The sequence below is a fragment of the Typopeltis vanoorti genome, chromosome 4 (assembly GCF_054136105.1).
Source record: "Typopeltis vanoorti isolate ZY-2024b chromosome 4, IOZ_Tvanoo_1.0, whole genome shotgun sequence".
Classification (NCBI taxonomy): Eukaryota; Metazoa; Arthropoda; class Arachnida; order Uropygi; family Thelyphonidae; genus Typopeltis; species Typopeltis vanoorti.
In genome coordinates, this window is record NC_143552.1 from 80,234,440 (window position 1) to 80,522,797 (window position 288,358).

General features: G+C 36.0%; 2 protein-coding genes across 2 annotated transcripts; both read right to left on the reverse strand.

Annotated features, from left to right (window-relative positions):
• Positions 1 to 27,009: 27,009 nt before the first annotated feature.
• LOC150107442 (zinc finger C2HC domain-containing protein 1A-like) lies at positions 27,010 to 164,475 on the reverse strand. Its single transcript, XM_090392098.1, has 11 exons — positions 164,345 to 164,475; positions 153,676 to 153,771; positions 133,959 to 134,050; positions 107,427 to 107,549; positions 97,946 to 98,066; positions 67,649 to 67,791; positions 67,408 to 67,418; positions 64,266 to 64,361; positions 61,420 to 61,578; positions 44,231 to 44,290; positions 27,010 to 27,512 (listed from the first exon to the last, which is right to left on the reverse strand). Exons 2-11 carry the CDS (start codon positions 153,686 to 153,688, stop codon positions 27,251 to 27,253), a joined length of 1,080 nt encoding a protein of 359 aa, XP_090248224.1. The 5' UTR covers positions 153,689 to 153,771; positions 164,345 to 164,475; the 3' UTR covers positions 27,010 to 27,250.
• A 19,338-nt stretch (positions 164,476 to 183,813) lies between these two features.
• On the reverse strand, positions 183,814 to 264,917 carry LOC150107443 (uncharacterized). The gene is made up of 4 exons (XM_090392099.1): positions 264,774 to 264,917; positions 189,974 to 190,321; positions 187,104 to 187,841; positions 183,814 to 184,376 (listed from the first exon to the last, which is right to left on the reverse strand). Exons 1-4 carry the CDS (start codon positions 264,915 to 264,917, stop codon positions 183,987 to 183,989), a joined length of 1,620 nt encoding a protein of 539 aa, XP_090248225.1. The 3' UTR covers positions 183,814 to 183,986.
• Between the last annotated feature and the right edge of the window lie 23,441 nt (positions 264,918 to 288,358).

Here is a 288,358-nt window from a genome sequence, read left to right on the forward strand (position 1 = left end):
GCAGTATTATTTGTCAAGATGAACTAGGTTTTTAACTCCGCAACTCAAACAAACATACTGCGAATTTCGTTGTATATCATAATGACACTAAACAGAATTATGCAAAGGAAATGACTCTAGATCGTCGCCATAGCCTCGAAAAAATCAAATCTAAAAAAGCATATAAATTTTACTATGGGCAATTTATTTGTATAAAATGTTTTAAATATTTCGTTTGTTCTCTCTGCATTTTCATTTCTCTTGTGTGTTATGCTCAGTAGCCTGCCACTACCAATGCACTTGGCACCTGTGAAACCTAATTACCTATCCTAGCTGCATGATGTGTTATAATAATAATAAGAACTGTTAACTTCTGTGGCTAGATGGATCTCAATCCCATGGATTATAATCCCTTCATCGCTAGGAAGTTGATTTAAATTATTAAGAGATTATTGAGCACCTGGCTCGCCCAATTTAGGGCTGTGTGGGAGCGCATGTACCGATGAGCAGAGCCGCTTTCGGGCGCTTGTGCTTCCACTTGTTGTTTTCATCGTAGTTAGATGACTCTCTAATGAGTTGGTTTGGGTGAATTGCTGCTTTGGTGAAAAATGCAGTTGCAATGTAACGGAGATACGTCGGAACATCCGGAATGTCAGCATCTCGGTGGAGGAGAGCATTCCTGACAAACCAAGGAGCATCAAATATCATACGAAGGCACTTGTTTTGGATGACCTGCAGCTTCTTGATGTTGCTGGGGGCAGTGTGTCCCCAAGCCGGCGATCCGTATATGAAAGTGGGTCTGATGATTGTTTTATAGATCTTAAGTTTGTTGTTAATATTCATTTTGCTTCTTCGGTTGATGAGGGAGTAGAGTTGGCTGATTGCTGTGTTGGCTTTATTACAAGCATAAGTAATGTGAGGGTTGAAGCTGAGTCGGTTATCCAGTTGTATGCCTAGATACTTGGTTTTGGTGTTCCATGGGATTTCTGTGTTAAAAAGTTTGATTACTGCGTGGTGTGTTGCTTTTCGTCTTGTGAAGAGGATAGCAGTGCTTTTTCACTGCATTGACTTCTACTCTCCATTTCCTGAACCAGTCTTCCAGGCTAGTTGCTGCGTTTTGTAGACGCTGAATGGCTAAGTGTGGTCTGAGAGATCTGCTCAGAATCGCCATATCGTCCGCATAGCTAGAAATGGTGGTTGATGCTGCATTTGGGATATCTGCGACGAAGATGTTAAATAGTAGTGGCGAAAGTAGTGATCCTTGGGGGACGCCCGCGGTGATTCTTCTCGGTGAGGATCTGAGTCCGCGCAGCTTCACCTGGAATTTCCGGTCTTTTAGGAAGGAGTCTATGAGTTTGGTAAGATAGAGAGGTATGTTAGCTGTAAGTAGTTTATATACAAGGCCTTTGTGCCACACTTTATCAAAGGCTTTTTCACCGTCGAGAAAGATAGCTCCTGTGTGTTGTTCCCAGTTGAAACCAGTTGTAATCAATTCTGTCAACCTGTGGACCTGTTGGGTAGTGTTATGGTCAGCACGAAAGCCAAATTGTTCACCCGGAATCAGGTTGTTTTTGTCCACTTCAGCTTGCAGTCGGTTTAGAATGACTTTTTCCGCTATTTTTCCCAGGCATGATAAAAGGCTGATTGGTCTGTAGTTTTGCGGGAATTGTGGCACCTTACCTGGTTTGTGGATGAGAATAATGTCTGCGTGTTTCCATCGAGTGGGAAAGTAACTAAAACGGAGTATTGCATTAATAATGGCAACGAGGTGCATAATTGCCTTATGCGGGAGTGCCTTGATGGTTTTGTTTGTAATTTCGTCTGGTCCTGGGGCTTTTTTGTTGTTGATTTTTCTTATTATGGAGTAGACTTCTCTAGGCGAAGTATTGCAGAAATTTTCACGGCTACAGGGCTGGCGTAGTGCGTTTCGGACATGTCTGTGTATTCTTTCTATGAAAAGTAAGTCTGCATGTCCATAATTTGGGCTACACTGAAGTTGTAGGGCGTCTGCAAAGGCTTCAGATTTTTCATCGTCTCTATAAACAATACCTCTTTCTCCGTGAATGGGCTGTATGGCAGAGCGGTTCGTTCGGAGAGCCTTAATTATCTTCCATATGGAGTTGTCTTCCGCTTCAAGGGAACACAGTTTTCTTTCCCACTCTTGGTTTCTGTAATCTTTCAATGCGTAGCGAATTAAATTCGTCGCTCTATTTAGCTCCTGGCGATCTTGAGGAGAGAGAGTGTGGTGTGATAGCGGCGCCTGATCTTATTTTTATTGCGGATTAAAGTGCGGATGTCTTCCGGAAGTAGGTTTTCTTGGACTGGGATGTGGGCAGAGGAGGCTGCAGATAAGCCAACGTATTTTACTTTCAAGGTACTGGACCGCTGCATCAATTTTTTCTCGCGACGAGATAGTTGGTACTGAGCATATTAGGGTGCTGAGAGTAGTATTAAATTTTTTGAAGTTAGTACGCGTCTGGCTGGGAATGAGTTCTGGATCCCCTCCCAGGCTTAAAAGTACTGGGTTGTGGTCAGAACTGAGGTCATTAACGACTTGTAGTTGAAAGTGATATGATGTGTTCTTGGAGATGGCAATGTCAAGCATATCTGGTCTGCCTCGCGGCCCGTAGTGCGTTGGTTCAGCTGGGCCTGTGATAACGATGTTCCTTAGTGAGGCGAAGTTGTGTAGAACGCGTCCGTTGCTGTTGAAGCCTTTGCTATTCAATAGTGGATGTTTAGAGTTAAGATCACCTGCCACAATTGTTGCTTCAGTTGTATCGAGAAGCTGAGAAAGATCAGAGGATAATAGTGTTGCCAGGGGGGGTTATAGACTGAGAATATTTGAGACTGCCTGCATTATTGGTGTGGAGTTCGACACCAGTATTTTCCAGATTTATTGTGTTGATCTTCTTGATTTCATTACGTCGGATGTTCCTCTTGACGTAAATGGCAGTACCGCCACCTCTGGCATTAGATCTGTCGTTTCTGAGCAATGAGTAATATCTGAGTTTAGGGTTATCACAGGGTCGGAGGTGAGTCTCATTTATCAGGAGTATATCAATTTTGTAGCGATCTGCAAATTCTCATAGCTCCAGGAGTTTATTATTGAGACCGTTGGCATTCCAAAATGCGATCTGTAAAGAGTTCGTTGTGCTGGCCGGATTATCCATTATCCATTAATCATTGTGAAAATGACTTGGGTGTTCCTCAGGAATTTGTTGGTGTCAGCCTGGGAGGGGTTTGTTTTGCTGAATGCCAGTAACATCTCTCCCAGAGTAGCGGCAGGCGTTGTGGTGGAGTTTTGGCTGCTCGATCCCGGCATGTTGTGTGAAGAGACCGCGGAGGCATATGATTTGTTGGGTGTTACTGTCCGCGCTATGACTTCCGGAGCAGGTTGTGTGCCACGCTTCTGAGTGGGCGAGGCTGTTGCCTCTCTCGTCTTCGACAGGTTAGATGGACAGAAAGAACAGCCCTTATAGTTCCGGTATGGAGGGAGGTCACTACCCAGACCGGTTTCAGCCTCAAAAAAGGCTGAAACCGGTCTGGGTAGTGATCTCCCTTCATAATGTAATAACAGCATACATTTCCTAGGAAATGTGTTTTCACATTATGGAAAATACCTAAGAATAGCGATCTGAACTTTCCCCACCTTTGCAACGAGTTGTCCGCTATTGTACTACGTACTAGGGTCACTTGCATTAGCTCACGCTAGTGAATCGCCGATACTTTATAGTTTACTATATTTCGGCATGAAACTCTCTGATTCCAATCTTTGAGTTTCTTATTCGGTTTTTTTAAAACAATGCGGATTTTATATCCCCTTATTTTTAAAATATTGTTTATATCGCCGAAATGAAGGTTATTAGCTCTTTATACTTAAGTAACTTAATGGTTGCACCTCTTTGGAAACTCGTATAGCAGAGTATATAAGTTCTTTTCGCTATACACTTTGGTATTATGGTCTAGCTACTCACTGATGAAGCCTCAAAAAAGGCTGAAACCGGTCTGGGTAGTGACCTCCCTCTATAATGTAATAACAGCATACATTTCCTAGGAAATGTGTTTTTACATTATGGAAAATACCTAAGAATAGCGATCTGAACTTTCCCCACCTTTGCAACGAGTTGTCCGATATTGTACTACGTACTAGCTCACGCTAGTGAATCGCCGATACTTTATAGTTTACTATTTACTATATTTACTATATTACGGCATGAAACTCTGATTCCAATCTTTGAGTTTCTTATTCGGTTTTAAAACAATGTGGATTTTATATCCCCTTAATTTAAAATATTGTTTATATCGCCGAAATGAAGCTTATTAGCTCTTTATTTATACTTAAGTATCTACATTTTTTCCTTAAAGAGAGAGAGAGAGAAACATCATTCAATATCCGCCAGACAAGCAATTTGACTACCACGAAATGTTTCCGAAGCGATCTGCTAATAGAAGTTTGTCATTGTATAAGATTATGGCGAGCTCTTCTCATAATTCAAACAATCTGACAAGAACTCTGCCACGCGACCATCTAATTTCAGTATGTACCAGCAAAGTATCTTGGCTTCCCATATCTTCACATATAATATTGAATAATCTTGTTTATAATAGTCGCGTTTCACAAAGTTAATAATTTTCACTGCTTCATCTAAAATACATTTTAAAGATGAAGGAATATTTCGAGCAACCAGGGCAATGTCTAGTGAGGAACACAGTACCTACTCGTACACGTTTTTACATTTTTAATTCGTATTACTGCCTCGTTCACAGGTACTATCACTGACATCGCACCAACGCTACATAAATTGACACATTTCTCTTGCTGTATTGGTTTGCAAATTCTCACAGAGTAACATGTCTTCTTCAACAGAATTATTGTAGTAATAACGAACGAAAACTAATAAAATTGATGGGTTTGCAACATCTGTTGTCTCATCTAATGGTAAAGAGTACTCATCACATGACTGAAGTCTTAAAATAAGTTCCTGCTCAATATCCTCAGCCATATCATGAATTCTGCGAGAAACTGTATTATTTGAGAAAGAAATTTTATCAATTTGTTAACAAGATTTCTCATCGAACATCTTTGATGCATGGTTTTATGAGAGTTTGAGAAACTGCATGTACTTCACCTACAAGAGCGTTATATGTAAGGGTAACTTTGTAGGAAGCCATTGTTGCCCTTTCGTTATCCGACATGAAATGTTTTAAGAGACTGAAGTTTTCTTTCTAAAAATTTGACATCTTCATTTTTATATTCTGTATGATTTGTTTCAAAATGTCTGCGCAATTTAGTTGGTGCTAATTAGCTATTTGATAAGATTTTATTGTACGTTATACATTCTACATCAGTGCCTCGGGATTTCCTGTAGTCGTGAAGCCGAGTAATAAATAACTCGTCGTATTTACGTTTTTTATGGCTTAGCGATGTTTTAGTATTGACAAACAACACTTCCTTTCTCTTCATCTGCTACACAAGTAATGCTTAAATTATCAGTATCTGCTTTACCAGTCTCCTTGCCACTAGAAACATGTAAACTGCTTGCTACACTCAACTGACGATCTATGATATTTTAATTGGGAGTATAACACAATCGTAATATTATAAATTTATACGATGCCCACTTTATTTTTATATAAAAAGTATAAGGCATCACCAGTCTATGACTGATACGCCTGCTTGTACCCTGCTCCCCACCTCACTATAGATGATGACAAGCAAGTTATTGTACCTCTGTACCGAGCCTTGATAAGACCTCATCTCGACTACTGTGCCCAGATTTGGTCACCTCGGTTCCTTCTCGATGGGGAGGAGGTGGAGAGGATCCAGAGGCAAGTGACTAAGATGATAACAGGTCTATGGAATGAACCATATGAGAACAGGTTGAAGATTTGTGGGTTGCAGAAACTAGTTGATAGGCGGAGGAGGGGAGATATGATTGAGACATTCAAATTGCTAAAGGGATTCTATAGGAATTCAGAGGATATTTTTGAGATCAGGACTGGTGGTGGGAGAACTAGGGGACACCTATGGAAGCTGGGCAAGAGTGTGGTTAGCAGGGGTGTTAGAGCTGGGTTCTTTACTTTTAGAGTGGTAAATGAGTGGAATAAGCTGCCAGAGTCTGTTGTGGGTGCTATGACAGTGAACGAGTTCAAGACAAGGTATGATAGATACTGTGATAATGTAATCGCATAGTTGTGGACATGATGTTTAAGGCCTCCCTCGATGAGTCTAAGGACTCCTGGAGTTGCCCTAAATAATAATAATAATAATGATTTCATCAAGGGATATGACTCAACTAGTGGCAGGAGAATCAGATGCAAGTATTCGATTCATTGATCCACCACTTGACTCAACCGATTTTATTGAAATTTTTGAAACTTTATTTTAAATAAATTTTTCATACATATTTTGAACTATTATAATTAGAGCTCAAAAACTAATTTTATTGCACAAGCTCAAATTTTATCGGTGGAACCCTAGGGTTCTGTAGAATGCAAGGTGGGAACCGCTGGTATAGAGGAATGTGGTTCCTGCGAAGACATTGTGCAAAGAACAGGAAAGTGATTGCTTCCATATATACCAGTATATGTTCTCTTCAATGTTCCACGTGAGCAACAGAAGAATGGAAAGGGAGCAGATTGTACGATCAATTGCAGAATATTAGCAGGTAGGTATATGGAAGAAAGTATCGAGTCTATTATTCAAATGGAAGAGGTCATTATTGTCATTCAAGAAAAGGTTGAATCATTCAATGATTCAACCTCGTCTATTTGTGTTGGGTTGGCACTACACAGAGTATTGTGACCATTAAAGTCACCCATAAGAAGTATTGGTTCAGGCAGCTAGCAAGATAAGGTTATCAAGATAGCTTTAACTGAGCAATAAATAATTGAACATGCTGTAATAAGAAATCCCACTGATAGGTGAATCGCTACTGCTTCCAGAGTAGTATTAAGTTAGACATGATGGGAAGAAGTATGACTGCCCACTAAGACAGCTATTCCTCCACAAGCAGGACCACCTCCAGTTCCAATCTTGTGTACAACAGTGAAATTTCTGAGAGCAGGGTCCTCATTGGGTTTTAAGTATGTTTCCTGTAGAGAGAAAAACAGAAAGGTTTATGTTTCTGCAACAAAATCTTTTTACATCATCAATATTCTGGCAAAGCCCGCGAGTTCCATGGTAAAATTTTTTCTATTGTTTGGGCTTTATAGACTTGTCAGGTTTTTGGGAGGTTGAGGGCTTACCTTTGTCAGGTTTATTTATATATATATAAATTGTTTTGAGGAAGTATGGACGACCAGTATCCATCTCTTCCTCTGGTAAAATATTCAATACATCTGACGTGGTGGGGTCAGTTGGCAACAGTACAGAAACGAGGGTATGAAGTGCTTGTGGCAAGTGTCTAACTTGCGCCCCCCCCCAACCCAAAAATGACAAAAATTTTAGAAAATTTAAATGTAACCAGTTAAATTTTACTAAATGCAATATGTTAAATACTTACTATTAACTCCATCAAAATGAGTTGCAGAATTTGTGTGTCTAAAGCACCGTATTTCAATAGTCAAAATTTAAAAATACAATATAAAATAGCAGACTTTTATATCTATTTATTTTTTTCGTTTTGTGCCCATGACAGATGCCTCTTTCGCCATGCCCTCGTTACGGCACTGGTTGGCAAGTTTAATTTACTTTCTGTGGATACTGAAGTATCCAATTTTTCTGTGGAGGATATCTTTGCCATAATGTTTTTGATAAATGGAGTTGTCTCTGGAGAAAGACTCTGAATATAAAGTTTGGGTATGGTGGAAGAGAAGTTTGACTTTTTTTCTTAATTGCTACCTTCTTAGCATACGAGGATCTCACAGCAGGTGTGGTGGTGGCTTTTTTTTTTTTTTTTTGCATTCTGTTCTGTTTAAATTTCTTCTATTTCGTTTTCATCTTTCCACTTCTGACATGCACAAAAGTTGGATGATCTTCCTGACAGTTGACACATTTAGCTTCTTTTTTAGAGCAAGATTAAATTTAATACCATATTTCTGGTATTTAAATTTAAAGCATCTTAGTGGATTATGGATGTATGCTCTAACAGCACAGTTCAGATACTCTGTTATTTTTGCCTAAGCCTCCAATATCTTTTACAGATATTGGAGGCATATCAAAAGTTAGGATGATGTTCCTTGTTGAAACCAAGTGATCATCCCTACATCTCAGGATGCACCTCAAACCTCACTCCTTGATCTTTGCATTGAACATCAAGGAGTGCCCATCCTGATATCACCCCTCTACAAGAATTGAGTGTTTTATGAGGTGTTATGGATTGGTATTCCACCCAATGATGTTGCTCCCCATAGTTTTTCTGAATGTTGCTGACACAATGTTTCCACAAGGATATCACAGAATGTAATTTCTTAACAGGGCTAGTCCTGCCAGTTATTCTAAACCCTTTAGAATAAAGAAGGATGATATTTTCCCTATTGGCTTCTCACCTGTTGCATGGATGATCAAAAACACTGGTACATTTATGCTAGTGTCATATATCTGTTTCTTACTTTTGTTACCAAATGCTGTATCTATGGTATCAGTAGTTGGTTGGGACTTTGTTAGTGTTCCTAAAATGTTTGAGGAGGAAGAATTCATGGAACCACACACGGATGCCCACTGATTGGCAAGTAATGACTGCATTTGGGAGTGGAACACCAGGGCTTTCCCAGATGCTACAACAGCAAGTCTTGGTTCCCAACCCCATTGAAATAAACTCTAAATGGGAAATGAGAACTTGCAAAATGAATGCATCTTTTACAATGGATGTGTTAGATAATGTCTTGCATTCGAGGCATATGAGTACTGAGATTGATAGTCACAATATCTATGAGAATACCATGATAGAGAATTCTATTACATATTAAAAGCTTAGCCTACAAACCTCAAAGTGATATTTGTAATGATTTTAGTCCTTTTTAAAAACTGACAAATATTTAAACTTACTAGCAACACAAATGTCGTACTAACTTGACTGTCTCCACAATGTGGATTCAGATTCCATTATGGTGATGGATATCTCTTATCTTTGGTTTCCATTGCGAGACCTTCGTCATGCTTATCAGAAGCCTGAAAGTGACTTGAAAATAGTTCGATGTCTAGTCTCTAGAGCAAACTTTCCAGATTATCCAACCTTAAGTCTACCCATGATACTCATGTACTATAGATTTGCAACATTTTTTTGGATAAGATTTACATGAAAGAAAAAATAATATATGTTATGTTTGTGTTACAACTATACCAACTTATAAACAAATGAAATGATTTGAAAAGTTCAAAAAAAAATTATACAGAAGTTTTTTTTTTTTTTTAAAAATCTTTTTATTTTCATTTAACAGTTTGTTTCAAAATTTGTTCATAGATCAAGTGTATATATATTATATCATATATATTAAAAAAAAAAACTATCACAGCATCACTACCCACAGTCTGCAACAGGGGAGTATTATATGTCATCCCTACAAATTTAAAAAAGTTCGATTCTTTTTAACATCTTAATGAAATGGAACTTATTTAACAAAATACATTTAATGATACACTACTCAAAGCAATTAGGATATACTGCAAGGATTATACTGAAGGCTCCATTTGAACTAAAAACTTGAATAAGCAATTTACTGCCTTTCTGTATTTGCTTAGAAATATATAATAAATGATAAATAGTGCACTATTACAAGACAGAGAAAATGATTAAATTCACTCTCCAACTAAACCTCTTTAGAATAACAGGCACTGTGCAAAGTTGGTTGTTTGGTAGCTTGAAAAACAGCAGATGTGGAAGAAAGGACTGATGTTCATTTCTTTGCTTGCAGATCAAAATGGTGCTTGTGACAATTTTTTTTTAATAGAATCAGCTTTGCTACATGTACATTTTTGCACAATGGCATACACGTTGCTGTTCTTTGTCAATATAAGGGAAACAGGGCCAAACATCTTGAACTGGATGAGAGAACAACTGTTTTCTTCCAGTAAAATGTAATATCCAGTCTGACTCACTACTAAATCTGTTATCCTAACTTTACAACTGATAATACTAGTGAGTTAGTTCAAAATGTAAAAGAAAATTATTGGTGGTTATAGAACTGCTGTCATTAAAGATGGATGTTTTAAAGCATGGCAGCATAAAGAATAAAAATACAGAAGCCAATATTTATTTGATGGTCTCATGTTCATTGTTAAAGGATTTGTCTTGATGTATGACACTGATAGGCTTCATAGGGCATAACTAATAAACAAGATATACTAAGAGGGGGGTGAAGATATATACAGGGTGTTCGGGATAAATTTGACATATTTATAATTAATTATATTTTTCCGTAAGTTACATGTATTAACACACACTTCTCTTCATTTAAAAGTTTGGACCCTTCTTCATTCATATACAAGATGTCAGAAAGGATGGATAGCTGGAACCCACCTGAATCATGGAAGAGAATAACTTGTATCATGATGATTCGTGCCCGCCATCAAAATAAGGATATTACGACTGCTGCCCAATGCTCCCTGAATACAGTAAAAACAATCAGGCATGAACTAGAGACTTGCAATGGTGACTACGAGGATGTAGCAAGAAGAAAGATCCCTAGCAGACGATCTGATTGCGTTCGTACAGCAGAATTCCTCGCAAATCTGCAGGAACAGGTGTTGAAGAACCCTGGCATTGGAATTCGGGCTTTGTTCGTGGAGTTGCTAACTGTAGTCAAGCCCTGGATAACAAGGGTAGCCAATGGTAGGCCGTATGTATGGCAGCAGGATTCGGCCCCTTGCCACACCTCTGGGAAAAGTCAAAAATGGTTGTCTGAAAATTTCTACGACTTCACCAGTCCAAATGTTTGGCCTCCAAACTCCCCAGACCTTAACCCCATGGATTATTTTGTATGGGGCGCAGTTGAAAAAGACACCAATCGCACTTCCAGTAATACAAAAGCCCAGTTAATGGATAAAATTAAAACAGTTTTTGCGGCCCTTCCCAGGGAGACTGTAGCATCAGCTTGTTCGAGGTTCCGAAGCAGAATTGAAGCTGTGATCGATGCTAATGGTGGTTATTTTGAGTAAATCTTGTTGATAGTATTGTAATTAACTCTGCCTGTAATGTTTTTTTGTCAATTCATTAAATTTAATAGATACAAAGAAGATTTTCTTTTTCCTTACGAAACTGTCAAATTTATCCCGAACACCCTGTATATATATATATAGAGCAGATGTGAAAAAATAAAATGCAGCTTATAATTACTCTACTAAGTAGTATAAGATGTGGGTATTAAGATATTTTAAGAATCAAACCTATAGTTTCTCAATGTACTATAGATGGAAGAGGTGCTTAGATGCATATGATATGCCATACTAGCAAATTTCATATTTCAATGTAAGAAGTGATTTATTTAATATCCTCCCTACCCCAACACAATAGTATTTGTCAATAATAGGTAATACTAGAAACTGTTTTCTGATATCAACTGTATTTTTCAGTAACTCTCAAAGTGTTATAGCCACGATAAGTATTATGCATGTAGTGACATGAGTAGCATTGCTATATCCAAGTGTGTGAAGGAAGCACCTAATTGGTGGGCTGAAGACTGCATTGTGTTAAATGAAATAGTTTCAGCCTTGGTTTCTGGGTCCTGTCAAGCCTTGCTATATCATCACACATGTATATTAAAAATAATATTCAAGTTTCATAAAACGTTATATATCTTCTAATTGCTTTGAGCAGTAAAGCAGATAAAAAATAATTCTTGATTTCTCCAGAATATTAAAAACATTGCATAAAACAGCAAAAGAGGGGGGGGGGAATCAACAAATTTAAATCTCATAGTTTTATCTTATTCTTCAAGTCTCTGAAGTGAAAACAAAAACATTTGATGCATTAATAATGAACAAATCCACTCAAAACAGAAATGGATTAATCTATTCAAATTTAAGACAATAAACAAAATCAGCTAATTACAATTAAGGTCAGAAAGAATATACATTTTAATCCAGTTAAATAGTTTACAAATATGAAAATTCTAAATAATTGCATAGTTTATTTTTTACTAATTCCATTTTATATATACAGATGGATTATACAGAACTTTTTTTAAAAAATAAATATTATAATGGATAACTTCAGGTAAATTATCTCTAGTAGTTAAGTTTTAACTACTAGAAATAATGCTTTGTGATTAACATTTAAATAGCAAATTTGTACATTTCAACATTCTTAAAATTAACATAAGAAAACATATTTAAATATTATTAAATTGTCACATATAAAGAATATAAGAGAGGAAGGAAAGAATCTTGTGTGTTCAGTGATTGATTAGTTAGAATTACAGCTGAAAGCAACCAAGTCTATGAGACCAGTATATAACTGTGTTTGTGTATATGCATGAATACTCTCTTGCTTGTTTGTGGTATGAAAAACCTGGGAAAGAAAAACCCCTGATATTTCCATAATGTAGCCAGAGATGCTATAAGTCATTTGGTATTGAAAATGCCCTTTGTGTTGGAAAGGCCGGGGTTTGAATCCTCTATAGGATACGAAGAACCTTTGCTTCTTTTTCATCTTAAGTTAGCCAGTTTCATACAGAGGAAGAGAACTACCTTCAGGATGGCTGGGTTTTTTACCCCACAAAACAGTCAGAAGAACACACATTATACACTGGCCACATAGCCTTATGCCAGTGAGGAAATTTCACTGGCTACCAATAAAGGTGGCTAGCGGCATTCCCAAATCATAATTAAGATGGGGTTAGGCCTTACTTATAGGAATTCTTTCTTTTAATGTTGCATAGTGATCAGAATTCATTAAGGTAAAATTATCAAGATTACTACTACAACTGCATTAAGAGTACTAACTTTAATTTCCCTATGTTCCAACCTTCATATTAAAGTCATCATCTGAAGGTTATATATATACATACAGAGAAACAAGTCATATCACAAACAGTATGCCCAAGTATCATTAATTTGATCAACCATTACCCTAGTAATCTAGCCTTTGATGAAAAAACATTACAAGGATTGTACATCCTTCCACCTACACATGTGTATATATATATATAGGTGGAACAGGATGTATAATCCTTGCAGCTTTTATATATATATATATATATATATATGGCAAGTTACAGGCACACTGAATCTAGTACACTCCAGGGTGGGGGGGAGGGGTATCGTTAGAGGAGTTGAATAAGTTCTTTAATTTTGTAGAGAGGCATAGCGGAAGTTCAAAGCATTAAGGTTGTTATAGTATTCTGTTTATTTGAGTAACGTGCTCTAGATTCCTCTACTTTAAAACCCGAAGTCTGGCTGAAATAAATTAATATTTTCATTATTTGGCCACATGGCTGCCAAACTTTAAACATCTTCCTCAGCTACCCAAATAAACAATGTATACAATTCACCACTGAAACTGAACACACCTCCATTTCTGGATACATTATACATCTTCACTCACCAGACAATATATTGACAGACTTCTACTGCCAACCAACAAAAAACAGATGTCATTAATATGCTCAAAAAGCAATATAAATGTCAAAGAACAAGCTAAGTGTGAATTACAAATTATTAGGAATGCTGTTATAAACAATAGTCATGGCAAAAAATACTATCAATATAACTCTTCGTAAGACTGCACCTTAAAAATAAAAATGTCAGATTAAAGCAAAATCTTAGCTATTTCATTCATCAAAGAATATCAGCAAAAAAAATACAGGAAACACAAATACAACCTTAATGCAAGCTTTGAACTCCTACAAAATTAAAGAACTTATTTGACTTCTCGAAGGATCCCTATTCTTCCTAGGCTTATTCTGGAGTGCCCCTATAACTTGCCATATATATATATAGGTGAAACAGACACACAATCTGCATCCAGAAAAAGAAGCATGAACAACATATCAGATTTAATAATTATGGAAAGTCTGGCCTTTCTGATCATGCCTTGAATTCTCTCCACCGCAGGAAAGCACCTATTCCTTACAATCATACCAAAAACCTGGTATGAGTTTAAATTTAAAGAAGCCTGTGAAATTCTAATTAACCATCCTAATGAAGGCCTAAAATCTTGAGAATATGGATGACATGCATTTGATCTACATAGCTTTTGTTCAAACAGGTCATAAAGATCTTAATTAGGGCTGTAAGTCTCCAGTAATCCCTTATTCTTTAAAATTTGGTGTGTGGGGGGGGAGGAGGACTACAATAAGCCATTGCAGAATATGCTAGTTTTTTCATTAAAGGATGATATAACTGAATTTGATTTCTAGTAGTTAAAAAAATGACTGCCAGATGTTACTTTGCCATGCTGTTTAAAGCGTCTAATGTAATTCTGTATGCACATGTATGTTTCTGTATGTGTGTATATACTCCAAACGATGGACTCAGTAAAGTTGAAATGTTAGCATATTAAAGTTTTTAATCCTAATTGGTGAAATCCATAATTTCACCATAATGAATAATAATATAGGATTTCAAATATATCTGCATATAGATATAAGCATATATTTATCTTTATAGGGCAATGAAAGTTTTCTTTTTTCTTTAATACATATAACCTTTTTAAACATACATAGAGCTCTTCATTTTATTTTTCATTTTTGTTTTGTTTAGAGATGCACCCAATTTTGATAATTATGCTAACAAAATTCATTCTAACACACACAAACAAAACCAATGAAAAGTAGCTGAACACGACTACTTAAAAATATAGAAATTATCTAAAAGGAAAAAATTAGTAAAAAAAAAAACTTAAGAGAGACTAATAAAATGTTTTAGCCATTCAGACAGGATTTTTCTCCATTTTTCTTTTTTTTCTTATATGAAAAAATGGATTTTTATCATTAAAAATACTTGTACTCGCAATTTTCACTCATATGCTTTTATAAAAATTTGAATTAGGAACATTCATTTCCATGTTTTTTGTAACAATAGTGTATAAAGTTCTATCCAACTCACATTTCAATGATTAATTGCTTAAATCAAATATTCTGTATCAATATCTGTGCATTTCTTAGAGTAATGTCTCAGTGTGCAGTGGAATGGTTTTCCTTGCTATAATTAATACGTTCTCATCAAATACAGCAACATTATGCTTATACATTTCTAATTGTGATGCTAGTGCAGACTGGCATGGTAGATGATAACAATGAAAATGAAGTTGAAAGGATTACTGATTTCTAGAAATGCACCAATACTCAAGTATTTTCTTGAATTACATCTTTTCTTTATTTTTAAACACATGTTAAAATGTACGAAATAAAATATGACATTTTTTTTTCACGGTAGAAAATAAGCACTTATATTTCTTTCAGCGATTACCTGTAAATATTTACTAAACAGACACACAAGTTAAATCGAGAAAAGGAAATTATATAAAAGATTAAAACAGTACTCTGCATTACTATTATATACATGTACATCAAAATCTTCTTTCAAAATATAATTGTGTATATACAATAAAATGAACATACACTACTATACAGAGTTCTTATATACAAACATCTCCATGATGATTTCAGTGCTTACATTTTGTGAGCCAACAATGTTAATATATATATATATATATACACACAATAGTAATAATAAAAACTATATATATATTACGATGGAGATCAGCAGTATAACTTAGTGCAAGCACAAGAAAGAATGTTCACATAGTTTCATCTCTCCTCCCAAGGAAAAGAGAGAGAGAGAGAGATAAGGCAAATCATGAGACATAAATTCAGAAAGAAAGAAAAAAATAGAAGGGAAATGACTTATTTAAAAAAAGTTTGCTTCTGAGTTAAAATTTTTGAGTTACAGTATATGTTATATTGAAAATGAGATACAACAATAAATATTTTTGAAAGGAAAGTTCTAAGATCTATACATCAGTAAACAATTCATAAACATTTATGCATAGGCAGCATTACAAATCCATACATGAGGTTATGTTCATAGATATCAAATATCTGGCCTTGGTGAAACAGTCTCAGAAGCCGCTGTTACCAAAAAATCCCAAATCAAATTATTAGCATCATTATATTACAAACTGAGTATAAGGATGTTCCTGTACATACAATTATAATAATACGTACACAAATATATATATATATAATATGTAGCAATATATACCAAGTATGACAAGGCAGAAAACTATTCTACTCATAAAATAAGCTTTACTATTATTATTATTATTATTTAGGCCTCCAAGAAGTCAAAAGACTCATCGTGGGAGGTCTCTCCTAGGAAACACAAAGTCCATAATATCACTCCTTAAACTCATTGACCATTCTTGCTCTCACCACTCTATCAGGCGATGCTCAAATAGTCTGTTTTGCAATAGATGTTATATTGCATAAGCTATAATTTTTAATTAAATACAAAGATAAAAGTTCTTTTATTAGGCTCAATGACTACCTCTATATACCATATTTAAAAACCAATAAAGCATGATCTAATGAAGACTAATTTAAAATTTAGTTTAATCCTTTATCCAAGTGTAAGCAAACCAAGTTTGCGCCTGAAAATATCTTCAGGACTGAGGTAAGGTGGTACATCCCTTGGCAACTCGCAGCAAAGGTGGACCAAGCTCTCATCACTCCTTGTCTCAGTATCTCCCATAATGCAAAGCACATCTCCTTGCAGACATGTATACTGTTATGCATTAAGGGAAGGGCAATAACCTAGATCGGTTTCGACCTTTATTGAGGTCTCGTCAGTGGGAGGCAGACCCAGAGTGGTGATGTTAAATTGTGAATGAAACTATGTTGTGTAATTTATTTTTTTTCATTCACATTTAACATTGCTTATTATATATTAATCATAATTTGTATAAAGATTATTTATTGTTCCTTAATTAAGAATTACTATTTAAGTATTTATTCTAAACTTAACCTACTATTAATTCATTAAATAATAATATGTGTAGAAATTTATGATAACTAAAATATATATGTAAAGTAACGAAAAGTGTTATTATAAATAATTGTATACGTAATGAAAGAGCTGATTAAGTAGCTCAAATATTCTGTTTATTCTTATTTGTAAAAATTTAACGTTATGTAATCACTTATGTAGTAGTAGAGCATTATATTACATTAGCGAAATGTTTGCGTTCATGCGTTGTCATGGAGACGCATGAAATAAACAAGCACGAGTCGAAGAGTGCGTGACCTTGGAACCAGAAAGGAGAAAGGGAGGCAATAAGAATTTTATAGAAAGAAAAGGAAAGAGTTTTGCAGAGCCAGCGCTATTTGTCGTGACGTTCTATTTTCATGTTATGTTCTAAATCCGCCATCTTGGTTTAAGTCACTCTTATCAATATAAGAACTAATTGCAAATTGATCACCGATCCAAAAGTAGAGAAATTTATAATTATACTGCGCCACCCTATTTTTAGATTAGTCTATATAAAATAGTAGGATCAATTCTTAATTAAGTTAGCAGTCTCCTCATTTATTTAGGCCGAATTATTTACTATTCCACTTGGGGTTCCTGCAAGATTCGAATATTTATGAACGGTGCAATAAAAAGGAATTCAGGCAAACACAATACTTAGATTAACAAAATAAAACATTTAATATATGATATATATCAAATACATGAATTCTACTTTTAAATGAAACAATACAAATAACTTAATACATCTTGCTAAGTTACTCGTTCCAATTCAATGTTCTAAACTTTAACATACAATTCACTGCTTCAAAATTATAAATTTTCTTAATTCAAGTTAATAAAACAAAACTTCTCATTTGATCAGTCTGCACACATATATCAGTTGTACTTAATGTTTAAATTCACAGCAGGCACTAATCAAGGTAGACATTATTCCAAGCAATCTTATTTCGGACCTTGAACTTCGAAGATACGCTATAGTTAATGTTAGAATAAACAAACATGTATGACTACTCTTACCAGATACAATCTTCAATACATCAATTTATTGCGAGCACACTTATGAATTAACTTATTTGAGCTAGCGGAACACATTAAATAAAATTCTCCAACGCTTTAACTGAACTACTGTTAATCGCACTTCACTACTCTAAAAAACACAGCAATAAGGTACTGATATCCTTCCTTGTTTACTTTCCTGCAACTAGTTAAATTCATTATAATTCTTCTCAGGGCAACATAGAATCCTAAATTAACTGGAACTAATCAGAATTTCCCATTGAATGTCCAGTTCTTTATTTATCCGATTACGACATCAATTTTCCTCTATAACAACAGATGATTTCACTTGCAGCTGAGTATAAGATTCACTATGTTTCTTGCTTACTTCTAAACACTATGCTCTTGAATTTCTGCCCTAAAGAATTTACAATTTTCTTTCACTTCCTTGCTTATATCCTACTTTCCTTCAGGCTCTGCAAAACTCTTACTTATCTCTCATTAAAATTCCTATTCTCTCCTTTTTCCTTTCTGGTTCCAAGGTCACGCACTCTTCGACTCGTGCTTGTTTATTTCATGCATCTCCATGACAACGCATGAACGCAAACATTTCGCTAATGTAATATAATGCTCTACTACTACATAAGTGATTACATAACGTTAAATTTTTACAAATAAGAATAAACAGAATATTTGAGCTACTTAATCAGCTCTTTCATTACGTATACAATTATTTATAATAACACTTTTCGTTACTTTACATATATATTTTAGTTATCATAAATTTCTACACATATTATTTAATGAATTAATAGTAGGTTAAGTTTAGAATAAATACTTAAATAGTAATTCTTAATTAAGGAACAATAAATAATCTTTATACAAATTATGATTAATATATAATAAGCAATGTTAAATGTGAATGAAAAAAAATAAATTACACAACATAGTTTCATTCACAATTTAACAGTGATACTGAGGCAGAAGCAATTGAGAGGTCATATTTACCTCTACGAGCTGTCAACCAGTGTACCACCTCATTATTAAATTACTCTGGATTTAGAGAAAGATGTTGGAAGTTTATTTTGCACTTGGTTAGACTATAATTCTCTAAATCCAGAGTAATCTAATAATAAAGTGGTACACTGGTTGGCAGCTAATATAGGTAAATATGACCTCTCAATTGCTTCTGCCTGAGTATCACCGACTCTGGGTCTACCTCCCACTGACGAGACCTCAATAAAGGTTGAAACTGGTCTGGGTAGTGACCCTTCCCTTAATGCATAGTCTACATGTCTACAAGGAGATCTGCTTTGCATTATGGGGGATACTGAGACAAGGAATGATGAGAGCTTGGTCCACCTTTGCTGCAAGTTGCCAAGGGACGTACCACCTTACCTCAGTCCTGAAGATATTTTCAGGTGCAAACTTGGTTTGCTTACACTTGGATAAAGGATTAAACTAAATTTATTATAGTCTAACCAAGTGCAAAATAAACTTCCAACATCTTTCTCTAAATCCAGAGTAATTTAATAATAAGGTGGTACACTGGGTGGCAGCTCGTATGAGAGCTTGGTCCACCTTTGCTGCAAGTTGCCAAGGGACGTACCACCTTACCTCAGTCCTGAAGATATTTTCAGGTGCAAACTTGGTTTGCTTACATTTGGATAAAGGATTAAACTAAATTTATTATAGTCTAACCAAGTGCAAAATAAACTTCCAACATCTTTCTCTAAATCCAGAGTAATTTAATAATAAGGTGGTACACTGGGTGGCAGCTCGTATAGGTAAATATGACATCTCAATTGCTTCTGCCTGAGTATCACCGCTCTGGGTCTGCTTCCCAGTGACGAGACCTCAATAAAGGTCGAAACTGGTCTGGGTAGTGGCCCTTCCCTTGATGCATAGCAGTATATATGTCTGCAAGGAGATGTGCTTTGCATTATGGGAGATACTGAGACAAGGAGTGATGAGAGCTTGGTACACCTTTGTTGTGAATTGCACCACCTTACCTCAGTCCTGAAGATATTTTTAGGTGTAAACTTGGTTTGCTTACACTTGGATAAAGGATTAAACTAAATTTATTATAGTCTAACCAAGTGCAAAATAAACTTCCAACATCTTTCTCTAAATCCAGAGTAATTTAATAATAAGGTGGTACACCGGTTGGCTCGTATAGGTAAATATGACCTCTCAATTACTTCTGCCTGAGTATCGCCCACTCTGGGTCTGCCTCCCACTGACGAGACCTCAATAAAGGTTGAAACCGGTCTGAGTAGTGGCTCTTCCCTTAACGCACAAATTAAAAATCAGAAAGCGGTCGTTTTTCCACCAATTTTTTTATTCTTTATTTTCTTTATACACAAAAGAACATTAACAAATCTTGGAAAAAAACACAAACAATGTCTCTTTTTGCAAAAAAAAGGTTAACTAAACTGCATCTACTTCTCTAAACCTTAACTCGGGCAACAAAAAATCTTGAAAATAATAATGTTTTAGTCAAAATTTAGCACTGTGTGGTAAATTCTAAAACACTGGATGACACAAAGAGGAACGTCACAGTCAGTACACATATATCTTGTTTCTTTGCGAACCCTTTTGTGTTCATTCCTTTTTCTTGAGCAGAGGAAACACTGCCGAGTTGGATTTTCTTTCTTTTCTGTTGGTGGTATGAAAGATGGAAAATGTCGTGCAGATAATCTCAGTGGTGTTGGGATATTTGATGGATGTCCACTTCGTGAAATGCTTGTAGTTTTATACTTTTCAATGGAGAGTTCGATTACTTTGAGGCAAAAATCAAGTGAATCCATCTTACCACTAGAATTTTGGTAAATCACGAAAGCGTTCCACAGTGCCAGGTCTAAGAGATGAAAGAAAATCTTTTTATAATACTTCTTGCCTCTCTTTCTGGGTACAACATATGAAGACAGGTGTTGATGAACGTGATCAACACCACCCATGGTATGGTTGTAATCCAACACAAGTTGCGTTTTTTTTATTCTTCCTTTGCGCGTCTCTATATCTACCATTGATGTAGTGTGAATGGTAGAGATAAGGGAGATATCTTTCTTGTCCTTCCATTTCATTACACACACTTTCCCTCTCTGAAAACTAATTACTTCTCCAGTTTTCAATTTTTTATTCTTCAATTCGCTGGTACTTCTTGTTGTGATACGCATAATGTTCTATATACATCAGTCTTATTTATTATCAATAGATCTGCTAATCCAAGTGAATTATAGAAATTGTCCATAGTCAAATAATAATCTTTATTCAATAAAGGTTTCATCAAAGTCATCACTACTTGCAAAGACATTGGAAGATTGCTAAAATCTCTGTCCAGAATGGTATGCTTGCCAGTATAGATTATAAAATTATAGACATATCCACTTTGTGATTCACATAATAAGTATGTTTTTATGCTGAATCTGGCCCTTTTGAGAAGAACGTATCTGTATTGCACCCATCCCAGATGACCTTTATAAAGCAATAAAGTTTCGTCAATAGTCACCAATTTCTCTGGTGTAATCAAATTGCCAAATTTTCTATTCAAATCTTCATAAATTGGCCAGATTTTGTTGAGATTTGGGCGAGGGTGATTTTCTGGATCAAATTCATTATTCTTTGAAAAATGTAGAAATTGTTTTATGGCCTCGAAGCGTTTCCCGCTCATACAATCCAGAAAAAATGGTATATATAATAATGGATTTTTTTATTACAACAGCCAAAAATACTCTGATTTCATTTGGATTTGTGTCATACCAAGAAGTCTTTTCTTTACCAAGGATACGACTCCTCGCATATCTATTTGTATCATCCACAACACGTTGAATCAATTGATCATCAAAAAAAAGCTTGAAGAAATTTAGGCAGTTATAATCGCCAACATCAATATTTTTTATACCGGGAGCTTCTATGTAAGCGAATGGTGGAGGTGGATGAGCATCTTGTTGCATTGGATACCATTGTCGGGCTAAAGCAAGAGTTTCATCATCAATACTTTCATCCTCTGAAATAGCATCAACTTCTGAATCACTGCCACTGTGTTCTAAAGTTTCATCTTCTGAACTAAATAACCAGTCTGGATCATTATCCATGATAGGGTAATAAATATATAATGTAAAAATAAATAAAAAACAAATGTTATAAAATATAAACGGCCTCGATGTAAACGGCACCCTAGTGAACAAATGTGCAATTGCAAAACAAAGAATTCACATTCACAGGTGATGATGCAGCAGGCAATAGTGGACAAAAAATGTGCAAACGCAAATGAAATAGCTGATACATGCCATTGGCAACTTTTCTCGGCTGAAAGGAAATAGGCACAAAATTGTCTAGCGTGTATATTCGGTTGTATTTATATGTGAAACCAAAATTCACAGTCACACGTATTAACTCAGTGCGCAGAAAAAATTCAGTTTCTTGTACCAGAGTTAAGTTGGTTGAGTAAGGGGTTAATGCATAGCAGTATACATGCCTGCAAGGAGATGTGCTTTGCATTATTTGGAGATACTGAGACAAGGAGTGATGAGAGCTTGGTCCACCTTCGCTGCGAGTGGATGTACCACCTTACCTCAGTCCTGAAGATATTTTCAGGTTCAAACTTGGTTTTCTTACACTTGGATAAAGGATTAAACTAAATTTATTATAGTCTAACCAAGTGTAAAATAAACTTCCAATAACTTAAAATAAATTTAGTGTTATGCTTGCTGTAAGTTTATGTGACATTAAGCTTTGGCCTAATGTTACATAACTGGGTATGTGGGATAAAGCTTGATAAGTTTTTTTTTTTTTTTGCACCTTTCCAATAATTAACAATCTTCATAAGTTTTCATAGGTTTCAGTGTTACTGAAAATTTGCTGATGTGTTATCAACTCAATAGCCTGAGTTGACACCACACTGAGTATCAAGCATACTCACACAGAGTAGGAGCATACTCGCACAGAATATGAGAACATATTCTATCAATACTTGTCTCATAAATAAAAGGAAGGTGTAAATGTATTGGTCAGTTACCAGAATGAATAAAAATAAAATATTTTTATTCATTCCAGAATAAATTATTTTATTCATTCCTATGCTAAAATAATTAGCACAGGAAAAAAAAAAATGTGTAAATCTTTGTTGGATGCTTTTTTTTTGTGTCTGTTTTATAAATGTTAATGCAAAAAAATTCACTTAATTCTTAATCAATAAAAATCTTATGTAAATACAGTGAAAGGAGGAATGTGATATCTGCATGTGTTAGTGTTTTTCAACCTCCTCTACAGAGTAGAGGTTGAAAAACAAGCCCCTCTCTCTCTCTCTCTCTCTGATAAACATAAAAGTATCATCTTTAAAACATGTCTTCTACCTAAATAATTTTATTTGAATTTTAAAACAGAAATTAAAAAAAAAAAAAAGATGAAAACCAAATACAAACAAAGGTTAAATTTATTTAACATCATCTTCATTTTTTCCTCCCTCCAAACAAATTATTTCTCTCTTCTCTGGGATTCAGATGCACTATCAATTGGGGATTTGTCCCATTGGCTGAGAACAATTAATATAGGAAAAAGGATAGTGTAAAAATAAAGAGAAAACTGTATGCCCTCCACTCATTCTGAAGAAATGTTCAAAGGTCTTTGAGAAGTTGATTAATGCAGGAATTCAGGAGTATATACTGACATAAAACTTTATGGAAAAAAAAACATTGCTTTGTTAAAATACTTGAAGAACTTATTTTAGGGTGCAAGTGCCACTCTACATATATTATGATATTACTAGATGTCACTGAAGCATTTCACAAAATACTGCAGAGTGCCATTGCATAAACTGGAGTGGATAGATAAAAATAATGGTTGACTAACAGATTTAGTTTCTTTGAATACCTAACAAAATAGAAGTGGTCAATATTATTTTAATAATGAGCTTCCATGGGCTCAGTACAAAATCGCTCATCACTATCATTCTGCTTTTACTTAATTTGTATGTTACCAATATTAGGAATGGTATGAAAGAGGAGAAGAGATATCCATTTGTTTTTGCTGATTATATAAATAGAGGATGACTACTAATTCAGCAACTGTCGGGAGGGAGATTTGGCATTTTGCAATGAAAATACTGTCTTAATCTGTGTATTATATTGGTGGGAGAAAGTGATGAATCACTACAGAAATTGATGAAAGAGAATCTGGGATCAATGCTAAATGAAGTTCAGGAATCATAGTGAAAAAGTCATAAGGCTAATAATACACTGATTACTGTGATGAGAAAAGATACTGATGGGTAAAAATAAGCTCCACTGTTCTCCCCATCACCATGAAATCCAAGGGTGATGGAGAGAACAGTGATAACAACAAGTAGAACAAATAACAATGCTAATATCAAGACTATGAGAACAGATTGAAGGAAAAAAGCAGACTACAGAGCAGATAAATAAGGATATGATGAAAACATATGAAGGATGAAAAGAAAGTGACTTTTTTAAATGAACAAACAAACTCAAGTAGTGGTGGAAACTAAACTGTATTAATTCATTAAATTTTCTCACACTTCAGTGTGAAATTCTCCAGTTCAGAATTTACATAAGTACCTGTCTACAGCATGTGATGTGTACAATATTATAACTTCATATAAGAAACAACAGAACCTCCACAGAGTAGTTAGCAGCAAATAGATTTTGGGTGGTTGGGTTCAAAAACTATCTTAGATTTAAGACATTTATAAGAGCTTTCAACAGAAGATAAATTAAACGAGTTCGCAGGGAAGGTGAATTAGCCAAGGCTGTATGATGATGATAACATACAACAGATGAGGCAAAACTGGATTATCTTCTCATCAAAACAGACAAACTGGCTAGAGAACACACGAGCTGACAAACATAAAAGGGCCATAGACATAGCATTATCAAAAGCCACACTTAGCTGTAACCGGACACTGAGCCTAATACATAAAGGAAGATGAAATGGCATAGGGCCAACCTGTAACAACCATAAACACACATCTATGCATACTAACGCAAGATTTATATATATAAGGAAAAAATCCACACTATATATCTTCAAAATTAACTGTATTTCAAACAAACACACAAAATAGTATATAAAACTATTTGATTAGAGAGTAGTGGAATCCACTCTAAATTATAAGGTATTCAAATTATCTGATAGCAATGAAACAGAACAAAGCACGCACACAAACTTGTTTAATATAAACAAAATTTTCAACCATGTTTCACAGTTATTTTCAATGCAAATGTTACAACCAAAATAAGATAATGAATAATCATCTTATTTTCATAGGGTCTCTATCCTACGAATATATCAGACTATCAGAAAAACTGTCCAAACCAAACTGCTCAAAACCAATCTGATTCATTATTCCATTCAGAAGTGCATAAGTTTTCATATTGTGAATTTTCATATTATGGTCAGATGAGGTTAGCAAATTCATATCAATTGCTTTAGTATCCCATAATGCAAAGCACATCCTTTAGGGTATGTATAATGCTATGTATTATGGAAAAATCCACTACACAGACCGGTTTCACTTGTATTGAGGTCTTGTCAGTGGGAGCCAGAAGGAACTTCTTCTTCTGAAGGCCTCTTCCAGTTCTTTCCACCTTTCTCTGTTCTTGGCAAATTTTCCCCAACAAAATTTGACAATTCATCACTCCACCTTCTTTTAGGACAGCCTCGGCCCTGTTTCCCTTCTTTTGGAATCCAGTTCATTAGTATGGTGGTCCATCGCTCATCTTCTCTTCTGGATAGATGTCCGGCCTATTTCTATTTTAGTCGTTTGTGTTGAAGAATGATGTTAGTGATGTGAGTCTGGCTTCTTATTCAAGTGCTTTTGCTTTTTATCTTTTAATGTGATGCCTAGCATCAACCTCTCCATTTTTCTTCGAGTTATTGTTAATTTATTTGCCAGTGCTTTTGTTAGTGACCAAGTTTCACAACCATATGAGATGACTGGAAGTATACACTGGTTAAATGTCTTCCTTTTTAAACAGAGTGGGACATCATTGTTTTGAAAAATGCTTTTCAATTTTCTGAATGCACTCCAGGCAAGTTGAACTCTCCTATTTATTTCCTTTTGGAGACAACAGTTTAGATCAATGAGATGACCTAAGTATGTATATGAAGAGACTCTTTCCAAGAAATTGTTTTCTATTATTTTGTTTTTTGGTGTTACAAAATGATTAAACATGATTTTAGTTTTTTCTCTGTATATCTTTAGACCAACTTTTCTCCTTTCATGATATAGGTCTTCTGGAGGATACCAAGATTGAATTAATAAGGAGTCATATTTCCCATATACATGTAATAAAAAGGTGAAAACTTTCTACAACTCCAAGTGTTTGCTAAGCTCACTTAGACATCTATTTACAGAAATCCACCTTCTGGCTACTGATAAAATAAGAAAGTTGATGGTAAAAACCAAATATACAGGTTAAGCAAAAAGAAAATGGTATACAGAATCAGGAAACTGTACTCTTGAAGAAAACATTCTAGCACTGGACTTTTTAATTCTCTTCCATTATATGAGATAATCAGTTTTCCCCAAATAGCAATAAATAGTGTCTCCTTACACAGATAAAAAGTAGACTGATTGTTACAAGCATAACATAAATAACTAAAATGATCATTTTAAAATATTATCACAATATAAAAGAAATACATAATGTAAAGACAAGAATAAAAAAAACGATTCTTTTAAAATATTATTACATATATAAGAAATACATAATGTAAAAACAAGAACATTTTATAAAAAATGTTTCACACAGTGTAAAATCCACCTGCACCCCCCACACACAAAGTAGGAGGGAGGGAGGGAGGGAGAGAGAGGGAGAGAGAGAGAGATAACAATAACAGGAAATCAATTCTACATTTTACTTTTCTTTTTGTAAAATTAGAGTGTTATTTTTAGATAATAAATTCAAAAATAACCTCAGATTTTTCCCCCTAGCACCCTGCGATTGAGACACACACACATGTATATATATATATATATATATCAGCACATATAGAGTATGAGATAATAATTTTAATGCACCTTATCTTAAATTTTTAGTTGACTTTTCATTGTAGCTGTTAGGTGCCACTTTCATTGATGCTCAGCAGTATTCTATAATATATTTGAGTTTCATTCTTCTTGACATTGGCAACAAAATAATAACCATTGATCCAAATTTTAATAAAAATTTAAATTGTATGGTACACAAATCATGGATGCAAAAAAAATTTTATGGCAATTTCTGAATTCAGTATTAAAAATACATTTAGTACATTTTGTTAAGAAGCATTGATTTTTTAGTAATGTAACTGAACACATTTCAAATACATCCATATTATTTTCATTGATATGTACTATTTTTATCCACTCTGACTAGTTGTACTAAGTCCAAATGCTTTTCTTTTAGCTCCACAGTTACAACAATACCTGGCAGAGGCAACTGGAAATTTGCTGTTACACTGATGACAGAAACGAGCCATTTTGCCATTCTCTTGATTTAGCTGAGGTAAGGATCCACTGCTGCCACTAGAACTAAGGGAAGAATTAAGATCACCATTCCAACAATGACGACTAGTGAAAGATGGAGCTTCACTGCTGGAGACTTCAGGCAGACCACTATAGCTAAAAATAATTAAATCTTTTAAGAGGATAAATCAGACACATACAAGTATTTTAAGGTCATGTTTTTGTTTTGTTTTTTTAATTCAGTTTAGTAATGCACAAAACAAACTTACTTCTTAAAAATTGAGCTTAAGGTTGGATAAATTTAAATAACCAATAAACAGCACTTTATTTTATGTTATTCAACTTTGTTACTATTCTGTTATTCTACCAGAATTATTACCAGTATTATTTTCACTGATCCAAAATGCCATGTAAATATTATTATTATTACACCTTCCATGGAGTTGACAGACTCATCATGGAAGGTTCATTCAACTGACAACATATTTATCATATAGAATCTTAAAGTCCTTAACACTCCTTACATTAACAACACATTCTGGTAATGCATTCCATTCACTAACAATTTTCCATGTAAAAAATCTACTCCTCGCACTCTTCTTCACCACACTTTTACTTAACTTCCAGAAATGACATATGGTTCTTCACCTCTCACCTTCTACTCTTTTTATAATCCCCTCTGGATTAATCTGATAAAATTCTCTCACTAATTTAAACATCTCTATCCTATCACCTCTCTTCCTCCTATCCACCAAACTCTGCAATCCACATCTCTTCAACCTTTCTCCATAGCCAGCATTCCAAGATTCAGTGCCCAACCACTTAATATCACGACCATTCAGATATATGCACCCACTGCAGAGAGTGCAGATGAAAACATTGAGAGATTTTACAGGGATCTACAACTGGAATATCAGAACATATTGGAAACTAAGCCTAAGACCCCAAGTGAAAAACAAAATATAAATACAAGAGCAGAATGACTGACTACAGTGCTAAAAAAGCAGTAGAGGAAGTAATTCCTGAAAGAGAAAAGATCAACAAGAAATGGATAACTCAGGAAACCCTAAAATTGGTACAAGAGAAAAGTTTAGAACTGAAACTTAAAAGAGATAATTCAGAGACAGCAGATGAGTTATACCATCAAAAATACAATGAAGTACAGAAAGCAGCAAGATCTGATAAAGCCAAGTGGTTGGAAGACCAGTGCAGAGACATTGAACAGTACTATGGAGAACACAAAACTAGAGAGATCTACAAACTTATAAGAAATGTCAATAGGAAGTGGCAAACAAGATCAGTAGCAGTCAAAGATGAAAATTGTAAAGCATTGATGGACAAGACAGAAATCATACACAGATGGACAAGATATTGCAGTGAACTACATAAAAATCATCTAAATGATATTGCAACAGAAGTAATCAAAGAACTAAAAGCAATCTCTCCACCAGCAGAGATCTTTGAAAATGACATCTTGGGAGATGAGGTGAATAAGCCTATAAAACATCTCAAGAACAAAAAGTCCTGGAAATGACAACATAATAGGCGAGATGATAAAATATGGGGGAGAATCAGTTGTAAAAGAAATACAGCTATGTAATGAAATATAGAGATCAGGGTATGCCCCCCGAAGAGTGGAAAAAATCGGTCTTGGTTGTTCTTCATAAGAAAGGCAGTGCTTTAGAATGCACCAATTACAGAACTATTGCATTAATGAGTCATCTTGGCAAAATGCTGATGAAAATACTAACAGAATGCCTGAAGGGTCATATGAAGGCACATCTTCCTGATGAGCAAGCCGGATTTCGACAAGATCGAAGTACAGTGCAACAAATACTCACACTAAGACTAATAACAGAGAAAGCTCGAAGAAAGGACAAAAAGTTATACTGCTGTTTCGTGACTTCCAAAAAGCATTTGATAATATTGACCAAAATATAACATGGGCTGTCTTGGAATCCTATGGTGTGGACAATAAATTGATCCACCTGCTGAAAGATATAAACAGCCAAGCACAAGCAAAAATCAGAATAGCAGGTGAGACTGGAGACTGGTTTTCCACTAGTCAAGGCACAAGACAAGGGGACCCAATATCACCAATCATCTTCATCACACATCTGGGAAGAACACTAGATAAGATTAAAGAAGAAGGCGGAGGCATTTCAATAAATGGCATGAGAATAAACTACTCTGCTTTGCAGATGACATCATCCTGATTGAAGAAGATGCAGCAAGGCTGGAACAGACATTGCAAACACTATACACAGAAGGAAAAAGATATGGACTAAACGTCAACTTTGAAAAAACTAAAACAATGATATTCGGACAACAGGAGTTACTGAACAGAGTTACGATAGACAGATTTCAACTGGAAAATGTGGAACACTTCACATATCTTGGATGCCACATGATGCATGACTTGGACCCCAAAAAAGAGATAAAAATTAGAATAGCCAGAGCAACAACTATTTTAAAAGCCATGGACAAAATATGGAAGAGCCGAGCTATAAAGATGCAAACTAAACTGCATATTGTAGGTTTGCATATTGCATATTGCATATGAAATATTGCATATTGCATATTGAACATGCTGCTGAATATCTTCAGCAGCATGTTCTATGGATGTGAGGCTTGGGTACTCCTGAGAGAATCTGAAAGGAGGATATTGGCATTTGAGAGAAAGTGCTATAGAAAGATCTTGAGAATAAGCTAGATACAGAAAGTGAACAATGAGGAAATCTACAGACGAATACAACCAAGAGAAAATCTGATCCAGAAAATAATCAAAAGGAAACTACATCTATTTGGCCATATATGTAGAATGAATGATGAGAGAAAATTAAAAACATTGCTGTTTGGAATGATTGAAGGAAAGAACAAAAGAGGAAGACTAAACAGACAATGGGATGATGACATCGTCAAATGGTGCGGAAACTCTATACACAAACTGAGTCATCTTGAACAAAATAGAATGCAATGGAAGAATCATATCAAGATGGCATCAGACACCTACAGGCACTGGACCCATGGTTGTTGATGATAACTGATGAAAGTGCTTGTTCAACAATTCCACTTTATCCTTTGCAGCTGTTAGTCTGCTGCCATAACTATCCACCAATGTTAGTCTGCCATAATTCTTCCCCTTGCTTGCCATGTAGCGGAAAAATTCCCTTGAGTTAACCTTGGCCTGACTAGCTAATCTCCTCTCATACTGCACCTTTTCTTTCTTTACCATGCTCATCACCTTCCTAGCCTGCACCTTATACTCTTCATGGATCTGATCACCACCAACTGTCTTGTACCTCTTCCATAACATTTTCTTTTCCAGCACAACTTGCTTGATTGCACTGTTCATCCATTTCACTCCCACTCGATTTACTCGTTTAACCCTTGGTATGCAGTCATACATTGACTTTGAGATATCAGATACTGCCTTATGAGTTTCCATGCATTTTCAACATCTTTTCCGCTCAGCTCATCTACCTAAAGAATTGATACTAACTGACTACAGAGCTTCCTATAATCACCTGCTTTATACTTCCACATGTATCCATTTTTGGCAGTGACCTTTTCTTGTTTCATCCCTTCTCAAACAAGTACCTCATGATCACTCTCACCAACTGGCAGCAGTGTCAACACCTCATTAACAACTACTTCTTGTGAAGTTATCACCAAATCCAAAACATTAAAGCCTCTAGTTGCTTCAATCATGTGTTGCTTAACTTATCTCTCAGAAATTCCACAAACTTGCTCTCCTTGTTCCCATACACTATCTCCTCCTTCCAGTCTATATTCCTGTAATAAAGTCTCATCAGGATCACCTTCTTTTTTACATACCCAACTAATTTGACTAAACATTTCACAATCAGCATTCTCTGCATTCCCTGGCCTATAACAACATCTTATCAGATATACTAACCTGTTTATTTCAACTTCGCACCACACAGATTCAAAATCTGTGCATGCACCATCAACTTCCACACTTTACAGACACAATTCCTCTGCAATCATTAACAGCACTCCCCCCCCCCTCCTCTTTTCACATCTTTAGCCTTCCAGAAAATTATATATCCTTCTACTTCTATTCCCGATATCACATCCTCCTTAGACAATCAAGTTTCACTTATTCCAATTACTTTTGGGCATACCGTCTCAATCAATGCCAGAAACTCAGCTCTCTTGTTTTGAATACTTCTTACATTTGCATATATAAACATAAGAATCGCTATATATTTGAGGCCATCCTACCAGCACCAACATTCTCTATTCTAGCTGCAATACTACAGCTCTCTTAGGGTGACCACTCCAGTTTCCCTGATCCTGACTGTGATTTCCATTCTTACCTGTCTCCTCACCTTTATGCATTCCATCACCTTGTGCTGCTGCAACTACATCTTCAACCTCATATCCATCGTCCTCCTGCTGTACAATCTGTTGATTTGTGCTATCCTGTTTCACAGGTAGACTCTGATCATTTGCTACATTAACTTCTCGACTCTGTGCCTTCTCAGAAAACAATGGCCTTTCTAAATACACCAAACCTATTCAAATGTAATCCATCAGTATTATACCATTTGAATTTCCCTCAAATTCACTCCATAGATTTACAAATTGAATCCCTTTTGCCTCACACAACTCAGCCATCTTACTATTCATTATCTCTGCTCTCCTTCTCAATTCACTGTTATCATATCTGGGCAACACATCTATGACTTTCCCCAACAACATTATTCTTCTTTCCCTGCTGCAACAACATTATTCTTCTTTCCCTGCTGCAACAACTTCCTCAAGTTTCTATCAACATTCTTCTTCTCCCCAACTAAGTCATTTCTACCCACGATTGCCACTAATTTTGATGACTGGTATTTCCTTTTCTGCAATGCATCAGTTATTTGCTTTATTGTTTCACCAGGAAAGAATATTTTGTGCACTTTATAATTAATCACACCTCTAATGATCGAGTCCCCATACTCTGATATATGACTATCCTTTGATTCTTTTTTTATAACATTAACTTCCTCCTTCTCATCAGCCAATTTCTCCTTTAGCTGTTTAATATCCTCTTCTAGATGTTTCATTTCGCTTTTCATTTTCATTAACTCCTGCCGAAGCTCTTCTACTATGGTCCCGATGTTTGCTCCCATTTCTAATCGCTCTAATCTATCCAGGCACTTTTCACATATGTTAACACTTTCCTTTTTCTCATTTATCCAAATAGTCCACAGATCTTTCACATTTTTCGGTGCATACATATAGCAGTTTTCGCAACACATCCACTGCGAAAAATCCAAGACAAAGTCAGACTTTCGTACAGAAGCCTTCCATGCTGCTGATGTATTTCTTTATGGACACCATTTTTAGAAGCTGAAGTAGTGTAACAAACAAGTAGCAAACACAATATAAATAACGAAAAAATTTCAACACCACCACCACTGAAGGACACTTGTATCCAAACTGAAAGGAATGCAGCACAATTAGCAACGAAAAACAAAACCACACTATACACTAATTAATCATGTCTAATTCTCAGACATGATTTATGCAGCTGTTATTTTTTGACCTATATCAAAACAGAGTGAGCATTTACTTATGCACACACTTATTTTACTATCCTGCATTAAATCAAAACATCACATAATATTACTATAGTGAATATGTGTTCTTACATATATATAAGTCCCTACATATCAGTATCTCAAGCTTATTGGAGACAAAATGAATGAATCATCTGAAAATCCTGAATTAAGAACTTCGTAGCAAAACTATTTCAGAACTGTTAACCCCCCCCCCCCATCAAGCAGGAAATGAGATCAGATACCATGTAACTCCCCGTATGAATCTCCAATACCATATTCTTCTCTCATTGCTACACAATTATTCTTACATAATAGAAACAAAACCTATATAAATACATGAATATGAGTTAACAAGGCTACTTCTGTGAAGTAACAATTACTAAGAGTAACTTGTTCTAATGTGGCTTATTGGCATCAAAATTTCCTTGAAGCTTTTTAAGGTCATGTTTTTTTATAAATTCAGTTTCTTTCTGTGCCTTAGAGCTTCTGCTTGCCATTAGCTCAATTAAACATGATCAATTTATAGAACTGACCAGATCCAAGTACAAACATATACAATTTCAAATAATTAACAAGAAATTTTCTAATTCTCATAACAGTGAGAGCTATATTTTCAGAGTAAATGTACAAAAAAGACAACCAACAATGTGATAAGAACAATGAAGCAAGGTGCTAACATTATTACATTATGTACTGGAGGATATGTATACAGAGAAGGTCCAGCATTTAATTATTTATAGTTAACAGCTTTTCAAGAGATTAAATAATTCAATCTCATTACATTCCTCAAGGGATGTGAAGAATCCCATGACAGTTCACTTTTAACTGCATCAATCAACCCAGATCTTGGTCCACCTCTGGGTCTTTTCCCTACTATTCAGGCATCAAATATCAGTTTTGTTAACCTTTTCTCTTCTGCTCTGTTTGAGTAATCATACTAGCCGAGATCAGCTCTGTTCGCACATTCTTAAATGCTAACCATGTTAAGTTTGTTCTTAATATCTTCATTCTTCTTACAACTCTACCAACAATGCCATCTCCCTGATTTTCTCAGAATTCTCATGTGTTCTGTAGTCAGGTAAAACTGACTTACTTCTTATTCCATATAAATTTATTCAATCAAGTCTCCCTACCATACCAACATCGCTTATTCTACTGTCTATTTCCATATTTAATTCCATAAAGAACGTACTTTGTTTTCTCCATTCCTATCTAATTTCAGTCTTTTTTATTGCCGATTTGTTACAGCAGTTATTTGATTTAGTTAAAGAATTCTGCAGAACCATACTGGATTTATTTAGGAGTATAACATCTAAATAAAGTAGAGGGCCAAACTAAATAGCCTCCATTTTGACATCAGGTTTAATATTTACCTCATGTGATTTTCTTCATAATGTGCTTCATATTATTATTGGTATCTTACTGGTATCATATACTAGTCCTCCAATGCTTCAAAGACTCATAACTGGAGTTAAACATTGTTAACACAAAGCCTATCAAACCATTTTAAACCCATTCAATGTATCTGCATTCACCACAATGTCAGGTAATGCATTCAACTCACCAACCATTCTCCATGTGGAGAGTGGTTGCTAAGTGGAATGCTCCTTATGCCTCTGTTCACACCCTCCTTATACAGCTTCCAGGAATGTCCCTCCCGCCTTGGTCTATCCTCTTCTCCTATTCTATGGAAAATTTCCAGGGCATCTAGATGAATGAGAGTGGAGATATTGTGTACCCTTGTTCTTAAACCTGATTTTACATCAAAACCTCTTGACCTTGTCATATGCCTTTTCCGGGACTAGAAAACTTAAATACAGATCAAATAAATAACTTAGGTTAAACTCTAAGATTACACTAATCAAAACATCTCATACAACTATTTTAACAGATGATTTAAGTAGGCTGCAGAGGTTCTACAATAATTAACCTAAATAGGAATGATGGCATGCATAATGTGCATTTAGTCAATATTATGGATTGCAAGATCCATGACAATAGTCACCAATACTTTGATCCCTCCATTATTACTAATATGTGATATATTGATATCTCCTCAGAGTCAAGGAGTTCGTCCAGGGAGAATCCTTTGCAGATTATACAATGCCTAAATACTTACCAAACCTCTTCTTCAAACAATTCACTGAAGATGCATTCACAATGCTCACTGTTAAGTTATGTTATTTCATTCACTCACTCACTCATCATACACAAATGAGAAGAACACGGACCTCATATGCTTCGTGACCTCATCTTACTCACATTTCAGGGATGATACCAATTTCTCTCCCATCCCCTTACCCCAGCTGCCATGAGCTGCAAAATCTCTCTTGTATCTATGCTATAAGATCTCCATTACCAACTTGTATGTTTTTATCTATCACTTTTTCTCTACCTACTTCTCAACTTTTCATATTACATTTTTAATATGAAAACTTCCACAGGACAGATATCTTTAGTTGCTTTTGGATCGTTTTGATTTTTCCATGGAACCCATGCGACAACAATGTGCTATACAATTTTACATGAAATGAATTTAATAATTAATTACACTTCATCATCATCATCATCATCAATTTCTTGCCATGTACCCTCAAGGGGTGAACAGGATATGATAGTACTACATGAAAAATTTACATCATTACTAACTTCCTATCTACAATTTTCTTCCAAATCAGTCTGTTACTTGTCAAGACTCCAACATTATCACATCTTATATTTCTATCGTCTAAGACACTTTGTACCATATCAATCCACCTATATCTTGGTCTTCCTCTAAGTCATTTTCCTGCCAACCTGGCAGAGAACACTTGTTTTGCTAATCTTTCCTCGCCCATTCTGTTTAAGTGACCATACCACCTGAGATTAGCTCTGCTGATGCATTCCTGGATGCTGACAGTGTCAAGTTCTTTCCTAATATCCTCGTTTTTAATATGATATTGCCATTGATGCCATCTGTTCATGCCTATAATCTTTCTCAGGACTCTCATATCTGCAGTCTCTAGTCTTTGGTCAAGTGTTTTACTTCTGAGCCAGCTCTCAGATCCATAAGTTAAAACTGGTTTGAACACTGTCTTGTACTAGACCCTAAATAGTCTAGCTACTCACTGAAGAGACTTCAAAAACGGTTGAAACCGGTCTGGGTAGTGACCCCACCCATAATGCATTGCAGTATACATCTTCTAGTGAGATGTGCTTTGCATTATGGGAAAATACTAAGAATACTGATCAGAGCTTTACCCACCTTTACAATGAGTTGCCCTGATGTTGTACTATCTTTGGACTTGAACTTTGTTTCAGGCACAAACCTAATTGTTTGCATACTTGGGATTAGGAGTTAAAATAACCAAGTTTATAAAATTACTTGGTTATCCTAATATACAATATCTCCAAGTTAAAAAATTTATTATATATATATATATATATATATATACATATATTTATTTGTATGCAGATTGACTCGGTTTATGAACATGTTCAATAATTTTAATGACTTAAACCCCGAGATAATTAAGAATAAAAGTTTAATACGGACACAACTAGTTTCGTTGGTAAGCCAACTTTGTCAGGTGTCAAAGTACAAAGATATATACAAAAAAGACTGATAGAAACATTACACACCAACAACAACAGAGCCATCAAAAAAAAAACTACAGTTAAGTTCAAATTGGGGTCTGCACTTCAGTTCTAGCTACATTTATACGTGCGTGTCAGCAGAGCTATGTGAATCAGGCAAATTGTAGCTAAGGTCGTTATTCATGTGGGTAGAATCAAGGGTGATTTCTTTGACTCCAGGATTCAAATTCATCATAACATTTGTGAATATTGGAAGTTTGATTCCTTACCAAAAGTTGCCTCCTTAATTCCAACCCAAGAGGCAAACCTACTACAGATGGAAGCTATTTTCACAATAAATAATGCAAAACCACCTTCTGACAACATTTCTCCTAGTAAAAGAGTGGCCATTAAAAAACTGAGAAAGAACAAAGACATTATCATCCTACCAGCTGACAAAGGAAATGCCACAGTCATTCTAAATAAAATAGACTACTGCAACAAAATTCTTGAATTATTAGAGGCAGATACTTATTCTGAACTTGAATATGAACTTATTCTGAACCCCCACAAGAGAGTTATATAATAGGAACAACAATCTTCTAAAATTCAACGTCGGAATTACCAAGGAATATCCGCCTTTCGCTCAGATCCGTTCATTATCTTATCCCATGGTTGTATGGCCTTCCTAAGATTCACAAAATAAATACTCCCTTAAGACCCATAGTTGAAGGCATCGACTCGCCCACATACAACTTATCTAAATATCTCGCCTCTTCCTTAAAAAAACATCTCACAGGTAAATTCTCTTCTTACATCAAGAATTCAGCTGACTTTGTTTCCAAGATCAAAAACCTAAAACTGAACAAATCAGACATGATGGTAAGCTTCAATGTAGTTTCGCTTTTCACCAATGCACCAACTCAGGATGTTCTCACTCTTCTCAAGAACAAATTATCAAAGCTCTTTGCTTTACTTACCCATTGTGTCAACTCAGGCTACTTCAGATTCGAAAACAAGATCCACAAACAAAAACTGGTCTAGCCATGAAGAAAAAGCAATTTGTTTTGGCCACACTGAAACCTTAAATCTGGCTCCATTATATTGATGATGTTTTTCTTATATGAGAACATGGCCAGACAACCTCAAAGTTTTCTTAGATAATCTAAATAACTTTCATCACAACATCAAATTCACCTCTGAGCTAGAAGTTAACAATTGTCTTTCTTTTTTAGACATAAAGCTAACTAGGAGTACTGATAATATTAAAATTTCAATCTTCAGGAAACCAACACATACAGATAGATATCTTCACGCATCCTCTCACCACTTCTCTCCACAGAAATATGGCATTATATCTACTCTTGCACATCGGGCCAGATCCTTATTATCAGACGAAGAAGAGTTTCAAAATGAACTTAATTTCCTTAAAAAGATCTTTGTCAATAATGGTTTTTCATGTCAAAAAAGTATTGAGAAACTTCTTTTTCACCGTCGTCAACAAACTAATGAAGATTATACTACCCCCAGAGCTTACATCTCCTTGGCTTACATTAGTTCCCTCTCCCCCAAACTGGCTATTTTTAAAAAAGTTCGACATCAAAACGTGTGATCTGCTGCTTACATAAACTTCGATCTATCCTTAGTCAGCCAAAAGAAAAACATCACCATCTTCAGTTCCCAGGCGTATACAGAATTATTTGTAATTGTGGTAAACCTTACTACAGACAAACTGAAAAATCAATCTTTCTCCATCTTGAAGATCACAAAAGAGACATCTCTTATAATAGAATCCGAGCCAGTGCCCTCGCCAGCCATGTCTTGTTCTCTGTAAACTCTGATGAAGGCTGCCAATGCCAAATAGACTGGAATCAAACTTCTAATATTCACAAATGTTACAATAAATTTGAAAGACTTATCCTGGAGTCAAAAGAAATCACCCCTGATTCTACCCCACATGAATAACAACCTTAGCTACAATTTTCCAGATTCACATAGCTTTGCTGTTCAGTGCTGGCGTTCTCACGAGATCACACGCACGCGTATAAATGTAGCTAAAACTGAAGTGCAGACTCCAATTTGAACTCAACTATAGTTTTTTTGATGGCTCTGTTGTTGTTAGTGTGTAATGTTTCTGTCGGTCTTTTTTGTATATATCTTTGTACTTTGACACCTGACCAAATAAGCCAACATTTAATACAGACAAAACTATGTCCGTATTAAACTTTTATTCTTAATTATCTCGGAGTTTAAGTCATTAAAATTATTTTAATGACTTAAAAAAGTTATCCTAATATACATATATATATATACATGTATGGGGTGCTTAAGGGTCAAAGCTGTATAATTGAGAGGAGACCTCCACATAGCCTTTAAAGGAATGCGGAGAACCGACCAGGGCTTCTGACCTAATGTCCAATCCTCACATTCTCATGGTGCACCCTGTTGGGTATCTACTTTGATACTGAATGAACGAGGATGGGCTGGCAATTTGGGATGTAGCCGATCAAATTGTATTCTTATTGGTTAAACCAAAATAAAAAATTATGGTACAACATGACAAAATTTCATGCCGGCTCGGGCGTCGCCCGGTTAAACAAGGCCCCCGTTGTTTTCGCCAGGGAACCAGGGCGAACAGCGAAAAGTCAGCTACTGGAACAAATCTGAAAACAAATCCCAACTCAACATCACCAGAGTTAAAGATCGGTACTATCAACGTAAGAAGCCTGAATGGCAAAGAAATGGAGCTAGCTGAGGAATTAGATAAGTACCAGATCGACATAATAGGGGTGACTGAAACAAAAAAGACCAAAACTGGTGAGATCTTTCTGAGCAATAAATACAAAATGTTATATTCAGGCAATGACAATCAAGGAAAAGAAGGAGTAGCCATAGTATTCAACACAAACTATGAGGCTAATCTTCTTGAATGGCAGTCAGTCTCAAGTAGAGTAATGTGGGCAAATATGAGAATGGGGCACTGGACAATGAGACTTATTTGTGCCTATGGCCCCACAGAAGGTTCTACTAAGGTAGAAGTGGAGGAATTTTTTGATGCTTTAGAAAAAGCAACTGACACAATGAAAAAGGAAAAGTTGGTCCTTGTTGGGGATCTAAATAGCAGAGTAGGAAATGATTGTGAGACATACAAAAATATTTTGGGAAAATTTGGAGAAAAGAGCAAAGCTAATAATAATGGCAAATATCTGTTGGATTTCTGCTCAGGATATGGACTGGTTATTACTAACACCATGTTCCAACATAAAAATGTGCACAAATTCACATGGAGAGAAGAGGCAAGGAATAAGAAAAGTCTCATTGACTATGTTATTGTTGATAGTGATGTTTTCTCCCTGGTGCAGGACACCAGAGTGTACAGAGGATTTGAAATTGGAAGTTATCACTATTTAGTCTTGAGCAGGATAAAACTGACTTTCATATTGAAAAGAATAACATGTAAGAAAGTTTTAAAGCGAATAAAAGTTGAGCAGCTCTCAGATATGAAATGCAGACTAAAATACACAAACATAAGCAAAGAAAAATGAAAGAGTTTGAGAACAGGAACCAAACCTTGGAGATTCAAGCAATGAAGAAAACATTGATTGATTCAGCCAGAGAGGCATGTGGTGAGGTTGTGTGCAAGGATAGAAAAATCAGAACTCCCTGGTGGACACAGGAAGTTAAAGAGGCAGTGAAGGAAAAGAAGAAAGCATATCAAAAGTTCCTGGCAAATAAGTCAGCTTTTACTCTTACAGAATACAGAGACAAATGTAAGAAAGCTAAACAGTGTGTAAAACTAGCTAAACAAAAGTCATGGGAGGACTTAGGCAAGAATATAGAAAATAAATATCAAGAAGGTGGCAAAATATTCTGGTTGTTGAAGCTTAGGAATGGAGGAAAGAGTGCTGTAAAAGGAATTAGAGATGATAAAGGTGACATGAAAACAGGAGAAAAAGATATCCTTGAAGTATGGAGTAATTACTTTGAAAAACTGCTAAATGAAACAAGCAGTGATGACAGCACAGTGGTTAAAAACACTGACCAGACATGCAGTCAGGAATACATATCCATACTCGAAGTAGAAAAAGCCATCAAAGGCTTGAAATGTGGAAAGGCAGCAGTAGATGATATTCAGTAGACGGTATAAAAGTCTTACAGTGGCTGCACTGCATAGTTCAGAAAGCCTGGACAGAGGGACGAATTCCCGATGATTGGAGTAGAGCTCTCATAGTACCCATATATAAAAAGGGAAATAAAACTGAATGTGAGCATTACAGAGGTATTTCCCTACTGAGTGTTCCTGGCAAGATCTATGCAAGTATACTTGAGAAACGGCTGAGAAGAATTGTGGAAGAAAAGCTTGGTGAAGAACAAGCTGGATTCAGGCCAAATAGAGGCTGTCAGGATCAGATCTTCACTTTACGACAAATAGTCGAGAAAGCATGGGAATATAACAAAGATCTGTATTTAAGTTTTGTCGATTTTCAAAAGGCATATGACAAGGTGCCAAGAGAGAAGCTATTCAATACGCTGCAGTTATATGGTGTCGATGAGGCATTATATCAAGCAATACTTAGTCTTTATTTGAGTTGTAAGTCAGCAGTTAGAATTGAAGGAAGTACAGGAAGATGGTTTAATGTTAAATCTGGTGTGAGACAAGGATGTACATTATCCCCTCTATTATTCATTATCTATATGGATCACATTATGAAGGAAAGTGGTATTAAACCTGATATCAAAATTGGAGATGTTAATGTCAGCTCTCTGCTTTATGCAGATGATGTTATACTTCTAAATAAATCCGCTACAAGTCTGCAAGATTCTCTGACTAAATTGAATAGCTGTTGTAATAGGTATGGTATGAAGGTCAGCAATAAAAAGACAAAGACAATGAAAATAGGCAGAATCATTGAAAATGTCAACTGTATTGTGAATGGAGAACCTGTGGAATAAGTAAAACATTTCACCTACTTAGGCACGATTTTTAGTGAGGATGGTAAATTAAATATGGAAATAGACAACAGAATCAATAAAGCTGGTATAGTAGGAAGTCAATTGAATAAATTCATATGGAATAAGAGAGAAATTAGTCGGAACACTAAATTAGCTGTATACAAGACCAAGACAGTGTTCAAACCAGTTTTAACTTATGGATCTGAGAGCTGGGTCAGAAGTAAAACACTTGACCAAAGACTAGAGACTGCAGATATGAGAGTCCTGAGAAAGATTAGAGGCACGAACAGATGGCTTCAATGGCAATATCATATTAAAAATGAGGATATTAGGAAAGAACTTGACATTGTCAGCATCCAGGAATGCGTTAGCAGAGCTAATCTCAGGTGGTATGGTCACTTAAATAGAATGGGAGAGGAAAGATTAGCAAAACAAGTGTTCTCTGCCAGGTTGGCAGGAAAATGACTTAGAGGAAGACCAAGATATAGGTGGATTGATACGGTACAAAGTGCCTTAGACGATAGAAATATAAGATCTGATAATGTTGGAGTCTTGACAAGTAACAGACTGATTTGGAGGAAAATTGTAGATAGGAAGTTAGTAATGATGTAATTTTTTCATGTAGTACTTTCATATCCTGTACACCCCTTGAGGGTACATGGCAGGAATTTGATGATGATGATGATATATATGTATATGAAAATGAATTTTTAACTTGGGGATATTGTATATATGCTCCTCAGTGAGTAGCTAGACCCTAGAGAGACCTCAAAAAAGGTTGAAACCGGTCTGGGTAGTGACTTCACCCATAATGTATTGCAGTATACATCTTTTAGTGAGATGTGCTTTACATTATGGGAAATACTAAGAATAGTGATCAGAGCTTTATCCACCTTTACAATGAGTTGCCCTGGTATACCATCTTTAGACTTGAACTACATTTCAGGCGCAAACTTAAATGTTTGCTTACTTGGGATTAGGAGTAAAAATAACCAAGCTTATAAAATTACTTGATTATCCTAATATATCCTAATATATATATATATATATATATATCTTAATATATATATATATATATAAAACCATAGGGAAGTACTACACCTGAGAAATACAGAAAGCAGGGACCACAGTCATGTTGTCTGGTAGAGTAACTATTTTATACACAAAGGATGAACTCAAGCATTGTCGTGAGAAGTCAACTCCACTACACCACTTCTTAGAACATTTTTCTAACAGAAATCTTATGTGGAAGTGTTAATCCACAGTTTAGCTCTCTTGTCAAATTATCTGAAGCACAGTGTCATAAATATTGAAAATTTTCTGAAAAATTAGGATACTTCTCTTTTAGCATGGTAATGCTATGCTCGTCCACTATGAAGTTACTGCTTTAGGACTACATTTTATTGCCTTAACAAACTTAGAAAGAAAGAAATGTAGATAATTTTAGAAAGCCCTAACCTCCTAACCCTATTTATCTTATGGTCATTGATTGTTATTAGATGAAGGATGAATTTAACAAAGAAATACATTGTATATTCAGAGTTTTATTTAAATTGCTTTGGCATTCTTCCAAAGACATTCTCATTTTATCAAGCAACTTATGGATAGTGAGACACTGACCACCATGACTCAGTTGCCTGATTTCCAAACATACAAACAGTGCATAAAAATGTAATCATCTCTACTGAAGAGAACTGCAGTTTTTATGAAGTCTTCTTTATAAGAATTCCATTTTTATAACATATCTGAATGAGATTAATTAAATGATTGATTTTATTTTTATTTATTTTTATCAAGTCTGAAGCAGATTCTGATGACAAGGTTTTATTTAAAGTCAGTCATTTTCTGTCATACAAAATTCACAAGCTTGGTTCTATAAGCTACTAATAATATGGCACACTTTGAGTGCCATTAGTATTGACAACTCAAGTAGTTCTACAATATCATTTAGCATAGATTAAATGCTACCATTTAGTAACCAGTTTGTTTCATTGGCCAGTCAAAAAAAGTCGAAGTTTATTGAAGTATAGATGAAATGATACTTCATCTATACTTTAATTAACAATGTGGAATGTGGAGGACTGTACAATGATAATCATGAGGATCGGTTGAGGGAATGTGGACTGAAGAGTTTGGTGGATAGAAGAAGGAGAGGTGATATGATTGAGACTTTTAAACTGTTGAGTAGTGGTTACAGGGTTGACACTGGGAAGTTCTTTTGTTTGGTTGAACAGCAGGAAGGAGTGATGACAAGAGGCCATCCCTGAAAGTTAAGAAAGGAAACTGTGAGCAAGAGGGTGAAGAGTGGTTTCTTTGCACGGAGGGTGGTTGAACCATGGAATGCATTGCCTGATGGAGTGGTGAGAGCGAGAACGGTCAATGAGTTCAAGGAGTGGTATGATAGACTTTGTGTTTCTTAGGAAGGACCTCCCACGATGAGTCTTTTGACTGCATGGAGGCCTGAATAATAATAATAATAATAATAATAATAATACTGAAAACCAGTATTTACTTGAAGTTAAAGCATATAATCCAATAATGCCTTTTGTAATTGTCAGTAGTTTTTTTCCTAAATAATACTTGAAAACAGTCCTATAATAATGGAATTAAAAATTTTAATGACCCCATTCCTTCAAAGACTATTCAATGTGGTTATTTGCATGCATGATACCATATTTTTAAAATTTATTTTCTTCTTTTTAAAAGAAATAAAGAGAGAGAGGGGGGGGAGCTTGAAAGTGAAAATTAGTAATAAATACCTATTATAAGAAAAATTCTTAACACTCTTACCTGCTATTAAGATCGCCCCAGCTTTTAGTAGACCTCATCGAACCACCCAAACTTGTAGTTCTATAAAAAATAAAATCTGTCAGTATTAAACAAAAATTCTAAACATTTTTATGCATTAGCAATGTAATATCTAATATCAATATTTGAGCACAATTTATAATAACAAATGTTCATTTTCCAAGCAAAAATGTATGCAAATCCAGCATCAAATTCCTGTCATGTATCCTCAAGGGGACGTACAGGATATGATAGTACTACATGAAAAACTTACATCACTGCTAACTTCCTATCTATAATTTTCCTCCAAATCAATCTGTTACCTGTCAAGACTCCAACATTATCATATCTTAAATTTTAAGATCTGATAATGCTGGATCAGATCTTAAAATTCTAAGGCACTTTTTACTGTATTATCAATCCACCTATATCTTGGTCTTCCTCTGGGTCTTTTTCAACCTGGCAGAGAACACTTGTTTTGCTAATCTTTCCTCTCCCATTCTGTTTAATGACCATACCACCTGAGATCAGCTCTGCTAACACATTCCTGGATGCTAACAATGTCAAGTTCTTTCCTAACATCCTCACTTTTAATATGATATCGCAAACGATGCCACCTGTTCATGTCCTTAATCTTTCTCAGGACTCTCATATCTGCGGTCTCCAGTCTAGTCAAGTGTTTTATTTCTAACCCAGCTCTCAGATCCATAAAATAAAATTGACTTGAACACTGTTATATACAGCTAATTTAGTGTTTTCACTAATTTCTCTCTTATTCCATAAACTGAATGAATTTATATTCCATATAAATTCATTCAGTTTACTTCCTACCATACTAGCTTTGTTGATTCTGTTGTCTATTTCCATATTTAATTTGCCATCTAAAAATCATGCCTAAGTAGCTGAAATGTTTTTACTTGTTCTATAGGTTCTCCATTCACAATGCAGTTGATATTTTCAATGTTTCTGCCTATTTTCATTGTCTTTGTCTTGTTGTTGCTGACCTTCATACCATATCTATTACAACAGTTATTCAATTTAGTCAGGGAATCTTGCAGACTTGTACTGGATTTATTTAGAAGTATAACATCATCTGTATAAAATAAAGAGTTGAGATTAACATTTCTAATTTTGATATCAGGTTTAATAGCACTTTCCTTAATAATGTGGTCTATATAGATAACAGAAGGGATTATCATACATCCTTTCTGACACCAGATTTAACATTAAACTATCTTCCTGTACTTCCTTCAATTCTAACTGCTGACTTACAACTCAAATAAAGACTATGTATTGCTTGATATAATACTCCATTGAGATCATACAACTATAGCATTTTGAATAGCTTTTCTCTTGGCACCTTGTCATATGCATTTTCTAGATCGACAAAACTTAAATACAGAATCTTTGTTATATTCCCATGATTTCTCAACTATTTGTCATAAAGTGAATATCTTTACGACAGCCTCTATTTGGCTCAAATCCAGCCTGTTCTTCACCAAGCTTCCCTTCTACAATCCTTCTCAACTGTTTCTCAAGTATACTTGAATAAATCTTATCAGGAACACTCAGTAGGGAAATACCTCTGTAATTCTCGCATTCAGTTTTATTTCCCTTTTGGTATATGGGTACTATGGGAACTCTAATCATTTGAAATTTGTTCTTCTGAACTATTCAGTGCAGCCACTGTAAGACTTTTATACCTCCATACTTGAGCATTGCGGATCAAATATCATCTACTCCAGCTGCTTTTCCACATTTCAGGTTTTTGATGTCTTTTTCTACTTCAAGTATGGATATGTGTTCCTGATTGCATATCTGTTGAATGTTTTTTACCACTGTGCTGTTATCAATGCTTGTTTCATTTAGCAATTTTTCAAAGTAATATCATACATCAAGGATATCTTTTTCTCCAGTTTTTATGTCACCTTTATTATCTTTAATTCCTTTTACAGCACTCTTTCCTCCATTTCTGAGCTTTTTCAACAATCTCCAGAATATCTTGCCACCTTCTTGATATTTATTTTCTATGTTCTTACCAAAGTCTTCTGATGACTTTTATTTAGCTAGTTTTACAGAGTTTAACTTTCTTACATTTGTATGATGGCATGCAAATCCAAACTTTTAAAATACTGCATATTTAATAATAATCACATAACTAATAACTATGCAGTATGCAATTATTATTATTATTAAATGAAATATGAAATCACATACTTAATGAAGTTTACTCATAATATTATTGCTCTTACAGATCATCAGTTGTCACTATATGTACCTGCCTCCCTTAAATTCACTCGACATCAATATATTACTATCATCATCTGGCAATACATTAATTGCATACATTGATCATGCAAAAATCTACTTTTTGTACTTAAATAGTATTTTAATGACTATTTCCTTGAATCAAATAAAATAGCATGATAGTCTCAAAAGTACATTTCGAGATTAGATGATTCTAGCCTTTTTACATAAAATAGTTATTTTATTCTTGCTATTCCATTTTTTTATTTTCAAAAAATTCTTAAGATTTATATATCTTAGCACGCCTTGACAATTCCCCAAGGATGGCACTTCTCCCATTCATACTACCTATGAAGAATTACTACTCCCAGATGTTCAAGAGGTGTATCTGATCTTGAAGAGAATGCATAAAAGTAACTAGTCAAATGAAAGTTTTGAAAATGGTTTGGAGATCATATTTGCAAACAACTTTGGTTATTATTTTTTATGTACCCTTAACATATGGAGTGGGAATGCTGTAATCCTGGGTGTGTGTGTGGGGGGGGGGGATGCATGTAATATTTTACCTATTTTATATGGTCTGTAGCCATTGGCTAAAGAGGTATTGTGAAGTTCCCTAATGGCTCATTATCCTTCTCTATTTACAGAAAACTCGCTCATTACTGGCAGGTATTTACATAAACAGTCACACTACCACCACCCTTCCCAAACAGTATGGCATCCTCTTGTGGAAAGGCTTAGACGTTGGTTATGCATTTTTAACTAAGTAATTTAAGGAAATTACAACGTTACTAGTTTATACATTAAAATAAATTTTAATATATTTCAATATTTCGGCAACGTCATGTTGCCATTTTCAAGAAACTTAAGAACAAGACACGTGCACACAGGCACAACAAACAGTAAATGAGGAAGAAGCAGGAAGCTATTATATCTCCTAAAGTCCTGATGGTGCCCCCAAGCGGGCAATGTTGGTATTCTTGGACGATTGGGATGAAGGTCTTCTGATGTAGGTTTCCCAAATTTGAGGCAGTCTCATGCAGCCAAATTTGTTGAGGTTCGGATTGTTTCTTAGGGCTGAAGCTGATTCCATGAAAAGCCTTTCATACTTGTATTTACAATGGTGTACTATCGTGGCTTTCTTTCACCGTATTCTACGGCAGGTATCCAGCGCATGGTCAGCAAGACCAAAGTTGCTATACTGGTGAAACCAGATGTAGTCCTTGTGTTCTCAAATTCTGATATTGGCTGTCCTGCCTGTTTGGCCAAAGTAGGACAGCTTACAGCTGCAAGGGACCTGGTATACACCAGGTAGGTCTAGGAGTGGGGGAGGTTGGTCTTTAGTAGAGCAGATAAGGGATGCCAATTATTTTTTATATGGTCTGTAGCAAGAAGTTAAGTCATGTTTTTTTAGGATTTTTGTCATTTTTTCCGAGGTGCCTCGGATATCGGGTATGGTGATGGATTTAGAGTAATCCTTGTGAGGGGGGGAGGGAGGGGGGGAGTTGTGGTTTACTGGTTTCAATATTTTTTGGATTTTTTTGGGGAGGTAGCCATTGGCTGAGAAAGTGTTGAGAATGTGGTTTAGTTCTGTGGTTAGGGCATTGTCATTTGAACAGATAAGTTTAGAATTGTTGTGTAGTGTCTTAATGACTCCATATTGTTGTGAGGAAGGGTGGTGGGATTGTTAGTGAATGTATCTGCCTGTATGAGTGGGTTTTCTATAGACTGAGAAAACCAAGGTTCCATCAGGCTGGCAGGTGACTAGTGTGTCTAAGAAAAGAAGGCAGTTGTTTTTTTTTTTCTTCCAGGGTGAATTTGATTCTGGGGTGTTGGTTGTTTATATGTGTTAGGAAGGAGAGGAGTGCATCGGAGCCATGTGGCCAAATAGCAAACACATCATCAACATAGCAAAGCCAAATGGTTGGTCTCTGTGGGGCAGAGTTTAAGGCTTTCTCTTCAAAAGTCTCTATATAAAAGTTGGCCAAGGGTGGGGAGAGTGGAGAACCCATGGCTGTGCCCTCTATTTGTTTGTAGAATTTTCCTTGCCAAACAAAATAGCCTGAGTTCACTGTGAACTGAAAAAGGGCTGTGATATCGGGAGGAAATTTAGCTTGGATTAGCTCTAAGGATTTTTTGAGTGAGACATTTGTGAATAAGGAGGAGACATCAAAAGTGACCATTATATCAGTGTGTTTGAGTGTAAGGTTTTCTATGCTGGCTTTGAAGTGGGCTGAGTTTTTTGTGTGAAGGTGTGTTGCCAGGATAGTGTGAGAGAGCTTTGGCCAAATGTTTAGCTAGTTTGTATATGTGGGGGAATCAATGCCATCCACTATGGGACGTAATGGCATATATTCCTTATGTATTTTTGGGAGTCCATAAATACGGGGGGGGGGGGGGGGGTATGAAGTTAAATGGTTTTAATTTGTTACTGATTTCCACAGGCCAAGAAGTGACCTTCTTAAGGAGCCTGTGGAGTTTTCTAATTTGTGAGTTGGCGGGATTGTACTTGATAGGGAGGTAAGTAGCCTGCGTGCATGTGTCTTGTACTTAAGTTTCTTGAAAATGGCAACATGACGTTGCCAAAATATTAAAGTATATTAAAATTTATTTCAATGTATAAACTAGTGACGTTGTAATTTCCTTAAATTACTTAGTTAAAATTGCATAACCAACGTCTAAGCCTTTCCATGAGAATTACGATAATCCACAGAGATGATATCGCATATAAAGCACGCCATTACAGTAAAATGAAATTAAAGCTATCAAGACAACTGAATTGTCTCGCATTCCTAAAACGCTGCCGGGATAACCAGGTAATTCCTAACTGTGTGAAATTCAAGCACCGTTTCTCTTCGCAAAAGGCACTTCATATTTATAACTGTGCCAGCCAAGCCTTATTCAGAGAACAAATTGCTGCGACTCGCCGTTTCCTGAGTGAAGCTAACTCAGCTATACAGGCACTCGAAGATGACCTTTCAAGCACCTTAAGCCACAAAATTTGGTCTATTTTATATGACATCTCGTGCAGTGCAGCAGAGAAAGAATTTAAAAAAGTACGATATCGACACATCAAAAAATTTAAAAATTTAAGAAACAACTCGATTTCGAAACCACAACTTCCTACTGAAACGGTAGTCAACCTTTCGTCAATTAACGTAAATCCTGAACCACTCGACGCCCTCGCACGTGGCCACAACTTCGCCATTGCGCCCATAAGAATACCTGCAGAAGATATTATGATAAGAATTGAACGCAGGATACGACACCTTCCAAACCACGTCGCCAATGATATTAGACTGGATGTAGCTTGTGTTCCGACCAAAGCTAAACCACAAAAAGCCAACATGCCCAGTAAGGAAATTAAATCTCTACTGGAATTAAAAAAAAAACAAGAAAATAATAATCACCAAAGCTGATAAAGGGAACGCCACAGTATAGCTTAACCAAAAAGATTACACAGGTAAGCTGAAAGCTTTATTGTTAGATCGGGCTACTTACCTCCCTATCGAGTACAATCCCACCAACTCACAAATTAGAAAACTCCACAGGCTCCTTAAGAAGGTCACTTCTTGGCCTGTGGAAATCAGTAACAAATTAAAACCATTTAACTTCATACCCCCCCCCCCCCGTATTTATGGACTCCCAAAAATACATAAGGAATATATGCCATTACGTCCCATAGTGGATGGCATTGATTCCCCCATATACAAACTAGCTAAACATTTGGCCAAAGCTCTCTCACACTATACTGGCAACACACCTTCACACATAAAAAACTCAGCCCACTTCAAAGCCAGCATAGAAAACCTTTCACTCAAACACACTGACATAATGGTCGGTTTTAATGTCTCCTCCTTATTCACAAATGTCCCACTCAAAGAATCCTTAGAGCTAATCCAAGCTAAATTTCCTCCCGATATCACAGCCCTTTTTCAGTTCACAATGAACTCAGGCTATTTTGTTTGGCAAGGAAAATTCTACAAACAAATAGAGGGCACAGCCATGGGTTCTCCACTCTCCCCACCCTTGGCCAACTTTTATATGGAGACTTTTGAAGAGAAAGTCTTAAACTCTGCCCCACAAAAACCAACCATTTGGCTTCGCTATGTTGATGATGTGTTTGCTATTTGGCCACATGGTTCCGATGCACTCCTCTCCTTCCTAACACATATAAACAACTAACACCCCCAGAATCAAATTCACCCCCTGGAAGAAGAAAAAAACAACTGCCTTCCTTTCTTAGACACACTAGTCCAGCCTGATGAAACCTTGGTTTTCTCAGTCTATAGAAAACCCCTCCCACAGGGAGATACATTTACCAACAATCCCACCACCCCTCCTCGCAACAATATGGAGTCGTTAAGACCCTACACAACAAGGCTAAACTTATCTGTTCAAATGACAATGCCCTAACCACAGAACTAAACCACATTCTCAACACTTTCTCAGCCAATGGCTACCTCCCCCCCAAAAATCCAAAAAATATTGAAACCAGTAAACCACAACCCCCCCTCCCTCCCCCTCACAACAAGGATTACTCTAAATCCATCACCATACCCGATATCCGAGGCACCTTGGAAAAAATGACAAAAATCCTAAAAAAACATGACTTAACTTCTTGCTACAGACCATATAAAAAATTGGCATCCCTTATCTGCTCTACTAAAGACCAACCTCTGCTCCCTAGACCTACCTGGTGTATACCAGGTCCCTTGCAACTGTAAGCTGTCCTACTTTGGCCAAACAGGAAGGACAGCTAATATCAGAATTTCAGAACACAAGGACTACATCCGGTTTCACCAGTACAGCCACTCTGGTCTTGCTGACCATGCACTGGATACCTGCCGTAGAATACGGTGGAAGAAAACCACGATAGTACACCGTAGTAAATACAAGTATGAAAGGCTTTTCACGGAATCAGCTTCAGCCCTAAGAAACAATCTGAGCCTCAACAAATTTGGCTGCATGAGACTGCCTCAAATTTGGGAAACCTACATCAGAAGACCTTCATCCCAATCGTCCAAGAATACCAACATTGCCCGCTTGGGGGCACCATCAGGACTTTAGGAGATATAATAGCTTCCTGCTTCTTCCTCATTTACTGTTTGTTGTGCCTGCATGCACGTGTCTTGTTCTTAAGTTTCTTGAAAATGGCAACATGACGTTGCCGAAATATTGAAATATATTAAAATTTATTTTAATGTATAAACTAGTAACGTTGTAATTTCCTTAAATTACTTAGTTAAAAATGCATAACCAACGTCTAAGCCTTTCCACAAGAGGATGCCATACTGTTTGGGAAGGGTGGTGGTAGTGTGACTGTTTATGTAAATACCTGCCAGTATGAGCGAGTTTTCTGTAAATAGAGAAGGATAATGAGCCATTAGGGAACTTCACAATACCTCTTTAGCCAATGGCTACAGACCATATAAAATAGGTAAAATATTACATGCATCCCCCCCACACACACACCCAGGATTACAGCATTCCCACTCCATATGTTAAGGGTACATAAAAAATAATAACCAAAGTTGTTTGCAAATATGACCTTCATACCATTTTCAAACCTTTTATTCAACTAGCTATTTTTATACATTATCCTCAAGATCAATTACATCTCTTGAACATCCAGGAGTGTATAAAGATCATTTATATGGCAAGTTGGGATTGGCAGACCATGCTCTGGATAGGCCTTCAAATAGGATCAGATGGAGAAAAATATATTTATTACATAGAAGTTGTTACAGGTCTGAGGGGCTCTTTTCTTAGAATCAGCATCTGCTATGAAGAACTCTCCCAACCTCAACAAGCATGGTTGCATTAATTTAGCAAAGATCTGGGAGAGTATCATTTTAAGACCTAATAGTCGAACTTCTCTAAATTAATTTTGCAGCTATCTGACCCATAGAGGGCACTACTTAAGGACATTAGGTGTCAGTAATAAAATCCTTCTAGTAATAAAACGTACTTTTATGCCACCGTTTAATTTCCTTTATTTCTTATGTTTCTCTATTTGCAAGTATCAGGAATAAAGGAAATTAACTTGTGGCATAAAAGTAGGTTTTATTACTAGAAGGATGGGTAAGGTCAAGGTTTAGAAGAGCAGAAGGAGAGTGTGTGTGTTCCAAATACCCTGGATATTAATAAGGCAGCAGGACTGAATGGGCATTGCCACAGGTTTTAAGAGAAGTGTTAAGGAACTAATGAAATTCTAACTATGGAAAAGATGCCCAAGCTGTCGGAGGAGAATAAGATAGTGCCATAAGGGTAGTGGCAGAAGAATGGAGGTGAAAAAACTATAAACCCGTTTGTATTTCTTCTGTAGTTGTTAAGATTTTGGAGAAATTAGTGAGGGATTGCATACAAAATTGGAAAGTGAGGGTAATGTTGCGTAAGTCAGCATAGATTTGTTAAAGGGGTGTTCCTGTCTCATTCTGATGGCCTTTTATATAATAAAGTAACAAGAGCAGTTGATGAGGGAAAGGCATATGCTGCTTTTTTTTTTTTTGTTTGTTAAATTTTGCAATAGCGCTTGATAGTGTGCCATATGAAGATAAGCTAACATTTAAGTTGCAGCACGTGGGTTTAGATATCAGGTTAGTGAAGTGGATTGGAGATTTAATCTGACAGATAACAGAATTGAGTGTGCTGTATCAAGGAAGAAGGATACAAGTGGGATTCAACAAGGCTCAGTACTGGGACCTCTACTGTAACTTTTATTACACCTTCATTGCCACATAACACTTTCATTGGGCAACGGGGGGATATTCAGTTATTTACAGATGATGTGAAGCTGGGAAGAGTTATTAGTGATAATGCTGATATTGTGTCCCTCCCTTCAGGAGAATATGAATAGGTTAGACAGATGGACAACTGCATTGGTTGTTGGTGGAAGTATGCTAGAGGAGGAGTCTTGGATGGTCAATAGAAATTTAACATTTAGAGGCACATTGTGAAGGTTATCCAGAGGACTGCTACAATGCTGAGGAGGATATTAAACAGCAAAGATAAAAGAATGATTCCATTGTATAAGGCCCTGAGTACACATTTGAATTATTGTCCTGATCAACTCACTGGGATTTGCAAAGGTTAAATTAACCTTGGAGAAGGTACAAAGGCTGATAATAAAAACGATATCAGGACTGTACAATGTTAGTTATGGGAACAGACTGAGGGCAAGCAAACTAGAGAATTTGGTGGATAAAAGACAAAGAGGTGATATGAGTAAGATATTTAAACTGTCCAGAAGTAGTTACAGGGATTGATAGTGGGGAAATCTTTTGTGTGGTAGAATACAGAGAAGGGATAAAAACAGGGGGGGGGGCATCCCAGGGAGTTGCAAATGGAAGGAGTGAGTAAGAGGGTGAGAAATAGCTTTTTTTTTGCTGTGAGAGTGCAGATAATGAAGAAGTTTAAGAAATGGTATGATACATTTTGGATTGTCTAAGATATGAATCTCCCATGATGAGCATTGTGATTTCCTGGAGGTCCTGAATACAATATAATGTCAATCCCACCTACAAAAGGTTATAAACCTATCATATATTTTGTATTGAAAGTTACAGGTTAGAAAATCTTGGAATGTTGCTTGCTAATAACTTTTTAAGCCATTTCAGGTTTCCAATAAATGGAATGGTACTTCATGCTGGGCAATAAAAATCATCTGTTAGCTAAAAACTTCACAACCATTTATGCCATAATTTGATTTGAACTAGCAGATGGTGGTTGGGGGCAAGCAACACTGGCCACTTGGCCAATCATGCTTGCAAATCACACAGATTCTTTAAACTTAAAATAAGCCTAACTTCAGAATAAGATAATATAATAATTAACCTTGAAGAGGGTACAGAGGCTGATAACAAAAATGATATCATGACTGTACAATGTTAGTTATGGGAACAGACTGAGGGCAAGCAAACTGCAGAATTTGATGAATAAAAGACAAAGAGGTAATATGAGTAATTACATTACATATTACTGAGTTACTCAAAAAGTTTTTAACACAGTTTTATGTTGTGTCTGGTACATGCACATATTCTAGGTAACTGCAGGAGTCTTGGATGGTCGATGAAAGAACCCCACAAAGGAAAATGATAACACTACAGAAAAGATACAATGTATAATATGGTTTACTGAAGCCAAACTTTCAAATGTAATGTTCAAGCACAACAAAATTTCAGAGTAAATAATCAAAAATATCATTTAGCATCAATTATACATGGATAGCACAAGAAGACAAAGTGTAAGAACACTTTGTCTTCGTTCCACAATCTTTGACCCAGATTCTGGCTGCATTTTGGATCAAAGATTGTGGAATGAATCCAATAGTCCTTTTTACATTGCCCTCAGAAATCCATGCACGCACACAAGTGTGGTTCAGAAAGTGCAAATATCACAATTAACAGTGCACAAGATGATATATATAATCCTAATCCCTTTGGCAAGTAGTTTTATGACACCCAACTTCGTATATTTTAATTATGATCTGATAGTTTATAATATATCATTTCAAGAGATAGTGTTGCATGCTGTAGCATAGATTACTTATCCGACTCCTTTTAGACATGCAAATGTCCACTTACACATGAGACACATAAATGTTTGGCACTCATTGTAGTAAAAGTGTTATAGCATACAAAGCACAAGAATATGCAAGTATAAACTCAGATTGTCAAGACTTCATGAATCTTCTGAAATTCCTCAAATGATGCAGGGAGTCAGACATTATATTCACATGTCAAATTGAACCTCAACTGTGTCTCCAGAAGCACCACACATTTACGAGACACTAACATTATTCTACTAGTCATGCATGGTATACTCATCTCTTGCAGTGCTGGCCAACACTTAACATTACATGATTAGCTTCCTAACATACTGAACATGAAATTTTTAGATAATTTTCTTGGATGTCTTCAATACAGTTTAGAAGAGAAAGTGAAAACTGCTGGTGCAACAGGTCATAATCAATCTCTTGGTCATAACAGCTCGAGAAATAAGCTATCACAACGCAGCTATGGCCATGAGCAGCTTCAGAAGGAATACTGCGATCACAGTTATGGCAATGTTCACATTTGTGGATATCTGTAGCCTTCCTTCCCATGCTGCCAATAACATCCAACTGGATGCAGCCAATATTCTAAAACATGCTTGGTCCCCTCCAAAAAAATATAAAAGCTACATTAAAACAGAAATGTCAATGTCACCAAAACAGATAAGGGTAAGGTCGATATCATCCTCAAGTGTTGAGTGTGTGAAAAATGTTGATCCTCCTCAGAGACTAATCCAACTACCAAAAAAACACTTCTAGATAATGTTACATCTTGGTCACTTGAAAATGCGCACAAACTTAAGCCACAGTTCCTTTCCTGGATATATGGAATGCCAAAAATACAAGAAAAAAATACCTCACTGCTGACAGTACTGATTCCCTAAAATATAAATTATTGAAATATGGCTAGGCTATTTTTAATTCATTGTAGGAAAAAAGGAACCAATAACTATATTTTCTTTATTGACACTAACTATACAGGGTGTTCGGGATAAATTTGACAGTTTCGTAAGGAAAAAGAAAATCTTCTTTGTATCTATTAAATTTAATGAATTGACAAAAAAACATTACAGGCAGAGTTAATTACAATACTATCAACAAGATTTACTCAAAATAACCACCATTAGCATCGATCACAGCTTCAATTCTGCTTCGGAACCTCGAACAAGCTGATGCTACAGTCTCCCTGGGAAGGGCCACAAAAACTGTTTTAATTTTATCCATTAACTGGGCTTTTGTATTACTGGAAGTGCGATTGGTGTCTTTTTCAACTGCGCCCCATACAAAATAATCCATGGGGTTAAGGTCTGGGGAGTTTGGAGGCCAAACATTTGGACTGGTGAAGTCGTAGAAATTTTCAGACAACCATTTTTGACTTTTCCCAGAGGTGTGGCAAGGGGCCGAATCCTGCTGCCATACATACGGCCTACCATTGGCTACCCTTGTTATCCAGGGCTTGACTACAGTTAGCAACTCCACGAACAAAGCCCGAATTCCAATGCCAGGGTTCTTCAACACCTGTTCCTGCAGATTTGCGAGGAATTCTGCTGTACGAACGCAATCAGATCGTCTGCTAGGGATCTTTCTTCTTGCTACATCCTCGTAGTCACCATTGCAAGTCTCTAGTTCATGCCTGATTGTTTTTACTGTATTCAGGGAGCATTGGGCAGCAGTCGTAATATCCTTATTTTGATGGCGGGCACGAATCATCATGATACAAGTTATTCTCTTCCATGATTCAGGTGGGTTCCAGCTATCCATCCTTTCTGACATCTTGTATATGAATGAAGAAGGGTCCAAACTTTTAAATGAAGAGAAGTGTGTGTTAATACATGTAACTTACGGAAAAATATAATTAATTATAAATATGTCAAATTTATCCCGAACACCCTGTATGTTTACTTAATGGCTCTTTATTCCTTGGGAAGTGGAAATCTACCCATACAAATATGTGTGAGTAAGTTTCCACCATCTTTCACACTACTAACACTTGCCTACAGAATATGGATTGTTCAAGCATTAGAAAATAGAGTACAGACAATCATTTGTTCAGGCAACACTGCTCTCACCAATGAAATCAACCCACATGGTTTTCTCCTGATACATACCCATACACACAAAAGTTTCTACACTTAATTTTTTTTTTTTTTTGGAATCTTAGGGAAAAATAACAAATATCGTCAATATATGTAAGCCAAACTTTGGTTTTTTTTTTTTTTTAAGAGCAGTGGAATTTACAACACATACTGCTCAAAACTATCCATATATAATTGACCACCATTAATGCTGACACTGTTCTTCTCTCTGCCCCACTGTCAACTTTTATATGGATACTTTTTGGATGGATTATCTGTTACTCTAAATCTGCTACTCTCAAATCTGAAGTCAGGAATGGATATGTTGATGTATTCATTATTCTGCACCATGGCTGCCCAAATCCTGAGCACACTGCACAAATGCATGCAATTTATCATTAAATTTAAAACCAGAATGTACTCCCATTTCTTAAAATACTTTCACATGTCTTCCCTCTGAGCGTCTGTCTTCATTCCCCTGTGTGTGATAAAGGGACCTCCCAGATGAGTCTTTGACTCCACAGATCTTTACCACTCACCACAAGAACTAGGTGTTATTAACACTTAAAAAAAGGCAATAATAGTTTTCTCTGATGAGCAAACATACTCTAAAAAAATGAAATTAATGTTGAGGCCATGTTATTATTATTACCCCATGACCTCATGGAGTCAAAGACTCATCTGGGAGGTCCCTTTATCACACACACACACCTCATCATATCGTGCCTTAAACATACTCAAACTCCTTGCAGACACCACACTCAGGCAAGACATTCCAATCATTCACAACTCTGCACAAAAAAAACCTGCCTCTCACTCCCCTACTCACACCCTCTTTATACAGTTTCCAGGGATGACCTCTGGTTCTCCCCTGATCTCCCACTATTCTCTGTAGAACTTCTCTACCATTGATCTTATAACAACCCCTTACCAACTTGTAGGTCTCTATCATATCTCCCCTCTTCCTCCTCTCCACCAGACTGCAAATTACATCTTCTCAATCTGTCCTCATACTCAACATTCCGGAGGTCAGAAACTACCTTAGTCAGTTGCCTTTGGACCCTTTCTAACATCTCTTCATCCTTCTGAAAACCCGGTGACCAAATCTGGGCACAATAGTCCATGTGTGGCCTAATCAAAGCCTTATACAATGAAACAAGAATCTCCCTGCTTCTACATGTCAGTGTCCTCCGCATCATTCCCAGAAGCCCAGAAGTCTTCACAATTTTAACAATGTGTCCCCTAAATTTTAGATCCTTATCCACTATCACCCCCAGATCTCTTATTTCCTCTACCTCCAACAATATATTCTCACCAAGCATAAATTCTGCATCCCATCTTTTTCTTTCCAAATTTTAAAACCTTACATTTTGCAACATTGAACTCACATCTCCATTTCTGTGCCCAATCACTCAATTTATTCAAAGTCTTCTTGCAAGCCACAACATCTTCACTACTCTTTATGGTTCGTCCCAACTTTGCATCATTTGCAAACAACTGAATATCTCCATCCAAATCTTCACCTATATCATTAATATACAAGTTAAACAGTAATGGCCCTAAAACAGATCCCTGAGGCACTCCACTAGTGACTTTCCTTTTCTTGGATATCGCACCCCCATACACAACTTGTTGATACCTATCAGATAACCAGTGTCCAATCCAATGCACTAATCTAATATCCAACCCCATCTGCTCTAGTTTAACTGTCAACTTATCATGAGATACTCTATCAAAAGCCTTCGCGAAATCCAAGTATATTACTGTGTATCCTTCTCCTCTGTCCAAGGAAGCAGTCACTTTATTGTAATAAGTAAGTAGATTACTAAAACATGACCTCCCTTTAGCAAATCCATGCTGTCCAAAGATAATACCACTGTTGTCAACCCAACTCTGGATCCTAGTTCTCAAGCTTCTCCAACAACTTAACCACAACACCTGACACACAGATAGGCCTATAGTTTGATGCTTGAGTTCGATCACCTCCTCTATGAAGTGGAACAATCTTGCCCTCCTTCCACTCCTTAGGAACTTGACGAAGTGCAAGACTCGTATTAAAAAATTCTCATTCATCCTTCTTTGTTTCCGTACTTTCGGTCCAACATACGTCCAACTTTCATTCTCATTCATCTTTCTTTGTTTCCGTACTTTCAGTCCAACTTTCTCCATCATTCATTCTTTTTTCGCTATCATTCATTCTTTCGATTTTTTTCACTTTTGATTTCTGCGTCACGCCATTTCTAGTTTCATTCATTCTCTCAATTTCGTTTCCTTCTGCCACTCTCGCCTCACTTTCGTCCCTTTTAACATCCGTTACGGTTTTCAAATCGCTCTTTTTTTTTTTTTACTGATTTTTTAACATTTTTTCACCTCTCTTTCTCACCATCCTTCTCTTTCAAACGTAAACTCATGTTCCCCGTGACATTCTCTTCACTAACACTTTCTGTCATCAATTTCATATTTGCATTCATCAGTTCCTCGTTCAGGTCACACTTCGCACACACCCTTCTTCCATCTGCGCTAAACATCCACAAATCATTTATGTAATCGAAAGAATACATATAACAGATCTCACACTTAACAAAACGACTGAAATCTAAATTAAAATCATGGAATGACAATGCCGCCGCCATTTTTTTTTTTTTTTCCCTGCAGGTTACTAGGTCTAATAATAATGATTTCATAATTAAGTTTTGGCAAGAAAAATCCCCCACACTAATAATACCGGTAGCGCACAACGTTTACAGCCGCTCTTACTCAAACAATTACGCATATATACTTAATTATTCCTAGAATAACTTATCTCAATCAGGAGCTCTTCTTAGACACGTCCACAGTGCTTGGCTCACTAGTGCCACCCCCATGGCAAGGAGACTTGTCCCTCTCTGTATGGGTATCACATTCAAGAGTTTCTTTTCTGAGAGCATGTATGTCCCTTCTCTATCATCTATTACCAACTCCAAATAAACACAAACAAATCTTCCTCAAGCAAGTAAAACAAGTCAAAATTTCTACAAAAAAAAAATTTACACATTAATGCCTACTAATGTATTGTTTCGAAGAAACTCGTCAAATAAAAAAATTAAGCAGCATTTATTATTAAAGGAGGGTAGTGCATAATTAGCACTGTCTACTTAGATGACATTCATGCCAATTTGGTGACAATATATTTGAATTAATTCATTAATCAACATATACTTAATTTCAAAATTACTCATACAATAGTAATGCAATGGCAAATGAATATTATTAGGAAAGAATAACTGGTTTAACCACCAAAAAAGCCATATGGATGAAATATATCAAATAATTTATGCTTCATATCCACCCACATTATTCAATAGTATCTAAATGTTATTTCAATAGGCACTTTGCTTCTATGTATTTACATCTATTACCAACAGCACCATGAAAACATGTCAAGGATGGTGTGGTGGCTAATATTTTTATTAAATAATTAATCTAAATATTAATTTGCTCTTTGATGAATGGATATTTTACCTAGAGTAGTAGTAGTAATCAGAATGAGAATGACACCCTAAAATCGAGTCTCCTAGTCAAGCTCAGAAAGTTGGACCATGCAGACTAACAATGTCTAACAACTGAGATTTCCTATGTCATGATTGATATACACTCTCCAAGGGACTTAGTTGCACTATTTAAAATTTTTTTCAGAGCTTACTTTGTGCAAAAGAAATTCTTAAATTTTAGCAACTTGGGAATGAAAGCAGTGATTCTATGACAAACAAGAAATTTAGTTTCTTATATGAAATTAAATTAATTCTGCATTACTTCAATCTTGGTATCTCTTCTGGGTATGATTCCCACTGATGAGACCTCAATAAAGATTGAAACTGATCTGGGTAGTAGCCTTTCCCATAATGCTTAGCATTATACACACCCTGAAAGATGTGTGTTTTGCATTATGGGATACTAAGACAATTAATGCGAAGTCATTAGCCTCTGTATACAAGCAGCCTAGTAGTGAAGATACTTCACATGCAATCTTTGTTTGCTTACACATGGATAAAGGATTAAGCAAAAATATAATTTTTTAGCACCTTAAATTTATAACCAATTGAAAAAACTTCCAACCATTTGTTTCTTATAATAGAGCAGTGGAATATTCACTTTCCACTATTATACCACTCAAGCAAGTTTGATGTTCTTTCTTCTTACATGCACATAACAATGTTACAAGAGAATCCCATACAATAAAATACAATACAATATTTTTCTAGATGGTGGAGAGAGCAAGTAAACAAACTGAACGAATAAATAAATCTATCCATAAAATAATTAGCATTTATCTATACCTATTTAAATCCAAGTTACCACTAGATTCTAAATCTATAGGCACACGACGTCCACCAGTCCTTACACCAGGAACTGTTCTTGGGGATTTATCAGGAGTTGGAGCACGCAGAATTTCCTTAAGTTGTTCCATACTATAACTTTCATCCAAATCCAATCCCCTTCAAAAAGAGATAAGATAATAATAGCATTTACAATCTAAACAAAATTTTTGCCATAACTCTTATTCTAACAAATACAGGAAATCCCAATATATCTATAGTATTAAGTATCATCATAACCTTTAACTATCCATAAAAGTGTTAATAGAAAGTTTTCTTTTTAATCTTCTAATCCATAAATATGACCTAAGTATTAAGTAAGTTTTAAAATGTTAAAATTTGTTGAAGAATTTAAACAAAAATTCTAACTTTTAAGATGACTACTGTGGTTATGATAAAATTCTTGAGATTGCTAGTATATGGATCATATAACTAATTCTGAGACAAGCAACTATACTTTTTTGCACTCTTCTTCACGAGTTTGTTAAAATATAAGTTAAATGACAAGAGACGCATACCATATACAAGAAAACTAATGGAATCGACAGCTAAAAATGGTTTAACAATGGACACTTTAGGACATATGTACTTAAAAGATAAATGCCAATCCATGCCCACTGGTCAACCATTTTCAACTGTCGATTCAATTACAGTTAGCTTGTACACTATATATATCCCTTCCTCCCTCTCATCACCTAATTCTATTTTTACAAATTCTCCTGAAGAAATGTACAAAAAAAAGGTGCATAAAACTAATTGAAAATTGAAGACATAATAGTTTTTTGTGTCAGAATTAGTCATGAATTAATCTAAAAAAAAAATAAAAATTTGGTTGCTTGCAGTTGTGCTATAAAGTTAGAACTAACCAGACATATCATAAAACTCCACTGTACAACTGCAAAACAGTGATAACAGTAGGAGATGCTGGATGACTTAAATGTTGCTTCTCGGGTTTTAGCAGAAGTAGTGCATCAGAAATGGGTGAATGCTGACTTGTAGATATGAGTAGAATGTTAAAGGGTAAAGAGAATGTGAAAGAAGTGTCTATGGATTTTACCTTGGATAAGGTGCCAGAGAGAGATGCTGAGAAAGGAAATGGCAGGCATGGAGAATGAGCTGAGGAGGATGAATGAAGAAAAGACCAGAGGTTAGTTACTGCAAAAAGAATAAGTAGGATGTGAAAGAGCAAGGAAAAGAAGAAGGCAAAGGAATGAAAGAAACAGGGAAAGAGAAAAAGTGATAAAAGTTGGAGTGTGGGAGAAAGGGAGTAGAGGAGAGGAAGGAAAGAGGAGGGGGGGAGGAGAGAAAGTAGATGCAGAAAGGGTAAGGGATGCCAGTGAAAGAAAAATTAATGAAGATGTAAGGAGTGTGATGTATGGAGATTTGATGATTTGGGGCATGCAGAGTTAAGGAGAAGAGCAGTGTTAATGGATGAGATGACAGAAAGAATGTGTAGGAAGAGAGATCTGGAATACATGGATGCTTGGAGTATATTTATGATAGAAGAGGAGCTATACACAAGAGATGGATTACATTTAAACACCGAAGGATACAGTCATTTGGAGAGACCATTATTTGTTGGCCAAGTAAATGTGTTTAGGGCACGAAAACTAGATTTGCATGGGTGGAAGGTAGCAGGGATGGGGGATAATGGCTTAAAAAATAAGCAGGTATTTACTATATTGCAGAGCCAATATAGCAAATACCTGCATATCACTTCTGGAAATTCTATTCAGAATGGAAATGATATATAGTTTTGAGAGTATATGGTATGAGGCAGAAGTGGAAAGGAAAATATATTTGGTGGGATGGATGCTGCTATAGCCTAGGAAATAGTGATAAGCAGAAAATGTTTAGGCAAATTAATTTGACAAGTGCAAAGTGAATGATATCATTATGGGAGAATTCAACTATAGCAATATAAACTGGGCACAGGAAGCAGCATAAAAGTATAAGGGAGCTGAATTTTTGGACTCCTTAAGAGACAACTGTCTAAGTTGTCTCTCAAGTCCAAAAATTGCCCTAAGGCAGCATATCGTGAGGGAACACAAGGATCAAGTGTTTTGGACGAGGCCACATCATCAGAGGATCTGGTCTTGTTTCCAGTTGGTAAGAGTGATCAAGTAGTCCTGACAAAGGATGAATATGCATGCAAGAAGAAGAAATTTATGTGGAATTAGAATGCAGACGACTATAACAGGCTTAGAAACCAGCTTTTTTTTGCATTATAGGAGATACTGAGATAGGAGTGTTGGTAGCTTGCTCCACCTTTGCAAGGAGTGCCCTGGTGTTGTACCACCTTACCCCAGTCCTGAAGATACTTTCAGGTGCAAACTTTGTTTGCTCACACTTGGATAAAGGATTAAACAAAATTTATTATACTCTAACCAAGTGAAAAATAAACTTTCAACATTTTTCATCATCAAGGAAATCTTGTAGAAAGAATCAAATGACACTTGAAGACCAACTGATATAAATCTCAAAATGTTAAACTGAACAGGAGTACAGTGTGCAGACATTTTTGTGCCGCAAGAGGTCTTCGGGTGTACAGCGAAATTTATGAAAACAAATTAATTGAAAGAAATAATGTCGTAATTTGTGCATTTATTTCAGATTGCAACATTTCAGCATTAGCAGAATATGGACAAAGACAATAAATGCATTCATTAAAAGAAGTACCATTTAAGAAGCCTAAACTGCAAAACCAAAAAAATTATTCTGCTACTATAGTTTCTAATATAAACACCTCCCCCCCCCCCCCCCCCACTTCCCACAGAATTCAAAATATAATAGTGAAAGTATATTACCTTTTATTATAGTGTGATGGAAATCTTTCCTTAAATTTGATAGCATGCTGAGGAACACCATATATCTGTTCTTCACATGTTTCATTATTCTTCAAACTATTAATATCAGTAAAAGAGAACACTGTTTTACACCTTCACCTGATAAAAGTTTCATTCAATATGAAATAAATACACATTAGTTAATAACTGAAAAAAAGTATCTAAATTCAATTAAACTGGGTATACTATGCACAAGCTAACTGAAAACTATATACAGTTAATTCTCATTATGACAAACACAGAAATAATACACTGCTTGGAAAGAAGTCAAAGGACACCCAAATGGGCAAGGTGCATTTTGTCATATAACAAGTCACATGTTTGTAGTCAGTATAAATTGGAGGAATATGATGCTTCCAAATCAGTGCAACTGAATCCGGGTGAAATGGCTGTGAGAAGGGAACAGACAGAGTTTGAAAGAGGCATTGTGATAGAATGTCACATTGCAGGCCTATCTGTTCAGCAAATTGGGCCATCCTACATCAGTAATACCCACCACACTCACCAAACATGACTGTAGAGTGTAAAATATGTAAAAAAACCAGCATTTTGGAGGGATGTTCGCCCCACCCTGGAACTCCATATGTTGAATGCAGAGTTCCGGGCTTCAAATGGAACACAAATCTGCACAAAAACATTCAGAACTGAGGCTCACAACATGGGTTTCCATAGCAGAACCGCAATAGGCAAGCCACACATTACCCGAAAGAGAGTCATCTTCAGTGATGCAAAGAGCATGTACAGTGGGACGTGGAAGCTTGAAAAGTTGCATTATGGAGTGATGAGTCATGCTCCACCTTCTATCAAGCAGATAGACAGGTGTGGGTCTGGAGGAAGCCTGGTGAATGTCTTTTACCAGAGTGTGTAACCCTGACTATAAAATTTGGAGGCGGCGGTGTGATGGTAAGGTCCTGTTTTTCTAGTTTTGCCTTGGACCTCTGTAGTGATATAAACACTGAACTCTGAGAAGTATCTGAACATTCTGGACTACTTTTTGACATTTCTGCAGAACTAATCATTGTCTCATTCAGCAAGACAATACACCATGTCATAAGGCTGCAGCTGTAACTGCATGGTTTGTGGACATGAACATCACCACACTTGACTGGCTTCCACAGAATCCTGATCTCAGCCCTATGAGCATCTGTGGGATGAACTGGATTAAGTGGGATCAAGGGAAGTCTGCCCCACAGCAGTCAAGGACCTTATTACATGCCTATAAGAAAAATGGTAATAACAAAATTCCCATCGATCGCTATCGTATGCTTGTGGAAAGTATGTCCTGTAGGATTGCTGCAGTCATCATCACAGCAAAAGGAGGTCCCTCACCATATCAAGGCAGGCACCATGGCTGTTTGTTCCTCACACTATGTTGTCTGTTGACTTCTTTCCAAGCAATGCAATTCATTATAGTGAATTTCTTTCAATGCAGCATTGTACCTCTTAGGGATTGGTTGGTGCTTTTCAACAGTTTGCCATAAGAGTGAATTTCATTACACTGTTTACTGCCTTATATTGTTTCCACTTTCATGAAATTAATGTAATGTAATAATCCTTTTATTTTTAACTCCTGATGATTTGAATTATAAGTGACATGTTTATTTCTTATATCTGTAGATGCATATCTGGCAAAAATGCACATTCACTGACTGTTGATTCACAACACCTACATTATTTACTACAAGCTAAAATGTTGTAGTAAATGCAATGTTGGATCTCCAGGGCAGAGCTCTAGCTTCTTTTCTCACCCCTCCCCCACATTATTCTTATGTCCAGTAAATGAAGTCTTTTTTAAAGTATGCCAAAATTTTCATTCAAGTGATAAAGTGATTTTGTAGGCTAGATGATACAGAACATCCCCCACCCCCCCCCCCCCCCACCCCCCCCCCCCCCCACCCCCCCCCCCCCCCACCCCCCCCCCCCCCCACCCCCCCCCCCCCCCACCCCCCCCCCCCCCCACCCCCCCCCCCCCCCACCCCCCCCCCCCCCCACCCCCCCCCCCCCCCACCCCCCCCCCCCCCCACCCCCCCCCCCCCCCACCCCCCCCCCCCCCCACCCCCCCCCCCCCCCACCCCCCCCCCCCCCCACCCCCCCCCCCCCCCACCCCCCCCCCCCCCCACCCCCCCCCCCCCCCACCCCCCCCCCCCCCCACCCCCCCCCCCCCCCACCCCCCCCCCCCCCCACCCCCCCCCCCCCCCACCCCCCCCCCCCCCCACCCCCCCCCCCCCCCACCCCCCCCCCCCCCCACCCCCCCCCCCCCCCACCCCCCCCCCCCCCCACCCCCCCCCCCCCCCACCCCCCCCCCCCCCCACCCCCCCCCCCCCCCACCCCCCCCCCCCCCCACCCCCCCCCCCCCAATGCTATAGAATAGCCGTAACGAGATTAACGGCGGAGGAAGGTAATTGCATGATAAAAGGTAGAATGCCGACGAAGTTTTGATCCATGAAAAAAGCTAGGGAGTGTTGAATATTTCATCCACACCGGCCGGTAGGGAGGTTAATGAGACAACATCTAAAATGCATATTTGCAGTGCTGCTTACAAATAAATGAATAGCGACAAACTTGGGTTCTGAGTCATGGCAAAGTGACTTTTGAATAGCCTAGAGTAGATTTAATTTTTTAATGTATTTAATCCAGAGTACACTGAAAGAAATATTTTTGTAATGTGCTCTGAAACTGATTCTTATAAAATATATTAATACAAAATACAAAATAAAAATTTAACAAATACAAAATAAAAATAAAAAACATTAAAATAAAATACAAAATACAATTAGTTCATCTTCATTTTGCATGAGTAAAAACTCTTTCTGGAAGTTTGTTGTTTTGAATTAATGGCTGAAGCAGCTCAGGTTATCAGGCCAGTGTCTGTTAATTGCATGTGTTCTTATGATCTTATTGCCTGTTTGGCAGAATGAAAAAAAAAAAAAAAAAAAAAAAAAAAAAAAAAAAAAAAAAACAGAGTTTCTGTGAGGAAAAACCATGCCACTTTTATATGAACTGGCATCTTCAACCAAAAGGCTCTTATAAAGATTCTTCGTGTCCTAGACAGGATTCGAGCCCAGGGTTTCCCAGCCAAAGGACATCATCAATACCAACTGACCAATGGAGACTCTGTTTATGGGAGGAAAAAATCTGTATAAGATGAATTAGTTCATCTTCAATTAAAAGAGCTCTATACAGTTCCCACAGCCTAGACAAAATTTGAAATCAGGTTTTTTCCAATCAAAGAAACATTTTCCTTTAAATGCATTATAGAAGCTAAAAATTATGGATAAAACTGTGAATCCCATTATAGAATTAGTTAGAATGTTTGCCAATTCACAACCTAATAATAAACAAACCTTTGTTCTAGCTTTTAATGACTCTTGACCACTCTCATTTGATATTTTGGATCCTTTTGCTTTCTGCTTTTGGCACCAAGGGATGTGGCGTTCTGCTGCACCTTGATTAAAGTTACGACCACATGATGGACATTCAACATAACCTAATGAAATAAAAAAGATGTCAATTAAAATCATGTTACATTCGTTTTCTTTTTTTATACTAATAAGGAAGTAATATAATTGCTGATAACCATAAGAAAGTGTGTTTTACAACAGCATTCTTATATAGTAAGATGTGGCTTATGTTATTATAGACAAATTGGTCAATCTGCACAAATTCATTTGGAAGAACATCAAGAATACATTTCTCTTAACAAACCAATCAGATCTGGTTTAGCAAACCACGTTTATCTACAAAACATAGAATTCAGTGGAACAAAACCAAAGTGTTACACAAAAGTTACTTTCTTTTAGAAAGATTCTACAAAGAAAGCTGTGAAGTACACATTCACAATCCAAATCTGAACAAAAATGATTACTTAAAACTTTCCCAATTTTGGGAAGTTATATTAACCAGTACTCACCATTCATGTGTTCCACAATTGTAATTAAATTTGTTTATAATTTGAAAATAATTAACTAAATCAATTTATTGTAATTTATTTTGAATATCTATTCATGCAGATAGAGCTATTCTCCTGCTACCGATATTGCACATATCACATGCTTTAAATTAAATTTTTCTTCTTTGAGTTTTCTTATAACTATATTGACAATGGCTATGAAACTTAGCCAAAAATGTTACAATAAAAACATTATTATTATTATTCAGGCCTCCATAGAGTCAAAAGATGCATTGTGGGAGGTCCTTTCTAGGAAACACAAAGTCTATCAAGACTCATCATGGGAGGTCCCTCCTAGGAAACACAAAGTCTATCATACCACTCCTTAAACTCATTGACCATTCTCTCTCTCACCACTCTATCAGGCAATGCATTCCATGGTTCAACCACCCTCCATGCAAAGAAACCACTCCTCACCCTCTTGCTCACAGTTTCCTTTTGTAACTTCATGGGATGGCACCTTGTCATCGCTTCTTCCCGCTGTTCAACCAAGCGAAACAACTCCCCAGTGTCAACCATGTAGCCACCTCTCAACAGATTAAAAATCTCAATTATATCACCTCTCCTTCTATCCATCAAACTCTGCAGTCTACATTCCCTCAGCTGATCCTCATAACATTGTACAGTATTGAAACTATCTTTGCTATCTGCCTTTGTACCCTTTCCACAGTTAATTTATCCCCTTCAAATCCTGGGGACCAAATCTAAGAACAATAATCTAAGTGTGGTCTGATCAGGCTCATATACAATGGAATGATAACTCTTTTATCTCTGCAGGTCAGCGTCCTACTCATTAAATGCAGCAATCCTCTGTGTTACCTTCGCCACCTTTGCAGTATGTCCCCTGAATTTCAGGTTTCTATCAATCATCAACACCAGATCTCTCGTCTCCACCCTACTTCCTCCAGTATATCTCCTCCAATAGTATGCAGCATCCCCATCGATGTGTCCCAAACCTCAAGACCTTACATTTTGCTGCAAACCGACACCCCCAATCATTTGCCCATATGTCTAGCTTATTCAAATCCTCTTGCAGGACTACAACATCTGCACTATTACTAATAACCCTTCCCAGCTTCGCATCATCTGCAAACAACTGAATATTCCCCTGCCATCCACTGACAATGTCATTGATATAAAGGTTAAACAATATAGGTCCCAGTACTGAGCCCTGTGGGACCCCACTTGTAACCCTCTGCCTCCTTGAAACTTCCCCACCATACACAACTCTCTGATACCTATCAGACAGACAATCCTGAATCCAGTTGACAAACCTGACATCCAAACCCATGTGCTGCAACTTAAATATCAGCTTATCACGTGACACCCTGTCAAATGCCTTTACTAAATCCAAGAAAATGGCAGTATATGCCTTTCCCTCATCTACTGCTCTTGTAACTTTATTATAAAAGGCTAGCATATTACTAAAACAAGAGCGCCCCTTAACAAATCCATGTTGACTCTCAGAGATAATAATACCCTCATCTACCCAATGCTGTATATGGTCTCTCACTAATTTCTCCAAGATCTTAACTACTGATGACACACAAACTGGCCTATAATTAGACACTTCCAGTCTGCTACCTCCCTTATGCAATGGCACTATCTTACATTCCTTCCATTCCCACAGCTTTACTGACATCCACAGTACTCAGTATTTGGAACACACTCTCCTCCTGCACCTCTAAACCTCGAACCTGCCCTATCCCTCTAGTATTAAAATTGACTCCTCCAGGATGAAATACTCAAATAAAGTGTTCATTGAACAATTCCACTATGCCATCTGGATCAGTCACTCTATTCCCATTTTTATCCCACAATGTCATTCTTCCACAATCATTTCTCCTTAGGAAAAATTCCTTAGGAGTTTCTTTGGATCATAGGGCTAATAATCTCTTCTTCTCATATTCCAGTTTTGTCTTCATAACCATAGTAGTCACTCTCTTGGCCTGTGTCTTATATTCTTCATGCATCTCCTCTTCACCTGTCTCCTTATATCTCTTCCATTCAACAAATATTCCTTCACAATTTCTGAAGCACTAATGATATCCTGGCCTTCCATTTCCTCCCTCCATGAAACTTCCCTAAGTTGATATCTAAGCCTATTATAATCATCTGCCTTATAATTTCACATACGTTCCCATCTCTTTGATACTTCTGCATGTCTATTCATCTTCAAAGTCAAAACCACATGGTCCCTCTCTCCAATTGATGGGAGAGATGTCATCTCAGTTATTATCAACTCTTCTGATTCTAGGACCAAATCCAAAACTTTGAACCTCTTGTTCTCTATTACATGTTGCCTAAGACATTTGTCCCTCAAGAATTCTAGAAATTACATTCCCTTATTGCTACATGAATCTTCCTCTCCCCAATTTATACTGCTGTAGTTAAAATCTCCTATAACAATCATTCTTCTTGCACTTGACAAACTCAACTGTCTAAACATCTCCTGGTCCCCACCGTTTGTGCTCCTTGGTTTGTAGCAACACCCGACTAAATATCCTGTCCTGCCCACCTCTATCTCACACCATATGCTTTCAAAATCATTATTGTCACTGCCTTCCAAAGTCTCCACTCTTAGAGGACATAAGTCATCACTTATCATAAGCAGTACTCTACCACCACCATTCCACGCTTTCCCTTCCTATCCTGCCGAAAAATTCTGTACCCTGCTACTTCTATTCCTGTTATAATTTCCTCTTCTGTCAACCATGTCTCAGTGATCCCAATAATTTTTGGCCAGGTGGTGCTACCAGCACCACCAATTCCTCTTCTTTCTTCCAGATACTCCTGGCATTAGTGTAAAGCATAAAAATGCCACTGTTTCTATACTCAACATTATCTCCTCTAGACTCCACTCGGCTTAGCATTACCTGATGTTGTTCCCCTTCTCCCAAGTACCCATCCCCACAAGAGGCCACCCCCTGCTACCATCCACCCTGGGCATTCTACTTTCCCTGCATTGACACACTGACTCGTTCAGAACAGCAATCTCTCTAGATGCCTAAGTCCTTCCTCATTCAAATGCAAGCAGTCTCTCGCATACAATTCCTTTCTGTCCTCAAACACCCTCCAAGCATCCATATATTCCAATCCTCTCTTCTGACACATTCTAGCTATTATGTTATTCAATATTACTACTATTCTGCTCAGCTCTTCACTATCATACCTAGGCAACACGCATACTATCTTTCCTCTCTGTGTCTTCTTTCGTACAACCTCAAGCAAGAATCTCATATCTCTCGCTGCCCAATTTACATTACCTCTCAAGTTATTTGTTCCTACCATCACAATCATCTCACCCCCCCCCGCTTAATTGCCACCACACTTTCTATCGTTCCTCCAGACAAACACTCCTCACGCATCCTATCTTGCACACCATGGATCATTGAGTCTCCATACATTACACCTCTTACCACCCTGTTCCTCGACTGCTCACATGCATCCCTCACTCTCTCTCCTCTAACACTTTCTCTCTGTGTTCCCCTACTTACCTGCCTGACATCCCTCTATCCCTGGCTCCAGTGCTCCCTTGCATTCTTCTCATTCCATCTCTCCTACTGTTTCCATTCTCTCCTCTTCTATCATTCCCATAACTCTCTCTCATTCCTCTCTTCCACTGTTTTCCTATTTTCTCCTCTTCTGTCATTCCTATTTCCCTCTCTTTCACTTATCCTATTCTCTCTTTTTCTATCATTCCCATATCTCTCTCTTATTCCCTCTCTTCCACTTATCCTATTCTCTCCTCTTCTATCATTCCCACATCTCTCTCTCATTCATTCTCTCCTCTTCTATCATTCCCATAACTCTCTCTCTCTCTCTCTCTCTCTCTCTCTCACTCCTACTCTGATTCGCCTTTCATTCGTCTCTTCTATTTGCCTAATCTCATCTTTCACACTTCTCATCTCATTCCCTAAACATTTCACCTGCTCTTTCAGCTCAATCTATCTCACACTCTCTGCAAATCAGCCACTCTTATTTGCCATTCATCCTCCCAATTGAGACCATCTCCGAAAACTTCACAATCTTTCAACCTTTCTATATTCCACTTTCTCATTATTTTATTCATATTGCCGGAATGGCTGGCTGAGTGGTTAGCGTATCTGCTCTTCAGTCAAAAGGCTGAGGGCTCGAATCTCGCCGTGGGCATGAATGTTTGTGATTGTCTGTGGAAAAACTAGTGGTGGTGGTCGGCGGTAGATGGCATTGGTGTAGTTGTAGTTGGTGGATTGAGTGGTGGAGAGAGCTGTAGAGCAGGTGCCCTCCCTCGATGAGTCTATGGACTCCTGAAGGTGTCAAATAATAATAATATTTCTCTCGCTATTCTCGCCCTCTGTCATACCACTCATCTCTCTATGTGGAGATTCTCCAGCTTCTGACTCAACGAGGTCAATTACATCTCTAACTCACCAAGTTCCTCCCATTGCCTGCATTTTGTGCATATATATATTTCCCCTTTTCTCACCTGCCACATACACAACTGCCGGAACACACACATTCCACAAGTCCTGCATGCTACAAAATCCTGTATTATATCACACAAAATGGAGTCCTTAAATGGGGGAGGACTTGGTGATACGCCATTTGTAATTTTAACTGCTGCTGCCATTATTTAAAATAGTGTCGAGGAACTATTACAACTAAACACTAAATAAGTATAAGGGAGTATAACTATATAAGTAAAAGTACAAACAAAACATTTAAGTATACTAAATATAAATAAAATAAAACTAAATCATGAAAACTTATGTTATTTTCGTCTTCTCTTCCATGGTCACGCGTCCGATTCTGACCCCCGTCCTTCTCGGTAACCAAAATACACAATATAGCCACAACAACTAACTCCAAAAACAACCACTGAAGGACACTCGTATTCCAGAAAAACAATGTAGCACAAATCTTGACAAAAGTCAGACTATTCACAGATCAAAAAGCACTTTTTTCAGCACAGCTCAAATTCTCTGCCACGTTCTACGGCGACTCTAGCCCTCTCCTGTGATTAAACGTGTTTCTGGTAGTAATATTTTATAATGCATTCTGTATATTATTATTTCATTTGAGTGGGGGGATTCAACCAGTTTTAAATCTAGGGTTAGTTTAAATGAAAATAACTGTAATGTAGCACATACATTTGACCAAATGAACATCAGGCTTAGCAGCCACTCCTTTACATATTTATACATATATTGTAATTTGTTCAAACTGATATTTCAATTGCTTTCTCGTAGATAAGCTTACACGTTGGATACATAACTGTTAATTTTAAGGAAAGAACAACGTATATTATTATATTAACTAAATAACTTTAATTAATACTTCAAATATTTCGGTAATGTTACATTACCATCTTCAGGGAACATAAAAATTAATGAAATGTGTATGCAGGCACTAACACTGAGCAAAAATGGCTGAAGAAAACAACTGAAGTCAGTCCTAGAGTCCTAAAGGATGCCACCTAGTCGGCCAAATTGGGTATTAATCTTGGCTGTTTGGGCTGATGTTCTAGGAATGCAAACCTCCCATATTTGAGGTAGTCTCATGCATCCAAATTTATTGAGGTTTGGGGAGTTTTTAAGACTGAGACTGATTCTAAGAATAATCTCTCATATTTAAACTTGCTGTGGTGTAGTAAGGAAGCTTTCTTCCACCGTATTTTATGGCAGGTGTCCAAGGCATGGTCAGCAAGTCCTGAGTGGCTATAACGGTGGAAACGGATATAATTCTTATGTTCAGATATCCTGATATTAGCAGTCCTGCCTGTTTGGCCATAGTAAGACAGTTTACAACTACAAGGGACCTGGTAAACTCCAGGTAGGTCTAGAGGAAGTGACTGGTCCTTGGGACAGTGGATAAGAGATGCCAATTTTTGATATGGTTTGTAACAAGTTGTCAAGTCATATTTTTTAAGATTTTTGTTAACTTTTCAGAAGTACCATGAATATAAGGAATAATGACAGATTTAGAGTAGTCCTTGTTGTGGGGGTAACGGGGGTAACTGGTTTTAATATGTTTTGGATTTTATGGGGGTTGTATCCATTGGCTACAAAGGTGTTAAGAATATGAATAAGTTCAGTAGTAAGGGCATTGTTATCTAAACTGATTAATTTTGCCCTGTTATATAGGGTTTTTATAATCCCATATTGTTGGGGGGGGGGGCGAATGCTGGTGAATGTATCTACCTGTATGTGTAGGTTTCTGTAAACTGAGAAAGCCAGGGATCCATTAGGCTGGAGTGTAATCAGAATATCTAGGAAAGGGAGATCGTTATTGTTTTCTTTTTCTAAGGTAAACTGAATCCTGGGGTGTTGATTGTTTAGGTGTGAAAGGCAGCTTTCGAGTGCGTCTAGGCCATGCGGCCAATTAGCGAACACATAGCATAGCCAAACAATAGGTTTGGGCCGAGTTTAAGGCTTTTTCTTCGAAGGTCTCCATAAAGAAGTTGGCCAGAGGTGGGGAGAGTGGCGAACCCATGGCAGCCCCTTCTATTTGTTTGTAGAATTTTCCTTGCCAAACAAAATAGCCTGAGATATCAAGAGGAAATTTGCCTTGGATGAGGCCCAAAGTATCTTTGAGTGGAACATTGATGAATAAGGAGGAGACATCAAAACTGACCATTATGCCAGTGTGTTGGAGTGATGGGAGAGGTGGTTTAAAGTCAGACTTAAATCAAATAAATAAATATTTTTTTTTAATTATCCAAACAAAACAAATTAAAACAAATTAAATAAGTAAAAATTATTGAAATAAAATGGATATTAAAAAAAAAAACCAAAAATAGAGGCAGAATGTTCATTCCATAAACATTCTGCTACTATAAATTATTGTAGCAGCAGAATGACGAGTAATAAAAGAGAGGTGAAGTGAACAATATGGGTTTCTTGCTTCTGCCTTCCCTTGCTGTTTTGTCAGATTTGAAGTAAACATGTGTTATCCACATTTCAACCAATTGCTTGTTGTTTATTGATTTTTATTATTGAAGGATTTCCTCCTTTAACCTAGGCTCAGTATATCTTCAGAAGTGCTAAGTGATACTTGGACAAAGTGTGTCATGAGTTAATGCAATATTTATATATTTTTCGAAAACTTTTTTAATAATGGAAGTGGCTTAGAACTAGGACTTTAAAAAAGAAAAGCAAATGAAACAGGTGGTGATGCTAACCCTAATTGTGATACACTGCTGTAACGGCAAGTAAATCTGATACTATTAAAGTAGAACAAACAAGCAGTTCAAAGAAACAATACAGTAGGAAATATAACAGTTCATATTTGGAATTTGGGTTTACTTGGTGTGGAGATGAAAGTGAACAGAAACCTCAATGTGTTTTGTGTTATGAAGGGTTGTCGAATGAGTGCACGAAACCTGCGACACTCCAATGACATTTAGAAACTAAATATTGTGATGTGAAAAATAAGCCAATTTGAATTTTTTCAGCGATGATTAAGGACATTAAATCATCGGAAAGATATAGTTTTGGCCATGGGGTCAATTAATAGCAAGGCACTGGAAGCATCCTATCTCTTAAGTTTGCACATAGCGAAAACAGGGAAATCTCATTTTATCGGGGGAAAATTTACTATTTCTAGCTATAAAAGATGTGGTAAAAACTATGTTTGGCAAAAAGTTACTAAAAGATGTTGATTTGATTCCTCTTTTAAATGACACTGTCGGCCACAGAATTAATGATATGGCAGGTGTTTGTAAAATCTCAGTTAATCGAAGAGTTAAGAAGAGCCTTTATTATGCATTACAAATAGATGATGTTACAAATGATTTGCACGATAACATGCACATCATTCTGTTCATCACGATATTCTGTTTTGTAGAACTTTGTCATTCCGAACAACTGGAGAAGAAATATTTCACATTCTCAATAATTACATAATACACAAAGGGATCCAGTGGGAAAAATGTATGAGCTGCTGGGATGGAGCTCGCATCCTTACAGGCAGGCACAGTGGGGGTTGTTTCTAATCAAGGATGTAGATCTGGACATGAATTGGGTACATTGTTTCATACATAGGGAAGCGTTAGCCTCCAAAGGAATGCCACCAGAATTTAAAACTGCGCTATACAATGTAAAGCTAGTTAATTTTGTTAAGGCTTGACTGTTAAATAACAGTTTATTTTCAGTACACTGCGATGAAACGGGCAGTGAATGTATACAAGTTTTGCTTCATTCTGAAATTTGCTGGCTTTTCAGGGGCCAAGTACTAACAAGGTTATTTCAATTAAGGCCCGAAGTTTTATTTTTTGTAAATGAACGTAATTCTGATTTTGCATCACTCCTTGTTGACTAAGCATGGTTATCAACAGTATCCTATCTTTCAGACATTTTTTTTAAAATTAAATGAACTAAATCTCTCCCTTCAGGGAAATTCTTCAACTGTTCTTGATGTCTACGACAAAATAAAGGCATTCGAGAAAAAACTGGTGTTATGGATTAATTATCTAAAAGACAGACAATTTGCACCTTTTCCAAAATTGAATCCTTTTTAGTGGGAAATTATATTTTTGTCGATTCTGAGTTTCTTGGAAGGGTTTGTGACCACCTCAAAACTCAGAAACAGAATTTTCAAACATATTTTCCAAATAACTTTCATAAGAAATTTTTGTGGGTTTGCGATCCATTTTAGGCTTACAGTCACGAGAACAGCCTTTCATTATGGAAAAAAGAACAGTAAATCGAGCTTTCAAGTGACAGTGGGCTTAAAATGCAATTCCATGATCTTGGTTTGTCTCGGTTCTGGATCTCGCCTTCAGTGATAAGTGAATTTCCCGAATTATCTGAAGAAGCACTGAAAATCGTCATGCAGTTTCTACAACCTATCTTTGTGAGAACGAATTTCCATCACTCCTTCAAATAAAAACAAAATACAGAAATCGTCTTAGTGTGTGTGACGATCTTCGACTGAAGTTGATCAATATTGAGCCAGATATCCAGCAACTCTGCAAGGACCAAGAAGCTCAACCATCTCACTAAAAGTAAGTATTAACATAATTATATCATATTATTTATTTGTTTAATAAAAATTAAAACTTTGTTCAATGGTGACACACTTTTAATCATTTACTTCCAATTTAATTATGTTTCCATACATATTCAAAACATGCTTTTAGATTTATTATGTTATAAATGGCACAGTTTTTCCCAAATGTTGGTAATCCCCACATAGGTTTTTTTAAAAAATTACATACTTTCGTGCTCCATAGAATCGATTTAAGTATTTTACTGGTCTTTGGACTTAGAAAGGTTGAGAAATTGCAAAATAAAAGGAGACCAAGCGGAACATAAGGGGCTTCCCGATTCCAGTTGTCGCCAGAAAGAGGGCTTCTAGATGTTGCCGAAGAAGGAAAGGCTTCCAGATGTCAGAGAGAGAGATGGATCCCGGTTGAGAGTTGGTGGCAGTTCGAGCTATTGGAGATGGCAATTGTCCAGGCATTTTTGGTGAGCCAAAGCAGAGGAGAAAAGGCAATGTAAATTACCCGAGGAAGCTGTGCTCAGAAGTTTTTCTTTTCGCTGTGGGAGAACAACCTTTTGCCGGAGCTGTATGAGTACTGCAGGTTGTAGTCCACAGCCCACTATTTTCCCGATGAGATACAACTGAAGTGAGACATTCCTGAGGAAGCTCAAGATCTGAGATGAAAGAATTGCCTTAGAACTTTTTGTGCAAGACTTTTGACTGAATGTGCGATACAGAGCCTTTGTAAGTTCCATACTTTTGTACAATTCCTCTTATAGTATGTTATAGAAAGACTTTAAGAATTTGGTTAATAGCAGTAAGAAGTGTCATTAAGAGAACCAATTGGTATACTGGAAGTTGATAAAAAAAAATTGTAAAGATAACTTAACAGAGAGTTAGCTAACCTCTGCAAGTAAACTAGAAGTTTAATAAGTTGAATTTGTAAGTGGAGAGTAAATAAGATTGTGAGTTAAAGAAGTTAATTAGTGTTAAAGTAAAAAGGTTCTAATTTATGCTAAAGATTTTATAAATGGATAGAGAAAGCAATCTCCCTATTGTTTAATTCATGTATAATTTGTAAATAAATGTGTTTTAATTATTTGTTAAAAGAGTGCTGCCTGATCTTTTATTTTACAACTGCACTGTTCTTAAATAAATTGGACTTGTGAGCGGGAAATAATTTAAGGCAATAAAAACGTAGTTCGGTTACTTACGAACCATGACTGTTAAAGTAAACACTGATAAAAGAAACTTCGCTTGTGAGAGAGAGGGAAATCTACTAGAAGTTTTATTTAGTCTTATGACAATTAAATGATATATTGGTGGCGCAGTCTGACAAATAAATTTCCAGTATTCATAGGCATTCGACTAGTAAATACGGAAGGTGGATAATCATAGTACGTACGCAGTAGAGTAAATGAGAAAAGGTTGCGAGAGAGAAAGTGCACACTACTAATTAGAATAAAGTATAAATATAAAAATTTTAAGAATAACGGTATATAAAGTATAGAGAAAAGACATTTTAAATAATAACAATAACAGCCTATTATTACACTACATGCACATTTGTAATGTATTTTAGTGGTTCGGAGATTATTTCTCCAACTGAAATGGTGGATGCTAAGGAGCAAAGAATTGACATCACATTTTGCTTCAACCTAAAAACTGCTGCAGTAGAAGCCACGAAATTCACCATGGCTGAAAAAAAAGTATGTCGAGTTCATAGCAACATCAAGTCAATTTTGATCTTTTTTTTTTTGATATTAAAGACATTGTTCATAAGAAATCTCTCTCCCTTTTGCCAAACTGTCAACAGCAAGTTTTATTATGAAATTTAGAAGCGGTTTAGGGAGAACATTTGGTGCAATCATCCACACAAGTGAAAGAGCAACATCTGAATTCTTCATCATGAAAACACTTCCACGTTCCTGGCGTACAAAAACATAACAATCATTCTTTCTCCCCCATCTGCCTGACCTTGCCTCCTATGACTTTTTCCTGTTCCCCAAGGTGAAATTCAGACTGGAAGTACATTGTTTTGACACTACTGAGGAGAACCAGGCAGAACTACAGGAGGTGCTCAACACAGTTACACCTGAGGACTTCCAGGGATGCATGGAATCATGGAAAAACTGCTGGGATCACTGTATGTATATATAAATATATGCCCAAGGGGACAACTTCAAAAGGAAATGATGGAAACTAGGAGTTAGGGAAGGTGAGCTTTTTTATTTATTTTTTTATATTTTTTTAATGGTCAAATTCCCTGAATTTTGGGCAGCACCTTGTACAACAGTCTTATATCCGTATCCTATCAAAATCAAAGTATCATGGCATTTCCACTCCCCTTGTTTAACTCAATCCTACCACTGTTATAAAACACAAGTTATTCAAACATGACCTCCCCTTAGTAAACTTATGCTATTCGTTGCAAAGTGCAGATTCTATGTCAACCAATTTCTTTGTAACATCATCTCTTAACAACTTTTTCAAAATCTTTACTCCACACCATTCCAAGAGATACTGATAGATCGAGAGCTGGGCAACATAGTCTTTACACCACCCTTTTGCTTTTCGATTGCACCCTTTTGGATTATTTATACATTCTTTCCACTCCTACAGAATAGAATCTTCTCTATTCTGCAATTCAAATAATAAAGGCAGGTCAAAGGCACATCTAGTTCAGCTGAAAACAATCTTTTAGCCCCTTCATATCCTCACAGTTCCTAATGCCAAATTCTTGTTCAGTTTATGCAACAGTTCTAGTTACCTCCTCCTCCTCATACAGCTAAATTTCTTCATCCAGCATAGAGGTAGTTTGCAGGTGAATACTGCATCCAGGCCCGGGTGGTTGCGTGTGCGAAGTGCGCAATATACACAGGTGCCGCAGAAGAAAAGGCGCCTAAAAATGTCAAAAAATATGAGATAAGAGTTTAAACGAACAACGAATGGTACATATAATTATGAATGTACGTCGCTTCTGTTTGGGCCCCCTTCAAATCTTCCTGGAAACAAACAAATAAATTCTGAAATTGTATCCTGGACCTGATTATATCACTGAAATTTTTGATTAAAATTTACGAAAATATACCTAAAATAGTTCTTTATTTTTTGATGTATCATAAACCAACTTATGATTAATTGTTGAGTTCCATGTAAAAAAAAATTGTATAAGCAGGACTAATCCGTAGGTAACATTATACTGTAAAACGTTTTTCATTTGTTTTTCATTTCCTATTCACTATATTCAAAAAAAACTTTTTTGGAAACGTGCCGAACATTAATCGCTGGTGTTGACTGCATCCACCAGGTTGACAGCTTTTTAGCAAAATGGGCACTTGTTAATTGAACAATCTCTTCGATATCTGACATCCAAATTCAGGAGAATTATTCTTTTGTATTTATTCTTTCTTTTACTTTTATTTGCTATATAACAATTGCATTCTTGTGGATTGTCTTTAACTAGTAAAGCAGGTTTCTTTTTCATTCTCCCACTTAGCTTTCCAGCCGGCAAAGGTTGGTCGATTGGTAGAGCCTCTGCTACTAATGGCCCAGTAAAGTAAGTTTGAGCGCGGTTGGTAGTTGGAAGGAGAAAATCGTTCGATGCTGTTGGCACACTCTCCCTCGATAAGTCTTTGGACTCCCTGGAGGTGTCAAATAATAATCTCTTCTGACCTGCACCTTATAAATGAAAATTATAACTGCTATCATCCTTAAAGTACAAGCCATTAGGAAAAAGAAAACCAGGACATCCTCTTAAACGATGACTTCTAAGGCCGGAACAGGCCATGCTAGGCCTAAATCCTTGATACATATGATGATGATGATCATCCTCATGCACATGGTGTGCCTTCCGCATAATCTTTCTTAAGAATATCTTGATTAATAACACTGCACATCAATTTCACTCCCATCCTTTTTTATTTTTTCAACTCTAGGTACACATTCCAATACTGCATCAGTGTATATCTTAATACTTTCCATTAACTGCTGATATCCTTTCCATCTAGCAACCAATTACTGCTTTGTAGTTATATAACCTTTTCTGGATGAAATATCCATACACTTAGTCACTCCCAAGTCAGTACGGCATGATCACCATCATCAACTGGAGTCAGAACAGTCACATCTTTTACTGAAACCCCTTCTGACAGTATAATCAGATCTAATAAGCTTTGACCTTAAGTTCCTTCTGTCACATGCTGCTTAAGGATAGTTGCCTTGCAACAGCTAAATAAATTTGGCTTCATTCTTCTCATGAGACTTTATTGCTATCCAATCAATGTTTGGATAATTAATGTCACCATTGTTGATTAATTGTTTAGCACTCATTAGGTTTGGCAAATGCATCTCATTGCCACTAGCAACTGCTTGACTACATATGTAACAACACTTTACCATGTATTTGATCTTGTTAAACTCTACTTCATCATATAGTTTCAAACATACGACATATGTGAGAAAAATGTTAGTAATATTGCAATCATAGCTTTCTACTTAACTGGACTCAAATCATTCAATATCATTAGCATACGTCCTCTCCTCTCCCACATTGTTTATCTTTCCTAAAAGTGCTGTACCCTTAACACTCAATATCAGTTAGTATATCTGCTTCTGAGAGCCAGGTCTCACTAATGCCAATAATCTGAGAGACAATGTAGTCAACTAAAGCAACAAAAATTCAATCCCTTTGTTCATTATAATCCTGGCATTTGTGTACAGACATAGTAAGTTGATGCTTTTTTGTATACTCCCCCTCTGTAGTCTGCATGACTCAGTTGGACAACTTTCAGATTCCTATTATGACCTTTTTCTTGACAACTAGTATTAATAAATTAAAGACTTAATTCTGTATGTTAGTCAAGTAGATAATAGTTTAATATTATTGGTTAAGAATCATAATCAAAAAATTATGATTCTTGTAAGTTGCCAGGGTCTGTGGTACACTGTATAGCTCTTTTTTTGAGCATATGGATAATTTCTGGGATATGTGGTGAGACGAGTCGAAATGGAGGTAGCGTCCTGTGTTAGTAGGTTTTCTATATACTGACAGGTTGATGCTATTGTCAGTTTGTTTCTTAATAAGGAATTCTAGGAATGGAAGTTTATTATCTTTTTCTAGTTCCAAAGTGAACTTGATAGTGTTGTGGAAGCAATTAATTTTGTTTAGATTAATCTATTAGTTACTCTTTTTTGTGATTCCAAATGATGAATGTCGTCAACATACTTAAACCATGTGGTTGGTTTAGGGGTCATTTGGGATAAAATTCGAGTTTCCAGATTTTCTAAGAAGAGGTCAGCACAAGAGGGAGAGAGAGAGCTACCCATGGCTAATCCATTAAGTTGTTTGTAGTATGTTTGTTGCCATGTAAAATAGTTCGAAGTTAAGCAATGCTTGAACAACTTGGTGATGTTTGGTGGGAGCAGGTTTTCTAAGATGTTGATGACTTCTGAAACTGGGATATTTATGAACAGAGATGTGACATCCAGGCTAGCCATAATATTATCTTCAGAGATATGGATGTTTTTTAATTTTCCCAAGAAATGTTGGGAGTTCTTGATATAAGAATCCATGTTATGAATGTGTTCTTGTAGCATTTTGGCTAGATATTTTGAATATCTGTAAGTAGGTGAATGGATACCATCTACTATTGGACATAATGGTGTACCTTCTTTATGGATTTTGGGAACACCATATAGTCTTGGAGTTAATGGTCTATGATGTTCTTAACACAGATCGACTCACAAAAACCATCTTGATACCAATGAACTATTACGTGATATGACCAACTGGCCTGTGGACTTAATCAAAAAACTAAAATCTATGCATCCGTTAACTCCAAGACTATATGGTGTTCCCAAAATCCATAAAGAAGGTACACCATTACGTCCAATGTAAGGAATATGTAGGCTATGTAAGAAACAACAGACAAGATATATCATGCCTTTATTCCCACTTTGCCTCTACCAACCATAATATTGAATGGGATATGAGCCATATGCCCTACATAGAAGAGAACTACCATTCCAAAACATTTAAAGAAGTTGCTACAGTCGCCCGTTCAACAGGTAACTTAAATAAAAATCAAGGCCTAATCTTACCAGATATATGGAAAACTCGAATCAGATCATTTAACCAAAAAGAAACGAACTTTCATGAAAAGTACAATAAATTTCTCAACAAATAAAACGTTGTCAATTGAATAAATTCATATGGAATAAGAGAGAAATTAGTCGGAACACTAAATTAGCTGTATACAAGACAGTGTTCAAACCAGTTTTAACTTATGGATCTGAGAGCTGGGTCAGAAGTAAAGCACTTGACCAAAGACTAGAGACTGCAGATATGAGAGTCCTGAGAAAGATTATAGGCATGAACAGATGGCATCAATGGCAATATCATATTAAAAACGAGGATATTAGGAAAGAACTTGACATTGTCAGCATCCAGGAATGCGTTAGCAGAGCTAATCTCAGGTGGTATGGTCACCTAAACAGAATGGACAAGGAAAGATTACCAAAACAAGTGTTCTCTGCCAGGTTGGCAGCAAAATGACCCAGAGGAAGACCAAGATATAGGTGGATTGATACGGTACAAAGTGCCTTAGATGATAGAAATATAAGATCTGATAATGTTGGAGTCTTGACAAGTAACAGACTGATTTGGAGGAAAATTGTAGATAGGAAGTTAGTAATGATGTAATTTTTTCATGTAGTACTTTCATATCCTGTACACCCCTTGTGGGTACATGGCAGGAATTTGATGATGATGATAAAATGTTGTACTTGCGACACGCATATTTATATCATTGTATCATGCACAGTGATAACTTTATATAATTTTTAGAATTGTCGGTTAGTTTCCTAGTTTTTGTTACTTTCTATTGCTTACCAGTGTATCCTTTGAAAATGCTGACAGATATCAGTCAGTGAAACGTCAGATATTAAACTATTATCTACTTGACTAACATACAGAATTAAGTCTTTAATTTATTTTCAGATTACTGTTCATATCTAATGCTTCGCTTATTACAGATATCCTTGAATATATTAATAAATTTATTGCTGTCCAATCAATGTTTGGATAATTAAAGTCACCATTGTTGATTAATTGTTTCAACTTTTTTTTTATCATAATTATCTCTATTATTAACCATATTGATATCATTAATAGTTACATAACTTACTCACTCTTACACAGATTCTCACCATTCCTTTCATCTAGTTTCCCTGACTCTCAGTATTAGGTATCATACCAATAAATAACTACTCCAGACTCATGACACCAAATATATTTAAATAAATTATAATACCAGAATTAACTCATGTAAAATATTTTTTATTACTATAATTTTCGCCCGAGTATCAAAGGCATCTTCGGTACAAAGCTAATAGAACATAACTGACAATTCCAAAAGGTGGCACCTAAGTAGCTAATGTAAGATAACTAAAAAAGGTCATTAAATTTCCTAACTTAAAAAATAATAAATAAATAAAAAATTTTAAAAATAAAATAAAATAAAAAAAATATAAACACACACACACACACACACAATTAAAAAAAGTTAGCACTTTTTAAATCAGCTAATCTTTCCTATCTCCCACAAAGGGGATAGACATAGACCATCGAATCTGTGTAAGTTAGGAGAGTGAAGTAGAGTTTCACATGTTTCTTTATAAAGCCATTCCATGAGGAACAGCTTTATAAACACTAGACATAATTGGAACAAGACAAGAGTCCTTCACAAAGTTGGTTCCTCATGGAACGACATTATAAAGAAACATGTGAAACTTTACTTCTTTCCTAATTTAAACAGATCCAATGACTTTTTAAATCAGTTAATCTTTCCCAACTTTTTTTTAATTGTGTATAATAAATAAAATATAAATAAATAAAAAATAAATATATTTATTTTTTATTTATTTAGTTATTTATTTTTTAAGTTAGAAAACTTAACCTTTTTTAGTTCCGTGGCACCTTTTGGAATTGTCAGTTATTGTTCTATTAGCATTGTACTGAAGATGCCTTTGAAACTCAGGCGAAAATTATACTAATAAATAATATTTTACATGAGTTAATTCCAGTCTTATAATTTATTTAAATATGTCTACTTATGGTATTTCCTTATTGAAACCAAATACATTCAAGTACAGACTGTCCCTCTTATATAAATCTATTCTTTTTTGAAGCTCTCTCATTACATCCAATAACTTGCAATCATTCTTTATACACAATCTATGCATTAAATCATTTGCCATTATATCCTTTTTTTAATTTCATGCTATCATATCAGCATGGTAAGGAAGACAAAATCAGATTATGAAAAGAAAAGAAAAGAAATGAAAAGAAAAAGCTGAACAGGCAAAAAAAAAATCCCAAAGGTTTTTTTTTTTTTTTTTGTGGCAAGCACAAGAAAGAATGACTATGGAAGGATGAATTTAATGAGCGCAGATGGGGAAAAGGTAATGGAAGCAGATGAAATAGTTGAGTTACGAGTGACCATTTTTCAAGAATATATCATCCAAGTGAAGATAGTTATGACAAAGGTCACAGGCACTGATGTGAGAACAGACATTAAAGAATTGGAGGTACTTAGTATACTGAAAAATCTGAATGCAAATACAGCCATGGGACTGGATGGGATATTGGCTCATGTCTTATGATAATGTGCAGGGGAGCTGGCAATGTCCTTGACTAAGATGTTTAATCAAAGTCTCAGTTCTGGCAAAGTTCCAAAAGAGTGGAAGAAGGGCAAAATAATTCCTTTGCAAAAAGAAGGATCTAAGTGGTAGCAAATTATAGACCAATTAGTATCTCAGGAGTGATAGTAAAAATTGGTCAAAAAGAGATTTCCAGAATGAGTGGATAAGACTGATACTCTGATGGGGGCAGCATGGCTTTGTGAAGGATCGGTCATGCCTTAGTAAATCTAATAACATTTTATAATAGAGTAGCAACTGAGTTGGATAAAAAGAATGGCTACTCGATGATACTGTTGGATTTTGTGAAAGCATTTGACAAGATGTCATATGGAACTCTGTTATACACTCTGCAACAAATGGGGATGGATATGAAACTGGTGATATGGATAAAAGGTAGCTGATAGACAGATACTAAAAAGTAGTATATGGAGGGGCACAATCTAGGAGAAGGTAGGTGACTACTGCTGTGCCATAGGGTTCTGAGCTTGGACCACTGCCGTTTCAATTGTACATAAATGACACAGGAAATAATTTGAAGGGAGATATTCAGTTGTTTGCAGATGATGCAAAGTTGGGTAGAGTAATAGTTAATCAAGGTGATGCAGAAAGCTTGAAGGATGATTTAAATAGCCAAACAGTATGGGCAAAACATAATGGATGCCAATTTAATGTGGAAAAGCATAAAGTTATGCATTTTGGGATACAAAGATTACAAGCTGTGTACCACATTGAGGGAAATGTACTCCAGGAAATTGATGAAACCAGGTATCTGAGGATAGTGGCAGTAGATAGAGAGCTGAAATTTAGAGGGCATATTGCTAAGTAGCCAGGGGTAGCTCACAGGATTACTTGGTCATTGAAGAAGGGGATAGAACAAGAGGTCATCCCTGGAAGTTGGGTAAGTGTGTGAACTAGATTTTTCACTTGGAGAGTGGTGAATGAATGGAATGGATAGCCTCAGTCAGTTGTGAATACTTTGTATGTTAATTACAAGGAGAGTTATGATAGATATTGTGTGAAGTTGAGGATTCACACAGTCTTTGGACTATGGAGGTCCTCAAAGCTGTATAACTGAGAGGAGACCTCCACATCGCCTTTAAAGGAATGCAGAGAACCAACCAGGGCTTCTGACCTAATGTCCAATCCTCACCTTCTCGTGGTGCACCCTGTTGGGTATCTACCTGGATACTGAACGAACGAGGATAGGCTGGAAATTTGGAATTTAGCCAACCAAATTGTAATTCTTATTGGCTTAAACAAAATTATAAAATGATGGTACAACATGACAAAATTATATGCCGGCTGGGGCGTCACCCGGTTAAACAAGGCCCCCGTTGTTTTCACCAGGGAGCCAGGGTGAACAGCGAAAAGTCAGCTACTGGAACAAATCTGAAAAAACACCCCAACTCAACATCACCAGAGATAAAGATCGGTACTATCAACATAAGAAGCCTGAATGGCAAAGAAATGAAGCTAGCTGAGGAATTAGATAAGTACAAGATCGACATAATAGGGGTGACAAACAAAAATGACCAAAACTGGTGAGATCTTTCTGAGCAATAAATACAGAATGTTATATTCAGGCAATGACAATCAAGGAAAAGAAGGAGTAGCCATTGCATTCAACACTAAATACGTGGCTAATCTTCTTGAATGGCAGGCAGTCTCAAGTACAGTGATGTGGGCAAATATCAGAATGGGGTACTGGACAATGACACTTATTTGTGCCTATGGTCCCACAGAAGGTTCTAATAAGGTAGAAATGGAGGAATTTTTTGATGCTTTAGAAAAAGCAACTGACACAATGAAAAAGGAAAAGTTGGTCCTTGTTGGGGATCTAAATAGCAGAGTAGGAAATAATTGTCAGACATACAAAAATATATTGGGAAAATTTGGAGAAAAGAGCAAAGCTAATAATAATGGCAAACATTTGTTGGATTTCTGCTCAGGACATGGACTGGTTATTACTAACACCATGTTCCAACATAAAAATGTGCACAAATTCACATGGAGAGAAGAGGCAAGAAATAAGAAAAGTCTCATTGACTATGTTATTGTTGATCGTGATGTTTTCTCCCTGGTGCAGGACACCAGAGTGCACAGAGGATTTGAAATTGGATGTGATCACTATTTAATCTTGAGCAGGATAAAATTGAATTTCATATTGAAAAGAATAACAAGTAAGAAAGTTTTAAAGCGAATAAAAGTTGAGCAGCTCTCAGATGTGAACTGTAGTCTAAAATACACAAAGATTATTGAAGAAAAAATTAAAGAGTTTGAGAACAGGAACCAAAAGCTAAACACATGACTTTTGTTTAGCTAGTTATGGGAGGACTTTGGCAAGAACATAGAAAATAAATATCAAGAAGGTGGCAAAATATTTTGGAGATTATTGAAGAAGCTCAGAAATGGAGGAAAGAGTACCGTAAAAGGAGTTAGAGATGATAAAGGTGACATGAAAATGGGAGAAAAAGATATCCTTGAAGTATGGAGTTAATTACTTCAAAAAATTGTTAAACGAAACAAGCAGTGGTAAAAAACACTCAACAGGCATACTGTCAGGAATACATATCCATACTTGAAGTAGAAAAAGCCATCAAAGGCTTAAAATGGGGAAAGGCAGCAGGAGTAGATGATATTCAACCAGAAATGCTGAAGTATGGTGGTATAAAAGTCTTGCAGTGGCTGCACTGCATAGTTCAGAAGGCCAGGACAGAGGGACGAATTCCCGATGATTGGAGTAGAGCTCCCATAGTACTCATATATAAAAAGGGAAATAAAACTGAATGTGAGAATTACAGAGGTATTTCACTATTGAGTGTTCCTGGTAAGATATATGCAAGTATACTTGAGAAACAGTTGACTAGAATTGTAGAAGAAAAGCCTGGTGAAGAACAAGCTGGATTCAGGCCAAATAGAGGCTGTCAGGATCAGATCTTCACTTTACGACAAATAGTGGAGAAATCATGGGAATATAACAAAGATCTCTATTTGAGTTTTATAGATCTGGAAAAGGCATATGATAAGGTGCCAAGAGAGAAGCTATTCAATACGCTACAGTTATATGGTGTCAATGGAGCATTATATCAAGCAATACTTAATCTTTATTTGAGTTGTAAGTCAGCAGTTAGAATTGAAGGAAGTACAGGAAGATGGTTTAATGTCAAATCTGGTGTGAGACAAGGATGTACATTATCCCCTCTGTTATTCATTATCAATATGGATCACATTATGAAGGAAAGTAGTGGTATTAAACATGATATCAAAATTGGAGATGTTAATGTCAGCTCTTTGCTTTATGCTTACGATGTTATACTTATCAATAAATCCACTACGAGTCAGCAAGATTCCTTGACTAAATTGAATAACCTGTTGTAATAGATATGGTATGAAGGTCAGCAATAAAAAGACAAAGACAATGAAAATAGGCAGAATCGTTAAAAATGTCAACTGCATTGTGAACGGAGAACGTGTGGAACAAGTAAAACATTTCACCTACTTAGGCACGATTTTTAGTGAGGATGGTAAATTAAATATGGAAATAGACAACAGAATCAATAAAGCTGGTATAGTAGGAAGTCAATTGAATAAATTCATATGGAATAAGAGAGAAATTAGTCGGAACACTAAATTAGCTGTATAAAAGACAGTGTTCAAACCAGTTTTAACTTATGGATCTGAGAGCTGGGTCAGAAGTAAAACACTTGACCAAAGACTAGAGACCGCAGATATAAGAGTCCTGAGAAAGATTGGAGGCGTGAACAGATGACATCAATGGCAATATCATATTAAAAACAAGGATATTAGGAAAAACCTTGACATTGTCAGCATCCAAGAATGCGTTAGCAGAGCTAATCTCAAGTGGTATGTGGTCATTTAAACAGAATGGGCGAGGAAAGATTGGCAAAACAAGTGTTCTCTGCCAGGTTGGCAGGAAAACGACCCAGAGGAAGACCAAGATATAGGTGGTTTGATAGGATACAAAGTGCCTTAGAGGATAGAAATATAAGATCTGATAATGTTGGAGTCTTGACAAGTAACAGACTGATTTGGAGGAAAATTGTAGATAGGAAGTTAGTAATGTAAATTTTTCATGTATCCTGTACACCCCTTGAGGGTACATGGTAGGAATTTAATGATGAATATTTAGGTGATATCCTAAATTGGTTTTAATAAACTAGGGAACAAGGAGAAAAACTGCAATAATTCAGTGAGGATAAATATCTAAAAGGCAGGTGTTTATTGATGCATAACTTTTTACATTACGGAAAAAGTTGTGCTGAGTCTGGTTATCATATACAAATGAATAGTGCTGTCAACAGTATATGCAAATAAAACAGGAATAAAAGCAGGCGTTTTGTCATGGTTTTCCATTTCATGCCTGGGGTGAGAAGAATGCAAGTTGTGATAGCAAAATAGCAAGCCATCATTTAACTCAGGTGTGGCCAACTTCATTCTATACGAGGACCAATATATGATGAGTGGTAGCGTCACGGGCCACATACTTTTAGAGAAACTGAAATAAAAATGAACTCTGTATTTTTTCAAGGCAATAGTTATATGTATTGAATTACTATATTTGTTAAATCATTTTACTACTGGGAGAACAATATAAAATACTTGATTGTTTTAAATATAAGTTGTTAAATTAAATTTAATTACATATTTCTGTTTTTTTTTATATGTAACAGAACTTAATGAGAATACTGTGGGCGTTCATGTGTGGCAACAAGTTCATCAAAGTTGATTTTCAATGATGATGACGATATTCGTAACAAATCCTGAAGGTGGTCATCAGTCAATCAGCTTCTTTGTGACGATTTAACTGCCCTCATAGTTGAGAAAGTGCATTCACATATGTATGTGCTTCCAAACACAGATGCAATTCTCAAGCTGAAATCACTCAATGCAGGATATTTTTCTCTTGGTACCAGTTTCCAAAAGTCAATGCCTATCTCTACCCTTGACTGGAAAAAGGGGTCACTTTGAAGGTCACACAATTCCAATTGAATAGTGTCATGCTGCTCTGAAATGTCACATTTCATTGGGTTGTTAAATAATGTCAGTTGTGGCCACATATCACTGAAGTCAGAAAATCGCTTACTGATTTCTCCAAAAGTTGGTCTAACATTGGCACAGAAAACTTGAAGTCAAGGGCATGGCTCTCCTCCATCAACTCCCTGTAGGAAGGGAAATGTACCAAGTTTCCTCTGACTAGGTGAATTTAAAAACCTTCAGTTGACTTATGAACCCATCTAGGTGTCCAACTAAATCTGAGATTGTTTGGTTACATCCCTGTAACTTCACGTTGAGTTCATTTATGTGGTGTGTGTGTGATGTCTGTTAGAAAGGTGAGTAAGCAGTTAAAATGAGGAACACAAAACAAAGAACTGATTAGTTCTTTGTCTTCCTCTAAAAACTCTTTTTATTTCCTTTCTCAAGGCAAAAAAACATTTCAAACAGTTCCCTCTGATTAGCCAACGTACTTCTGTGTACAACACTAAATCGTCATATTCTGCCTCCATTTCTATTAGAAAAGAAAGAAACTTGCGGTGTGTCAAAGCCCAATTTCCACCCTTAATTAGATTCACACACTTCATTACAGTTTTCATAACATCCTCTATATCCAGAATTTTTCCACACAGTGCCTCCTGATGTATAATGTAGTGCAATACAGGGCAATTGATTCCAGCCTTCTTTAGTAAGCCAACTTAGCCTGTTTGAGTACCATGCATTGATTTGGTGCCATCTGTCACAATAGCTGTGAGATTGTTGATGTCACCGGTACCATTTACAACCTTCATAACTGCATCATAAATGTCTTGACCTTTGACTGTGTTATGCAATGACTCTAATGCTAGCAGCTCTTCATTAATAGCAAAGTCTTTGGAAACAGTTCGAATGAAAATTGGAAGTTGAGCTGTACCTGTTATGTCAGTTGATTCATCCAGAGCAGTGAGAAGCTAGCTGAATCTGTAATAACACTTTTTAATTTATTCAATAAGTGAGAAACTATTTCCTCGAATCTTTTTGTTACAGTTTATTTTGATAGTGGGACGCTTTCAAACTCACTGGCAATTTTATCTTCCCCAAATGCACATGCCATTTTCACAGAACAGTATTTTACAAATTACCATCAGATAATAATTTTTTTGCTTTTGCTATCTCTGCACTTACAAACGATGCCAAGAGCGAGTTTTTTTGTATTGATGTTGTTTTGGTAAAAATAGATTTCTGAGCACTAACGTTTCTCTTCAAATTACGTTCAATTTTAATATGTACTTGTCCAACATATTCTTGGTATTAAGCGGCATGGTGCTGTATGTAGTGCCGTTTGAGGTTATATTCCTTGTGCACAGACAATACTTGCAAACACACAAAGCACTATGGTTTGTTGTAGTTATTTTTATAAACAGAAATTCATTTTCCCATTTCTCCTGAAATGACCTGTTTTCTTCACAGATCTTATGTTTCTTACTCATAGTACACAAAGGCTGAAGAAACTGACCAGGGGACACAAACTGCAACAATAACACTGTTAACTGTGAAACTGAGTCTCTGAAACTGATCACAGTAAAAAGAGCAGAGCAAGTGACTTTCAATGATGCGTTACTCTGGAGCACATAGAAATCTACCACTCCCACTACTACAACTCACACAGAGAAGCAGCAGATTTTATAAATTGAGTAATATTTTTAAAGCAATTTTGATTCAGTGTTGAGAATATAAATTGTTTCAGTCATCAGAAATAATGAATATAACCAGTATATCAATCGGAAAACCTGCAGTGGAAACTAATATCTAAATTGATAATACATATAATTTAATATAGTTTTTATCCTGCCGCAGGCCTGCTGTTGGCCACCTATGATTTAACTGATGAATTCAGGTGGCGAGCCATTGTAAGACTAATCAAAGTCAGGTGGTAACATGCAGATGATTGCATATGAATCATTCTAAAGTCCATATACTATGGAATAAATTCTAATTGTCACAAACAGCATCCCAGAAATACAGTGATGGAAGACAACCAGCTACAACCACAGTGAGTGACTGATATCTCTAATTATCTGCTCGGCAAAACAGGAGTGCTATACCAAATCAGCTGATCTAACCACACATCACCTACAAGAACATTAGTATCTGCTTCTATTGTGAACAGAAGGCACAGTGGAAGCAAATACACCATAGGAGAGCACATTTGAAATGGGTGAGGTCGCACATCAACTGTACCTAACACAATCCAGATCTATATGTGCTCAGCACATATACGTTGGTATTTTACAAACAAGTCATGATTTGCTCTGATCTGGAGAACACCAAAGACACATTATCATCCCTCATATCTGTGAAAGAGACACTTATGATGGAGGTAATGTGATAGTTTGGGAAGCATATTATTAGATAAATGCATCTACCTATATGTACTTCCCAGTGGAACCATGAAAACCATGCTGTAACTTATAGATATGAGGTTCTGGATCCTCATGTTTGTCTGCATGCAGGTGTGATATGGAAAACATTTATCCTACAAGACGATAATTTTCGTCCTCATCAAGCAAAGCTCACAGACCAATATCGTTGAGAAGAGACTACTGTATATATGGATTGGCCAGCCAGGTCTCCTGACTTTAATTCTAATGAGTATGTCTGAGATGATCTATAGCTGCTATTACTAACTGAGCTCCTAGACACCTTTATAAACAGTATGAAATGTTGCACATGCTGTTTTGTTGTGAAGGGTATAACCACATTCCTTATTGAGGTGCTTTGACTTATTTTTGACTACTGTCTTCATATAACCATTTGTTTCTGAATTAAACTATTTATTTACAATTTTTGTGGGTGTTTCTTTCACATCTCAAATCATACTTCTTTTCCTGAATTGCATAAAAATTCATCATACAGTTTTTGAGTTATTGTGATTTTTTTTCTATAAATTAAAGATGCCAAGAAATTATATTCTTGGTTTCATCCTTTATCCAAGTGTAAGCAAACTTTGCATGTGAAGTAACTTCATGATTGGGCTACTAGTATAGTAGCCCAGTTAAGTAGGGGTTAAATTGATGAATAACACCATTACGCTTAAGCTGCAAAAAAAGAAACAACTGTGGAGAGAATTTAAGGAGAATGGTGACCTGCAGGCACACAAACAGTATAAAGCACAGGCCAGAAGGGTAACGAGTGTGGTAAGAAAAGCAAAAGCAGATTATGAAAGGAAATTAGCTATGCAAGCTAAAGAGAATCCCAAACAGTTTTTTTCGATATGCTGCAAGTAAAAGAAAAAATGTATATGGCAGAAGGATTTTAAGGAATGCCGATGGTAGAGGAGGTAACTGAATTAGTTGATATAGTGGAATTACTGAATGAGCACTTTGCAAGAGTATATCATCCAGGTGGTGATATTGCAGGAATGAAGGAACCAATAGCTTATATGGGAATTGAGGTGAATGAAAGGGAGGTGAATAGTATATTACAAAACCTTAATGTGAATACATCTGTGGGATTGGATGGTATACCAGCACGGGTCTTACGCGAAGCGGCAAAAGAATTGTCAGTGCCCTTGACCATTTTGTTTAATTTGAGTCTCGGGTCTGGGTTAGTCCTGAGGGGGTGGAAAGAGGAAAAAATAGTACCGCTGCATAAAGGAGATTCCAAGACTGTGACCGATCAGCATATCAGGAGTCATTGTCAAGGTTTTGGAGAAAGTAGTCAAGAGAAAAATACAGGAATGGATAGATGATAACGGGATACTATATGGGGATCAGCATGGTTTTGTGAAGGGTAGATCATGCCTCAGTAACTTGCTCACATTTTATAGCACAGTGACGGTTGAACTGGATAAGGATAATGGGTTTACAGTGATTCTGCTGGACCTTGCTAAGAGACTTTGACAGGATACCACATGGAATTCTAATCAGTAAACTGCAGCATATGGGAATGGATAGGAGAGCGGTTGAGTTGATGGAGAGATATCAGAGAGTAGTTTATTCAGGAGTAGAGTCCAAAAGATGGCCTGTGACTAGTGGTGTGCTGCATGGTTCTGTTCTTGGATCACTACTATTTAATTTGTTCATTAACGATATCGGAAAGGATCTGAGAAGAACTATTCATTTGTCTGCTGATGATACAAAGTTGGGTAGAGCAATAGTGAATCCACATGATGTCAAAATTTTGCAGGATGATTTGGATAGATTGGAAGATTGGGGTAAGGAGAATGGATGTCAGTTTAATGTGGCAAAGTGTAAGGTTATGCATTTTGGGGTGAAAAGATTAGCAGCAGTATACCACATTGGTGGAACTATACTTCAGGAGATTGATGAGGCCAGGGATTTGGGGGTGTTGGTGGATAGGGAGTTGAAATTTAGGGGGCACATTGCAAAAGTGGCTAAATCAGCTCATCAAATCACTTGGTTACTAAAGAATACCTTGACGAGCAGAGACAAGCAAGTTATTGTTCCTCTGTATCAAGCCTTGATAAGACCCCATCTTGACTACTGTGCTCAGATATGGGCACGAGGGTTTCTTCTTGATGGGGAGGAGGTAGATAGGATCCAGAGGCAAGTGACCAAGATGATAGCAGGTCTATGGAATGAATTTTATGAGAACAGGTTGAAGATTTGTGGGTTGCAGAAATTGGTTAATAGGTGGAAAAGGGGTGATATGATTGAGGCATTCAAATTACTGAAGGGTTTCTATAAGATTAATTCAGCAGATATTTTTCAGAATAGGTCTGGTGGTGGGAGGACTAGGGGCCATCCATGGAAACTGGACAAAGGTGTTAGAACTAAAGTTTTTACTTGGAGAGTGGTGAATGAGTGGAATAAGTTGCCAGAGTCTGTTGTGGGTGACATGATGTTCAGGCCCTCCCTCGATGAGTCTAAGGACTCCTTGGAGTTGCCCATAATAATAATAATAATAATAATATAAGTTGTGACACCTTTTGAATACTTATATATGGGAAATATGACTTCTGCATTACTTCAAGAGATACCTTGGTATCTCTTCTGGGTCTGTCTGTCTCCCACTAACGAGACCTCAATAAAGGTCAAAACCAGTCTGGGTAGTGGCCCTTCCTATAATGCATAGCATTATATATGTCCATAAGGATATATGTGCCTTTCATAAAACTAATTTTTCTTGGCATCTTTAATTTATTGTATAACAAAGTGAAAAAACTATCAACATCTGTCTCTAATCCAGAGTATTTTAGTAATAAGGAGTGACACCTTTTGACTACTTGTATATGGGAAATATATGAATTCTGCATTGTTTCAACCTTGGTATTGCTTCTGGCTCTCACTGATGAGACTTCAATAAAGGTCGAAACCAGTCTGGATAGTGGCCCTTCCTATAACGCATATCATTATACATGTCCGTAAAGATATGCCTTGATTATGGGATACTAAGGCAAGTGATGTGAAGTTATTAGCCTCTATATACAAATAGCCCAGTTGTGAAGTTACTTTGCTTGTTTACACTTGGATGAAACCAAGAATATAACTTCCTGACATCTTTAATTTTTAGTATAACCAAGTGAAAAACTTTCAACATGATTTTTTTTCTCTTAGGAACAAAGAGAATGAAAATAAAATCAATGTATTTTCACTTTTTCACTCTTTAACTCCAGCTTCTAGCAATCCTTTCATATTCTTTCACTTACTGTATTTATCATCAGTGAAATCATTTTGTTGCTACCAGAAATATCATCTTTTGGTTTGCTTTTCAATTACATTCATTAAATGTTTGATTTTAGTATCTCGAAAAGCTCAAGCAGTAATACTGTCATCAACTGCATGTTTTATAATTGAATCTCCATTCCATAAAATATCCTTTTTATAATTGATTCTACCTACCTGATTATCATTACACAATATTTTATCTGATTCAGTGCTTTTTTTTTTTTTTTCCTCTTTCGTGTCCTTCCAATGCCCATCTAATCACTTTTTGACTTTTCCCAATTCCCTCATTATCAATCTAATACTTTGTTTTAGTCTAGATATTTCCAAAGTTAATTCATTCTCAATATCCTGGTTAATTTCTAAAATGGCATGATTCTGTTTGCTGGGACAAGCATCCTTGCTCACAATTTCACTTGCACTAGCTTTCTTGCTGCTCAATTGTTCTTGTAAGGTTTTGGTGCCATTTTAAGGTACTACTTTATTATAGTATTCCAACAAAATCAGGAAATAAACCAAATACTCTACATACAAGAAAATTAGCAGGAATATACTATAAAAACTAATTATTCTGAGGAAAAATAAATAAAATATATAAAATCATCAATTTCATTAGAGCATTAAATAAACCAACCGATCACTATATAGCCTTGAATGATTTCTGTAACAAGTGGCATATATGTTGTAGCAACTGTTACTGGATGATTCTTATTGCTCTGAACCTCTAATAATAAGAATGATGTAATATGCCATAAACACTAAAATGCCCTATTTACTGTTCCCCCCCTCAGCAATTAAACAAAATAAATGACTTCCTAGTACTCTCAAAGCAGTCAAACTCTCCACTACTCTAGAACCAATCAAACTCATATTAGTACATTGTTTCATAAAAAACATGCAGCAAGCTTACAGTTTTCTGCAATCTGTGTGTGTGATGATGTTTTCAACGAAATAGCCAGCACTTGTCATGTTGCTGGCTTGCAACGTATATAGCAAGTGTTTTGTTCCTTTGATTTCTTTTAAACTCATAGTCTGCGTAATTCATTTATTCATTATTGGTTTTATTCACTTTTTTTCAAAAATGAATGTCAAATTAATAACCGTTCCTTAATTAAATAAAACTCATTTAATTAAATCTCTTTTAGCCTAGTTGTGATAAAGGGGTTGCTCTGTTGCCAAAAATAACTTTGCTGTTTAATTTAATACCATTAACACTAATGTATTTTTAATCTAAAGAAAAGTTTCAAAATGAATGATATATAAGTACTATATAATTATTATACAAGTTAAGAATATGGTTTCAAGATGTATTTGTTTATGGATATATCTTCCTTCCAGAGACTCACCAGATGGAACTTTTTTTGGTGCATTACTGTTTTCTGTTTCATCACCCCTAGCACTTTTGATTGCTTGAATAAATTCTTGATGTTTCTCTCTCCAGTTGGACTTTGGCTTGGGTTTCTCATTCTAGGAAAAAATAATAATAATAACAATTATTATTATTATTATTATAAAATAACTAGATTAAAACAAATATTGCAAGTCTGGTTGGTTTGAAAGTCTTTAGAAGGAAAATAACAACAGTCTCCCATTCCTAGATACTCTGATTATACGCCATCCTGAAGGATCCCTGGCATTCTCCGTTAAAGAAAACCTACGCATACAGGTAGATCACTCTCCTCGTCCCCCCAACAATATGGGATTATAAAAATCCTATACAACAGGGCAAAATTAATCTGTTCAGATAACAGAGCTGAACTACTGAATTTGACCATATCCTTAACACTTTCTTAGCCAATGGCTAAGAAACTCCCCAAAAAATCCAAAAAATAAAAAACCATGTAACAGCAACCCACCCCCTCCTTCAAAGCAGAGATTACTCAAATTATCCATCACCATTCTATATATACAGGGCACATCTGAAAATTTAACAAAAATCCTAAAGAAATATGACTTACAACCAGTTAAAAACCACATAGGAAATTGGCATCTCTTATTTGCTCCAAAGACCAGCCACATTCCCCAGACCTACCAGGAGTATATCAGGTCCCTTGAAGTTGTAAACTGTCCTACTACAGCCAAAAAGGCAGGATATCCGAACACAAGGACTACATCCACTTCCACCAATAAAGCCACTCAAGACTTGCTGACCATGCTTTGGAAACCCACCAGGATACATTGGAAGAAGGCCACTCTATTACATCGCAACGTATGAAAGACTATTCATCAAATCTGCCTCAGCCTTAAAAACTTTCCAAACCTCAACATATTTGGATGCATGAAATTGTCTCAAATCTGGGAAGCATACATTTTAAGAATGTCAGTCCATTGGCCAGCCAATTTAACCCAACAGGGGACACTGTTTAGGACTATAGGCCCTATTTCTGTTGCTTTTATTCAGCCTCATTTGTTCGGTGTTAGTGTCTGCTTGCACATATTGTTTTTTGTGATACCTGAAAATAATGTAACATTGCCAAAATATAGGAAGGTATTAATTAAAGTTTTTTATAATTAATATCCTAGTATACGTTGTCATTAAATTAAAGGCTAAGAATAACTTTAATGTATACTAATGGGAGGGAAATGACTGAAGCATCTGAAATACCAGCGTTATTGAGTGACCACTCTGCAAGACTATCATCCAGGTGAACATAATGTAGTGATAGATATGACAGGAACTGATATGGGAATAGAGGTTGATGAATTAGAAGAACTCAGGATATTGAAGAATCTCAATGCAAATATCACATGCAATTAGATGGGCATTTCACCAGCCTGCATATTATAAATGTACAAAGGAATTGGAATTGTAGAGAGTAGGTCATGCCTTAGTAATTTACTCACTTTTTATAACAGAGTGACAGTTGAATTGATTGGATAAAGGGAATGGTCACATGATGATACTGCTGGAACGTGCAAAGGTTTGACAGAATACCACATGGAACTCTGTTATGCAAATTGGAACAAATGGGGATGGACATGAAAGTGGTGATATGGATATGAGGGTGACTGATCGACAGATACCAAAGAGTAGTATATGAAGAGAAGAATCCAGGAGAAGATGTGGTCAGCAATGTGCTGAAGGGCTCTGTGCTGGGATCAATGCTATATAATTAGTGCACTAATGATACAGGAAATGATTTGAAGAGACATGAGTTGTTAACTAATGATACAAAATTGTATAATGATTAGTTAATCAAGGGGGAGAGAGTTTGTAGAATGATTTAAAAAGCTGATCTGTGGGCAAAAGATAATGGATACCAGTTTAATGTGTACCACATTAAACTGGACTTCATGAGGATCTTATTTCAGAGGATCTTGAGGCCTCGAAGGATTACTTGCTTACTGAAGAATACACTAACAAGCAGAGATAAGTTATCATTCCACTTTGAGGCTCTGATATGGCCACATCTGGGTTACTGCACACAGGTCTAGTCACTTGCATTTCTTGGAGATGAGAAAATGGCAGAAAGAATCCAGAAGCCAGTAGTGCTCTCTACAAAGGATAGACTGAGAAGTTCTGGGATGCAGAAGCTAGTTGATAGGTAGAAAAGAGATGGGATATGATAGAATCATTTAATTGCTAAAAGGGTTTAGAATTGATACAAAAGAAATTTTTCAGTACTATACTAGAGGAGTCATCCTTGGAAATTAAGTAAAAGTGTTGTAAGCAAGGGCCTCAAGACAAATTTTTCACTTGGACTGAGAAATACTAGTTGTATTTGGGGACCAGTGTCTGTCTTGAGGAATGAAATACTTGAGTTTCCAGGAGGAGGTGGGAGGGGAGGACCCACTACCTATAAATGAACTGACTAACTCACCTTCACTTGAAAAGCCCTAATAAATGTTCATCAAGTGATAGTTCAAACCCAGATCTTTCCAACTAAAAGATATCATTACTGACTGAGTTATGGAAGTCCTGCTGATATAAACATTCAGTTTTTGCTGTCTATACAATTTATATAATCAAATGTTCTGTAATTTCATGAGGAGAGCATAAAAATATTTTTTCAGAAATGGCAAAAAAAAAAAAAACAGGTAATGGTAAAGTCTCATTATTAACAAACCACAGAACAACTAACTATAAAATTCAAATGCATTATTCTCAGTGTCTTGAAATGAATGATGCTAGGGGGGGGGGGGGAATCAGACACAAATGATTTTTGCTATGGCAAACTCACATGAATGGTTTATTATACTGGATACTTTGCTGTGATGAATTTCATTTCAGATAGCATTGTGCTTATGGTCTTTGGTAAGGACTAATTGGGTAGTTTGTTACAGGGAACAAGATTGTTATAGTAGTATATGCTATAGTGATATTCAACTATCACTACAAAAGTTAAAACGTAACCCTTTATAAAGACCAGAAAAAGATGTAGTAAGGAAAGGGATACAAAAAAGTAGGCTGATATAGATTGGAGAAAGTCACATAGTTTTTGAAGGCATATTTTCTGCACAGACAGATTTAATTTCCCTACCAGCCAGAATGTATATACATACACCCAGAAACACATGAATGCAATGTATAACAACCATTGAAAGAACATGCATAAGAAGTGCATCAGGCATCACTCCATTATAAAGCATGATAATCCCTCACACTGAGGAGAACACTTAAACAGATTATTTCACATTCATAGCTATGTCTTAGTGACCTACAGAAATAAACACAGTTCCTTTCTTAGTAACTGGAATCTTAGTTATATCAGACAGACTGAATACCTACAAATTATTTTTTCCCTACTTCTTTTATCATATGATTATAGTTTTTACAAATTGAAATAAATGGTTATGAAGTAAACTGTTATGTATATATTTTCTGCTAGTTCAAATATTATGCAGCAATTTTGAAGTAGAAATACTTTTACTAAAGTTTACATTCAAGATATATATAGGTGCATGCGACAAAATTGAAATTTCGTTTCCAAATTTTTCAGAATAGAATTAAAATTGTATTTTGCTGTTGATGGCTAAATCCCCTTCCACACACACACACACACTCAGAAGTAACCTTCATATCTAACTTTCATGAAAGACTTTTTCAGGAGTTTTTAAATATGAACAATAACAGGAATCTATTTGTAAAAATTACAATAATTTTAGCTTATTGGTATTCTCTAAACAACTGAACACTAGGACCCAGATAGAAAAGAAGACAGGAGTTGGAATAATCAAATTGCAAAGAAATAATATTATTATTAATATGTGTGTGTGAGAGAGGTGACAGTTCTTGAAGCCGCAGGATATCTGCACCTTCTACTGGAAAGGTGCAGGTCCTATTGTTTGCTAGCCTGGCTGGCCAAGTGGTTAGAGTATCCGCTCACCAGCCAAAGGGCTGCAGGTCCGAATCCCGCCGTGGGCATGGATGTTTGTGATTGTCTGTGGAAATAGTAGTGATGGTAGTCGGCGGTAGATGGCTTTGGTGTTTTTGAGGTCAGTTGGTGGATTGAGTGGTGGAGACAAAGTTGTAGAGCAGGTGCCCTCCCTTGATGAGTATTCGGATTCCCTGGAGGCATCAAATAATAATATCTTCCAGCATTTTCATGGAGTCTGGAGACTCATCCTGGGAGACCCAAATTAACATTATACAAACAAATCTCATCATGCTTCTGCTTGGATCCATTCATTATCAAGGAACTTGCAACCAATTCTGGTGATCCATTCCACTCCCACCACTGTCCGTGCAAAAAATCTGGTCTGCACCCCCCCCCCCCTTACTAACCAAACTCTTATACAACTTCCACGGATAGCCCCTAGTTCTCTGACTATCTGTCACATATTGAAAAATGTCACTTGCTTCAATTTTATAAAACCCCTTTAATAACTTAAAGTTTCTATCATGTCACCTCTTTTCCAACCTATCAACTAAACGTTATAACCACAAACCTTGTGGGTTACAAAGAGAGTATGTCACAGACCTGTCACCATCTTGGTCACTCATCTCTGAATCCTCTCTATCACCTGCTGGTCACCAAAAAACCCAGGTGACCAAATCTGTGTGCAATAATCAAGATGTGGCCAAATCATAACCTTATAAAGAGGGATAAAAACTTCCCTCTTTATCTTTACTTGTTACTATCTTTACTTTGATGTTTTTTCAACTTCAACTCTTTGTCCACCGTTATCCCCAAGTCTCTAGCCTCATCAATTTCCTGCAGTCCAATACCATCAATAAATTATTATTATTATATAACACCTCCAGAGAGTCCAAAGACTCAGAGGGAGGGATCTACTCTACAACTGTCTCCACCACTCAATCCACCAACTACAGTAAACCCTTGCAAAACGTGGGGGTTACGTCATTAATACATTGCGCGCACGGCAAAATCGCATTCCGCAAAGTTAACTTTCTATGGAAAAAATGTGTTAGGTATAGTTCAAATTAAGAAAGTATGTATGTATAATTTAAACTAAATTATTGTTGTAATTAAAAGGGAAAAATGAAACAAATGTTAATTGAAAGGATTTTTATTACTGCTTAATAAGTAGGTACATGATACAATTATTTTTTTAAAAAGCTAGTGATTTTTGCTTGGGACAATAACTGACGCAACTCTTTAAAAGTTTCGCGGTAAGGAGCGCAGAGTTTTTCAATGCCTTTCATAAAGTGTCCTCTTCTTTCTTCATTTGGGTCAATCTCCATTGCAAAATCAGCAACTCTTTAAAAGTTTCGCGGTAAGGAGCGCAGAGTTTTTCAATGCCTTTCATAAAGTGTCCTCTTCTTTCTTCATTTGGGTCAATCTCCATTGCAAAATCAGACAGTTCTGTGCCTTTTTTAACAATTCGTTTAACTTCTTGTAAGTTAAAGGCGCTTTATCTTCTTCTTCACTATCGCTGCTTTCACTGTCGACTGGTGTTACAAGATCATCCAATTCTTCATTCATCATTTCTTGATCGTCATTCTCGATTAATTTTTTGATTTCTTCTTCTTCTTCCATATCTGAAAATCCTTCGCCGCCAATTGCTTTTGCAATTTGTACGATTTCATTGGCTCCATTTTCAATCGATGGAAATCCTTTAAAATTGTTGACAACTTCTGGCCAGAGCTGATGCCAGCAAGCATTCAATGTTGATGAATTCACTTGTTCTCATGCGAGTTTAATCATTTATATGCAGTGGCTTATGTTGAATCGCTTCCAAAATGCCATTAGCGTGTTGTGCTTTCCTTCGTCTAGTGTTTTATTTGCAGAGGTGTAAACATGCCTGACATAATAGGCTTTGAATGTTTTTTATGATCCCTAGATCCATTGGTTGGATTAAGGAAGTGGTGTTAGGTGGGAGGAATAAAACCTCTACATTTGGATGCAATGTTGTGAGGGCTTCAGCAACGTGTCCTGGAGCATTATCGAGAATTAGAAGAACTTTAAAGCACAGGTTTTGCTGTTCTAAGTAATTCTTGACTTCTTTAATGAATGAATTTTCAAACCAGTTATTAAAGAGGGCTTTTGTAACCCAAGCTTTTCTATTCCACTTCCACACAATGGGCAATTGCTCAAAATTTTTTCCCTGTAATGCACGAGGCGTTTTAGATCGATAAATGAGCAGAGGCTTGCACTTGAAGTCGCCTGATGCATTTCCATAAAAAATGCAAAGTGAGTCTATCCTTAAAAGCTTTAAAACCTGGGGCAACCTTTTGTGTCTTTGTGATGTAGGTTCATTGTCCCATTCGCTTATAAAATAGGCCCGTCTCATCCGCATTGAAAACTTGTTGCGGAATGTAATCCCTCTCTTCAATGAATTTCAATACTTCAACAACCACTCCTGATATATTAATTGGTCTGTAGTTTGCTACCTCTGTCTTGGAGTCACCTTTATGCAATGCTATCTTATTTTATGAATAAATAAGTCTGATAAGTATGGATATAGATAACAGAATAATTATTTCATTTCTCGACTGGTAAAATGAGGTTACAGATTTCAGATATTGAAATGTAAAATACACACTGTGAAAATTATGAAATACAAAATGATAAAAAAAGTAGGTATTTATAATTCAGTTACTGTGAGTGGTAGTAGCGAGAGAGAGAGAGAGAGAGAGAGAGAGTGGCCGGGGGGGGGGGGTGAGGGGTTGTGATTGAAATATTTTAAAATAAACAAAATTGAAATCAATTCCATATAGGACATGACTCAGATAATTTCACAATATAATTTACAATGGCTAAGAAACTGAATTATTACTGAAACGCGCACTCTACAAAAAATAATAACAATCTGATTCGTTTTTCAACTGCAAGTTCATTTGCAATTCTACTCGACCATTCAAAATTACTCTCAAAATAATAATGTAATGCAATTTAACATATTTTCTTGTTCATAAAATAAAAGTAGAGGTTTATAAAATAATAAAAGTTTCTCCAAAGATTTGGAGAAACTCAGATTATTGCTTTCGATATTTCTAGGGCATCTGATCGTGTCTGGCACGAGGCCTCCTAAACAAACTACCATATTATGGCCTCCCTTTTACACTATGACTGAATTGCTAGCTTCCTCACTGGTTGTCCATTGTGTGTTATTGTGGATGGCTTCCTCTCATTAGATTTTTCAAGATGCTGGAATGTCTCAGGGTTCGGTGTTCTCTCACCCATGCTTTTCCTCCTTTACATCGATGATTTCCTTACTCTGACTTCAAATCCTATTCACAGCTTTGTCAATGATAGTACTCTTCATCATTTGATAAATCCTGCAGTACCCTAATGTTAGATGCCTCAAGATCTTCCATAACCAATAACTTGAAAATTGACCTCCTCAATATCCTGAAATGGAGTGAAGACAACTTAGTAAATTTCAATGCCAAAAAAACTGAAGCCTGCCTAATTGCCCACAAGAAAAATTCTAACACATCCCCTCTCACTTTTGATAATGTTCCAGTTTTCTTTCAAGATTAACTTTCTCTTCTTGGGTTGACTGTCATATCCAGTTTATCCTGGCACAAACATATTACTCACATAGCTTCCTTAGCTTCTAAAAAGCTTGGTGTTCTTTTTCGTTCTAAATATTACTTCTCTTCCTCTCAACTCCTAACATTCTATAAGTCTCAGATCCATCCAACTTTGGGGTTCTGTTCCCATATTTGGGGTGGAGAACCCAAGGCCCCTCTCTCTCTAAAAATTCTTAATCATATTCAGAAGAGGGCAATCTGCTTAACAGACAATCCTTCCATCACAGACTCCTTTCAGTCACTTTATTATAGATACTCTGTTTTAGTGCTGTGCCTTTTCTATAAGTACTTTCATGGGCACTGTGCTCTGAATTGGTTACCTTTCCTCCACTTTCTTCTAATCACAGATAAACTAGAGAAGCCATTGGTCGACACTGTTCCTTCATTCCATCCACCTCTAGTCTTTAATCTTTAAAGGCACCTGTGGCATAACTATAAATAATGGATTACACGCAATTAATCCCAGTATTTAACTTTAACGAAACTACAGATATTTCGTATTGAAAATAAAATACATCAACAGCATTGTAGAAACAATCAAATCAATGAAAACAGGAATACATGGTACATACAATAATCAGTTTACCAATTAAAAATGGTTGCCGCAAGCTAGAAATTAATATATTAATAAATGATATTAAAACTTTTTTTTGATGTTTACATGTAATGAGAATCTGAAAATGAGAGACAATCAGAATGATTGTCTCTCTCTTGCTCTCTCACAAAAGTTTGAGAGAGAGAGAGAATCATTCTGATTCAGGTTAGGCATCCCCCTTTTACATAGGCATAACCTGAATCTGAACAAATGTCTCTCTCCCCCCAAAAGCTTGAGAGATTCTTTTCATGTAAACATCAAAAATAGTTTTAATATCATTTATTAATATATTAATTTCTATCTCATGGTAACTGTTTTTAATTGGTAAACCGAGTTTTTTTCTACACATTGATGATGTGCTGTTATTTTCAGTACGAAATATCTGTATTTTCATTAAAGTTAATTACTGTGGATATTGTGTAATTTTTGTTTATACCTCTATTCTTTGGAAGAATCCCCCCCCATACTATTTTTCTCCACTGAGTACAACCTCCCACTTTTTAAGAAACATATCAACACGCTACATTTTCTCCTTAATCACAGATGGCACTGTAGTGTTATAGGTCTTGTGAACTTTCATGTGTGGGTCAAAATTTTAAATAAAAAAAAAAAAAAAAAAAAAAACAGGATTGAAATCAAAGGACAATGAAGGAAATTCCAAGTAATACAGTATACTTTAAGCCAAGTGACACTAAGGTTTCTCCATAACAATTAATCAACTAATGGCTCTACAACTGCCGTTAAGGGATTAACGGAAAAGAAGGGTAATCACATGATTAAAGGCAAAATACTTATATTTTGATCCATGAATAATGCTAGGGTGGTCTCTGAGTATTTCATCCACACCGGTTGTGTTGGGAGGTTAAAATGTGGAGAACATGTACATGCCCATTTTACTGGATTTAAACTAAAGGGGGGAGGGGTGCAGGACAGTATGTGCATTCGGTACATGAAAAGCACTGCACACTCTAATATAATAATTTAAAAGAACTTGAATTGAATTTTTTCTATATCAGCCCCAATGCAAGTTTAAAAATATGCAAGTCTGCAACTAATAATTATATTAAACAAATCTGCAAACTGAAAGACAAAATGGTGGATGTGTGTTCAAGTAAACACCAGTTGAAGTTGTTAGCAGGTATTTATTTATTTATACAGTTTTTATTTTATATATATTTTTATATTATTATATGATATGTTCATAATCATGAAGTCACTTAAAGAAAAATGTTAACATTGAATTATATATATTATGTAATATATATAACATTGGAAAGCAGTCAAATAATACCTTTTTTTTGTCTTTTGGCTTAGATGTACTTTCTATCTCTGTGCCCTGACTTCTTTGCTGAGATGAATCAAATGCCTTTCTTTTCTTACTTTTAGTTTTTTGGCATATTTTTATATGACGTTCCTATAAATTGTGGAGAAAAATTAATTCAGAAGATATACTTTATACATGATATAGCATAATCATGATATATCTTAACTCATAACCATTCAAATTTCATTTGGGAAACATTATTTTTTTATCCATAATAATAATATAATATAATACAATAATAATATAAAGAAAAAAAGAACTCTTTCACAACAGAGGAAGAGTTCTTTTTTTCTTTATATTATTAACACAAAACTTCCACGGAGTCAATAGTCTCATCGTAGGAGACATTGTTACACACAAAGCTCATCAAACTGTGCTTTAAATTCATTCAACTTATCTGTATTCACCACAATGTCAGGCAACTCATTCCACTCACCACCCACTCTCCATGCAAAGAACCTGCTCACACTCCTTATACAGCTTTCAGGTATGTTCCCTTGTTCTCCTCTACCCCTTCTCCCATTCCATGAAAAATTTCTTTCACATTAACCATAACTATAATTTCCTAACTTGAATATCTCAATCATATTCCCTCTCTTCCTCCTATTCACAAAGCTTTGTAAACTGCAGTCCCTCAATCTGTTCTCATATACCACATCCCAAAGATAGTTATGACCTTAGTCAATCATCTCTGGACTCTATAAATATATCCTCATCACCATGAAAACCTGGAGGCCAAATCTGTGCACAATAATCCATAAGAGGCTTGATCAAGGACTTATACAATGGAACCAGAACTATTTCTACAAGTAAAGCTCAACTACTATTAATAATAGTAATAATAATAATTATTATTATTAATATTATTATGTGACACCTCTGGGGAGTCCAAGGACTCATTGAGGGAAGGCACCTATTCTATAACTCTCTGTCTCCACCACTCAATCCACCAACTACAATGAACCTCAACTACACCAACGGCATCTACTGCCGACCACCACTAGTTTTTTTTTTTTTTTTTTTGTTTGCTTTTTTTTTTTTTTTTTTTTTTAACAGATAATCACAAACACGCCCATGGCAGGATTAAAACCCACAGCCTTTTGGCTGGAGAGCATATATGCTAACCACTCAGCCAACCAGGATGGCAAATTATTATCAATAATTTGATGTGATGTCTTCACAACTTGTGCAATGTGACCTCTGAACTTCAGATCCTTGTCCACCACCACTCCACGGTCTATTATCTCAACTTCCTCCAAAATTTCCTGCCAAGAGTATCTTTTGCATCCCATTGTTGTCTACCAAATTTCAGAACCTTACACTTGGCAACATTGAATTGATAGTTCCATACTGTTGTTCACTCATACAATCTATTCAAGTCTTCCTGTAAAGCCACAACATCTGCTTGATTCCTAATCACTCTCCCCAGTTTTGCATCATCTGCAAACAGCTGCATATCACCAGTTAAAGCCATCCCAATATCATTAATATACAAATTAAATAACAATGGTCCCAAAATAGACCCTGTGGCACATCACTGATGACTTTCCTCTTTCGAGATAGTACCTCCCCCCCATATATAACTTGCTGACACCTATCTGATAGCCAGTCACCTATCCAACTCACTAGTATAGCATCCAATTCCATCTGCTTCAGTTTAGTTAGCAGCTTGTGGTGTGGCAATCTATCAAAAGTCTTTGCAATATCTAAGCATACCACTGTATAGGCATCTCCCTTGTCCAATATGTGCTGACATGCTGCCAAGCACAAAGAATACTGTTATCGACCTACTTTTGTATCCTATCTCTCACTACTACCATAATTAAAATCCCCCATAGCAATCACTTCCCTTGTTGACTAACCCAAGTCAATATGTTTAAATGTTTAAACTTTATAAATATGTAATAACAATAAATTCTAAATGTTAATTTAATATTATACCATCAATGGTATGAAAAATATAAATTATCTAAAAAAAAATCAGAGTAAACAAAGTAACTAGATACTTCTAGCCTGTAAGAATGTGTGTGTCAATAACTCTTTCTATAGTTATGCTTATTTTATCCTACTGGAAAATAACATTACAACATAGTTGCTTGTAGTGCTTCTGCAGAATGATACCAAAAAGAAAAGTATCATTTAGGTATATTTTAATAGTTGAATACGTGCATGCATGCATGAACACAGAATCTGTAAAATATATTGTACCATATATAAGAAAAAAAGTAAATACTGTCATTATTATGAGAACATTATTATAATGTTTCCATACACATGATGAAATGCCACTAATTAAGACATGAATTAATACTATTACAAACTACTAAATAAATACTGTGACATCATACAAGTAAATTGTTATGATGTAAGTGACATATTACTGTGAAACATGTCAATTATATTGCTACATTACCACACAAAATCAGTTGATGACTGCAAGAGCTGTTTACTTACTTTTTCTATTATATGTGTCCATATATTCTACTATAAAATATTAATATATTATATTAGCAAAAAAAAAAAATTCTTTCTATCATCATGGTCCATGATGCAATGTTTGCAGAAGGAAGACCAGTATAACTTTCATTACAATGAGAGAGTAGAAAAAAAAATTTTCTACACTTCTTTTTAAGCCAGTTATAGAGATAGCTGATCTTTGAAAAAGCAGGCCAAAACGTTTTTCATTGAGTAGAAACTCGGATTTTTAATCCTGCAACTAAGAAAATCAACCACATAATACATTAGTAAATGCAAATAAAAACAAGTTTGGATTAAGAATATTGCTTCTTATCTAGGTTACTATGGGAATGAACTCAGCCTTGGTGATGATGAGAGGCAGCAATTTTTAGCCAATTTCACTGAGCAACAAACTGAAAATTTTTTATGGAAGCAGATGAATTGGATTAATTAATTAAATGGAATATTTGAATATGAACTTAGAATTATACTTGCTTCTACAGTTTTTTTGAGATCAAAACCTACAGTATACATATATTCTAAGTTGCTATTATTATTATATGGATATCTCCCTGGAGTCAAACTTATCATGAAAAACAGATACTAATCATTACTCACACAGTACCACCTATTATACCTCTCCTGAAGCGCATTCCTCATCAGGGCACTCAACTACATCTGGCAATCATTCTGTAAGAAAAAAAATCTAGTCTGAAAATTCATACTAACCACTCTCTTACACAACTTCCAGGAGTGATCATTGTTTTTTCTCTACTCATCATCTACTGAAAAATTTCTTTTGCGTCAATCTTATGGAATCCCTTTAGTAAGTTTCTATCATGTCCCCCCTCTCTTCTAGCTGTCAACTAAACTTTGCAACACACAGACCTTCAATCTATTCCAATAGGAATATTCCATAATCACCAGCTTGGTCACTTGTCTCTGAAACCTCTCCACCACATCGTGATTCCCAAGAAACCCAGGTGACCAAATCTGTACACAGCAGTCAAGATGCAGTCAAATCATAGTCTTATAAAGAAAATAACCTCCCTATCTTTATTTGCAAATGTGTTCAACAAAGTAATCCTTTTTGCCAACATTTACAATATGCTCTCATTGAGCATATTTAACATGAACTTTAACTCTGTCTACCATCACTCCCAAATCCATAGCCTCATCAATTTCCTTCAATCCAGTAAAGTCAATATTATACAAAGTATGTAATCTTTTCATCTTAAAGTGCATTACCTTACATTTGCAACATTAAACTGACAACATTATCCTTTGCCCACACTTGCAATTTATTTCAATCATCCTGCAGCATATCCACATCACCTTCATACACTCCCATGCACAGTTTTACATCATCAGCAAATAACTGAATATCCTCCCATTAATCATTCTCTATGCCATTAGTATACAAAATGTAAGAGTAGTGGCCCTAGTAACAGAGCCCCGAGGCATTCCACTGGCCATCTTCATTCGCCTTGATTCCACTCCACCATACACCACTTCTGATGTTTGTCTGTATGTCAGCCATCCCCTATTCATGCCACCAGCTTCATATTCAGTTCAATTTGTTCCAACTTATACAATCGTTTTACATGCACTATTCTGTCAAATGCTATTGCCAACTCCAGAATATCATGGTACAACCATTTCTTTTACCATATTGTCACTTTACACCAGAATTTTACTTCTAACAACTTTTCCAATACTTGAACCACCACTCCTGAGATATTAACTGATCTGTAATTTGCCATTTCTGTCTTGGAACCATCTTTATGCAATGGAATTATCTTACTCTCTTTCCACTCCCTTGGAACATGCCAGTGCTGAGCCTTAGATTAAACACCTTCATAGGAAGCATGCCAATTCTCACACATTCTCATAGCACACAGGCACCAGCATGCTGTCCAGTCCCACTACTGTATTTGCATGGATATTTTTCAATATGCTAAGCACTCCTGCTCATCTCTCTCAATTCTCACATCAGTAAGTGCAAAGTCTCCACCTGGATGATACATCCTTGCAAAGTGATCGCTTACTAGCTCAACTGTTTCTTCAATGTCTGTCACTTTCATAGCATCAACAAATGAGTAAAGTTATCGTTCCATAATCATTTTTTCTCTGCTACATAGTAAAAAATGCTTTTGGATTTGAATTTGCTTTGGCCTATTTTAGCTAACTTTCTCTCATAATTGGGCTTAACCTTCCTTACCATACTAGTCATCTTTCTTACCTATGCTCCGTACTGCTCATAAATATTTATTTACTTATTTGCTGATATTTCGCTGTGTTATACCCAGCATCTTCAGAATGCAAACACCAGTTTGTTACACTATGCGAATAGCAAAAATACCACCATTAATTGAGACCTTTGATTCATTAAAGTCGCATTTCCTTTCCTCCCCAGACATATCTGAATTATTATTATTACACCCTCCATGGAGTCGGCAGACTCCTCATGGGAGGTTCATTCAACTGACAACATATTTATCATATAAAATCTTAAAATCTTTAACACTCCATACATTAATACCACATTCTGGTAATATATTCCATTCACTGACAATTCTCCATGCAAAAAATCTACTCCTCTTCACCACACTTTTACATAACTTCCAGGGATGAGCTCTGGTTCTTTCCCTCTCACCTTCTATTCTTTTTATAATCCCCTCTCGATTAATCTGATAAAATCCTCTAACTTAAATGTCTCTATCATATCACCTCTTTTCCTCCTATCCACCAAACTCTGTAATTCACATTTCTTCAATCTCTCTCTCTCTCTCCATAGCCAGCATTCCAAAGTCCTGCCATTGTCTAAGTCACTCACCTCTGGACCCTCTCCAATGTCTCCACATCACATTGAAACCAGGTGACCAGATTTGAGAATGATAGTTCAAATGTGGTTTGACCAGTACATTACAGAAGGAAGAATACACAATCAACTAGATGGTGCAGCCATGAGCTCCACCCCCCCCCCCCAGCTAATATCTACTTAGCAAGAGAATCAAACAACCGATACAGCCACTCTTGAACCAGTGGTTTGGCTGCACTATGTTGATGAGCTTTTTACTATTTGGTCAGACACACTAGATATATTTGTATACAGTAGCACACTCAGTGTTTAATCTGGGGGGGGGGGGCAAGTTGAGCAGACGATTTGAGAATACACATGAAATAGAAGACATGACACAACATAAATTTTAAAAAAATGAATTTTAATTAGGAAAAGATTTTTGGAAATTTTTCCCCCTTTTTCTTGGGGAAGAGGGGGAAGAACCCTTCCCCCCCATCTGGGTGCGCCACTGTTTGTATATACATTTAAATAGCCAACACCCTAAAGAACAGGAATCGAATGACTGTCTGCCCTTCTTAGATACACTAGGACATTCCTTCCAAATGATTCATTATTTTTTCTATTTATAGAAAACCTACACATACTGGAAAATATTTGAACCAACAATCACATCATCATCATCTAGCTTAGCAATAAATTAGCCTAAAAGCATTTACTCACAGAGTCAGGAATATCTGTTCAAGGAAAAATGGTCTCACCTTCATTACAGTTTTTTTGCCAATGATTATAGTCCCAAAAAAATAAAATGCTAAATTTCCTCCCTTCATCACCTAATACACAAGACTACAGCACTTGTCCTGTACTTGTGACCTGTCTTACTATGAACAGACGGGATGATTTGTTGACAACACCATCAGAGAACAAAAAATACATTCAGCACTATCGTTATGGCAACTCAGGATATCCAAGCCAAGGATAACCATGCCTTGGATATCCTTTCAAACAGGATCAAATAGAGAAAAACAAAAGTCATAAGTCAGAAAGAGAGACTGTTTTCAGAATTGGATTAAAGACCTTCCCCAAACCACACGTATGGCTGTATCAATTTATCAAAACTCTGGGAGACAGTCATTTTAGGATCAAATTAATACTTGTTAACTCTCTTTATCCAATAACAGATGGCACAATTTAGTTCCTTGTGCTGTCCATTACAATTTTAAACAATTGTTATTGTTCATAAAGTGGTTTTGGTGCTCTGAAGATGCTGGGTATAACACCAGTAAATAAGTAAATGAATATCAATTATTTTATAATCTTTTGTGAATTAAAACTGTTAAACTAAACAAGAACAGCACTATCTGCACCAATGTTTACTATGGCATCAACACACATGCATTCACACTGATCATAAGTGACCAAAAACAAGATGAAGTCTAAAATACCCAACTGGTTCCAAAGGATTTATTCAGCATTAAAAAGACTTCAAACAATAAAAAAACAGTCAATAAAATAGTACCACTTTTTCTTTCTCCTCCTTTCATGAATATAAGCTAGGTGTCATGTTTCTGTCAATCTCAGTCTACAATTTCATTGGGCTGCCTCTGTTTCATCCCTTGGTTTGCTACTATTTCTGCTACTGGTGTTTAACCAAAGGATTAGTTCTTTCTGTATGCCTTCACTTTTTATCTAATCTTGTATAACCAGCTATTCTGGTATATTTCACTTCTGCTTCAGTGATTCTTTTCTTTTCTCTTTCTCTTGTCTAATGCTTCACTTTCATATTATAATATTGGTTTTGAAAAAAATATTACACATTTTTATTTTGCTTTTTTTCCCCTGAGTATTGCTAGTCGTAATGTCTGATTTATTATTTCATTTAATATAGATAATTTGTTCATTTTGTTAGAAACATCTAAATCTTCACTATAAGATCCTTTATAGCCCAAATAATTAAAATTATTTACTTGTTCAATTATTTTGTCATTTATTATTTATTTTAGTTTGGTTGGGCTTTCCTCCTTTCAATGCCATGGTTTTAGCTTTTTCTTGAGAAATTAACATATTATGATCCTTTCCTTCATGGCTACACAGTGATCAAAATTCATTGCAAAAATTATGGAAACAACTATCATGTTAGAGAAAAACTTCGTTTTAATATAAACCAAAATAATTACTCGACAATTTGACCTTCACATTAAGGTCATCATCTGGAGTATACACATATATACAAAGAAACAAGCTACACTACAGTCTACATGGTATGCTAAAGTTACATTGATTTGGTTAACCGTTAAAACTACTGTCCTAACCTCTGGTTAAAAAAAAAACTCACATCAACGCTAGAGTCCTGTTAATATTATTATCTATTTGGTTACAAAAATAAATTAAGCTCTAGAGAGTAACATGTTACCAAAATTACTCATAAGTATACATATAAATTAAACCAAACAGTACGGATGGTGGCCAATGTCAGGGTTTGCTGGAAAACTTACAGAACTAAGTGGACTAAATGTGTACCATCCACATTCTTGGGATTTTTATGCCACCATTATTGTAAAGATTAGGATGACTAATCAAAATCTCACAGGCTTCTTTAAATTTGCAGTCATACCAGTTTTAGTACCTGGAGTTTATCGTATCTATTGCTTCTATAACTTACCTTATATTATGGAAACTGGACGTACAATCTCTATCCATAAAAAAAGAACACAAACAATACATTAAATTTAACACTTTTGGTGAAAAAGAGCTCTCAGATATCGCTCTAAATACCCTATACCAAATTGATTGGAAAAGTAGTACCTGTTTTTTCATCATACAAAACCCTGGTATGAATGCAAAATTGCATCACTTGTGCATCAAATCTCCAAGAATCATTGAAAATGTCAACTGTGTTGTGGATGAAGAACCTATGGAACAAGTAAAACATTTCAGCTACTTAGGCACGATTTTTACTGAAAATGGTAAATTAAATATAGAAATAGACAACAGAATCAGCAAAGCTTTTATGGTGGGAAGTCAATTGAATAAATTCATATGGAATAAGAGAGAAATTAGTCGGAACACTAAATTAGCTGTATACAAGACCAAGACAGTGTTCAAACCAGTTTTAACTTATGGATCTGAGAGCTGGGTCAGAAGTAAAACACTTGACCAAAGACTAGAGACTGCAGATATGAGAGTCCTGAGAAAGATCAGAGGCATGAACAGATGGCATCAATGGCAATATCATATTAGAAACGAGGATATTAGGAAAGAACTTGACATTGTCTGCATCCAGGAATGCATTAGCAGAGCTAATCTCAGGTGGTATGGTCACCTAAACAGAATGGGCGAGGAAAGATTAGCAAAACAAGTGTTCTCTGCCAGGTTGGCAGCAAAACGACCCAGAGGAAGACCAAGATATAGGTGGATTGATACGGTACAAAGTGCCTCAGACGATAGAAATATAAGATCTGATAATGTTGGAATCTTGACAAGTAACAGACTGATTTGGAGGAAAATTGTAGATAGGAAGTTAGTAATGATATAATTTTTTCATGTAGTACTATCGTATCCTGTACACCCCCTTGTGGGTGCATGGCAGGAATTTGATGATGATGATGATGATTTCCTTTAGTGTTACGCAGTGATCAGTAGTTTATCTGAAATGAACCTATTATATTGATCTGGTAATTATCCAATTCTCTGCTAGTTCTATTTCTTTTTTCATTGATGATTCTTAAGTTGATGGTGCCAATCTTGAATTCTGTTGATGGTGCCAATCTTGAACTCTGTTGATGGTGAGATGGAATATGTTCTAGGATTTGTTTCAGTAGCTGACTTTTTTGCCCTAGTTCTCTGATGAAAACAACAGGGGATCCTTGTTTAGCTGGACAATGTCCCAGCAGACATGAAAGTGTAATTTTTAACCATCATTTTGCATTATTGTTTAAGCAATAAGAATACCGTTTAGTTGGCTAAATCTCAAATTTCCAGCCAATCCTCTTTTGTTCAGAATTCAGGTAGATAACTAACAGGTTGCACCACAAGAAGGTGATGATCGGACATTAGGTCAGAAACCCTGATCGGTAATCCACATTTCTTAAAAAGGCAACATGGAGGTCTTCTCCCAGTTATCCAGCTTTGACCCTTAAACATGCCATTAATTTATGTGTATGTATGTATGTATACATACACACAGTACTTTGAAACTTCGGACACTACTTTGAAAGAAGTCAATGGACACTTCCATGGGCAAGATATATTGTGCCATGTAAAAATTAGAGGAGTATGATGCTCCCAAGTCAGTGCAACTGTGTCCAGGTGAAATGGCTGCGAAAAGGAAACTGACAGTTTGAGATGTTGTGACAGGATACCATGTTGCAGGCCTATCTGTTTGGCAAGTTGTTGACAAATTGGGTCATTCTAGATCAACAACCAGTACTGATACCATACTGAGATGGAAGTGCAGGGAGTCAAATGCAAGTGGTATCTGCAGTGGATGACCTACCACACACACACACACACACACACACCAAACATGACTGTAGGGTGCAATGAAGGATAATATGTAAAAACTGCTATTCGTTAGCCGACTTGTTGAATGCCGAGTTACGGGCATGGACTGGAACACAAATCGCAACAGAAACATTCAGAACCAAGGCTCACAACATGGATTTTCATGGCAGGACCGCAATATGCAAGCCCCACATTACCCAACCAACAGTTGGCAGTGTGATGGTATGGTCCTGTTTTAACTGGTTTAACCTCGGACCTCTGTTTTGCCAAAAACAATGAACTCTGAGAGGTATCTGAATATTCTGGATAATTCAATGCTGCCTACTTTTTGGCATTTCTATGGAACAAACTATCTCTTTCAGCAAGACAATGCACATCATAAGGCCAATGCTGTAATTGTGTAGTTTGTGGACATTAACATCACCACACTTGACTGTCCTCCACAGAGCCCTGATCTTCACCCTATTGGGAATCTAAGAACACAGGGCTAGAGCATGTAGCTTGGTTCCTTATACGCATGTATCCTTCTGATGATGACCTTGATACAGGGGTCGAAACGTCAAGTGTTATTTTATTAATAAATTAATAAAATAATCTTTTCAACAAGTGTGTTTTTGTGTCCCTAAATTTATAAATATGAATGACTGGAGCATCAGATGTGATCTAGGAACATTTGTCCCACAACAATCCAGGACCTCATTACATGCATACAGGAAGAGTGATCCAAAATTCTCATTGATCGCTATCATATGTTTGTGGAAAGTATGCTCCGTATGATTGCTGGAGTCATTACGGCAAAAGGAAGTCCTACATCTTATTAAGGTGGGTGCCATGGCTATTAGTTCCTCACATTATGGACTTGTATAAGGACTTATCAATGGAGGCTATAAATCACTCAAACCAGCTGTCATATCTCTTTTAAATTTATTCACACTAGATGCACTCACTATCCCTAAAGACAAATTATTCCACTTACTCACTGCTCTCTCTGGGAGAAAAACCTACCTCTTACCCCTTTCTTGACCGTGAGCAAACTTAACTTCCATGGATGCCCCCATGTTCTCTCCCCACCTTCCATATATAATGAAAAATTTCATCAGATGCTATCCTATAATACCCATTCAAACGTTTATAGACCTCTATCACATCACCCTTCTTTCTACTGTTAATCAGAGTCTATAATCCACATACTTGCAATCTGTCCTCGTAATCTAAATACCATAATCCAGATATAATCTTTGTAACTCTTCTCTGCACCCTTTCCATGGCTTCTTATCCACTTGGAATCTAGGAGACCAAATCTGCACACGATAATCCAGGTGTGGTCTTATCAAAGCCTTATAAAGAGGCAAAATAACTTCCTTATCCTTACATGTCAAGGTTCACTTCAACATTGCAATTATCCTCTGATTTGTATTTGCAACTTTTACTATGTGGCCTTTGAAACTTCAAATTCCTGTCTAACAATACACCTTGCCTCCTCAGTTTCTTGTAGCATAATATAATATGGCACTGAAATTTTATCATGCCGAAGTGCATAACTTTATGCTTACTAACATTAAACTAACAGCCATTTTTGTTTGCCCAAATTTCCAGCCTATTCAAATCATTCTGTAAGTGCTGATTATTCAGTAGCACCTTTGATTGCCCTGCCTATCTTTGCATTGTCAGCAAACATTTGCACATCTGATGTTAGACCTTGCCTGATGTCATTAATGTATAGATTGAAAAATAATGGCCCCCAAGGACTGAACCCTGAGGTACAGCACTGGTCACCTTAAATCTGGAAGATTCACACCCATTATATATATACCACTTTTTTGATATCTGTCAACAATCCCCTGATCCAAGTCAAGAGTTTATATTCCAATATTCTCCAGTTTATACAATAACTTTCATGTGGTATCCTATCAAATGCCTTAAAAAATCCAACATTATCATAGTGTATCCATTCCCTTTATCCAACTCGGCTGTAACATTGATATAAAATATAAGCAAATTGCTAAAACATGACCTTCCTTTAGTAAACTCATGCTGCTTCTTTAGAGTATAGCTTGCTTGTCTACCAATTTCTGTATGAGAGTTCTTACCAACTTCTCTAAAATCTTCACTACCACACCAGAGATACTGATAGGTCAGTAATCAGACACACAACTTTTTGCACCACCCTTGTACAATGGAACTATCATACATTTCTTCCATTCCTGTGGTATTGTTCCTGAGCTGAGACTCAATATATATATATTAAGTTTAATAAAATAAAAAAATAAAAAAAATATATATATATATATTTTTTTTTTTTAATGTAATCCCACCATATGAAAGGTTGTGAAACCTATAATACATTTCGTACTATGGTTTGGCTAGAGATTTTCTTTTTCTATGTTTATATTTTTTATTTATTTTTCATAATCCAGAAACCCTGATCTAGAGACTAAACATCAAATTTTTTCAAGTCACTTCAGGCCTCTAATAAGCAGGATAGTGAAATGACACTGAGCAATGAACTTTATTTCCCACTAAAGACAATCACAAAGATTCATGCCCATGGTAGGATAAAAAAATCCACTTAGTGGCAAAGTGGGGTTTTTTAAGTAGGGTTTTTTTTAGCATAATAAAGAGTTTATATTTAAAATAAAGAACTTTTATTGTTAAAAGACCAGAAGATAAATGATAAAATATACAAAAAGCCAACAAGTTTCAATCAGGCCAAATATGTACAATTTAGATTTATATTTGTTTATGAATACTAGGTGAATTTATAAATGGAATTCTCTTTTTTTTTTTCACAATTAGAATTCTAAAAGTGAATATAGGATCTAGGATCTATGCAGATCTTTTTTTAAAGCAATTTTGTTGTTCATTTATAATATTTTAAAGAACGAGTTGATTCTATTCATTATTTGTCATATATTTTATAACCTGTGTTTAATAAAATCTGAAATGTCAATAGATATACAGTAAAACCCCGAAGTTACGCGGTAGGTGGGACCAACAAAAAGCGTGTAAGTCGAATTCGCGTAACTTGGGGTATAATTTTGCATGTAATTTATATATACAAACATACAATTGGGATCAAAGATTTACAAAAACACCTATATTTTTTAAGAAATATAACCATAATTGTAGTTTTTAGTACATAAAAAAAAAAAGTTATTTCGATGTCAATGGTTTCATAAAATCTAACAGATTCGTCTGACGGCATAATGTCTTTTTCTTGTCACACAAAATTTCTTCACAGCAAGCTAATGATTTTTTTATTCCTTGCCTTGTGGCTACAATTCGTTCCTCGTTAGAATCTATGTCCTCCAAAATCTGTAAAACTTTCTTTTATGATTGTTCTTGCTGTGGATTCCTGTAGATCGAACTTCTTTGCTAGCTCACAAATTTTCATTCCGCCTTCAAAATCCTTAATAATGTTGAGTTTTGTTTTCAAAGTCAATGTGTTTTTCTTTTCTTGCTAGCAGTAGAAGAATCAGACTTGCTTCTTTTGGATGACATTATTATTTTTTATGTGATAAAATTTTTATCAAGAACATAACATCAAATAATCGCAAGGTTTGTAGACTATAATAATCGTGTATGAAACCGCGCGAAACACGTCAGTGCTTGTTCACGGCATGTGCGACACTGGCGAATGCGGCCGGCGCCTGAAAGATACGACTAGTGGTGAGGCATGAAGCAGGACGGGAATACGTACATATAAGAAACCGCGTAACTCCGGATTCGTGTAAGTCGGGGTATGACTGTACATTAAATTTATTTCCTGTAAATCTATTGACTTTTCAGATTTTATCTTCTAGTGAACTTTCATTTTTTTAATGTTCCATTTAATTCTTCTGATGTTATGTTATTTGTGAAAGTATTACTGTTATATTTACTAAAATGTCTTTTAAAACGATATTTTGAATGTTTATTTCCTTGCTAGAATTTATAATAATCTATCCATTGTTGGATGTCTATCTCTCTCTCTCTCTCTAATATCTATTGTTTCTTGTGCTTATTTTGGAACTATAGATTTTACAGTTACAGTAATCCCTTAATTATCAAGCCACAGCAATTTTCTGGTAGGATAACTAAAGATAAAGAATTTTGGCATTAGTCAGTGCAATCTCACCAAAAGTTGTAGGCATTAGTGAAACTTGGCTGTCAACAGAAGATGTGGTCACTGGAATTGAATGTGATGGTATGGTATTTTCATTGCTGTACGTAACTGATTAAATTCTTCAGTATAATCTATAGTTTGTTCCCAAAGACTTTCCAGTAACCGAGAAATGCTATGTGTGCTTCTATGTTAAATTCACAATGTTTCTCCATTGGGATTTTTAATGTAAAAGCTGAGTCAATACAAGATCATCTTTTTCGGAAGCCATTTTGTTCTTCATAAAGTAATAACTAAAAATAGCACTATGATGCCACCAACTGGGCAGAGTAATCATGTACTTGAGACATGGTAAGTGAGCAGGTAGGTGCAATCAATACACCAATCATTACAGAATACTTTTGGACCTTTGCAGAAAGTTTAAAAGTATATGAAAAAAAAAAAAAAAAAAAGGAATGAAACATTTACGTTTGGTATTCAGATATATAGATTTAATACATAGAATTTCAAATATTTGTTCTAACGTATCACACAAAAAAATGAATTACAGAATAATTTATGAAAGAAGTTTTGTTTAGACTATTCCATAAACTGGAACATAAACTCCAATTAAAAGAGACAAAAGGAAGGTCGCTTTAAAATTAAACCTTTCATTTGAAGATCAGGATTTGATTTATCCTGATCCTTTATTCAATACAAAAGGCAGTAAATAATAATTTAATTTCAATGATTTCAGACATTAACAGTAGTCTTCAGGTAAGTTCATGAACTGATTTGATTTAGACTTATATTTCTGTAAATAGAATCCAGGATATAGATAGGCACTGGTAGGAATTATGACCAAAGAAACTGAAGCTAAGGCTATGAAGATATTAACTTCATGTGTTATCTTGGTCAATTTGTCTTGTTAATGGGATGCAAAACTCTGAAACCTTTATATGAAACCAGCTACCTTATCTTAAATTGGAAACTTATAAAAGTTCCTTGACATCCTAGGCATGATTCAAACCCAGGCTAAACCAACCAGGTGGCAAATGTCACACTGCTTAAAAAGAACAAACAGTGCAACAATCGCCACTTGGTTATATTGCACCCACAAGAAATGACACTTACATTTTCTGTAAATGAAATTCCAAAACAAAGACTGGTAATGACAGCCAAAAAGATCACACAATCTAATATGGTGGTCTCTCAATTAACTGATTATGTTGGGATACCTGTTTGCAGATCATTTACCTGATAATACAGTTAACCGATTACAGCATACCCTTCTAAGAATCAGCTGACATTCTGATTCATTCATGGACTACAATCAGAAGTATAGAATGAGAGATAATAGTAGTTTAAATGAAATTTTATCATTGAATTAATTTTCAAAATTTTAATGTTTGTATTGAAATATACTAAATCTCAAATGGAAAAAAAAAGATAAAAGATTTTTTGTTGCCATTTGTGAGCCTATCACTGCATATTGGAGATCGACCTGTAATAGTTTATAAAAAAAAAGTTTCATGTTTGGTTTTAAATCAGAATTCTGATATAGAGCCTGCAGTCTCTTAGCCTGTCTGCAGCAATAAATATGCTCCAGGTTACAATATTTCATGAGTGAGATTGACATTAAAAAAAATAATATATATATTTATTTTTTTCACTAATTATCTATTATTTCACTAATATATATATATATATATATATATATATATATATATATATATTAGTGAAAGTAATTATACAGAGAGAGAAAATGGATTGAATGATAAAAAATATGAGAAATTAGCTGTAATGAGTGAGATCGCACGGTTATGCAAAGTAATAACCGTGCAATCTCCAAATAACCGTGAGAGTTCCAATTGCTGCTTCACATGGGGTGAAGCGGCAGTTGGAGCATCTGCAAAACTTTTTCCCGAGCGCCTCGGCTAACGGAAATAAGAAAGTGTATGAAAGGAAAAATAAGCGTATGATTGGGAGTGTTTCAGAAAGAGTGTTGTATGGTGACTCGTTAGTAAGGTGTTATACATGAGAGTTGAACTAAATCATACTTAACAGGTGCAAAAATTAAGGATGTAAGTGAGACTATTAGAGCACAGAAGCAGAGGGTGAAAGAAATGATAGTCATAGTGGGAACAAATGATTTGAAAGGAGATAAATTTGATATGAGAGAGAACTTGAAGGAATTATTAGAGGTAGCGAAAGAAAAGAGTGACAGAGTTAGCATAGTGAGTCTGTTGCTGCGGTATGACAGAGAAGAGTTTAGAAGTAGGGCCATACTCGCAAATGACTTTATCCACAGGTTATGCAGACGGTGTGGTGTGGAGTTTCTGGACGTGTGGAGTGAGTTTGATGGGCAAAAGGATTTGTACAAGATGTGGATGGCTTACATTTGAATGGATTTGGTGTGCGGAGACTGGAAAAAGTGTTGCTGAATGAAGTGAAAATGGATGTGCAAGATCAGGGAAACTAGAACTATTAAGGAGGGGAGGAAGTGGATATGCAGACATCAGTGAGGCTGTTAAGTGTAAGAATGTATATAATGTGCCCGAACCAGTACAAAGGACAAGAAATCAGAATGGGATAGTTAGTATAATGCATCAAGATAGGGGTGAGACAAATAGACCTCTGCATTTCATGTATACTAATGCCAGGAGTATTAGGAACAAGAAGGAAGAATTTTTGGCCTTGATTGGCTCTTCCTGGCCACAGGTTATTGGCATTAGTGAAACATGGCTGACAGAAGATGATATAGTTAGTGGGATAGAATGTGTAGGATATAGTGTGTTCAGGAGGGACAGAGAGAATAATATTGGGGGGGGGAGTGTTATTGATGATAGCTGATGAACTGCAGTCAAGGAGAATAGAAGTTGTATTGCAGGATAGTGAAAAGAGCTCATTTGAGGCTATTTGGTGTGAGATTGAGACTAATGGAACAAAATGTACAGTTGGTGCTATAGACCAGGTGATGGAATAGATGGTGGTGATAGTATGCATAGACAAATTGATGAAATGAGTGGAAGGAGGGTAATTATTATGGGGGATTTCAACAATGGTAACATCGATTGGAAGGAGGAGAGGACAAGGACACATGTGAGGAAGGAAATGGATTTTATTCAGTTACTAAGGGATAACTGTCTGAAACGGCATGTAATGGAAAATACTAGGGTTCGAGAGCGCTTGACCTAGTAATAGCATCTGAGAATTTGACTGTAATGAATATGACCATGTTGCTACCTATTGGTGAGAAAGTGATCACAGGATCTTGAACTGGGAATTGGCTAAATATGTGAAATTTTCGATTAAGACAGGGTACATGTGGAATTACAGTGCTGGCAAGTATGAAAAGCTTAGGAGATTGCTTGGTTCAGTGCAATGGCATGTAAAACTGCAAGGGCTGGATGTTCATTCGGCATGGGAAGTGGTCAAGGAGCATTTGCAGGGGGTGCGCCAGCCATATATGCAATGTGTGCAATGCACACAGACACCAAAGAGGAGGAAATACTTTAAAAAAACGTTTTTTTTAAAGTGAGTTTTTTATTGGAGGTTGGTTTAGGGACGCCAACTAAAGTTTTGCACACAGGCGCCGGACACTACTGGTGCACCCCTGAGCATTTGCAGGAGGTTATGGTTGACTGTATACCTAGAGTCCGAATAGTAAATCAATTAGGAGTTAAATGGATAAATAACACCATTAAACTTGAGTTTCAAAAAAAGAAACAACTGTGGAGGGAATTTAAGGAGAATGGTGACCTGCAGGCACATGAATGGTATAAATCGCAGGCCAGAAGGGTAACGAGTGTGGTAAGAAAAGCAAAAGCAGATTATGAAAGGAAATTAGCCATGCGAGCTAAAGAGAATCCCAAACAGTTCTTTCAATATGCTGCAAGTAAAAGAAAAACTGTACACGGCAAAATGATTTTAAGGAATGCCAATTTTAGGGAGGTCACTAAATCAGTCAATATAGTGGAATTACCGAGTGAGCACTTTGCAAAAGTATATCATCCAGGTGGTGACATTGAAGGAATGAAGGAACCATTAGTTTATAGAGCGGGGGGAATTGTGGTGAATGAAGTGGAGGTGAATAGTCTATTACAGAACTGTAATGTGAATACATCTGTGGGATTCGACACTATACCAGCACGGGTCTTACGCGAAGCAGCTAAAGAATTGTCAGTGACCTTGACCATATTAATTAATCCGAGTCTCGGGTCTGGTTTACTCATGAAGGGGTGGAAAGAGGAGAAAATAGTTCCACTGCATAAAGGAGGATCCAAGACTACTGTTGCAAATTACTGACCGATCAGCATATCAGGAGTCGTTGTCAAGGTCTTGGAGAAAGTAGTCAAGGGAAAAATACAGGAATGGATTGATGAAAATGAGATACTATATGGGGGACAGCATGGTTTTGTGAAGGATAGATCATGCCTCAGTAACTTGCTCAGGTTTTATAAGACAGTGACGGCTGAACTGGATAAGGTTAATTGGTTTACAGCGATACTGCTGGACCTGGCTAAGGCCTTTGACAGGATACCACATGGAATTCTAATCCGTAAACTGCAACAAATGAGAATGGATATACGGTTGGTGAGATGGATAGGAGGGTGGTTGATGGAGAGATACCAGAGTTTAGTTTACTCAGGAGTAGAGTCCAAAAGACGGCTTGTGACTAGTGGTGTGCAGCAGGGTTCTGTTCTTGGACCACTGCTGTTTAATTTGTTCATTAACGATATAGGGAAGGATCTGAGAGGAACAGTTCATTTGTTCACTGATGATGCACAGTTGGGTAGGACAATAGTGAATGCAGAAGATGTCAGAATTTTGCAGGATGATTTGGATAGATTGGAGATCTGGGCTAAGGAGAATGGATGTCAATTTAATGTCACAAAATGTAAGGTTATGCATTTTGGGGTGAAAAGATTAGCAGCAATATATCACATTGGTGGAACTGTACTCCAGGAGATTGATGAGGCCAGGGATTTGGGGGGTGTTGGTGGATAGGGAGTTGAAGTTTAGGGGGGCACATTGCAAAAGTGGCTAAATCAGCTCATCAAATCACTTGGTTACTAAAGAATACTTTAGTAACTTGACTACTGTGCCCAGATCTGGGTGCCAGGGTTTCTTCTTGATGTGAAGGAGGTAGAGAGGATCCAGAGGTGAGTGACCGAGATGATAGCAGGTCTATGGAATGAACCTTATGAGAACAGGATGAAGATTTGTGGGTTGCAGAAATTCGTTAATAGGCAGAAAAGGGGTGATATGATTGAGACATTCAAATTGCTGAAGGGTTTCTATAGGATTAATTCAGAGGATATTTTTCGAGAACAAGACTGGTGATGGGAGGACTAGGGGACATCCATGGAAGCTGGGCGGTTAGAGCTGGGTTTTTTACTTTTAGAGTGGTGAATGAGTGGAATAAGCTGCCAGAGTCTGTTGTGGGTATGACGGTGAATAAGTTCAAGGCAAAGTATCATAGATACTGTGTGAATGTTGAATAGTTGTGATGGACATGATGTTTAGGGCTTCCCTCGATGAGTCTAAGGACTCTTTGGAGTCGCCCGTAATAATAATAATAATAATAATATGCAGCAATCCCTCGATTAATGTGCCCCCAATTAGTGCGTCATTTTTTTCGATACCCAAATTCAATTAGTGCGCCTCTAAAATTCGATTAGTGCACCTATATGCACATTAAAAATAAATGTTAAAGATTTTAAAAATTTGCGATCTATGCATTTTTTATGGCTAACCATTTTAAAAAATTTCTCACAGGATGAAATAATTTAGTGACCAATTTGAAACATTTTACAAAGTTATTTTTTAATGGCATACTACACTATTTCCATGTACACTATGTTCCAAACTTAGTACAAAATTTATGTCGTGTGCTTTACATACCATTTTGCTGATATCTCGTGCAATTGTTTTCCTTACTTCTTTATTTTAAATTATTTTTCTAACCTTTAATCATGAGTAAAAGAATTAGTGAGCAAAAAATAGAAGTGTGAAAATGAATCGAAAAGTAATCTGATTGGAAGAAAAACTTCAAATAATAAAGAAAAATGAACAAGGCGAGTCCAGAGCAAAGATAGGACAAGAACACAAAAATGGGTAAATCAACTGCTGAATACAAAGAGAAAGGTAAGGCTGCTTCAAGTTCACCCTGCATGCACTTGAAATCAAAGTATTATAATGATTGAATTAGAGAGACTTCTTTTTACATGGATCAAAGATTGTAACCAAAAATGGATTCCACTAAACACTGGCCTTATCAAATCAAAAACACTGTCTCTTTGTAACCTGGAAAGAAAGGGCTATCAATGATGGAAAAGAAGAATTCCACGTTAGTGTTAGGTGATTTGAGCGTTTCAAAAAGAGAAATAGCCTATATAATGTTCTAATCACAGGCGATGCTGCAATTGCAGATAAGGAAATATCCAGAGATTTTGAAGAAAATTGTGTAAGGGGACCATTGTGATCAACAAATATTTAATGTCGATGAAACTGGCCTTTTTTTGGAAGCAAATGCCTTCCAAGACTTTCTTAACGAAATCAGAGAAATCTCAGCCTGGTTATAAAGTCGCAAAGTCGAATGAAATTACTGTTAGCAATATGTGAGCCGTTTGGAAGCACATTCTTCCACATTGTGCAAATGATTTTAGAGGCTTTTCAAATGAATCTAAGTTAATTAAATCTCATTCTGAGAAGTTGGGTGATTCTGACCTGCTAAATTTAGATGCACAGTGGGAAGATCGTGAAGAATATGAAGAAAATTTAAGCCCAAAGAGGTTTCACAGAAATAATTTGAAAATAGTTTTCGCACAATCGAAGTTTTTAAGCAGCAATGCTTAGAAACTGACCCTGGTGAAGAGAGAACCAGTAAAATTTGTAGAAGAGGCAATAGGGCCATACCGTCAGTTGTATGAAAAAAAGAAACAGAATGCCTGCCAAACTACATTAGCTCAATTCTCTGTTAAGAAGCAGAAAAATAAATTTATATTCTGAATATGTTTTATTGTCTTTCAGCTTCATGGTTTCCCTTTAACTAGGCTCTGAGACATACCCTAATTCTTTTATAAAAAAACTTAAGGGTCAAAAAAGAAATCTGAGGAACGAATTATGCTTTTTCCCATAAGTTATTATATTTGATTAGTGCGTTTTCGATTAATGCGCCTGTTTTAAAGAACGCATTAGGTGCATTAATCGAGGGATTGCTGTATATAGAGAGAGAGATTTTAAAAAATTAATAATATATATATATATTTAATGTCAATCTCACCCTTGATATATTGTAACTTATGGCATATTTAATGCTGCAGGCAGGCTACGAGACTACAGGCTCTATATCATAACTCTGATCTAGAGAACAAACATGAAACTTTTTTTTTACAAACTATTACAGATCTTCAATATGCAGTGATAGTCTCATAACAGGAAACAAGATTATATACCATCCAAAGACTCAAACACTCCACAACAAAGTAGGATTCAAACCCACATCACAATGGTTGTAATCAAATCCCACAATGCAAGGGATCTCCTCCCCAAAAGTTTACAACCCCATCATCACTTTCCTGATATGCACCCTCAAGGGATGCTCAAGCTACTATGACAGAACTACATGATCAAGTTTACATTATTATTAATCACCTATCAATTTTTCTCCAAATTAGTCTATTACTTGTCAGCACTCTAGACACTTCTGACAATCAATTCCCCCCCCCCAGACCTTAGCCTTCCTCTGGGCCTGTTTCCAGCCATCTTGGCATCAAACACCTCTTTTGCTAACCTTTTCTCGCACATTCTATTTAATTGGCCATACCATTAGCTATGCTCACACATCCTTGAATGCTAACAATGTCAAGTTCCTTTCTAATAATTTCAGTTTTAATATAATTCTGCCGTTGATGCCGTCTGTTCATTCTCCTATTTTTTTCAGTACTTTCATACCTGTGGTCACTATTCTCTGATCAAATACTTTATTTCTAACACCCAACTCTCAGATCCATCACTCTAAACTGGTTTGAACACTGTTGCATACCGCTGTTTGGCATTTGCACTAATTTCTCTCTTATTCCATATAAATTTATTCAACTAGATCCCCACTATACTAGCTTTACTCATTTTATTTCCAAATTTAATTTGCCATTATCACTAAATCTTTGCCTAAATAGCTGAAATATTGTGCTTGTTCTATAAGTTCTCCATTGAGAATGCAGCTGAATTTTTTTTTATGTTCCTTCTCATAGCTTAGGTCTTTTTATTGCTGATTTTCATGCCAAATTTGTTACAGTTGTTATTCAATTTAGTTAGAAAATCCTGTAGACTTGCACTAGATGCATTTAAGAGAATATCATCTGCACAAAACTAAGAGCTAAGTTTGATATCAGGTTTAATGGCACTTTCTTTCATAATGATATCCATATAGGTGATGAATAAGAGTAGAGATAATGTGCATCCTTGTGTTACCCCTGATTTATACTGAAGCACCTTTGTACATTTCCTTCAATTCTAATTCTAATTGCTGACTTTCAACATACATATAAATTATGTATTGCTCTGTATAATGTTCCATCTATCCCATATAATTGTAATATTTTAAGTTTTTCTCTAGGCACATTGTCATAAGTCTTTTCCACATCTACAATACTTACGTGTAGATCCTTGCCATGATTTCTTGACTATTTGTTGTAAAGTGAAAATATGATTTTGACAACCTCCATTTGCTGTGAACCCAGCTTGTTCTCCTTCAAATTTCTCTTCCACAAATGTTCTTAACTTCTTTTCAAGTAAGCATGCATAAATATTACCTGGAACTCTTAGTAGGGAATTCCTCTGTAATTCTCATATTCAGCTTTATTTATCCCCTTTCATCTGGAATTCAACTTTCTGATCAGATCTTCTGAATTATACAGTGTAGTCACCGCAAAAAACTTTTATACCTCCAATTTTAAGCATTTCTGGTCAAATATCATCTACTCCAGCTGCCTTTCACATTTCAGGTTTTTGATGGCTTTTTCTATCTCAAGTACTGATATGTATTTTTTTTTTTTTTTGCATTCCTTTTGAAAATATTCAACTACTGTTCTGTCACTGCTTGTTTGGTTTAACAGTCATGCAATTATTCCAGACAGCTAGGATAGTTTTCATGTCATCTTTATCATCTCTAATTCCTTTACAGTACTCTTTCTCCATTTATAAGCATTTTCAATAATTTCCATAACACTGAGCCACCTTCATGATATTTATATTCTATATTCTTACCGAAGTCTTCCCATGAGTTTTGTTTAGCTACTTTTACACATAGCTTAACTCTCTTACATTTTTCTCTATATTCTTTCACGGCATCTGGATGGTATTTCATGAGTTTTGAGAGAATGTGCTAAAGAACTGACAGCTCCTTTGATCTGGCTTTTCAATGAAAGTCTGGCTATGGAAAAGGTACCCAAGGAATGGAAGGAAGGTAAGATAGCACCATTATATAAAGGTGGTAGCAGACTGGAAGTGTCTAATTATAGGCTAGTTTGTGTGTCATCAGTAGTTGTCAAGTTCTTGGAGAAATTACTTAGGGACCAATATAGGACATTGGGCAGATGAGGGTAATGTTATCTGTGAGAGTCAACATGGATTTGTGAAGGGGCATTCTTGTTTGAGTAATATGCTAGCCTTTTATAATAAAGTTACAAGAGCAGTAGATGAGGGGAAAAGCATATACTGTCATTTTCTTGGATTTAGCAAAGGCATTTGACAGGGTGCTACTTGATAAGCTGATATTTAAGTTGCAGCACGTGGGTTTGGATGTCAGGTTGGTCAACTGGATTATTGACTGTCCGATAGGTATCAGAGAGTTGTGTATGGTGGGGAAGTTTCAAGGAGGCAGAGGTTACAAGTGGGGGTCCCACACGGCTCAGTACTGGGACCTATATTGTTTAACCTTTATATCAATGACATTGTCAGTGGATTGCAGGGGGATATTCAGTTGTTTGCAGATGATGATGTGAAGCTGGGAAGGGTTATTAGTACTAGTGCAGATGTGGTAGTCCTGCAGGAGGATTTGAATAAGCTAGACATATGGGCAAATGATTGGGGGTGTCGGTTTGCAGCAAAATGTAAGGTCTTGAGGTTTGGGATACATACTGAAGGAAGTAGGAGAGATAAGATCTGGGGTTGATGATTGATAGAAACCTAAAATTCAGGGGACATATTGCAAAGGTGGTGAAGGTAACACAGAGGATTGCTGCATTTAATGAGAAGGACACTGACCTGCAGAGATAAAAGAGTTATCATTCCATTGTATAAGATGCTGATCAGACCACACTTAGACTATTGTTTTCAGATTTGGTCCCCCAGGATTTGAAGGGGATAAATTAACTGTGGAAAGGGCACAAAGGCAGATAACAAAGATGGTTTCAGGACTGTACAATGTCATTTATGAGGATTGTCTGAGGGAATGTGGATGGCAGAGTTTGGTGGATAGAAGAAGGAGAGGTGATATGATTGAGACTTTTATACTGTTGAGAGGTGGTTACAGGGTTGACACTGGGCAGTTCTTTCTCTTGGTTGAACAGCAGGAAGGAGTGATGACAAGGGCCCTCCCTGAAAGCTACGAAAGGAAACTGTGAGCAAGGTGAGGAGTGGTTTCTTTGCATGGAGGGTGGTAACCGTGGAATGCACTGCCTGATAGAGTGGTGAGAGCGAGAATGATCAATGAGTTTAAGGAGTGGTGTGAGAGACTGTGTTTCCTAGGAGGGACCTCCTACGAGTCTTGATAGACTTGTGTTTCCTAGGAAGGACCTCCCGTGATGAGTCTTTTGACTCCTTGGATGCCTAAATAATAATAATAATCTGCTGACTTATTTGCTAGGAACTTTCATCAGTATGTTTTGTTCTTTTCCAGGACTGCTTCTTTACTATCTTATGTCCACAATGGTGTTCTTATTTTTCTATTCTTGCAGACAATTCACCATATATACCTCCCTAGATGAATCAGTCAATGTTTTCTTTAGAGTTTGCCAATGAGACTTTAAGGTTTCGCTCTTGTTTTCGAACTGTTTCATTTTTTTTTTTTTAATAATGTTTGTATAGCTGTCTGCAGTTTACCTATAAAAGGTGCACAACTTTAATTCTTTTTTAAAGCTTTCTTACATAGTTATTTTCAAAGTAATATTCTTTTTATCCTATTTAAAATTTAATGATGGTTACAATTTCAAATCCTCTGTATACTCTTATATCCTGAACCAGCATGAAGATATCACTATCAACCAAGACACAGTCAATGAGACTTTTTGTTTCTTGCATCTTCTCTCTCATTGTGAACTTGTGCACATCTTTATGTTGGAACATGGTGTCAGTAATGATTAGTCCATAATCATTACTGACACCATGTTCCAACATAATGGTATCAGTAATGATTAATCCATATCCTAAGCAAAAATCCAGCAGATACCATTATTACCGTTGCCATTTTTCCAAAATTTCCCAAAACATTTCTATATGCCTGGTGGGATTCATTTCTTACTCTATTGTTCAAATTTCCAACAAGGACCACTTTTTTCCATTCTCTTTATGTCAGCTGCCTGCTCTACTGACTTGAATAATTCCTCACTTCTTCCTTAGAAGTTATTTTAGAGCCATAAGCACAAATAAGTTTCACTATCCATTTCCCCATTTTAAAATTTGTTCACATATTCTACTTGAAACTGTTTTCCAATCAAGAAGTTTATCTTTATGTTTGATGTTGAATGCTGTCATTATTCCTTTTCCTTGATCATTGTTGCCTGAGTATAATTTAGTTGGATCTCATCTGTTTTTGTCTTCATTGTATCAGCAATACCAATTATGTCCATGTGTTTCTTTTCCAGTTCTTCTGCAAATTTACAATCTAACTGGTCCAATCATGACATCCAGAATTCAGGTTCAGGACACAACACACTTTCAATGTGATGACTCTTGTTCCATTAGAATATATAGATTTTTACTTGGCCAAATTAACAGTGGTACAGGTGTATATTACTAGATATGTAAACAGTGACTTCATCAGAGAAGATAATGTGTTTGAGAAATGTATTATCATTTTATATACATTTCAGTATCTGTCATTTTCTTGTAAATTTGGCACAAACAAAATTTTATAAGCTTTATGTTTCATTTTTGTGTACAACACTTATGTATGATCACAGAATATGCAGTCTACAACTTGCCTGATGAATTGAGTCATGATGCTACACTAAGAAAGCTTCCTGTATTGCTTCAGGTTGATCATCATCAGATGACTGGCTGCATCCCTGTTTCTTCCTCAACAGAAAATTTCCACAACTACTTATGCCATGTCACTATGCATATACCATGTTCAGCAAACCAAAAACATCATTAAACTTTTTACTTTACTGTGAATGCATCATTCTACCACTCAACTACATCCATCCATAACAGTAGACAAGATCACTTATTCTATAGATCATTAAAATTTGATAAATTTCTGATCCGAGTGAAAACCAAAGATTCCATTACTTAGTTTATGAAAACTATTTTTGATTGAAATAATTCTGACAGATCAATGTATGATACTTCACTGCCTGAACAACAGCTAACACTGGAGGGGAAGAGGTTATCTGTTATATGCTATATTTCTATATTAGAGAATACTTACCAAGACAGATGGAGCAAATTTTCTTCCACACGTTGAACATGGTTCTAGTGTCACAACTTCTTCAGGAAAAGAGTCTGAATCTGGTGGTGGATCTGTGTATACATAAACAGACATTACATATGTATTTACAACACACATACACTTTTCTGTGTGGCATTCAGTGGATGACTTACTGACACTTTTCATAATATATGAAAAAGAAATCTATTATTAAAAAATGAAGGTAGAACAAAAATTCATTGGTCTAAATAGACTAGACTTTTTTAAATTTAATTTTGGAATATGCTGTTGGTGTGGTTATTTTTATATAACTGTCTTAGTGTCCCATAATGCAAAACACTTTCTTTCAGATGTGTATATTGCTATGTATTAAGAAAATGGTCACTGCCCAGATCAGTTTCGACTTTTACTGAAACAGAACCAGGAAGATACTAAGGTCAAATTAATGCAGAAGTCATATATTTTCATGTCCAAGGCACTATTACTAAAGCAACTGATGTGAAGTAAACAACTCTATATACAAGTAGCCTGGTTGTGATACTTGCACACAAACTTAATTGCTTGCACTTGAATAAAATAATTTAAAAAGAATATAATTCCATTGTTTTATGTCTCTATGAATCCCAGGCAACCAGACCTGTGAATAGTAGTCCAAATGCAGTTGGATCCAAGAGTTATAAAGAGGTACAGTGATATTCTTATTTGTTGAAGCCTTTTGAAAATTTCCAAGTACTGAAGAGTATTCAGAAATTTTCAGAATGCATTATTTAGCATGAGTTGCTGTGGTACCATCAGTCTATCCTAATAGGAAGCATTCCACAGACCTTGGTCACTTGTCTCTGAAACCTATCCATCACCTCCTGATCCCCCTAAGAAACCCTGGTGACTAAATATGTGCACAGTAGTCAAGATGTAGCCAAATCATAGACTTATAAAGAGGATAATAACCTCCTTATCTTTACTTGTTAGTGTTCTTCAACATCCAAGTAATCCCTTGAGCTATTTTGCCAACTTTTGCCATTTGTTCTATGGACTTCAACTCATCACTTTTCATTCTGAAATGCATTACCTTAAATTTTGCAACATTAAATTGACAACCATTGTCCTTTGCTCTGACTGCCAAATTATTTAAATCATCATACAAGATAGCTACATCATCTCTATCGACTAACAGAGTTTCCATCATCAGCAAACAATTGAATATCCTTCCATAAATCTGTTAACAGATAAAGACTAATGGCCCTAGTACAGAGCCCTGGGGCACTCCACTAGTCATTTTCATTTGCCTTGATTCCACCAGACAGAACCCCCTCAAGTCCATCACTAGTCACCTTCAATTGCCTTGATTCCACCATACAGAACCCTCTGATGTCTATCAGCCACCCCCATCCACTAGTCTCATATCCATTTCCATCTGCTCTAACTTATGTAATAGTTTTACATGCAGTATTCTGTCAAATGCTTTGCAAATTCTAGCAATATCATGGTGTAATTATTTCCTTTATCCAATTCTGTCACCTTTTTATAAAATATGAATAATTTATTGAAGCAGGACCTACTTTTTACAAAGCCATGCTGCCCACCATAGAGCATCATATTCCTATCCACCCATTCCTAAATTTTATCTTTAACCCAATTTTCCAATACTTAACCACCACCACTCCTGAGATACTAATTGGTTTGCAATTTGAGCTGAGACTTAGATTAAACAATTTTGTGAGGATACTGCCAGTTCTCTTGCACATTTCCATAACATGTGGGCCAACACTGTCCAATCCAACTGCTGTATTCTAATTGATATTTTTCAACATGCTCAGGACTTTCAGTTAATCTACTTCAGTTCTCACATTAGCCTACGTCACATCAGTAACTGCAAAGTCTCTACTTGAATGATACACCACTGCATAGTGAATACTTAGTAGCTCAACTATTTATTTTGCTTCTGTCACTTTTTTACCATTGGCAATGAGTACATTTATTCTTCCATGATCATTCTTTCTCTTACTTACTACACAGCAAAAGACTTTTGGATTCACTTTGACCTGTTTGCTAATTTTATCACATCATCTGAATTAGCCTTCCTCATCATACTAGACACTTACTTGACTATGCTTTGTATTGCCCATGAGCATGCTGATCAATTTTTTGTTTATATTACTTCCACAATGTTTTTTTTTTTTTTTTGCAGCTCCTGCTTTATATCAATACTCCTCTCATTTAATACCAATTTGGTTTATCCTCCTGACACAGGGTATGCAGTCTGATACTATCTCTCTCAAACAATCCTTGATTACTTCCTATGCACTACTGAGATTCTTTCCTTATAGCTTCTTATGTCATGGCACTGCTCCAAGCCGTCACATAAGATTGTCATAATTGCCAACTTTGTAGTTCCACTAAATGCTTTTCTTTGAGAATTCCAAATGTTGGTCAACCTCCCAGAGCAAGAGTGCATGATCATTTTCTGCAATTGGAGGCGAGTTGCTATCATGGCTATGGGTGGATCTTCTGATGTTAATACCAGATCCAACACTCTCAAACTCTTGGTCCCTTTATCATATGCTGTTTAGGTAATTATCCCTTAGTAATCCCTTAGAAATTATAAGGTGCAAATGAGTGTAGGCCATGCAGTTATAATGAGAAATTCATCTATGGGAATTTCCCATTATAACTGCTTGGCCTACACTCATTTGCACCTTATAATTATAGCATTTTGAACAGCTTCCTTATTGATACCTTGTCATATGACTTTTCCAGAGCTATGAAACCTGAATACAGATCGTTGCCATATTCCCATGATTTGTCAACTATTTGTCTCAAACTGAAAATTTGATCTTAACAACCTGTATTTTGCCCAAACCAAGATAGTTCTTCTCCAAGTTTATCTTTCACAAATTTTCTTAGCCTTTTTCAAGTATACTTGCATGAATCTTACCACTATGAAACACACTTCTGTAATTCTCACATTCAGTTTTACTTTCCACTTTATTATAGATGGAATACTATGAGAGTTATTCCATCTTTCTGGAATTCAACCTTCTGAATTATGCAGTGTAGCCACTGCAAAACTTTTATGCCACCATATTTAAGCATTTCTGGTTGAATATCATCTGTGCCAGCTGCCTTATATTTCAGGTTTTTGATGACCTTATACATCCTCCTGAATGATTTCTACCATTATGCAGTCACTGCTTGCTTCATTTAGCAAGCTTTCAAAATAATTACTCCAGTGCAGTGCTACAGTGTGGTTAATCAGTGCCGAGAACAAGGGCACCACCCGCCCAAACCATGCTACAATGTTGCTCCAGAATATCTTCAGTTTTCATGTCACCTTTATCATTTATTTCTCTTACAGGTATTCTTTTCTCCATTTGTTAGGCTTTTTCAGTAGCTTCCAGAATATTCTGTAACCTTTCCAATATTTATCTTCAATGTTCTTACCAGTCTTTCCACGAATTTTGTTTAGCTAGTTTCACGCACTGCTTCGCTTTCTTACATTTTTCTCTGTATTCTCTGAAAGCACATGCTGACTTGCTTGTTATCTTTTGTTAAAAACTTTCAATATGTTTTCTTCTTTTCCTTGACACTCAAGAATTCATATAGAACTTGCATACTTTTAGAATAGTGATTCTCAACCTTTTTTTCGTCACAGTACACTTTTAATAAATTTTAAAATTTGGTGGCACACTAACAATAAGATAAATTTAAAAGAATTTTACTTGGTTAATTAATTCATGTACCTATAATATATTTTGTAAAAATAGCATACAATAATAATTTGCAATAAAATATAAAATGAAATTGCATTACAAAGTAAACAAAATGTTTATTTAATGATAAATTACATTTAATGCGAAATTTGAGCATGTTTTTTTTTGATAACTTCATTTATATTTGGGCGTATAAATGATAATGCTACTCTCATTTCGTGATCCAGATTTAAAAATCTGGATCTTTTTTTTGTTTTTATATCGGTCAAAGCTGAAAATCCGAATTCGCACAAATAAGATGTGGAAAATTGTAAATACACACACTTAAAGCTTTTTGTGATATTGTTGGATAATCATATCTAAGATTAATCCAGAAAGAATTAATTGATTCTTCTGAATGTTTTGAAATTAAATCTTGGTTATTACACACAGAAATCAGTTCTTCTTCTTCTTTCAAAGTTAGTTCATACACCGATGTGTCGTTTATCACAAATGGATTCCGAATCCAATAAAATTTTTTTATTTCTAAATTTGGAAAGTAATGAACAATTTTTTGCTCTAGTATTGTCAAATGATCAATAACTATTTTATGAATTATTTTATAACGATCTTTTGGAACTGACTCAAACTTTTCTAAACTACCTTCTTGTGCTTTATTCTTCCATAAAGTAATTTTTTTTTGAAATCCCAACAATTTATCGGTTGAGTTTAAAATATTTTCTTTTGGTCCTTGTAAACTCGTATTTATGTTATTAAAAATAACAAAAATATCAGATAAGTAAGCCAGCTTAGCACACCATATTCTGCCATCCAACAAACCAACAAAATCATTATTATCTTGTTTAAAAAATATCTTTATCTTGTTTTTTAATTCAATCACGCGAGACAAAACTTTCCCTCTGGATAACCACCTGACTTCCGTGTGTAGTAACAATGATTCATATTTAGACTCCATAGCCTGGCATAATTGACTAAACAGGCGACTTTTTAATGGTCTTGATTTTATATAATTAATCATTTTAACACATTGTTCCAGCACTACTTTCAATTCTGATAGTAATTGTTTTGTAATGAGTGTTTCCCAATGCAAAAAACAATGGGCAACTAACATATCTGCATTATGTTCTTTTACATGTGCTACAAATCCTTTTATAGATCCTGTCATAGCTGGAGCACCATCTGTACAAATGCCAATGCACAAATTCCACGAAATTTTAATTTCTTGTAAATAAGAATTAATTTCATCGAAAATATGTTTTCCTGTTGTGAAATCAGATAATTCATGACAACATAAAAATTTATTAATTATATCATTTTCGTGAATGAATCGAACGAATGCAATTAAGTGTGCTTTTCCCGTAATATCAGTTGTTTCGTCGATTTGTAAAGCAAAATTTGAATTTGCAAGAGTTTTAGTAGTATTTTCTTCAATATTTCGGGACAAGTCTATAATTCAGTGATGAATTGTGTCATTTGAAAGTGGTATTTTACAAACATCAATTTCTGCTGATTCACTGATCATTCTTTTTTACAATTTTATGACAAGGAAGTAATATAATTTCTTCAACCAAATTATGAGATTTTAATTTGAGAGCAATTAATTCAGCCACTTCATAAGAAGCTATCTGAGCTTTTTCAGACACACTAATTTGCTTTTTAAAAATCTTTTTAATTGTTTGGATCTTGCAGATAATGAATTTTGAAAGTAGGCTTTGTCTTTTGATGCTAGCGAAGGATGATTAGTGAGCAGGTGACGTTGGAGCTTGCTCAGAACCACAGCACTGTTTGATAATTTACAACCACATACCACACACTCGGCAACAGTTTTATCATTTTCCATTGTAGATGTAAATCCAAATTTTAAGAAGTCATCATTATACTTATGATGAACATTAAATTTTTTTGGCGGAGGAAACATCTTTACTTGTACTGGGCTCGTTAGCATGATTGCTAGCATCATCATTATCGTTGTTAAGCTTTCTTTTTTTTTTATCCATTTATCCATTTTAGGGGTTCATTGGAAATAAAAATAATTTTGTCAAAAAATTATTAAAAACGACATATTGTATATTGCCTTTGAATCCGTTTTAATTAAGTTTGACTACACAATATTGTGGTATTGCACGTACGAAAACAAACATATAAGTTGTAACTAACCATATGCACACATCAAGCGGGCGACTAGTAGACTAAACTAATATGTAGCTTTGTTAGCCAGTAGCCAGAACTATAATAGCCATGTGCATTGGTTCAGCCAGTCCCCGCTAGGAAGGTTGAACTGATTGAACCACTTGTCTGACGGCAATAATGTATAGGTATTCGCAGTGGCGGCACACTTAAAAAATCTTGCGGCACAGTAATTGAGAATCACTATTTTAGAAAATCTGAACAATTTTTATTATTAAAAAATTAATTCAATATTATTTTTTAAAACATGAATTGTTTACATGTGCACCAACAAGAAAAGTAATAATGGTACACGGTTTTCAAACTGCAAAACTGCTAAAAAACATGTGGATTTGCATATGAAACTTTGTATCATGAAAGATGCCATAAAAGGGTGAACATGCAACTGTTTTGTAAGTTGTTTGTTGTTATATTGTAAGCTTTTTTAATTAAAATGCAATAGATAGACGTGTTTGTAAGTGTTTCATTATTTTTTTTTTTTGAGCACGATTCCAAAAAATACACTTTTCATTTGAATGCTTGTTTAATTTTTCAAATGTTTTTATTAACATCCAATTTATAGGTGCATGTATTTTTCATTTTCATTTCAGGCTAATCTTCTTGAATGGCAGGCAGATTCAAGTAGAGTGATGTGGGCAAATATCAGAATGGGGAATTGGACAATGAGACTTATTTGTGCCTATAGTCCCACAGAAGGTTCTAATAAGGTAGAAGTGGAGGAATTTTTTGATGCTTTAGAAAAAGCAACTGACACAATGAAAAAGGAAAAGTTGGTCTTGTTGGGTATCTAAATAGCACAGTAGGAAATGATTGTGAGACATACAAAAATATTTTGGGAAAATTTGGAGAAAAGAGCAAAGCTAATAATAATGGCAAATACCTGTTGGATTTCTGCTCAGGAGATGAACTGGTTATTACTAACACCATGTTCCAACATAAAAATATGCACAAATTCACATGGCAAGGAATAAGAAAAGTCTCATTGACTATGTTATTGTTTGTTGTTTTAAGGATACTTGCGACATAAGACTGAATGATATAATCACGTAATCACAAGAAAGATATTTATTTAACCAAATATTTCGGTCTGGAAATAGCAGACCATCGTCGGTGGTATTACAAGAACAGTTTAAAAAATATACAAGCTAGAATACTAACAATAGATCGTTGAAATTAGAACATGCCGCGTGATGTTATATCACTAAGTATGAAACGAAATATTTTGAAGTAGAAACATGATTGAATTTGCTATTAAAAAAAAAAAAAAAAAAAAAAAAAAAAAAAAAAAAAAAATTAATGAGTAATCTTGATTAGGCTTTCCCAGATTTTTGATATAGATATGCAGTCATTACGATTCAGGTTGGGATGATGGAGCAAGGCCTCCACGCTTTCCTTGAACAAACGTTCGAACCTGTAACGGGATCTATGTAAGAGGCGCGTCTTGGACCAAAGGATGCTGTGGTCAGTTTCAATCCCGTGTTGAGCCAAACCAGACTTTTCAGGTTTATTGTGAAGAATGGATGATTGATGTTCTTGGATTCTTTTTTCAAGAGAACGTCCAGTCTGTCCAAAGTAAGAGAGATCACAGTTGCAAGGAATTTGATAAACTCCAGGAAGAGATAAAGTTGAGCGTTTGTCTTTAGGAGAAGGAAAATGAGAAGACAATTTGTTAATAGGAGAATACGTAGCTGTTAAATCATATTTCTTCAAAATTCTTGCGATAGGTTCTGAAATACCGGAGATATAAGGAATAGGTACTCGACGTATTGAATCTTTGTTGTTTTGTGGAGGATTATAAGATGTAAGAAGACGTTGAATACTTTTTTCAGAAAAGCCATTGAGTTTCATGTGTTGCTGGATAGTAGAAAGTTCTTTCTGTAGATAATCAAAAGTAGAACAATTAGTTTTGGCTCTTTTGATGAGACATTTTATAATTCCTGTTTTATGACATGGATGATGGGCTGATTCTTTCAGAATATAACGACCTGTGAATGTTGGTTTCCTGTATACTGTAGTTGTAAGAATATTTGAAGATGATCGGATGAGGAGAACGTCTAAAAAAGATAACTGGTTGTTTTCTTCTAATTCCATAGTAAACTTTATGCGATGATGTAAGGAATTAATACTGTTTAAAAAGGAAGATAAAGTGTTTTTACTGTGAGGCCAAATAGCAAATATGTCATCTATATATCTTACCCAAAAAGATGGTAGAGGGAATCTAGATGTGAAGAGGACTTTTTCTAAATGTTCTAAATAAAAGTTGGCTAAAGCTGGAGAAAGAGGACTTCCCATGGCTGTTCCTTCTACTTGGCTATAAAATTTGTTTTGACATATGAAATAACCAGAATGTATAACGAAATCGAATAGTTTTATAATATCTTGAGGAAAGATGTCAGCAAGTAGTTTTAAAGTTTCCTTAAGAGGTACATTGGTGTATAAAGATTCTATATCAAAACTAACCATAAGATCTGTAGGTTGTAATGAGACATCTTTTAATTTTTCTAAGAAATCTGAGGAGTTTTTTAAAAAAGAACTCGAGTTGCCAATGTAAGATTTCAGTAATTTAGCTAGATATTTGGCTATACGGTAAGTAGGAGAATCAATGCAATCTACTATTGGACGAAGAGGATAGTCAATCTTATGGATTTTTGGAAGGCCATAAAATCTAGGAGGTCTTGCAAAATGAGTTTTAAGTCTTTCAATTGTGTCTTTATCCAAACTGATGACTTCATCAAGGAGAGAATTTAATTTCTTTAGTTGTCTGTTGGTTGGATTATAATCAATTTCTTGATATGTGGAGCGATCTCGAAGCAAAAGAGAAAGTTTTCTTCTGTAATTTACTGAGTCCATAACTACTGTTGCTTTTCCCTTGTCAGCTTTACTGATAATGAGGTGATTATTTTTTCTCAAGGACTGTAAATCCATAAGATTGACTATCCTCTTCGTCCAATAGTAGATTGCATTGATTCTCCTACTTACCGTATAGCCAAATATCTAGCTAAATTACTGAAATCTTACATTGGCAACTCGAGTTCTTTTTTAAAAAACTCCTCAGATTTCTTAGAAAAATTAAAAGATGTCTCATTACAACCTACAGATCTTATGGTTAGTTTTGATATAGAATCTTTATACACCAATGTACCTCTTAAGGAAACTTTAAAACTACTTGCTGACATCTTTCCTCAAGATATTATAAAACTATTCGATTTCGTTATACATTCTGGTTATTTCATATGTCAAAACAAATTTTATAGCCAAGTAGAAGGAACAGCCATGGGAAGTCCTCTTTCTCCAGCTTTAGCCAACTTTTATTTAGAACATTTAGAAAAAGTCCTCTTCACATCTAGATTCCCTCTACCATCTTTTTGGGTAAGATATATAGATGACATATTTGCTATTTGGCCTCACAGTAAAAACACTTTATCTTCCTTTTTAAACAGTATTAATTCCTTACATCATCGCATAAAGTTTACTATGGAATTAGAAGAAAACAACCAGTTATCTTTTTTAGACGTTCTCCTCATCCGATCATCTTCAAATATTCTTACAACTACAGTATACAGGAAACCAACATTCACAGGTCGTTATATTCTGAAAGAATCAGCCCATCATCCATGTCATAAAACAGGAATTATAAAATGTCTCATCAAAAGAGCCAAAACTAATTGTTCTACTTTTGATTATCTACAGAAAGAACTTTCTACTATCCAGCAACACATGAAACTCAATGGCTTTTCTGAAAAAAGTATTCAACGTCTTCTTACATCTTATAATCCTCCACAAAACAACAAAGATTCAATACTTCGAGTACCTATTCCTTATATCTCCGGTATTTCAGAACCTATCGCAAGAATTTTGAAGAAATATGATTTAACAGCTACGTATTCTCCTATTAACAAATTGTCTTCTCATTTTCCTTCTCCTAAAGACAAACGCTCAACTTTATCTCTTCCTGGAGTTTATCAAATTCCTTGCAACTGTGATCTCTCTTACTTTGGACAGACTGGACGTTCTCTTGAAAAAAGAATCCAAGAACATCAATCATCCATTCTTCACAATAAACCTGAAAAGTCTGGTTTGGCTCAACACGGGATTGAAACTGACCACAGCATCCTTTGGTCCAAGACGCGCCTCTTACATAGATCCCGTTACAGGTTCGAACGTTTGTTCAAGGAAAGCGTGGAGGCCTTGCTCCATCATCCCAACCTGAATCGTAATGACTGCATATCTATATCAAAAATCTGGGAAAGCCTAATCAAGATTACTCATTAATTTTTTTTTTTTTTTTTTTTTTTTTTTTTTTTTTTTTTTAATAGCAAATTCAATCATGTTTCTACTTCAAAATATTTCGTTTCATACTTAGTGATATAACATCACGCGGCATGTTCTAATTTCAACGATCTATTGTTAGTATTCTAGCTTGTATATTTTTTAAACTGTTCTTGTAATACCACCGAACGATGGTCTGCTATTTCCAGACCGAAATATTTGGTTAAATAAATATCTTTCTTGTGATTACGTGATTATATCATTATGTTATTGTTGATAGTGATGTTTTCTCCCTGGTGCAGGACACCAGAGTGTACAGAGGATTTGAAATTGGAAGTGATCACTATTTAATCTTGAGCAGGATAAAACTGACTTTTCATATTGAAAAGAATAACATGTAAGAAAGTTTTAAAGCGAATAAAAGTTGAGCAGCTCTCAGATGTGAAATGCAGACTAAAATACACAAACATAAGCAAAGAAAAATGAAAGAGTTTGAGAACAGGAACCAAACCTTGGAGATTCAGTGGCAAGCAATGAAGAAAACATTGATTGATTCAGCCAGAGAGGCATGTGAGGTCGTCTACAAGGATAGAAAAATCAGAACTCCATGGTGGACACAGGAAGTTAAAGAGGCAGTGAAGGAAAAGAAGAAAGCATATCAAAAGTTCCTGGCAAATAAGTCAGCTTTTGCTCTTAGAGAATACAGAGACAAATGTAAAAAAGTGATACACTGTGTAAAACTAGCTAAACAAAAGTCATGGGAGGACTTTGGCAAGAACATAGAAAATAAATATCAAGAAGGTGGTAAGATATTCTGGAGGTTGTTGAAGAAGCTTAGGAATGGAGGAAAGAGTGCTGTAAAAGGAGTTAGAGATGATAAAGGTGACATGAAAACAGGAGAAAAAGATATCCTTGAAGTATGGAGTAATCACTTCGAAAAATTACTAAATGAAACAAGCAGTTATAGCACAGTGGTAAAAAACACTCAACAGGCATATAGTCAGGAATACATATCCATACTTGAAGTAGAAAAAGCCATCAAAGGCTTGAAATGTGGAAAGGCAGCAGGAGTAGATGATATTCGACAAGAAATGCTGAAATATGGTGGTATAAAAGTCTTGCAGTGGCCGCACTGCATAGTTCAGGACAGAGGGACGAATTCCAGATGATTGGAGTAGAGCTCTAATAGTACCCATATATAAAAAGGGAAATAAAACTGAATGTGAGAATTACAGAGGTATTTCCCTACTGAGTGTTCCTGGCAAGATCTATGCAAGTATACTTGAGAAACGGTTGAGTAGAATTGTGGAAGAAAAGCTTGGTGAAGAACAAGCTGGATTCAGGCCAAATAGAGGCTGTCAGTATCAGATCCTCACTTTACGACAAATAGTGGAGAAATCATGGGAATATAACAAAGATCTATATTTAAGTTTTGTCGATCTGGAAAAGGCATAACACAAGGTGCCAAGAGAGAAGCTATTCAATACACTACAGTTATATGGTGCTGACTTAGTCTTTATTTGAGTTGTAAGTCAGCAGTTAGAATTGAAGGAAGTACAGGAAGATGGTTTAATGTCAAATCTGGTAAAACATTTCAGCTACTTAGGCACGATTTTTAGTGAAGATGGTAAATTAAATATGGAAATAGACAACAGAATCAACAAAGCTGGTATGGTTGGAAGTCAATTGAATAAATTCATATGGAATAAGAGAGAAATTAGTCGAAACACTAAATTAGCTGTATACAAGACAGTGTATACAGCTAATTTCAAACCAGTTTTAACTTATGGATCTGAGAGTTGGGTCAGAAGTAAAACACTTGACCAAAGACTAGAGACTGCAGATATGAGAGTCCTGAGAAAGATTAGAGCCGTGAACGGATGGCATCAATGTTAATATCATATTAAAAATGAGGATATTAGGAAATAACTTGACATTGTCAGCATCCAGGAATGTGTTAGCAGAGCTAATCTCAGGTGGTATGGTCACTTGAACAGAATGGAAAAGGAAAGATTAGCAAAACAAGTGTTCTCTGCCAGGGTGGCAGAAAAACGAACCAGAGGAAGACCAAGATATAGGTAGATTGATATGGTACAAAGTGCCTTAGACAATAGAAATATAAGATCTGTAATGTTGGAGTCTTGACAAGTAACAGACTGATTTGGAGGAAAACTGTAGATAGGAAGTTAGTAATGACGTAAATTTTTCATGTAGTACTATCATATCCTGTACAACCCTTGAGGGATACATGTCAGGAAATTGATGATGTATTTTTCATTACAATTAAAAAAAAAAAAAAAAGGAGGGTCACCAACACTTTTTAATTTTTAAAAAGGATTACAAGCTGTGTACCACACTGATGGAAATGTACTCCAGGAAACTGATATAGCTAGGGATTTAAAGAGAAGGAGGGGAGATAAATAGAGAGTTGAAGTTCAGAGGGCATAAAGTTAGTAAAGGTATCTCATAACATTACTTGGTTATTGAAGAACTCACTAAACAGTTAAGGAAGCTATTATTCCTCTTTAATAAGGCTGTTATATGTCAGTGTCTGGTATCTGAGTTTCTTCCCTTGGATTAGGAAAGGGTGGAGAGGATCCAGAGGCAGATGACCAAGGTAAGGTTGACTGTGGGTTGCCCCTATGACAACAGATCAAGGGTTTGTGGATAACAAAAGTTGGTAGATGATATGCAGAAAAGAGAGGATATGACAGTAACTTGTAAGTTACTAAACGGCTTTTACTGGAATGATGCAGAGAAAATCTTTCAGCACTTGGCTATGGGGGGGAACAAGAGGTCACCCCCCCAGGAAACTGAGTAAGTGTAGTTAGCAAAAGTGATCACATTTTTTTGCTTAGAGAATGGTAAATGAGTGGAATGGCTTGCCAGATCACTTTTTGTCTTTCAATGAATTCAATGGGAGCTAGGATAGATGTGTGGATAGTTCGGATCTCCTGCAAAGAGTTTTCGGACTCTGTGGAGGTGCTCGTGCAATAATAATAAAATATCTAAATTATACTCAATAGTTATCCTCCAGAGAAATGAATTCTTGAGCTCTCAAGGGACAACCATCTTAGGTAACTGGTAATGAAAAGCACATACAAGATCTAGTCTTAAATCTGATGATATCAGAGAATATCTTCCTAATTGTACTCAAAAGTTATGCTCCAGAAAAATGAATTTGAATTTTTGAGGGACAACTGCCTTAGATAATCTGTAATGAAATGCACATGAGAACTGAGTTTTAAATATCAGATTATATGAGAGGATGTGACTGTGAATATGGTACTGAATATTCCTCTAGTTGGCAAGAGTAACAATGAGGTGACTAGCCATTACAAGGCTGATGATTATGAAAAGCTCAGGAGACAGTTTGGAGTTATAGCATAAAATAAAGAGTTAGGTGGGGAAGGAGATAAATGCTGCCAAGATACTGATCAAGAGTTATTTAACAGCAGCAATGTGTGAATGTGTTCCAAATGCTAAAAAGGTGAAATAAGATAATTATAAAATGGATGAATGAAAGATTAAGTATATAATATAGAAAGAAGGCATGGAGGCAGCACAAGATGAAGGGTTAATAATCAGTTGTATGAGGAATACAAAGAGCAGGCCAGAAAAGTGACTCGGTAAAAGCAGCAAAAGTGTAACATGAGCAGAAATTAGCCAATGAGACCAAGTAAAATCCTAAGAAAGTTCTTTTAATATGTGACAAGTAAACAAATGATTATGGAAGGATGATGTTATTGGATGAAAATATTAAATTGGTAACATCTGCACAGGATATAGTTGAGCTATTCAATGAGCAATTCATCAAGATATTTAATCCTTATAAGTGTGACATCAAAAGCAGCTTGAATGTAGTGGGGGGGGTATGAAAAAGGAGAGACTGATGGTGAGCAAGCAGGAGGTATATAAAGAAATAAATAAACCTGATAAGTAAACCTTCTGTTAATAAGGCAGAAGGGTGACTCGATGACATATCACTGTGTCTCTTAAGGGAATGTTCCAGGGAGTTAACAGCACCATTGGCATAACTGTTTAACAAGGCAAATCCCACAAGAGTGGAAAGAGTAAAATTGTTCCACATCATACAGAGGGTGATAAGACAAGCTCTGAATTAGGCCATTCTGTGTGTGCTTGGAGTTGTGGTTAAGATGCTGGGGCTTGGTTCTTGGTGAGGGCTATGATTCAAAACTGGGTTTATAATAAGCTTTCTCTGTGATGACAGTCAGCATGGATTTGCTAAAGAAAGTTATGTAAAAGAAGGAGAGGGGAAGGATATGGCTGAAACAAACTGGTAAGGGGTTGTTACAAGTTAGATAGGAGATTTTTCATAACAGTAGAAGAAAAGACCAGTCCTAAAAGCTATAATAAGGAAGGGGTGAGCAGCATGTTCTTTGCACAGAGTCATAAGGGATTGGAATAGATTATCGGAGAACATTGTGAGTGGAGAAGGTGAATGAATTTAAGTTATCGTTCAATATGAGCTTTGTGCATAAGAGTGGGGTTCTCCTATGATGAGTCCTGACTCCATGAAGGTTTAATGTATTATTATTATTTATTATATAATAATATCTGTGTATTATTATTTATTATATAATAAATAATAATACACAAATATTATTATTTATTATTATATAGGTTGGTCGATTGGTAGAGCCTCTGCTACTAATTGCTCAGTTAAGTAAGTTTGAGCGCGGTTAGTAGTTGGAAGGGGGGGGGCCAATCGTTCGATGCTGTTGGTACACTCTCCCTCGATGAGTCTTTGGACTCCCTGGAGGTGTCAAATAATAATAATAATAATAATAATAATATATATTATATATATCCCAATATGTGGAAGTTGCCATACCCAGCCTCCAAAAAAGAATAAAAATCTGCTGGAAAAAACTACCAACCCACTGCCCTTACTCAGTCTTCTCCAAAATAATAAAAAGGGTAATCAACATTCAACTTCTTTACTACCCAGTTAATCAGTGACCACTACTACTATGGATCTCTTCACTCCAGATTCATGACAGATTCTCAGTCTGTATCACCTACCTCTGGACATATGAATTGATAGCTTTGGAGAAATATGTATTACTGCTGGTGACATTTCCAGAGCATCTGACAGTGCCTGGCATCAAGGCCTACTGTGTAATTGGGTATCAATTCACTGCATGTCATAGTAGATGGTTTTCTTTCTTCGAGATTCTCCACCACTGCAGAAATGCATGCCTCAAGACTATGTTCTATCATCTTTTCGCAATACATGAGTGACTTTCTCTCATTTTTTCAGCAATCCTATTCACATTTTTGCTGGTGATAGAACATCCATTCTTCCTACTCATTCAATAAGCTGTGCCACAAACATCTTATGCTTCAAAGGCATTTTTAAGATACACACTTAATGGAGACTAGAATTATAATGGCTTCTAGAACAAGGACAGTCACATTCATGGGTAATAGTGGCACTCTTTATAGTGATGTTTTGTGGTTATTAATGAAAGACAGTGTGCTAAAATTTGTGCAGAATTACACCATCATTTCTGTTACAGTTCAAAGGGTTTTATAGCACATGAGCCACTTCTAGGAACAGTTTCTGTGATTTAAGCCAGGATCTATGTAGTGCCTTTTTTTTTTTTTTTTTTTTTCAAACAATACTTATAATTATTGCATGGGCACTCCATGGAGTCCCAAGACGAATCATGGTAGACCCAAACTATCAACACAATATCTGTTATACCGCTCCTTGAAACTATTAATAGACAAAGCACTCACAACTGACTCAGGCAACCATTCGATTCATTTACTACTCTCCAAATGAAAAATCTAGTCCTCACACCCTTGCTAAGCACACTCTTACCCAACTTCCAAAAATGACCCCTTATTCAGTCCTGGGGACAGAACAAGAGCTGAAACATTTCCCTTGCATCAATCCTATAAAATCCTTTAAGTAACTTAAATGTTTCTATTATATCCCCCCCCCTTTCATCGATCAACCAACTTTTGCAATCCATAAACCCCTCAATCTATCCTCATAGGGAACATTTCACAGACCACTCACCATCTTGGTCACTGACCTCTGGATTCACTCCACCACCCACTTTCCTCATCCACAAGAAACCCAGATGAGAACATCTGGATTATATCAAGGCTTCATAAAGAGGAATGATAACTCCATTATCTCTGATTGTTAGGATATTGTTCAATAACCAAGTAATCCTGTGAGCTGCCCTGGGCATGTTAGCAATGTGTCCTTTAAACTTCAGCTCTCTAGCTACTGCTACTACCAATACTAGCCCCCCCCCCCCAGATCTCTGACTTCTTCAATTTCCTGGAGTACAATTCCCTCAATTGTAATCTTTTTATCCCAAAATGTATAACTTTATGCTTTTCCACATTAAATTGACATCCATTATGTTTTGCCCATACTGTCATCCCACATAAATCTTCCTGCAAGCTCTCTACATCAATTTGATTAATTATTACTCTACCCCAAACTTTGCATCATCAGCAAACAAATGAATATCTCCCTTCAATTTATTTCCTATATCATTTATGTACAATTTGAATAACAGTGGTCAAAGTACAGAGCCCTGTGCACACCACTAATCACTTGTCTTTTCCTGGATTCTGCTCCTCCATATAATACTTTTTAGTATGTAACCATCCATATCACTATTCATCCTCATTTGTTGCAGTTTGCATAACAGAGTTCCATGTGGTATCCTGTCAAATGCCTTTGCAAAATCCAGCAGTATCAGTGTAACCATTCCCTTTATCCAACTGAGCTGCCACTATTATAAAAAGGTAGTGCGGGATGACGTAACCTTCACAAAGTCATGCTGCTCCTCAGAATATCATATTCTTATCCATCCATTCCTGAATTCTCTTTTTGAACCAATATTTCCAGTGCTTTTATCACCACCTCTGGTGATAAAACATTACATGTTAACATGTAATGAAATACTAATTGCTGAAAGATCTCAGTTAATTTTTTTTTTACCTTCAATAATATACAAATCACCAGACAGGATCATATCTCTCATCCTCAAATGACATTTATCTCTACTCTTTTCTAGTATAAAACATATCACATTGATAGCTTCTTCAGCCTCTAAAAAAATCTCAGCATTCTTTTTTTCCCTTCAAGATGCTATTTTTTTTTACCAAAGTTCAGTTATTAACTCTCTACAAATCCACAATCTCCATCTTTGGAATACTGTTCACATGTTTGGTGTGATGTACTAAAAATTCCCTAAAATTCTTGACTGATAAATTATCTCTCTCCCAATGATTAATTTCAACTGCTAACTTACAGTCTGTTTCAGCAGTATTATTTTTCTACAGGTATGTTCACAGACACCTTCTCACTGAACAGAAATCTATTATTCCTCTGCTTTCCAGTAAACATGTTAAAGAAGGGGTAGCTGCTGCCTGACATCTCTTTATAGAGTCTAACTGTCCAAATGTATAAAACTTGCTTCTCATCTTTCTCTTTTATTTCACCTACCTCTTTTCTATAGAACAGGCTTCTCCAAGAAGTTCTTCCCATTAACTACCTAGTCTTGCCATAAATACTGTCACAATTTCTGCACACCCCTGTGCTGCCCCAAAGAATTGTGCCAGCCCACTTCCATTAGTAGTGCTATGCACAACCAACATTTGCATCAGTAGAGAGAGAGAGAGAAAGACTTGTCTAGCTGTATGGGTTAACGTAGTTGGGAGATTATGAGAACTGTGCAACTATAATAGCACTCCACAAGGTTGGAATGCAGCCAAATGTTATTTTCAACACACCAAAACACTTGGGATCAGTAGGATGCTTGTGCACTGGACTATTAATCATTATAACAATACAGAAGATGTATCTGACCACTAAAGAAGAGGTCGACCATACTGCATTAGGATGCAACAGCTTGTAAGGGATGTGAAGGCATGGCTGTACCGTAATCCTGTGAGAAAGCAGAAAGTGATGTGAGAGATGAATGTTTCACAGAGAACAATGTTACGCATACTAACTGTAATGCATACTATAACCCTCTGCCCCATCTCACCCAAGGTGAGATGGGGCAGAGGATGATAAGATCAAAAGGCACTGCTCTGGCAGTAAGTGAACAACAGATGCAGAGATATCTCCTTCACAGATGAGAAGAATTTCATTGAAGAGTCGTTTATCTGTCAAAACAATTGAGTATATGCCCCCCAGATAGTTGCACAGCGTATGCTGTAGCATCCAGAATTCAGAGAGATCATCATCTCCGCATCAGTGATAGTTTGGTGTGGGGGGTGGTATCCAAGTTGCATTTCTGTGAGAATGGGAAACTCCACCAAGGTGTATCAAGACACTGTGTTGGAACCTGCGGTATGACTTCTGAACAACACCTTGTTTCACAGTAGGCAGTGGACCTTCCAAAAGGACTCAGCCCTTGCACACAAGCGAGTACCATACAACAGTGGTGGGAGGCAAACGTGCCCAACCACATATCACCCTCTGATTGGCCATCAGGGCTTCCTGATGGCCAATCAGAGGCACTGGCCATCAGGCCCCCCCACCAATCTGAATTTGTTGGACTTCAAATTGTGGTTGGAGCTTAAGAGAATAGCCCGCAAGAAACAACCCCCCCCCCAGCATCCCAGCCTGAAGGTGGATTTGGAGCGAGCAGTGGCATCATTTCATTTGGACAGCATGCATGCAACCATCGATATGTGGCATCACAGACTTCAGGCATGTGTAAAGGCAAATGGGGGACATTTTGAACCTTGTGGGCTGCTATATGCATGTTATACATCTGATTTGTATGTTTTGAAAGCTGTAAATGATTTACTGATAGATTAAAAGTTTATGCAGTGTTTAAGCTGTAACAGTATTTATGGCTAGACTGTGTACAACTTTCAGTTTTTCAAGAAAAATGTCAACTGGTTATTTTTTTTAACCTTTGATATATATATGTATATGTTTACACACACACACACACTCAAATTTGTGATTGAACTATTATATATCAGATACTTAGAATCTGAAATACAAAATGTATTACAGCAAATGGACAAGGAAAGAAGAATTCTCCCCACAAAGAACTGTTCAATGCATAACTTTAAGTCTACATATTTTTTTCACTTAAAATTTTTCTGAAACAAAAATGACCGATTTTTTTTTTTTTTTTAATCCGCTATCCCTCTGAAAAAAAATTCTAGATTTCCAATGCATGCCATCATATGCAAGAGAAAAAGATAAGATGAAACATTACAGAACCACTAACAGATATGATGGAATACCAAAGTTCACTACTGCATATGAAACAAGTTGAAAGAATAGTAAAATTCTTCTGGAACACTTGAGGTGATTCACTAACTCAATGTCAGATAGAAAAATAACACTAATTTTAAATGGCACTTTTTTTTTTCCCCTTCCTTCCTTAAGGAACTCATCCACCTGGTGACAAATAATATTTTTTGATTTTAGAGATATGGATTTAAGACAAATCTTAACTTGAGATAATCAAATCTCCCAGAATCTTTTTGAGTAAAATTAGTAATATGTAGCAAATTCAAGTGCTTACCAGAATTGCTCATTTTAAATAACAATAAATATTACATTTGTAGATGATGGCATCTTGCAAGTTTAGTAGTATACTTTGAAAGACAAGTTTCATTATCTGGAAAGGAAATAAAACATTGATGTTTATTCAGAAAATCATCTTCCTTCATAAATACTTTTCAAAACTATCACTAGATTTAAGTTCAAAATTTTACTTTTATATAATATGAGGTATATTAGTACAGAGACTTATAATCCTAACTTCTCATCCTTCTTACAAAAAGAATTTGCAAAATTCTACTATCCAGATTAGAATTTCTCAAAAGCCATCTATCGGGTCAAAAGAGTCATCTTGGAAAGTCCTCTCTATCAAACTGCATATTAAGCTAGTTTACTGTCTCCACACTCATCACAACTGAGCCTCCATACCTCAGTTGGTAATGACATAGCTCTTTGGCCAGAAAGATCTGGATAAAAATTGTCTATAAGAACCTTCATCAAGGCTTTTCAGAGCATATGAATTAGCCAGTCTCATATGGAAACAGAAAGACTTTTCCTTTTCAAAACTCAGGGTTTTCATCCCACAAAAACCTACTAAAGAGCTAGAAAATAAGCAAATAAGACACAACATACCTGCTCCATAAGATTAGTTCCTTGAGCCATAATTCCAATCTACAACAACTCACAGGCAACACACTCTCCTCAGCTGCTACCAAAGCTGTGGAGCTGGAAGAAAATTTTACAGCTCCATCTCTGGCTTTAATTTATCAAAATCCTAATTTAGTTTTTTTGAAATGGTGAGATGAGCAATGATCATACCAAACTGACAAGTGAAAACACTGTTAAAATGCTGACCTGGTTGGCCAAGTGGTTAGTGTATCTGCTCTCCAGCCAAAAGGCTGCGGTTCAAATCCCACCATGGGCATGGATGTTTGTGATTGTCTGTGAAAATACTAGTGGTGGTAGTGGGCAGTAGATGCCGTTGGTGCAGATAATGATAGTTGTGGTTGTAGTTGGTGGATTGAGAGATGGAGAGTTGTAAAGTGGGTGCCCTTCCTCGATGAGTCTTTGGACTCCTTGGAGGTGTCATATAATAATAATAAAATGATGTTTGCATTATAAGCTAAATTAATTCTTATTCCTACTTTCACTAGTTTAGGACAGGTGCCTGTTTCAGTCTCAGCCCAGCATTTCATCAGTCTGCTTCTGTTTCTACAGAGGCAACCTGATGAAAGATCAAAGCAGACTTCCTAGGTTTCTATCATATGCCATTCATTCTCGATGTCATTTGGTTCGGTATTTTTCTATGGTTTCCATTATTGATTAGTTCTTTTGGTATGTCTTCATTTCTCTTTTTATCTGATCTTGTATAACCTGCTGTTCTCATATATTTCACTTCTGCTGCAATAATTCCTTTCTTATTTCTTTCTCTTATTGTCCATGCTTCACTGTTATATAATAATGTTGGTTTTGATAACATATTATATACTCTCAGTCTGCTTTTGTTTGGTAACTATTGCGAGCCTTAATGTTTAGTTTATTATTCCATTTACTTTGGAGAATGCCAGCCTGGTTGGCCGAGTGGTTAGCATATCTGCTCTCCAGCCAAAAGGCTGCGGGTTTGAATCTCACCTAGGCATGGATATTTGTGATTGTCTGTGAAAATACTAGTGGTGGTGGTCAGCAGTAGATGGCATTGGTGTAGATGAAGGTAGTTGTGGTTGGTGGAGTGGTTGAGCTGAGAAGTAGGTACCCTCTCTCGATGAGTACTGGACTCTCTGGAGGTGTTATATAATAATAATAATAATTATTTGTTAATTTTGTTATAAATGTCTAAATCTTCATTGTAACTTAATTTATAGCCCAAATAATTAAAACTGTTGACTTGTTTGATTATATAATGGCTACTATTTTAGTGTGGATGGGCATTTTTCCTTCGAATGCCACAGGGTTTTTTTGAGAGACAAGTTATTGAAGTATTATATTGTTTTATTATTAAACTCAGTTTGTATATTACAGCATTTTGTAGGGTGTCCTCAGTTGTTCCAAATATCACTTGATCATCTGCAAAGAGTAAGGCAATCGACCTTCAGAACAAATGAATTTTTACAGACAAAAATACTAGTGGTGGTGGTGAGCAGTAGATGGCATTGGTGTTTGCAGTAATAGATTTATTTTATATTCATTGTCATTTGATTTTCTTTACTTTAACTTTTTTTTTTTTTTTTTTTTTTTTTTTGGTGGTATTGTTTTATTTCCAATTACCAAATGATGATCTGAATCAATATTATAACCTCTGTAAACTCTTATATAATTTATCAATTTTTCCAGGTTATTATTTATTGGCTATCAAGTAGTAATTATTGAATTTTGATCTCTAGCTGACCAGGTAATTTTATGAGCATCTTTATGTCTAAAATAACTGTTAATTATTCTTAAGTTATCGTAAGATGCAATTTTCTCTGAAATTACCCATCAGATGATACTGATTCATTATTGATTCTTGCATTTATGTTACCTGCTATTAGTATAAAATCATTTGGGTTTATTTATTTATCTAATATATCCAGCAATGACTTATAAGTCTCCACTTTCTTGATCTTCACCATCTACTGGGGAACATGCTCGTATAATTGTCAGGTGACCTACTTTTGTTTTTATTGTGATGAATAAAATTAATTTATTCATCACCTTTGTATATTTTGATTGCAATCTTTTTATACCCATATCACTAATCCTGATCTAGTTCTCTCTTCTGTTCCAACTCTGGAATGTATCTGTATATAATGTTTTTTGTTCCTCTTAATCTGTTTTTTGTTTCAATGATTATTATTATTACATAGTACTTCCAGGGAGTCCAAGGACTCATTGAGGGAGGGCACCTACTCCATAACTCTCTGTCACCACCACTCAACTACATTCATCATCTACACCAATGCCATCTACCACCGACCATCACTACTAGTATTTTTCACAAACATCCATGCTCACGGTGGGATTCAAACCCGCAGCCTTTTGGCTGGAGAGCGGATACGCTAACCACTCGGCCAGCCAGGCCAGCAAAAGTTGATTATTGCTAAATCAACTTTTGCCTTCTTTAGTTCTACATCTGGTTCTTTGTGTATTATACTCAAAACATTCTAGGTAGCAACTGTGATTTTTCCATTTATCCATTTTTGGAAACCACCATCTGATCCTGGATTTTTATCCAAAAGGACTGTCTGATGAAATTTCTTTGGAGACTTTTGAACAATATGATTTATCTCAAGTTGGTTACCAGCCAAAATAAATGAAGTAAGTCTGGTGATATAGTTGCCACCTTGGCCTCTAGATCAGCACTAGGAAAGGCATTTCCTCCAATCCAAATGTTATGGCGATGCTGCCAATACATCAGGGCCTCGTTTGATTAATCCAGGTTGCACCATGTGGAAATGGGGATGACATTTGGTTCAGAGAGGCTATATGTTGCACATTACCAACCTGTTAACAGCTTGTAAATTAACTAATTCCCTTAAAAACTGAACAATTTTCAGTTTCAATTTCAAAACACTTTTTTCAAAATTTTAATTATGCATAGCAGTTTGTTCTTAAGAAAAAGATTGCCTCGAGCAAGTTCTCTTTCAGTGGTACCCTCAAATCTGATTTAATGAATTTTAGAGCTGAAAATAAATGATGGTACACTGGCTTGAGGAGAGGGGGGGGGGAATGCACTCACCAGACATTTCTGAAAAAAAGAAAAGAAAATGTGTATTATTTGAAAACCACTCACTGGTTTATATAAAAAACACAGTAAACAAAAGGAACAGCAAAATGAAAACTACACCATGAAGAGTCAAAGCTTATGTGCTACCCTCATGATTATGATTGATCAAGTTAGTTTGATCATTAAAAGGTACCTGATGCATGACTATAAATAAATTACATAATTACCACAGTAATTAACTTTGATGAAATGAAAGTACAGATATTTCGTACTGAAAATAACAGTACATCATCAGTATGTAGAAACAAGCAAATCAAAGAAATGGGAATACAAAGTGCATACAGCAGTCGATGGTTTACCAGTTAAAAACTGTTGCCATGTGCTAGAAATTAATATCAATAAATAATATTATTAAAAACTATTTTTGATAGTTACATAAAATAAGAATCTTCCAAACTTTTCAGAAAGAGAGAAACATCGTTCCAATTCAGATTTGGCAGATGTAAAAGGGCTTTGCAACTTTCTTTGAAAGGCATTCATATTTTAAATCTGCTTCTATGGAGAAGACGAGTTTCATCCCACCAGATGCTGTGTTTAGTGTCCATACTATGTTATGCCAGACCAGACTTTTGAGGTTTCATGTTATTATTATTATTATTTGACACCTCCAGGGAGTCCAAAGACTCATCGAGAGAGAGAGAGTGTGCCAACACCATCGAACGATTAGTCCCCTTCCAGCTATTAACCACGCTCAAACTTACTTAACTGAGCCATTAGTAACAGAGGCTCTACCAATCAACCAACCTTTGCCGGCTGTTTATTAATTCTTTTTTCCACAGAACGGCCTGTCTGCCCAAAGTATGTCAGATTACATTCACAAGGTATATGGTAAATGCCAGCTAATGATAGAGGTAACAGTTTGTCATTTGTAGATGGCAACAGATGAAAGATTTTGCTGATAGGAAAATATGTGGGAAATAAGGTGATACTTGTTCAAAATTCTACCAACTGATTCAGAGATACCGGAAATATAAGGGACTGGAACCTGTGGTCTGTTGAATTCTGGGGTGTTGGAATATAAGAGTCAATTATCTGCTGGATTTGATGTAACCATTAAATTCCATTAAAGTTTTGATAGTGAGAAGTTCTTGTTGTAAGCTTGAGGGAGAATGGCAGCTTACCATTCTTACCACACTTCTTAAGTGCACAGCCTCCAGTAATTTATCAACCAGTGTTTATCAAAAACCTACCTTTACTGAGATATACATTCATCAAAAGTCTGCTCACCACACCTCTCAAAAAATTGGTGTTATCAGGTCTTTAATTAATAGAGCACATAATGTGTGCTCCTCTCCCTCAAGCTTACAACACGAACTTCTATCAAAACTTTAATGGAATTTAATGGTTACAACCCTAATCAAATCAAGGAGATAATCGACTATGTTCCAACAACTCAGGATACTTCAACAGACTGCAGGTTTCAATCCCTTATATTTCTGGTATCTCTGAACCAATTGATAGAATTTTGAAGACCTATCACCTTATTCCCACATATTTTCCTATCAACAAAATTTCTCATCTGTTGCCATCTACAAAAAGAAAAACTGCCACCTCTATCATTAGCTGGCATTTACCAGATACCTTGTGAATGTAATCTGACATACTTTGGGCAGACAGGCCATTCTGTGGAAAACATAACATAATAAATAAACATTAATATTATATTGAATATATATGAAACCTCAAAGTCAGTTTGGCACAACATAGTATTGACATTAAACACAATATTCGTTGGGATGAAGCTCATCTTCTCCATAGAAGCAGGTTTAAATATAAACACCTTTTCAATGAAAGTTGTGAAGTCCTTTTACATTGGCCAAATCTGAATCAGAATGATTGTTCCTCCCCCCCCCCCCCACCACACACAAAAGTTTGGAAAATTCTTATTTTATGTAACCATCAGAAATAGTTTTTAATAATATTATTTATTAATATTAATTTCCAGCACATGGCAACAGTTTTTAACTGGTAAACCATCAACTGCTGTATGCACTTGTATTTCCATTTCTCTGATTTGCTTGTTTCTACGTACTGATGATGATGTACTATTATTTTCAGTATGAAATATCTGTACTTTCATTTCATTAAAGTTAATTACTATATAATAGTCGTTATCATGTAATTTGTTGTTCAAGTTAGTTTGAGACATAATAGAGCTTTTTATTTATTTATTATTTTACTTTTTTTTTTACTGGCTTCAGGTCCAGCTCCACTCTCCATGCAAAAAAACCTGCTCCTTACTATGCTGCTCATACTCACTCTAAATATACAACCTCCAGAAAGCCAGCCTGGTTGGCTGAGTGGTTAGCGTATCCGCTCTCTAGCCAAGAGGTCGCAGGTTCGAATTCCACAGGGTATGGATGTTTGTAATTGTCCTACTAACCAACTGCCATATGTACTGTGTCCTGGCGCAGTATGATCCCTTGATGTCTTTGTGCCATAAAAAAATATAAAAAGAATAAAAAATACTCTAGAAATGGCTTCTTGTTTCATCCGCTCCCACCACCCTGTGAAAATGGCTTCTGCATTAATATAACACAAAAATCTTCTATCATATAACTTGCATATCAATAGTATCAGTATCACTCCTTTTCCTATCCGCAAGGCTGAAAATAGAGAGAGGGAGGGCAAAGGAAGAATAGTAAACAAAAGTTGAATAGCGATAGTCCAGCACTAAGGTTAATTACACATAGATACAATTCAAAAATTATTTAATTAAGATAGATTAACTATGAATATTTTGATTCACATATCATCATCAGTGTAACACAGAAATTTAAAAAATTAACAATAACGAAGGTATATGGAGAATGAAATCTCTCCTTATATGCAGTCACAAGAGAGTCAGGGTTTAACAAACAGATAAAAACTGATACTATTAAGATCAACTGAAGTTTACATGCATATCATGAAAAAAAAAAAAAGAAGCATGTGTGAAAAAAAAAGTGAAGCATATAATAAAAACTTATTAAGAACTATACTGTTTAATTCTATAATTTGCTAGATTTTTGGTATGCAGAGTTATTATTATTAAGAATTATACTGTTTACTTATAAGTTTTTATCACATGTATATACCTTCATAGACCTTCACTGTTGTTTAATTTCCAACTGTATTACAATGATGATAATCACAATATGCAATCACAAGTACAGCCATTCAGGTCTTGCAGACCATGTTCTGGATACACGCCACAGAATACGGTGGAAGAAAGCTACAGTAATACACCGTAGCAAATACAAATTTGAAAGACTATTTATGGAATCAACCTCAGCCCTAAGAAACTCTCCAAACCTCAACAACTTTGGTTGTATGTGACTGCCCCAAATTTGGGAGGCTTGCATCAGCAGACCTTCAGCCCAATGGCCAAGAACACTTACTTAGCCCGCTAGAGGGCACCATCAGGACTTTTAGAACAATAGCTTCATCTCTTCATTCTCAGTTACTGTGTTGTAGTGCCTACGTGCACGTGCCTTTTTTTGCAAGTTCCTTTTGAAGATGGCAATGTGACGTTGCTGAAATATCGGAAATATTTATTAAAGTGTAATTTAATTTATATTCATATCTATGTTGTTCAATTCCTTAAGTGATTTAATAACACAATATGCAAATTGATTTGTACATAAATCTATCTTAATTAAATAATTTTTCAACTGTGTCTATGCATAACTTGTGCAGAATGATTAATAACACACAGTTATCTCTCAATAAATGAGGAAATTACTATTACATTTTCCTGTCATCCATTCTATGAATGGATGACAGGAAAATTCATGGGGAGAAAGAAAGAGAGGAGAAAAAAAAATATATATATATATATCAGAATATGGCTCTTGAACAGGAGACTTTGAATAGGCCAGAAAGATAGACAAATGAATGGGAATACCAGTTTAATTTGACTTAATGTAAAGTGTTCAACTTTGAGATTCAAAAGATGGAAAATTGTTTATCATATTGATGGTACTATACTGAAAGAGACGGTCAACAGGAAGTTTAAGATCAAAAAACACATTTTAAAGGTGGACTACCCAGTGGATTAATGCAATGGTGAGGGCACTGACCAGAAGAGATAATATTCCATTGTATAAACTACATGAGACAACATCTAGACAGATCTGTGCAAATATGGTCACCTGGATTTCAAAGGGATGAGGAAATTTTAGAAAAAGTACAAAGCGAAATAGCAAAGATAATATCAGAACTTTATGGAGAAAGACAGATATCTATGAGAATAGTGATGTAATATAATCTAAAGAGTCCAGTAGGATGAGTGATTTGATGGAAACATACACATATATATATATATATTAAGAAATGGTTAATTAACACCAGAGAAATTTTCAAAAGGTTGAAACAAAGAGGGAGGAGGAAAAGGACAAGGCTTTAACTGGAAGGTTTTTTCTTTTCTTTTAAGAATAATTAAAAAATATTGTTGAAGAGAAAACAGATGAATGTATGCTAAAGAGTGCCAATGTCAGATTTTACCTTAGAACAAATAATTGAGAAATCATGGGAATACAATATGAATCCATATTTGGTCTTTGGAGCAAGGATTTCCAAAATATTTAACCCTTAATCCACCCACATCACATTACTAATGTACTATAATACAACTCAACAACTTTTCATGAGTGGGATTCACATGGAATCTCACTCATCAAATCATGGAGAGGAAGAGAAAGAAATCACAATACTGATTTCTTTCTCTTCCTCTCCCACTCTTATCATTTCCTGTTTCTCCTATCATATATCTCTTTCCTTTCTGTGTAGTTAGTTATCGGATATTTTTCCAGCCTATCAAAATAGCATTGTGTCCTGTGTAAGACTTCTTTAAGTGTTATTTCTTTCATTAGTTGTTATTTTCCTCGCCTACCATCATTTCTTTCCCATCAACTTGAAATCTCACTTAATATGGGATGCTTTGAGATATTGTACCGCATATACCTGAAGATAACATTACACACACTGAAGGTTATATTGATTAAGGTATAAAAATTTCAGAACTTATGCACTAAACCAAAAATGTTAGGAATGAGATTTTTTCAATCATGGATATCATTAAAAAATAAAATAAAATAAATGCTCAGGTTATACTCTCTATCACTTTTTATATTTTTTTGCAACAATTTAATTCAAAACAGAGAAATGTGACATCATAATTTTTAAAAATATTCTCAAGAATCTCTAGTGCATATACAAAAAATAAATCCATCGAATTTGCATTACTTACTGAAGAAAAGGAATAAAAAAAAATGATTATATTGGCTAAACTAAACCAGAGAAATTCAAATTTAAGAATATAACCAAACTGTTTATATTCTGAACAGTCTAGTAATGCAGTTATGAAACTTTGTATGCATGTCATACTGGAGACTATCTCCAGGGCCGGTTTTATCATTAGACGAACCTAGGCAATCACCTAGGGGCATCAAGGCTTCGGAGCACCAGATTTTGCTACATAGTTCGGGGAAAAATTACAACCTTCGAAAAAAATCAGTAAAACCTTGATTAATAATAAAAAACTGAAATAAGTCAAGCTGTCCTGGTGCTTGCTGATGATCCTATTATTTTTGCCTTTCTTTATTTCTTTCTTTATTATTTTTATAAATATCCACATGTGTAGGTGTACGTGTGCTTGTGTGAGTATGACAAAATATATAGAGAGAGACAATGTATAGGGTGCGCCAAAATTTTCTTTGCCTAAGGGCATCAAATACTCTAGGACCAGCCCTGCCTATCTCAATGATGTAATTTCAATCACCTGGTATGTTATTTTAAAATAACACCTCCAAGGACTCATTGTGGGAGGGCACTCCACACTGCACCACCATCATCTCACTACTTGATTTTCTATCTACACACTATGCCACCAATTACAAATTACTGCTCATTAATGTTATTTTTGATAGTTATTTGTATGTGCTCTCTGACCAAATGTGGAATGGAAAAATCCAAGTTTCTGGGAAGAAAAACACCTGCTACCTCCATATGAAAGTGGTAACTCACCTTCACAGAAAAGAGTCTACATAAAGATGGGCCCTGTATGTACAAGAATCCCATACAAATAACTTTTACACTCAAACTGATCATCATGAAATTTTACATAACATGCCAGCAGAGGTTATCTCAATGATGCATTTCACAACTCTTCTATTTGAGAAAAATAAAATGAATTTATAAGGTAAAAAAAAGTAACATGAGAATTAAGATTCACAGATAAGTTTAAAATGAAATGCACTAAATTTTGAATTTCCCCATGGCTTTATTTTTTAAGTCTTTTTAATTTGACTAATTTTAATTTAAATTGTTAATTTTACATGAAGTGCAAGAAAACAATTTTCAGACTATACCACAAATTTTTCATATGCTTGAGCCCAATTTTTTTTTTTTTAATATAGACACATAAATATGGAATTTAAGTATTGTCTTAAAAAATTAAGGAATAGCAATAAACTTTTCAAAATAATGAAAAAAATAATAAAACTTGCGCTTGTATTACTATTTTATGATTTAAATCTGATCTCCAGCTCACTTCTTCATAACTCATGAGATGAGAAAACACTAATAAGAACAACATGTTTTGGGCGGACGACTGCACCACCTGTAGCGGTTTTTTTTTTTTTTCTTTTTCCAACCGAGATGTTCTACAGCTGAGGCACGATGCACTGTTTTAAGATGTCAGTCACTGTGGCTCAACAAACACAACTAGTAAAAAATAGCTATCTAACTGATTTTGATGAACGAAGAGCAGCTAAAATCTGCTAAAGTAACTTTTAAAGACAAGTAGTTTAAAAATTAGCTCAAAAGATATGCTTAATAGGTTTTCAATGCGTTGGAATAAGACAGGTATTGTACGTTAAAAAAGATAATAAGCTTTTATAATTTACAAGAAAATCGGGTTATTCCCTTCAAAATATTTTATTCCTACCTCTGCGTCAACGTTTTCTGACATTCAACAAGTAGAAATCTATCCGCTGGATGTTTAAGAAGAGCGATACGCATCAAGTAACATCGGACGAGGATTTGCATTCGCACCATTAATGTTAAGATACACTGAATCACAACAACCAACCGGAAAAGACGAATGCCAAATTCATTGATTCAAGTTTCTGACGTTCACAACATGTGTATTGTTAGCAAACATCACTAGATTGGTAGCACCATCAGAGACCTCTATTTTTTTAAAAGTTGTTTCATTTCTTTTTGTTAAGTTTTTGGTGTTTGACAGCGGTAAAAAAATGTATGCGCTGGATTATTCGGTATATATAGAAAGTATTTTACCTTCGGTATAATAAATGTTAAAGATGCCAAGCTATTTTAAACCTGGTTTTACTCCATTTCCCAAGTAAGCAAACAGACAAACAAGTCAAGTTTGCGCTTGCAATGTTGCAAGTCTAGCTGACCCTGCTCGTAGTGCAAGACCAAGGCAACTCATGGTAAAAGTAGAATAAGCTCTGATCACTAATCTTAATATTTACCCTTAATGCAAAGCACATCTCCTGGAGGAGATGTATGATGGTTTGTATTAAAGGCAAGGGGCCACTACCCAGACCAGTTTCGACCTTCATTGAGGTCTCATCAGTGGGAGCCAGCTAAAAATGCCAAGATTTTAGTAATACAGAGCTTATAAGTATTTTACCAAAACAAGTTACCATAAGGTGTTTTAACCTTATTAAATAAAAATCTCAGGAGGAGATATAAATGTAGAAATAAAGAACAATAAAGGTCGAAACCGGTCTGGGTAGTGGCCCCCTTGTCTTTAATAGAAAGCATCATACATCTCCTCCAGGCGATGTGCTTTGCGTTAAGGGTAAATATTAAGATTAGTGATCAGAGCTTATTCTACTTTTACCATAAGTTGCCTTGGTCTTACACTACGTGCAGGGTCATCTAGACTTGCAACACTTGCAGGCGCAAACTTGACTTGTTTGACTGTTTGCTTACTTGGGAAATGGAGTAAAACCAGGTTTAAAAAAAAAATATATATATATAACTCCCATATCACATACTTGACTCATCCCTATAAGTTTAACATGTTGTCTCTCACCGTTTCATTCAAGTTAAAGTTCTGGATCAATATAGTCCGTATTAAATTGAAATTTAATATCCCTTGTTAGAATATATTATCTCCGCAGTTTCTTTGCAGCTTTTCATGTAACTGATGTATGCAATATGTGGCATTTTGCAAAACGTTAAGCAAGTTTGAGGCCTGTTAATAGTTGGAAGGTTACAAATGTTATCATGATTGATAACATTTGTAACTGCTAAGAAATCTTTCTCTCTCATTCTCTCTGTATACACATTTGTAATTTTTATGAAGTATCTTCCTGACTCTCTCTTATTCAACTTCTATTTGTGTTCACCTCTATGAATTTTTGCAAATCTGCTTGTCTATCTCACTGAATAAACGGTGCATGATGCCTTTTTTTTCTTTTCACGATCTGTTTGATTTCGAGGATCCATTAATAAGAATAAAAGTCATATCTTCATGTCCAGTATTATCTAAAATTTTGCTAACTTGCCCTATCATGTGTTTTATGTATAAGTGTTTGTCAGTGTGTGGCTTCCCATTTTCTCTAGTCTGATCAAGATCATTGCTTGAATATAATATAATGAAAGTTTTTTATATCATTTGCCAGCAAAGGTTGGTCGATTGGTAGAGCCTCTGCTACTAATGGCTTACGCAAAAAAGTCAAGTTTGAGCCCGGTTAGTAGTTGGAAGGAGAAAAATTGTTCGATGCTGTCTGCACACTCTCCCTTGATGAGTCTTTGGACTCCCTGGAGGGGTCACATAATAATAATAATAATAATAATAATAATAATTTAGTGGCATGTGCAGTCTTTCTTCCAGTGCGTATAATGCCTCTCTTCTGTTCGCGGACAATGGCGTGTCTTCTTTTTCTTAGGTAGGCAGGTAATCTCTCCCCCCCCACACACACACACATACGCCTTTTTTTTTTTTTTTCGTGTATACCATAAGCTGACTTGTTTTGTTTAATAACAGGAACTAAGAGCATAGTTTTCCCTCAAAATCTGTTATATTCAAACTCTAATATAAATTTAACTTGCAACTGGCGATTGTATTATTTGAATGCAGTTCTTCATACATTCCTTTCCAATTACGAAATTATTATTATTATTATTATTATTATTATTATTATTATTATTATTATTATTATTATTATTATTATTATTATTATTCCTCCATGGAATCAAAGATTCATCGTGAAGGTCCCACTGTCATCCACACACACAGCTTATCATACTGTAATTTAACTGTATTCACTGTCTCTGCCCTCGCAACATTTTCAAGCTATGCACTCCAATGATTCACCCCTCCTTCCCTCTTATTCATATACATGCTTATATAGCTTCCAGAAATAGCCTCTTGTTCTCTCTCACTGTATCCACTCATTCTATGAAAAATATGATCCACATATCCTCCCGCGATGAGTCTTCTGACTCCTTGGAGGTGTCAAGAATAATAAAAACACATTAACTGGTAATAATCCCTTACCAACTTATATGTCTCGATCGTGTTTTTCCCCTCTTCCTTCTATCCATTAGATACCACAAATTTCATTCCCTCAATCTGTTTTTATTCTGAACATTCCAGATATGATTGATATCTCCTAAATCAATCGTTTCTGGACCTTTTGCAACATGTCTCTATCCATTTTATCCATTTAAAAACCAGATGACCAAATCTGTTTATGCAATCCTTATGTGATCTGATCAAAGCCACATACAATGAAATCATGTCAATATCCTCTGCATCATTGCATAATCCACTGTGCTACCATCACAAATTTATCAAAATGTACTCAAAATTTCATGTATCTCTCCATCATCCACCATCAGCAAACAACTGCATATCACTATTCAAGCTTTTCCAAATATCATTCGCAAATTAAACAGCAATTGCCCCAAAACAGATCACAGGGCATACTACTAATATCACTGGAATATCACTCCCTTTACACAGTGTTCTGATACATATCAGACAGCCAATCTCCAATCCTCCTCCACACTATCTACCAACCTCATCCATTCCTACATGATTACCAGCTAGTCAAATGGAAATCTATATACTACTGTCAATCATCTCCCCCTTGTGAAATGCTTTTGTCACCTTGTTATAATAAGTAACTAGATTGCTAAAACACGATCTTTCTATAGCAAACCGAAGCTGTCCATTAAAGAGAATACTGCTGGTGCCAAAGCAGTTCTGAATCTTGTTCCTCACTATTCTTTCTAACATTTTGGTCACAACTCCAGACAGCACAGACCTATAATTTGAAGCCCTAGTCTTATCCTCCCTTATGAAGCAGAACAATTTTGCTCTCATATCGCTTCTTTGGAATTTGGCCCAATCGTAGGCTCATGCTGAAAAGTTCATCAAAGCTGCTGTTAACTGCCTAGAACATTCCTGCCAATACACTTGATGATATACCATCATGTTCTACAGCCTCTAACAACAAGTTTATCCCATTCCTCATATACCTCCTGCTCACCCACCATCAGTGGTTCCTTTTCGCTTAGTGATACACACATAGTCAGGATGTTATCTTCATGTCAGTTCCTACTGCCTTCAAGATTTGTATGATGCTACATTTGCGAGGAAGAAATACTTTCATGAATTGCTAATTTAACACCTCAACTATATCCTCCTGAGTAGTAGTTATTATTATTATTATTAAAATATTTAAGGTGAAACAATTATGCCACTACACAGTCATGTTAAAACACTACTACAGCCCAACATATAGAGTAATCAGAACAACATATCAAATAACAAGACCACAGTCAACAAACTACATAACATATAAGTACAACAATCAATACAGCAAAGCCACCCGAAACTTCTACGTACCTGACATGATAAACAAACTGCCGTTCGACAACAGAAACCTAGGAACATACAGAGAGCTGAAACAGGCACTATATAAATATTATAGCGAGAACGAAAATTAGAACAATTCCTGTTTCTCTCTCCCCCACCACACATACACTCACACACAAACCTACGACAAACCCCCCTCTCAAAAAACTACCACTACAAGACTACCACTACATGTCTAAATCCAACCCTATTTTCACAAAAAAAAAAAAAAAAAGTTAAACTGTAATAGCAGTCGAAGTCTTTCAAGCACGTACCAACAAACAGTAAAATCAACACCTGGCTTGTGACCACTATAGGAACACAACCATGAAACCACCACCCTCTGTCATCTATTATCTTCCTCAGATAAGCTCTACTAAGCTTCGAGGAAGAAAATTACTAACTTGCAAGTATCTGTTATACACACTTGTAATGCGTTATAAATATTATATACATATAATTACTACAGCAACTATGTATGCAATTCATCTGAGACAAAAAAAATAAAATAAAAAAAAATAAAAAAAATAAAAAATTCTGTATAATCCTTATTGTAAATACTGTAAATATTATTATTGTATGTAACTTATACTGAGACATAATAAAAAAAAAAAAAAAAAAAAAAATTATTATTATTATTATTATTATTATTATTATTATTATTATTATTACGGGCGACTCCAGGGAGTCCTTAGACGCATCGAGGGAGGCCCTAAACATCATGTCCACATAACTATACGACATTCTCACCGTATCTATTATACCTTGCCTTGAACTCACTCACCGGCATAGCACCCACAACAGACTCTGGCAGCTTTCTCCACTCATTCACCACTCTAAAAGTAAAAAATCCAGCTCTAACACCTTTACTAACCACACTCTTGCCCAGCTTCCATGGATGTCCCCTAGTCCTCCCATCACCAGTCCTGTTCTCAAAAATATCCTCTGAATCAATCCTATAGAAACCCTTCAGCAATTGGAAAGTCTCAATCATATCTCCCCTTTTCCAACTATTAACCAATTTCGGCAACCCACAAATCTTCAACCTGTTCCCATAAGGTTCATTCCATAGACCTGCTATCATCTTGGTCACTCACCTCTTGATCCTCTCTACTTCCTTCCCATCAAGAAGGAACCTAGGTGACCAAATCTGGGCACAGTAGTCGAGATGAGGTCTTATTAAGGCTCGGTACAGAGGGTACAATAACTTACTTGTCTCTGCTCGTCAAGGTATTTTTCAACAACCAAGTGAGTTGATGATCTGATTTCGCTACTTTTGCAATGTGCCCCCCTAAACTTCATCTCTCTATCCACCAACACTCCCAAGTCTCTGGACTCATCAATCTCCTGGAGTACAGTTCCACCAATGTGGTATACTGCTGCTAATCGTTTCACCCCAAAATGCATAACCTTACATTTTGTCACATTAAATTGACATCCATTCTCCTTAGCCCAGAACTCCAATCTATCGAAGTCGTCCTGCAAGATTTTGACATCTGCATTCACTATTGCCCTACCCAACTTTGCATCATCAGTAAACAAATGAACTGTTCTCTTAGATCCTTCCCTATATCGTTAATGAACAAATTAAACAGCAGTGGTCCAAGAACAGAACCCTGCAGCACTCCACTAGTCACACATCTTTTGGACTCTACTCCTGAATGAACTACTCTTTGATATATCTCTATCAACCACCCACCTATCCATCTCGCCAACCGATATCCATTCCCATATGTTGTAGTTTACGGATTAGAATTCCATGTGATATCCTGTCAAATGCCTTTGCCAGGTCCAGCAGTATCACTGTAAACCCATTACCCTAATCCAGTTCAGCCGTCACTGTCTTATAAAACTTGAGCAAGTTACTGAGGCATGATCTACCCTTCGCAAAGCCATGCTGTCCCTTGTACAGTATCTCATTTTCATCAATCCAGTCCTGTATTTTTCCCTTGACTACTTTCTCCAAGACCTTGACAACGACTCCTGATATGCTGATAGGTCGGTTATTTGCAACCGTAGTCTTGGATCCTCCGAATGCAGTGGAATTATTTTCTCCTCTTTCCACAGCTTCGGGACTAAACCAGACCCAAGACTCAGATTAAACAACATGGTCAAGGGCACTGATAATTCTTTAGCCGCTTCACGCAAGGCCTATGCCGGTATACCATCCAATCCCACAGATGTATTCACATTAACACATTAAGGTTCTGTAATAGACTATTCACCTCCACTTCATTCATCACAATTCCCGTATAAACTAAGTTCCTTCATTTTTTCAATGTCGCCACCTGGATATTATACTTTTACAAAGTGCTCGCTCAGTAACTCCACTATATCGACTGATTCAGTGACCTCCTTACCATTGTCATTCCTTAAAATCATTTTGCCGTGTACAGATTTTTCTTGCTTGTAGCATATTGAAAGAACTGTTTGGGATTCTCTTTAGCTTGCATAGCTAGTTTCCTTTCATAATCCGCTTTTGCTTTTTTTTTACCACACTCGTTACCCTTCTGGACTGCACTTTATACCGTTCGTGTCCCTGCAGGTCACCTCTTTCTTTAAATTTCCTCCGCAGTTGTTTCTTTGTTTGCAGCTCAAGATTTATGGTGTTATTCATCCATTTAATCTCTACTTGTAAATGGGGGTCTTAAATTCATGTACACTAATGCTAGGAGTATTAGGAACAAGAAGGAAGAGTTTTTGGCCATGGTTGGCACTTCCAGACCACAGGTTATAGGTATTAGTGAAACATGGCTGACTGTAGATGATATAACTAGTGGGATTGAATGTGATGGGTATAGTGTGTTCAGGAATGACAGAGAGAATAAAATGGGGGGAAGAGTATTGTTGATGATAGCTGATGAGCTCCAGCCAAGGAGAATAGAAGTTGAATGGCAGGATAGAGAAAAGAGCACATTTGAGGCCATTTGGTGTGAGATTGTGGCTAGCAGAACTAAATATACAATTGGGTGCTGCTATAGACCAGGTGATGGAAAAGATGGTGGTGACAGTATGCACAAGCAAATAGAAGAAATGGGAGGAAGGAGGGTGATTATTATGGGAGATTTCAACTATGGTCGCATTGATTGGAGTGAGGAGAGGACACACGGGAGGAAGGAACTGGATTTTATGCGGCTATTAAGGGATAACTATCTGCGACAGCATGTAATGGAAAATACTAGGGGTCAGAGAGTGCTTGACCTAGTAATTACATCTGAGGATTTGGCTGTAACAAATATGACCACATTGCCACCAATCGGTGAGAGTGATCATAGGGTCTTAACTTGGGAGGTGGATAAAGGTGTAAAATTTTCAATTAAGACAGGGTACATGTGGAATTATCGGGCTGGAAAGTATGACAAGCTTAGGAGTTTGATTGTTTCAGTGCCATGGCATGTACAACTGCAAGGACTAGAAGTTGATAGTGCATGGGAGGTAGTTAAGAAGTGCTTGCATGAAGCAATGGCTGACTGTATACCTAGAGTCCGAATAATAAATCAAGCAGGGGTTAAATGGATGAATAACACCATTAAGCTTGAGCTGCAAAAAAAGAAACAACTATGGAGGGAATTTAAGGAGAAGGGTGACCGGCAGGCACATGAACGGTATAAAGCACAGGCCAGAAGGGTGACGAGTGTGGTAAGAAAAGCAAAAAAAGATTACGAAAGAACATTGGCCATGCAGGCTAAAGAGAATCCTAAACAGTTTTTTAGATATATAGCAAGTAAAAGGAAAAATGTACATGGCAGATTGATTTTAAAGAATGCCGATGGTAGGGAGGTAACTGAATCAGTTGAGATAGTTGAGTTACTGAGTGAGCACTTTGCAAAAGTATATCATCCAGGTGGTGACATTGCAGAAACGAATAAACCAGTAGATTATACGGGAATTGTGGTTAATGAAGTGGAGGTGAGTAGTCTATTGCATAACCTCAATGTCAATACATCTGTGGGATTGGATGGTATACCAGCTCGTGTTGTACGAGAAGCAGCTAAAGAACTGTCAGTACCCTTGACCATTTTGTTTAATTTGAGTCTCGGGTCTGGGTTAGTCCCGAGCGGGTGGAAAGAGGGGAAAATAGTTCCACTGCATAAAGGTGGTTCCAAGACTGCTGTTGTAAATTACCGACCGATTAGCATATCAGGAATCATTGTCAAGGTCTTAGAGAAATTAGTCAAGAAAAGAATACAGGATTGGATAGATGAAAATGGGATATTGTATGGGGGACAACATGGTTTTGTGAAGGGTAGATCATGCCTCAGTAACTTGCTCACGTTTTATAACACAGTGACGGCTGAACTGGATACGGGTAATGGGTTTACAGTGATACTACTGGACCTTGCCAAGGACTTTGATAGGATACCACATGGAATCCTAATCAGTAAACTGGAGCAGATGGGTATAGATAAGGGTTGGTGAGATGGATAGGAGGGTGGTTGAAGGAGAGATATCAAAGAGTGGTTTATTCAGGAGTGGAGTCTAAAAGACGTCTTGTGACTAGTGGAGTGCCACAGGGCTCTGTTCTTGGACCACTGCTTTTCAATTTGTTCATCAATGATATTGGAAAGGATCTGAGAGGAAGTGTTCACTTGTTTGCTGATGATGCAAAGTTGGGTAGAGCAATTGTGAGTGCACAGGATGTCAAAATTTTACAGGATGATTTGAATAGTTTGGAGGACTGGGCTAGGAAAAATGGATGTCAATTTAATGTGGCAAAGTGTAAGGTTATGCACTTTGGGGTGAAAAGAATAGCAGCAGTATATCGCATTGGTGGAACCATACTCCAGGAGATTGATGAGGCCAGGGATTTGAGAGTGTTGGTGGATAGGGAGTTGAAGTTTAGAGGGCACATTGCAAAAGTAACTAAAACAGCTCACCAGATCACTTGGCTTCTGAAAAATACTTTAACATGCAGAGACGAACAAGTTGTTGTACCTCTGTATCGAGCCTTGATAAGACCCCATCTGGACTTCTGGGCCCAGCTATGGGCACCAGGGTTTCTTCGTGATGGGGAGGAAGTGGAGAGGGTCCAGAGACGAGTGACCAAGATGATAGCAGGTCTGTGGAATCAACCTTATGAGAATAGGTTGAAGATTTGTGGGTTGCAGAAATTGGACGATAGGTGAAAGAGGGGTGATATGATTGAGACATTCAAATTACTGAAGGGTTTTTATAAGATTGATCCAGAAGATATTTTTGAAAATATGACTGGTGGTGGGAGGACTAGGGGCCATGCATGGAAGCTGGGAAAGAGCGTGGTTGACAAGGGTGTTAGAGCTAGGTTCTTTACTTGGAGAGTGGTAAATGAGTGGAATAAGCTTCCAGAGTCTGTTGTGGGTGCTACGACCGTGAATGAGTTCAAGTCAAGGTATGATAGATACTGTGAGAATGTTGAATTGTTGTTCTTGACATGATGTTAAGGCCTCCCTCGATGAGTCTGTCGACTCCTTGGAGTTTCCCGGAACAATAATAATAATAATAATAATACTATCTCCACCATCTATTCCATCACCTGGTCTATAGCAGCACCCAACTGTACATTTTGTTCCATTAGTCTCAATCTCACACCAAATAGCCTCAAATGAGCTCTTTTCACTATCCTGCAATACAACTTCTATTCTCCTTGACTGCAGTTCATCAGCTATCATCAATAACACTCCTCCCCCATTTTATTCTCTCTGTCCCTCCTAAACATATTATAACCTACACATTCTATCCCGCTAACTATATCATCTTCTGTCAGCCATGTTTCACTAATGCCAATAACCTGTGGCCAGGAAGAGCCAATCAAAGCCAAAAATTCTTCCTTCTTGTTCCTAATACTCCTAGCATTAGTATACATGAAATGCAGTTATCCCTTTGTTCCACCTCCTATCTTGATGCGATATTCTAACTATGCCGTTCCGATTTTTTGTCCTTAATACTGGCTCGGGTACATTATATACATTCTTATCACTCAACTGTCTCACTGATGTCCGCATATCCACTCCCCTCCCCTCCTTGGTAGTTCTAGTTTCCCTGGTTCTGCACATCCATTTTTCACTTCATTCAGCAACACTTTTTCCAGTCTCCGCACACTAAATCCATTCAAATGCAGACCATCCCATTTGTATAAATCCTTTTGCCCATCAAACTCATTCCACCCCTCTACGAATTCCACTCCAAACCGTCTGCATAACCTGCGCATGATGTCATTTGCGATTATGGCCATCCTTCTAAACTCCTCTCTGTCATACCGCGGAAACAGACTCACCATTCTAACTCTGTCACTCTTTTCTTTCGCTACTTTTAACAATACTTTTAAGTCCTCTCTCATAAAAAATTTATCTCCTTTCAATTCATTCGTACCCGCCACAACTATCAATTCTTTCACCCTCTGTTTTTACACTCTAATACTCTCACTTATCATTCTACTATTCACTGCCCAATATCATCCTTCCCAAATCATTCTTTCTTTTAATGGCCATGTATCGAACAAAATCCGAAGAATTTTTTTCTTTCATTTTTGGCCTGATTATCTAAGTACTATCATATTGTACCATGTTTGTTACCCTTTTCGAGTAACCGTTCTCGCCTGTTATTGATACTCCTCATGCAAATGACTATACTACTAATCTTATTCTGCTTCATTATCCCTTCTTCCAAAGTGCATGGCATCCTTCGTCACTCATTCCTTATTTGACTCGGCTTGACTTATTTGACCTCCTGACCTCTGTAATAGTCAGATATTGCTTCTGCCACACAATTCCTGAACGGTGCCCAAGTAGTAATGATATACTTTCCATCCAATTTCTTATTCCATGATATAGCCACAAGCTGTCTCTATGTCATAATCAACCTTAGAAATTATATTCTTTAATCCTTTATCCAAGTCTAAGAATATGATACAAGAATTTAAAATTTTAATTTAATTTGCAACCAAGTGAAAAACTTTCTGCACCAACCTTATAGTACCACATATACTGTATATCTCTTTCTCATAGAAGTCCTCATATGACTGACCATCACCACTAAAGTAATTAATTCATCACTTTCACCAACTGGAAGAATTTGGCACACTTCATTTATAACATCCTCTGATGATATAATCAAATCCAAGACCTCTAATCTTCTTGTACTCTCTGTAAAGCACTATCTAAGGTAGATGTCTCTCAGAAACTCAAGAAAATCATTCTTCCCCCCCCCCCCCCAGATGCTCTGCTCTTCATTCCAATCCATATTACCGTAATCAAATGGCCCGTAATGATCACCCTATTCTTAGCCAGACCAATTTGCCAATACATTTTCTTCTCACTGCCTTCCACATTACTAGGCCTATAGCAATACCCAACTAAATATTTCGATCTGTCCACATCTACATGACATCGTACTACTTCAAAAGTGGTGATGCTACTTGCATCTCTTCCTTGGATGGCCATAGCTCTTCTGCAACCATCAACAACACTTCGCCAACCTGTCCTGTCCTCACAAATAAACATCATATCCCTCCATCTCTATTCTTCTCAGCATGTCATTCTCATTCAACCATGTCTCAGTTATTCTGAAAATTTTGGAGGATATCATTTCTATCAACACAACAATTTTATTCCCTTTATTTCGAATTCTTCTGGGTTACGTAAACATATATATTATATTAGCTGATTTCTGATTCAATATGAGTCTCACCGACACAATTTCTCAGAGTCAGTGACTCCTCTGTCCCCTGGACATTACTCTCTGTCATCATTGATCTTACACTTTCCTCAGACTTAAATGTTACCTTCACATCTCTGATCATCTCAATACTTTCTTATATGCACTTCTGTATTCATCATCTACACTTTTCAGTGTGGATGATGGATACAGATGCCCCTCTGTCCATCCTGACTCCTTCCCCTTTCCCTACTTGTCTTATGTTCTTTCTCATTCTGTTTCTTCATGCCACTCACCTACCCACTTTCCTGCTTTTTTACATTACCTCTTTCCTCTTCAAATCTTCCATTCCTCCCTCTCTCTCTCTCTCTCTCTCTCTCTTTTGCATAACATTAATAATCTTAGTTAGCCGTCTCAACTCATCAGTATGATATCTGGATAACACACTGACTACTTTTCCTACTACAGTGTTATCTTTTACTCTCCTCAACAATTCCATTCAAACCCATCTTACATTTTTCTTGTTACCAATCATATCGCTCATGCCTACTGCTAACTCATTTGCTCGCTTACGCTTTATATCCAATGATTCAATCACTCTGTTGATTCTAGCAACTGGAAAGGAAACCTTACGTTCCTTCTCATTGTTGATTCTAGCAACTGGAAAGGAAACCTTACGTTCCTTCTCATTAACCACACATGTAATAATTGAATCCACATACACAGCCATTCTCGAATTATTCATAACCTCTTTCACATTGCCATTGTTTAATTCTTCCTTTAATTCTCCTAATTTCACATTGAAGCTTCATTTCTTGCCTCATATTCAGCTCTAATTTCATGTCCTGAATTACACACATGGAGTCATGGGCAAACGGTTCCATCAACTTGTTATGCTTTAAGCTTTTATAAGAGAAAGATGTATTTCAAATTGTGTGGCCTTAGCTCTTCCTATTCAGAAGAACATTTGTGAAGCATGAAACTTTGAATCACATGTCCTACCATTCAATGGATCAAAGTACTTCTTGATCTCTTGAAAGTGCTCTACGTTACAAACCTTTCTGTATTAAGCACTTATATAAACAGTAGAAATACTGGCGTCCTTGTTACTTCTCGTATGGAAAGGCTTGCCCAAATGAAAATGAAACTTGGATATTTCCCACAAAGATACAGGATATGATTTTATCGTTTAGAAGGAAAATCCTTACAAAAATATTTGGTCCAGGGAGTGATAATGGTTCCCAAGGTAGTGGATATCTAGCACAGGCAAGTGAATTTTCCTCCTGGAAACTCTGGATTTTAACCCGCGACTCAAGAAAATCGACCACAGATTTTCTTGACAATACACTATTTCAGATTGTGATATATAATGTTAGCAGTTGTCTATTGAACTCTCCTCTCCTCTCCTCTCCTCTCCTGATGTCTATTAAAAATTATTGATAGTGTTTATCCGACTATCCGTGATTGGTTGGACGACAGCCTTCATAACGTTAGTTTTGTCTAAAAGTCTTGTAACTTCTTTGGGGAATAAAAGGTGTTAGCAAATTTATATATATACAGGGTGGTCATAATTAAATTTCCCCTCTTTGGAGTCTTATCTGGCTTGATCTATCAATTGGAATGTCACCAAATTGGTAAGAAGACTAATCGAGACAAGGGAATGATTCCGCGAAAAAAAAAATTGTTCGAAAAGTCCTATAGAGGAACATGATGCTGTACAATGTAAAAAAAGCGTTAAAATGGACAGACAAATGAATAACAAATACTAAATTGAAATGAAAGATTACTTTTATGTGTTTCTCTTATGATAACACAACAATAAAACATTTAATATCAATTTAATTTAGCACAGTGATTACGGTATTACAGTTACTTACTAAAGCGTAAATGTTGTCACAAACCTGTTGCACACTCGAGCATGCGAAAGAGAACCTGATTCAGTGTGGCCACCGTTATCGTTGACCAGAAATTGCATCCTATACACAGCAAAACGTATCATATCGGAAGGAATGTTCGTCACAATCTGTGATACGTTGTCCTTTAAGGCTGCCAAGCTTCCAGGCACCGCCACAATAGACTTTGGCCCTCAGGTAGCAACCAAAAATCGCGTGGAGTAATATCAAGTGAGCGAGGTGGCCATACAACTGGAAAGAAGGGACTGATCTCTCTTTCTTCTGTACTGGTTGTATAATTTGAGGAGGTACTCCATCTTACATAAAAAAGATCTCGTCCAGACATCGTTGTTGCTGAAGTAGCGGAAAGACGAAACTGTTCAGCATATCACGATATTTCCGTGCTGTAATGGAACAAGTTACTGGTCCTGTCAGAGTGTCCTCAAAAAAGAATGGCCCTATTATAAAGTCTGCTGTAAAGCCATACCAAGCAGTAATTTTCGGTGAATGCAATGGAAGTTCTTCCTGGGGGCATGTAGGGTGATTCGGAAGTCTCAATTGGATAGTTTTCTGGTGTTTACAGTCCCGTTCAGAAAAAATGTGCCTCATGTTCCCACAGAATTTTCCAAGACCAAGCGTCAACTTCTAGTCTGACCAGAAACGTCAGAGAAAATGTTAGTCGCTTATCATAATTATCGTGCAGCAGCGCCTGTATTCAGCTGATCTTGTGCAGTTAAAATGTAATAATTTTGGGCAAGACTTTTCATACGAGGAATAAGGCATATAAAATTGCCGCGTTACTCCACGGGCGCTGCTACTACCACTTACATTTTCTTGTGATCTGCCGACAATCGAGGTGGCAACATTTTCCATTACCCATAGTGGTACTGGTTCCGTCCTCCGCCAGGTCGAACTTCCAAAAAAAAAAAAAAAAAAAAAAAAAAAGCCATAAGTGTCAACTTCCAAAGATCCTGTTTCTTCACACTTCCAAATCATCGATATAACTGCGTTCGCTGATAGAGGACCCTTATCCAAGTTCTGGCGGGTTCCAAACTCACGAAAAGAGCAGCTGATGCATTGTATTCGTTAAAGTAAAATAACTTTACAAGTTATGCGCGATAAGGTAAAGTGAGACGCATGTGGAACTCAACTATCAATAGGAATGCGTTTGTGAAGTTTTCCCTTTACTTTATAGCTCTTATGATCAGTGACGGCGGGTGAAAATTTTAAGTGGGGGTGCTGCATATACAAAATAAGAAAAATAATTCTTTTTTTTTTTCTAATCAGCAACCAATTTATTAATGAGTAAATTTACATATGAAAAAAATTGCTTTATTAAAAATATTTCACCCTCACCACGAACACACACACCAATAATAAAAGTTTCGTATCTCACAGAAATAACGCGCAATTTATCTGTAGCGATAATTTGTTTCGAAATCCAAAGCGTTAATCGAACAGTTCCAGTTATTAACTATTCAATCAATGTCGAAATATAAGCTGTGACCTTTAACATGTTGCTTTGCACTTCTATAATATTGTAAGCATTGTTGTTATTTATAAACACAAACAAAATTTAATTTTTTCAATTTTTCCTTCGGGGTACTGCAGTTATAATTTTTGAAGTAAATTTTCTCAAAATCACTTCAAATTTAAAAGTTTTTTTTAAGTTTTAAGTTTTTTATTTTTATTTTTATTTTTATAGGTTATATACTGTGTGTAAAAACGCACGTGACGTGCTTGGTTTATATACGTAGCAGACAAAAGTCCACAGTAGTTGAACGCTTCTGTTCATATACATCTTTATACAATGAAGCGTTGTGAACGTTTAAAAATTGGACCGCGCACAACATTTCTTCTGTACTATCATAACAAAAAAAAGCGGATATATCTAAACATGTACAATCTGAGAAATTTTCTCTTGCATTCTTATTGTAGCGGCCAAGACCTGGAATTACAAAGCAGTTTTATTGATTTTTCTTGGAAATGTTCTATTAAGAAACCGATCGCTGTGATACAAGCAAAAACTCTGTTAGCTAAGAGTAGCATAGAAAATAAAGAATAATAAACAAAAAATAAAATAAAATAAAATAATAAATCCGCTATCTTAACGTGCTGTATCACCTTTTTCATTGTTCTAAAGCCAATTGAACTCACAAAATTCATAATAATAAATAAGGGAAGAAAAAAAAATCTGCACATACACAGCATAAACACCATGTTTAATAATGAAGTTTAATTTTACATATACAGTAAAATTAAACTTCCCGTTTGTATGAAATGGCAGCTCTCAGAACGGAGGTGATCTGGATACGTTTGGAAATCACTGAGTCGCTGTGACGAGATCACTTCACAGGTACAGAGGGAAGGACTACTGTTAAGGCGATCAGTCACGTCAATTTAGTTTAAAATTATTTACAACGCAGTACATATTCATCTCCTCAAAAATGCTCAGAAAGAGTAAACGTGAATTTAAGAATACAAAAGCCTCAAAGAAGAGGAAAAAGCATTAACATTGGAAGAGAAGCGTGAAATTTTTAGCTTTCAGGAATCCGGAATGAAATTGATAGAACTTGCTTCAAGTTTCAGTTGTTTCATTGTAGGATAAGCATCTTAAAAAATATAGACAAACGTTTATATTATATTATTATCGAGTGACATTTGTAATGACGTCATAACCAGCCTCATAGCCTTAAGTTGATTAGACCGAAATTCAACAAACGGTACAAGATAAATCCACCGCGTGGTTACTTTTCTACTCAGCGCATTTACTGTGTGTAAAGCATAGGTTAAAAAACAACAACAACAAAAGAAAAAAAAAACTTCAGCAGAAGATGCTTTTCAGTTCAATGCATGTCAAAAACGGTAGGACTAGTACGCTATTCAACCACAAACGACCATTTGTTGCAGCCTAGGTATCTCTTGGACTACCAAGAGATACCTATCTCTTGAACTATCAAAGAGGAGGCATGTTTCTTCAAAATATTATTTACAACAACTTTTGTTTTGTAGAAATATTGTTTGATTCATTTGTCACGTCTAGTCTGGATAGTTTTAGGAGGAATATGAATTTCATCAGCTCGTGTGAAAACCATCACCCTGTTTACTGCGAGGTTTAAGTTCGATGTGTAATCTCTAGAGCAGGGTTTCCGAACGATCTAACCCTCAGCCAACCCATAATAAGAATGTTCCGATAGGTTTCCAGACATTTACTGAAGGGATTCACATAAAAAAGAGGGGGGGGTGACAAAAAAATGAAAAAAAAATAATAATAAATAATAACTGAATAGACAAATGAGAAAAATCTCTTAAACTAGTAAGGATTTTTAATCAAAATATTCTGTTCGGAAGAAAAATAAAGTAATTTAAAAAAAAATCTTTACTCTTATTTATTTTTCTGGATAAGGAGTGAATGAACACCGTCCTATTCCGATCATATAAGTAGATAAATATGTGGTGATACCAAAACTTTGCTGATTCCTTCATCTTCGGTAACAGATCAAAGTCACATGGAATCATATCCAAAAATATAGCTTTCCACTATCAACGAGCACAAAGCTTTTTCGCCGGTGTTTTCTAGCCTGTCAGCGCTCACATTGTCATGAATAATAAACTGTCGATGATTGCATAGCACTTCCTGGAGCACACAGAAATGCTCTGAAAGGTAGCACTCCACATTGATACCTTTGGGACTGCATGGAATAGAATCATCCTGATATTACTCTCCCCAATTTTTTTTTTTAAAACTATTATTATTACGTGAATGGCACTATTCGTTTACGAGTAACTTCTGTTTCAGTCCGATCTGAAGGACCGCCTAAATTTCGTGAAGCGCAATGATACGGAGCAGAAATGTGTCCATTTATGACTGCTTTTCTGTGTCACTTTCGCTTTTGTGAAAGGTAGGTGATGGGAAGGGAAAAGGAATTAACTGGATGCAATGATGCGTCCAACTGCAAATTGAATGATCACAGTCTTTGCAGTCCAATTGGCGGCGTTCATCTCCTGTCCACTTTTAAGAGCTGCACCTGCTTGATCAGAATGATGTATCGTCCAGCACGTTATCTTGTGTAATATCTCGATCTTGCAAAATGTTTTCACTTATCGTACAACCATTTGGTAAATCAAGTATCGTTGTTTAATACTTCCCGCACAGATTGCTACCAATCGTTTGCTCTGCGATAACGTGTGACCTCAATTTTGATCTAAGAACGTTGTTACAACTTTGCGATGCTCTGCTATGAGACGTGGAACTTATCTGTCTTGTTCGCATGCACTTTACTTCCCTGACAGCGTGAAAATGACTGCGTACATCTGGGAGACGGCTGAGGGCCTAGTGGCACTAGTGAAAGGGCACTTTCCTATCTTTTTTTGAGCGTTACAGCAATTTTGCCACTCTTTTCAGTCACTTCTTTGTGATTCTAACGCTGGATCTCTTGCATATATATAATTAAAATAATTAATAGTGCTAATACTTGCTTTTTTAATAAAGGATTTTAACAAATAATGCTTTTTTTTTCTAATAATTAATTTATTAGTAAAAAAAACACTTTATGCCATGTTATACAAATCAATGAGAGAAGTCGAAAACTGTTTTGGTCTAATATAGCCTGATGGTGAAAGTGAATATTGTGTTTAAGTTATTAAACACAATATTCACTTGTTTTGTTATCTTCATTGATTAAGGCTGTTATAGTGAATATTTTGCTACATGTCTGAAATAATGCGATGAAGAAATGAGTAACATTTTCTGGAGTGGTCATTAATATTTTGAAGAGGTGTCAGGAACAGAATACAGGATTGGATAAATGAGAAAGGATTATATAGAAATCAACACTTGTTTTAGTAATGCTGTTACACTTTATTATAAGATCACAATGATGGATAATGGTTAAGTATATAATGCAATATTTTTGGATTTTTCAAAGGCATCTAACAGGAAGAGCTCCTATTTGACAGGATAGATTGGTATATAAGTTACGGCAATGGATTTGGATAATTGGGTAGTTGATTGGACTTCTAAAGCAGTCAAAAGATTGCATATTGAGAAGTTGCATCACGTCTATCAATATATGTATATATATATGTATATATATACACACACATATATAAATTGATATATGTGTGATAGACTCTGCTGATAGGATTAACCAGGTTTCAAAGATGCCAAGTTACTTGCCAACAAGCGCTAATCTAAACAGGCAATGAGAGATTCTCATACAAACGTTTTGGATCCTCGTCGATGACTATTTAGGAAATCTAATTTTAACAAAAATCTCTATGTTACACATAAGTTGGCTATCGGGATGATTTTTTACCTTGATTCTCCACTCTAAGAATTAACAGATAGAAGTTCAAGTAATGCAGTTTAAATAATGGAATATGTGGACAATGAGAAGTCAAGATGACCTTGTAATACCTTTAATAGCTAGAGCTGCTGCCAAGTTGTACGATATGCTTGGAAAGTTATCTTTGGATTGAAATCTGTTTATGATGTTACTGGAGAAAGCATGGTGGCATCTTAAGGAGTCAGTTACGTAATCTCAAACGTAATTTAAATTAACATGAATCCTAGATATGGGGACGTGCTTTTCAAGATACTCCTTGAGGAATATCTCACGGTTTGGTAAACAAATGGTACTTTACATTGTCATAATCTGCGTTCGAATGTTTTTTATTTATTTATTTTTAATAAAAATGACATCTTCATTTTCTTCATAATTGACTTTTGATTATAGCAAACGAATTGTGCAATGTTGCGTTTTTATTAGCAAAATATTTTTCCAGAAATGTTTTTGATAAATAAAAAAAAAAAAAAAAGGGAAGGAAGCGACACTGTAAACCAGTTTTATATTTGCATAAAAACTTTATTTGGCACCATTTACAGACAGCATTGGCTAGCTGAAGAGCATCTTCTTGGAAGACTAAATCAGCATATTTGGTAAAAGTTTTTTTTTTTAATTTTTTTCCCATTAGAGAATTAGACTCCTGGGAATATATTATACTTGGCCTCGTTCCACTTACAAGAAACCCCCTATTCCCATTTTATTTATTTTATCTTTATTTATTTATTGTACTTTATCTTTTTTTATTCTTTTTTTTTTACACTTTGCAATGCAGTATAAGTAAATATAAAAATACATTATCTTTATTTCTAAATCCGTTTACCAACTTTTATTATAAACCGGTATGAATACGACCTTTTTGTGATCAGTTGATTTGCCGTAACTGGACACTGGAGGAAACTTTGGTGAAGAGCCTGAAAAGGTTGAACTGGAAGAAGAAGAAGAATAAAGGCTAACATCAGCTGGATCGACAGATTTGGTACCAGGCTCATTTGTTTTTACTGATGCTCTAAATCCGCCTTCATCAGCAACGTAATCCACAGTCCTGGACAGACCATCTGAATTAACAGTATAACTTCCGGTCACTTTCCCAGTACTATCGCTAATTTCCTTTCTGGCGCTCTTTCCACCATCAGCATGTGCTTCGTAATTGAAAGAATAGGGAGCTGGTGGACCTCCTTGTGCGGAATGCAGACTAAATGGGATTTGCTAAAAAGTAAAAGAGAGTCGATATTAAGATTAGAAAATCAGATTCAGATATAATTTAATTTCTTTATAAATGATAATATATTTAATGCGTTTTCGATAATAATAACTTAAACCATAACTTTTGAAACAACTATCAATTTAAAGCAGTGGTTCTTAACCTGGGATGTGTGTACCCCTGGGGGTGCGAGAAAGCATTTCCAGGGATGCGAGAGAAGTTTCTAAATTTTGACCCAGATTCGATGGACGATAGCTATTTAATAAAAGACGATCTTATTGAAATACGAGCCAATGCACGTATTCAAATAGAATTTGAAAAACTGGACGTAGAACAATTCTGGTGTACATAGTTAGAACCTTATCCACAGCTGACAAAAGCAGAATTGCAGACACTTTTACCACTTGCCACCACCTACCTGTGTGAAATGGGATTTTCATCACTTTTGCACATAAAAAAAACAAAAGCCAGAAATCGCTTAAATGCAAGTGATGACTTACGCTCAAAAAAGGAGCCTCGTTTCAAAAGTATTATTATGAATAAACAACAACAACAACAACATAGCCATTAAAAATTGAGATATTGTTTTGTATGTATATGTGTTTATTTTTCAATAAATAAATTATCTTGCAATAGGTGTAATTTCCTAAATAAAGAAATAGAAACACATTTTTCAAGGGGGTGCGAGAACTTATTTTTAGATTAAAGGGGGTGCCGATCACTAAAAATGTTTTAAGATCTACTGATTTAAAGGAAAATATTGTTGAAATTTTCAATATCACATGAATATTATTTTATTTAAGATTTAGATCAGAACAATCACTGGATGTGTTCCTATGGTCGATCTTATTTACAGGAATGAAAAATATTTCCAAGGCAAAAACCTGCTACTTGCTACCAGGGTAACTCACCTTTTGCTGAAAAACCTTTATAAAGTTTTTTTTTTTTTTTTTACCTAGGCGGGATTATAATCACAAGCAAGAACACACTAGTAGCAGTTATGAAGGTAACTTATGTTCTTATATCCTTGTATGTTCTTTCCTGTGGTTATATCAGTTTGCTTTAATATCATTTTTGTTCTGGGTGTTTATCAGAACTTTCCATACCCCCACCCCGTAGCAGTCTTTTAAAAACACGTTGAAAATGTTATGTTATGTTAATACTAAAAGTATTCATTATTTCGTGAATTTGTAACCTTCAAGAAGTAATATTAATTACTAATTTACTTGATGAGTGTCATTGATTATGAAGATAAAAGAATTTTTTCTTCAAATTCAAGGAATGTCGTCTAATCTATTCTTAATTCGCTGCTATCCATTTTCACTTTAAACATTCCTTAGTTAAAATGATTTACTGAAAAAAAAAGTAATAAACGCAAAAGATGTTTTACTTAAAAATATAATGAAAAACAACACACACACTGAGAGAGAGAGAGAGAGAGAGAGGGAGAGAGAGAGAGAAAGAAAGAGAGAGAGGTCATTATATGAATATGGCTATCTTATTATGTTTTTAAAGCAACCCGAAATCTCAGCTGTAGAATATAAAGTGCTTTGACACTCTAAGCGCCACCTTTACATCTTCGTCCCCCCCCTCCTCTATCTACATGGTCATTATAGAATACGTATATTCCAATAAAAATGTCATTGCACTTATTCGGTTCGTTTATGGTTCCATATTTAAAATTTCGTTCATTTTATCCAAGACCAGCATGTCAACGAGCACGCAATTCATCTTTCCATTATCTATGAGCGGTATCTTACACGCACTAACTTCTGCGTACTGCGTAATGAGCAGTAGGAAAAACTGGAAATAAGGGAAATTAGAATTCTGTTAATATTTTTGTGGAATTAGGGGCCAATGTACGTTTTCTTTAGGAATTTCTGTGAGTGGCTCACTAAGTGAACGTCTGTTCTTTCCATATTGTAAATGTTTCTTTATCTTGCTGTAATATATATATATATATATATATTCTATAAAATGATATTCAGAGGTAATCATTAAAGTCAAAATATTTGCTTAGCTAACACCGATCCTTACTTAGCGCACTGAGCAGTGCAATACTTATTATATAAGCATTTATGTCGTTTTTCTTCAATTTTCCGTATTAATTGATATTTTGGGTTCTCCGATTATTACCTTGGCCTCCTCTTTAGGTCCGTGATTAATCGCGCATCCACTCACGGCGTTAACGCACACACACACACACACACTGAATGTTTTGCATAAATGGTACTGTATAATTAGCACACACAAAACCACGGAAACTCTGATGGAATTTAATTATTAATGCTGTATTTGCACTGACTTCCAAGAAACTGATATCAACGAAATTATATGGTGACAGTTTGGCACATACAACATACAGAAGTTTTATTTTATTTATGTTTGAGTTACATTTCATTTCAATATTAATGAAATCTGACCCAAATAGGGAATTTTTTATACGTTTTATAGGTCTGGCCAGCGAAAATAGTGCATAATTGCCACGAGCCTCTGACTAAACATATTGAATAGTTCACGGTAGTTACATTAATACATTTTTTCAATATTTCTCGCGTATGTTTCTCTTAAATAATAGGAATAAAAATATCGATGATTAGATGTTGGAAAATTGTTCCGAAACATTCACATGAAGACGGGTCTTTGAATTTATTAAACCACAAATTCAAACAAACTTGTAAATCTTCAAAGAATATAATAACAATAATCCTAGATATCTTACAATGTCATACCTGGTAATTTGATGGCTGAACAGATCCTTGCTGGAAGTAGTGTTGGCTTGCAGAAGCTGCTGCTGATGCTCCTGGCCAGGTTCCAGGAGGACTGGGCCAAGTCAAAGGAGCACTGGAATGAAAAAGAGCATCGGCCGGACTTTCACTTTTTGTTCCAGGTTCATTGGTGTCAACTTTAGCTTTGAAACCTTCTGCACCAGCTGTATAATCTACTATTCGTCTAAAACCTTCTTTTGTACTAAGTGAGTAACTTCCTGTTACTCGACCAGAAGCATCTCCCGATTCTTTTCTTGAGCTGCTGCCGCTTCCATCATCGGCATGTGCTTCATAACTGAAAGAATAAGGATGGGGAATTCCACTCTCTTCAGAAGCAAAGGACGATTCGGCAGTACTAGCCGCTCCTTGGTGAAAGTAATGTTGTGGTTGGCTGTGAACTCCTCCTGACCAGGTTCCTGGAGCAGTGGAATAGAAAAGAGCATGGGCAGGATTTTCACTCTTTGTTCCAGGCTCATTGGTGTCAACTTTAGCACTGAATCCACCATGACCAGCAGTATAATCTACAGTTCTTCTTAAACCTTCTTTAGTGCTAAGAGAATAGCTGCCGGTCACTTGGCCTGAAGCATCTCCGGACTCTCTTCTTGAACTGCTGCCACTACCGTCGTCAGCTGGTGCATGGTAGCTAAAAGAATAAGGGTGTGGAGCTGCATCTGCTCCTGATGAAATGGAAGATCCGGCTCCCTAGAGAGAGAGAGAGAGAGATCAATTAAACAGTTATAAATAATGTTACAAAAGATATAATTTAAAAGTAACCAAGCAAATGAAAAAGAAAAAATAATGAATAAATAAAATAAATCAGCTACGTTATCAGTTCGCCTGAATGATGAGATTCATTTTACACAACTAATATTCTGAAGTGAATCCATCAAAAGACAGGATATTTCCCATTATAAGAGGGGAAAATAATTCATGCGGAAAGAATACGATTTAAATATAAGGATTAATAATTTTTTGTAAACATATTAATACAGTATATTGGTGAGTAGCCGTAAGAGAAGTACATATTAAGAACCAAAAAATAAATAAATAAAAAATACAAGAACACCTGAGAACTCCATTCCTTCTGATAACATGAGTTTAACTTATTATTTTTTTAATGTGAATCTCACTCGCAAAAAGGTTGGTAAAGCCATCGTGTATTTCACTACTGTGGGTGAGCTAATGGTTGGATAATTCAGTTCCTCTGCTCTACAGACTAATCGCTATATATTTTTTTTTTAAAGTCTACTTCAGACCTCTGATGAGCAAGGGTCTTTCATCAGGAATGAAATTTATCTACAACCTACAGACATTCACAAGCATCCATCCACGCCTAAGATGGCATTCTAATTCACACCTTGCTGACTTGAGAACGAGGACGCTATCCGCTCTATCACCCAAGTTGGCTTATTGGTATTCTTATTTCATATCAACTTCTTATAGCCTGCAGAATTCAAACGTTAATAGCTAGAATTACTGCTACAAAATTTTAGATTAACCCGTTTTACACTTCGGTATCATAATGTTAGCATATCATTTCATAACATAGATAGTCTTTTTTTCCCGTTCTACTTCTATTATTTTGTACAACTACTGGTAAATACTCTGCTACTGTTCAACATCTGAACGTAGTTGCATATAACGAATACATTCTTGAGCTTTCATGCAAACCACCTAATAGTTCTGTATCTAATAAATATGCTTGGCCCTATCTTTCTTGAGTCCTTTATGCCAGGAGCATGGATACGGACATTTGAAAAATCTAATAGTGGTAGCTGTTCAGTTCTTAAATTTGGACTAAGCAAAACTACACTCGCATCACCCACAAACGGTTATGGTCAGCTTGTCAGTAGGAATAAATTCGGACTTATAACCAACAGGATCATCTTTTCCTAACGCATTAGTGCTGTAAAAATCAATGAATACGTAGATAAAATCAGTAGTAATTTATTTCTCGTTTCATGTTTTTGCTTGACAATGAGATAAGAATTATATTGATCAGATAATTTATGTCACATTCTTACTTCTTTTTTTTTTGTATGACAACAACGTATTCTATTTCGATTGTCATGTGGTATGCTTATGAGTACTGGTTATCCTTCAGCGATTCCCCTTCTTATGATTAAAGTTGCTGCCAACTTTCATAACAATACAAAAGATGAAATCACGAACCGCGTATTTGTGGCGTCATGCTGGCTGGATCTGTGACAAGAACAATCTACCTGCGACATTGGCACAGAACCAAATTGGCCTTTTCTCTACTTATTAGCGAACCGTTAGGTAAATATAATACTTATAAACATATACACAGACACGCCTAGAAACAGTTACCAGAAAAGGAAAGTTCTTGTATTTAAATATATATAATAATGGTAGGACTATACAGAATAAAGAAAGAGAAGCCAAGGAAGGAACTGTTAGGAGAAGGGGACAGACTATATAGTCTTCAATTAAACATCAACATTTCTTATTACATGCAAGCTACGATGAATATTTTAAAAGTTAGAAGGGATTATACTGATGCATCTTTCAAAGAAAAAGGTGTGTGTGTGGTGTGTGTGTGTGTGTGTGTGTTTAATGAATGTAGCCATAATTCTAGAATATTTTTCCATAAACTGGAAACGAAACAATGTTTTGATGTTTCCATTTCTCAGGGCAACGTTAAAATAATTTTAACGAATTAAAACTTACTCAACTAAGCTAATCGGATAAAATAATTGAAACAATCTATAATTATTTAAAAAAAAAAAAGAAGCAACGATTCAATTCTGAGTTTAGAAAAGTGCTCATATGTGTATATACACAAAACAGTTAGAATAAAATGATTTAGTTACCTCGTATTTTGCTAAAGAGATATGACCGGAACTGTAAGAAGGCAATGGTTGTCCAGCAGAAGCCAAAGGAAATTTTGGAGCAGAGGAGTGAATAGTAACATCAGCGGGGTTAGTACTTTTCGTTCCTGCTTCGTCAGTAACGACATTTGCCCGAAATCCGCCTTCATCAGCTACATAGTGCACGGTTCGTTTTCCTTCTGGACCAGCAACGGTGTAACTTCCTGTCACTTTTCCTGAGCTGTCACCTGATTCAGTTCGTGAACTGCTTCCTTCTTTGGCAGCGGCCTGGTAGCTAAATGCATAAGGAGAGGGAGGTGCGGCTCCAACAGGCGGGATGTATGAGGGAACCTAAAATATAAAAAAGGGTGAGAATAAAAAAGATAGACAGAGAGAGAGAGAGAGAGAGAGAGATCTAGTGAAGTAGAAAGTCATGCCAAAAATTTTAAAATAAATATAAGACAGAAAAATATGTTTCCTGTTCTCAAACTCGAATATTAATGATGCTGGGAAAAATAATAAAATGAAATAAATAATATCACGTGTCTGCGTAGCCTTATGGTAACTTCCATAATGCTACTTGAGCCTCTGAAGTTCAGCCGGTATAGCATGTCCATTAGATCTTTAAACTCGAAGAATCTTTAATATAGTAGGTTTTTCGTTTGAAAAAAGTTAGCCGATTTTATACGGCAATGATAGGGTTTTTTCCTCCCGGAAAATCGGATTTTTCATCCCTAAAAACAGAAAAACCGACTGAAAGAACACACTTAATTAACACGCATAATATACTTGGCTTACAGCCTTAGTTACTTCTCCCATAATTCAAAACAACCACAAAAGCGATCCATAACGCTGGATCAGTGGAAGTTTCGTTCTAGTTACTGAATAGCAGAATTTTTTTCGAAGTCTTTTCATCATTCCGGTATAGATCTTTGGAAGAGAAAAGTACGTTTTCCTCCAGAATTATGGGGGAAACGGAGAAAAAAACGACCTGAACACACACACACACACACCATATATCATACTAGTTAGGATTAGGAGCACGAGATGGCGGCGATTGCTTGCTATATTTTCATATTCTTTCACGTAGCACACCGGCAGATCATGTACTCAATTGCCGCGAATGGCGGAAAGGAGACTGCGTACCAATATCCGAAAGTTGGGTTAAAAGAGTGCTTTCATCCAAAGTATGGAAAAACGAGGGAAAAAAAAAAAAAAAAAGAGTCAGATTTATAAGTAAAAGATCCAATAGCTATTTCTAAAATACGTACACTTATAATCAACATTTAACGGGACAGTTAATGTCTAAATAGTTTGCTTTTATGTTGATTAATGGAATAAGAAATATTTTTAAAAATCTCGGAATATAGACACACACAACTGAACAGATATTTTACGAATCTTTATCATTTTTTCCCTACGTCGTTAGAAAAGCTTAAATTAATTTAAATCAATTGAAATAAGTTCAATAAGAAGCGTGAAAAAAATGAGTTTACTTACGGAACCTGTAGGTTGTCCTATAGTCGGGGGAAAATAGTATATTCCTTTGCTTGTGACGCTCCCCAAGAAAAAAACTAGTGCCCAAATCTATGGAGAAATATACAAATTTACTAAATATAACGTAAACTTTTAAGTACTCCTTATAAAGTAATACCCCCCCCCTAAAAAAAAAAAAAAGATGCAGACATTAAAAACTGAGCTGTTAATACTTTAAAGAGAGAGAGAGAGAGAGAGAGAGAGAGAGAGAGAGAGAGAAACAGTGTTTCTATAAATCAAGTGGCTCATAATTATTGTAATTTTAGGTTTCTTTGTTGAAATTAAACAGTTAAAATAGTTTTGAAATTAAACTATTATTTATTATTAACCGTTAAAACATTGAAATGCAATAGTTAAAGAAGCTGAATTTCTAATCCGGGTTTTTCTCCGAAGCGACAAACACTTAACCTTGTTCTTTGACTGTTTCAAGGTGATAATGGCAAAACACATTGTTCTGTTAATGATGTGTGACGGTCAAGTCTCCCCCCCCCCTTTTCTTTTATTTTCATTCTAAATGTTTATGGACGAATGGGATATGCTTCCTCGCCTTTTCTTTTCCACATACAAGTCTGCTGAAGAAAAAAAAAAAAAAAAACTCCGATCGTTTGAACAGTTGTCGTAAGTCTTAATTGTCTTCTTTCTTCTCATTTTCCTTGACACTTACATGATACACTCATCTGTTATAGCGTTTTGTGATCTCTCGAGTGTTTTTGGGGAAGGGAGGTGTTGATATATAAAGTATATCGCACCATCTTGACACTCAAATCTAAATAAAGCATCTTCTTTTATATATTGTAGCATGTAATGCATTTAAAGGTTTCATCTATCGTAATGTCTTCATTATGAGCTCATCTACAGTATAAACAATTCGATGAAAAAAGTAGGCTTTGTTCAATAATAATTTTCTTTTGTTTAAAAAAAAAAAAAAGGGTCCAATAATGTTTCTTTAAAGACTGTGTTGATTTTAGAAGTTGGTTCATACACTTTTTGTTATTCTCGCAACAAATGGCTACGCAAGGTTTTAAAATAATTGCTGCTAGCAAAGGTGTGCTGCCAATTAGTTATCATTCGAGTCACTACGTGACGCAGCAAGTCTATTGTTACAAAACCTGATAACACGTACTTGCGTTTCGCTAATAACAGGCGAGCCTAAGTGATCACACAGATAAAAGTTGTTAGTATCTTAATTTTTTTTTTTCTATGGCAATAAATTGTTAGATCAAGTATGTTCCAGTTAATAAATATATTTAATTTGTTAGGTCAATCAATATAAATAAAATATATTGTTGATAATAATAAGTGTTCAGAATTTTGAGAGGGGAAAAAAATATTGATTATTATGTGTTTTTTTATGCAAGTATCTGTTAGTGCTAATGATAAGTGTCTGGAATTTAAAAAAATAAAATGAAATATAAAATGAAAATTAAGTACTAAGTTTTGGCTGGACTTGTTTCGAAGCTCAAACTATAAATTTAATACTGTATATAGAAAATGATGAAAGAAAATTTGATTATTTAAAAACCATTTATAGAAGAAGTGAAATGATTTACATCATTTTCATATGGACGCTAAAAACATCACTGAATTGAAATACGCCTACATTCAGCAAAAATTGTCTTACGGTTGCAGCTTTACTTACTCAAGGATGTATTGCCAATTAATTAATATCAGAATCGCGATCAGATTTTTAAATCTTAAAACCCGGATATAGACTCCTGGGGAAAAAAGCCAATGCATAATCCTACGAAGTGTTGGAAAGCAAAACATAACATCGATAACTGAAGTTCAAGGCGAATCGAGGCATATTAATTGAATGTATTGCAACGTTTTAAGGAAATTCAGAACACCACCACTACATTTAAATGAAGGTAAAGGAGTAGGAACTGATGGATTCAATAAAGTTGATTAGTAATAAGTTATGGTATTCTTTATTTAATTAAATAATTATGAAAGAAATGCGAAAATCTTTTGAGGAAATGTTCAGAGAATGTATCGTCTGCTATGCTATATCAACAAATTAACTAAGAGGAACAGAATTTTTTTATTTGTCCGGTTTTGCCAGAAAAAAAAAAAAAAAAGTATATTATCTGCAATAGTTCATTTTTGATTGAGCCTATATCATCATATATTATTCACTTAGTATTATAATGAATAAACATCCACTCGATGAGGTAATAAGTGTGGCGATAAGTTTGGTATATGCATACAGAACAATGAGTCAAAAAAAAAAAAAAAAGCTGGAAATATGTTAACAGATATCTGCAATTTCATTTAACAATCTGTAATAATAAGGAATTTTTACGTAATTCTAGCAACTAAAATAAATGAAAAACTTAAATTCTAGTTGTGAAAATTTTAAGCATTAAATATAATCAAGACACTATTATACGCATGATATTTTTTTTACTTTAATATAGTAAAGTATAGTATTCAAATTTACTTTAATATTTCATTTTCTTGATAAACGTTCAATTATATTCTTCTTCTTCTTCTTCTGCAGCTTCTCCCACTTAAGTGGGGTCACTGTTGATAATGAGTCTCCTCCACACCTTCCTGTCTGGGGCTGTCACCACATCTAAGTTCTTCATCTTCAAGTCCTCTTCTATCAGCTCCCTCCGTCTCTTCTTTGGCCGCCCACGCTTCCGCCTTCCTTGCACATCCATTTACATGATCCTTCTTCCCACATATTCGTCCTCTCTCCTCATCACATGACCGAACCATCTCAACCTTGCCTACTGTATTTTCGCTCCTAAGTTCGTAACTTTCACTGTTCCCCTGACATAGTCATTTCTCAGACGATCCTTTCTGGTCACACCGCACATCCACCTAAGCATTCTCATCTCTGCCACTTCCATCCTGCTGATGTTATTTTTCCTCAGGGCCACAGTTTCTATAGCATATGTCATAGCTGGCCTCACTACTGTGAGGCCAGCTATGACATATGCTAAGAGCCATAATTCAAGAGCCTTTAAGATTGATCGGGGCACTCTTATCGCATAACACTCCAGCCATCTCCCTCCATCTCCTCCAACCCTCTTGTATCCTGCATCCCACTTCCTTCTCAGCTCCTCCATCTTCTTCCACTGTTGAACCTCAGTATCTAAAGTCTCTCACCTTCCTGATTACATTTCCTTCTTTCCAGTTTAGTTCCCGCTTCTTCTCTTGAATCTGCACATAGCAAGGTGTCATCTGCATGCAACATTGTCCAAGGCGCATCTTCTCTCACCTCCTCTGTTACCACCTCCATCACAATATTAAACAGAAACGGACTTAATACTGACCCTTGATGCAAGCCAACTGTTACTTGAAAACTTTCTGTCTGTCCCAGACAGGTTCGAACACTTGTCTTCACATTTCTGTACATTTCCCGCACCAACCTGACATATTTCTCCGGAACCTTCTTCTTCCTCAGACACCTCCAGCCTTCTTGCCTTGGCACTCTATCGTATGCTTTCTCCAGATCAATAAATGCCAGATGTGGCTCCCTTTGTTTCTCTCGATACTTTTCCATCATCTGCCGTAACTCAAAGATAGCATCTGTTGTTGATCTACCAGGCATGAAGCCAAATTGTTCCTTTGCAATCTCCACCTCCTTCCTCAATCTACCATCAAGAACCCTTTCTAAGATTTTCATTGTGTGGGACATCAACTTTATTCCTCTGTAATTTTTACAGTCTTGTGCATCCCTTTTACCCTTGTAGATGGGGACAAGAGTACTCTCCCTCCATTCCTCGGGTATATTTTCCTGTTGGCAAACTTTCATGAACAGGTCCCACAGCAGGTCAATTCCCTCAGTGCCTTCCATGCCTCCAAACGTGCAATTATATTACCTGAGTCTAATAAGTAGATCCTGCACTAAAAAGTACATACAAGTACAAAAAAAAAAAAAAAAACGTGTAAATGTACAAGCATCGTTTAAATGCTAACCAAACTATGTTTTGTAATACAATGAGACGAATAACTAACAGAAAGAAAAACCAAAAAGTGACAGCATGATAACTAGTAAGAGTTTGCCTTATCTTGCGGAGGTGATCGATTTTCCAAAATTAATCAACATAAGTTAATCGCTATAAAAGGATTTTTGTTTTGTTTGTCGTGAGCGTTTTCGGAACGGTGCCACTGTCCAAAACCATTAATTATTATCGTTCAAACCCACAGGTTTTAAAACTCTGAAAGCAGCAAGACCTAAATGAGAAGAATTTAACAGGGGCACTCAGGAAGATCCTGTTAACAATATGCACACGAAATACCGCTAAACCATTAATATTTTCAGCAGGTACGGCATTTGTCACGCGATGGTTATTTTTGTCTCGACATTAAACGAATTAGAGGGTTATGCTTCCCCTCCTCGTCTTCTGAACATTGCCCTTTATCATATAACAGTTAACGTCAGAAACAAGATGAAAGTACCTAGGAATATGCTTTGACAGATAGTCAGAAGTCATGAAATGTAAATAGAACATTTCTACCAATCAATATACTTAAATCAATTTTCCGTTTGTATCAAATAAAGTAAATAAAAAAACTAAGCATTCACTGCACACCGAGCTACATTAATTCATTTCGGATTTCAGATATTAATGGTAAGTTTGTTGGTGGCGTGATTTAATATTCTCATCTGTTTGACGCGTTCGTTTCTACCGAAAAGACTGTTATCAAAGAGAGAGAGGCATAGCGAGTCACTAAGTTGGGTTGATTTATATAAGACAATGCCAATCATTAATTCTCTTGTATATACAATTTAAATACGTTCACTTCAAGACATATTTATAGTAGATTATTAACTAAATTTCAGTTTAATTTGCTCGCTACGATACTGGAATTCGAATATGGACGTTCACATTTCCGTACATTTAATAAATTTTTATTTGATTTTTGCTAATATTGAGCAAGAAAGTTGCGACATAATTTCATTGTGCGTTGCTGAGTGTATTATGCAGGTAAAATGTCAACTGCATAATTTTTCCACTCTGAGGAAGTGCAGCGCTTTAGGATGGAAAGGAATCTTTATAAGAGCTTTTCAACTGAAGGTGAGTTTTCCGGTCGCATACGGAAGTGGAGGAATTTTTAACTGCAAAAGAGGCAAACTCGCCAAAAGAACACATGCGATTTACAGAAGAAATATATTTGACTTCTATATATATATTAGACTTATTCTGCAAAAAATCAAGGTTTCAGAATGGCTGGTCAAAATCTTTAAGAACCACTCATGATGTAGCAGGATATTCAAGTGAGTGATGTATTTATAATACATACTTTTAAGGATTTAATTTAACAAATTAACTCGGCAGTAAACGCCGTGTAGAACATTTATTTAAAAAGTTTTATGGTGGAATTAGATATGGGGTCATTTGAAATTATTATTGCCAGGCGAACAGGAAATATTACCATACGATCTTTTTAATGATTGTATATGGATTACATTTTCTTATACTTTTGATAGCAGAGTAATTATCAGACCCAAACCTGCTAAGCGGGAAAATCGAGAACTTCGACCAATGATGATTTTAAAGGGGAGTGGGGACTTAATGACGAGAGCACCGATATATATCTTTCATTAAGTAATTGAAGAAAATAATAATAATAACGAAATAAAGTAAATTCAATTTTACTTTATGGAAAATTGAATTTGAATGAAATTCAGTGAAATGAAACGACTATTGATAACAGTGTTGGATCTTAAACAAAAACTAATTTTCGATTGGCGTTGCTGACGATAGCTTGGGTCCAGTACATGATAGAAACAGTTGATTGTTTCGGTCAATAATTTTAATCCTTCTTGGTTTCCAGGAACATGAAAAGAGATAACAGAAATTGCTACTCAAGGAAATGTGTGAAAGCAGCAGAAAGGAAGGAAGAAGCAAACTCCCTCCGCTAGAACAGACGGTTTCATTTTGGCACGAATAAAAGCTGAGCTCCAGTATCACTTTAAAACATTGCCTTCGGATTAACTTTTTCGTAGGTTTACGCTAAGTTATCTATTTCTGATGATAACTAAAATCTTCACTACTTAGTACCAATTTTCCTATGTAATTTTTGAATGTTTCCATCCCCCAATCCTCATGCTACGCATTTTATAAATTGGTCTGTCGAATAAAGCGATACTCTTTAGCTAAAACGGCGGTTCGAATCCTCCTTTAGAATGAGAGAAAAAAAAGTTACGAGGATTTTCTAAACAAAAGGTGAATGAGCCAGTTTTATATGGAAGTACTAGGGTCCCCCCGCCCCCCAAAACCGAACCTTCCAGCCAAAACCGAACCGAACAAACGAGGCTGGAGAATACAAAGCAATTAACATTAGCCTTAATATTTAATAATGAAGAACTAACCCATTTCACATATGCAGATGTCAAACAATTATAAATATATGATATGTAAATATATATAATTCCTTCTCATATATATGAGACGGACGCAATTATTTCATCAGTAGTTGATATCAAGAGGAAAAAGACCCTGCCCCATAATTCTCATTTAACCATCTTCTATGAACCTAAACATACATCAAGCGCATGAAGAAGCTAAAAGTTAGATATCATTTTCATTGCATAGTACTTATAGATCATATCTTAGAGTACTAAATGTGTTATTTCAATTTCACCTCTATGATAAATAATTTCACCTAAATATTGTATATACAAACAAAACAAAATCATATGAGTACTAATTTTATAAACATTTCTAAAACTAAACATATCATATAGAAAAGTGCATCTCAAAATTGGAACTACAACTAAACCATAACTTCACTGAACACCTTACCTGCATCATCTTTTCTCTGTTTTCGTTTTCTGTCGAATAGCTTTCACTGTCCGTTTATATACCCTCGCCATCGCTTAACTGTCGATTCATTGATGCAATATGCTATCCGGCTGAGGACGGGGGAGATGGCATACTTTTGTTTCTGTGATCCCCCTGGGCAAGGCCACTCTCACTGTCTGTTGTATACTTCGATTTAAGATCACTGCAAGGCAGGGATGCGGAAGGGCGGATCACGTACACGTGTCATTTAGAGTAACCACCCAATCTACCATGCACAACATAAGGAAATCAAGGAGCATACCTGACTTATCAGCCTTGGGGATCACTCTGTGTGTCCTTGGGGGAACTTGAATTTTTGATATTCTTTGCGAGAGCCGAAATCAGAATAGAAAGATGAGTGATGAATATTTCTCCTCCTCCCTCTCTCAATTAATTGTTAGTTTTATCATGTGGTCATAATGATGGTGTGTTTTATTAGGATTTTAAGAAACCAGCTATAAAACTATCAACAAATAGTTTTATAAATTTAATATATTAAATTTGGGAAACGATTAGCTTTTTTTGTATAGTTATCTTCTTTTTTTCAGAATAAATATTAATTTATAAACGTTGAGAGAAGAATAGCGGTGCTGATTAAAAAGGTGGTATTGTTTTAATTTCTAGGTTTCCATCCGAAATTTCGTGTGCGTGAAGATAGAAAAGAAATAAGTAACGTTAAAACTTACAGTTGCATTCTGTGGTTTAACGATTATGGAAATTCTATGAAGTAAAATGATGGAAAAGGAAGAAAATTAATTAAGTGAATTTAAAATTGACTCATAAATAGTAGTGACTGGTTACTTAAATTTTTTTAATAACAGAACTTTTGGAGAGATTTGAATATCCGAAGAAGTTTTGACTCATTGATAGAAAGATACTAAGATATCCGCATTCAAAACCATTAGTGGTCACAGTACCAAACTGGTATTTACAATGCTTCTTGGTTTAACAACAATTAAGAAAATGTCTAGTTAATTGTACCAAAATTCAAACAGACAATGCTGCTTTTCCTGGATGAGTAAAATTTCCCAGAAATAACTCACCTTGTTTTATTTGTGTATCCACTTCGCATATTTCAGATCTTTTATAAATGAACATCTCATCTCATCTCATCTTCCTTTTACCCTCTTTTACCTTGCGGTGTAGAGGGTTTATTAATTAGACCTCAAACCGTTCACTGGATAAGGTGGTCAGCCCCCCCCCCCCGGTGTATCCTATGTCCGTAATGTTGAAAAAACCCTGCTGTCCACGCCCACGACCGGATAACTATGGCTAAGAAAGATCCTTCAGCTCCTCACGTCACCGACGGGAATCGAACCTAGGACACTCCTTCCCCAAGCATGGTTGCGAAGCGTGCGGACTATAAATCAACACTAATTTAAAAAAAAAAAAACTTCATTTGTCTCTATGATGGATAGAGAATAGCATGTATCAGTTATCACATAAAATATGCAGTAGGATTTATGAGTAGAAGTTATATTTTTTAATGAAATCCATCTTTTTTTTTTCGGTAAAAAGAGAGATTATTTATTAGCGGATTTGGAAGCTTCTGGAAAGTATGCATCGGACAAAAAGAATGAAATAGTTACACATTTTGAAAAACCTTCCTTTTTCTCTTCCATCTGTCCGTGTTATTTCTCAGTTCTGGTTCTGCTCTTCGGGTTTCTAGTAAAGATCCAAATTTGGTCTTTGTATGTGTATTGCAAGTTGTCAATCCATTTCCAATTTTATTTATATTAGAATATATTAAATGCACTCTATTTTTAAATGGTGCACAATTAAATGAAAAAAAAAAACTTCATTTGTCTCTGTGATGGATGTAGAATAGCATGTATTAGTTACCGCTTAAGATATGTAGTAGGATTTATGAGTAGAATGGAAATGAATGTAGTGGTCCTAATCAGTAGTGGTCCTAAATATCAAATGAATTTGATATTTTGGACCACTACTGATGCGTCTCCTCCTTTCATATGAAATTGTGATTAAAATGACAATAAATAAACTGCCTACAGTAAATAGGATGTTTATTCACCTACAGAGAGTATTTATTTGCCATCTGTGGAAGTGATATAATATATACAGTATAAGCCAAAAATGAGTTAATGTATTGTAGAATCTAAGGGCATTTGTTGTGATATGACATTATTATAAAAAGAATATGGAGAAGCGCACTATTTTCTAATGATTGTTTTGAATCATTCCATCCTTTTTTTGTTTGTTTGTTTATTTGCTGGAATTAAAATTAAATCGTCTGGGGATTCGTGAAAAAGGAAAGTTGAGTTTACTTCAGTTCAAGCTTGCTTGGTAGTATTAGAATATAAAAATCCGACAAATTATACAGAATTCGAAAGTGAAGGATCTGAGCTGATACCAAAATGCTGAATTCATGGAATTCATCAGGAATCCTGTTATCGGCTATGATAGCCGATAACAGGATTCCTGGTTAAGTCGTTATAATCTTACTCATTTGATTAGCCTAAAAGCCAGCTAGCCAGGTTGTTTTTAAACTACTAACGGGAAGAAAATAGAACTCAGCAGTGATACTACTCTGACTTTAAGAGATATTAAAAATTGAGAATAAATCACGTTTTTACCACATTCATAAATCATGCATTTATGAATGTGGTAAAAAATAGACGAAAGATTTAAACTATTAGATTAACGAGAGTTAATCTAGTAATTTAAATTTAAGTAACTTTTTATTCATGGGTGAGAAATGTTTACGCACCCATGAGTAATTAATAATATGCATATTTATGACTTTTTTCGCAGATTTCTGAAAAACGTTAATATATGAAACATAATAGTCGTTAGAAAAATTTAGGGTAGTTTGGGTGGATCGTGACATTAAAAATATTGAGAAATACCGAATAGCAAGGCTATGAATTCCAGTGGTGTAACCTAGAAAACAGATGCGCTCCCCTGGAATTTGCGAACTCTCCTTTCCCTAATCAAAGTGGGCCTCCTTCTGTTGCAAGGTCTTCCTCCTCCACCCCCCCAGTGGTTCTTACACAATGATGAAATCTTGACATTAAGTTATGCTTTTTCTTCTTTTTTCATATACGTGTATTTTACTCATTTTCAACTATTTAAATATTACTTTTAGTTATGAATACAAATAGTTTGTGCAATTAAAAGTTAGTCGTACAATGAACAGTTTTCACTGTCATATGTAAAGTTTGAATGTCTTAAAATTTACATCGCAAATAGTCGTCCAATATCTTCTACTTTTATGTAACCCCATTTTGAAAGTAATCCATCCTTAAGTGAAAGTCATTTTAGGTCATAGATAACTCACATGATGCAAGATATAACATGAGGCTATTTTTCTCTCACTATCGATGAACCGTTAACAGTAGTTAGCAATTCAACAAGCGTAATTCAAGGAACAGACTCTTGAGATAAGAAAACTATGAGGAAAGATGTCATATTCTTTTCTCCTCCCTAAATTCCGACTTCGAAATATACTTGTTGTACTTGTTGTAATGTGGTTTTTATCATGCTTTGACAAGTATGAAAACTCTACAAAACTGTTAAGGTAGCATTTTTTTGAGTCGTTAATAAAATATTAAATAGATTATTCTGGTATATAATAACGAACAGAGAATGAATAGGATTAGTCTCAGGAAGCCTTTGGGGGGGGGGGGAACATAAGTGATTATCAATGTTATATCGGATGTAATAATGAATATTAACAACTAATTTTAATAAAACATAAAAGTAAATGAAAAATATAAAATGGAGTTAACACAAAATAATGAGCATTTATATACAGGAAAACCTCGGTTAACGCGATCAATTAATCCATAATTAATTCGCGCTAAGCAAAATCGCGTTAAGCGAGTGCAATAAACAATAGGAATAATTATAATTCATCCATCAGTTAGCGTAAATTTGGAAAACAAATTACAGTAAAAGCTATATCAGAGGATAAAATCATCAAAGTTAATAAAAATCAATTGCTTAAATTTTTACTTAATGTCTTGCGGATACGCTAACCACTTGGCCAACCAGGCCGGCAAAGTTCTTTTCCAATTGTGCTGATGTCTTCATTAATGTTAGATCTTGGATTTTGCCCACGATAAACTAATATAGGATTGAGTTTAAAGTCGTCTTTTGCATTGCCTCCTAATAAAAGCGTAAGACGATGTTTAGATACTTTCTATCCTGATTAAGATGCTTCCGTTTTAGCTAGGAATGTTTTTGTTGGCATACGTTTCCAAAAGAGACTAATTTCGTCGACATTGAATATTTGCCGATCGTCATAATCACCCTCCTGAATTATGCTTTGCAATTCTTCAGGAAACTTGGCCCAGAATCTTTATCAGCACTAGCAGATTCCGCAGTTACTTTTATGTTATGCAGTCCAGTTCGATTTTTAAAGCGGTCAAACCATCCTAAACTCGCAGTAAAGTAGCTTACACATTCCTCTTGAAATTTAGTCTCTTTCAATGAGGTAAAAATATTGAGAGCTTTTGCCTGAATATTCCCTATATGGGAATATTCAGGCAAAATTTCTGTATTATTAGGTATTAATTTTCGGTTATAATCTTCAATCCAGAGTGATAGAAGACGCTCCATCTCGATCATTAAATGGCCTCTATTTCGGGTGATCTGCATGCTTAAAGAAGCAGTAGTAACTTTTTCTTGTTCTTTTGTATTCTTTGCTATATATAGCAAAGAATACAAAGCGTAAAAAAATTATATGGTCCAAACTGTAGACTCGCTGTATCCCAGGTCTCGCACAATCATTGTATTACTAGTGCTACTTTCATGTCTTTTGACTTCCAGCTTTTCCACTCGCTGCAGATTGGCGACAAAAAATTTAACGTTAAATTAAATTTCTCATAACGTAACGTTAAATTTCGCATAACGTAAAAAAATTGCGTTAGCTGATTAATCACTCTTAAAGCGGGAAATATTATCATTTCACTCAATCACGCTGATTATCAGGCTTATCGAATTCGAGTTAAGCGAGGCTTTCTTTTACTCATCATAAGTTAATTTTATAGAATTATGTATATATTATATATACATAATTAGAATTATATATATATTATATAAAATTATGTATATGTGTGTGGCGATTTGTCATGAATTCAATTTATAGACATGGTTTCGCAAACACTTTTCTTTAAAAGCTAACAAAATTCCCCGCACCTCTTGGAGAAATGCTTAACAAACTATACTTTCTGTATTATTATTATTATTATTATTATTATTATTATTATTATTATTATTATTATTATTATTATTATTATTATTATTATTATTATTATTTGGCATTTTAATGTTGTCCAGAACTCATTGAGGATACCACTCCACACCGTTTCATATTACTACATTAATCTACTTCATATGGCTATTCAGAACTGCGCTGATCTAACTGGCAAACATATTTTTATCTGTTACTTGTTAGATTTCTCTGGTTTGTTTGTTGGGAGAAGGAAAACCCAAGTTACTGTAAGCTTCACTCCGAGTGAGACCAGCCACCTCAACTTTAGATAAAAAGTCCATATAATGATTCTTCGCTTCCTTGTCAGGAGTGGACCTGGCTATTTCTAACCAAAAAGCATCACCGTTACTGACTGAGCTGCTGAAGCTCAAAAATATTCCCGTAGTCTCTCATGTCTCTTAGTTGCATGTACTTTTCTAGCTAATGTGCTTGTTTTGCAGGATGAAAACCGAGTTTCCTGGAGAAAAACCAACCACCTCCGGGATTCGAACCCAGTTCTTTCCCAGGTCTTATATATAAGTATACCCCCGGTCATGCAACACGTTAGGTTCCAGACCATAGTCGTTTTTTTTTTCACTTCTAGCTGCATGTAATAGTTTAATAACGTTTTAAGTAGATATTTATTATTATTATTATTTATATGGGAACTCCATGGCGTCAAAAGAATCATCGCAGGAGACCCACCCTGTTCATTTTAAACACAATATCTATCATACATCTCCTTAGACTTATTCACTGTTGGGACTCTCACAACCACCTCTGGCAATCCATTCCACTCTTTCACCGTTCTCCAAGTAGAGAACCTAGTCCACATAATCTTACTGACCACACTCTTAGACAGCTTCCAAGTGTGACCCCCCTTCTTCCCCCACCCACTCCCAATGTATTGAAAAATTTCTTCTCTGTCAGTCTTATAGTGTTCCTTTAGTAACTTATAAGTTTCCATCATATCCCCCCCTCTCCTCCGCCTGTCAGCTAAACTCTGCACCCCCCCCCCACACACACACCTTCAATCTATCCTCATAGGGAATATTCCACAGACCGGTCACCAGCTTGGTCACTCGTCTCTGAATCCTCTCCATAACCTCCCGATCCTCAAGAAATGCACAGTATCATCTGGCCGAATAAAGTGGAATAATAACTCCCTATCTTTATTTGTCAATGTGCTCTTCAGCATCCAAATAATCTTCTGAGCTATTTTGTCAACTCTTGCAATATGTCTTGTGAATTTCAAATCTCTGTCCACCATCATCCCCAGATCCCTAGCCTCATCAATTCTCTGTAAATTAGTAATACGAATATGATACGAAGTGTGTAATGTTTTCATTACACATTACCTTACATTTTACAACATTGAATTGATAACCATTGTCCTTTTCCCACACTGCCAATTTATTTAAATCACCTTTATCAACTATTGCCCTCCCTAGTTTTGCATCATCGGCAAACAACTGAATGTCTCCTCTTCAAATCTTCTGCTATATCATTAATATACAAATTAAAGAGTAGGGGTCCTAGTACAGAGCTCCGAGTCACTCCACTAGTCACCCTCATTCCCCTTGATTCCACTCTACCATAAACCTCCCTCTGATGTCTGTCAGTCAACCAGCTCGCTATAAATGCCACCAGCCTCATATCCATTCCCATTTGCTCCAACTTATGTAATAGTTTTCCATGCAGTATTTTGTCAAATGCCTTTGCAAAGTCCAGCGGTATCGTGGTGTAGCCATTTCTTTTATCCAATTCTGCTCTCACTTTATTATAAAATGTGAATAAATTACTCAGGCAGAACCTAACCTTTTACAAAGCCATGCTGCTCACTATAAAATATCTTATTCCTATCTATCTATTCCTTAATTTTAACCAACTTTTCCAATACTTTAACCACCACTTCAGAGATACTAATTGGTCTGTAATTTGCTACTTCTGTCTTGGAGCCACCTTTATGTAATGGGACTGTCTTGCCCTCTTTCCATTCCCTTGGAACCTTGGCCTTGTCAAGCTTAAACTTCCTATATTAATAACTTCGTCAGATACACTGCCAGTTCACTTACACATTCTCGTAGCGCACGAGCAGACATATCGTCCAGGCCCACTGCTGCATTCACGTTGATATTTTCCAATATACCGAGTACCACCTGTTCATCTATCTAAAGCTCACATCAGTCTCTGTCACCTGTAACTGCAAAAGTTAACATCAGGATGATATACCCTTACAAAGTGATCACTTAGTAACTGAATTATTTCTTCTGCTTCTGTAACTTTTCCTATCATCAGCACTGAGTAAAGGTATCTTTCCATAATCACTCTTTCTCTTATTTACTTTGGCCTACTTAGCTAATTTTCTCTCGAAATCTGATTTAGCCTTCCTTATCATACTAGTTACCCTTTTTGCTTGTGCTTTATACTGCTCATGGGCATACTGATCACCTTGTTTATATTCCTTCCACAATGATTTCTTTTTTTTCCATTTTATTACTAGTCATCCACTGAATCCCTACTCACTTTATCCTACTGACTGTGGATATGCACTCTGATACTGCCTCGTTCAAACAATCCTTGACTATTTCTCGTCCACTAATAACATTCATTCCATGTAGTTTCTTATGCCATGGCAATGCTCCAAGTTTCCTCCTAACTTTGTCATAATCGCTAGCTTTATAGTTCTGCATAAACCCTTTCTTGACTGAAATTTCCACATGCTGAGCAACTCCCAGGACAAGAGTGAATGGCCGCTTTCCCCAATCGGAGGTAGAGTTACTACTGCCGTTATAGATAGATCTGATGCAGTTACCAAATCCAAGGCTCTCAAACCCTTAGTCACGTCCATCACGTGTTGCTTCAGATAATTATTATTATTTATTTGTATTTTTATTTATTTATTATTAAGAGAGACTTTAATAGAGTCAGGGACTCATCGAGGGAGGCCATATTATTTGCACCAGCTGTCATACCCGTTCTTGAATTCCAATGACAATCCATTCTAATCACGCACTATTTTTATGAGAAAAAATCATCTAGCCCTAACCACCCTTCTTGACAGAATTCATTCCCAACTTCCAATGATGCCTTCGCGTCCTTTCCCCACCCTCCATAAAATAAAAAATTTCATCCCCTGAAACCCTGTATGAAACTTTCAGAAGTTTGTAATTCTCAATCATATCACCCCTCTTTCTCCTGTTTGCTAGTGTCTGTACCTACAAATTCTCGATATATCTTCTGTATTCCACAATCTTGATATCATTTTTGACACTCTCCTTTGCATTCTCTTCACTGTACCAGAATCACCACGGAAACCAGGAGAAGACCTGTGCGCAATAGTCCAAGTGTGGGCTTATCAAGACCTTGTAAAGAGGCAAAATGACTTCCTTATCTTTACATGGCGAGGTTCGTTTCAGCATTGCTATTATTCTCTGAGTTGTATTTACAATTTTTGCTCTATGACCCTTCAACTTCAACTTCCCATCTACTAAAACTCCAAGTTAATTATTTATTAATAATCGCTTCATCAGTTTTTCTTCTAGCCTCCGTAGCTTAGTCGGTATAGACGAAGCCCTTTGGTCGGAACAACCTGGGCTCCATTCCCGTCCATGACGTGAGGAACCTTTATCTGGTCTCTTTCGGGGAAAGGTAAGTTAACCGGTCCTCCTCATACGGAAGTAGGGGGGGTTCATCCGGAAACTCGGTTTTTCGTCCCTCAGAACATCAAAGCCCAATGAACACACACACAGCAATCTATAGTCAAAATACATACTTAAAAGTCCCTCATTGAAGGGACTTTTAAGGGACCTCATTGAAGGGACCTCAACTGGTTCTAAAGGGGGCTGGATGGGGAGATTGGGGGAACCCCACACGACAAACAAACAACAACAAACATCAGTTTCTTCAAGCATAATCCCACCAATAAAATGTGACATTGAATATATAATCACTCCAAAGTGCATGACTTTGTATTTAAAAATATCATTGAAATGGCAGCCATTTTCTCATGCCCACAATTTCAGGCCTATTCAAATCATTCTGCAATGAATGAAAATGCTACATGTCGGACTAAAACTGTTTGCAGAAAGTTGCCTGCCTTAGGTTTCTACGGCAGAGTTGCTCCGAACAAGCTAAACATCATTCCCTCTATCCTAAATGCCAAACGACGTTTAGTCTGGTGTCTTTCACACCGTTCTTGGACTGTAGATAATTGGAAAAAAAGTTCTGTGGAGCGACGAATCACGCTTCCAAATGTTACACTCTGATAGTCGTGTTTGGATCCGAAGATTACCCTGGGAACAGTTCCGGCAGGACTGCATCATTCCAACTGTGAAGTTTGTTGGACGCTCGATAATGGTATGAAGATGTTTCCGTTGGATGGGGCTTGGTCCATTGGTGAATGAGCCCAAAACCATGACATCTGATGGCTACCAGGACATCCTGGACAACTTAACATATCCGACGCTGTAAAAGTACTTCGTGTTTCAGTACTAATTTCATGTTTCAGTACTTATAGTATTCCATCTCATACTGCACTGCGGGTCCGATACTGGTTTCCACAAAACAACCTTACAAACCACTAGGGAAAATATAACAAGGACGTCCTCTTAAGAGATTCAACGATGACTTTTAAGGCTGTAACAGGCCACTCTAGGCCTAAATGCTTGACAAGCATGATGATGATGAGGAGGAGGAGGAGAATGATATTTATATAAGAAGTCTGTAGTAGAAAGAGTTCACAAAGTCTGGAGAAAGTGTCATTGTAATGAGTATTCTCATCTAAACATATAAACAATAAAAATTAACACCGGAATAAAAAAAAATAAATAATACATAAGATCATAAGAAATGGCCTCTAGCGATGATTTAAATAATATATCATATAATAATAATAATTTTTGTATTCTGTATTCTACAATACCGAAACATTATATACCTTATTTATCTTACTGATGCATTACAGTTTATTCGATTTACAAAAGAATGAGATGGACGAGAGTTTAATAACTGAGAGAATTCGTCTTCCGGAAGTGTATTTTTACTCGTTAGGGTAAGGTAGAATGAACAATTACATCTAATAAAACTGAGTAAACAGTCGGAAATAACTTGGTTTGGAGTACGTTTAAGTGATGGTTCCAGAGCGAGGGAAGATTGAATTTCATGAGAACTTTATTTGCTAATCACTAGTTCGCAGTGCAATTCACGAAAATGTCAACATACTGACACTTCCAATGATGAAAAGAAAGAAAGAAAAGATGTGTGTGAGAACAAGTGGAAACAGAAAAGAAAAGAAACAAGCTGGAATGAGAGAATTAAAGAAGCAATTTAGTCAGAAAATAAAACTTTTCGAAAGTTCATGATGATAGAATTGTTTGTAACCAGAAAAGGAGCTAAGCAAATATAAAATAATAATTCAAGAGGAAAAGATAAAAAGCTGAGTTGAATTTACACATTCGTTCGAAGAAGATATCAATGGGAACAAGAAAGTGTTATGTGGATTAATGATGTTAATGATGATTGATGAATAATAAAATAAGAAGCAATAAGAAGCCAGATTCTTAATAAATGGATATTAAAAGAAGAAGAATGGAAAATTCCCTGGGATAGATGATTTGCCTATTAAATTTATCAGAGCCTTTGGTAGTTCAAAATTGAAATAGTGTGACATCTTTAGATTGATCTGTAGAAAGAAATTGATATCTGATGATTGGACCAAGGAATTTATTGTTCCAATGTATAAAGGAGGCTCATGAAGGGAGTTTAGTAAATATAGAAGAATAAAATTATTCTGTCACTATACAAAGATTTATGCAAGGATAATGACAACAAGAATAAAACACCAAATAGAAGAAGATCCAAGAGAAGGCGTTTGATTTTAGAAAAGAGAGATTAACTGTTGATTTAATTTTTGCTATAATGGAAATGATAACGGGACTCAGATAATTTGGGAAAAGCCTATTCATTGCATTTCATGATTTGGAAAACGCTCTTGACTGGGTCCAATGGGAATGGTGTGGGAAAAGATGAACATAGGAAAAAAATAAATCGTTATGATTAAAAACATGTGTTCCAAATGCAAAATCTGTGCGAGAACTAAATTTGATAATTCTGGGTACCTTACATTTAAAATGGATTGCTACAAGGAAGTGTCTTATCTCCATTTACTGTTCACTTTGGTGATGAATCCTATATATAGTTACCGATCAGAAAGGAAAAAACAACTGTGTTTGCAGATGCGAGATTTGGGCACATGCAAAGCTGCAAAAGAAACTGGGAAAATCGAAGAGACTGTGATACAGAAGTATGGGTTAATAGCAAGAAGTGTGTGAGCATGGTTTTAAATCTTAGAGAGAAAATTATATGTTAATGATGTTAGACTTAATGGGAAAGTCTTGAAAAGTAGCGAAAACAAATCTTTGTAAAGTGTACTTTCTAGTGGTGGAAGTTTCGATCAGGAGAATTTCACAGTGGAAGTAGTTTACTTTGAGACAGTGAGGTCCGATTGAAGTGTAAGCTTTTGATTAATAGAAGTCTTGCCTATTTTGTCTTATGCAGTAGAAACACACAATAACAAGTAATAGAAATGAAAATATTGACAGTGTTGGCAAAAATAAGAAAAAAATAGAAATAGAAACGTGGACATTAGTAATGTGCTGAGGGACTAGAATATGTGGAAGAAATTATTGTGTGCTCTCACACTCAGAGTGCTTTGGACATATAATGAGAATGAATTTAGAAAGAATATCAAGAAGAATTGGGGGGACGGGTATGTGTGTTAAGGCTTCAGATGAAAAACCATGATTTGGCTGTGGTGCAAGCCTATGCACCTAATCTGGAGTCAGAATACTCTGCCTTCCTAGAGGAAGTGGACGCTGCTTTTGACAGGGTGGCAGACATGGAATCAGTCCTGCTAATGGGTCACTTCAATGCACATGTTGGAACAGATGACCAGACATGGAGGGGTGTGGTTGGGAGGAACGGTGCCCCTGACCTTAACGCGAATGGGTTGAAATTATTGGACTTCTGCTGTACTAACAGCTTGTCCATAATGAATACCTTCTTCCAGCACCGAGAAGTCCATAAGTATACCTGGTACAGGGATACACTAGAACAAAGGTCTCTGATTGACTTCTTTATAGTCTCAGCAGACCTATTTTCCTTAGTGTTGGACGTTCGTGTGAGAAGAGGGGGCAGAACTGTCAACTGACCACCACCTTGTTGTGTGCACTCTACGGCTTCAGAAACCAGATGCTACCATCAACGCTGGTAGGCCTAAGCAGCTATACCGCGTGAAATGGGAGACATTAGAAAATGAGGCTGTGAGGAAGAATTTTGCAGATGACATTTCCTCCAGGTTCAAAGAGATTCCCAAGCATACTGCAGATGTTGAGGAGGAATGGAAGCTGTTCAGAACAGCTGTCACTGCCTCTGCACTCTCATGGTGTGGCAGAAAGCGGGCGTGGCAACGGGCAGTGAGAAAAGGACACCTTGGTGGAACCAAGGTGTCCTTTTCAATGCAAACTATTTCTACTGATAAATGTAGCAATCACATTTCAGAGCAGAGTGGATGATGTAAAAAAAGAACTTTAAAAAAATACAAAAATACATACGAATAAAAAAATCAAAAAACTATTGTCCCCAACGATACTAATGCTATACGTTTGTACGTTTTCGTGGGTTGGAGTCACATTAAAAAAAAAAAAAAGAAAAACATTTAGGCGATTCAAGACTGGGATGCTCATTATTCGCTGCCTCTCTCTCTCTCTCTCTCTCTCTAAAATACCAATGTAATGTTTTCGTGAGACTAGTTAATCTCATTCCAGCGCTGATATTTGCATACCAAAAACCTTGAATCACACAAGATGAACATCGACACTCGCCGGAGGGAAAAAAAAATAAACTTTATCCGCAAGCTTTCACATCATATTCATTACGAAAATATAGGCGACACAGGAAGGTAAATCCCCTTCAGGTGAAGCCATTACTAGTCAGTAATGATCATGTTAAATATTTGTATTAATCTTATTGCACTGCCGATTAGCTAGTTTGTGTTTAAAACTGTCGATTCACTCGACAGTAATCTTGGTATGTATGCAAAGCAGTTCTTATTCCTGTTACGAAATGCGTAAATGATATGTTAGTACGTGACAATCATACAGTAAAAATATACAAAATGCAAACGAGAAAAAAAAAAAAAAAACAGAAAAAAAAAACGGTGCGACCTTCTCTAGGCGTGTATTTGGTTCACACTCACACACCCGTTATATGTGTGTGTGTGTGCTACGTTTGCTTCATCCCAATAATTCAGATCTTATCGGGCCATTCTGATTTATGGTTTTCGCCAAGAAAATAAATGAAGGATGCTTTTAATGATCACCTTAAATTTATGAGAAGGAATAATGGCACTGCTAATGGAACAACATTACTTGAGATGAATTGGCGTATTCTCTAGACGACTCCTTTAATGACTTCGTCTTTAAGAGAAGAATTTCAGCTCATACAGTTGACCTTGATTGAAGTGCTAGTCCATAATTCCAAAAGGCAATATAGAAATCATTCCATCGTAGTTTAGGAATATCCAATAAATGCTCCGACAGACGATGATGCTGGAGAAAAAGAGATTAATTCAACCAAGGATGAAAACCATAAACTTTTTATTAAAATATAACCATTCATTTGTTTCTTCCTTCTTTTTTTTTTCCATTATTTCATTTGTCTCTCGAACAAAAACAATGAAAATATTTAAATATGTTGTTATATTCGTTCCTTTTCCCTTGACCATATTCTAAAACATTAATAGTACCCAAGTAGCCTCATTCTGTAACGGTACATTTGTCTCGGCATCTTCAGTATTCATTTAAATATTTAATGGTCTGTTAAAAAGAACTGGTTATATTTACAGAATTGCACTGTTCGTAATAAAAACGAATTAATGTAGAATTTTATTGAATAAACAAGAGAATAAGTTCAAATGTCTAGTGTTGTCTTGTCTCGAAATATATTTTATCTTCATATTCATAAAGGTAATGTGTTTAAAGGAAACTATGTAAAACGTGTTGTTTCAGAAAATCATTTGTTACTCAGTGCTTAATTTTCAATACTTTTAATATAACACATTGAATTGTATTATTTAATAACAAAATCAACCTGTAATTATCTGCTTCGATAATCGATTACATCGATCACACTACAACAATTAATTGTAAAAAATGGCCGTAATCTAGCGTAACAGAACAATTAAGTTTTTCTAAATCGATAGAGGGGGTAAGTCTGTTTTCAGTGAATAAGTCGTTTGGTCAATGATTTGAATAGCTTTGAGGGTTTATTATTCAGACTGAATTATACAAGTAACTCATTAGAAATAACACTGAATTTGGATGCTTAATACTCAATGAGTTAAATTCTGCTGCTTAATTCCATAATTGTTCTAAGTGTGTATATGTATTTGTTTCTGAATTTTATTTTTCTACTTTTTGACTCCTGAATTAATACGAAAGTAACTATATTTAATCTGTTATCGTTGTGCAGACGTAAAAATAATGGAAACATTTTTCTAGTCATTATTGTTTATCTAAGAAGTAAGTAGGATAACAAATACTTGAGAACAGGTAAGCATTTAGTGCAAAGAACAAATTTTATGAAATACTCACATATAACATTCAAATGTCTTATTAAATATCTGTTTATCCAATATTCAAATACTTTTATTTATTTGTATTTGAATATTTTTCGGCTCTTTTGGAAGAAGTTACGCATTATGTATTCAATGCTTAATTAGACGAGGAGAGCGGAAATTTTACCTCAGTTTGACATTTTTTACAAAAAAATAAAAAATAAAAATAAAATTAATAAATAAAACAAAGTTTAATGCAGAATATTTATAAAAATATGATCAAAACTGCGCTAATTTTTCCCCAGATACTGGGAAGCTTTGCCCTGTTTACAACTAGTTATCGCGTTCCAATAAAAATAAATAAATTCAAATATAAATTGAAAGTAAATGGCGAACAAATTCTAAAGTTTTTCCCACACCATCTGCTTGATTGCAATAATCAACTAATGAGATATGTAACTGAAGTGGTTGTAGAAATCACGAAAATGAATTTCCTTTTAGAATTTATTTTTGTAATGAAATGCAGCGAACGCATCATTTTAAAAACAAATATCATTATTGTATAGTTAAAAATAAATTTTTAAAAAATGTAGTTTAATGCTCTACAAAAACTTATTTTTATGCGATTCATAAGTTTATAAATATAGAACTTTTGAAGGTTATACCTTCAAAAGTATTACGTATGCAATTTTATTAGCATTTCATTCATATGTGATATACATTACTCTGAAAAGTCATTGGATTTCTCTCTATTTACAATTAAATATATACGACTACACAACATGAAAAGTTGCAGTCTCTAAACAAGTCTAGCTAGAATTCGAGGGAACGGTAGTCGAATGGGATCCATAGAAAATGTCTGTATGTGCAATTATGCAACATTTAAGCATTCTTTCAGAACACACGCAATTTACAGACAAAAAAATTACTAGTTGTGGTGGTGTTGGAGGTGGGCGGTAGATGGCGTTGATTCGTAGTAGAGGTAAGGTGTAGAGACAGTTGAAGATGTCCTCCCGCGATGAGTCTTCGGACTCCTTGGAGGTATCAGGAATAATAATAATAATAATAATAATAATAATAATAATAATAATAATAATAATAATAATAATAATAGTTCAATGTGCTGAAGAAATAAAAGTCCACAGGTAATAACTGATCCCGAAACTGACAGGCGCCGACGCTTCTTGAGAAGACTAGTTATCTCATCTGCCACCAGATCCGTAAATCTTGGAGATGTGAGCAGCCACAATCAATCCCGTGTATTTTCACAATATACCGAAAGAGAGAGAGAGAGAGAGAGAGAGAGCATGCCATGAGTTTTCTCGGAAGAATTGCAATCTACTAGTCGTTGGATATAAGGAGTACACTTATTTATCGATTGGCATGAATTAACACGGAGAACCTGACCTATAGCAATGGAAATATTGTTTAGATATGAATGTTACCTGGAAAACACTTTTTATTATTATTATTGTTATCTGAGTATGTTGTTCCGAGATGAGTGCAATGTAGCGAGCTTGCTTCTCATTGCGTGGATTAAGTCCACATCTCGTATTGCATGGTATCATGACCACTAGATCCTGCACTTGATGTTCTGGATGATTGTACTGTTCTATATTGTATCAATTTTATGGTGTATCAATTTTAATTTAATATAAATTGTATCAATCTAATCCTACAACATCTTACAACACGATTTACACTCTTTAGAACAAAGCAATGATATCCCTCCATGTTATTATTTATGTAAATAAAGACATGTTTTGTTTTTATCTCTACATATAATTACTTTTAGTAAAACAGTGTATAATTCAATAATTCTGATGTAAACTATGCACTCTTGATGTTGTTTCTTTATTTTTTTCCATCATTTGTAGCGTGAACCAGAGGGTATTATAAAGTTAGCATACTAGTCTACGTTGAAATTACAAACAAAACATTTCATTTTGAAAAGAAAAGTAAAAAAATACACATCCGCTCACTAATTTTATGATCACACACACACTACTGCACATCCAAACAGAATAATATGATCTGAATGCACGTGCTCAGGAGACAAGTTTAACTTTTTTTTTTACGTGACCCCCTCCCCCATGCTTATGGTAAGATTTGGACCCACAGCCTTTTGATTGAAGAGCGGATATACGTTGACCATTCACGCCAAATATATATATACACACACACACACACTTTTTTTTTAGATGTGTTTGTAGTAGAACACCAACTTGCACTTAAAAAAAAACTGTAACTCAAAACTGAAAAAAATCACATGTTAATATTTTTTTCATTTCCATTTGTTTTTTAATATGCAAACGGAGGGTGTTTATTCTTTAGAACACTACACTTTTATGTGATCCAACATAATAATATTTACATATGACTCACTATAATATCAAGTAATGGCTTTCTTAGTGTTTTTCTTTTTTTGGAAAAAAAAAATTTTACTTTCCTGGTTTTTGACGGGATTATTTCTTCATTTGTGTGATCGATCATTCTTCCAAAGTGCGATTTTTACCTTCATATTATGCTTGATGTCATCCAGACAAAAAGTCATGTTTACTTTTGCGGACGTATCATGTATGTTGTAAAATTTGTTCTTAAAACTTGCAAAACATTACAGTCATTGCTGACTTTAAACGATCATTAATTATTCGAACATCCTTAGTTATAAACTAGTTTTTATGTGGCAAAGAATGTAGCTTCTGTTGAAAAGGCGGCTGTAGTAAAGTAGGAGTTTTTTTTTTTAAAAAAAAGCACATAATAAGAACAATAATAACAACAATAAAAAATGTGCTGTAACTTCATACAAGATTTCAAGTTTGTCATTTTGTTTCAGAGAAATCAGGCGAGGCGAAGACTTTTGTTCAAGGCGTTGGTGTTGTCTTTCCAGATTTCAGATTGCCCTTGCTTTATTTTCTTTTATTTTAGTTTCTTTGTGTGTGGGGGGGGGGGGGAGGGGAGGACATGAACTTCTCTCATACTATAATAAAAGTGAATACATTCAGTCACTCTGTAGGAAATATTTTCTGTTTGTGTCTTGTGCAGTTCATTAAAAGCATTTAAATGAATGGAAAATGCATAACAATGACAAAGAGAAAAAGCGCATTTAATAACAGGCCAAGATGCACTGAAAGTTGCTTGATTTGCTACGGTCTGGTTCAGTTTTAAACCATAAGATATGAAGATTACAACTATAATATATATAAAAAATGTCTCTCCTACCATTTTTCAAATGTCCATTATTTTCTGCACTCGGGGAAAGAATATATTACCGTTTACAAAAGTGGAACAAATCCACTGTGTGCTGTGGTATTTTAAAATTTTTATTATAGATTCTTTTTTTTTTTCAAAGCTGAATATTGTAATTTTAATGCATACATTTTTCCCTTTAATAATTGGTGATGGCAGGAGAGGAGTTAAAGACCTCTGTCTCCATTTATATGTCTTACATTTGTTGTGTTTCCCTTTCCCTTCTTCTTGCTGCTGCTGAAACAAGTTTAGTTTTTTTTCGGATACTCAAATGTAGAGATTACCTTTAGAAATGCACTTATTCCAAAATATCTCCCTTCTGGAGAGAGAGAGAGAGAGAGAGAGAGACGAGAGAGAGAGAGAGAGAGAGAGAGAGAGAGAGAGAGAGAGAGAGAGAGAGAGAGAGAGAGAGAGAGAGAGAGAGAGAGTCACTTATATCGCTAGCCCTTGCTGTTTTGTTTCGACTAAGATTTGTTTCTGCACTTGTAATTATATCTTTTCATAGTAACACACAATATATGCACTTCTTTTTCCTATGAATTATTGCTCTGTTGGAAAGGGAGTGAGATATTATTTATGCATTGAAGATTTTTTCATATTTTTGTTGTTGTTTTGTTTAAGATGCGTAGAAATCGCCATTCTCAGCGAATAGCGTGATTGTATAAAACTCTTGCTTGTTTATGGCTGAAGTGTTTAAAGAATGTTGACCACAGAAGAAGAAGAATTCTGGACATATCTAATCCTTGGTCCTCAAGGTTTCGCAGAAGGAATTATTATAAAAACAAAGAAGGAAAAAATCTTTTGTGTGGTTCATACTAAAATAACATTTTCATGGACATTCCAAGTAGCAATGTTACGTGTCAAATCAAAATATTAAGTTTGCTCGAGGGTAATTAGTGGTTTGTCACAATGGTGTGTGGTGTGTGTGTGTGTGTGTGAAAAATCTCACAAAAATTAGTCCATCTAGTCTTTAATCCCCCAGTCATTCGTTGCGCTGTATTTTTTGTTTCCAATACAGTTTGCCAGCATTTAATATGTAGCTTTTGAAACGTTAAAATGAAGGTGAAGTCAATTATACATAGCAAGTAGGCAAAAAGCTGTCATGTGACATTTGTTCAGTAAAGTTTTTCATTATCTCACTAAGAACACCTAATCTGCATGTGTATATCCTCATCATGCAACTACAGTCGACCAACAAGAGAAATTGAAGTAAATATCCCGAGGGCATTTTCTGAACATAAAACAAAGCCATTCATTTTACATTCTTAGCAGCAAAAAACAGGAAATAGTATTCGAACAATAGCAGATAATTTCCTTATTAACTAAATACTTTCCTTATACAGCATAACGAATTCATACTTTTAAACTTGCATTTGTTCCTTCATAAAAGACGCAATTTACTTTTTTTTTTCATGAAAACAATTAATATGCATGTGAAACTGACAGTGATAATTCTTATTAAATGTACCGATGAATTTTTATAAGGATTAAGCCAATCTTTCTTTCTTTCTTTCTTTTTAGTTTTTTTTTTTTAAATCGCTCAACCGGAAGCAGTCCATTTACTTTTATACAGAACGATAAAATCTTCAAATATTTAACCTCCGAGCAACTTTTGATGATCAAGTCCCAAAGCCTTTCTAGTTGTAACCTTGGCGTTTATATTACTAGTGTGATTACTGTCCTATTTCTGATAAACGGATGCTGCTGATGCTTTCAGCATATATCTATATACTGTACATACGTGCGTGCGTGCGTGCCTGTGTGTGTGTGTGTGTGTGTGTGTGTGTGTGTGTGTGCGTGTGCGTGCGCGCGCGCGCGCGAAAGAAGTGTAAACGGATGATGACGTATCCAAACAGTTTCTTTTCAATATACGTTCATTTCTAACTAAATTATTCAGTAAATTTTTATTATTGTTGACCGATGAAACATTTTATATACAACGGGGAGGGGGAGCGTCTGAAAAGTTCTCATAAAACCACAAGAAAGATTGTTTCATCAAATTGTAATAATTGGTTCTTTTTCTTTTAGGATATATAAGAAGACATAAAATTAATTAATTTTTGTTCTAGGTGTTTATCATGACTTTCCAGAGGGTCTCCCCCTTATATCAATCCCCCCCACACACATACACAAATGAGATTGCAAAACCTATAAAGTATCATGTGTATGGCGTAACAGTAAACGAAGGCAAATTTGACTTCGTTTGGAATACAAAGAACTTTACTTTTAACTCATCATTGTAGATGTTATTTAATTTAAGAGTTTTATATTTAATAAGAAATAAAACAAAATAAAAAGAAAGTTTTATTCCCACACCCTTCAGTGACAATCAATTTAGCCGTAACTTTTTTTTTCTTTTTCAAAATCAGTTGATGATCGGTTTCTACCTTAACCTTGCCGGCAATTATTATTTTTTTTAGTCTTCGTAGGTAGTACGAAAGTGACAATAAAATACGGTTGAAATCAAAATCATGTATTATCGTGTGTGTGTGTGTGTGTGTGTGTGTGTGTGTGTGTGTGTGTGTGTGTGTGTGTGTGTGTGTGTGTGTGTGTGTGTGTGTGTGTGTGTGTGTGTGTGTGTGTGTGTGTGTGTGTGTGTGTTGTGTTTGTTGCTGGGTTAAAACCCTAGTTTCTTGTTAGAAAAAGAATATTAATCTACTCAAGAGATCGAAGAACTCTGGAATCGGCTGAAACAAAGTCTACAAAGAGTTTTTTTCAACTACAACCAAACCTGTATGATTTTCTTCTGCATAACTATAACATCATGAAAATTATAATGACGCGATACAGGCACCCTATATTTATTTAATATAGGTCAAAATTATGTAAAATTATGACTAGCACCCGTCATTTAACACAGTCACGGGGTCACTTCTATCATGGTGAAAGGCACTATTCTGTTTTTTTATTTTTGTTAACTCCCACCCAGTTTTCCTGTAAACCTATAGTACATTTGTAATTTGTACACGGAGTAGGCTAAGGAGTTTTTCTTTTTTTTTAAAATTTAATTATATATATATTTTTGGTATTTTTGAAATTTGTTTTTTACATAGTCTGGAAGAAAAGCTGCTCTGAAGTCCAAACATGAAACTTTTTCAAGCCACTTCAGGCTTCCAATAAGCGGGACTGTGAAGTCACACTGGTTGATAAAATTCATCTCCTAACTAAAGACAATCATAAGCATCCATACCTACGGTGGGATTCGAACTCGCAGCCTGCTGGTTGGAGAGCGGGTTCACTAACCACTCGGCCCACCTGGCCGCCAACCTTGGCGGTGGTGGTGGTGGGGGGGGGGCACCAACATGGTTGTATGCATGACACTGGAGACATGCGACATACTGTTCATTCGAAATTATAGATTGGTATGTGGAAAAGAGGTGTGATCTGACGGACTTCGAAAAAACCATGATTGTAGTGTACTGGTTGAATGGTGGCAGTATCCATGAAACTGCCAATATTGCATTTTGTTCGAAAAGTATTGTAGTTAAGAATCCGAAAAATCTTCATATTCTTAAATGATCGTTAATAGTCACTCATAATTAAATAAAATATGAATTTGCCAATTGTGTTCTTTATCACTTTCTTTTCTTAGCTGTAATATTTTCGGGATGGCATTAGTGATATTAAAATTTAGCAACCGCTTTTAAAGTTACAATTAACAGCCTGTTTTAGAAGGTGAGAACCAATCCTGCTCATTCCTGTTTACATCTGACATGCGATATCTCGCGATACGAAAACAAAATATGCTACACTTATTACGCATAATTTCTATTTATAAACGGTTTAATTTAAAATTACAAATAGATATTCAACTTTATTCACGTGTATCCCAACCCTCATAAAATTGTAAACCTGTTGTACATCAGGTTTACAATAGTATAGTAGATAATTTGGTAGATAATTTAGTAGATCATTTGAAAACCGTTCTGGAAACTTCAATAAACAGGATGGTTGTTTCACGCCGGGCGATGAAAATAATGAACACTTAAAGGCTTGTACAAATATTCATATGGCAGTGGAATCCACAGCAAAGTGGTGTAGCACGTAAACTATCCCTCAGCCAACCAAGAAGTATGTTAATAAACTCCTTTTCTTCTACTAAAAATACTAAGCGCCTCCGTAGCACAATTGGAAAAATGCCGGGACTTGAGCCCTTTGGTTGGAAAAGACTGAGTGTTCGATTCTCGTCATGACGAGAGGGATTTTTATATGGACTCTTTGAAGTGTAGGTTTCAAGTGTTAGTCGGTCTCACACAATGTTAGCAAGTGTTTTTCTCCAGGAAACTCGAGTTTTTCGTCCTGTAACACAGGCAAATCGACTGGAGAACACACATATAATTAACACAAAATTACTGTGAGTAGTAGCTGGTGTAGTGAAGAGTGGTAACAGTAACCTCTCGTGATGATTTCGGGCTTTCTCGAAGATGTCATGTAATAATAATAATAAATATTGCGTTGTTTCTGTTAACTCATCATGTTTGCAGAAACAGTGGCTAAATTGGTCATGCTACACTTATTAAACTGTCTGTCTGTTAGTCAGTAAAGAGCTTTACATCACGATGAAAGGCGAGGCATGCAGAGATAAACAGAAAGAGTTTCGGGAATCGTACTCAGGAATCAAACATACATCCATATCCATCGCATACTTTGCAAATAAAAGTTCACAAATGGGAATGTTATCGTAGTTGAAATAATATCAGAGAAACGTATTTTGTATTATCGCACTGAGATTGCAAAATGTAGCAATAGGTAACTGAAAATCCGTAAAGCTTTTTTTTTTCTTTTGTATAATGGCAAAGGTATTCGTCCTCCTGAGATGATTTCTAGAAAGTAGCAGTTAAATCTATTGTTGAAGCACATGCATCGTTTCCGCTTATTTGTACTGATATCCCATTCTAACTTCGGTTTTTCTCCATGAGAATTAAACTAAACGACGAAATGACCTTAAAACACGCAACGACAGTCATAAAACATGGGGTGGGGAGAGAGAGAGAGAGAGAGAGAAAGAAAGAAGAAGAAGAAAAAAAATCTCGCTAACGATCTGAAGCCAAAGGAAAATTTTCTCATTATCATCAAACACAAAACATTACTGCAACTTCCCATAAAAATGTTAAACACAGTGTGGAGGATTCGGAGTATTGTACGTTTAATAACGGCCTGCGAGTGAATGAAACTATCAGCTTGTATAGCATTCACTGCGAGATTTCAAAACTAACTATTATGATACAAAATCATGCGTTAGCAATTGTTATGGAACATTCATTGAATTCATTTAGGAAATGGTGGACTGTTAAGAGACAACCTGCTGTATCTTTTGCACGATCTTTGATACTGACACCGAAGCAATTTTTGAAATACAGTGAAATAATCCAAGAAAAACTGGTTTGTTGTTTGAACCAATTCACCATTCATAGTATGTTTTTTTAAACTTTCTCGTCAATGTTAAGCCCAAAATGATATATTCGAGCGTATTTTTTTTTCACGTTTTCAGCAGTTTAAGGAGTTGGATAATTAATCTTATAAAAGATCAACTGTTTACCAATTTTAATAGCTTTCGCTCGATGAGTGAAATTCCATGCTGTTTGAGAACTTTATACACTCTGTGTGTGTGTGTGTGTGTGTGTGTGTGTGTGTGTGTGTGTGTGTGTGTGTGTGTGTGTGTGTGTGTGTGTGTGTGTGTGTGTGTGTGTGTGTGTGTGTGTGTGTGATAAAACAGTGTTTTGTTAAAGACAAATGTGACATCACGCTCTCTTCACAACAATAAGTTCTACGGTACATAATAAGTGGCAGGGTAGTCAACAGACTAACAGATTTGACGATATACTGCGAGAGTTCTCTTCTTCTCAACCTATTGGTTGGTAGGGTAGCAATACTACATGACTAGGGAATAATGAGCCTCCGTAGCTTAGTCGGTATAGACGAAACCCTTTGGTTGGAAAGACCTGGGTTCCATTCCCGTCGACATGAGGAACCTTATCTGGTCCTTTCGACTAAAGGTGAGATAGTCGGTCTCATATGGAGGTACAGGGCTATTCCGCCCAAAAACTCGAGTTTTGCGTCCCTCAGAACAGGCAAACAGGTCCCTTGAACACATACGGATTTGCAGTCATAAAAATATATGTACTTAATCTCTTCAGGAGCCCCCCCCCCCCCCACCAAAGGAACGTGGTAGAAAGAGGGGGGGAATCCCCATACGAATATTATTAGTACTAGGGAATAATAGTATAACAATAATGGAAACAGGGAAACGAATGGTTTCCCGTCTTCTTTGCCTAATAAGTATTTATTTTGTTTTATTTTAGATATGCATGTTCATTGGGCTGGTTTGCCAGATGAAAAACCTGAGTTACCAGGCGGGAAAAAAACCCAAAAAACTCCTACAACCTCCATATGAGATCTGCTAACTCACCTTCAGTTGAAAAAAGGTGGTTCTTCATATCTTAGACAGGATTATAAACCCAGGTCTTTCTAACCAAAACACTTTATACCTCTGTAGCTCTGTACCAACGAGCTACAGAGGCTCTCCTCGATGGTAAATGACAACAAAATTCTACTTGCGTATATCAGAAAACAGTATATTATTATTATTATTATTATTATTATTATTACATAACACCTACAGAGAAAAATATAGAGGTATGATTTCTTTGTGTATGTCAGTTGCTTGTGTTTTCCAGCCGTAAGTACCAGAGAAGTTCTTATTTTTATATCTCTGCGACTACATTATTCCTTTAGTTTATATAGTAAAAAAATTTTTTCCGAATTTTGACCACGTTGTTTAAGTTTGGGGTCTTATTTTCGAACAATTTTCTTGCTCTTTAAAAAAAAAAAAAAAAAAAAAAAAAAAAAAAAAAAAAAACGGAGAGCCGATGAGTGCGACGCTTTTATTTTAATTATATTAGTTTGGATTATTATTAAATGATGCTTTACACGTATTTATTTTTGGGTACTACGTATCTATGGTCGAGCTAATAATCTGCTATTAGTATGAGCTTCTGAAAATTAATCAATGCTATTCAGCTGTCGTCAGCATGTTACTTACTATTCATTATTTAGTTTAAAATTTAAAAAAAAAATAAAAAAATAAAAATTTAACTTGGCATTTCGAGTCAACTGTTCTTTAGGACTCTAATTCTTTCCATTATTATTATGCATGAAGTATTACCATGTGAAACTGCAAAATATAATGGAATTTTTCTGTTACAGAAATTCGTCCCAATTTTTTTTTTTTTTTTTAATTAGAATGTAAAATCAAACACGATATTAAAACGCAAAGGATATAATTTTTTCGGGAAATATCTAATTGAAAAGTTAAAAAATACGACTGGCTATGCTCCAGGAACATGTAATATGAAAATGAAATGTAAGTGTAAAAAAAAAACTATTCTCTATAATTCTCGCTGTTGCATTGTATCTTCTAACATGTACTTCATGTAAACAATAACAACATTGAGCAACACGAGGCAAAGTTTTTATACTCTGACAGTCCTCTTTGCAGTTCATGTCATTGCATATTCCTCGAGTTGCACGAGCTCGAGTTGGCAGAGCATTGATTCTTTTCTTCATTAAATCTGTACATATTCAAATCCAAGAAGCGCGTCCTATCGCTGAACCATTGAGCGGGAACACATTTATATTCTTGTAATGTAACTTCGTCGACTGAATGGTGCAGCATTGAAGCCCTTTGTTCTGCCCAAACAGTCCTAATCGGTGTCCCTCCACCAAGCACCCATCCGGAGGTAGGTTAATTATTAATACGTGCAGTCCTAGGGTAGGAAGACATGATTCTGAAGCGTAGATTAATTACTATTCAGATTAATTTCTTTAATCTGAATAGTAATCGAGGCATTAACCATCGCAACGAGGGAATCCCAAGACCTCCATGGTTTACACTGCCATGTTAAAAATGCTAATGGCACATTCGTGATTAAGACGTAACCAAGATGGACTGCGGAGCGAATGGTTACATCCATCCGGGAAGGTACCGAGAGAGACTTTATCAAGACTAACCTATAGCAGAGTCTAGAAAGAAGGAAATAATCAAGAATGAAAACCTGCAGTCGAGGTTTAATAAGGCTTTTCGAAGAGAAGAGAAACAGGAAAAAGGAGTGGCCTGTCGGAGAGAAGAGATCCCAAGGGTTAGATAATTATCTAACCCTTGGGATCTCCTCTCCGACTTCTCTTATGCTCATGCTAGTTAACAGCTTTGCTAACTTTATCATAATATTAAAATGAACAAATTCACATTGTAAATTTGACATTGTAAAATTCTTTTTATAACAACAAACAATGTTTCTGTATTGAAACAAGGATGATCAGTAATGCACTATTACTAGGCTATTAATGCGCTATTACTATTACTATTAATAGGCTATTTCTATTACTATTATTACTATTTTTATTTATTTGTATGGCGTTTCCTCCCTTTTTCTCCCCCGTCCCTTCTAGAGCGAGCTGAGCCCCTCATGGGGGGGGGGGTTAAGTATTTATGACTGTAGATCCGTGTGTGTTCACGGGACCAGTTTGCCTGATTGCGGGATGAAAAACCCCAGATAAACTGGTGTAAAAAACCCTGCTGTCCACACCCAAGACCGGCTAACTTGGCTATGGCTGAGGAAGATCCTAAAGCTCCTCACGTCACCGACGGGAATCGAACCTAGGGCACTCCTTCCCCGGGCATATGGTTGCGAAGCGCATAGCCACAAAGCTAACTGCGTGGACATTATTACTATTAATAGGCTATTACTGCACAGTCCTCAGAACGAGTTTCTCTTTCTAATAAGTGTCAAACTACACAGCACACACACACACACACACACACACACACACACACACACACACACACACACACACACACACACACACACACACACACACACACAAACAAAATACTCTATACTTTCTTTCGGCACCTTCGACAAGGCCATAAACGTAGGTGAGCTACACTGGCAGTATATTTTATTTTATTTTATTTTTCTTTTTTTTATGGATATTCTCATTCAGTATTTATCTGAGATAATGAATTATAAGTTAGTTTTTCACATGTGACTTCATTTGACGCCGTATGAACACTTCCTCATGGGGTTTTAAGTGGTGAGGCCATCTGCTAGAAGAAGTGGTACGATCGCGGATGCCCGTTCCACAAAGAGTTAGTATGACAATCACAAACATCCATGCTCTTGGCGGGATTCGAATCCGCAGCCTCTTGGCTGGAGAGCGAATACGCTAACCACTCGGCCAACCAAGTCGGTAATGAATTATAAAATAAAATAAATTATCGCATAAATTTTAGTATGAAGCATCCTTCCTTGTTTGATTTTCTTCTTTGGGTGAAGGTATAGCGTTTTTATAGTTCCTTTTGTAGTTCTGCTCCTTTCATGTTAGTGATTTGAAAGGTTTTTTGTTTTTTTTTGTATTAATTCTCAATTTCGTTAGTGGTTATTCTAATGATTGATTTTTTTTTCAATGTTCGCACTAGTTTACGAGAGAGAGAGAGAGAGAGAGAGAGAGAAACGAAAGGCCAAAAGGTGGTTATTCAACATAAACTAGAGTTTCTTCCTAGTGAGAATCTCTCTTTCCTTTTTCTCCTCTACCTGCACTTGTCATTCTTCTGCTTTGGTCAAAACCTGTTAAAACAGGAGTAGCATTCAATCAATACCAAATTACAGTTACATTTCAGACCTGTCCTCACTTTGCCTTATTTTTCATTCATTCCGTATCTCTATCCTGCAGAACAAGTTCCCTTCAGTAGTACTACCAAGAAATCATAACTTACTACAGAGATGTTTGCATTTTTAATGTCAATAACCTTCTTTTTTATCTTATCCTTAATTAATTCACCCACGGCATTGCTGTACTACAGGTTTTGAACATGTGTGTGTGTGTGTGTGAAATCTTTATATATACAGTATATATATAACGTGTGTTACTCCGAAACAGCTCCTCATTTTTAATCACTGAGCTCTTCAAAGCGAGTAGTACATATTTAATTGAACTTGGTTTGTTTAGTTCCACTACTAAAACATTTCTTTTCGTTTAAATTAAGGTTTCCGTGGTGTGAGTTATCCATGATGGTCTATCTAGTGTCAATGATGAATAAAACATTAAAAAAAGTATGTAATCAACTTTCTGACGACTTATTGCAAACATCTTCAGAATAAAAATTATAAAATAAAAAATAGCGTTGCATTGACAGAGTGATTTGTACGAGAGGGGAACTGAAACTTATGTTCTGATAAACACCTAGAACAAAAATGATTTTAAAGCAAGTGACATAACCACAAGAAAGAACATATCTATCTTAAAACCCTTTAACCCCCATGTTTCATCAAATTGTAATAATTTGTTCCTTTTCTTTTAGGATATATAAGAAGACGTCAGAGGTTTTGAAGAAATTCGAAGACACAGATGTACAAGCCATCATCAAGTTTTTTATGCTGTAAGAAAAAGAAAACTCCGCAACTGAGACTCGCCAAATTTTGTGCGAGTCCCCTTGCTGGATACGTTGGGGCACAGTCCCCTTTAGTCTCCTTTAAAGCCCTTCAGTCTTTCAGGCTTTAAAGATGTTAGAGGTAAATTTAATATATTTATTTATGTTGGGTCCGTCAGTCTGAAGATTGGCGGGTTGGAGTAGCAATGCTCCTTGACTAGGGAAAGTGGTTTCACGTTGCCTTCCTTGTCAACACTATTTTATACCCTCTGCAGTGTTGTTTAGAGAGCTGGTTTGGCTATTTCGAGGAATGAATAAACCACCTGCTTATCAAGCCGATAACATCTTAGATCGAAAAGCCCTGATAAAATTTATTCGCCTTGTAAACGAAATTCGAACCCAGGTCTTTCCAACCAAAGGGCTCTGTCGAAACCAACTTAGCTACGGGCGCTCATTTAATGTATTATGTTCATAAATTCCCTGTCTAAAAGTAGCACCCATTCAGTTTTTTAAGTGCATCGTTCTTCCCACTTTATTTACCAAATGAAATGACGGAAAGTCTTTTTCGATTTCTTCTTTGAGATCGAATAAGACATCTCTGTTATAAGACTACAATGAGACAACTGAAAACAGTTGTGAAAAATTACGCAAAAAAACAAAAAAAAAATAATAATTTAGGTGGAAAAAAGGAGGCCTGGTACACACACAAAAAAAAGTTTGTAACTAGGACAGACATGTTTAGCACTTAATGATTGTATGACGTTGTAATATCATTTGGATTCTTTCGCAGCGAAAGTCGTTAAACCTTTCTAGGTTATTTGAGTATCGCTGTATAACAGGAAAGGGACAGTTCTTTAATCCGTGAAACTGTCTCACATTCCCAATTTGCTTTTTTTCCACCTTCTAGTAATGTACTTTAAAAAACATCATTATCGACAACTGGTTCATTTGTTAATACTGAATTGTAGATAATGGAGAAGACGAGAGGCCATCTAACATAAGTTGATATGAGTTATCGAAGTCTACCAAGAGAAGGTCAAATCGTTGTAAACCTGTCATTATTTGTTTGTCAACTAAAGAAGACTGAAATAGGGAAATCTGCCATGATGTGCCTTTTGCATCCTGAGGCTATGCTGATTTCATGTTTCAGAGAGAAACATCCGGGAATTATACGTTAGCCTCGCCGTGTATTTTTTTCTCTTTTTTTCCCCGCAACCTTGCTTTTAATTAGGGTAGATGCTATTTCCTGCAGAGGCGCTACTAGAAACTTACGAAGATTCTCTTTTGAGTAGAAATTGGAGCACGTCTTCAATAGCGACCCTGGGCTTCCGGCTATGAACGATCGAAGCTCACACCTAAGAAAGTAGGGCACCACTATCGTAAGGCCTTTAAGGGAAATAGTTGTGCTTTTATGTTAACAAAGAAAAAAAAAATACACTTCAAGTTTCCTTTCTCTCAAACGGTTGTGCAAAAAGATCGATGATAGCGGAAAAAATGTCGACAGAACTAACATTTGACACTTTTCTTGTAAACTGCCTTGTCGAAAGACTGAATTGCTTAACTGCCTACAACCTTCTGATCATTCAGAAAGGATTCTCCACTTTAATCTTTAGGAATCAATTAAATATGACAACATATATTTAAACTTTTTTTTTCTTTACATTTTATATGGCAGAAAGCACCGTCTGATGCTGTGGGACATTCAAAAACTTATGAAGCTTTCCACATTTGGAAGACCATAGCAAAACCAAATGATTTTCTTAGTTTTGCTATGAATGATTTTCACGTATATTAAACAATCTTCATTTACTTGAAGAGCGTTGGCTTGTAATGAAAAATTAGAAAAATCTTAACATCACAGCATATAAAATGTTTCTGTAGCTAAGATTGTTATTACCTCGCAGTCTTTAATTCATTCATAATATGTGACTTTATAGTTTTTACTATAAAGCAAAAAAAGAGCTTTATACAGTGTTTTGTTTGTATCAAAATGGCTTCTGTCCCGTAATTTGGAAGCCCTCTACCAAATTATATCTCTCAGGGATCGGAGAGTGTCAACTGACAGTTGGCAGACTCCAATCCCTGAGAGATTATAATTATTATTTTTCTATAACTTACTTTCATAGACGGTGAATGAGTCAGAGGATTAAATCTAATGCAAGGACGTTAAAACAATCTTTAGGAGCAAGCAATTCAATACAGCTATTCAAAATAAACGTCTTGATAAAAAGCGTTCTTAATTATTTCCCTGTAAGTAATTAAAAACCACCCAACCGGCCAAGACGTATATATACGTCCAGGTTCCCATGGATGCGAAATGCATATTAAAATTGTAATACCATTGATATTACATTGAAAGATATGAAGAATACGAAGTGTAGAGGAGTGGTGTATTTTATCCATATTGACGGTGATGTGGTTAAATGAACAAATAAATCATTTAACACCTTTAATTCCGTATTTGGAAAGTGGTAAACAACTGTGTTCCACCTTTTATCATAGTTCAGTGCATTTCGGTGATATGTTAAACAAAAAGTAACTTCCCGCAGTCCTATCTTTTATGTACTTTGTGTGTGTGTGTGTGTGTGTGTGTGTGTGTGTGTGTGTGTGTGTGTGTGTCCTGCAGCATTGTTGTAAAACGATAATTATTTTTTAAATGTTAATTCCAGAGATAAAAGGTTATAAACCCATCATTTAGCACGAGGACGAGTTCAGTTAGATACAGAAACTTTCTACACCAAACACACACCTTTTTTCAAGCCGCTTGAGACCGCCGATAAGGAACACGGTAGTCTTATATTGGACGATGACAATCGTATACTACCGAAAGATTTTTGCCAACATTTATTTCACAGTGAGATCTGAATCCACATTTTTTTTTTTTTTGGACAGTAGAGGCGCTGTTCACGCGGTCAAATATATATATTAATCTGCTAAGATGCACTTTGAGTCTTACGGAAATTCATTTTATACCTGATGGTTTAATAATAATAATAATACAGTGATTTCGTAGCTATCAGGAAATTTCTGAAACATGCCCTATATCACTTAAGCTGTGTGTAGTTTGATTTTCACATTTCTTTTTCCATTAAGAAGTTTGGTGCCTGTGTAGCAGTCAATATTTGCCACGTGCAAGTAGAGTTTTTTTTCAGGAAATTTGAGGATTTTATTTTTATTTTTTAATCCCTTAAGTAAATAACAAAATCATATACGAAGATACCTGCCTCATCCTCGAGCGCTTTCGTCTATGTACGCCAGTTAGAAATTGCTCTAGTCTTACAATGATCATGGTATCAATGTACCATTGGTGAATATGGTTTCTAATTATTACTCTTTTACACACACACACACACACACACACACACACACACACACACACACACACACACACACACACACACACACACACACACACACACACACACACACACACACACACACACACACACACACACACACACACACACACGCCATATCAATTTTGAAATCAGTATAGCTAAAAAATGCATGCTTAAGTATCCGAATGTTTTAAGTTATGAAACGAATGGTAACGTAATAACGCTGCTGCACTGGGGAAGTTGCCAAGTGGGAGCCAGTGACAGGATCTTTTATCAGTTATCGAAAAATTGTCACATTTTAAAGAGATGCGTGCAGTGGCGGCTCGTGGCTTGAAATCGTCGGGGTGCTGCAACTTTGAAATATACATACGCACTGTAAGTACAGGTGTATACGTGTTTGAATAAAATATCAAAATTATGGTAAAAATTAAAAAAGAAAAATTAAACATGAAAAAATATTGTTTATTATGGATAAAATTATACAGTTTACTATAATTCAAAATTACTTAAAAATAAAATCCATTCCTTTAATTGTAATTAAAGGAATGGATTTATTTACAATTTTTGGACATTGCAATTAAATCCTTTAATTGTAATGTCCAAATATTTAAAGAGACGGAGTAAACACGATAAGCAATACGATCACCCTACTACTGGTACAAACTGCATATAAACAGCAGTGGAATTGCGCGACGGACAGTGCCGCATTACGCTAATAGCTCTCACTATGACGTGCATATGCTTGCGCACGCAGCAATATGGCACTGTGATAAACACAGTGCTGCTAACGTCCTTTGCCCTCCTAAGTACTACAAGATGGATTTTTATTATTTTTTATACAAAATAAGAGAATTGTATAGGATTGTTGATGATAAAATTAAATATTATAAGAAAATATAAATAAATTAATAAATATATTTATATATCGAGAAAAATGAGGAGGTGCTGCAGTTCCTCAGTGCCTGTGCACGAGCCGCCCCTGGGTGCGTGGATACGAATTTTCCATGAGCGCCAAAAATCTAGCTATTCTACTGAGTAGTAGAGTAATCGCTTACTGTATGTTTCTATTCTATTCTGCTTCCGTTCGAAGTCCCTTGCGTCTCGAACAACGAATCCATCGCTCGTACAATGGTTTATAGACCTGTATTTTTTCGTGGCATTTGATCTTTGGTTGGAAAGATGTGGATAAAAATCCTGTCGATGACTCAAAAAACGTTTCTAATGGATTTTCAACGGAAAGTGAGTTAGCTGGCCTCATATCAATGTGACAGCGTTTTCCACACTGAAACCGGATAGAAGGTTTCACAATTGTTAACACAATTAACAAGCATAATACATTAAAACATTAATTAAAACATAAATTTACATAAAACATTAAAAAACATAAATACGATTAAAACATAAATTAAAACATAAAAACATTAATACATTAAAATGGCATTAGTTATTTTCGCCCTATTTTCAACATAATAATAATAATAATAATAATAAAATAAAATCTGTAAGCATAACTAGCCTGCGATTTTTTAAAATTCTGATATCAAATATTCTTCCTTTCAGTGCCAATTTGAATTCCGAAAAAAAAAAAGAAAAAAAAAAGCGCCAGTGTTTGGAGAGTGTGTGGAGAGTGTTGAATAGCACACCTTTTTCAGAAATTCTAACACAAATCTTCTTTCAATCCGTCACTATTTAAATATTTAACTACTAATAAAATTATAAAATTAAGATGTTGCATTTCTTTTTATAAAATAATTTTACGAACACTCTTGACCTGATTTGATGGGTAGCTTCATAAAACTGGAAAACATCTTCGCCTTACACCCCAGGTTGTATGTGAGCTTCAATCCCACTGTGGCCTTACTGCAGAGATGATTTTTATCGTCTGAAGTGAGACTATCAGCTGTTTATTGGTCTGAAGTGACTTTAAAAAGTAAGTACCACGTTTGTTATCTAGAGCAGTAATAGCTAACTCTTAGTCCACTCATGCGCTAATGTGCAATATGTTTGCTGTCTCGTGGATACGATTAGCATATATATAAGAGTAGATACACTTATTATGGGATAAATGGAACATGGAACAGACGGAGGAGATTCCCTTAAAGAAATAAAAAAAGAAGAATAGAGATAACAAGAAAAGCCTTTATTGACATGAAAAATGTTCTAACATCCAGAGACATTAACATAGACACAAGAAAAAAGATTAATAAAGTGCTATATTTGGTCAAGCCTTCTCCACAACAGTAAAACTTGGACTCTAAATAAAGAAGCAGAGAAAAAAGTAGAAGCTTTTGAAGTGTGGACCATCAGAAGAATGTTGAAAATACTATGGACAGAGAAAATGAAAAACGAAGATGTTTTAATGAAAGCAAAAATGAAAAGAACATTAATGAAAATCATTAAAGAACGAAACCTTAAATATTTTGGACATCTAACTAGACAAGAAGGCATTCAGAAATTAATATTAGAAGGGAAACTGGATAGAAAAAGAGGGAGAAGTCGACCCAGGAGAATATGGTTTGAAGACATTAAAGATTGGACTGGCTTGAATTAACATAAATGTTCCAGAACAGCAAAAGAAAGAAAAAAGGTTCCGTGACATGGTTGGTAATCTCCTTCTAGGGGATGACACTTGAAGAAGAAGAAGAAGGAACATTATACAGAGCAATGCATAGTCTATGCGTAAATTGTAAGTCAGCAATAGAATTGAAGGAAATACAGGCGGATGGTTTGATGTAAAGTCAGTCTATAAGACAAGGGTGCACACATCTACACTCTTATGTATCATCTATATATATATATATATATATATATATATATATATTTTTTTTTTTTTTTTTTTTTTTTACGTTGGGCAACCATACACGAGAGGTTGGCTGGTCAACCTATAGTACTTTAGTACTGTATATGGGTAGCGGGTTGGGAAAGGAGAAACTTGTTTACATTTGATTTAAAAGCCTGTATGTTGTATTCCTTGGGAAATACGTCAGTGGGAAGACTATTCCACAGTACCCCAGTAGCAGGAATGAAGGAGGAGGAGGAAAAGAAACTTGTTCTGTGGGTTTCAAGGTGCACTGTGAAAGGATGTTGGGCGGCAGCTGTACGTGTTTCAATGGGCTTAGTACTAAGTGGGGGAATTATTGATGCTATTTCAGACGAACATTTCCCATGAAAATATTTATAGAATATACAAGTCGCAGAAACCAAGCGTCTATGTGAAAGTGTGAAAGTGAGGGGAGCGAGTTGATGAGAGATGGGTCATTTATCAGTCTAATTGCTCTCCTCTGTATTGAGTCGAGCATTTTGAGGGAGCTTTTAGGAGCCCCACTCCAAATGAGAGAGCAGTATTCGATAGCTGGGCAGATTTGTGATTTGTATAATGTTAACAGCTGTTTAGAGGTGAAGTAGCGTCTTGAGCGAAAGAGAAAACCCAATTTTTTGGAATCTGAGGATGCAGTGGTTGTGATGTGTTTATGTCAGGGGAGTCTCGATGTCAGGGCAATTCCGAGAAGAGAAATCTCATCTTTTCTGGGAATTTGAGTGTTTTCAAAAACAATGTTGGGAAAAATGGTTTCTTTTTTGTGAAAAATAAGACAGAACTGGATTTTACTAGCGTTGAAGTTGACGAGGTTATCTGAGCCCCATCGGAGGTTGTTTTAGAGGTCTGCGTTAAGGGCAGTGGTGGTTGATGTTGTGTGGGTCGAAGTGAGTTGTGTGGAGTAGTGGTTTGTCAAATGAGAGGGAGAAGTGTAATGTGCTGTCGTCTGCAAATCTGTGTATTGGGTTAGAGGTCAACTGAAGTAGGTCATCGATATATAGAAGGAAGAGGATCGGTGAGAGAACTGAACCTTGTGGGACCCCAGCATTAGTTGGATGGTGAGAGGTAGGGAGCCATCTACCATCACACATAGTGCTCGTCCAGACAAGAAGCTGGCAATCCATCTGCAGAAGTCCTGTGACAGTTCAAATGATGGGCGTTTGCTTAGTAAGCCTTTGTGCCAGACCCAGTCAAAGGCTTTAAAGATATCAAGTGCAACTACTTGGGATTCGCTGAATTTCTCCATGGCATATGTCCAGAGATGGGTGATGTATGAGAGTAGAATCTCTTGTTGATCGGTTTCGACGGAATCCGCACTGGTGGTCGCTTAATAGTTGGGTACCTTCGAGGTAGAGTAGGAGTTGAGAGTTTATGGTTTTCTGCATCACTTTAGATAGGACTGAAGTGAGTGAGATAGGGCGGTAGTTAGATGGTAGTGATTTATCACCCTTTTTGGGAATGGGTTGAATGTGGGCCAGTTTACAGGCTTTGGGATATATATATACCAGTGGAGTAAGAGAATGTGTACAGACGGCATAGGATGGAGTCAGTTCTGTTGCGCAGACCTTCAGGACAAATGGAGGAATGTCATCAGGGCCAGGAGACTTTTTTGTGTCTAATTTAGACAAGAGATTTATGATATCTTTTTGGCAAAAGGATACAGGGGGCATTACATGTTGAACAGTTGGAATGACTGGAGGGCATTTGCCATTGTCAGTTATGTGTGCATTGGAGGCAAAGTGTGAGGCCAGGAGGTTAGCTTTTTCTGTAGGTGATATTGCAGTTGAGCCACTGGATATGATAGAGGTGGGAGTAGTGTAGTGCAAAAGTTACGACCAATTGCCTTGGCAAGAGACCAAAAGGCATGGCTGCCATTTGGACAGGCTGCAAGCTTCCTGCTTTTTTCCCGTTCAAATTCTGTTTTAGGAGCATTGATAATTTTCTTGCATGTGTTTCGGGCTTCAGTATAGGCGTTGAAGGAGGATGGGGGTTCTTGATTTGAGCCAGTTATGGTATGCCTGATTTTTCATATGTACCGCATTGGCACATCTTTTGGAGAACCAGGGTTTAGTTTGGGGACTGCAGTTCAGAGTAGTGTGGGGGAATATATGTTTTCATGCCAGTGGAGATTATTTTGGTGATACGTTCGGTGCATATGTTTGGACTGGAAAACCGGAAACAATAATTCAACCATGGGAATGAAGCATAGTAGTCTCAGAGGATGTTTCATTTGACACTGTTATAATGCCAAACTGCTCTTGTGTGGGAGTGACTGTGTAAGCGTTGTTGCATGAGGGAGGAGATGAGCACTAGGTTGTGGTCAGAATTACCCAGGGCTCACTACATTCACTACATATTTGGAGGGGTCATTAGTAAGGAAGAGATCTAGGATATTTGGGGAGTGGTTCGGGGTTATCTCATATTCTGGTTGGCTTTCGAACAATTTGTGTAAGGTAATTAGTGATGGCAAATGTTTCAGCACCTCTGCCTGCAGGATCTGTACAACTGGAAGAGAATAGCTAATTGGTGTTATGGACATTAAAATCACCCAGGAGGATGATTTGGCTGTTAGGAGAGTGGGGCTGGAGAAAATCAACTTTTAGGGAGAGGAAATGAAAGAGCTTAGAATGATTGGTGGTCTTAGGAGAGCGATAGAGACAGCAGATGAATTTGACTGACTGGGGGAGGGATAGCTTTAGCCAAAGAAGATCGAAGTTGGGCGATTCTAGGTTAGGTGTTCTCTGGCAGGGTATGTCAGAGCAGATATATATGCACAGACGCCACCCTTGGGTCGAAAGGAGTTAAATAGTGTATAGTTAGGGAGGTTGAGATGGATGGTGCTGGGAGAAAGGTGAGATTTGAGTTCCTGTTAAAAAAAAGAGTAGGTGAGATTTGGCAGACTGCAGATGGTAGTGGACGCCATTAAGGTTGAAATTGAGGCCACGGATGTTGGTGAAGGGGATATGCAAGGTTCTGTGAGGCATGAATTTGACCACAAAGGTCTTGGAAGTTTCCTATGCAGTGCCTGCATGCTAGTCTCCTCGGTGGCTACTAGTGGCGTCAATTGGTTTTTGCACTAGTTTCATTTGTTTGTAGTCTATCATCCAAATTTTGGTGTTTTTCTTCTAGTTGTCTTCGGAGTGACACGATATGGATCATGTTATGAAAGAAAATAGCATTAAACCTGATATTAGAATCGGAGATATCAAATTTAGTTCTTTGTTTTATGCGGATAATCATGTACTCCTAAACACATGTACTGCACGTCTCGAAGATTCTCTAGTGAAATCGAATACCAGTTGCAATAAATTTTGCATGACAATCGGTAATAAAAAGACCAAAACCATGAAAATAGATGGGAACACAGGTAAAATCTTTCAGCTATTTGAGCATTTATTTTAGTGAAGATGGCAAATTAAATATGAAAATAGCCAACAGAAATAGCAAAGCTGGAATAGTGGGGAAACAGTTGAATAAATTTATATTGAATAATATAGAAATTATCTAAAACACCACTAGCAGTATAAAAGACAGTGTTCAAACCAGTTTTGAGTTGTGGATTTGAGAGTTGGTTAGAAATAAAGCACTTGATCAAAGATTAGAGACCAGACCACAGGTATAAGAGTTCTGCAAAAAATTGGGGGCCTGAACAGATGGCCTCAATCAGAACCATATTAAATATGAAGATATTAGAAAGAAACTTGACATTGTTAGCATTCAAGAATGTGTGTGAGCAGGACTAATCTAAGTTGTTATGGTCATTTAAACAGAATGGGAAAGGAAAGGATAGCAAAACAAGTGTTAAATACCAAGATGGCTGGAAAAGACACCCAGAGTTTGACCAATATGTAGGGTGAATTGGTTCAGTCAGAAGTGCCTCAGAAGACTAAAATGTTTATCATCATCATCATCATCATCATGCTTTTCAAGATGGCATCGTTGAATCTCTTTAGAGGACGTCCTAGTTTTATTTTTCCTAACCTAGTCTTTCCTTTCTTTTCGTTTCCTTTCCTAACCTTAAGGCAGCCCTACTGCTGGACTATCCATTGCCAGGCAAGTAACCTGACATGGAGAACATTAATCTACTTCAAAGCTAATAGACAAGTAATAGACTAATTTTGGAGGAAAAATTTTGATAGGAGATTAGTAATGATGTAAATTTAATCATGTAGTACCCTCATAGTAGTCTGGACGATACATATCAGGAAATTGATGATGATATTTGCAGGTTCGGATATGACCAACTGTGCGCTAATAAACATATCCATCGCCTGGTGCGAAATCATTACCTTGCTTAAATTATATACAGTATTTAATTATATATGTAACATATTCAAATTTGCGCGGTTAGCCTAGTGGCTATGCGCTTCGCAACCCTTTTCATGGGAAAGGAGTGTCCTGCGTTCGATTCCCGTCGCCGACGTGAGGAGCTTAAGAATCTTTCTCAGACATAGCCAAGTTAGCTGGTCTTGAGCGTGGACAGCAGGGTTTTTTTCTCCCCAGTTTATCCTGGGGTTTTTCCTCCCGCAAAGCAGGCAAACCGGCCCTGTGAACACACACTCATTACAATCATGAATACTATCCTTAGAGGGATGCAGCAGAGTGACGAACGGGCTGCATTAATTCGTCGTAACCCCCCCCCCCTCCACACACACTCTTCAGGGGGCGAGGACTCAACCCGTCCTAGGACGGACGAGAAAGGATAGATAGTATATTCAAATTATGTAAATGACAAACATTTTAAATGATATAAATGATATATGATTAGTCATAATATTATATTATTCAACATATGTATGTACAGTATTTGTTTTTTGTGCGTACATTTTTTTTAGTATGTTTTTATAGAACTTCAGTTATAAAATGTGTTGGTTTAATAAAATGCTTTCGGAGCTGTAATAAGTATTTGTGAATATTATATAATCAGTCTTTTTTTTTCTTTTTTTGAAAAAAAGCAGAAAATGGCGTACGTATTCGGAGATTCAAAGAAAATATTTGTGGGATGTATACTTGAAGGTCACAAAGGAGTCCAGACCTAATTTTTTTTTTTTTTTTTTTTTTTTTTTTTACCATTTCTCATTTTAGTGACACAATTTAAAAATTTCAAATACAGCATTTATTTCCAGCATTTTAATTTATATTATGATTCAAAATATACATAACAATTTTTTTTTTCCTTTTCCAGTAGCTGTATGCTATTATATGATATAGTAAATCGAATTCATTTTATTTTATTACTGTGAAATTTCCCATAATATTCTGCTCTAATTTGGGTTTGGGGAAAGTGCTTGCGTGCTTGCTTGTGTGAGAAGAAGACCCCCCCCTCCCCCGGAAGTTATGAGATATGCACAGAACATCATTATAAATTTCTACCCATTAAGAAATTGCAGCAGTGTGTATACAGCATTCGTGTGTTCGAGTAAATTATGGATGGTCTTGGTGATTGATTTCTTTCTCCTTGAGAAAATATTTTTATTAGAATGCTTTATTAGGGGTGAAGTAAATAAAATGGACAAAAAAATATTTAAAATGTAGTGTAATGGATTTTAATTATATCTTTAAAGAAACATTTAAAGAAAAATAAAATAAAAGTTCTGCATCGAAATTTGAAGAATTGGGGAAACACAGGATTGCTCCTGTTCTTGTTAAATTAATCGAATTACTTAAACTTTCATCTGTATCGTGGCTCCATCTAGTAATCGTCAATATTATTATGATACTCTTATACAATAAATGTAAGTACAGTAACTGATGTACAGCAAGGCCTATTTATCATAAGGATGAACAAGACGTAGTATTGTATGTATACACAACGTTGAAATAAATATTGGAACAGCACCATATATCAGAGAAATCTAAATTTCACATACTTCAATAGTAAGTAGTTATTTCAATGGTATTTTTTCAAGTCACTTCAACTTCGATAAACAGGGTGGTGATAGTGACACGCTAGTTGCATAGGAATAACAAGGGTAATATAAGGAAAACAAAAGTTGGTGATACAGTAAAATTAAGTCGTGAAGGCATGAAAGGGGGGGGGGGAATTCATTCTCACAAATTCACAAAATTCTGATTTCGGGAATGAGGAACAGATTCTTCTTCTCAGTGGCGCACCCAGGGAGGGGGACAAGGGGCCCTGCCACCCCCACCCCAAAAAAAAAGAAAAAGGAAAAAACACTTGAAAATTTTCCAAAAATCTTTTCCAAATTAAAATTCTTTTTTTTTTTATTTATGTTGCATCGTGTCTTCTATTTCTATAATACTTATGAATTAGCGATCATTGTACATGCTCAGTCATTGGTCGTATGCGATGCTTAGTGTGTATTCTCAAATCGTCTACTCAACTCGGTCACCCCCCCTCCAAGATTAAATCCTGAGTGCGCCATTGCTTCTTCTTATGGAGAGCGACTGCCTTATTAGGGGTTGGCAACCTGCAACTCTTTAACTTTAAGCCTGCATGTACGATAGGCTCACGCCGCAAACACTTCTCAGTTTATTGAGTTTTTCACTTCGTTTCTTCTCAGTTTAGTTTGCCTGCGCGCAGCGAGCAGAACCCACGTACTGCAAGGTGCCGAAGGTTAATTGTTGCAGTGGTTGCTAGTATAAAATACAGGAAACCTCGCCTAACGCGAATTCGGTATGCGCGATAATCAGTTAGCGCGATAGACTGAAATTATACTATTTCCCGATTTAAGCGAGTGATTAATCAGTTAACGTGATTTTTTTGCGTTACGTTATGCGAAATTTTTTGTCGTCAATCTGCAGCGAGCAGAAATGCTGGAGACATGAAAGTGGCGCTAGTAATACAGTGATTGTGCGAGACTTGAGATACAGCGAGTCTACAGTTTGGACTATATTAAATAACAGCAAAGAATACAAAGAACAAGGAAAGTTGCTACTGGTTCTTTAAGAATGTAGATCACCGGAATTATAAGCTATTTAAGGATCGAGATGGAGCATCTTTTATCACGCTGGATTGAGGATTATAACCAAAAAATAATACTCTTAGCAGGGAATATTCAGGTAAAAGCTCTCAATAATTTTACCTCATTGAAAGAGATCAAATTTCAAGAAGAATTTGAAAGCTTCACTGCAAGTTTAGGATGGCTTGACCGTTTTAAAAATCGAACTGGACTGCCTAACGTAAGAATAACTGAGGAATATGCTAGTGCTGATAAAATCTTTATCAGCACTAGCATATTCCTCAGTTATTCTTACGTTATGCAGTCCAGTTTCAAGAATTGCAAAGGATAATTCAGGAGGGTAATTATGACGATCGGCAAATATTCGACCTCGACGAAACTGGTCTCTTTTGGAAGTACAGCAAGCCAACAACAACTTTCCTAGTAAAACCGAAGCATCTCAACCAGGATACAAAGTATTTAAACATCGTCTTTTATTTTTATTTTTATGCTTTTATTAGAAGGCAATACATAGGCTTTAAACTCAAGCCTATGTTAATTTATCGTGCGCAAAATCCAAAATCCAACATTATTGAAGAAATCATCACAATTGAAAAAGAACTTGGATTTAATGAACTGGATAATGAAGATGTGAGAAACTTGCTCGATTCCCATTCACAACAGTTAGAACAGCCGTGCATGTGAAGAAGAAGAAGAAGATAAGGAGTGCGAACAAGAAGAGAATTTTACGACTAAGAAGTTAACTGCAAAAGAACTTGCATTCCTGGAAACTGTATAAAGAGTTTAGAGATGTTTAGAGATTAAAATGTTAGAGACTCGCGTTCTTCAGACGGTTAATAATATCACTTCGCTTATTTAAAAAGTCAAGCGATTTATATGAATTCACGTACCTATCACATTGAATATGGTAAGGAAATTTTGTTTGATGCTGATCCTGATATGGAACGAAGCTTCGAAGTCCCCCTAAATCTTGATAAAGCGATCGCCAGCTATCGCAAATTGAATGACAAGATGAAACAAGATGAAAAAGCCGAGCGCTCTATTCAAACATCTTTACTTTATTTTTTTGTAAAAAAGTAGCTCAATCAAATGTTTAGACAATAAATAACAATTTAAGCAACTGATTTTTATTAACTCTGGTGATTTTTCTCCTCTAATATAGCTTATAATGTAATTTTTTTTCCAAATCTACTCTAACTGATAGATAAATTATAATTATTCCTATTGTTTATTGTATTCAGTTAACGAGATTTCGCTTAGCTCGCATTAATTGATGGATTAATTAATCGCGTTAAGCGAGGTTTTCCTGTAGTTAAAACAGGAACAAAATGATAACCGTGTATACGTACTATTTGTGATAGGTACGTGAATTCATATAAATCCCTTGACTTTTTAAATAAGCGAAGTGATATTATTAACCGTCTGAACAACGCGAGTCTCTAAACATTTTAATCTCTAAACATCTCTAAATTCTTTATACAGTTTCCAGGGATGACCTTTTGTTCTCTCCCTATCTTCACCCATTCAATACAAAACCTCCCCAACATTAAACTGGTAATAACGCTTAACAGCTTATATGTCTCAATGACATTGCCCCCCCCCTCCTTCTATCCACCAGTTTCTGCAAATTATACTTTCTCAATTTGTCTTCATACTCAATATTTCAGAGACCAGAAACCACTTTAATCAATCGTCTCCGAACCTTTTCCAATACATCTTCACCTTTTTGAAAACCAGACGACTAAATCTGTGCACATTTGGTCACCAAGCCAGGTGACCAAATCAGTAATCCATATGTCTGATCAAAGCGTTATACAATGAAACCATCAAGTGAATGCTATCCGCATCATTCTCATTATCTGCTGAGCTGTTCTCATAATTTTAGAAAATGTTCCCAAAATTTTAGGTCTTTGTCTATAATCACTCCCAGACCGCTCATCTCCTCTATTTCCTCCAAGATATTTCCACCAGTTGTGTACTCTACATTCCATTTTTACTTAACAAATTTCAAAAATTTACATTTCACAACATTGAACTGAAAATCCCACTTGCTAGCCCGCTTGGCCAGTGCATTCAAGTACTCCTGCAGAGCCACAGCATCCGCTCTACTTCTCGCAGTTCTCCCCAATATCATTTACATACAAATTAAGCAGCAGTTGACTCAAACCAGATTCTTAGGGCACATCACTAAACACTCTGGGATATCGCTCCTCCATAGACAACTCGCTGAACCTATCAGAAAATCAATCTCCAATCCAGTGCACTAACCTACTATCTAGCCCTATCCGTTGCAATTTAATTACCAGCTTATCATGTGGCAATTTATCAAAGGCCTTTGAAAAATCTAAATATACCGCTGTTTATGAATCATCCTCATTCAATGAATTTGTCACCCTGTTATAATAAGTAAGCAGATTTCCAAAACACAGTCTTCCTTTAACAAGCTCATGCTGACCATCAAAGAGTATTTTGCTGTTGTCAACCCAGTTCTGAATATTGGTCCTAACTAACTTCTCAACACTTTAACCACAACTCCAGACACACACAGACTGGTCTATAATTCAGTCTTAGTCTTATCACCTCCCTTATGAAGCGGGACAATTTTGTTTCTCTTTCCACTCCTTTGAAACTTGACCTAGTGCAAAACGTATGTTAAAAAAGGCAAAAGCTGTTGTTAACTTCCTGGAATATTCCCTCAAAACAAAATACGTGGTGATATCAAGTCATATAACCTTATTAACATCAAGTTTATTCAATTCTTCATATACCGTTTCTTCTCCTCCTCCCTTCCCACTGCATTCACGTTCTGCATGATGTTACATTCACAAGAATCAAATACCTTTATGAATTGTCATTAAATACCTCAACTATATCCTCTGCAAAGGTTATCATTCCCTCATTTTCATCACTCGATGTCACCTTTCCATAATCATTCTTTCTTCTACTGGCCATATGCCGAAAAAAATTCCCTACGATTTTTTTAGCCGCATTAGCTAACTTTTGCTACCCTTATGAAGCGAGTCACATTCCTTGCCTGATATTTGTACTTCTCATGCAACTGCTTGTTATAACCACTCATCTTGTGCTTCTTCCATATTACCTTCTTCCAGATTGCATGCCGAACCTCTTGATTCATCCATATCACACCTGCTATATTTAACCTGTTGATCTTTGGAATACATTCCGATATTGCCTCCACTAGATAGTGGTGTCAATAGATAAAATGCCATAGGCCGTGATTACGATCTGACTTGTCTTCCCTCACATTTTTTAATATTGAAAAATTGGAGGAAAAATATTTATATTTTTTTCTCTAATCATACAATTAGAAAACAAATATCATAAAAAACTACTCTCTGAAATATTTACTCTCTGAAAGGTGGTATGTCAATTAAAACAACAACAACATGAATTAGTGAAATAATTATATTATATTAGATGTCCTATAAATTCGCAAACGAATATTTGAAATTTTATTTTTATACAATAAGAGGTAAAATTATTATATACTAAATTTAATTTTGTTTAATTATTTGTTTTGCTAAAAAATGCCGCTTATAAATGCCGCACGCGAAGCTTTTCAGCTCCCTACGAATGCTCTGTGTCAAAACATCCATGTCTGGCGAAGGATTCGAAATCGCAGCCAAACTCCAAAACCCAATGAAAATGACTACTAAAAATACTCAAAAAGACTTGATATTTTAATACCCAGGGCTGTACTATACTTTTACCGAGGAGGGCAGGGCCCGAGGCACTAGAGTGCTCTGGGTTCCCCTCCCTCATTGTTTGGAACCCTTAAATTGGTCCTAATTTTTCGGAACCCTCGCTCGAGCCTCGTGTTCCTGTACATAAATAGGCCTTGTTGATATCCATATTTACCACATTTTCAATGATGTTGACATCAAAAATATATAAATAAAATAAATATAAAAAAAAAACTTCAAATGGAGTTTCTCAGTTATACGTAACATTTATATATAATTGAAATTATCAATGAAACCTGATTGTTTAAAAATAAATAACTAAATATAACTTGGACCTACAGAATTCATTATAAATTTCTACTGGCTGCAGTGAAATTATTATGTTATGTAGAAATTATTTATTTTCTTTAGTTTAAAGAAAATGTTCTTGAATGTATAATAGTATAATATAATATAATACTTGAATGCGTAATGAATGTATATACGACTGTATAATGAATTGAAGGATCTGTGTGATGAGCAGAGGGAAATGCTAGAGTGGCGGCATTTTGTGAAGGTCATATTTATTTATTTTTTGGACAAAGTTTATTATCCTCTTCACATATACAGAATATTTGCAAATATACAATTGAGTATTACTATTACTATTACATTTTTGTTCACTACAAATATTCAGTACAGAATGTTAAGTGAATATCTTATTTAAATATGCATAAATAATAATACTAGCAATATATTTTACATTTTTTCCACATACATATTTATAGTGACTCATTTAATGTATTAAGGGAGAGATATTTTTTATATTAACGATGTTGGTTGTGGAATAATTTTATATACATATACATAATTTTTTTCTGCATTTTATCCTTTACATTTATATTTCAATCTGCAGTTCATTTTAATTCATAAATTATATTTACATTTTATTTTTTTGTTATCAGTAGGGAATGCTGAATGGATTCATTTCACTTTTTAACATTGCCATTTTTTTTAATCAATAATATTAATAATTGTAGATTGTTGTTGTTGTGGGGGGTTGCTATGAAGAATCTTGTTGATTAAATTCCTTGGATAGCCATTTACAACAGTTTTAGCAAGGCATTTCTAAATATTAATAAGATTTTTTTAAAATTTCAATTTACAATTTATTTTGATTTACATTATTAGTTTCTTTTTTGTTAACATGCAATAGGAATGTTGAGTACATTCATTTCACTTTTTCATAATACTATTTATAATTCGTTTAATAATAATAATTTTTTTTTCTTTATAGTAAAATAACACTTTATTACCTATCAGATAATATACATAAATATACAATACAATTTAGGAAATAATGCTACAATTTCTCACATGTGGCTCAGTTCAGTTCAATGAAAAATTAAAATTACTACTTCATTATACAGTATTAATTATAACTATAACTAAAATACTAATAATGCGCCCTTCGATTGGAAAAGACCACCTGGATTTGATTCTCGTCGTGACGAGGGGAATCCTTATATGGGCTTTTTCAGTTGAGGGTGAGTTAGCCGATCTCATACGGTGGTAGCAGTTTTTTTTTCACGGTTTTTTTCATCCCGCGTACAGACAAATCAACCTTTAGAACACACACACAATTTACAGACAAAATATACTGTTGAAAGTTTTTTAACTTGGGTACGTTATGTATTCAAGATACCAAGTAATTTTATATAAACTTGGTTTTTAATCCTATTTCCCAAGTAAGTAAACAGACAAGTATGTCACGTTTGCGCCTGCATGTAGTGCATGACTGAGGCAACTCGTGGTAAAGGTGAATTAAGCTCCGATCACTTTCCTTAGTATTTTTCCCTTAATGCAAAGCACATCCCCTTGCGGAGATGTATGATACTATGCATTAAGGGCAGAGGTCACTACCTAGACCGGTTTCGACCTTTATTTTTTTGAGGTCTTTATTTTTTTGAGGTCACTAAGGGCAGAGGTCACTACCTAAACCGGTTCCGACCTTTATTTTTTTGAGGTCTCATCAGTGGGAGCCAGACCCGAAATACGAAGGTTGAAGTGATGCAGAGCTTATATGAATTTTACCTAAACAACTTGCCACAAGGACATTTCAGACATTTGACCTTATTGAATAAAATCTCAGGATGAGAGATGGATGTAGAAAGTTTTTTAACTTGGGTATGTTATGTATTGAAGATACCAAGTAATTTTATATAAACTTTTTTTAAGATAAAAATTCATATAAGCTCTGCATCACTTCAACCTTCTTATTTCAAGTCTGGCTCCCACTGATGAGACCTCAAAAAAATAAAGGTCGAAACCGGTTTGGGTAGTGACCTCTGCCCTTAGTGCATAGCATCATACATCTCTGCAAAGGGATGTGCTTTGCATTAAGGGAAAAATACTAAGGAAAGTGATCGGATCTTAAACCACCTTTACCACGAGTTGCCTCAGTCCTGCACTACTTACAAGAGTTGCCTCAGTCTTGCACTACGTGCAGGCGCGAACTTGACATACTTATCTGTTTGCTTACTTGGGAAATAGAATTAAAAACCAATTTTATATAAAATTACTTGTTATCTTGAATACAAAAAATACTGTTGTTGGTAATGATGGGCGTTGATGGTAGTAGTAGTGTCGTAGTTGGAGAATTACGTAGTAGTGGAGAGGATGAGATGTATTTAGAGAAGTAGAGTAGTGTGTCCTCCCACGATGAGTCCTTGGACTCCCTGGAGGTGTCACGTAAGCAATCTTCAACAATTCAAGAAGAATATCAACACTATTCCTGACCCCGCCCTAACACGACATCTATTTGCTATAGGCTCTTCTACCTTTTGTGTGTGGAATATTAAAAAAAAAAAATCATATCTCTCTGAGCTATGGAAAATTTCAATTTTCCATAGCTCAAATTTCAAAAGCATTTCAACTGTGAGAAGAGAAAAATGACCGAAGTTGTCACTGAAAAAAAAAATAATAATAATCAAAATAATAATAATAAAATAAAAATACAAAAGAAATTTCCAACGGTACTGTACTTGACAGATGTTAATCTAACCCTCTCAATCCATAGGAGAAAAAAAAAAAGTACGAACTGCTTATTTTCGGCATTTTAAAGCCAAATTCCAAATTAATAATCTATGCTTGTAAAAATTATATGAATTAATGTTTTACAAGCCTTTTATTTTCACAACCTGCCATATCCTCGTACTGCTTGCTTGCTTGGTTTTGGTTACAGTTACAAATTTTCCAGGCACGCTTTCTAATGCATGGTGATAAATGGATGGATGTTGGTCCTTCGCCAAAACTGCAGTAATTCAATAATCAAGTTAGACTTGCTGGTTTCTTCCTCAAGCGACGTTCCAACTTGTCAGGAAGGTGAATTCAAATCACTGTATTGTACTTCCCGCATAAGCAGTACAAACCCATTTCATCATTGTCTTGGTAATGTGACATAGTGCATTGCCATGTTGATACACAACCGAGTGGTTTTCATACACTTTCCATAGTATAAACTATGGAAAGTTTATGGAAACTATGGTTTTCATGCACTTTCCATAGTATAAAAAAATATATCCAGGCTGTTACATTCACTGTACATTTTCTCTGGGTATTTCGGAAAGAAGAGTAGCCCCAACCATAAGCTTCCCCTCAACATGTCACAATTATGACTACTATCACCACCACACTTAACATACAGTCTGATAAATATGGACACGAGGATACACTTTGATAGATAACGTTTTCCTGGTTGAGCTGGGTGCGTTGAAATTATAACAGATACAACCGAGACTACGAGGCCAATGTATTAAGTCTGTTAATTGCGTGTGTTCTCCAGCGGGTTTGCCTGTTTTGCAGAATGATCAAAATTGTCAAAATTTTAAGGAGAAAAACTCTTCGACTTCCTTCGTATGAGGCCGGTTAATTCATTTTCATTTTAGTCTAAACCTAAACAGTTAAGGTTTAGCGAAAACCTAAAAGTGTTTAGGTCTGGATAGGATTCTAACCCTCGTCTTTCAAAGGGAAAATCTGTAACATCCTTGCAACTGTGATACGGAGGCACTCGTTCTTACGGTAGCCACCAGCACATATCCATCGAGTTAAAAAAAATTGCGTCATGATTAGTCATACCATACATAACTTTCAAGTAAACTACGATTTCCAGTTTACAGCGAACTCTACGCACTATGCAAGTCGAAATGGGGGATTTGAGGGGAGGGGATCTTGATTAGCTTGTACATTGCACTGTCTATCGAAACCAAGTATATAGAGTTTATTACTTAATGTTCTGGCATAAATATCTAGTTATGGATTCCTGAAAGCGCCTTCTTGCGTAAACCCACTTGCCGGTGAGAGCCTACGTGCCTCAATCTGTATAGGGACAATGCCCTTTGGTTAAAAAGCGCTGAGCCTCGTCTTGAACGAGAAAAACTTTTAAAGGCTTTTCAAATAAAAATGAGTTAGCCGATCTCATGCGGAGGTAGCAGGATTTTCAACTAGAAAGATTGATAAACCGGCCAGAGAATACTTCATTCAGACATAGCACATTATGTAAATAGGATTAACCTGCCCATTAAAAGTATTAGTTAGTTTTCTAGGAAGCCAAATTACTTAGCCGTGAAAGGCCATTAGATTTAACGCATAAGGGGAAGAAGAAGAAGATCGATACACAACGAAGGGAATTCATTTTCTAATATCATTTTATATAGTCTGTTTGACTTTCCTAGGCTTCTTACATCACGTTTCCATTTTCATGACGTCACCACAGTTGATCATTAATGTTCCAGTCATGCTGTGGATTTAGGTATAAATTGATGACTGATATGGCACTCCTAACATCTGCCTGGAAACTGATTAACTCTAAATCACTCTCCATTTTTAGTATTGTACAAAACTACTGCGTTTAGCTTCATTCTCTTGTCTTAATACGTTGCCGTGCCGCAGAAGTTGCCACTGATAGGTACTGTCTTAAAAAAAATATTAAAAAAAATAGGAGTACTGTACGCCCGCAGATGCGAGACCCTTCGACACTTCTGCGTCAGAAGAAGGAGAATCCATTCCGATATTAGAGTAATCAATGCGTTTCGTGGGATGAGTGTTTATTATTATACGTCGGAAAATTAGCTTTTCTTTATGAAAATTCTGGTTCTTAAAGTGGTAACTATTTTGCTTGTACAACAGTTGGAAAATTTACGTATAAAGCATGTGATTTCGCGTGTTGGTGTTCAATTCGTGCATCCTTTTTTCTTTCTCCCCTTCAGCATGAATCCACAATATTCACAAAGGTATTTAAGATATACATCACAGCTGCAAAAAGTATAATAATGTACGCCTATGCTTCATAGAACCGAGCCTGCTATTCTTGGCACATTGCCAGGCTCGGTTCTGTGTAGTGTGGGCGTACAATATTATACTTTTTGCAGCTGTGGTGTATATTTTAGATACCTTTGTGGATATTGTGATATCGGAAAACATCTAATTAGTATAAGTTAAATAAACAAGAACAGTATATAGCCTTGCTGGATTAGCTAGTGCTGCGCTATTTTAACATAAAACTGCTGATTGACCATCATGCCTCGAGTTAGTTCCTGGTGTCAACACGTACCATATTTTAGAATGCTCATTATTCTTATCATTCTTATACTTTATTATTATTTACAAAATAAATAAATACCCTAACATTCTTTCGTTGTACAACAGGAGTAAGCAGCACTCTTTTAGCCCTAACTTTATTATTTATGTATTTATTTGAAAGTGTGTGTATTCTCTGTGGTCGAGTTGCTAGTTTCAAAATTAAAACTTTCTTCCATGAAAAAAAAAAAAAAAAAATCCTACTTACCTGCGTCAATGATCAACTGAAAAAAGGATCCGATGGAGGAAAAAAATCCAGGGGGAGGGGAGTTTATTAGTAGGTAACCAGATCCAAACCCAGAAATCTTTATTCCACTTAGTATGAAAGTTTCCACTTGGATACCATTGTACTAGACAATGGGAATGGATACACCATGATACTTTTTGGATTTTGCTAAGACTTGACAGAATACAGCATGGTAGACTGTTGCATAAATTGGAGAATATGAGTTGTTTGGATTATAAAATATTAGCATGGGGAAGAGGATGACCGATTGACAAATATCAAAATGTGGTATATGAGGAGGTATGAACCTGCAAGATTCAAGGTAATAAGTGGTGTGCCTCAAGGATCAGTCCTTGGTCTATTGTTATTAGATCTGTACATTAATGTTATTGGGAAGGATTCAAGATGTGCCATACAACTATTTGCTGATGATGCAGAGATAGGTAATAATCAGGAATAGTGCTGATATTCAGTACTTGCAAAATGATTTGAATAGGCTGGAATTGTGGGCATGAAAAAATTGATGTCAGTAAATGCAAAGTAATGCACTTTGATGTGATTAAATATTCAATGTCGTATTATATTTGTGGGATTATGCTAGAAGAAACTGATCAGGCTAGGGATCTTGGAGTGTTAGCAGACAGCAAGTGAAATTCAGGGGCCATGTGGCAAAGATTGCAAATACAATTCCAAAGAAAATTGCAATGCTGAAACGAACTTTCACATGTAAAGATAAGGATGTTGTTTTGCCTCTTTACAAGGCCTTGATAAGACCTCACTTGGATTATTGTGCGCAGGTCTGGTCTCCTGGTTTCCGTTGTGATTCTGATACAGTGGAGCGAGTGCAAAGGGGTGTGTTAAAAATGATATCAGGATTGTGGAATACTGATTACGAAGACAGATTGGGAATTTGTAGACTGTAGACACTAGCAAATAGGAGAAAGAGGGGTGATATGATTGAAAGGGTCATACATTCCAGTGCATTTCATAGAATTTTTCATTTTATGGAGGGTGGGGAAAGGACAAGTGGGCATTCCTTGGAAGTTGACCTCCTCCCTCATTGTTTGGGGCCCTTAAATTGGCTATAATTCTTCGGGGGGCCCCAGCTAGAGCCTCGTCTGCCTGGCCCTGGTAGTATGTAGCCTCCCTCGATGAGTCCCTGACTTCCTGAAGCTCTCTCTTAATAATAATAATATCGAAAAAAAGACACAAAAAAACAATGGCTCAGTTTCACTCATTTAAAATTTACAGATACGAATTTACTAGAAGAGTAAGAATTTTGAAAACAAATTCATTCAGGTGAAGGTTTTAAGTTATATTACTTCACTTCGATGTTTTTTGCAAAATTACTAATCTAAACTAAAATGTATAATTGTAATACTGTATGACGACTCAAAAATGTACGCATTTTTGAATATTTTCGATGCCCTTTGATTTTCAATGAATGAGTTTATGAGAGAATTTTTAACGCCAATTTCATCGTTATACACTAATATTATAATTTATTTTATGGTGATATAATGAGCCAGGTCACTACCATAATGGCATAATATATCTCAATAAAAAGCTTTAATTTCAGAACTAATAAAAGAATCCAGCCAGTACGCTAAATAGGCATAAACTAAAAACACGAAACTTAAAAAAAAAATAATAATAAATAAAAAACTCAAAGCCAAACGAAAACGTTTTCAACAGAGATCTCAGTTGTTTTGGATTCTGCTTATAGATTTCAGGTTTTTTTTTCTTTCTTTTTTTTTAATTCTTTCAAATTTTAATTTTCAGTTAGTTATTTTAGTTTGTGTTTATTTAACTTATCGATCAAGTATAGTCTAAAACTTTTCGTTATTATGCTTTATGTTAATAACATGGTTTTTTTATACCCCCCCCCCATTACTTATCGACTGTGACTGATAAAATATCCACGTTACTAATAGTTGTGAATGCGCGCAGATATGATGACTAAGATATTATAATGACACACTAAGTGGAAGATAAGTCAGTTTGGGAAGTTTGGAAAAAGAGAAGAAATAAATACATAACTGTGTCTGATGTCTTGCCAGAAGTTACTCACCTTGGCAGTTAATAATGTGACAGAGGAAGGTTAAGTTCGTCTAGGAATGGGATTAGAAATAGAAAAGAGAGGTAAATAAATATAATTATCTGTTTGTCCGAATAACTGCTGAATCGTTTCGATTAAGGAGGAAAAAAAGAAGAAATGGATCTCTGTGCGAACCTGGGGCCCCCTGTCTTTGATAGAATTTTGTTTGTTATGTGTATAGATTTCTGCACGTTCCCCATGCTTGTTCTGGGGTTTTCATCTGGGTGTTTTATATGGTTTTGAATCCAACCTGATGTTTTGTGTCAACTGGAGCAGGTTCTGAATAGAGAGAATTTTTGTTATAATTTTATAGCAACTCCAATCATCCATCTTAAGAAAAAGGTTTACCAAAAAAGTAAACAAATAAATAAACAAAAATAATAAATCAATAAAATAAAATAAAATAAAATAAAATAAAATAATAAATAAATGACTAAAAACAACAAATAAATAAAATAAAATAATAAATAAATGAATAAAAATAATAAATAAATAAATAAGTTGTGTAAGATAAAGAACAAGGTGTTCAATTTAAGTGTTTTTTTTTTAATTTTTTTTTTAAAATATTTTCCATGTCCAATCAGTAAATAAGGCAGTGTTATCATTCTAGACAGGTAAACCGGCCCCGTGAACTCACATGGATTACAGTCATGAATACGTCCCATCCGTATTCCCCCAATTTTATCCGGTCCCGAGCTCGGATAAAATTGGGTGGTTGGGGAAAGCAATGGTGAACTACCCTGTAAAAATCTCACCAGGAATACTTTGTGGGCAATGCCTACAAAGTCGCCTACGGTCAGAAACGAGTGAAAGGGAAAATCGGTATCATTCTAGACCAATGGTTCCCAACCTTTTTATACGTGTGTACTCCTTTTAAACTCATTTCTATAAATTGTACCCCTTGTTTTTTAAAATAGCGGTGATTCAAACGTAACATTTATTGTTCCATAACTAGCGTTTTGCATTTTGTTTACTTTACTTGTTTTTCCGCCATTACTGATTATTTTTCGTGTACCCCTGAACGGCCCAGCACGTAACCCCCGGGGGTACGCGTACCACCAGTTGGGAACCGATGTTCTAGAAAATGGAAATCATCTTTTAGTTTAAGGATGTTAAGATTGTGTTCAGCTCATTTTGTAGATATGATAATAAGCTATTACCTAAAATGGATTGCTGTGTCTCTCCCAGATTGTTTTTAGGTACTCACTGTATAAGTTGCTGGCCTGGTTGGCCGAGTGGTTAGCGTGTCCGCTCTCCAGCCAAGAGGCCGTGGGCATGGAGGTTTGTGATTGTCCTACGAACTTTGTGTGGAAAGGGAATTCGGGAACCTACCACCTATTCTAGCAGAAGACATCATTGTCAAAACCATGTGAGGTACGGCAGTGACCATACGGCATCCACAGACGTCAAATTTGAAAGAAAAAAAAAACTTTATACGTTACTCCACTTGTTTGTTTAACATTTATATTTAATACAATATTTATTTGCATTGGTATTTTTCGAGCCTACAGTCGCAGTCTGATTTTACATCTTTCAGGAGAACTCTGTATTTCATTACGAAAAACACATCGAGAAAGTTATTTTAAATCATTACTTTATACTGAATAAAAGGCGTTAGCTGATTTTTTTTTTTTTTTTTTTTTTTCTTTATTATCATTCTTTATAAATGGTTTATTTGGAAGACTTGTCAAGCGCACTGCAATTGACAGATTAAGAAACAGGAAAAACGGTCCCAAATTCATTTGTGCCTAACTGTTTCACACGCGAAAGGCTTCACATCATTTTCAGTAAATTTTTGAAAATTGTATTCATTTTTTCAATGAATCATTAAATTCCTTTTGTTAAACCCTCCACAGAATTTAAAATATCAGGAGACAGCATCATTTTAAAAAGGTGTTAGATATCCAATACTTGACTTTTGACAATGAAGATGTTTGAATTTAGTCACCGACTAACTTGCAGAAACTTTTTTTTTTTTTTTTGCCAATAGAATTAGTCGATCTTTGGAGCACGGTTTTTGTCTCGCAGAAGGAAGTTGGATTGCACAACTTACAACTCAGTGAAATCGACTATAGAATGCATAAGAGTACCTACAATTAAATACTCTTTAGGCTTTAAAAACATCGACTCTTGTCTCGCACTTCTAGAGAATGTATTCAACTTCGATGATGGTGAGCGGTAGATAATAGCTACCTATACTGATTTCCAAAAGTGCTAAAGGAGTGCCTCCTTTTCCCTTGTTTGGAATGAAAGGCCTTAAAAAGATTTATTTCTGACATTTCATATATTTCACTCCGACCGTTTAAGCAGGCAGTCAAATCTTCAATTAATGGTTTAAAATAGCCAACGAATTCTTTGTTTAAAACCATCCCTTTTCGCGAAAACTGCTGCCTTCCTGTATAAGGACTTCAGAAGGTTTTTACTACCTGACAAATGTCGAAAGTTTGCGCTAGATGCATTGAATCATTGAAGAGTTCTTTTCTGAAACACGACGATAAATGGAATATCAAGAGACCCCCCCTTTTGTGAAGGCGCTATACATTATAAAATTTTTATAAATTTATATATATTATCTCCAATATAAGTTTTGAAAAATAAAAGTCTCCCACACCTTTAGTAGATGCATCAAAATTCTACAAAAATATGTAATATTAAAAAAAAAAAAAAAAAAAGATGGCGCATTCTTGTACTCTGTAATATCATTAACCGTAGATATTGCGCTGCTCGGGAGGGTTCGTAGCTTCGTAGCCTCCCGAGTTGATAGAGATGAGTCCTTTGATTGGAAAGACCCTGATTTGAATCCCTTCAATGACGTGATGATCCTTCATGTCTTTTGGTGAGTCAGATGGTTTCATACTGAAGTAAAGAGTTTTCTTCGTTCGCCATGATCCCTTAGGGACCGATGAGGTAAAGAAGAAGAATGCAGTGGCTGAGGAATATAATTTATATTTAGACGATCTTGCTAAGTTGGCGTATTTGCATACAAATGCCAGGAGTACTAGAAACAAATCTGGAGAACTTATGGCATTGATTTAATTCAGCCTGGAATTTTTAGAATAAGTGAGACGTCGCTAGCAGAGAATGCCACAGTGACAGGCATAATGAGCTCATTACATTATATTTCGGCAAGACAGAAGAAATAGAAAGAGAGGTAGAGTTTTGTTAATGATAGTGGACGAGTGGTATCAGCTCAAAGTGGAGAACTCTGAACAGAGTGACGATAACAGTGGTGATATTTGAAGTGAAATTGAGGTAAATGAATAGAATACTTGGGTGAATGATTGTACAAGCAATGGTATGGTGAAAGACAAAAAGAAATATTTCAACAAACAGCAAGTACGAGGGGTATAGATGATTTTAATTATAGCAATATAAGTTGGGAGCAGGAAATATCACTTTGCAATAGAGAAAATAAGTTTTATGAAATACTCAGAGACTGTTATTTAACAGGATCAAGGGAAGATGAAGGTTTCCTTGTGCTAGATTTAGTAATAACATCAAAAGATATGAGGATCTATCTTTTGGGATCTAACTCAGGATCTGTTTCAAATAGGACAAGAATATGTAGAATTATAAACAGGAAACAGCTTGGCTACTTTCGCTGGCGTGTGATGATGGTTGGGAAGGGGACAAATAGTGTTGGAAATTATTAAAAGAACATTCGAAAGCAAGAATGTCAGATTCTGTTTCGAAAGAAAGTTACGAGGAGAAATAAGAATAGGCGTAAAATGGATGAATAATGAAATTCGAAGGGAAGTGCAAAAGAAGAAAATGCTTTACTGAATGCATAAACAGGAAGATAGTGAGCAATTGCATGTCGAATATAAAGCACAGACTGAGAAATTATCTAGTGCGAAAGGAAAGGAAAGGAAAGAAACTGACGAGTGTGAGAAGAAAAAAAGAAAATACTGCCACAGAAAGTTAAGAATCCTGTAGATTTATTCAATAATGTAGCTAGTAAGAGAAACGGCGACTATGGAAATGAAGACAATTGCTACTAAGGATGGTAGCAAGGAACCAGATAGAAGATACAGTAAAAAACATTTAATAACTGTGTTTTAGCTTATATTATTAGAGTGGAAATATATTGAAATTTGGTGCACTGGTGAAAAAAGAAGAATGTAAAGTGTTTACTATATCGAGCAAAGTTGATGTGACTAAAGGAATAGAACTGGGTGAATTATCGCCATGTATTTTAAGTAAATGCGCTAAGGAATCAATTGTATCTCTAATTCCATTGTTTAATGAAAGTCTAGCAGTAATTCTCGAAGAATGGAAAGAGGACAAAGCGGTACCAGTATCACTACATAAAGATAGTACAAAATAGAGGTATCAAATGTTTTGGATAAGTTGATCAATATTGGAGTAGAGAATTGGATTGATAACAGAGAATCTCTTGGATAATCATCATGGATTTAAAGGAAGGTGTTACTCTAGTAATCTGATTATATTTTACAGTAAGATTAGACAGTACTGAACAGGGGAAAAGATTTATGCTGTAAATTTCTTGATTTTGCTAAGGCATTTGATAATGTATAGCACGGTAAACAATTTTTTAAATTGCAGTGAATAGGAATCGACAATATGGTGACATGGATTGGAGAATAGTTATATAATAGATGTCAACGTGTTACGTTTGAGGGAGAGGACGTATCTCAGAGAGAAAAAGTGACAAGTGTTGTGATACAAAAAGTTCAGTGGAGGAAGCATTTTTTTTTTTTTTTTTGGAGAATGTGAAGGTTCAAGGGACACATCGAAAGGCAGTAAAGGCAATACAGAGGATTCAGGAATACTGAAAGGGTTATTAGTATGTCGTGACAAAGAAGTGATTACCATTATGTAAGATAATGATTCGACTTTATTTGGGCTACTGTGCACGGATTTGGTCTCCTAGCTTTAAGGGAGAGAACCCTGAAGAAGCATTATAAAGGGATCAGAAGCAATAACTAAGATGATTGTGAAATACTGACCATGAGAACAGACAAAGCAATTGTCGGTTGCACTGTCTGTTAGTTGGACGATTAAGTGGGGGAGGGGGAAATATGATAGAAATATAAAAGTTGTAGGGGAAATGTTATAGAATAGATTCATGAGTAATATGTGCATCAGTGCGTTGTAGAAGAGAGAACGAGTGGTCATTTTTTAAAGCTACTCACCGATCAGTGAAATTTGAAATTTCTAAAAGGGGAGTAGGTAACACTATTTAGCTTAGCTAAATAGTGTTACCTACTTTTTGAAGACTAGTAGGCAGCCAACTCCATCCTTGGCCATCATATATAGCTTATCAAAGGCTATTATTAATGATTTTGATAGCCATCTAGAGAAGTAGACAACTGTTGCCATCTCGTGCTCTCTATAACACAGCTACATACTCATATTTTGAATGTACTACTAAACTAGATTTTTTTTTATAATGAGTGAGCAAAACAACGAAAATAATTCGTTTGACGAGTTAATTTTTTTTTTACAGATGACAAATGTTAAACTTTGAATGAGATGAAAACAATGTAAAGAATGAATTAAATGACAGTTGAATTTTTGCAGTATTTTGCTCTGGCATAGAGACATCTCCAGGTGTACAGTATTAACTGTAAAGTGGACACAAACATCACAAAATTACATGAACTTTCTATATAAATTATTTCTATATAAATTTCTATATGAAAAATCAGAATCCTCGCTAGAAGTGCGCCCTCTATGGCATTTGCAGAAGTCCTTGGTTTTTTCAGGGATATCTAAGAATTACAGTTTCCTACATTGTAAGGAGTTTCTCACAACTGTGTTTATGTTAAGTTGCTTTTTAAGGGCAGTCACAGATTCTTAAAAAAAAAGGTGGGGGGAAAGCTCTCGCTTTTAAAGTTGTTTGGACCATGGCCTGTTAGATCTAACTGGCCAAAGCTGTAGCAGCAGGTATTTCATGTTTTTCCACATGTGGACTAATTTGTTCCTGCAAGTTAGCTTATTATGGAGAGTTAGATCATCGATTAACATGTTTGGGAGAATATAAGAGATACACTAGTAAGCCAGAATTGTGGACAATCGGGTTCAGCAACCTCGGACCCCAACCCCCACAGAATAAATGAAAGAAAAATACTAGGCATTTTCATTGCAGCAAGTTTAAATGTAAGTGGGTTTCCCCCCCCTTTTATTTAGAATCTGAATTTTCCCTTAAAGTCAACATAACGTCCCTTAAAGTCATCTTAAATTAATGTTGTTGAGAGAAAATAGTATGATACGGAAAGCTGTAATACTTGGCATCTCCTGTAATAACCGAAGTTTCCTACGAGTGCTCATAGAGAATGCTCGTCCTAGCGAGGATGCTAGACTACAGTGTATTAAATATCACTTTGTGTTTCTTGTATGCACGTTACAGTTTAGATTGAACCCTTGAAAATGTCTCTGTGACAGAGATGTAACACTGGCAGCATTTAACTGTTGTTTAATTTTCATTCCGTTAAACATTTAACATCAAATTTTTACCAAGCACTTATGCTTAAATGCACTTTTTTTTAACTTCATCTTGAAGTTCCTTTTTAACAAAAACTCATACTGATGAGGTTGTTCCAGTTTAAGATAGGCTCATGTGAGAAGGACGAAATATCATACGTCATCAAAAGATTTGTGTGCAGAATCTGACTAGATCTGTTTATAAAAATGCAGTTAAAAGGAAAGGGTATTCAGTCTCCATAAAAATGTGCTATATTCAACTGAATGAATTATTACATGATCAATGTATTCCTCATATTTTCAGATACCCATCCTGCAGGTGGAGGCACTAAAGCGAGGCACAGCACTGTCATTCGGGTCAACAAACGCATGTGACTTTGTGTAGATTACATAAGGTCGGAAGATCATCCATGTTGTATATGTGGTTTTTCTGTTTAGTTGGTAAGTCAGCGCAAAAAGAAATCTAGTTTAGCAGTTTCGACTCTTGCTTTCAAAATAAGTAATTGTGTTATGTATGTTATCTTTGTTAAAGTGAACAGAATATGCGTTGATCAGTTGCCCTTTGTGGCGGTATGACGCATTGTTGGCACGTCACTCCATAGACTTGCGTTTAGACAAGCAGCGGAACGTCGCACGTAGTTGTCATTTAAAAATTTTATATGCAGCATATTACACTTTTGTCATGGTGCATTATAGTGTTTTGGTTTGATAGAATTATGCTTTCATGCTCATATTTTACCTGAAGTTTTGCCAGTGAGGATACACTTTAAAACAAGTATGCACGTCCACAGCTAAATCCGATTTCTGAATCGTTTCTCCGGTTGCTATGCGTTGCTGTTTATTTATTTTTTTGGATTAACTGTTCACATGGCTCCAGGTCAAAGTTGTAATAATAATTTTTGACTAGAAAGATGTTAATCATTACTGCCTGTTTCTTGAGGTTCGAAAGAGGGAGAAGGGAAATAATATAAAGCCAGTTTGGGAAAGGGAAAATCGTAATATTTTTACACACTGAATCATAGTTTACTTCATATATCTAGGTGATATAAGCCTTAACATTTTCTTAGAGATAGAACACAAGTAGAAGTTTACAGGAGAAATAATGGCACTTTTATGTTATAGATTTAAGTCCTTTTATGTCTTTAAATCAGAGTTACACGAAATAACTCATAATTTCCGCTTACCTTTGTTAATGTATGGCATATAATTTTTTTTTTTTTTTCTTAAAGAGAGAGAAAAGGAACGTGTTACACATCGCAAAAGGGGAAAAGAGATCGGATATTTGAAAATGACATGGGTATTTGAAATCCTTTTAAACCTATTTGGAAAGATTAAAGAATTGAAAATTTCAATCAGAATAGGCATAGTATTTTGTAAAATAAGATGCATATATACATCAAACTTTAATTTTCATACTGTTATTTTGATATTTTATACTGTTATTCCAATTTATAGCTGGGAAAAATTGCTTTGTTGAATATGAGGGATTCCTTAAAAGAAAATCAAAAAACAAAAATTCTTTATTGATTTTTGATTTTGATTTTTTAATTGTAAGGAAGAAATAAATAGAAATTGGGAATATAAATATTATTTTCAGATTGTACTGACCAGAGTTTTGACATTGTTGTGTGTATGGATAAGGATTTGTATTTCATTTTATAAAATATATATTATTATTGTTATTATTATTATCTGAGACCTCCAGGGAGTCAAGGACTCATCGAGGGAGGCTGTAAATTACCCAACCCAGCTATCATACCTTCCCTTAAATTCATTTACACTAGATGCACTCACTACCCCTAAGGGCAAATTATTCCACTCACTCACTGCTCTCTGGGAGAAAAACCTAGCTCTTGCCCCTTTCTTGACTGAGAACAACCTTAACTTCCATGGATGCCCCCCCCCCCCGTGTTCTCTCCCCGCCTTCTATATAACAAAAAATTTCATCATTTGAAATGCTATAAATAATGTTCGTTAAGGACTAGGTTTGTGTGCTGAAGAGAATTGCTGCAAGTTTGCATATTTTTTTTAAGTTTCCAATGTTTCTGGTTTTATGGTGCTGATAAGAATAGCGAAACTGCATAAAAATTCTTCTGCTTAATATTTTATACCCTCGTATATACGAGGGTGTGCTGAAAAGTTGTGATAATCACCATGAAGGAATTGAAGTAGAACCATGTAACATACATATTATTCTACATATTCTCCACAAAGTGTTATACACTTATTACAGCACTACTGTATCATTTGCAATCCTCTGAGAAAAAAGTCTTTCCCCTTGTTGCACAAACCAGTCCTCAGCTGCAGATATGACTTATTAATCTGTGGTAAATTTTGTTCCGTTCAAGTGTTTCTTTAAATTTGGGAATGGGAAGTAGTCAGATGGGGCCAGGTCTGGTGAGTAGAGTGGATGAGGAAGACAATGGAAGCCCAAGTTGTGTATTGTCTGTTGGGTTTCGTGCACTGTGTGAGCAGGTGTGCTGTCCTGCAAAAGCAACATACCTCTGCTCAGTTCCTGCGGTGTTTTTCCTTTAGCACTTCAATTCCTTCAGAACTGTTGAATAAACTGCTGTAACAGGCCATTGTCAAAAGACAATGGCAAGAACCCTGCCTTCCCTGCTGACTTTTGGGTTCTGAATTTCTTTGGTCGTGGAGAGCCTTTGTGTCTACTCCATCGATTGTTATTTGGTTTCTTGGTTATAGTGATGAAGCCATGTTTCATCAACAGTCACATAGAAGCTAAAAAAATTTGCATATAATTTCTCAAAATGATCCAAAATCCCTTGATGACAGCATATGTTCTCTCTTTTGGTCAGCATTCAAACATTTGGGAACCCACTTCGCTAAGAGCTTCTGCATGTCCAGATGTTGGTGGATAGCCAGCAAAGGTTGGTTGATTGGTAGAGCCTTTGCTACTAATTGCTCACGTAAAAAGTTAAGCAAGTTTGAGTGCGGTTAGTAGTTGGAAGGGAATCAATCGTTCGATACTGTTGGCACACTCTCCCTCGATGAGTCTTTGGAATCCCTGGAGGTGTCAAATAATAATAATAATAATGACCTCAACTTATTCCCTGGATATCCACATAGTCTTTGCAATGTTTTTGGTAGTATTCATCTGTAACCAAGGATCATGGCATGCACTGTATCAATGTTTTAAGGTGTGATTGCTGTGGAAAGTCTCTGACCTGGGATCATCTGTCTCAGAATGCCCAGTTTTAGCCATCCCTCTAGCAACTGAATATGCTGAGGGGACAGTCCCCTAAAGTCTCTCACAAAGTTTAGTGAATATCAGTTACAGATTTTTCTTGCAGCACAAAAAAACTTGATGATGGCCCACACCTCTGTGCCTTTGAATTTCTTCAAAACCTCTGACATGTCTTCTTATATACAGGGTGTTCGGGATAAATTTGACAGTTTCGTAAGGAAAAAGAAAATCTTCTTTGTATCTATTAAATTTAATGAATTGACAAAAAAACATTACAGGCAGAGTTAATTACAATACTATCGACAAGATTTACTCAAAATAACCACCATTAGCATCGATCACAGCTTCAATTCTGCTTCGGAACATCGAACAAGCTGATGCTACAGTCTCCCTGGGAAGGGCCGCAAAAACTGTTTTAATTTTATCCATTAACTGGGCTTTTGTATTACTGGAAGTGCGATTGGTGTCTTTTTCAACTGCGCCCCATACAAAATAATCCATGGGGTTAAGGTCTGGGGAGTTTGGAGGCCAAACATTTGGACTGGTGAAGTCGTAGAAATTTTCAGACAACCATTTTTGACTTTTCCCAGAGGTGTGGCAAGGGGCCGAATCCTGCTGCCATACATACGGCCTACCATTGGCTACCCTTGTTATCCAGGGCTTGACTACAGTTAGCAACTCCACGAACAAAGCCCAAATTCCAATGCCAGGGTTCTTCAACACCTGTTCCTGCAGATTTGCGAGGAATTCTGCTGTACGAACGCAATCAGATCGTCTGCTAGGGATCTTTCTTCTTGCTACATCCTCGTAGTCACCATTGCAAGTCTCTAGTTCATGCCTGATTGTTTTTACTGTATTCAGGGAGCATTGGGCAGCAGTCGTAATATCCTTATTTTGATGGCGGGCACGAATCATCATGATACAAGTTATTCTCTTCCATGATTCAGGTGGGTTCCAGCTATCCATCCTTTCTGACATCTTGTATATGAATGAAGAAGGGTCCAAACTTTTAAATGAAGAGAAGTGTGTGTTAATACATGTAACTTACGGAAAAATATAATTAATTATAAATATGTCAAATTTATCCCGAACACCCTGTATCTTAAAAGAAAAAGAACAAATTATTATAATTTGATGAAACATGGGGGGGGAGGGTTAAAAGATTTTAAGATATGTTCTTTTTTGTGGTTATGTCAGTTGCTTTAATTTAATTTTTGTTCTAGGTGTTTATCAGAACTTTTCATCCCCCTCCCTGCTCATATGTTCTGATTCACACATGGAAGGCCACAAGACCTATAAGCACATTAGTGCTGTGTGTGGACAAGAGAAAAAGAAGAAAGGAGGGAATCTCTTCACATTTTGTTTGAACAACTGAAGATTGTATTCTTTGAAGGAAGGCAGCAAAGTTGGTTCATTGAACTTCAAGATGGACTGTATAAGGATGTCGGTTAGCAGTGGCTCTTGTTCTAATGATTTTGAAGGAAAGTGGAGGAATGATAGTGGCTAATTATTCTTTTTTAATCATTCCTTCTTCCGTGGGAAAACAGAAAATGAAAAGGAGGTAAAACAACAACAAAAAGAGTTGAATTCCTTACATGGTTATTTTCCCATTTTGCATCAAAATTTCCTTCAAACTCGAGGATAAATAACGTGGGAGTTAAATAGATGAGCGGCATCATTAAGTAGAAGCTGCAAAAAAAAAAAAAAAAAAAAAAAAAAAGTGTGTTGAATGAATTTAAAGAGAAAGGTGATCAGCAAGCACAGACCAGAAAGGTAAGGAAGGCAAAATTGGAGTACAAAAGGAAATTAGGTATACAAGCCAAAGGTAATCCCAAACAGTGCCACATACTAAAAATATTTGTCAAGTAAAAGGAATAATGATTATGATAGAGTACTTTAATGAATGCTGATGGTAGAGAGGTAAATAGTTGAATTGTTGTATAATAACATGCAAAGTTACTATTCAATAATTCAACTATCATCCAGGTGAAGATATACTCTTTCATAGTGATTTTGTAGTAACAAGTGACAGTGGGCTGATCTAGAAATGCATGAACTAAAGGTGCATAGGATATTTTGGAACCTTGATGTGAATGCAGCTGTAGAATGAGATGATATATTGGCTTGCTTATTATGAGAATATCCTAGGGAATTGGTAGTGCCTTGGACCAGATTGTTTAATTTAAATCTCAACTATGGGTAGGTCACAAATGAGTGGAAAGAGGAGAAAATGACTCCAAGACCGAGTAGCAAATTATCGACTGATCAGCCTCACAGGAGTTGTGGTCAAGGCATTGGAGAAGTTGGATAAAGGAAAAATTCAGAAATGGGTGGATTAGAATGGGCTACTATGAGGGATAGAATGGTTTTATGAAGAGTAGGTCATGCCTCAGTAACATTATATAATAAATTGATAACTGAGTTGAATAAAGATAATGACTATATGGTGATGCTGCTTGACTATGCAAAAGCATTTGCAGGATTCCACTTGGAATTCAATTACATAAATTGCAGCAAGTTAGGATGGATAGGAAGCTGGTGATGTGGATAAGAGGATGGCTGATGGAGAGATGTTAGTTACCCATGCAAAAGCATGTGACTAGGGGGTGTGAATCAAGGCTCTGTATTTGGGCCACTGCTATTTAGTTTTTATATTGATGATATAGGAAATAATCTGAGGGGGAAATATTCAGTTATTTGCTGATGCAAAATTGGGTAGAACAGTAGTTGATCAAGATGATGTAGATATTTGGAAAATTGATTTAAATAGACTGGCAGTATGGGAAGAATTGGGGAACTTTACAGATGCTTTTCTACTGGGGTTATTAGTAGAAAAGGGGATAATGTGTGAAATGAGTTTACGTCATTTTCTTCATGAAGTAAACTTCTTTACTTCATGAAGGAAGCCGTACTTGGCAATTTTTCAGCATAAATGAGATTTGAAAGTTTGTCATATGACTGATTCTGATGAACACAACAATATATTTTTATTTCTAATCTCCAGGAGAGTTAGTCCTGATTGCTTAGATGAGGTAAAGTTTATCCATGGGAAATTCCACTCTTTCATATTACTAATCAGAAAAGTGATCTACAGTGTTCACATAATACTACAATACATAATAGTAGACAGATGTGTCATACACTGGTTTCTATAAATTAAAGACCAAAGAGAAAAATCACTAATTCAAAAACTGTATGATGAATTTTTATGCAATTCAATGAAAAGCAGTATGATATGAGATGTAAAAGAAACACCCACAAAACTTGTGAATGAATAAATTCAATAACAAATTGGTAAATGGAGACAATGGTCATAAAGAAGTGGTCAAAATTAGATTGTCAAAGTACCTCAATAAGGAATGTGGTCCTCTTCCCCCCCCCCCCCCCAACACCACAACGATGTTTCATACTGTTTATAATGGTATCCAGGAGTCAGTTGGCAATAACAACCATTGCTGCTGCCAAGTTTTCTTAAGTCTCTCAATTTGGAGGAGGGGTTGAGAACAACCACGTACCTACCTAGAGTATCCCAGACATGCTCAATAGGATTAAGGTCAGGAGACCTTGCTTACCAGTCCATATATACGATAGCCTCTTCTTGAAGATAATGGTCCACGAGCTTCATTTGAGGATGAGGATTATCGTCTTGTAGGATAAATGTCTCCCCTATTGCATCTGCATAAGGATGAACATAGGGATCCAGGAAATTGTCTCTGTAAGTTGCAGGCATTGATAGCTCTGTTAGGAATCACAGACAGATTATGTTCACCCAACAAGATGCTTCTTGAAACAATCACATTATCTGTGCAAGAGACACATGTGGTGACTTGCACAGATATGAGGGATGATAATGTGTCCCCTAATTCTGGCCAGATCAGAGCATGCCTGATATTGCTTTGCAGAGCAAATCAGGACTTGTCTGTAAACAATACCCCTGCATTGGTCTTGGGTCCAGTTGATGTTCAACCATTCTCTCCTATAGCATGAGGATAGGGACACACTGACTACTGGTTGCCTAGCACACAGACCACCTTTGTGAAGCCTTCTGCACACAGTGGAAGTAGATACCAATATTCCTATTGCTAACACAAGGTGAGATCATAGCTGATTGGGTAGCACTCCTGTTTTGGTCAGCAGATGGTTGGAAATATCGGTCATCCACTGCAATTGTAGCTTGTGACTTTCTTTCACTGTATCTATGGTGCTGTTTGTGACTGTTGGAATTGGATCCACAGGATGACTCATGCATTCTGATTACTTCTGATTTTATCAATTAAATTATGTCTTTCAGCCATATCCAAAATTTTGCTATCACGAAATGTCTTGTTCTCACTCCAGACATGAAATGGAAAATCACTCCAAAATGCCACTTTTATACCATGGCTCATTTGCATATACTGCTGACATTGCCACCCATTTAATCAAACTCAGTATCACTTCTTATTACATTGTCAGACTATGTCTCCCCCCACCACCACCAGTTATCACTACTTTTCTTTTTATTCCTTAATTTATGAAGACCAGGGTAGTACGAATTAAACAACCCAAACAGACAGTTTGTTACTTAGGAAACATGAATTACTTCATCTAGCATTTCTTTGGAATTTCTTCTTATACATGAGATGGTCTGAATTATTTTCTTGCTTTCTACACTTACTCAATTTCTTTTCTAATGCTTTACATGATTTTTGATATTCTTAACTACTTACATTATGTTGGCTAGTTTTTCTAGATTTTTTTGCAAAAACAATACTTCTGATAGGTAGCCATCTAGATTTTCTTGCAAATTATTTGTAGCATAGAATATTGTATTAAGAGCAATCTGAGAAGGTTGTTACAAAAGAATGGCATCAGTGCATAATAATTTTCCAGAAATTCATCAGTCAAATGTCTAAAACATTCAGGATTGGCACTATTGTATCTTATATTTATATCAATTAACAGTTCCTTCAATTAGTCAGTAAGGATTGTGAATTGTGAGATAGTAATTAAGCTGCTACATTACAAGGAGTTTGTTATTCAGAATAATTTCATGGCTTTGACCCTCACCTTGGTGGAGAAAGAAAGTACTTAATAGATACAAGTCACTAATATGTTTTGGATGATAATCCATAATCATATAGGTAGAAATACTTAAAATAATGGAATGATCCCCTTCTCGCTAAATCACTTAACTCTCTATCCCACAAATGTACTGTTTTAGCTTTTTCTTTTCTACAGGCACTTTCATGGAAACTGTTTTTTATATATATAATATTGATCCATACACAAGAAAATTGATATCAATTGATATGTATCAAGAAATTAATACATAGATATTGAACCTATAGCACTTCAGTGTTATGTGGGGTGTGAGTGAAGGTTGAGAGAAGTCTATTGACATTTTTCTTGAAGAATTGGAGGCTGCAGTTGTTAGGGAACACTTCATGAGGAGGGCTGTTCCAGAGGACAGAGGTAGATGGAATTAAAGAGGAAGAGAAGCAGATTCGATTTGTTTGCAATTGCACTGAAAAAGGGATGTTGGGCCAACTGCTATTCTTGTTTTAACAGGCCAAACAGAGTGAAGAAATGACCATTGCCAGTTCAGTATAGTGGAGCAGTGTCCATGGAAGTATCCATGAAAGACAGAGCTTAAAGAGTACATCTGTGAGATAGAAGTTGAAATGAATTAGCGAGAGGGAGGGGGGGGGAGGGTAATCTGAATTTCTCTCCTCTAGATAGCCTCAAGAAATTGAGAGGTTTCTATAAGTGTACCACTCCTATGGAAACAGTACTTGTAAGGATGCAAGAATTTGGGATTTGTATAGCGTTAATAGCTTGCTGGGGAAAAGTAGCATCTCGAATGTAAAAGAATGTTAATGTTTTTATAAGCTGAGGTAGCTATTGATGTGATATGTGTGTGCTATATCACATCAATATCCAAGAGAGGCTGGAGGTAAATGTCAATCCAAGGAGAAAATGATCTCATCCAGTCTGGTGATTTATGTATTACCTAGGGTAAGGATAGGTGAGCTATGATCTCTTTTGTAAGAGAAAAGGCAATACTGAATTTTACTGGCATTGGAGGTCACCAGGTTATCCTTACTCCATTGAAAGAATGTACGATCATTGTTTAAGGCATGGCTTGTAGATAATCTTGAACCTTGGGATGTCTGAGCACTGCATGGTTTGTTGAATGAATAGGATGAATGGAATGTACTGTTGTCAGCAAAGCTGTGGATAGGAGTAGTGGTGATTGAGAGTAGGTCATTTATGTACGTAAGTATGAGAGGTGGGTGACAGAACAGTGATGCTCGAAGAGAGGGAACTGTCTACTATGATACAAAGTGAATGACCAGAGAGAAAGCTTGCTTCCCAATTGCAGAAGGTGGCATTTAAACTGAAGGATAGAAATTTACTGAGCAAGACTCAGTAGCAGACATTTAAATGCTCGGAGAGAGCAAGAGTGACAGGACATTTTTGCAAACCTTTTCGACATGTACCTGGTGGTTAGTAGGTGATGTAGGCTTAATGGTTAGCCATGATCCATGTCATTAGTTGTAACTGTTGATGATGTTATCCATTATTTTGGAGAGGATTTAGGTGGTGAACACTTAGTCAATAGTTTGCATGTCGGCATCTCCCTTATTTTGGAATAGGTTGTGCTTATTTTTCCATTTATCAGGATAAGCACCTACTGATGTAGGGGATATTAGAGATGACATAATACCGGTGTTAGCTCCAGAGAAAATGTTTGCACATAACTGGAGAGATGTCATCAGGACCAATAGACTGTCTAATAGTCTGTGTTTAGTATTTTTTGGGTGTCTTTTGCTGTAAAACTACAGGAGGCTTATGATACTCGGTTTCTGTTATGGTAGGAAGTTTGGTCATCTGTGCAGGAGTTAGAGGAAAAGAATGACACCAGGAGGTCAGATTTATATTTAGGTACTGTGCACTGCCTGGATGGGAGGGAGGGTGGAAGCACAGGTGAGCAGAAGTTGCATTTGATGGCCTTCACAAGAAAGCAGAAGTCACAGATGCCATTTAGACAGGAGGTAAGTGTTTGCTGTTGGCCTTTATAAAGTCATATTGGATTTGTTGATGGTTTTGCATTTGTTGCATACTTCAGTATAGGCTGAGTATGCAGCTGCAATGCAAGCTACCTATGGTAGACTGAGTGTTTTCCTTCGAGCCTTGCTTTGACAAAAGGTGCAGGAATTTTTGGATGGAATGAGGAATGAAGGCCTTTGTGTTGGTGAGAATAATTTCTGTGACTTGCTCAGACCAGGTGTTTGGAACAGTGGAGAGGTAGAGTGCCTTCTCGGACTGATTGTGTTCGTGGCACAAACACATTTCAACTATAGCTTCTGCAACTGCCAAAAAATCTTGTAATTTTTCATGAGGCACTACCTCACACCTTCACAGCTGCTACTATATAAATCCCAAATATGCCCAACCATGGAATATTGTTCCCATATTTGATGTGGTGCACCAAAATCCTCTAAGACTGCTCAATTCTATCCAGAAGAGGATATTTCAGTTTAAAAAAAAAAATATATATATATATATATTTTTTTTTAACATTGTTAAAAAATAGAAAAAAAAATCTCTAACTCATACATGGTACAAAATGCACTATAAGTTTTCAAATAACCTTTTGTGGGTGGGAGCAACAAAAAAAAAAAAAAAAAAAAAATTAATGATTCCTTTCTCACAAACGTTCAATTTCTGCCTTTTGCCTCTTTTACAGATACTTTCATGGATAGTGCTCTGCTAAATTGGCCACTGTTATACCTCCACTTTTCTCCAAAATCATTAGAAAACAAGAGCCACTGCTAACCAATGCCTTGTTACAGTCCATCTTGAAACTCACTGAACCAACTTCACTGCCTCCTCTTTTATTCCACCTACTTCTGTTATTTGGAACAGCCTCTTCCACTCTGCCTTCCCTGAAAAATACAACCTTCAGCTGTTCAAACAAACAAAATGAACAGATTCCTCCTTTCTTCTTATCCTCTTGCCCACACACACACAGTACTAATCTGCTAGGTCTTCTTACCTTTCTTGTGGGTCAAATATAAAATAATAAAAAAAAGCAGTCTAATCATGGAAAGGAGGAGAAGTAGAAGTTCTGGAGGTCATCCCACTTGGCATGCACCTTTTATAGGGCTAGGGTATATCTGGATGGAGAAAGAACTAGTTATGAAGATAAAGGGTATTAAGAGAGCAGAGAAAGTTTAAAGTTATCAGGAATTTGGGTTGGTATATGTATGATTTGTATTAGGCCATTGCTTATAGCAAATACTTCTGCATCTCATCCAGCTTTGTTAGAAAATGGGGCCTTTTCTAAGAAGGCATGCTGCATTATCCATTACACTACAAAAGTACCAATGACTATACTACACAAATTTCAGCCAAAGGAACATTAATGCAACCACAGTGAAATGAAATATTTTTATTTGAAAAGCTGATTTATTAGAAGAAATTGAATTCGTTTGAAAAGTTAATGTCAGCGCTCAATAAAATATCTGATTTTTTCCCTTTTACCAAGCTTGCAGAAATATCAGTATATTGCTTGGTTAACAAAGAGACTGGGCTACACAATCAAAAGAACAATGTTCATATGTATCCCAGGAACATTTTACAGGCCTTTCATCTAAAGATGACTGGTTTCATATGGAGGAGGTAGGAACTAATGCAAAGCCAACAACCCAGCTGGAAAACAGTAAGCATGCACAAGACTTGCTTCATGATTGTAGTTGCATTGTCCATAATTATCTTAGCAACTTGGACTTATTTCAAAAATCAAGCAGTTCATGCAATACACTAGTGCTTCATATCCTTAGCCAAGACAGCTAAGCTATGGAAAAAATTTTCAAAGGGCCTGTTTTAATAGAGTGAGTAGACTCATCGTGGGAGACCTGCTTAACTAGCAAAATATCTATCATATTGAACCTTGAAATCATTTATTGTATACTCCCTGCATCAATGCATTTTTGGCAATGGGTTCCACTCACTAACAACTCTCCATATAAAAAATGTACTCCTTCTTTGCCACATCTTTACACAACTTCCAGGGATGGCTTCTCATTCTATCCATCTTACACTCCTTTTATAATCCCTTCTGTGTTCTTTGATGGTTAATATTAGTATTAACTCTTCTGTATTAATCTGGTAAAATCCCTTAACTAACATGAAGGTCTTCTTTATCATATCCATCATCAAATTCCTGATATATACCCTCAAGGGGTGTGCAGGATATGATAGTACTACATGAAAAATTTACATCATTACTAATTTCCTATCTACAATTTTCCTCCAAATCAGTCAATCTGTTACCTGTCAAGACTCCAATACTATCAGGTCTTAAATTTCTGTCTTCTAAGGCACTTTTTACTGTATCAATCCACCTATATCTTGGTCTTCCTCTGGGTCTTTTTACTACCAACCTGGCAGAGAACACTTGTTTTGCTAATCTTTCTTCTCCCATTCTGCTTAAGTGACCATACCACCTGAGATTAGCTCTGCTAACGCATTCCTGGATGCTAACAATACCAAGTTCTTTCCTAATATCCTTGTTTTTAATACGATGTTGCAATTGATGCCATCTGTTCATGCCCCTAATCTTTCTCAGGACTCTCATCTGCAGTCTGTCTTTGGTCAAGTGTTTTACTTCTAATCCAGCTCACAGATCAATAAGTTAAAATTGGTTTGAACACTTTCTTCTATACACAGCTAATTTAGTGTTTTGGCTAATTTCGCTCTTATTCCATATAAATTTATTCAGTTGACTTCCTACCATACCATACCAGCTTTATTGATTCTGTTGTCTATTTCCATATTTAATTTACCATCTTCGGGGTGCTTAAGGGTCAAAGTTATATAACAGAGGAGACCTTAGCCTTTAAAGGAATGAGGAGATCAAATCAGGGCTTATATCCAACCTAATATCCAATCCTCACCTTCTCGTGGTGCACCCTGTTAAGTATCTACCTGGATACTGAACGAACGAGGATGGGCTGGCAATTTGGGATTTAGCTGACCAAATTGTATTCTTATTGGCTTAAACTAAAATAAAAAATGATTGGTACTAAAAATCATGCCTAAGTAGCTGAAATGTTTTACTTGTTCTATAAGTTCTCCATTCATGATGCAGTTGATATATTTTCAATGTTTCTGCCTATTTTCATTGTCTTTGTCTTTTTAATGCAGCCCTTCATACCATATCTACTGAAACAGTTATTCAATTTAGTCAGGGAATCTTGCAGACTTGTAGCAGATTTATTTAGAATTATAACATCATCCGCATAAAGCAAAGAGCTGAGATTAACACCTCCAATTTTGATATAAGGTTTCATACCACTTTCCTTCATAATGTGATTCATATAGGTAATGACAGAGGGGATAATGTACATCCTTGTCTGACACCAGATTTAACATTAAACCACCTTCCTGTACTTCCTTCAATTCTAACTGCTGACTTACAACTCAAATAAAGATTAAGTATTGCTTGATATAATGCCCCATTAACTTCACATAACTGTAGCATTTTGAATAGCTTCTTTCTTGGCACCTTGTCGTATGCCTTTTCTGGATCTACAAAACTTAAATACAGATCTTTGTTATATTCTCATGATTGCTCAACTATCTGTCATGAAGTGAAAATCTGATCCTGAATCCACCTTGTTCTTCACTGAGCTTCTCTTCCACAATCCTTCTCAACCGTTTCTCAAGTATACTTGCATATATCTTACAGGAACACTCAGTAATGAAATGCCTCTGTTATTCTCACATTCAGTTCTATTTCCCTTTTTATATATGGGTACTATGAGAACTCGACTCCAATCGTCTGGAATTCGACCCTCTGTCCAGGCCTTCTGAACTCGTCTTGCAGTGCAGCCACTTTAAGACTTTTATACCTCCATAATTGAGCATTTCTGGTTGAATATCATCTACTCCTACTGTCTTTCCACATTTCAGGCTTTTGATGGCTTTTTCTACTTCAAGTATGGATATGTATTCCTGACTGCATGCCTGGTCAGTGTTTTTTACCACTGTGCTGTCATCACTACTTGTTTCATTTAGCAATTTTTCGAAGTAATTACTCCATACTTCAAGGATATCTTTTTTTTTCTCCAGTTTTCATGATCTTTTATCATCTCTAATTCCTTTTATAGCATTCTTTCCTCTATTTCTGAGCTTCTTCAACAACCTCCAGAATATCTTGCCACCTTCTTGATATTTATTTTCTGTGTTCTTGCCAAAGACCTCCCATGACTTTAGCCAGTTTTACAGAGTGTTTAGCTTTCGTACATTTGTCTCTGTATTCTCTAAGAGCACAAGCTGACTTATTTGCCAGGAACGTTTGATATGCTTTCTTCTTTTCCTTAACTGCCTCTTTAACTTCTTGTGTCCACCATGAAGTTCTGATTTTTCTATCCTTGCAGACAACCTCACCACATGCCTCTCTGACTGAATCAATCAGGGTTTGCTTCATTGCTTGCCACTGAATCTCCAAGGTTTGGTTCCTGTTCTCAAACACTTTAATTTTTTCTTCAATAATCTTTGTGTATTTTAGTCTATAGTTCACATCTGAGAGCTGCTCAACTTTTATTTGCTTTAAAACTTTCTTACATATTATTCTTTTCAATATGATATTCAATTCAAGATTAAATGGTGATCACTTCCAATTTCAAATCCTCTGTACACTCTGGTGTCCTGCACCAGTGGGAAAACATCACTATTAACAATAACATAGTCAATGAGACTTTTCTTATTCCTTGCCTCCTCTCTCCATGTGATTTTGTGCACATTTTTATGTTGGAACATTGTGTTAGTAATAACCAGTCCATGTCCTGAGCAGAAATCCAACAGATATTTGCCATTATTATTAGCTTTGCTCTTTTCTCCAAATTTTCCCAAAATATTTTTGTGTCTGACAATCATTTCCTACTCTGCTATTTAGATCCCCAACAAGGACCAGCTTTTCCTTTTTCGTTGTGTTAGTTGCTTTCTCTAAAGCCTCAAAAAATTCCTCCACTTCTACCTTAGTAGAACCTTCTGTAGGACCATAGGCACAAATAAGTCTCATTGTCCAGTTCTCCCATTCTGATATTTGCCCACATCACTCTACTTGAGACTGCCTGCCATTCAAGAAGATTAGCTTCAAATTTAGTGTTGAATACTATGTCTACTCCTTAATTCTTTGATTGTCATTGCCTGAGTATAGCATTTTGTATTTATTGCTCAGAAAGATCTCGCCAGTTTTTCTTTTTTGTTTCAGTCACCGCGATTGTGTCAATCTGGTACTTATCCAATTCCTCAGCTTCTTTGTCATTTCTTTGCCATTCAGGCTTCTTATTTTGATAGTATCGATCTTGAACTCTGGTGATATTGAGTTGGGGTGTGTTTTCAGATTTGTTCCAGTAGCTGACTTTTCGCTGTTTTTCCTGGCAAAAACAACGGGTGCCTTGTTTAACAAGGTGACGTCCCAGCCGGCATGAAATTCGTCATGTTGTACCATCATTTGAAATTTTGGTTTAAGCTAATAAGAATACAATTTGGTCAGCTAAATCCCAAATTGCCAGCCCATTCTCATCCGTTCAGTATCCAGGTAGATACCTAACAGGGTGCACTACGAGAAGGTCAGGATTGGACTTTAGGTCAGAATTCTCCGCATTCCTTTTGAAGGCTATGTGGAGGTCTCCTCTCAGTTATATAGCTTTGACCCTTAAGTACCCTTTATCATATCCACTAATTAAAATAATTACTATTATTATTATTAATGCTACATCTCCACAGAGTTAAACTCGTTGTGTATAGTTTCTGATCATCAAACCATACCTTAAACTCATTCACTGTTTCTTCACTTGCCACACTCTCAAACAATGCATTACACTAACCAACTACTCTCTATGCAAAGAACCTTTTCCTCACTGCCTTCTTATACAGCTTTCAAAGATGGCCTCTTTTTATATTTCTGTCTTCTACTGCTATTCTGTGAAAATATCTTCCACATTTCCTCAGTCTGTCTTCATATTCCAAAGACCAGAAATTACCTTATTCAATTGTCTCTTAGGATATATTGGACCTTTTCCAATATATCCTAAATCTTGAGAACTACATGGCCAAATAAATCTCTGCACATCATATAATCCATATGTGATCTGAACAAAACTTTATACAGTGAACTCATGATCTTTTTTGTCTTTAGATATCAAGTCCTCATCATTTTCATTATTCAATGGGATTTATTTATAATTTTAGCTTGACCTTTAAAAGGTTCCTGCCCACCACCACTGCTAGATCTCTCATTTCCTCCACCTGTTTCAAAATTTCTCCACCAGTTGTATCTTTGCCTCCTGAATTTTAAAACCTTTGCAATATTCAATTGGCAGCTTCACTCATGTCTATTCAGGTCCTGTAAACCCACGCTGTCTGCTCCAATTCTCCTAGTTCTTTCTGCTTTGTATCATCTGCAAAGAGTTGCATGTCTCCACTTAAACCTGTCCCAGTATCATTAACATATAAGTTAAACAAATTATATTCTTGGCAAGTATAATTTGTTTAACTTGTTTTCATCTTTTGTTCAAGCATAAGCAAACAATGTTCTGCATTCAAATTTTATCCAGTGTTTTTGCTTACACATGGAACAAGAATATAATTTCTTGGCAAGTATAATTTACTTTCTAACTACAGACACTTTCTACAAATACAAGTTACACGATAAAAGCCCCAAAACAGACTCCACTAGTGACTTTTCTCTTTCTGGATAATGTTCCCCCATATGCAACTTTCTGATACCTGTCTGACAGCTAATCAAATGCAGGATTATAACCCATTTAACTATTAAGGTAGTCCCTAGGAGTGGCAAGTTTTGGAGAGCAGCAAGAAACTGGAAAAACTATCTCAACCATAAAAATGGCATTTTTAAATTTTTATTTTATTTTACATATTTTCTTTAATTTAGGTGCAACAAAATAGTGCCTACCTAAAGATGGTTTATATCTAACAACAGTTCTGATCACCTTGCTAATTTATTATCTTTTATTTATGACCAACTTGCTAATTTATTATCTAACCCCATCCATTCCAGTTTAGTTGCCAACTTGCTATGTGACAATCCTTCAGAAGCCTTTGCAAAATCTAGTTATATACCCCTACATATATATTTTCCTTGTCCAGTGCATTTGAACTTTATAGTATATAAAGAGATTGGTAAAACATGCCCTTTCTTTAACAAACCTGTGTTGGCCATCACAGAGAACACTGTTCTTACAGTCCAATTATGCATATCCTAGCTCTCCAGACAGAGAAGATTTGCGTATAACTTGCAACATCAGTGAAATGTAATCCCACTTTTGTGCAATGGAACAATTTTACCTCTTTTCACTCCTTTGGAGCTTGTCCAGTTTTGAGACTTGTTAAACAGACATGCCAAGGTTGCTGTTAACTTCCTGGAATATTTCTTTAAGATACACAGTGATATGTCGTAGTCCTGTTGCCTTATTGATATTAAGTTTACTTGATTTCTCATACCTCTTGATCATTCACCACTGATTCAATCTCATCTATTTCTATGCACTAAATCTTATGACATGAGGATGAACTACTCAATTACTTATTTGAATAAGCAGTTTAATTGTTATGGTCAAGGTATTAATACCTTGATCGGTGAAACAAGCAACATTTATCTCCTTTCTGCATAACTCTTCATGGAATTGAAGAGTTAAGGAGAAAGGTAGAAATTCCATTTTTTGTAATCATTAGCCTTGTAGTTCCACATATCCTTTTTTTCAAAGAAGTCTTTATATCTCTGGCCACCACCTCATGGTTACTCCTGTCATTGGATGGGAGATGCAACACCCCATTCACAATCACATACTTTACCCTCCACTATATACTGCCAAAGTAATCATCCTTTAAAAAATTTAATTTTCCTTATTTCCAGATGCTGTATCTTCATTTCAGTCTATCATACCATCATTCAAATCACCCATAATGTATACCCTTCTCTTGTTCAGAAAGTCAATTTACTTATATATTTGTTACCATTTCCACATTCCCTGGCCTGTTAACAGCATTCAACTAAATATCTCTTCCTGTCAATTCTCTACCTTGCACCATAACCCCAAAACTACTGCCACTGTTTTCCTCCCTTGCATCTCACCCTTGTAGAAGCATAATTCTCATGCCATCATCAACAGTTGCTATCTAAACTCAACATCAGCAGACTTCAACATTTGCACCATCGATGTAAAAAGCATCAATGGAAATAAAATGGAACTGATAGAAGAAGAATTGGATAAGTATACAAGATTGACATAATAGGTGTTATCAAAACAAAAAAGGCAAAAACAGGTGAAATCTTTCTAAGAAATACAAAATGTTATATTCAAACAATAACGATCAAGGAAAAGGAGTTGCTATAGTATTCAAAACTAAATGTGAAGATAATCTTATTGAATGGCAGGCAGTATCATGTAGAGTAATGTGGACAGATATCAGAATGGAGAACTTGGACAATTAGATTTATTTGTTCCTGTGGTCCCACAGAAGGTTCTACTAAGAAAAAAGAAGAATTTTTTGAGACACAACAAAAAAAGGAAAAATTCCTTGTTGAAGAGCTAAACAATGGAGTAAGAAATAATTACCAGAGATATAGAAAATGTTTTAGGAAAATTTGGAGAAAAGAGCAAAGTTAATAATGGTAAGTACCTGATGGACTAGTTATTACTCTAACACCATGTCCAACATAAAATATGCACAAATTCACTTGGAAAGAATATTTAATAAATACAAATAAAGTCTTATTGATCAAGTTATTGTTGATCGTGATGTTTTCCCACTAGTTCAAGACATAAGAATATACAGATGATTTGAAATTGGAAGTGATCACTGTTTATTTTTGAGCAGGATATAATTTGATTTATGTTTTGATTCCATTGTACAAGACTTTGATCAGGCTGCATATGGATTACTATACACAGATTTGGTCACCAGATTTTCAAAAGATGATATGTTGGAGAGGGTCCAGAGACAATTGACTTAATTGGTCTTTGGAATGAGGAATATGAGGACAGATTGAGAGAATGCAAATTACAGAGCTTATTGGATAGAAGAGGGGAGACATGATCGAGATGCGTAAGTTGATAAGGGGTAATTACCAGATTTACTTGGATGAGATTTTCCATAGAATATCTGGAGACAGGGAGAGAACGAGAGGTCATCCCTGGAAGCTGTATATAAGGCGAGTGTCAGCAAGGTGATGAGGAGTAGAATTTTTGCACGGAGAGTGGTGGGTGATTGGAATGCATTGTCTGAGAGTGTGGTGAGTGCAGGGACGGTGAATGCATTTAAATTTAGGTACGATGAGCTGTGCATGTCAGAGTAGTGGGACCTCCCATGATGAGGCTCTTGACTCCATGGAGGTCTATCATTAATAATAATAAAACATTTTATGGTAGTATCAGCCTTTCTGAATCACATTGCATGATTCAGAAAGGCTGATCAGAGAGTCAAATTTTGATTGATTGGAGTAAAGCTCTCTCACATAGTATCTATCTGTAAAAAGGGAAATAAAATTGAATATGAGAATTAGAGGAATTTTCCTACTGGATATTCCTGGCAAGATTTATACATGTATTCCTTGAGTAAAGGCTAAGAATGATTGTGGAGGGAAGATTGAAGAACAACAAGCTGGGTTCAGGCCAAATAGAGATAGTTAGTTAGTATTCATGAGAGTTTGCCCACAGGAAAATATACCCGAGGAATGGAGGGAGAGTACTCTTGTTCCCATCTACAAGGGTAAAGGGGATGCACAAGACTGTAAAAATTACAGAGGAATAAAGTTGATGTCCCACACAATGAAGATCCTAGAAAGGGTTCTTGATGGTAGATTGAGGGAGGAGGTGGAGATTGCAAAGGAACGATTTGGCTTCATGCCTGGTAGATCAACAACAGATGCTATCTTTGGGTTACGACAGATGATGGAAAAATATCGGGAGAAACAAAGGGAGCTACATCTGGTATTTATTGATCTGGAGAAAGCATACGATAGAGTGCCAAGGCAAGAAGTCTGGAGGTGTCTGAGGGAGAAGAAGGTGCCAGAGAAATATGTCAGGTTGGTGCAGGAAATGTACAGAAATGTGAAGACAAGTGTTCGGACCTGTTTGGGACAGACAGAAAGTTTTCGAGTAACAGTTGGCTTGCATCAAGGGTCAGCATTAAGTCCGTTTCTGTTTAATATTGTGATGGAAGTGGTAACAGAGGAGGTGAGAGAAGATGCACCTTGGACAATGTTGTATGCAGATGACATCTTGCTGTGTGTAGATTCAAGAGAAGAAGCGGAAACTAAACTGGAAAGATGGAGAAAAGTACTGGAAGAGAGAGGTATGAGACTGAGCAGAAGTAAGACAGAGTATATGTGGTGGGCGGTGGCTAGGAGACAGATCTGGAGCTGGAAGGAAATGTCATCAGGAAGGTGAGAGACTTTAGATACTTAGGTTCAACAGTAGAAGAAGATGGAGGAGCTGAGAAGGAAGTGGGATGCAGGATACAAGCGGGTTGGAGGAACTGGAGGGAGATGGCTGGAGTGTTATGCGATAAGAGGGTCCCGATCAATCTGAAAGCAAAATCTACAGGACAGTAGTGAGGCCAGCTATGACATATGCTATAGAAACTGTGGCCCTGAGGAAAAATAATATTAGCAGGATGGAAGTAGCAGAGATGAGAATGCTTAGGTGGATGTGCGGTGTGACCAGAAACAATCATCTGAGAAATGACTATGTCAGGGGAACAGTGATAGTTACGAACTTAGGAACGAAAATACAGGAGGCAAGGTTGAGATGGTTTGGTCATGTGATGAGGAGGGAGGACGAATATGTGGGAAGAAGGGTCATGCAGATGGATGTGCAAGGAAGGCGGAAGCGTGGGTGGCCAAAGAAGAGATGGAGGGAGCTGGTAGAAGAGGACTTGAAGATGAAGAACTTGGATGTGGTGACAGCCCAAGACAGGAAGGTGTGGAGGAGACTCATAACAAACAGTGACCCCACTTAAGTGGGAGAAGCTGCAGAAGAAGAAGAAGAAGTTAGTATTAGTTTCACTTTAAGACAAATCAAGGGAATATAATAAGGATCTGTGTTTAAGTTTTGTAGATCTGGAAAATGCATATGACAAGGTCCAAGAAAAAAAAAAAAGCTGTTCAAAATATTACTGTTATATGGTGTAAATGGAACATTATGTTGGCAAGTACATAATCTATGTTTGAGTTGTTAGTCAGCAGTTAGAATTGAAAGAGGTACATAAAGATGGTTTGATGTTAAATCAGGTGTGCGACAAGGGTGCATTACCTCCACTGTTATTCATCTATATGGATCACATTATGAAGGAAAGTGATGTTAAACCTGTTATCAAAATTGGAAATGTTAAGCTCAGCTTTTTACTTAATGCTGATGTTATACTTGTTATTTTGAACAGTGTTCTATTTTTGGGAGGGGACAGTTTGCAATAGTACTTTGTACCAGCACCTCTATTAAACAGCAACATAACGTCACATGAATGCAGTGCGTTTAGAAATTTGTAATATTTTTACACATTTACCTAGTGTTCAAATATGCTTAGTTATTTAACGAAATGAAATTTGCATTTTTTTACTGTCTTGTTTTTAGAATTAGAAATTACTTTCATATTTATGTTAATGTGTATAAACCAGGCTGTTACTAGCATGAGTTGCATCTCAAACATTACTGTATTTTAGTGCTACAGTAAAACTCCTACTTTGGTTTGCTACTATGTAGTATGGTGTTTATTTCAGTTGTTTCTGATTATAAGAACTACTCTAATAACTCTATTTTTCAATAAATGCAGTATATATTGACTATATCTGTGTGCTGTTTTTAGTGCTACAATAAAAAGTTTACTTTGTTTTGTTTGCATATGTGCAGTATGGGAAAGATGTTTTTGCTATATAGATTAATTTTGGTTTTAAACTTCCGATATATACCAGATCAAATACAGCATGAGTCGATTTGTTCCTTCTTGCGAACGTGTTAAATAAATTATTTTACTAAGTTTTATTCCAATAGAGAAAAACAAAAATAATGATGAATAAATACATAAACCATAGAACTGTTAAAGTTGAAAACCATGAAATAGAACAATTACTTCATATGTATATTTGGGCCAATTACTATCCTTTGAGGATTGCCAAAGAAAAGAGATTGAACGAAGAATTCACCTTGGATGGATGGCTTATGGGAAAATGAGAGACATATTCAGAAGTGACATCTCTATGAGTCTAAAAAGGAAAGGTTTTGACCAGTGCATACTTCCTGTCCTAACATACAGAGGAGAAACATGGACTTTAACAGAAGCCCTAAACAAAAGCTGAGAACAACACATCGCATGGAGAGAAGTATGCCAAAAATAACATTAAGAGATAGGAAGACAAACACCTGAATAAGATCTCAAACAGGTGTCAGGGATATTGTAAAATACATTAAACAGGCTAAGTGGAGATGGCTGGCCATATTGCCAGATGTAGTGATGGGAGATGGACTAGAAAAACAGAGTGGAGACCAATGGATGGAGCAAGACAAAGAGGAAGACTGAGAAGAAGGTGGAGGGATGAACTGGAACAAATTGCAGGAGTGAGATGGATAGGAGAAGCAGAAAACCGAGTGGTCTGGAAAATCATGGGGGGAGACCTCCGTCCAGCAGTGGACAGAACCAAAAGGTTGAAGTAGTAATACTAAAAAAAAAAAAAAAAAATTGGTCTTAAACCATAAGTAAAAAATGAAAAAGAAGGATCACTAGTTTCGTTTCCCTGTCCACAGTTAATAAATTTAAAACAGGTGAGAAACAAGTGAAGAGTTAACAACAGGGGCTTTGTCAAAGACCTGTTTTCGTTAGTATAACTGACTAAATGATCAGAATAAGAGACTTGGATACACGACTGTTATTAGGATATATGCCTCCAATAGACTGGCACTATTCTGCTGCCCGAAACTTCAACACAATGTGCAATTATTATTTTATTTATTTTTTAAGTTGTTTTTGAATGGTTGAGATGCAATTTTGCCACCTTCCAGGCATTGCCTTTTGCTTAGTGGGTTCTAAGATCCTGCTTAGATGTTCATTATGTAAACAAATTTGAAGAACTATATTTTGGAGTGGAAAAGATGGGCATGAAGATTTCTAAGGACTGAGCAAACTATGAAGTTGCCTATTATGGCAACAATATTGATAAATACTTTTTTAATTACTAAAAGAAAATGCCAGAGGCTTCATTTTAGCAATGTAAAATTACATAGACAAAGTGGATACTAGATCCAATATTATTTCAAAGCCAAATGCTTGTAGAAACTATGAAAGTTTTGTAAGTTGACCTGAGAGCTTACAAGAATACAATTCTCAGCATCCCTGAGTTGCTTTAGCTTGCACTACTTAAAAGACATGGCCACTGCCCAAGCGTCCATATATTCACTTTTCATTAGTGCATTTTTTTAAGGTTTCACTGGCCTGACAGCTGTTTAGAAATGGTTGCTTTTCTTCAGAGACCAGGCAGAAACTCTCGTTCAGTACTAAAGAAATTGAAATGTTAGAGAAATGTATTTTTCTTAAGTGAACTCTCGGTCAGTGCATAGTTTCTACAAACATTCGGCTTTAAAATAATGTTGGATCTAGTATCCACTTTGCCTATGTAATTTTACCTCTCTGAAATGAAGCTTTATGGCTCTTTCCTATAATAATTGCTTTTATGCGTTGATTGAGAGTTCACTTCCAAAAAAATACGTTTCTCTGACATTTCAATTTCTTTAATACTGAACAAGAACCTTTGCTCTCTCAAGGTTTCTGTCTGGTCTCCAAAGAGAACCAACTAGTTCGAAGCAGCTGTCAGATCAGTGAAACCTTAAAAAATGTACTAATAAAAGGTAAATATATGGATGCTTGGGCAGTACCCTTGTCTTTTAAGCTAAGGCAACTCAGGGATGCTGAGAACTGTATTCTTATAAGCTCTCAGGTCAGCTTATGAAACTTGCATAGTTTCTACAAACATTCGGCTTTGAAATAATGCTGGATCTGGTATCCACTTTGCCTATGTAATACTTTTTTAAATTTCTTTTCATATCCTTTACAGTTTCTATTTTTCAAAGAATGAGTACACCTATTTTTTACAAAAAAAAAAAGGGATGCTGCTTCTAAATAAATCTAGTACATATCTGCAGGATTCCATGATCAAACTGAATTAACTAGTAATAAATTTGATATGAAAACCAAAAAGACAGTGACATTGAAAACATGAACTGCATTCTGAGTGGAGAACCATTATAACAAGTAAAACATGTCAGCCATTTAGGCACAATTTTTAGTTAAGATGACAAACTAAATATGTTATTAGACAACAGAATTAGCAAAGCTGGTGTGGCAGGAAGTAAACTGAATAAATTTATATGGAATAAGAGAGAAATTAGTCAAAACACTAAACTAGCTATACAGTCATACCCTGACTTATGCGAATCCGGAGTTACGCGGTTTCTTATATGTACACATTCCTGTCCTGCTTCAAGCCTCACCACTAGTCGTATTTTTCCGGCACCGCCCGCATTCGCCAAAGTCGCACATGCTGTGAACAAGCACTGATGTGTTTCACGTGGTCTCCATTCATACACGATTTTTATAGTCTACAAAACCTTGCGATTGTTTAATGTTATGTTCTTGATAAAAATTTTATCACATAAAAAATAATGTTGTCCAAAAGAAGCAAGTCCGATTCTTCTACAGCTAGCAAGAAAAGAAAACCATTGACTTTGGAAACAACACTCAACATTATTAAGGATTTTGAAGGCAGAATGAAAATTTGTGAGCTAGCAAAGAAGTTCGATCTACAGGAATCCACAGTAAGAACAATCATAAAAGAAAGGTTTACAGATTTTGGAGGACATAGATTCTAACGACGAACGAATTGTAGCCACAAGGCAAGGAATAAAAAAATCATTAGCTTGCTATGAAGAAATTTTGCATGACCAGAGAAAGATACAGTCAGACGAATCTATAAGAGATATTATGAAACCATAGACATCGAAATAGCTTTTTTTTTTAATGTACGAAAAACTACAGTTATGATTATATTTCTTAAAAAAATAGGTGTTTTTGTAAACCTTTGGTCCCAATTAACTAATATTTTGTATGTTTGTATATATAAATTACATGCAAAATTATACCCCGAGTTACGCGAATTCGACTTACGTGCTTTTTGTTGGTCCCACCTACCGCATAACTTCGGGGTATGACTGTATACAAGACAGTGTTCAATCGAATTTTAACTTATGAATCTGAGAGCTGGGTTAGAAATAAAACATTTGATTAAAGACTGTAGGCTACAGACATGAGTTCTGAGAAGGATTACGGCAGTGAATATCTGAATATCTGTGATACTGTCAGTGATGTTCACTGGCAGTATCATATTAAAAATTAGAATATTAGGAAAGAACTTGACATTGTTAGTATTCAGGAATGTGTTTAGCAGAGCTAATTTCAGGTGGTATGGTCACATAAACAGAACATAAGAGGAAGAGTTAGCAAAAAAGTGCTTTTTTGGCAGAATGACAAGAAAAAGACCCAGATACTCTTACTGTATCAATCCACCTAGACCAAGATCTAGGTGGATTGATACAGTAAGAACCTTAGAAGACAGAAATATGAGATCTGATAATATTGGGGTTAGATAACAGATTAAATTGGAGGAAAATTGTTGATAGGAAGTTAGTACATGAAAAGTTTACATGAATATTATCATAATATCCTGTACACTCTCCCCCTCCCAAAGATTCATGTCAGGAATTGATAATGACCATCAACAGCATCTCTTCTCCCTCTTGGCCTTCCTATACCTATGAAAAAAACATCATGCCTCCTCCATTTCTGGCCAGGATAGCATCTTCATACTCTTAGCATTTCTGAAAAAACAGCAATGATTCATGTTTAGGTTTATAAATAGTCTTATCTATTCAACTTTATCACTACTTACCTCATGTATATCTTATCAGGCTCAACTATTTCCCCTTATATCCATAACTATCTCATCCTTATTCTGACCATCTCTAATGCACAAATTCAGTACTACTACTGCCAACTTCCACTTTCCTTATGCTGTGTTCATCCCAACTTCTGTTTCAATGTCCATCTTGCCTTTCTGTTCTCTTAATCTTGTATTATTTCATCTCCTACATCATCTGATCTCTTGTTGCTGTTATTATTCATTATGTTCCCTTTAGCAATAGTCTCTATGTGGTTTGCACCAAATCCATTTAAATGCAATCCATCACTTTTTATACATTTCCATCTGTCCTTTGAATGCATCCCACACATTAATAAACTGCACCTCTTCATACATCTCTGCTATGATGTTTATTGAGTCTAAATTCATTTTATGCTGTGGCATCATATGGATTCTTGCTCTCCTCAATAGCTTCCTGATATCCATTCTCATATTTTGCTTCTGTCTGACCAAATCAATTGTTCCCACTATCACCACTCTCTTGCTTGCTTTACTCCTCATATCCAAAGCATCAACATCTTGTTCATTCTCCCTCCCGAAAACAGACCTCGCATGTCCTCTCATTTGCCAAACCTTTAATATTGGAATCTCTTTGCAGTGGCATTTATCACATCTTTTCTCCCTACTTTTTTTTTTTTCCATTCTATTCTTTTATACCCTATCTTTTATATCCACCAAATGTTTAAACTCATTTTCATCATGAACTCATTCTTCAATTGTTGTATTCCTTTCACTCCAGGCTTGCTCTCTGGCATTCCAACAGTTATATTCTCTTTTCTATTGACAGTTGCATTTGCTTCTTTTTTGTGTGTAATTAATTACATTTCTGTAATATTTGAATTATTAATTAAAAACCAGTTATCCTGGGGGAAAAAATTCTGCCACCTCTGTACGAGGCCAATGCAACTAGTCTTTAGCTGAATGTTGTATTCTGAATCAGTGTTCCTCATGTTAGCATTGAAATTCAAACCCACTATTTTTTTATTTAAATATTGACAAAAAAAAAATACATCACTTTTATTAAGATGGTACACGAATGCTATTGCCTGGTTTGAGATCGTCTCCATCTTCCCCATCCTTTACTGGAGACCATAGTTTGAATTTAAAAAGTTCTGTTTTGTGGAGAATGCAGGGTTTTTGAATTATCTAACCTTTAATACAAACCACAATACTAATTAATATTATGCATTATATAATATTAATTAGTATATTTAAATTATATATAATATTTATGAAAAATAAAAATTATTTTTATTTTTCAATATAATCTCCCTTAAGACTAATACATTTGTTCCAACGATGCTCCAGTGCCATTATCCCGACAGTGTAGTGGTTCTCAGTAAGATCTGCAAAATACTCCTCTACAGCTGCAATCACCTCTTGATTCGAAGAAAAACGCTGACCAGTAAGGAAGAGTTTTAGTTCTGGGAAGAGATAGAAGTCAGAGGGAGCCAAATCTGGGGAATAGGGTGGATATTCCAACAATTCATAGTGCAGATCCCTTAATTTTCCTATTGGCAAAACACCTTTGATCGCAGGTACGTTGTTCTGATGAAAGAATTTTTTTTCTTCTGCAAACTGGGTCTTTTCTCACGAATGTTTTTGTCTAGTCTGATTAAAAGATTGGAATAATATTCCTGGTTATTGTTTTACCCTTTTCAAGATAATCAATAAACAAAATGCCTTTAGCATCCCAAAACACCGATGCCTTGACCTTTCCTGCTAATGGAACTGACTGTCTTCTTTGGTTCTGAACGACTGGCTTCTGTCCACAGTTTTTACTGCTGTTTGGATTCTGGTGTGTAATGGTGAATCCAAGTCTCACCCATAGTAATAAATCAATGCACAAAATCAGTTTTATTCTTGTTAAAGCGTTCCAAGCACTGTTCAGAGATTTCATGCGAGTGTGTTTTTGATCTGCTATGAGCAAGCGTGGCACCCATCTTGCGCAAAGCTTTTTCATTTGCAATTCTTCATCAAAATGTATCCTAGACGTTCTTTTGAAATGTCTATAGTCTCAGCATCACACACTTTGACTTGCTGGTCATCCAATACCATATCATGCACTTGATCGATGATTTCTAGTGTTGTTACACTTTTTTAGACATCCTTCACATGGATCATCTTCAAGGCTGGTACGGCCATGTTTAAACTCAGCAGCCCATTTCTTAATTGTTGAAAATAAAGGAGAAGAGTGCCAATAAACTTTTATGAACTTCAAATGAATTTCTTCTGGCGTTAAACCTTCTTTTACAAAGAATTTTAAACTGCACGATACTTAGTTTTATCCATTTCAAGGGATACAGACAACACTTTTGCTTCAGACAGCCGTATAAAATAAACTACTTGATAGAATGACTTGAAATTTCACATGGATGCTTATGACAGATGTACCAACTTGGAAAAAAAAAATCTTGCCAATAATGTTGCCATCTATGGTTGAGGCCGAGAAGTTTTCAGACCACCCTTGTATGTATGATTACAGCCTTTCATTAGTGGGATTTACATGAAAAATTAGGATTCATGTTATTTCAGTGAAGTAAAATACTTCTATTTATACTTTATCCTTATTTTAAAAATAGATAAAAAATTATAAACAAACAAATTTAATATTGCAATATACATATAGTAAGTGAACTCATTGAGACTTTTTAGGTGATTATTTATAGTGTGGATCTTATGGATAAATATTAAAATCTTTGATGCAGTTCTATAATTTTATTAGTTCTAAGATGGCCAATATTCTCAAACTAAACAGTTTGATTTTTTTTTTTTTCATTCCCTAAACTTTAATATGTGAGGAAAAAAACATCTTTCTTTCTCTGTTCTTATTAGTAAATCCACAAAATATAGAACTATTTCATGTTCGTTTTTGTTTTATGATTTAGAAGAAAAAAGCTAGTACTGTGTCCAAATTATCCTTAAAAAAGGCAACAAATCTTTAACTTCAAATTACCATCCAATTTCTTTTACTCCAATTTTTTTTTTTTTTTTTCAAAGTAATGGAAAGAGTTTGGCAGGTCTCAAGTGGTTGCCCTTGATATCTCTGGGTTTTGACTGGGTCTGGCACAAAAGCCTGTTAAATAAATTCCCATTCCCTTCACTTCTGCAGTTGGACTGCCAGCTTTCTGACTGGATGCCTGCTTTGAGTGATGGTGGATGGCTTCCCATCTTCTAAGTATACAACCAATGCAGAGGTCCCACAAGGCTGTTTTCTCTTGCCCACCCTGTTCCTACACATTGCATTTCTCCTTTTCATTTGACAAACCTAGCAGTGCACAAATCATCACAATCTCCTGATGAATTTGTGCACATCTTTATGATGTGCACAAATTCACCTGGTGAAAAGGCACAAGAAATAATAAGTTTCATTGATGTTGGTTCAGGACAAAGAGTTGCATGTTATTTGAAATGGGAAGTGACCACCATTTGGTTTTTATTATTAAATCTGACCTCCATGGAGTCAGCCTCATTGTGGGAGGAACACACTATCACACACACAAAGCTCATCCAACTGTCCCTTAAACAGATTCAATGTGTTTACATTTATAACACACTTGGGCAATGTATTCCACTCCCACCACTTTCCATGCAAAGAGCCTTTCCCCTCAATCCTCTGCTCACATCCTCCTTATACAGTTTTCAGAGATGGCCTCTTGTTCTTCCTCCCTCTCCCATTCAATGAAAAATTTCTTCCATGTTAACCTGATAACAATATTTCAGATAACAGATGAGACTGATAACAGTCTCAGTCTTATCTCTCCTCCTATTCATGAGACTTTGAGTTTACATTCTTTCAATATGTCATCATATTCCACATTCTAAAGACCACTTACCACCTTTGTGAATCGTCTCTGGACACTTTCTAACATATCCTCATCACCATGAAAATGCAGTGACCAGATCTGTGCACATAAATCCATATTGAGGCCTAATCAAAGCCTTACGAAGTGGAATCATAACCTCTTTATTTCAGCAGGTCAAGGTCCTCTGCATCATTGCCATTATCTGATGTGACAACTTCACAAATTGTGCAGTGTGGATCCTGATTTTCAGGTCCTTGCCCACCACCACTCCCAGATCTCTCATCTCCTCTATCTTCTTTAAATTTTCCCCACCAAGTGTATAAT

Coding starts and splice junctions, on each gene's coding strand:
- LOC150107443 (XM_090392099.1), bottom strand. CDS start 264,917: ATGCCTGCAACTTACAGAGACAATTTCCTGGATCCCTATGTTCATCCT. Junction 190,322..264,773: donor ATCTTCAAGAAGAGGCTATC/GTATATATGGAC, acceptor TTTATATTTTAG/GTTCCCTCATACATCCCGCC. Junction 184,377..187,103: donor TTCAGCCATCAAATTACCAG/GTATGACATTGT, acceptor TTTACTTTTTAG/CAAATCCCATTTAGTCTGCA.
- LOC150107442 (XM_090392098.1), bottom strand. Junction 98,067..107,426: donor AGCCAAAAGACAAAAAAAAG/GTATTATTTGAC, acceptor ATTTTTTCCTAG/AATGAGAAACCCAAGCCAAA. Junction 44,291..61,419: donor GGTAACTTGGATTTAAATAG/GTATAGATAAAT, acceptor TATTTTTTATAG/AACTACAAGTTTGGGTGGTT.